This window comes from Fistularia commersonii, chromosome 9 (genome assembly GCF_037954325.1).
Source record: "Fistularia commersonii isolate RoL2024-O1a breed Wild chromosome 9, RoL_Fcom_v1.0, whole genome shotgun sequence".
NCBI lineage: Eukaryota > Metazoa > Chordata > Actinopteri > Syngnathiformes > Fistulariidae > Fistularia > Fistularia commersonii.
The window spans coordinates 7,608,759-7,897,116 of record NC_141292.1 but is presented as its reverse complement, the minus strand read 5'-3'; the positions used below and the strand labels follow the sequence as shown (position 1 = coordinate 7,897,116).

Genomic DNA, 288,358 nt, shown 5'->3' with positions numbered 1-288,358 from the left:
TTTTTTCCATTTTAAGTGTATAACAAACTGCAGCCAACGGAAGGAAGGTGAAACCAGTCCACTGAGTCAAAATAGAAAATGGGCCCAAAGAAAGTGTTTTGCCAGTCCAGCAAGCTTTTTAATGCTTGCAGAACATGACACAGCTTTGCTCAGAAGTCTCTGTGTCACTGTGATTTATGTGTACTGACTGATACTACACTCTCCTCCCCAGATTCGTCCTATGTGGCTGGATTCCACAGCGAAGCCTGTCACTCACAATGAACCACATCAGATTTTGGGTGTCTGGATGCACGCAATTTGCCCTCCTCGTCCACTGCATCTTTCCCTGGAAACTAAAGAAATCTGTCGGGCTGAAATTACATTTTACTCCACAGATTCATCTGGGCACCTTCCTATCCATTTATTTTTCGGAGTAGCTATATACAATTAGTAGTTAGCAATCAAAAATAGTCATCACTGGTGGCGCAGCTGTGATACAAGAGCTGTTAGGTTACTGCTGATAAAAAGGAGGGCTTAGAGGATATCTGCATAAACAAGGGGGATACATTTGGTACAATGGAAACTTTATTTTCAAAACTTATAATATAAGTAGCTATAGAAAAAATATGGCATATTCATTTAACTAGTTTTATCCAGGCATAGTCTATTAATGTCTCAGAATATACATGTATCTGCGATTGAAGGGCGAGTGGTTCAGGGTGACAGCCGATATAGGCTCCATTTAGAATCATCTTGACCCTAAGTGCAGGTCAAAGCAGCAGATAATGATGAATGGATGGGATATATATATATATATATAATTTGTGTGCGTTTGTGTGTGTGTGTGGTAGCTCCAATTCAAGCACTAGTCTACCGACATATTCACTATATACGTAAGGGTTAACCCTGTTCTACTTTTGTGTATTTCGAAACTGCGTAACAGAGGATTTGTTCTCCTAAAGCCTTGGCTATCATGTACGAGCTGCACCACATCTTTCACCTTCTTATTTCCAAGTTTTTATTTGTAACTGTCATCATGCCTGGCAATTTGAAGAACTTGTTGAAATTGCTGCCACCAGGCACTCCGAAATATCTAGGCCATTACTGCTTCTGCTGAGACATTATCAAGTCTAAGGCATACTGTAGGTAGGAAAGGATAAAATAATCTACCTCAAAAATTCTTGTTGTCATAATTTATTTTGTATCTTATTTGCAAACTGAGCTGTAGGCGGAAAAAGGTGGGCAGTGAAGAGATGGCTACATCGGTTGTAGTGTCAAATGAAATCTTGGCTTGTGTCTATTGTTGCCAATGAAGCAAGTAAAATATACAGCAGATGGAACTCATTTATAAACCAAATGCAATCAGGACAAGGAGGAGTCACAGCTGTGAGGATATGTCCTGCTTTTTAAGATTGTTCCTGTCAAAATAAATCCTTCTACAGGGACAAAAGTTGTGCTGTCAGTAATAACATGATGGGGTTAAAGTGGGCCAATAAATAATAGCACTGGACTTGGCCATCAGGTAATGCATTCCCTATATTGATAGCTTGCAAAATCCACAGAGGTGGTATTTTCAAATTGGTTTTGAATCAGCACAAGAGATCTTCTCAGCTCACAAAAATTAGTTGTGCTGTTTCTCAATCACTGCATTGCAACTCCTTTTGATTTATGATGAAAGCTTGAAGAAAACAAAGCTGTGAAATTAGTCTTAGGGGCACATACATCAGACCAAAAACAAATATATAGTCTTTTTCTGGGCAAGCTGTTTTTACTTTTGGCTCTGTTCCACCATCTGCTTCCCCAACATCAAATGCATTTGTTTTCTCAGAGATATCTGAGCCATAGTACACTGCATCAGAAAACCAAAAGGGGACAAAGATAGGAAGCGAAAAAGTGACAAACTGTAGGGCCTTCAAGCTGAACCCATTCATTTGGGTTTTAAGAGACTACTTCAGTGACTCCATTTCCTAAATTCCTACAGCCAGCTTCTTTGGCAAGTTTGTGCAATATCTGATCCTAAAACCAGGGTAAAGTAAGTCCTGGAAAACATCAAGCAAAAACAAAGGGTAAGGCTTCCTGCTGCCAGCCTCACAGTTACTGAGCCAAGAAAATCAACATATTAGTTAGGACCGCCGCGCCATAATGGAGTTATGACATTGATAACAGCAAAAGTGAACTGCTGTCTGTGTCACAGCCAGTTTGCAGTAATTACGTGTCTCACAGGTGAATGGCTTGGTTTGTGAACATGTTATGGCCGTGAAGCTTTGTCTCTTCGGCATCACTGAATGTTGACCTATTTATGTGGTCATTCTTCTCTATTAGGTTTTATGTCTTGCTATATTTCTTCCTTCATTTGAGTTCTTTATTGAACTGAGGTCTGGGATTTTTTTAAGTGAAATAAATCAATGTGCCTGCCCTGCCAATGTGCCTGCCCTGTCAAATTTAGTTTGACTCAGTTGTCTCAGGACACTTTACATGTAAAACCTGATATTAGGCGGCCTTCTGTCTAGACCACTTGGGGTGAAAGAGATAGAGTGCAAGAAACAGAGTGATAGACAGCAACCATGTGATAGAGACAGAAGGGAGTGTTTGAGGAGGGTGGGGGGGGGTTGCCAAAGAAAATGAATGTGTTTGCTGTTTTCCCTGGAGAGCAAAATTAAATACTTATAATTCTTTGCTTTGATGCATCTTCTCGATGATGATGATGATGATGGTGTGATTATTATCAGCCAGCATTCATCTGCCACAACACTAAGGTGGTTAAAATTGTTACTATCATGAGTAAAAATATATCTGGAATGCTTGTTTAGTTTTTGAAATGGATGTTAGTGGACAATGTGACACTGTATAATGCTTACATTATGTGGTTGGTCATTGGTGGGTTACATATACCGGTACCTTACCGGTACCTTATATTGAAGAAGCCAGTTATTATTGAGATTCAGTTAAAAGGAAAACAAAAAAGTCCTGATTTGCTATTTATTCTGTTGAATCTGAAATATACATTATCTTGCAGCTACTGAATGCACATTTGACATTTCATTGTCACTTTTTGCAACTCTGAAATTAGAGCTTAGTTGATATGACTTGGGGGGAATGGATATAAATCCACATAAAATATTAAGCAGACTGAAGAAACTTTTTTTTCAAGAAACTCTGTTAACCTCACACAGCCACTCAAGAGAGAAGTGTGTATTTTCAAATGATGCAGCCAACCCTTTACATAAATTAATTTAGCTGGATTCTGAACACACAATCTGCATCAACAAGCAGGGAAACTGCATGATACTTAAACTGAACGAGCTGAATGAAATCTGAACAGGCAGCTCCTAAACAGCAATGGATCGATCTGATAGGAGTTGGAGATTAGTTTGATTATTAATCAAATCACATAGATGAAAAGCAAACTTTCTTGTGTAAGGACTTTGTAAGATACATAATTTAAATGATGTAGCAGTCAAAATTTGAAATGAGGGTCAAATGTGCTCACTGTGAAAACAATGGTTGTCAAACATCATAATGGAGCATATCTATGCAAATATTTAAATTAATGGTACTGGAACTTGTTTCGATCTTTATCAAATAGTATGATGTTTCAATTGTTAGGCCATACACACCAAACGGCAAACAACCACCGAAAGGTGTTGCGGGGTCAGAAATCGAGCTGCTATCACTTCAGCATGAAATTAATGACATTTTTGAACTTGATTCACATTCACATTAATTGTGAAATTATTCACAATACACATTAACTGCACATTCAGTTCAATTCAATTGTACAATTGTGAATGTGTACTTTCACATTAATTGTGAAATTAATTAAATTTGATAGTGAACATCACAGTGTGTGTGCATGTTTGTGTTTGTGGGTAGATGGGTGTGACTGATGTTATTTATGAGAATATTCCGTGTGTCTCATGACCTAATAAAATTTGTCATTTGCTGAACAGCAACTCACACAGCAGTTGTGAGTCATGTCAGCCTGCAATCAGACCAATGAAGGACAATGTTTACATGTAGTGCTGGAGGATTCTGCTGTTTGATGAGCAACTGGAATAAGAGATTGCTGCAGTAATGACATTTACAGAGTTGTAGAACCACAGCATGAGGGAGTACAGCGACAGGAGAGGAATAATTTTTTGCTTTCATGCATCTTCTTATTGATGATGTTGATGGTGGTGATAATTATTATCAGCCAGCATTCAAGATTGTCAGGTATCTGGGGGTTTCTGCATAGTATTTCAAATTTTGATACAAACAGCATGAGAATCAAATGCAAGCAACATGGAAAAAAATAGAGCATAGATTGTTTCATAAATGGGTCACGTTGTGACACATAAGACACACATGAAATCCAACTCCTGCAAAGTTAACTATTCTAAGTCTTGAGGAGCACAAATGTTCAAGTCAAGAAAACTGAAGCTCAGAGCTGGACAATAAAGAAGCAAATTCACAGAAGAAAACAACCATGAATAACTATCTACCTTTGCATCTCACCCGATGGTCTCACTGAAGCTGGTTTAGAACTTTAATTATAATAGTATTGAGTTATGTTTTCATAAATGATTCTACGAAAAGATTAATATGTGATACTTAATAACATGCCATTTCTTAACATGCAATGAACAGTCCTGTCCTGACATGCAAAGAACAGCATTAAGAAGCACTATTTTGATTATCAGTGACATATACATTTAAATGTAGTCGGTTGTCCTCAATATCCAAAATAGGTTACTAGAGTTTTTTGTATCCGTGGATCTAAAAAGAGAAATGTTTTGCCGGCTGAATTAATTAATTTCCATAAAACCTTTCCTGAGCCAAAAGTCAAATAAGACTCAATACACCTCCAGGTGTAAAAATATGTGACACTATTTTCAGGCTATGAGTCCTGGGAAAGGGGAGGGCTGGACTTTGTGTGACAGACAGTTTACAGCCTTTATGACGTTAATGGTTTGGCCACTGCATAATGTTGAGTTCAAAGCTGTTCCACCTGGGATTTGATCAAGGGAAGAGTCTAGTGTCAATAAAGGGGTAGGAGTTATTATTCACAAAAGTCATATTTATTGAGTATTGGCACACTTGTATAGCATTTGTTGCCATGTTGTAGATTCGCATGCTGAGACATTTTTTGTTTCACTTTAGATATCAGATATATAGCCTCAAGTCAGACTATACAACATTTCATTTTACTTTAGTTTGGCAAAATTCGGAAATTATAATGAATGCTTCAATCTTTAATTTCTACCCTGATTATCACAGCTTCAATTGTCCCTGTTAGAACCTGGTTAGAAATGTCAGATGTTTTTTTTTTTTTTTTTTAAATCCCCTTTACATATTCATAAATGTCACTCAATCTCATGTACATACCTTCCCTCCCTTTAATAACCCTTGGTCTAACATTCTGAATCCTTCGTCATGGCAAGGTATGCACTAGTTTGCTTGTTACAACCCTCATCTCTCTATAAAAACACAGCGTGTTTATTTTACTGCTAAGAGGTCAAATAACATGGTTATTTTTGAATTAGAATGAATTCCCTTTGTCTCCTTCTGTTACTCAGATGGAATTTGTAAGATTCTTACTTGCAATAATCTGCCCCCTCCTCAGTACCTTGCATTCCATCCGTCTCCTATATGCAAAGCCACATCCCTTGAGATAGAAAAGTGGGAAATGAAATTATTTCAGCTGCATATATAATTCATCATAGCCATGCTCATGTTCCTGTAGGACACCTCCCCTTTGATTCTCTACTGCTGTGTTCAGTATCACTATATATATATGAAATGTATTATGTGTGTGTGTGTGTGTTTGTGTGTGTGTGTGTGTGTGTATACAGTATATATAAACATAATGTTTCTACAGCCCTGTGCTCTTTGTGCATGTCTATAATTTACTCAAAATAATTGGAGAGGAAGAATACATGCAAAACATCTTTGTTATGCAAACATACCTCTTATTTTTCAGTACTTTTTTTTTAGATTTTTAGGACAGGAACTATACAGAACAAGAGGGCACATTTTGGAAAGCATTTGTGATCACTAGATTTTAGAAACATTGCAGGAATCCATTCTTCAAGTCTCTTACATTAAAAATTCCATCAGAAGCTGCTCTCATTGCTGTACTGCTGGGAACAGCCAGACTATCACTTCATCAGCAACACGGGCTGGGCTTTACATTTGATCTGTAAATGCCTCTTAAGGGATACAACACAATATGGTTATTTATATAAGCAATGTACTTTACTGCAGGCGTAGAAATTAAAATGTGTTGCCAAGATAGCCAAGTTAAACGCGGAGCATTTGTTTTGCTTAGAATTTAAAATTTGAGTTTTTGCTGTTGCATTTAGTTGCTTTTTTAATTCTTTTTGTTTTATAATCCCTCATCATATCAGTCTCTCTTACTTTTTCTCCTTTTTTTCATCGATGGAAAACTTCTGTCGCGGAGGAGTAATAACATTGAAAAAGCATTTTTTCACTAACTTGATTCACTTATTTGGCTCCACAGAATTTTTTCCATGCAGATGACAATGTTTTCGTCAAAACATTAAAGAATATGACCACCATCTTGACCTCAATACACATCAAGGCTATAAATACAAACGTTATTCCTCTGCAGAAACACTGGCTGACCCCTTTTTTAGCGTGTTTTGTTTCGTCACCTCATCTCATCATCACCAACAAACTCCTCTTGTGCTTTTCTTATCTCAATTTTGTAATGTCAAATTGCCGCACCCAGATGATGGCCAGCTGGATACCAATTAAACGGAAAATATCAAAATCCATCCTTTTTGCACTTACGTTTTTCTAAATGGCTTAGATAACTGTGGTGTTTGCAGTCCAGCTAAGACTTCGTGAGATGGTGTCAGCGTATATTCAAGGAGGGAAATTAGCCTCCCTTTTAGACAATGAGGAAATGAATCTGGGTCAGACGGGGCCTCTGTGGTGCTTTTCCAGAAGAGATTAGATTAAACCTCTTCTCTGCTGCTGCAGAAATGAAAATGGGGCAACTCCAAGGAGATAATGAGCATCACAGTGTGTGCGCATGTGTGTGTTTGTGTGTTTACGTGTGTGACTGATGTTATTTATGAAAATATTCTGTGTGTCTTATGACCTAACCAAAACTCCACTGTGAGACAAAATTTATCATGACTTTCTTTCTCAGTGTTCCATTATTCCGAAGGGCCGCGTGATGTGCATGTTAAAGTGTCAACTGCTACAAAAAATAGTGTAGCGAGCTCGCCACAGTAGTTTGCTGTAACAACAACAACACCATTGCTCTTATTGTCAAGACTTTGTAAACAGGCCAATTTCCCAACCTGAAACTCTCAACCTGAAAACTCCACCATCAAGAAATAAGCCATGCTGACGGAAAATCGTTTGGGATCCTTTTGTTGGAGATATGTTTTATGATAATGTCTGCAGTTTGTAGTTGTTGTTTTATAAATGTCGTTTTTGAATGTTTGTTTTCTAACAGAGAACCGAGAAGTGGTTGACGATGAATTAATGTTAAATGGTATTTTACTTGTAAGAAAGAGTATATTGGTGATGCGACACTCTATTTTCCATCTTTTTTCTGACATTTTTTTCATTGCTCTGAAGTGATTTCTAAGAGGGGAAGTTTTTTGTTTTCCCTTTCTTTCAATTCATCACCTGAACCCACTTCAGCCCACCTTCATTTTCAGTCTTGAAATGTTTAATTACCAGACTGTCGACTTATCTGGTACCCAATAAGTACTTTGCACAAACCAACACACATAAGGTGATCTTTTATTTATTTATTCTTTTTCTTTGTTTGATTTGTTTTGTGTCCTACTATTAGTCATTATCAAGAGTTTATAGTCATCCAACATAATTACCTATAACCTTTTTTTTTCCAGACAGATGCATGTTAATAGAAAACAGTTAGCAGAGGTCAGCACTATCTGTCAGCCCTCTGATTGGGAAATGACCAAGCTTCATATTAACTTAAGTGCATCTCATTGTTGTCAATCCCATCCTTGAAGGATGTGAGTTATGATGATTGGTGTATGCAGTGATCAGCCTGCATTTGGAAGTTTTGAAGACCCCTAAATTGGATTCTGTCATGACCATTACAGGGTATAAGGAGGGGCCTCTTTTCCATTAGAGACAGAAAGCAGAGAGCCAGTGACTATAATTACACACTAATTTAGCCTCCCATGTAATATACAAAAGGCAGAAGGATGGGAAAATGAGACACAAAACAGGAGGTTATACTGAGCAATGGGCAGATGGAGAAGGGAGATATTTTGGAAAATGAAAAGGGAAAAAATATGTTCAGCTACAGCCCATAATATTGCAGTTATTCAGAAAATCTTATTAAAAGAATTAGCCAACATTTGGGGAAGTATGCTCACTCATTCTGGCACCAAGTTTAATATCACAGGTCGAAAGACTGGGGAAAGGGAAATAACTTGCCAGCTAGCTAAGTGATGTTGCTCTTGTTTCTCCCTGCTTCCAATCTTTATGCTAAGCTAAGTTTATTTCCCAGAGGCTCTGGTTTGATATGCGGTGGAGCGGTTTTGCGCAGTGAAGCCAAAGAGCAGTCTTGCCTAAACATTTTGCTATTATTTTCCAGGTGGGTGGAAGATCAGCATGCTCTGCCTTCCTCCCACTTAAAACATGTAGATTTGAAGAATTTTGTTGATCATTTCCCGTCAGTTTCTTCGCTTTGTAACTGAATCCACCCCACCTACATTCAGTTTAAATTTAGCAAGATTCCAATGATGTAATACTTATCACAATACAGATACTGATTTTATACCAAAAGATATGATATGCCTACAATGTAAAAATATTTACCCATCTTTTCAAATGTAAAAATGTGCCTGTAATAAATACCTCAAGTTAGATTTGTTTCCTGTATATTAAGAAAAAGCATGAGCTGACTCATAATTTTCTTTTAAATCCAAAGTACCCCAAACGTCGATGTTCTGCTCGAATGTTTTCCACTCAAACTGCTTTCACATGTTCCTCCCCTGCCTCTCGTCTTCCCAGTGACGAGAGGCTTCTCCTCTCTCATCCCACAAACCTCGCACTTCAGGATCTTTGATCAAATATTGTGGAAAGAAATCATCACCCTACCAAGGTCCTCCACACTACTAAGAGTAAACCCATAATTCCTTTCTTTTTACTTTACCTATCACAGTTGTACTAAATGTCAGCTGGGATCAGCTCATGGGGACCATGTATATAATGAGGGAAATTACTAATATTTATCGTATATATTTATTTTTTTGCTACGACCTTTATCATTTTTGTTATTAATTCTACATTTGGTCAATACAAAATTATGTCTACAACAAAGGTCAAGCAGTGCAAGATTCTGTTATTTGCAGAGAAATATGTTATATTCATTAACCTAATGATATCTACTCATTTATGTTCAGGGTAGAGCTAACTACTAATTCTATTTGTATATATGTTTTTTTTTTTTTTGTTTTGTTTGTTTTTTACTCTGCTTGATTAGCTGCTGCTTGATTAATCTACTACTGAAAATGCCTCTTTATTTTCATCTTGTTCACACTGCCAATAATTCATCCCGGTCATGTTGGTTTGGAATGCCAATTTTTTTGCCCTCTTACAGAATGATGTCTGTGTGGTTGTTTCATGTGTAAATAGGTGCTTTTTAAAAAGTGAAAACACACTGACCAAAGGACCATAGCCCAGTCAGTGGAAAAAATCACCAACTCAGTTTTAAAGTGTTTTATTCATGGACTACTTCCATGCATCTGTTGAACAATGGTAATGACACGGCCCATGGATTATTGTCCTCCCCGAGTAAACGGACCATAACTTTTTCAAAGAGATTCTTTTGTTGAATTATTTGGCTGTTGTGCTACAGTTCATTCAAGCAATTTCACACTGCTCTGGTGCTGATCTATATTACAAACTATTGGAATAAGACCTTATTTCTTATTTTATCCTATTTTTTTTCATTGCAACTGAGTAGCCAGGCATTGCTCAGGCTAAGACGTCCTGAATCGGTGTCTGTCTTTTGCAATCCTCCCCAACCAAGAGCTGCAGCGTCTCTATCTGGTTCCCTCTCATGTGAAACTGGTTCTCTAAGGGTTTGAGTCTCACTTTCACTTGTGAATTGCTCAGTGCTCCCTCAAAAGAAAAAATTGTATGAACCTTTCTCAGTCTCATCTGAAATAAATCCTCTGCAAATTCATGACCTATTTTTCCTATTATCCCACCAACCACCAAGAAGGCAAAAACAAAAACAAAAGACAGTCCAAGAGAAATTATTCTGTCCAGTGTGAGAATAACAGTCAAAAAGAGAAAACAGAAAAAGGCAAAATTATTTGTTTTCATGAGCTCAAAGGCTTTTCAGCAGTAAAACAGAGATGTGGTCTTGGACTGAATCGCTTTGTAATATTTCAGCCAGTGTGAAAGCTCATTTATGGGCAAAATTCTTTTTGATCCTCAGTTTGATGAGTAGCTGATTATAAGCAAATAGTAGTAGGCAGACTGAGGGGAAAAAAATAAAAAAGAGCAGAAGAAAAAAAACAGCAGAATCTTAAATTGGGACCTGAGGCAATGAGGGAACAGTTCAATCTAATATTGATGTTTTACCAGGATCACTAGGTGTCAAGGAGATAGACTGCACTAACCACATTTTACCCTGAATGGAATGCACTCATTGTTGGTGTCTTCTTTGCTGAAGTTGTAGTCGTGCAACTGTTGTTTCTATTTTGTGCATGCGTGTAAGGCAGCTGTTATGAGACAATGTTGTTTTTCTTGAGAGCACATAAAGATAAAACGAACATTAGTTTCTGGAGGGAGCTCAATTCCTGATTTTTTTGGCACACTATCTACCAGATCTCATTTATAACATTCTGATGGTTGCAGAGTTTAGAAGTGTTATTTGCCCCTCAATTAATCACAAACCTGTCTGGGCTTTTGAATAATGCAATGTATTTATACTGGGGCAAGGAGATAAACTGGCAACCATTGGCTAAGTTCCTTGAGTTTTGGTTTCATAGTTAAGGTTGATGTGCAATCTTAAATAACCCAGGTCACAAAGCTTGGAGGAGATGAGTGAATTGTCAGAGTAGGGGATCTCTTTTCTCAAGTACAGAACCAGAGCTGTGAACTCTCTGACAGTGTCTCTGTTGAGGTTACAAGATCCAGATATGTTGGCTGCTTCAGAGCCTGTCTCTGCTCCATTCATCCTGAGATAGTTTGGAGGAAAAATGCAAGTTATTCTTGTCTTTTGCATGGTTCCTGACTCTGACTGCTTTGAATAACAGGCTTCTTATTGTTGCAAAATGCCTCATAAGATAATTTTTGTGTGTATAATGTGACTCCCCATCACTTGTTGGAAGCTTAAACTATAAAAAGCAAATGTCCAAAGTGTGAAGTTAAAATCTTTCTCTGTGTACTTTTACAACCATTCAATTGAATAACTGTGGATACTTGCAGCAAAGATATGTATGCTTGTCAAGTATGGACATACAAACCTATAAAATGACAAAGGCAAACTGTTTTGAATGCATATCACAACACAAAGGGTCATTTCTAATTAAGAAATCATGAAGAAATGGGGAAAGAAAAAAAGAGAAAGAATGGTTCAACATGTGGGTAGCCATGATATTTTTTGACATCATGAGCATATTTAAAACATCAGTTTAGTTTCCATCCTTGATTTGTTGTGAAAGGAATATCTGGCCTGAAGTATCAGTAAGCCTTCTACACTGATATTGCTCACTAACTGTGGATGTTGAAAATAACGTAAAAAAGATTTGTGGACTGAATTGATAATTGTATTACAGTATTGTCCTTCACCCTTTATTCCTGAAAAATATTTGAATTAGTATTTATTCTCAGCAAAGCCCATAGAACGGCTCTCCCTCCATTTTGCTGTCCTTGTGTATTCCTGGAAATAAAGATGCCAACTGCACACATATAGGGCTCTTCTGCTCGACCCCATAGGAGAAGCCTTTTTTGGTTCCTACTCATTAAGAGCTTAGCAGTCTGTTGTGAAGACCGAAGATACAAGATTTTCTCTCCAGAGAGCACATTCTGGTGCCACACTCTCTTTTGACAAAACACTTGTCTGACATGTATTATATGCACACAACCACACACACACACAAGCACACATGCACAGACATATGCAGATACACACGCATACATACATAGAGGGAGGGAGAGAAAACCAAACAAAAATCTGCAGCAGGTGATCACTTATTTGCAGTGGTAAGGGTTTGTGTATACCTGCAAGAAAAAAAATGAATTGTTATTTAGCTCTGGCTTCAAATTCACTCAGATGAGTCACTTGACATGATCCTGATCGCGCAGTGATTAGGGCATCACCCTCACAGCACGAAAGACCCTGGTTAGATTCGAACTTCTGTGTTGGGTTTGCATGTTCTTCCCCTTGTCTGCGTGGGTTTCTTCTGGGTTCTCCAGTTTCCTTCCACACTCCAAAAACATGAAGCATGTTTATTGGAAAAACTAGGAAAATCACCCTGAATGAGTGAGTGAATGTTGTCTGTCTATATGCGGCCCTGTGATTGACTGGCGACCAGTTCAGGTTGTATCCCGCCTCTCGCACAATGACAGCTAGGACAGGCTCCAGCATCCCCCACGACCTTGAGTGCAGGATAAGCGGCAGACAATAGATGGATGGATGGATATGATCTTACACAACAGAGTTGAACACGGACAGGCCTGAAGGCAAGGGAATACTTGTATTATCAAGAAAAATCAGCTTCATTAACTGACAATTTCTAACCATGGAGCTGAGGACATCCCTGTAAATCTTGCACATTTTTTTTTTTTTTGATTCATGTGTTTTAGTCTTTTTCACGGTCATCAAACTATGGTAATAAAAATATGGTATAAATAAATATATATATATGCAAAGACGGATGAAACTTCTATTTTTGATTTAATTGAATTAATCAAATCGCATTTGTTTCAGAAACACTTGCACATTAATCAATTTAGAAAATATAAATTTATGTCACAAACAAGATTCCAGCTAAACATTAATTCTTTCATTTCTAATTTGATTTTTATAAGCATGCAAAGCAGCACGGAAAATGCAAAATATATTCATAACTCAGAGGCATTTCTGCTCACCTCCATGAGGGAGCTCGTGCTCTCATTAGCTCCATCTTTTATATAGTGCTAGTTTTGTTGGTCTGACTTTATGACAGAACATCTGTAATAACCACCACCCGCATTGGAATAGCATAAACAGGTTGCCATAGCATAACAAGAAAGGAGTTTGAATAAGCATATTGTTTGCTGTATAAATTAAAAGCATCCATAGAGGATTTCAGATGCATCTTCAATTGAAGAAATAAATGGTTTAACATTTAGCTCATAACTTAAAACTTCTATAGGAGATCTTAAACCAACAGTTTTCTACATCCCTTTGTTTCAGTGAATGTCCCCAGTCATACCTGCTGTGGTTCTAATTGTAAAAAAATGTTCTCATATCTTTTGAATTACTATCCATCCATCTTCTTCCGCTTATTTTGCACTAGGGGTCGTGGGGGATGCTGCACCCTATCCCAGCTGTAATCGGGCGAGGGGCGGGATACACCCTTGACTGGTCGCCAATCAATTACAGGGCCGCATATATAGACAAACAACCATTCACTAATTCATTCATTTGGGGCAATTTTCCCTATATTTTGCAATTAATATGCATGTTTGGGGCGGTAGGAGAAAACCGGAGAACCCGTGCTGTGAGGCCGAAGCGCTAACCACTGCGATGAGATTGCCTGAGGTACCTGTTCCTTCAAAATATTGAATGTCGCATTAAACAGAGTTGCAAATGTAACCAAAGCCTTGTAAATACCACATCCTTCTGTAGAACCTCATCACTTCAGGAGCTGAATGTGCATGGGATTCTGCTTAGATTGTATATGAAGCCAGAGGGTGACTTAACCCTCAATCCACAACAGCGACTTTCTCAGGTAAAACCTTTTGTGTCCATGCATAAAAAGGCACTTAGTGCAGCCATAGAACCTGATTGGTATATGAATGGGGTCATTTTTGAGATATATGCCAGTCACAATTCCAGTGGCCTGAGTGACTTCTTATGGTATGAGTTGCAATGAATTTTGAGACCATTTCTTGAAAAAAGTCTCCACACTATTATGAGACAGTCTGCAGTTTTCCTATTAAGATGCCAGAAGTTATTTCATCTTGGCCTGTTACCAATCACTTAATCATCATTATCTTTAAGCAATTAAATGAGTTCATTCAGCAGTGAAAACTAAATGAAAACTAAATGACCAAGCCTACAAATACAATCTTATGAATCATATTTTATATCAGCCTCAGTTGATAAGCTTCGTACTGACTACTTGATGGGCAATTTGCATTGTGCAAACAGTTGCAGATTTTTCCTTAAATAATTGATCTTGGTTGGAAAATCAGACGTGGTCAATGAGATGATATATTTTCCTTATGGTTTAATGTCAGCTGGAACCATTTTGTTGAGTCCAACTTCCTTAAAGACTCATTTGTTTTATCTGAAATGGGAGATCCTCCATCACTTATTCATGGCATCCTCGAAGAGAATCCTCTCAAAACCAGAGACAGAGTGGAAGTGAAAATAGCAATGAAACTCTGAAGAGATCAGCCCCATTTCCATCAGGACCAAGAACTTTTATAACTCTGTAACCCCAAGAGTGTACACTCTCTATATTGAACACTTTTTCAACAGTTCAACAAAAAAAGTGATTGAGAGAAAGTTCGGAATTGTACATAAGAATGTTACGTTGTCTGTCTGTCTAGTTACTCAGAGAATCTCAGCATCCTCACCCGGAGCTGCTTCTGCGGGATGTTTATTGTGGTATTTTGGGTAGCTCATTAGAACTGGTTGGCTCAGATGGGTATCAACCCCTCCTGCTTATCTGATTTCCAAAGTACACAAATGTGAGCTCTGTGAATTCATATACCGGTAGTATGTAAATTAGTCGTAACTAAACGAGTATACTGCTATGATATACATAACACCCAAAGGGCCGCCCTGGTCGAGGCCGAAACCCATTTGTTGATGTCGTGTTACGAATGCAGACACAGCTTTTGTACAGACTGAATAACTTGGAAAGACAGTCCCCCCACAAGACATCATCCAGCATGCAGTCGTACAGACTATCTAAGTTCAAAATGTTTTTAAAATGCATCATATCAAGGCATGAAAACATGTCACAAATATTTTGTAAACTATTTGCACTTCACTTCAGTAATGCTTTGAACCTTTTAGGTTATAACTGTTTTGGTTGGATTTTAAAAAGTGAAGCTGTGAAGAGAAGGTTTTGTATTTTCAGAGTGTGGTTCACTTAAATGCATATGACACAACCGCCCATTTATGAGATTATTATTCCTTAGATTTAGACGTTTTGCTCAGAAAACCACAGCCATGGGTTCAATGATTCAAGTAGACTGTAAATCACATATTCCGGTAGCTTTTTGCTGCTCTTTTACTGTCCCGTGCACTTCAGTAAGTTTGTAATTATCTCTTTGGCAGCACAAGTGGCTCATTAACAGTGTTGTTGTTTTTTTATATGACACCTTTATGCGAATGATGTTCTTTAATGCTTTATTCTATCATACGTTAGAATGAGTGTAGCTTCTTGATGCAGAGTAGAAAATGAAGTTTTTCGTATTTATTCATTTCCTGTTTGTTACAGGCATGCCATGTATTACAGGCAATTGTTCAGTGGGCTTTTCTACCCTAAAATAACATGAAAAATAGTATTCATTTATACAGTCATTCATTCATTCATCAATTGTATATACCATTCTTTCAACATTTAAGGTCATAGGCATTCAGGAGCAAATTCGAGTCACCCAGAAGGGGAGAGGTCTGACCCTGTTAACTGTCCTTCACAGTGTCACAACATACAGTATTGACACATACAACTACTCACATTCACGCCTGTGTGACATTTTACCTTAACCTATTGCTTTTAAATATGTGTGTTTTGTTGTTTATAACACCAATTGATCAGAATAAAATTCTAACTCTTTTTTTTATTGTGTGAAAAAATTGAGGGTCTTCATTGTTTGATCATATTTTTTTCTGTTATTAACTAGACTAAGACTAAAGCATTTTTACTGACTCACATCACCCAAATTTCCCAACATTTGCATCCTCGGGTCTTTTGTCTCCTTTTATAAGAGATAGTTTGTGGGAATTTTTCATTCTATTTTCTATTCTGCACAGTAGTGATTATATTACTGGGGTTTGTTTTCTGCAGAAAGTATTTCAGGGTAGTTTGTGTATCATTTGCTTTGCAGAGTGACCTTGTTCATTTTACTGTCTGCTGCACTCCAGCAACAACAGAAAACAGGGATGTCTCATGAGAGATTAGAATTCAAAAGATGTGGGTGTTGAAAAGAAAACCTCATAAAATAGTTGTTTTCATATTGTAGGACCTTTTTTTCAGTCTTTGCTCACATGTAAAATCAGAAAAATCCGTTTTTGTCCTGTATTATAACATCAAAAACAGGAGAATTAACTGACAATCAGGAAAATTAGGAAGAAAAATGTAATGTACATGACTTTGAAATTAATACAAATTACAATTACCTAACCTGGAAAAAAGAAAATGCGTTCAGTTGCCACAAGATAAATCAGGGCATACTCGCAAATCCTGTACATCATTGTCAAGTATTAGTTACATCCAGATCAGGATAAAACGCTGTTCATAGAGAAAGTATATGAAAATGAGAAAGAAATCACCTTGAAATTCTCTTGAACTTGTTTGAGTAGGAGAGGCAACATTGATTTGAGGAACTGAATAACCGTTGAGTGAAAGCTTTTCATCATAACGTTATGCATGCTAAACATTATGAACACAAGTGAATGGTGCAGTGTTTTGGGATCTTCACCTTTTCAAACTTGACCCAAGTGTACTTGATTTTGAAGCCTCTTTGTATAAGTCTGACTAGTCTCCAAATACCAGTTTAAACACGTGTAAACACAAAGGTAATTTAATACTTGTTTTTGCTGCTATGGTAACATGCTCTGGAGACTGCGTGTTATGTGAACGCAACGCTTTGTGTCAGGGCTCATAGGCTACATAACACTGCTGTCGGTTATTGCTGTTATTTCCAAATAAGGCATTGAGAAATGAGTTCTTTTTCTTGATCATGCAACAAATAGTGGAAAGACTTATTCTATTCTTATGGCAATATTTCAAGTTTTGTATGTCTAAATTATGACATTGATGGCAAAAGGAAAGGCTGGAAAAGAACAAAATATTCAGGAAAAAAAATTAAATGGCGATAAATTCAGGTCAGATTAATGCGGTTTTCATACACAATCACTCTTGTACTTTTCCATCTTATCATTAATTCAATGTTTATAATTACTGTCTCTATCTGCATCATGTCATGTTCAATTATTGTATTTCTACAAAGTTTTGGTGTTTGAGGGAGCGAGCAAATGAAGGACTAATTTAACCTTGGAGCAGCAATGAGATCAATGATAAGATAATTAATCAAAATAATGAGTCAATATAATTTGCCAAAGAGCCTTAACTGCACATGGCCATAATGAACCGTTCAAAGTGTCAGAGGTTTATCAATCTCAGCAACTGTAAAGGAACTGTTCCTTGGCAAGGTGGGCCTGGAGTTGATGTGCTGCGATCTCCTACATGAGGGGAGGAAGGCAGACACTTCAGTTGTAGGCCAGATGGGCAGGTCTTTCATGAAACAGAAAGCCCTATTCTTGCACATGCTGATATAAATTCCATTGATTATGAGTAAGCTGCTGCAAATGATCCTCTGTGCAAATTTAATAACCCACCGCAGCTGAGCAGTTGGTGTTTCAGAGATACAGAAACGCAAAACACTTTGCACCAAACTGGTGCATGTGGCAGCCTCCACAGTGAGTAGACATCTGTGGAACTTCTTTGCATTGTTGTTTCTGTTGTTATTCCAGAGAAGGTCAACATCAGTGAGCTCAAACCAAATATTTGAAGCAATTATTAATGTGAAGGTGAAGGGGGTGTTGTGAATTAATTTTTCTTTTCATGAGAAATCTCTAGTTGTTCTTCATCCTATCTGAACATTAATTTATAGTTTAAAATGATGAGTTTCATGACTGTTGTGTCATTTGCAAATTTTACACGGGTTATTGCTTGGATGCATGGTTGAGCAGTTGTGGAGAACTCAGCAGGGACTTTAAGTGCAGGGAGGGGTTTGTGTTATGGATGACGTTGGCAATGAAATGCCTTACAATCTAATAGACAGGGACCTGCCTGCTAGGAAGGCTGGTGTCCAGTTGCATAAAAATGTACTTCTTTCAAGCAATGACAGAGTTGGCAGAACAATGGGTCTGGGGGTCGAAACCAAAGTCAGAGAAGAACACTCTTACATAATAGTTCTGGTTATCCAGGTGTTTCAGAGCCAAGTTAATCAAAGATAACATACCATCTGCGGTGAAACAATATTTCTGGTGGATATTCTAATGGTAGTTAACAGAGATGTTGAGGATCAATTTATTTGGACCAAAACTAACTTTTAGTAATTGTGACAAACTTGCAATCCCATATTAAAGTGTTAATGTCAGGTCCACTGACTTGTTTGAGGTTGTTAAGCTGTGTGAACATCGTGACCTAAGTTGCAGTCACCCTATGATGAAAGTCAAAGGTTGGTTGGGTCACCCTAATACCAGGACATTGGGGTCATGAACTCTTTGAAAAAAGCATAAAAGTGCAAAGGCCATCATAAAGAGACAGGTAACAAGAGCATTCTGAGTCTCTTTTGATGTTGCCCGTGATGGACTTAATTCCCATTCACATGCTTCACGCACAGTGCGTCCGCCTGTCTGCATGTTGTTGTTCTCTACTACGCTCCTCTGATGTCCTGAGAAGCTGCATTCTGCCAGCACCAGCTCCCGGCAATAAGTGTTGTTATGGTCCAAATGTTCTGACGAACTATAACAGATAATAGGCTTCAATGGGGGAGGTTGATTCGTGGGGTGATCCCTGAAGGGAAAAGCAGAAAGGAAAAGAAGAGTTGTGATGATCTATAGCAAACCAAAAATTTTGGAAAGTTTAAGTATCTTGAAGTTGTAAAAGTGTCTCTCAAATTAAACTATAGATATATAAGATATTTTACAGAAGATAAAAGATATATCTGGCTTGCTGATCCCCTCCAAATAACATATAATCTATACATGGAGAAGTGAAACCAGGGATGTATCTTTCAAACATTTTTTCTATCTATATATGTGGCACATCCTCTGCTAGGTAAGCTTCTGTGACAGCAAGGTATTTTTAAACCAACTGAGAAAGTGTCTCATGCTGCTTCAGGATACACAACATCCATGCTTTTCCCCTCAGGCACAAAATTTCTGTTTTCCAAAAATATGAAGCTCTTAGTTGATTCTTTTTGCTACATTTGCACTAGAGGTCATCTAAGGTTGTTGTTTTAGTTGAGGTTGGATTGAGAAACATAGAGAGTAGATTGTATTATTTCTGCCGTTATTGACATGCATATAATAACCCAAATCAACAATCTGACCTGAAAGAAAATGAATTATTTGTGTCTGCAGGAGATTTGTCATGCTAATATAACTGTATCTCTTGTTGTGAACATCACACGTCAGTTATTTAGTAAGAAATGCAAAAATTAAGAGATTTACAAACGACCCAAAGATAATAGTGTAATAGTGTAATTTGAATGTTGTGTACAACAAACAAGCATTCTGGCTGAATCATATCTACATGTGACATTTTGATTTCTTTAATTTGATGCACTGCAACATTTATCATTTGCTCTCCTAGAGTATAGATTGTTTCTTACATGCAGTTCTCTCTGGCACTATCTAACATGTTGTTTACAAAATATTCTGCAGAAATGTTGCCTCACAGTTGAAATGATCCCAGGAGAATGGCGTCTTTGGTTTAAGCCCTTGGGGAATTTTGGCCCAAAATGCCAGTCTGAAAAATAAATAACTAATTTCTCCAATGCATAATGTGTGTTTTTTCAGGCCAAACATTAAACCAAATAATTGTCATCTTTATTATCAAGTGAAGCGAAAGGTCAGCAAGACATAGAAATGAATACTGCAAATAAAAATGCGAATTCCTTGAGCTACTGATACTCTACCATACTATCGGGTTATTTCTGACACTGACACATTAGCACTCAAACACAACACAGTGGTCATACTCAGATAAATGAGGAGAGAGATTTGGGATGTGACACTTCATTGAGCACTCCACAGCTTTAATGAGGCCTTTGACCAGCAGGGACTGACTTTTTTTTCCATTGTTTTATATGTTCATTTTTTTCTTTTTGACATTTCCATCAACTTCCCATTCACATAATACATCAATCTCTTTTTCCCTCATAATGCAGCTCTTAAATCTGTTCACATGCATCGGACTGTTATACATTGTGTTTGTTTTTATAAAAACAAGCATTCAGATATTTTTGGAAATTTAGACACTTGTACCCATTTGCTTTTGGGAGATCTCCCTAAAACATTTGCAATTTGTCTAAAAGGAAAGCATGAAACGAACTCTGCTGTGAGCAAGTGACCAGTGGTGTTTTTCATATGGCATTTTGCAAAACAACAAAGAATTTTCCTGTATCTGATTGCAAGGTTTAGGTAACAGATTATGTTAATTAACATGCAGTGAATGATTCATCATTAATTTATTCATTTTTAAATCTGATTGAAATGCTGCCTTACATGCTCTGGCAAGGCTCAGAGCCTTAATTGTGAATAAATTAATCCAAAATGTGACCAGACTCTACATTTTTGCCCTGAACCATAATGCTGCTTCAATTTGACCATTACAATTGTTACCAGAACATTTGTAGTATTCAAATCATATCACGTTTGTTTGGTGCATCCATTCTGTTTTTTATGCTGAATTATGCGTGTGCGAAGACTGTAAAATCTACTGAGGCAGTTTTTCTTAAGTTAACACCATAGTGCAGATGATGCAGTCACTACTGTTTCAGAAACATACAGACACACATATGTGCACCTCAGGTGCTTGAGTTTCTAGCTGCAGTGCTTTGTTGTTAAATCTTGGTTTGTTCATCCATCCATCCATCCTTATCAGGGGGGCAGAGGCTAAAGCTGAGAGGCCCAGACTTCCCTCTCCCTCTCCAGCTATTCCAAGGGGATTCCAGAACATTCCCAGGCCAGCCTAGAGACCTACAGTAGTCCCTCCAGCGTGTCCTGGGTCTTCATGGAGCATCCTCCTGGTTGTACATGCCCAGAACACTTCACTAGGGAGGTTTTCATGAGACATCCTGATCAGATGCCCTATCCACCTCATCTGGCTCCTCTCCACATGGATTCCTTCTGGAATGGCTGAACCCTATGTCTAAGGGAGAGCCTGGACACCTTACGTAGAAAACTCATTTTGGCTGTGTGGATCAGTGACCTTGTTCTGTCCCAAGAACCCAAGATACTCCACTGGAATCAGGACGGCTTTCCTGCCTGGTAGAGGAGCACTCCCACCTAGTTCCAGTAAAATCCAATTGAAAATCTCCCGACTCTGCATCTTCTTTGGAGGGCATGTTGACAGGATTGAAGGAGCCTTGGAAGTATTCTGTCCACCAGTCCATAACATCTTGAGTTGAGGTCAACAGCCAGCAATTCCCTCTGTAAACTCTGATGACAATGTGCAGCTACCCCCTTCAGAGTTCTGGATAGTGGATCAGAATCTCTTCATTCTCCATGGCCTTTGCAGTCACGCTGTTGCAGGTCCACCTATTGCTTCCCACATGAATGTTGAAGTCCCCCAATAAAACAAGGGCGTCCCATACAGGAGTGCTGTCTAGCAGCCCCTCTAGTAACTCCAAAAATGGTGGGTGGACTGAAATGCTGTTGGGTGCAAAGGCACACACAATAGTCAAAACCCTACCCCCAAACCAATGGGCGAGTGAGGCTACTCTCTCATCCAGCAGGCTGAGCCACAACATACAGACCCAACTCAGCCTGTATTTTGTGGTTCAACCCGCTGGATCAGTATGCCCGTACCTGCCCGGTGCCTCTCACTGGGTGTAACTCCAGTAGAAAAGAATCCAACCCTTTTCAAGAGCCCCGATTCCTGAGCCCAAGCCGTCCATTGAGGAGTCCGACTGTATCCAGCTGGAACCTTTCAATCATATCAGCACATGCTACTCACCCATCAGAGGTAACATTCCATGCTCCTAGAGAGCTTCTGCAGCTGCGGATCAGATCGCCAAGGTCCGCCACTCTGGCTCCCACCCAGCTCACATCGCACCCAACCCCATGGCCCCTCCATTGGGTAGTGATCCCGAAGGGAAGGGGGACCCCGGCCTAACTCCATTGGTGCAGATCTAGCTACCAGGTGCTCGTCACCAAGCCTTGTCCCTTCCCTGGGCCTTGAATGATAGTTAATGCAGTTTATTGCGTGGTTGTTTTTTTTCACTTGTTTCTCACACTGTTTAAGGTAATTGAAATGTAAACATTCAAGTCTATGTTGATCATTGTCCACGCTGCTTTTCATGCATTGAAATGAAACCCAAATACTTGAGTGCATCATCTTGGAAGCCCTTGCATAATAAAGATTCAACACGGTGAGCACAGCTTTGCTTTCCAATACCCCATTCATCTTTATTTACCTGTTGAGCTCTATCAATGTCACGCAATATTGTGGTGGTTATGAAGAAGTTTGGGTAGTAAAGGATATAGTCATCAGTTTTATGTGGTTAGATCATAAGCCAACAAGACTTACAATAATCAGCTAAAACTAGAAAAATTCCCAGAATATGCAATAGGTTATGTTTGTCTTTTAAGGGGTTCCGTGAAAAATTCAAAATAAGTGCCTTTTCCAAAAAACTAATTTATGGAGTGATAAGTGGAGGCAAAAATTTAGCTTTGTCAATTTCAACATCCTGAGTCTCAAAGACTGAAGTATATTTCACCCCAGTACTCGTAAAATTATTGAATAATGTTAATAAATTCATTCAAGTGCTTCGCTCATTAAAATAGCTTGCAACACACTACATGACACATCTGACATTTCATCTGCATCCACCAGGGTCAGGGGATTGTCGTACTTCAGTAACTGATGTTGCCACTGCCATTTAAAAGTAATTGCTGAATTAAATGTTAACGATGAAGGTATTAAATAAAAATGAACAACTGACAATGTAGTAACTGACAACCTTAAATTGTCAGGACTGCATAATTATTTTAGAAAGGATATGAACGTTACACACAATTCAAAATGCCATGTGTGTCACAGAAAATACCGGACTTTCATGCAAAATACCAGACTAGAGCTGGACCAAAGGCAGAACTGAAATTATAAGGTTTATTAATCAGTCTTGAAAGAAAGATTTTAAGATAACAGTTTGTGCACATTCATTGGCTATAGGGTTCCTGTGAATAAATAAAATCATCCATTTAAAAAAAGATTGTTCTTTGACAGAAACATTGATCTTTTTGTTATATAATTTATATATTTTTACATGACCTTGTATTAGTGTTCACTTTATCAGCATTAATGAAGGGATTATATGCAAGCATAAATGAGCATGTTATTAATCATTATTGAAATGTATTTATGTTTTATTAAATACATATTCATGCCTATTTATGCAACTAATTCATATTCTACTGAGCCATATCATACAACATGAAGGCCAGTGCCTGTGAGTTTCAAACAACCTCCCACATAATGTTTATCGGTAAAAAAGTCTTTGTGTAAAGATAATATTAAAGTAAAACCTTTGTGGGTTTGTAAGTATGAACAGCTAAACAAGACACTAGTTTAGGGTTAGATAAGAAACCAAAAGTCTCTTGTTTTTCAGATGCGAATAACAATACATTATATTTAGTTAGTCTCAAACAGGGACACATATAATCCCCGTTAGATTGTATGCAAAAATATTCACATTACAATTATATGGAATGTATTTATGCATGTGCTTCATTACCAACTCATTAAATTAACCAAACCACAGCATACAGAGGAAGTATTCTATTGGATTAAGTCAGCAGAATAATACAAAAAGTACTTTACAAGGGCTTGCAATATAATAAGCTCTTATTTTTTTATGAAGAATACACATTCGTTTCTATAAAATGTTATCTTGGTTTTGCCATACTCTCCATATTCAGACATCCTAACCCACCCAATATGTCATTATTTTTTATTTGTCACAATAGATCCCTCTTTTTCTCTTTTCCTCTTGGGCTCAGACTGAGTACAACAGCACAACAAAGGACTCCCAGACCCAAGTGCCCTGAGGGACTGGGAAGTGTAGAAGAAAAAAAAAGTAATAAATTAAACAGAATGATAGATAGGCACACGGCTGAAAATGTGGGAAGATTAACAGGAGATGTGGATCTAAGAGTGGAGAAGATCCACTGTTTCACAGAGACTGAAAAACATAACTTATAATTGTCTAAAATAAATATGCATGCAAATCAAATCAAGGAACTCTTCAGATGATATAAAACCAAAATCTATGACATGTTTTTAAAATCATTTATCTATAAATGTCCAAATACCGCTACTCTTTGAGCTATTTGCAGTTGCTTCTGTTCATCTTAAATTATTGCAATGACCCATTTTCTTTACAGACTTCATTAATGTTTCATATGGTACCAGCATAAAGAGAATAAAAAATAACTAAACATCAGATATAAGAGTCAATTGTAGGAAACAGAATGAAACTGTTGAGTATTAATTAAGAAAAAAAAAAAAGAATAAATCTGAACTACAAAAATTGCAAATGTTCTTTTCCCTCAAGGATTTCACCACTGGTCGGCAGCGGCTTGGAATAGGAATCGCGATGGGGTGTGCCATTTCCACGATACTGTTTGTAGCAGCGTTTGAGATAACCCTCAACAGGGCAAGGCAAATGGTTGGAGGGATAAAACTGCCAACTGGTCAGAGGTTTCCCCCACCGAGGAGCTACATGGACAATGTCACCAGCCTCCTAGAGACAGCAGCATGCACATTAAGACTGCTGAAGAGGATGGACAAGCAGATGTCACGGGCAAGAATGAAGATCAAGCCCTCCGAGTCTTGTAGCCTGTCACTCAGAAGAGGAGTTAGAAATGACAGCACCACCTTTATCACTGGAGGAGGAAAAAAAATCCCACTCCCATCAGAGCAATCCATCAAAAGCCTGTGTAGGCAATACACTGCAGAGCTTTCTGACAAGCAGTTGGGGAAAATCATCATGAAACAGCTCTCTGATGGCCTGGTAAGGATCGACCAAAGCCAACTCCCTGGGAAGTACAAGGTCTGGGGCTACCAGTTTACTCTTTACAGGAGATTAATGTGGCCCCTAAAAATGAGTGAGAATCCCTTCGTCGACCGTGAGTAAGATGGATGGAAAAGCCAACTCATTCACCTGAAAGTGGTCGGGGCTGCCATGGTGCCTATCTGAAGCTGATCTCTTTGGAAACAACATGCTACAACTGCCACTGCAGTCACTATAGTTGGGGTACATGCAAGAGAAGACTAGGTTGGTTCTCGAGCTGAGGGAGTCCACAAATGCCAAATGCCAAGGTTCTAACTGCCCAGACCAAGGTCAGCCACTGCAACACCGGGAGATCATGGGCAGAGTCCAGGCATGAAGAACAGGATTTGGATGGGGAGAGGCACCATGCTTCTGGTTCAAGGCAAACTGCAAGGAAAGGAAGGAAAAGGGGGTGGCAGAGGTGAGGATGGAGGATGACCGCTACAAGATCGAGGCCATGTCGCAGGATCAGCAATGAAGCTGGACAACCTGGGAGGGATATGCAAACAAGAACATCAGTTGGTCAGATGTATAATACGCAAAGCAGCACCACCAGCAGAGGACCCCACCATCTTTGTCTAGGAAGGAGGAGTAAGGAGAAGCACCAGGCTGACAGAAACAGCAAGGCCCTTCTCCCACAACCAAGAATGGAACATGAGGGTTGACCTTAACAGCCAGCTCCGATTCCCCCAATTGAGATCACCACCACATCTCTCCAGCCAGACATAGTTGTGTGGTCAGCCAAGGCAACACCTGTGTACCTCATTGAGCTCACAGTACCACTGGAGGAGGGGATTGAGGTTGCCTTCCAACGCAAGAAGGCCAAGAACTCCATCCACCCAGTGGAGGTCGGATGCCGAGGCTTCTTGGGGCTGTCAACCACACGTCTCCTGAGGGACGCAGGAGTGACCAGAGGAAGGTTAAGGAAGGCAACAAAGGACCAGGCAGAGGAGGCTGAAAAAGCAAGCTTTTGGCTCTGGCTGAGGAGGAAGGATAGGAGATGGGGGAAGACCACCTAACCCCTGACAACAGCTGCAGGGAGAACACCTATCAGCTGTAGGGGGTGACAGAGAGACAGCCCTGTCACTGCTCTGCCATCAGGAGACGTACCAGAATTAAAGGAGCGAAACATTGGTGAATGGTGGTTTCTGGCTGATGACCCTTTGGCTGACCCGTAGGCACCAGAGGAGGTGCGACAGACAGCAATACCCAGGTGGTGTGTACCCCAGGTGGTGGTGACATCTTCCTGTACAATCCTGGACATTTTTGTGAGAGCGAATATTGACAATGCTGTATCCCATAATGAAAAAATCTTTTGTACTTTTCTTTCACTCATACATGATAGCTTTTATTGTAATAAAAAAAATATATATAAACAAATTATCAGTCATCATTATCAAAATATTTGAAAGCACGCAAGGCAACACAGATGGAAATGCATTGAGTTTTTCTTCAAGGAACTAATTATCTGCTGACTCATGGATTTCTAGCGGTGTTTTTTTTTTTTTGTTTTGTTTTTTTGACCAATAGAAATCATAATGTTTAAATGCATACAACATCTGTGTGTGTATTGGAAAGCACAACTGCTATCTTGACTATAAAAACTTAATGGAAAAGTGTTAATGAAGGGGCTTTTGTTACTTCTTTAACCCACAAAGAACTGTAAAACTTTTAGATTTCAAAATGAACTTAATTCAAATTGTCATTGTGCCCACTAATATGGGTTTCAAGGGTATTTCCAGGACTTTCTTTCTTTTCTATCAACACACATTACTTTCAATGTTTTCAATCTGGAAAATTATTACTTTTTACAAACTCTACATTATCATCTGTGTGCTTTGCAGGATTCTCAGTGCTTTAACATTTATTGTTTCAGTTGCGATTTAACAGGGGCAGCTGAAAAATGCTGTGAATGCTTTGTATTTTTTTCATGCGTTAGGCCTTCGAAACACCAAATTCGTACTCCTTGACATAAAAAGTTATAATTTTACATAAAAAAAAAATAATAATAATATTTTTTTCTTTGGCATCCTAATAATGGCAACTTGAGACCACTCACTGTACCACAATCTTTTCTGAAAAGGCGTTTGTAGTTTTCTTCCATCTAGTATTATCCAGATAGCTGTCTAAAAGAATGACATGCAAATGCAAATGCAATGCAAATTTTAGTAATCTTATTACCTACCTAATTACTTTTTGGTAAACAAGACGAGTTGTGGTCTTATCTTTTCTGATCCACTCAGTCCAGGCGATGGGAACCTGTCATTAAAGGCTTATTGATAATATAGATGTACATTAGAGGTATATGGAGTTGCCAGGGAGAGGTAATACTTCTGACAGGCTGAATCGTGTTGTGCTCTTTGGAGTAGTATGTCCATAATTGATCCTCACCTGGCTCTCAGCGCTCACCAGTGTTTCATCTAACTGTTTTCATGCAACAGCAGCCATACCCCAGCCAACAGCTTTGACTGGCAGGCAAATCTGTTGAGGGTAGGCATTGGGTCTGATACCTCTCAGTGATTTTGGTACTGGCTACATAAGAATGCAAAGGCTGGATCCAGCAGTCTCTGTTTACAAAATGTTGATAGTTCAACAGGGAAGGAGGCAGTTTCAGCAGTGCACCGTGGAGTGCAGAGAGAAAGAGTAAGACAAAAAAGATATTTGATAATCCACTGCAACCATTTCTATCTCCAGTCGGACTGGTCCTGCTGCTGGAAGCGGGTGGTCTCGGATGAAAAGTTGAGGTCAATGCTGAGCAACTCTTTACCAAAGCTGATGAGATCCAGGGCTTTGCAGACGGATGCAACGTGAAAAACTTCTTCAATAGCCCGAAAGAAATCTATAGACCCTTCTAGCTTTTCTACTCTCCTGAGTGCAGGTCAATGGTGATCACTGAAAAAGAGGAAATTATTGAAAGGTGGGCCAAGCACTTCAACGATGTACTCAACCACCCCTCTTCCATCCATGACAAAGTCATTGATCACTTACCTCAAGTTCCAATTAACTAGACAATGGATGCCAAACCAATCTTCTTGGAGGAAACAGGGGAAGTACTGTGCAAAGTAAGTACAAATTTAAGGTACTTCATTATGTACTAATTCTGCTTCTTTGCATAGCTATCGGCATTTTTTCAAGCAATAGGCTCTTTCAACTCCTCTATATTTGCCTGGCAGGTTCAGTTGCAAGGTGCTTTTTGCCGTAGTTTTTACATACTTACAAACTTACATACTTAAATACTTTGCATACTTGTTTGGTGAAAACCAAATCATTTCAAATTTGTTGAATTTTGAATATTTTTGGTTAGGAGACTGGGATTTAATGGGCCTCAAAGACTAGGGCAATCTCCCAATTACTCAAATACATTAACACAATGCTGTAAACAAGGTGTTTTTCCAAGTACTAGGGAAGGTTACTTTTTTTAGAATTTAATGACTTTCACAGATAAGCAATGATGACCTTCCTTCATGAAATTTACTCCATCCTCTAACATGTGAATTAGATCAAGGCAACATACACGAGATACATGATTGAAATGGATCTAAAAGCATCCTGCATATAATTGCAAACAATAAAAGCAAGCAATTTGTTGTCTAATACTTGGTTTTACTTTTGCTATCTTAAATGTATTTCGATACCTTAAGTGTATAATTATGAAAGATGCTTTTGTGGAAAGTGTAGTCATTGTTTTATATATACTGGATTTGAAGCCAAATTTTTTAAAATTATGTAGCTATCATAATCGTAACCAAAACTAGATTGCTATTGTTGCCAAGATTACTAATCTTGATATAGAATGTAATTGTTGTGGTTAAATAGCATACAGTAAGACAGTTGACTTATATTTCAGCCGCTTTCATTTTCAGCTCTGTTGCCCTTAATATTGATGGGTGTGAAGATTTTAATAAATCCAGAGTGCTAGAGAAGTGGGCCACGGCATCTTTGTCAAATACAGCTGAACAGGCAGTGTTTGGTGTAGACAGCATTATGTCACTGGAGTATTATGTTGTAAAATAGCTTCTCACCATTATTCCCCATTCACCTGCTGTGCTCTGAATGCTGACATAACCATGTCAGGTTAAGTCTGGTTAAGTGTTTCTGTGTTTGACAGCACCGCCTCCAACTGACCATATTCATCAGCAATCGACCGTAAAGACTAGTTTCAGCACTAAACTCCTCACAAACACACACACGCACACACACACAGAAAACACACACACCATGAAAATTTTAATGCACCATTAAAGCACATCCACAAGATCAAACAACATACTGTGGCGTCTCTTTTGGTCTAGCTCTGTAACACTCCATGTTAGACTCCTCTAAATAGACATGCATTGAACATAATCGGAGGCTTCTGCCTATCTAAATGTACAAATGGACATTTATAATTTCGTTCTAGTTTTGTAAAGAAGCACAAATTACTGAATGCTGGGTCGTTCTTAGGAGATAGATGTCTTGTCCACTATAGACAGGCCACACAGGCTATGTGCTGCTAAATATAACTCTATGCTCACGATTTCCTCAACATTCATAAAAGGTAGAGTGAAATGAAAGTGGATGATGTATATGCAATGAATAGGATATGTCCAATTTCTCATTATTCAACTAAATTCGTACTATTGAAATCTCTAGATTCAAATTTTGCAATTTAGCGAAATGTGTATGAAAAATGGACCAGTAGTTTTATACATACTGATGTTAAATTTTCACAACATCTAAGTGAGTTCATAAATATTTTGAGGTCAGCCTGAGGCAAAATATTTCGATACCATTTCTGCTCTTGCAGTCGACACGCATGCATCAAAAAAGTTTATAGTCTTTGTCGTGCTATCATTTCCATGGCAAAATGGCAAATACTTCTTTGCTTCGCTGCACAAATATATATATGCCTGTATGTGTGTTTATGTATATATATTTGTTTTTTTTTTGTTTGGTTTATTTTCTAATTAAGGCTGTGATAGAAAAAATCCCAGCACATTAAATCATGCTTATTCAGAACAGTGTTTGTGTTAAAAGTTCATGGCATTCTTCTTGCTTTAAATATGCCGAGACATCTTCACCTGTCACCTACTTTTCAAGGTAATGAGAGCTTCTGATTGGTTTATCTGTATTTTATCCAGAATTTGTTTAACTGTATTTTTTCCTGAACGTTGATCCAAACTGTCGATTCACGTTATTATTATAGTATATAATCAATATAAACAATCTATGTATCTCTGGTATTGTATGAGGAAGTCTGGAGTGGCAGAGAAGTATGTTAGACTGGTGCAGGACATGTATGCTAGCTGTGAGACACTGGTACGGTGTGCTGTAGGGGTAACAGAGAAGTTCAAGGTGGAGGTGGGACTCCATCAGGGATCAGCTCTGAGCCCCTTCTTGTTCGCAATGGTGATGGACAGGCTGACAGATGAGGTTAGACAGGAATCCCCATGGACCATGATGTTTGCGGATGACATTGTGATCTGTAGTGAGAGCAGACAACAGGTAGACGAAAATCTAGAGAGGTGGAGGTATGCTCTGGAAAGGAGAGGAATGAAAGTTAGTCGCAGCAAGACAGAATATATGTGTGTGAACGAGAGGAACTCGGGTGGAGCGGTGAGGCTACAGGGAGTGGAGATCAAGAAGCTGGAGGATTTCAGGTACTTAGAGTCAACAGTCCAGAGCAACGGAGAGTGCGGAAAAGAGGTGAAGAGACGGGTCCAAGCAGGTTGGAATGGGTGGAGAAAAGTGTCAGGGGTACTATGTGATAGAAGACTATCGGCCAGAATAAAAGGAAAGGTGTACAAGACAGTGGTGAGACCAGCGATGATGTATGGACTAGAAACTGTTACAATGACCAAAAGACAGCAGGCAGAACTAGAGGTTGCAGAGATGAAGATGTTGAGGTTCTCTTTGGGAGTGACCAGGATGGATAGGATCAGGAATGAGTCTATCAGAGGGACGGCACATGTTCGATGTTTTGGAGAGAAGGTCAGAGAAGCCAGACTGAGATGGTTCGGTCATGTACAGAGAAGAGATAGTGAATATATTGGTAGACGGATGCTGGAATTGGAGCTGCCAGGCAAGAGGTCTCGAGGAAGACCAAAGAGAAGATTTATGGACGTAGTGAGAGAGGATATGAAGGTAGCTGGTGTGAGAGAGGAAGATACAGAGAATAGGGTTAGATGGAGAAAGTTGACTCGCTGTGGCGACCCCTATCGGGAAAAGCCGAAAGAAGAAGAAGAAGAAGAAGATAAACAATCTACGTATAACGCACATCCCCCCCTCCCCGGTCCACGGTAAAATTCTCAAGCGTTGACCGGTCCGTGGTGATAAAATGGTTGGGGACCACTGCCTTAATGTATACATGCAAGGGCTCTAAAATTATTCTTTATATGATGAATAACTTATATAATATCCAACAAAAAGAAATAAGACTGGAATTAAGAATTTCTATGAAAATTAAAGGATGATCTTTATCCATTTTTCCCCCTTCTTTTTTGTAGTTATCCATGTTTCCTTGAGATGGCACCAAATGTTGACTTCCCCTGTAGAGTTTGATATTCATACCTAATTTCTTTGTCTATTCCAGTCTACTTGATATCCATGTCGTTGCCTCAGAACAACATAGTGAATATCATCATACCTCATCATTATTTCTCAACTGTTATAGGACAAGCTTTTTTCATTTCTAGAAATAATGAAAAACCCAGTTCCAACTCAGTTATACAAGCTCAGATCAGCTTTACATATCTATATTGAATAGATAAATTAAATTTATTTGGCTTGAGTTGATGACAGTCTCTAGGGAGTGACTCCTCATTGAACCCTGAATTCTAATTCTTGTACTAATTTACCTGCTCTTCTTTTTCTTTGGAAGGCAGATTTTCATTAGCCTTTGTCAATTGTTCACTTTCCTCAGGAGAGTAAGTGCATCACTAAACAAATTGCTCCTTTTCGACAAGTACATTTTCAGCCTTCGATCCTTTGAGAATTATACTATGCTTCATGGAAGTGTGGCAGTATACAGTAAAGAGAAAAAAACCTGGGCCACAGTGCAGATTTACCAGGATTCTGTCAACATAAATGCACAGGCCATTAGCTCGGTGCAACTTCTTCACCTCACGTATTCTGCCACTACAACAAAGTCTCTTGCAGCAAGTCCCAAATCACCTGAGGTATGGAGGCCTCCGTGCATGCCTTCTTCCACTGAACATAGAGCTCTACATCAGGTCCCTGAAGATGAAGATAACATCAGAAGGAGCGCTGTGGTTTGAACAATGGAGGAAAATACCTAGTATTTACTGGAATACAGAAACAATACAAATAAGCCCAGCTATTAGTTTTCTACTATGCTGTTTGCCCACCGAATACAAATCAAGCAGATAGTCGTTATTACTAAATTCAATGCCACAAAGTTTTCTCTATTTTCTGCTTATTCTCTGCGGAGTTACAACTAGGGACAAATAATCAATTATGCACTAAAATTAACATGTTAGTCAGAATGATAGGAAGGAATACAACGAAGCTATGTATAATCAATGTCTTCCATTGCAATAAAGACAAAGTTAACAATGAACACTGTAATAAAAATAATCAGTGTGAATAAATCTTTCCTATCATTTCTAAGCATGAAATTGTGTTGATTAATGGATTTGGTTGAGCTCCTTGTGAGGCTTCCTATGTTTCATCTTTTTTGGTGCGAATGGCTTCCACCAGAGTGCTGAACCAGAGCTGTAATCCAATCACAAATCTTTGTAACCTCAGTCTTTCCCAAATGTGCATTTTTTGGGTAAGTGTAAAGCACAAATAAACCATTTATAAAGCTCAGATCACAGGCCCAACTCGTGTTTAATAAACAGACCAGCAAAGTAGGTTTCTAGCTTCACTAAAGCAAATATACACTAATGATTACATAAGCATAAATATACGCACCCGTTGTAACAACAGGGTTCCCTTCAACAGCTTGCAATTTACATGCAAATTTGTAATGTAGAGAATTATTCCCGTGCCAAAAGTGTCCACCACTTTTCTACGAGATACAAGCCCAATTAACCGTCTCTAGCTATTGTCAATCCTGGCTGATAAGCTGCGAACTCTGTAATCTTCTATTACATGCCAGACTTTTTTAATCATTAGCAGTCATCTATCTCAAAAAGTAATTCTAATGTCAGTGATTGGACTGTAAAATAAATAACAGTAATAATAATATTACCACTTCTACAACTACTACTACTACTAATACTACTACTACTACTAATAATAATAATAATAATAATAATGATAATGTAACAATTATAGAACGAAACCTTTAAAAAAATCATCCGATATGAAAGGAGTTTCTTCATAGCTGTGGCTGTAGAGTTATCTCATTGTGCGTATCTTGCGATAGAAACCCAAGATAGCATTGTACCAGGGTCTGATCAAACCACACCTAATTTTCAGTCTAACACTTGTGAGAACACATAGAGAAGCAGAAGTGATGTTTCTATTTGGCAACAAGAAAAGTATGCAATCTCGAAAAAAAAGAACTCTGTCTCAGGTGCAAGCCAGCGATTCACAATTGCACCAGCTCTGAAAATAGAAAGAAGAAATATCATTTGGAAAGCTGCAGTCAGATGCTCCTTGGACCATCTGACTGCAGCACCAAATAAAACCCTCCAGATGATCAGTGTTTATTGAGATTTCAATGCAAGTGAAATAATGTTTTGCCATTACCTTGATCTAATGGATTCTACCCTATTGTTGTTGAACGTTTTATATTTATACGTGTGTGTGTGTGTGTGTGTGTTTGTGTGTGTGTGTGTGTGTTTAATATATGTATGAAAGAGAGAGCAATGATTAAATGTTTTGTGTCCTGTCATCTTGGTTGATGTTTGATTGTCTTTGCATTTGACCACCTATGATTTTATGTGGTTGGTCTTATCAAGTCTGTCTTCACGTCACTAATTAGTTTTTTGTTTTTTTTAAAGGCAATATTGGCATCAATCTCACTTTGGAATTATTCCTTTGCATTAAATGAGGGCTGTGGATCTTTTATGTCCATATTCTGGGAGGAACAGTTCCTGAGAGCAGGGAATGTTTTGAGTAAACAAAACATATTTCCAGACACAATACTTTGAATTAAACTTAAATTGTCCCAGACCACCGTATTGTGTTTAAATTCAGATTTTTTGCACTACTTATTTTTACAACCAGGAATACTATGATTGACTGGCTTCATACCAAAAACAATGGTATTTCATGTAATTTATCCATAAACCAAAATTTTATTATTACTTTGCCCTAAATACATATATTTGATGGGAGGCAAGAAAATCTGAAAAGTCCAAAATACGGATCAAAAGACAGAACTTAATATTAAGATAAGCAGGTATTGATAAAATCAGAATCAGCCAATAAAAGGCTTTGGTACACCTTTAATTGTGAACAGATATCAATCAAGTAGTTGTTACCAGTTGTTACCAGCTGTCCACAGCCAGATGGCAAAAATAAGTATGGCAATATGTCATCGGAAAAAGCACATCAGCGAAGTATCAGTTTTTTGGCTGTATAGAAAAAAATTGTTACCGTATGAATTATACGACTGGTCAAATCAGTGTTGTTTGTACATGAGGAGATGAGAATGAGTCACTTTTATATGGAAACAAATCACAGCTTAACTCTTAAGTCTGAACTCTTCACCCGAAATCTGAGGCTTGGCTTTCCCCTCTTTTGCAGCTGCTTTACAAAGTGTTTGACTCCGAGTCACAACTGAGTGTATAGTTGAAGTGAGGTTTAGCTCATGTTAATACTTGCGTGCAGTATTTCTTGCTTTCTTAATAGGGTAGAAAGCCCAATAATCTGGTAAAAAAGTCATATTTTCTCTGAGTGTTTTATAGTTTATGGGACAATATTAAACAATACAAACATTTTTGTAGACTCGCAGTTGAAGTTACAGCAGAGTGTCTGTGTCAAAGCTCAGAGGTAACGGGTAAACTTATATGAAATGCATCTTGAGAAGACAGAGAATATTTCATGCTTAATCTTGGGGGGTTATAATAGACAGATGTAATGTTATGAATATGTTTTTGTCTCCATGAAATGAAGCAAAATCCATCTTGTCATTCAGTGTGGTTGCTGGCTTGTCTGTTTTATTTTCAACCTAATTCAGATTGATGGATACTGCGTTACTCTTCATATTATCATTTATATTCTTCATACATAGAGTCAGGGAACAAACAAGAACAAATTCCCAAAGCTGTGAATGTGAGCAACAGTTCTTCTGCAAAGTGACGACTGCAAAATAATCATATTCTTATTTATATCTATACTCCATGTTGCTTGATTTTTGCTGGAATTTTTGCTGCCAACTAATGATTCCTAACTCCAGTCACCCCTTGACCATAAACAGTACATTTTCAGAAAGCTGAGAGTACAGTCTTGTGTCTGAAGTTTCTAATTTTAACAAAGAGGATGTCGTGCTCTAGACAGTTTGATTTTTGAGGTATACTCTTCCACTCGGATAATTTATACTACGATATGAAATTCTACTATTCAGAGTTCAGGATGTTGGATCATCTTTCCACACAAGTTTGTCTGTTTACAGATGTAGTATTCTATTAGCCTTGATGATTACTATGCAACTGTGCTTATTGCTTTGCGCTCTATATTACTCCTGCGCTATAACCTACATTTGATTAATTTTGTTGTGAGCTTCAGCTGTTGGATTCAGTGGTGTCTTTTGCATATGTATTCTGTACGTTTGTGCTCCCTTAACACAAACAAGCAGCCTGAAAGTTTTCATCCCAATCAATGTTAGCAGCGAGTCCTGTCGATAGTCTGTCTGATTTCTTTTCGTAGTTCTGACTGGAGAGACAGAGAATTCAAACATAATGAAGTAAAAGGCAAGATAAAAAAGAATAACAAAGATGCCAAGGAGACTTTGCTTGCAACAGATCTTTATTGCCCCCCAATGGTGGAGCTTTGCCGATTTATAATGGAGGCAGAAAGAAATGTGAACCAACAGCCATTCATCTCTCTCTCTCTTTCTGTCTCCCTCTCCCTCCCTCTCACACACACAAACTTCTATAACATCTCTGTGTCTATGGCATTGCTCTCTTCACTTCCAATTAACATAATTGCTTTACTTCCAGTGAATGTGATTAAAATAGTCGAATTTCAGCCAAAGTTTTGTCGTGTATCAGTAACTCATGGCAAAGACTGTCACGTCAGAGTCCTTATAGTGACAAAAGAATCCCCACCTTATGCCTTATGCAAAAAAAAAAACTAGCTTAAGACATAGGCCTTTGGTATATTACTATCCATGGGCATCCTCAGGAATCACATTGTTGTCTCCTAGCAACCAATAAAGAGTTGGCACTCCATTTATACAGTGGGACACGTGCTTTTTTGTGTTTTGTTTAAGGCACTGTGTTCATTTTGCTACTTGTTTGAGATGAATATTAAGAACTTTCTGAAATCAAAGCTGAATGCAACACTGTCGCACTGCATTGTAGTCTGTAATAAATCTTTCTACAAATATACATTTTTTTGCCAAATCATCACCTATGCCAAACAAAAGAGTAGATTATAGAACACGTTGCTGAAAGTATCTATTTTATAACAACATTTTTATTAAGTTTTCTTTACCCCAGTGTATCAGGGGTTGAAATTAAAATGTTAGAACCCATTACTAATTTCTGAAGAAGAAGCAGCTCAGCTGGTAAACCAGATGTCCAGAGAATCCCCAGCTCCTCCTCTCTGCATGTTGAAGTGTCCTTGGGCAAGACACTGAACCCCGAGTCGCTCCCGATGACCTGGTTAGCGCTGTGCATGGCCAGCCTGCCACCATCACTGTGTGAATGGCCAAATGCTCTCTAGTGTAAAGTGGTTTTAAAATCACATGTATTACCATTCATTAATCTACCGCTTTTTACATTTCTACATCCCTTGCAAATACGCGATTGTTGGAAAAATTTGAAGAAGCCATTGATGGCCAACATTGAATAGTCAACTGATTCCCATCAACATACTTTAACATACAACCATACAACATACCATACTGGGTAACGTGTCTTTATATGTGTAAGGTTGACTATGAGACTGTTCTTATCATTTATGCCAGGATAATTGTCAAGGAGACTCTGAGATATCTTGTGTTTTCATATACAGGTACAATGCATGGTGCAGCAATGTACTTCCCTCAAGCTGCATAAAATGGTTAAGTCAGCTTGATAATGTTTACGGACGCAATGTAGGTCAGGAAGCTGAGCTGGAGGACTTCTTTCCATCTTTCCACCTGCCAAGTGCCTCTCAACCATGGGCAACACTCAGAGAAAGGATCCTGGCTTTCCATGAATCTTAGTACCAGAACAAAAGTACACCATAAGAAATAAATCCAATATGTTTAATATCGTATGCCATATCAAATGGAGATAATTTTTTTACATCTCAGTGTTGTTGAATCCCAAGGTAACTTTTTGAATTGTTTGTCTTTGAATACAGGTATTTTACTAAATCAGTCCTTCACTTGTTCTTGCAGACAGAGAACTACCATTGAAGCATCACCCATCTTGATCCTTGTGGTAGATTTACTGTGAGTAATTGATCACAGTGACAGTGCTCTTCATTGCTCTACAGAGCTTAGGAGCCTCTCTCAACAAATTTTATGTTAGTCAGTATTTGATCAGCGTTTTCCTTTTGATCATTGTCTGATTCAGCAGGCTTTTCTTGAAAATATTGTTGAAGCAAACTCAAAGTACATAGTCCAGAGTCTACAAAAAAGACAGGTGTGATATTATGGTTTGAAAACATATAAATACAATTCACTGACAACACAGAAAAGAAAAATCCAGTAACATTCTCAAGTGAAACCAAGCACATTTTGTGTCAGTGGAATGGTTATGGGCAAAATTAAAACACATTTCTATAAATTGATAACTTCTGTGACAGTGCCCAGATTGAAGTGGTGAGTATCCACCTGACATTTAGGTATTTACTCTCCTACAGCAGCCCCACAACCCCATGTTACAGTATAAGCTAAAGACATTATGAATAAATAAGGTTATAGGTTCTGAGTTTATTGTCTAGCAGATATCAGTTGGAATGCATTACAGTTGGTTTGGACTCCAACCGATTCATTTTGCTAGTGAAGTTTCAACTTTAACTTTTACACTCAATCATTGATCATCATTACCCCATTTGTGTTTGCTCTAACCAATACTCACATAAATAAATAAATACGTACATAAATAATGCAGCTTGAGCCGGAGGATTCCTTTGAAACAGAGGTCATCAGCATACGGTTACTAAAGCTTGATAAAGCTGATGGAGTATTGAGTTATTTATACTCCAGAAGGGGAAAACTGAGCGTAGGCAACCAAAGCAAATACAGAGATGAGAAAAGTTGCTCTGATGTTTTTTACCTTTGTTTTGTTTGTTTTGTATGATTGAGTACCAGTATCTCGATTCTAGAGTGTCTAGATTCCCAGTGCATGAAAATGCAGTAACCAGTAGATGACACTTTTCTTAATTGAAAGTGTGACTAAAATCATGGGGGAAAAATATTTCAAAGCTTCCCTATGCAGAGTATTTGCAGAGAGGCATTCCAAGACAAAGACACAAGCTGATTCCAAAAGCCAATGTTGGGGGTAATGTAGCGAAAGCACCTGGTTGGACCCTCCCTTAGTTGATTTGGCAGGCAGTGCTCACCAAATAGCGTTATAAGAGCCAGTTGCCAATGGTAAATCGAGTGACTAATTTCAGAGCAGAAAGGAGATCCCATGATCAACCAGACTGTTAATATCCACCAATGGGAAAAGTATAAATATGAAATATGGAAGAGGGATCACCGAGATGACTTATCGCAGAATAAGTTCTACAAGATAAAGTTTTATTCTTTGGATTGTTTTTTTTTTTCTATGCCCAAACCTTAGGAATAATTTTTGTACCTGATCCTTAACACATCATTTGGTGACCATTTGGAGATTATAAAACATTAATCAATTTGAAATATGATCAAATATTATTTTAAAATAGAAACATCCATCCATTATTGATCTATTTTCAGTGAAAAACAAAAGAATATTATTTTGTATATTATGACACAAGACTATACTCCTTAGCAATATGTCGTATCAGCACATTATTCCAACATTGAAAACAAGTCATTTTGGGTTTAAGCAATATACCTAAATGATTTGCAATGGTGTCAAACACGTTCCAAGAATCATAGTAAGAATTATTAAATTGGATTCAATGTTGTGACTATAACTAATACTGTGATCTGAGCATGTATATTCCCCATATTTGTAAGGGTTATTTGTTATGAATGTTCATGGATTTAAAGCTCCCATAAATGTCCATAACTAATACATTATTTAACATGCTCCTAAAATTTGTGTTTCATGAAAGAATATTAGTTGAAACTATATAATTTAGTGTCCCAAGGGGCATTGAGGAGAAAATGAAAATGAAAAAATGAAAATGAGAAGAAACATTGTAGAAAATATATAAGTGGAGCTCTTGCAGTAAAGTTTGAAGCGTATGGATCATATATTGAGAGTCTGTTAGCATTTTGTACATATCAGTCACCAATGTCTCCACCCCATTATTGTTTTTTTATGAGTGAGTCTTCACTTGTCCGGTTGTGTGTGTGTGTGTGTGTGTGTGTGTGTGTGTGTGTACTTTTGTGCATGTGATTCTGTTTAGTCTGTCCCAGACTTCAGTATGCATAAAATATGACAGAGCTGTTTCAAAGAAGGTGAAAAATTAGAAGTTAATTGACTTAACATTTGCATTTTTATAGTGTATATTTGAACATGAAATATAAGATATGATTAGATTTGTGTACAGTACATGAAAAAAGTGCTACTATGGATCCCCATATTAATTTGATTATGGCAGTATTATTCAAAATTGTAGAACTATAAATTGAGAGGCATAACAGTTTGTTTTTGATTAAACTTCAAGAACCCATCGAAGATTACACCAATCAAGCAAACAAGCACATGAAAAACACGAGAGAACACACACACAAGGACACTCACACTCCCGCTAGCCTCCAGTGTGACATGCATATTTTATGGACAACCTTTCGATCCAATCCCGCTCCTGAACCTGAGGGGACATTCCAGTTAAAAGTCACATTGACTACGCAAACATTTTCTTCCAGGCTGCCTGGAACCCAGCTGGATATATGATAGTTTGCATTACTGACTGACATATTAAAATAAATAAATGCTGAAAAGGTATAAGCGGTGCTCTCATTGCTGTATTTGAATGGCTGTGGTCCATTGTATAAAGGCCATTTATATTTTTCTGAACCATTATATGTCCTTACTTTTGCCAAATGTTACCAAAACTTACTTAGCTTACTTTAAATAAACAATAAGCTTGGTCCATGTACCTTTATCCATATCACAATCTCCAATTAAGCGGACCAGTGATGTTTATTCAGATTTTTCAATGGTTGATTTTAATAAATATCTGACAGCTCAACCAAAGTGACCAATTTCAAACTGCACAACAGTTTGTTTTTTTTTTTTTACCACAGCATGTGCACAGATGTGATGTGTTATACACATTGTCTTCAGGGACAGAAGAAAAGCAGTGCATGATGTTATCCATGTGTATAATGAGGTGGGATGTAGTCCTAAAGGCCCCAGAGGAGGGGTTACCCTGATAGCATAAAGGACACATGGGAAAATTCTTCTTTTAAGGCACTTTGAAATTCACTCGCCCTCCCAAGTGCATACGATGTCAACTGCTGAAAGCTTTGGAAAACATTAAACTCTATCTTCATTCTATTAACAAGTCATTTCAAAATATTGTATACAGTGAACACTGCACGTTATGCTCTGATCTTAGTTTGGTATTATTCAAAAAAAAAGGACATGAGTGCTAACAGTAAAAAAGCAAGAAAACATTGTTTACACTTGAAGGGGAACTTATACATTTTAAAATTAATCATTTAAATATTTTTCATGCTGATATGGTGGGACACAATCAGTCAGGCTTTGCACATCTCCAAAATCACAGCACAAATGATCTTTTATGATCAGTATTCTTTTTTCACACAATTTTGCAATAAGTTGTAGTGATGGTAAAAGATACAGTTTTTTTTCCTTAAAATAGGACTTGTGGAGCAGCAAAACAGAAGACTATATAGTATACCAGACAAACGTGGTTTTCAAACTATCACAACTATATAACCAGGAAATAGTTTTTTTTTTTTCTTTTTCCTGTCCGATAGCATCTAACACTCCACATCTCATTTCCCATAGTGACTTAAAAAATGTTAAGTCATCGCTAGTCTAGATAAAGCAACCGAGAATCTATTATTTAACAGACAACTTTTTTGTTATTGAAAAGTGTGGTATAATAGTAGTATTATAAGTGTGCAATTTACAGCTTTAATCTGATGGGGGCTTTTTATAAAGCCATTTTGTGTAACTGCACATATACAGGTATATAAATCTCTGTTCAATGTGAAACAGTGTGTGAGAAACAATAAAAGGTTTGTGGTTAAACTAATAAATGTTAAACAAAGTAAAAGAAAAATAAGCCCAGCCTTTGAAAAACATTCACGAAAAGTCATGAATGAATGAAAGAAGTATAGCATATAAAACTTTAAAAAGGCAAGAGGAAGGTTATTCCAGTATATTGGAGTGTTATACCCTGAAGTAGTTTCACCAAACATCGTCATGTGGCTTTGTGAAATAATGATGCAAAAATGAAAGGATCGGAGGTGCCATCCTGTGTCATAAACTAAAAGCATTTTTGAGTGATACTCTGTTGCAAGGTCATGGAGTGCTTTATAAACTTATAAAATTATTTTAACAAGGAAACTACAGACCTGGCACAGGTATAAATCATGAGTAAATTCGGAGCCACATAAACTGAAGATTTCTGTCTGAGAGGCTATTCAGGTCTTTGTAAAATACAAACTGTGTCCAAGCAACATTACGATAGCCAATGAGTAATTCTGTTTTTCCGCCTGCCTTTATTAAGAATCCATTTCAATTGCAGCTGAACTCATAACAGACAAAAGGACGGTTTCAGTTATTTTAAAGCAGACAAGGCTTTTACTTTTGAATACTGTGTTAGCAATTATTTTATAATTTTTTGATGTGCTTTTTTTAACTCATACTCAGATCACGACTATGGCTGGCATCTTTTGACTCCTCTGATCTATAAACTTTGCAGCATGGTGGGGGAGTTTCCTGCTGTCAAACTGAACTTTCATATACACTGACAACATCATTCCAAGTGCGTTCTCCTTGAAGTATGTTTCCCTGTAAGAGGTAGAGTAGGAAGTTCCTGGCACCTCGAGATTTGACTAGATTTTTACTCAAAACAACTCAGGCACGACTGCAGCCGATGGAAAACCAAACCGCTTTATTTTATATTATGAACTTGACCACCCAATGTTACAATTAAACAGATAATGATTCCATCAATGTGCTTTTACATTTGTTTCATTTAACATTTCATATTCATTCATGAATTGGCACTCCCTATGAGACATGTTTTACAGTCACAGAAATGTAAAAAAGTACATGACTTTATTTATTTTATTTATTTTTCTTTCATCACTTTTGTACATTAAAAAAAGAGTTCCACAAATCATGATAATCGACTGACAGGATCATTTGACAGATCTAAAAAAATATATTGAAATAATGGAATGAATGGCGGGATCTAAAATAATTTCTATGTGGTTTTCCTCACAGATCTCCTCAAATGAACATTGCCACTGGAATGAAAGGTGATGAGATGAGTCTATCTCTCTCCCTCTCTCTCGATTAGTCCATGAGGCTTGGAAAGGGGGGTCTGAAGGACAGCTGGCCATGGTGAACCTGCTGAGGGAAATTAAATGTACCTTCTACACCAATCAATATCCTGCTGTTTGGAGATGATAGAAAGTTGTTGAGGTTATAAATAGTGTTTATATGCCATGAAGTTGTCTTCAGTGCGGAGGATCATTATACATTTTGCATCTGCAAACTTAAGCTAAAATGCATTTCGGGCTTGCTAAATCAGCCTTTATCTCATCTGCCTCTGGGTGACCTTCAATAAATTAATGCATAAGAGAGATGTGTTTTTTTCATGAGCTAATGAATTCCTTGATGATCCCAGGATTGAATTAATTCTTAGCAAGTATGTTGTAATTAAATCAAATTTATGACGTGCCTTTATCGAGTTTTTCCAATCTTCGGTGTGAAATGTTAAGTAATTCTGGATCACAGTGTTAACAGCTCTTGCCTTTGGCCACAGGTTTTCAGCCAAGCTGCACCACTTCTGACATGACAATTAAACAGCAAAGGGTTGTTTAAAGATGCTGATTAAAACTTAGGTAATGCAATGACAATAACAAAATGCTACTTGGTTTAACATACAGCAACAACATCAACAGATGCAGTTTAACACAGTGTGATTCCCCAGGGTGACCCCCCCCCCCGATGGTTCCTCCTCCCACCTTATGTATAAAAAGTGACTCCAGGTTTCTGACTTATTTTGATAATTTCCAAGTTGTTTTTTTCCTTTTTTCTGATTTGCAGTTAGTTTTTCCCATAGTAGAGTAGATAGTATGGAGTTGACTACTAGTACCAATTCCCACATTGTTGTTTTTTTTTTAATCTGATTTATACGTTATTACTTAAATGAGAACTGTTTTACAAAATCAAATTGTTGATCATACATTTACATTTTTTTCCTTGGTGATTGTTCCCAGGATCCTCTTGTTTTTTTTGTTTTTGCTTTTTTGTTTTTCATTTTTTTCCCCTAATTAAATGTCTGATGAGGTTTTAATTTCATACCTGACTTTAAAATGCCAACAAAACATGATACATATTGAAACTTTTGGGCTTTGTTCTCATCACTTGGTACATCCAACTGGCAGGTACTCCCAGGGACAGCAGCTAATGGATAAATATGGCCGTCATGAATTGGAAATCTTCACCCTTGGGTCAGATATGAAGTGTGGTTATACAGTTTTGCCTTCATGTGACATTGCAGGGAAATAAAATAACCAATCTTGTAAAAAGCAAGTGCTTGAACTATGTTGTAAAATAAATATGGATACAACAGTGTAAGCTGCCAGAGCAATGCGATCGCTCACATTCACCTCATGATGATGGTTAAGCCAGCTTCCTCCTTAATCAGTTTCACTGTGAAAATGGACAGTCTTCTGTGATGAAGGGTTTGAAATATCTTATTTTTGGCAGTTGGGGTTTTAGATGTGAAACATTAGACCTCTGTTCATGCCGTGTATAGTGTCCTTCTGGAACCTCATATCGTTCTGAAGAGCAAATAAAAGATCTATCTATCACTGAATCATACATGGTTTTTGGAATGTCTGATATTGAGTCTAAGAAAGCCTGAAGTATCAGACCAAATGACCTGACAAGTGTTCAACTGGTATCAAAATAAGTGTGGATAACTAGTTATGAACTCTCAAATTGGAGCCTCCATAACTCTCCTTGTTTTTGCCCTACTGTTTTTTATTGAGTTATACAAATATTCTCTATGCTCCAAAATGCAAAATTAGAATATAAATAATTATTAAAATTGTATAGTTTTTAGTTAATTCAAGATAAATTCACTTAGAGAGCTGGGATTTAAGTGCTCTGGTGGATTAAAAAAAAAAGAAATTCTAATTCATAATGCCTTGCATGTAATATCTTACTAATTTCATTTTTTGGCTGATCTGTGGGTGTTCAAAGAAAAAAAAAATCTGTTTCCAACAATGTTCCACACAGTTTATCTTCTTTTTAGTTAAATAGATAAGAATGTGTAGCCTGTTTTTTCCTCATTTTTTTCTTTTTAAAACAAATAAGCGCTGGCTCAGAGTTTTCTGTGGGTGGACCTGTGTACAGTATGTGCATACATGTATGCTGAGTGGGAGCAGGGCCAGTGCTAGGGTCATGGCTCTCACTCAGAACACCATCTTAATACCTCCTCACATATCTTTGTGAAACTATCACTTTCTAACTTTTGAGTCATCGATCTGTACACAGTATCTTTGTATCTGGCCAGCGGGTGCATTCTGCTTTTTCTTTTCCCTTGTTTCTTCTCACCCTTATATTGTTCACATTATACCCTAGTTTCCAGAAAATTTCAAGAAGATGTATAATGGATGGCCAATTTAACTGTTTGGTTTGTGTTGACTTTTTTATGAATTATCATGATTAATTAAACCATTTGTTCTGGTATTCATCCCCAGTGTGATGTGTGCTCCTGATTTACACTGCAGACTCCCTGTTGTGTTTATATGTGCTGTTTTTCTTTTTTTTTTTGTGGTCCACATCCCATCGTTATCTTGCTCAATCTACTTTCAACCTTCTTCATGTTTTCACCAGTCATTAAGTCGGTGCCTGCTTCAAGTGTGTCCAATGAGTACAGACATGTTTTCTGAATATCTTTTTGCACATTAGTCGTAATATTTTGTTTTTGTCTGATCCATGTGAGTTTTTCAATTGTCACCTTGTGTTCATTTCCTTTCCATTTTGTGTGTCTTATAAAATTACCATATTCTTTGTTCTTTGCTCTTGTTCTCCCCTTTGGATTTGTGTTCTTGTTCTACCCCTTTTTGTGAAAAAAAAAGGTCTGGAAAATAATAGCCTACATCTGTTCCATAACTGAGGTGCAAGTGCCAAGTGTTCCAGATACAGCTAATATTTGACTGTGGTATTACCTCAGATGAACTCTTGTGAGCAAATAGCAGAAGCTATTTACTTTTTCGAATTACCAGCTTAGTCCTGTTGTGGGTGCAGCAATGATGGTACATGGATGGCAAGGTTGGAAATGTGGGATGGCTTGAATTTTGCTCTCCTAAGCGTCTTTCTGAAATCTCCAACATACCTGAAAAATTTGCACTTTTAGTGTTTGATAAGTGCAAAATACCTGCCACTCCGAATTATATTTTGAATTATGTATCGATTTTGTTAAAACTTACATTACCCCATTTCCTTGTTTCTAGCTTCTCTCTAAAAGAAGCACTGAAGTAATAATATTGTACTTATAATCAAGGCCTTTGCAGTACTCTGCAGTACCACAAATACTGAAAATATTCAAACTCCACAAATGGTTCTTTGCTGCCCCCAAACGGACAATTGTAAAATGACTTACCAATTCTACAAGACTGAAATATCTCTTTTGAGAGATCCAGTTTACATAGGAGATTTTTGCAAAAACTGAAGTGAAAATGGGACATCTTTTCTGAAAGAAGGAAACTTCCTATCTACTCCATGTGGTACATATAATCCTTTACTCTGCACAATGGGCATGCTTGCTTTTCGGTACACTTGGTTTGGTTAGCTAGTCCAATCAGTATTGGTGACTGAGATTTAATGAATTTAGCAAAGTTCTATTATCCCTCCACACTTAATATCGCAGTGAATCATGAGTCTTTGCCTTATTCTATTACTGATGTTTGTTTGCATGCTTCCAGATAGTCTCTTCAATGGATTTACATTTGATACAATTGTTTTGCAAGTTGCATTTAGAATGCAGTTTTTCTCAAGTCATTGTTCAGTCAAATTCATCCACTGTACTATTTAACATATTAAACTGAGCATCTTTTTCTGGAAAGACAGTGTGTGCATTATTCCACAGATCTACACCACCATCTGGTGGTAGCTTAGAGCACAACCAAGTGGAAATGAAGATTCAGTATTATAAGTATTGCTGTAGTCGTAGTATTTATCTATTTAATGTATTCATTCACTTATTTATTAATTCATTCAATCATTTTTCAATTTGATCATCACATCAATGTTAAGCAATTTCTGGGAAATGTTATGAGGCACAATATACATGGCAACAATAATACAAATAATTGTAATCATTCATAATAATTCACATTTCGCATTTCCACGTCACAGCAAGAAGGTTCCTCAATTGATTCCAACAAAGGTCTCAGTTGACTCCCTGTTTCTGGTTGGCTTTTTTCCAGATTCTCCAAAATTGTCATTAGGTGAGAGACAGTGAGAAGTTGTATGTCTCTCTATGTGGCTCAGTGATTGACAGTTGACCAGTCCAGGGTGCCTCCCCCACCATCAGCCAATGTCAACTGGAATCAACTTCAGTATCCATGAACAGAATGTAAAGAATGACTGACGATGACAAATATTGTGACATTTTGGATTTAGTTTTAGTCTTCCCTCACACTATTGTAACTCAAAATCAACAGTGGTTAAATTTGCAAATGTTTTAAACACCACTCCAATTATTGGGTAACAGCCTGCCCTTTAGTATTCTGCTTGTCACTGCTTATAAGACATGTGGATTCAGCCTCCTATATAAGTTCCTCATATTTCTTATTAACATATTAATGCTCTTACCCACTAATTCAATTGTATTTGCATTTCTAAGGTTTCCATGAATGAGATTTAAAGCTCACATGTGCTGGCAAATGGGTATGTTCAAAGATACAGTTCCAAGAGTTTGTGTATGCGCATTTGTGTTTACCAGTGCAATATTATTAGCCACAATGCATGTAGAACAGGCTAATATTTTTATTCATATCTGTGAGAATGGCAATCACCCCTTACATACTGACAAAATGAAAGCCAATCCTCAACAAATGAGGCGACCATCTTATTTAGCCGACTATCTTATTTAGCCGTAGCAAAATTGTCCTATTTTTTTTTTTTTTTTTTGTTCTTTCCTCCCCCAACAGTTGTTTGAGCTGGGACACTGTCCATGGTGCTGAACCTCTTTTCTTTTTACCACAAGGCAATTGTTTTGACCTACATGGCTAGGTTCCAAGATCCAACAGCAATCTTAGCCGTTGATAGGAAAATAATCTATTTTCACATCCTGACTGTTCTTTTGATATTAAATTACTGATATTTGATTGACAAATTTTAAGTACTTAGGGTGAATAGTCCAAAGCAATGGAGGGTATGGAAAATAGATGAAGAAACATATTTAAGCAGGTTGGAGCAGCTGAAGAAAAGTGTAAGGGATCTTACACTTACACTCACACATGTGATAAAAGAGTTGGTATGGTATACACTGGTATATAAGATGGCGGTGAGATCATCAATGCTGTATGGTTTAGAGACAATGGCATTGAGCAAGAAGAGCTGGAGGTAGCAGAGGTTATTTAGGCAGTGACAAGGATGGATAGGATTTGGAATGACTCCATCAGAGGGACTGCAAATGTTAGATGTTTGGATTTAAGGTCAGGAAGGCAAGACTGATGTATGGTCATATACTAAGGAGGGACAGTGAATTGTTTGTAGAAAAGGAAAACCAAAGAGAAGATTTACAGTTAATTGAAAGAGGACATGAAATTAGTTTGTGTTAAATAAGAGTATACAAGGAAAAGGTCTAGATGGAGGAGGTGGATTTGCTGTTCCAACCACTGAAGGGAGCAGCCAAAAGGAAAAAATGATTTTTTTAGACAGATGTGCATCATCATGTAAATGGAAAGATTATCCACTAGTAAAAGGGGAAAGTAGGGTGTAGTCTTATCTAAGTATCTAGACTTTGAACCTGAATTTGGTGACTGACTGTCTGTCTGTCTGTCTGTCTGTCTGTCTGTCTGTCTGTCTGTCTGTCTGTCTGTTTGTCTGTCTGTCTGTCCGTCCGTCCGTCTATCCATGCGACCATTCTCTGTGGAGTTGCATGTTCTCCCCGTGTCTGCGTGCGTTTCCTCCGGGTTCACTGGCTTCCACTCAAAAACATGCAGAGGGTTGATTGTTAAAATTGGGAAAATTGCCCAATGTGTCAATGAAAGAGTGAATGGTTGTTTGTCTGTCTATGTGGCCCTACGATTGACTCGCGACCAGTCCAGGGTGAACCAGCCTCTCATACAATGGCAGCTGGGATGGGCTCCAGCATCCCCTGATACCCTGAATTGGCTAAGCAGAAGACAATGAATGAATGTACATACATATACATATACATATACATATACATATACATATACATATACATATACATATACATATACATATACATATACATATACATATCCTTGCTGGATAGTTGAAACCGAAATCTAAAGATCACACTGCAAACCATATTGCCAGGTAGTGTGTGTGTGTGTGTGTGTGTGTGTGTGTGTATACATATTGGGAGAAAGACATATTCATCTACTTTATTCGTATAGCAATACTCATTTAAAAGTCTGCATTTCCATACCTTTCTATGTCATGAGTGATAGAGAATGTACAAACGAGACTTTAGGAGCTGGGGAAATAAATGGGACTCAAGGAGGATTTGAAGAAGATATGGGCAGCAGAGGCCAAAGTGAGTCCCAGTAGGAATGGGGTCACAGGGAGCAGAATAGCTCCAACAAATTCAAGGACGACTATCCAAGGTCTCTGTCCAGATTTGCGTAACCCTGGGAACAGGTACGACAAATCCTGTCCAGAGCCCTCAAGCACCAAGGTCTCTGGTGGAGGCTCTGAGCTTGAAGAACACACAATCCCACCCAGATAAGGTAAGAAGGGGAATCCTATTTCTTCTCCTGGAATTATCACCTTTCTATGGTGGAAAAGTCTGTTCCAGTGATCCTGGAGACTGTGTCGTCTCAGCCATCTATACTGGGTCTCCCAAGAAAAGGTGGCCCTCGGTGAAAGTCCAAACTAAGAGCAATTTAAAAAACAGAATGGACAATAGAATGTATAAAGGCTACTCACAGAGATGATGAGAACCAAGGCACCCTCCAGCTGGGGCCAGGCCTATGAGAAGAGCTTTTTGGCAAGCACCTAGCTGGGAACAAGTTAAGTCTTTACCCTGTGGACTCACTACCTCAAGGTAAGACATCTGGTTTAGGTGCAATGTGTGCGGACCTACACGTGTCCGCCCTCCCCATGTAATGCTTGTATATACTATATACAAAACAATTGCATCCATCCATACATTATCTAACGCTTATCCTGCACTTAAGGTCGCATGGATGCCTATCCGAGTTGCCGGACAGTTGATGATCAATTGATCAAAGAGCCACATACAGAGACAAACAACCACTCACTTATTCATTCACCCATTCTAGTTAATTCAAAGTAATTCATTTCAATTAACCTCCTGCATATTTCTTGGACTGTTAAAGGACCCAAAGGACCCAGAGGACCCCTGCAGACATGGGGGGAATGTACAAACTCAAGACAGAAAGGGTCCAGGACCAGGGTCCTTCATGCTGTGAGGTGGAAGCGCTAACCAATACGCCACTGTGCCGCCCATAAAACTTGTGAGTATATATTTTATTCTGCAAACAAATTTTTGGTTAAATGTAATGTAATTTCATACTGAAAAAATCAAATGTTCTGTAATGTTAAGAAAGTTTTTGTATACAAATGCAGTATGAGTCACAAAAATTCCTCATGCGCAAATATGTGTGGGCCAGTAGTACATATGAATCATATTTTCACTTTAAATTGGAAATATATGGATTTGGAACCTGATATTTAGAAGAATTGGCCACCAACAAAAGAATGTATACGTCAAAAAGCAGATAAATATATATATTCTAACAAGCAGTATTGCATTTTATATTTCTATAAGGACTCTTTACTGAAATATGTGTACATAGTACATAAGTCAAATAATAGTGAAAGGTACTGTGTTTATTAAATTCTTGTATGTTTGTGGTACAAAGTTCAAAAATAGGGGTAAAGTGTGTCAGGATGTGACACCTGTAGTAATCTCACATCGTAGTTTGGTGCCATGGTAGTTTGGTGGAAAACATCAGAGTTGTTTAAATCAAAAACATTTATAGGTATTGTATTTTTTTTTTCACTTGGGATACTTAAGCCTCGAAGAAACTAATGTGAATAATATTAAACCAAATTATGTATTAATAAGAGGTCTAAATTTGTCCATATCAATAGTGAAGATATGAATACTGTTGTAATTCAGAGGTTCCTTTTCAAGATTTATAAAGGCTGTCATTAAAAACCAAAAAGTAGATATGGAAGAAAAACAGATTGAGAATCTTACCATTATTATGTGGAATATTCTTGTCCCTTTTTAATATAATTCTTTTTTTTCTTTTTGCTATTTTATTTCCAGCTTTTAAAGTATATCGATTAATCTAGTTTTCACCTGTTTTACACAATGTTTTGCTGTTTTATAAAGGGCTTTTTCCAGCTGTCATTCTGAGGCACCCAGGCGAATTTTGAAAAAAAAAAAAATTTATGATTTTAAGCTTGAGAAAAATTACCAATAATGTTGAGAGTAAGTAGGCCAAAATAAATTGCTTCGCAAATAAACAAGTTTGTTGATCTGGAGATATGTGTCTCAAAGTCTCTTTTTAGTAAACAAATCCACAGCATATCAAACATTGACCTTAAGTCATATATATCAATGTAGGATTTATCGCTACAGCTATAATATTCTTTGCACACCTTGTCCAAATAATCATTAAGTCTGTTTTTTTCTGAAATAATAGCATGTCAAACAGCTTAGATAGCTCTGTACTTGTCCTTTAATAGTTTTCCTTCTGTACCAATTATTTAGAAACCCCAAAGAGGGAATTCCAGTTAGTGGACATAGTCTCATATTCATCTTTTTTGTTTTTAATTGTTCCAGATTATAGTTTCTTTTAAATTCAATATACGATCAGATTTTCTATAAGATTTCGAAAACTTTTGATATTTGGGTGAAATTTATAGAAACTGACAGGCTATATATTTGTAGCTACAGTGTGCGGCAGTTAATGTCAAGTGACTGATGGTTTCATCTTTGAACTGAGTGCCTCTGTGGATGAGGTTTGCGTCACCTGTGACTTTATTGATGTCAAGCAGGTAAGTCATCACGGTGAAGAATTGATCCTCCAGCTGGCTTTTAGTGAAGTGGTAAATCATTCTATGGCCTAAATCTATTTTTATTCTTATTTTTTGTTCATATTTGAGCTATAACGCATTAACACTGCTAAGGTTTTTCCCATTTCATTTTTCTAACATGGTATCATGAAAAGAGTGATTGGAAACAGGAATATTTGTTGATGCAATTGCAAGGAATGATTGTTTCTCATTGATCGTTGATTTGATGATCTGTTTAGCAAAGAGGTTTTATTAGTTGAGTAAAACCCCTTGAAATGATGTGTGTTGACTCAAAACTCCTGACCAGCATTTTTTCTCCGGGATCAACACTCTGTTTTGAGAACTATTAACATGCAAACCTAACAAACTACCTAAACCCAGATGTACTGACTAGGGATAAAAAAAGGAAATGTCTTTTAGCTATTAAGACAAATATTTTGTTTAATAAAAATCGCGCACAATACTAAATTAAATCTACATTTGATTGAGAAACAGAGTCTCAGAGGGTGTGAACTGCTCTTATTTCTGTGCATTGCTAGAAAAAGAATGAGACTGTTCAAAATGTGTAAACAAGACTAATCTAGATGCCCACAGAACAAAAGGTTTGTGGCATTTCTCATAAAATCAACAAGGAATCACTGATGTATGCCCTCATTAAAATATCTTTGCTGTGTTTTACAGGGCCAAATTTTGATATTGCAATAAAACCTAAAATTAATAAAAATTATAACCAGACTTATATACAATATCAGGAACCTGGTGCCTTGTTCAATTGCAGCTTGTTCTTCCTGTGCCTGTGTGGGGTTTTTTCAGGTTTCTTAGGGTTGTCTCACACTCCTAATATATGCAGCAGGTTAATCTAAAAACTCAAAATTGTACATTGGCATAACTAGGAACATGAATTGTTCTGTATCTCTAAGCCCTCGGATTGACTGGAAAGTTGACCAGGGTGAACTCCAACTCTTGCCCAGAGCCAGTTAGGACTAGCTCAAGCCCCACTGTGACCCTGTGGGTGGGCTGAGTGGTATGCACAAACTGTAATGAACTGTAATGTTAAGTTTAATGCATTCAGTAATACTTATATTGGTTTTTTTTTTGTGAATAATTTCACCTGCTGTCTGTTGTAGAGCTAATTAAATCAGTACAATTCTCAGAATCAAAAAAAGAAAGATACACGTTTTTTTGTTTTTTTTATTGAAATTATAAGAGTATCTCATAAATAAAATGTCTCATCCAATGTGGCGGTTAGTTACGTTTGAAAATCAAATAATGGTATCATGTACAGTCATTCTTTCAGTAACTCTGTTTTGATACCTTTAGTTTGTTCCTGTACTTTTTTTACTGTATGTTGTGCGACTGCTGTCCTTAAACTGTCCAATTTTGAGATAAATGAAGTACTATCTATCAACCTATCTAGCTAGCTAGCTAACTGTCTGTCATACTGATTTTTACGGTGTTTTTAGCGGATATTTATGCATTTTAAATCTTGTGCCATCTTAAACGCATTGTCCATGGTTTATACCACATAAAAACTGCAATTCACATACTGCCATGTATTTGCCAATTAACGTGTCACACAAGTGAAGGAGAGATAGAGGGAGAGGTTACAATTTGTGATCAAAATACTCTGAAAACTTAAACCTGAACATTTTATTTGCACTGTGTTTAGCTAGTAATATAAGGAATCATAACTTCCGGGGGAGATATAATAAGAGAAATTAGTGAAAGTTGATGCTGTATTTTGAAAGGGGTCGGCGCTGCTCGGCAGGACCCGGGCTTTGAGGAAGCTCACCCGCCCGGCAGACGGAGGGGGAGTCGACGGCGAGCGCTTCTGGCGGCGAGCGTAGCCCGAGACGGACACCGAAACACCACCTTCCCGGCGTTCCCACCACCGCGGCGATGTTCCTGCACTGCGTGTAGCGCCCGTTTCGCTTCGTTTTTCGGGTGAGTTTTTGCGTGGAGCAACGTGTCTTCTCGGTCTTTGCGGTTACGAGTGGACGCCAAGGCTCGATACAAAGGCTTTCTCTGCCGGAGAAAATGCCGGGGCTGCAGCAGCCGGGAGGCCCGTTTGTGTCTTTCAAGTCACCGACTAGCCTCGGTTATCCCTCCGCGATGTTTCCTCACCGCCACGCTTATTCTGTGCCCCTCCGAAAAGCCAACGATAATCGCGGGTTTTAAAATACACTCTTGTGGCCGCGAATCACGACTGGGGATTTGTTTAATACGAGAAATAAGCGTGGCTTTTGACAACCGCGGTGGGTAACTGTTACCTAGAAACATGGTTGCTCTGCGGAGTCTCCTAGCGGCGTACGCCGGCTGTCCGTGCGCTCCGCGCCGCTAGAGGCTCGCAGGGACAGCCGCTGTTGCTCCGTAGCGAACAGGGAAACATCCCCACTCGCTTTCGTTATGTAATATTGCATTCGCCAGCACACGGATGTGGGAAAATACTTCGAAACTTTTCCATGCGGCGCACGGTATGTCATTCAAAGTTATTCCATCTCGATATATGGGCTTTTTTCGCGGTGTTTGAATGCGGGGCGTCTTTGGCCACCCACCGCCGCGAGTTGCTTTCTGACAGTTTCGGCAGATCAGAAAACGCCGAGCAGGGGGCTTCGAATGTAGCTCGATGTCCAGTTCTATTCGGTTCTGTAAGGGCTGTCAAATTCCCCCTCCCCGCCTCGACAAGCTGCTGAGGAGGGAAGGGGGTGTTTTTACCCATCGGTGGTTCTTGCGGGGTGAGTCTTTGACGGGGTTAATGTCCTTTAGGAAGCGTGTTCGTGGAGGCTCAACGCTGGCTGTGGCACGCAGGGCTGGCCGGTAGGGCGACTTACTAGGTTCAGGCATCCTGGCTCCAAGCGTTACCCTGCCATACAATAGCCACCAAGACATGCGTCACAAGTCATATTAAAGTGCGACAAAAAATATAATCCTTCATTCATATTTGCACAACAGCGTTGTGTGATATTGATAAAAATGAGTGTAGCGTCATGCAGAAAGGCTGGTTTTCTATTTTGATCTATTTACATTGTGGTGCAGCTGAAAAATGATCAATGGTCGAGGTGAAGGCATCCAGAAAAATCTTGTCGAAAAGACTCAAAATACATAATATACGAGTTAAGCCAATGTTTAGCGTCAGTGGTTTGAATAGGCCCAGGAATCAAATGCCAAGTTCAGTGTGCCATTATAAAGTTCTGCAGAAACACTTTTTGGAAGCCATTTTCTGGCTAGGCTGATAGACTGCAGTCATTTCGTAAAATTAGCCTCAGTAAAACAAAATGTTGTCTACAAACGTGCAACAGATTTCAGAACATCTGGTCCGATTGAAATTAAAGTCCAAGCCAGCTGCACGGTGGATAATTCACCTCACTAGGAAGCCATGTCTGGAGCAATGGTGATCTCTCCCCCTCCTCTTGGCTGCTCCCCGGCATCCAGCCTGGAGCAACTTAGTCTATGGCACTGTGGAGCAGTAAGATCAAGGCAAAGGGCGCTGTCCCCACAATGAACACACATTTCTGTTGTAGCATTGGTTAGAATATGACTAATTGTTGTAACACTCATGTAGTAAATATGCATTTTGCACAGGATCTGTGGTCTCTGGCCCATCAGTGTGCATTGCAATTGCAGTCTTCAACTACTCTGCTGCAACATGGGCTTGTAAGGTATCACTGGGGACTTTTTGCAACAGCAGATGATCAGCATTTTTATTTATCTATTTATTTAGGTAGTGTCTCAACCCCCCAAATTACTCCAATTCTTACTTACAGTACTTCAAAATCACTGATTTTTCTCCCCAACATTTGTACTTCCATTGTCATATAGGGCTTTTTGGCAATTAGCATCATCATTTCTTTAACCAGAAATTAAATCATATCTTTTTTTTCCAATTCCATTCACGTGACATATTTCAAATAACAGGAAAGCCCTGGAGTGAATTGGCATGAAGTTATATTTGAATTTGAATACAGGGGAGTTACCGGAACATTTCCGCAAATGTCAGGACTTTGAAAGTGAAATGCCCTTGGTGGGAATATAATCATTATAAATGATGTCTGACTATGTTTAAAATTCTGAGCTGTAACACTGATGTCAGATGTAATGGTTTTAAAATATTCTGGGAGGCTTTTAAATCTCTTCTGGACGAGGAGCACCTGCATAGCTCTTGTTTTATTAAAATCCATACTTTAATTGGGCCCCCATTGAAATTATTTTGTCCAGCCATTCTGGATGCCAGCCCTGCTAACAGCTCAGTTATATTTCTTGATTCCGTCTTGATACATAAAGATCCACAAATATTGTTAACTGACAGTATCATTTTTTACTTAAAAAAAGGACCCTATGGTATCAAGAGTAATTTCAAAGGTTTCTGTTTAATGTAGAACACTGGGGACCTATGGTCAAACTGACCATATGACCATATGACCATATTTTTTCCCCAAAAGGGTTATACTAAAAAGTTCTTTATTTTTATTCTGGTGAAATCATATTTTTAGAAATACACAACTGTGTTGCTGTATCCTGGCTGCAGCTCCCTAAGAACTTGAAGACGTCCTGTGATGTTTTTGCTGCCATCTAATGGCCATTCTTTCAAACCGCAGCGGTCACGCTTCACAATGTATTTCACCTCTTGCACTTTTCTTTTAGATTCTGAACAGCATTAAGGTCCTTTTCTTGGTGTGCAACAAAAAAAAAAACTGGACATTGGTGACACAGCATAGTTGGGAAATTAGACTTGAAGAAACCAAATTGGATTTAGGTGTCAAAAATCCCTTCATTCACCAGCATCTGAGTGCCAACTTCTACAACACAATCCGCTTTGTGAACCCTCCCTAAACATAGCGCAACTTTTTTATATTTTTGTACTTACCGCAGCAACCATTCTGTTCAAACAGTGGACATAATCATTATATTCCACTGGATGGCAGTAGAATTCAGATACCCAATACCGACTGTGATTTAGTCACGTTTTGAAAGAAATACCCAAGTGAAGCAAAATAATGGTTGTAAATGCTGGATTACACATTTTCCATCTATTGGAGAATTTGCATGCATTTAATGGGTGCCTTAAATTTTTGACTGATAAACTTACAGAATTGCATGCATAATTCATATGCCAATGGCCAGTTTCATTATTTCTCTTTTCCTTCTAGATTGAAAATGTGACTGCGATCAGAGGCAGTTGCACTCCCAATGGTCAAGGACCTCACCCCACTTCACTAGAATGTACTTGATGAATGTACCGCCTGTCGCAGCGACTCAGACAGAATGGAGAACATGTGGCCCTCCTGGAGGCTATAGCCTTCCAATCTGCTTCAATGACTCTGACACTGAGTTGTCCATCAGAGGTTCACCGATCACAAACAAGGTCCAGATGATCATAGAGAGCCTAAGAAGCACCCAGTCCTCACTCGAGATGGGCGACGAGATCAAGGGAAATGTGCTTTCAGGACAGGAAGTTCATCCCCAACTCTGCAAGGTTGCAGTAGGTTCATTTGTTGGAGGCAAGTCCAAAATCAAAAGCCCCTCTGAGAACCAACAGGCACGTGTTTCCACAATCAAACAAGAGAGTAGTGGTTCAGACAGTGATGATTCTGTGGACAGAGGAATTGAGGAAGCAATACTTGAATACCTAAAGGAAAAGGATGACCACAAACGCAAAGCAGAACCATGTGCCACTTTTCTCCAGTCATCGAAAATTCCCAAACAAAGCCTACCTATTCCTGATATTCCCAAGCTGAGACCTGACAGCAATGCAGTTTCGATGGCAAGCAGCCAGTTGCCAAAAAGTGCCAAAGCTGAGATTTCCACCACGCAAACCGCCATACCTTTAAAGAAATATATCAGAAACAAGGCCTCGCTGCATGAGAGCCCTGTTAGGAGCTTTGAGTCAAAAATAACAGCCAAAAGTTTATTATTGCCCGATCATCCTTCCAAAACAAACAGGCAAATTTTCAACCAAGTGAGGTGCCAAGGTAACGTAGAGGACTCAAATTACTCTAGCAGTGATGATGGCATTGAGGAGGCTATTCAAAGGTACCAATTGGAGAAAAAGGTGAATCAGAATAAAGATGAATCTTATAAGCCTGATATGTCAGTAAATGAATCTGACTCTTCAAGTGATGATGGCATTGAAGAGGCTATTCGCACCTACCAGCTCCAGCAACTTAAAGAGAAGAGTTCTATGAAACCGTTTGTGCACAAGAAAAAAAGTAAGCCCTTAATAAATGCTTATGGAAGTACAAGTACTGAAAATATGAAGAAACACAAACTGAGACAGAAAAAAAACAGAACAGAGAAAGAAATTAAATCTGTTCTACCCCCTCAATCTTTTTTCTTACCTAAGAATATAACTGCTGACAACCAGAGAAGTAAGGGGAATGGATTACTCTCTTTCCAAGTTGATCGTTTTAAAGAGCAGCCCGTACTTACCCCTCCTAAAGTTAATACAACTGCAGAGCTTATGTGTGCTGAAGCAATACTAGACATTTCAAAAACAGTGATGCCCGGAGCTTTCCATCATACTACTGGCCTGGGCAGCTGTATCCCCGCCGAATCTGTTTTGCAATCCACTCCAGATGCTGAAAGCGATGACAGTTCTGTCGATAGCGAAGATGGGATTGAACAGGAAATAATGAAATTTCTTGAGCAGAAGGCCAAAATGCACCAACAGCCACCCAGCTCTGCTGTGACTCAACAGCCACATTGTATGAATGAGTCAGAGAAAATGAAAACAAAACAAGTTATTACCCATAAGAACAGATTGTCCCTCACACACAGGAGAAAACAGAGAGAGGAGAACAGCAGCAATTGCAGTGTGACAGAAATGGATAAAAATATTGAGGATGCATCTCCTAAACCTTTACGCGAGCAAATGGGAGAATTAAGCCCTTTGCCATTTTCCCAGAAAAGCCAAACACAGCCAGTTGTTGGATTGGACAAGACAGAGCAAAGTGAAGAGAAAAGCAGCTCCCTTGATAGTGATGAGGACCTGGACACCGCTATAAAAGACCTACTCAAGACAAAAAAGAAGTTAAAGAGAAGGACAAGGGACTTAAAGCACAACTCAAGGAAGTGCCTCAAGGAGGAAGAGTCACTGCCTTCAAATGTGTTACATGCCAAAAAGATAAAAATGGATCCATCATCTAGGCAAAGTGCCTTGAAAAAGGTTCACAAAAGTAAAAATGATAGACCACAATTGGTAAGAAAGAACATCTCAAAAAATAAACCTATTGAGAAGAGCAAAGTGCACAGTCTACAGGACAGGGTAACCGAGAAGCTGAAAGGAAATGGTTGTCATGACACCCCATTGCTGTATAGTACTGCTCTTCAGTCAAAGGAGGATAGCAGCTCCGTTGACAGTGATGATAGCATTGAGCAAGAGATCAGAAAGTTTCTTGCTGAAAAGGCGGAAAAGGTTTCCACTGCAGAGAAAGATAAAGATGGAGCACGATCAAGAAACAACACTATTGTGTGTTCAACTCCACTTCAAGAAAGAGACATTAAACAGGAAAATCAGCTGGCTGAAATTCCAAGAATTTGTGTCAATCCTCTCTCTGGAAGCACTTCTCTATATAGTCCCCTGATTAAACCACCTCCAGGTGGCCCCCTGCCTCCAACACTACCTTGTTTGCTGCCAAGTCAAGTCTCTGTCGGTGCACACTCAAGTTCTTTCGGCCAGTCCTTAAGCTGTAGCCTTTTGGAGCCAGCGGACGGGGCGGGGACTCTAAGATCTGAACAAACAAGGCCTGCTGTGGGAAGAGATGACTGTCAGAATGGCACTTCTCAAATGGAGAGGGTTCGGCCAATGTTGACTCCCACTGCAGATCATGCACGTTCTGAGTCTTTAAAGTGGCGGCAAAGCCTGGGTCTCCTCAGTGGGGAAACTAGGAATATCAACCGAATTCCATTTCTAATATCCTCATCTAAAAACAGTGAGACTCAAGACTCAAGAGGCAGTAACCTCAAATGGCAGATTCCAGTGTCCAATTGGTCCCCTGCAAGATCCAGCAGGGTACCTACCACCTGTTCTGCTGAGAAATCTGTACATACATCAGTAGTATCCCCTATTCCAAATCTTTTGTCCACTGCCAGGCACCACCAAGGGATTTCTTTTCCTCAAAGCATCCTGCCTGGCCACCGGTCACAGTGTCCAATAGAAGAAACAGAAAGCATGGTGCATATGCCTAAAGACAAGAGTGTATTTGTTGAACTGGAATCTGATAGAACCAACCATGTTCAGGTCCGAAGCAGGGAGAGGATTGAGGGAAAGGAAAGAGCAGAATTGCCAATGACTATCAAAAGAGAAAATGAAAGCGTGAAGATAGGTGATAACCAAGTACGTCTAGTTGAAACAAAGGAAGAAGTAATTGATGAAGAAGATTGTGAGTCAGGCAGTGAGAAAAAGCCAGAGAGAAAGCAGGGCTTCTCCAATGAATGAAGTATTTCTTTGGTAACTTGTCCCACAGCATCATAATCCAAGTTTTCTGAGTTAATTACTTGATTGTGCCCTGCTAATAAATACAATGTAGGTTATGATCAACATCAACCAATAATAGGCTATAGGGGAATGTTTTTCAAAAAGAAAAAAAAAAGTCATTTTTATGTGTTTGTACATTTATACAACTATGTAACACAACTGTACCATCTTGAATCTTTTATGTGCTTTTGGATACATTCATATCACAGAATCTGTTAATGCATTACTTTGCCATTGTGGCTCAAAATGCAAACTCGCCTAAGTAGTTATGACCATCTAATGCTGAATATTGAATGGTACATTGTCAAATCTATCTTTTAGATTTCATACAAAAAGCAATGACAAAGAAAGTTAACCTTCCAGTGAAGAGGTGAATTCCAAAAGCATAAAATGTAAGCATAAATTATGGATCTTTTGTGTGCTTGTGGGACAACACAGATGAAAATTGTTAATCAGACAAAAATATGCAGTAATAATAGAATTCCTGGAATAGTTGACATTATGCGGAAGTCAAATAACTTTTTATGTGCAAAAGTGATGACGTGTTTACTCCTAATGCAACTAAGTTGCGGGGACTGCCATCTTCTGGGATGTTGGAATAAAATAATTTGGGCAACAGAACTTTCATAGTTTTCTATAATTGATACAATGAGCCCAGCCATTTCTTTACATTTCTCTCTTTCAAGCTTCCAACTGTAAGTAGAACCGCAAAATCAAGTAGAAAATTGCTTTTTATGTACACCATGTTTGTTGTAATGTTAAAGGTAGGTCATCAGATTGCCTCTCAGCAGCACTGATCAGTGACCAGACAGAAATTATATATTCAATTCTTAGACATTTAATAATTGTATGCGAGAAACATACAATTGACCATAATACATGGAGCCACCATAGTATATCAGAAAAAGCAAACATCTTAGATTTTGGTCGCTAATCACCTGAGCAGATAATTTCATTCCATTTTTGTTTGCAAAGTTTCTGAACTTTATATTCTGCCCAAGTTGATATTAGGAAATAGTCTGTGATTCAATACAGTCATACATTGGTTAGTAAGCCTTCTTTACATTCTCAAAATTCATCCTCTCCTGAGGCTTTTGCAACCTTAAATAATTTCTAAAATGCTTATCTAACTTTTGCACATAAAGAGGATTAAAAAAACAGCCAGGGGGACCTCCTGAACAGATTACAATTTTGAATCTTAATATGAATCATTTTGCGGCAATTTTTGTAATACTCTTAGGCTAGCAGACTGGTATAATTTTGCAACAATTATGGAGATATGAATAGAAAGCATCATTTTGAGCATCACTTCACTCGCACACACTCAGCAAATCAAGTTACAGCAGTTGATCGACTCCTTAAGCAGTCTAAGACTCAAATGTTGCTTCAGATTCCAAATAAGCCACTCAGTTATAACTCTTTGTCTCTGTTATACTACAATTAATATCCGTGTGTTTATTTCTCTCTGTCAAGTACGGTTTCTTGAATTTCCTATGTAAAAAAAAGGCTATTTATTTTTGTTTATTGGGGATTTAAAAAAAAAAGTTACTGAACATGCTGTGCATTGCCAGGTTTTGTAAATATTTTGTAATGAGTGTTTTCTTTTTCTTTTACTATTTCAAATAAAATCCTTTTTGCTGTGTCTTTTAAGTGCATCTGTGTAATAAAGAGTGGAACCCAAGCAGCAAATGATGTTTTTTTTTCTTTATTAATAAAACGATCATTTGTAATATAACATGTCTCATGGTAATGAAAACTGTACTGTTTTTTGAAATATAAGAGCCACCTTCCCATGAAAAAATGTTTTGAATCTTTGAAGCAATTTTTGAATACTGGGGCTGATGTGCATCTTCTGCTCTGCTCAGGTCTTTGTGCTCAGCCATTGATCTGGCATCATCATTAAGCCTTGCGAAGATTTCAAAGCAGAAGAGAGAAGCAAAGGGCCAGCCGGAAATGCATTGATATCAAATGCATTAAGGAATAGATTGTTGAGAAACCTTTCAACTGTAGTCAAGTTTAATATTTCTATCACTGCAAACATGTTCTTGAGGCTCCTTTTCATCAATATATAACACTCCCAGATCACAACCATTTTGGGGAATTCCTGGAACCTTGCTGGATAGTTGAAATCGAAATCGAAGATCACACTGCAAACCATATTGCCAGGTAAAGTGTGTGTGTGTGTGTGTGTTCTCCACATAACATGATGGACTGTGTTACATTACGGACATGATTAGGGGCAGGTGGAGTGATCTGCTGTGGCAACCCATGAAGGGAGCAGCTGAAAGAAAATTATAATATGGTCTGTGAAATTAAATAAGTAAGGAAAAGAAAACATATTTTTGGATGGACAAGCACAAGAATCTGTGATGGGACTACAGCAGGGGTGTCCAACTCCAAACTATTCTACTTCTGAGGGCCACATACAGAAAAATATACAAGGGGCCTGGGGCACCTAATAGAGATGAGGTATATAATCTCACCTCTAGAGTATTATAGTTAGAAAAATTAATTAACAGTTTGTCAAATATGCTATATTATTGAATGTGTTCCCAGGAAAAAAAAGCTTGCCATGAATGGATTTTTACTGGTTTATTCAGAAAAAGGGTTGGGAGTTCATTCAGAATAGCAGCCTTAGATTTCTTGTTTTCCGAATGACATAAATTATAAACTGTTAACAACTTTAAGCTGTGTTCCAAATCATACTCACCAGTTCAATACATAACATTTGAGAGTCTGATATAAATAAGAAGGTACTTAGGGTCAACATAAATATTGATGCCATCAGACTGAGAGAGTTCAAACAAGAAAAGATAGGTAGAAGCCAAGTCAGAGTTCATTTTATAATAGTTGTAAATGGCAGCTGGGATAGGCTCCAGAATTCCTGTGACACTAAATGTAGGATAAGCGGGAGACCATGAATGAATGAATGTAATGAGTTGAAGGGACGAGAATTGCTTAAGGAATGAAGGAAGGAGGGAATGAATAATGACTAAAGTCGATCAGAGGATGGCGCTAATGTGATAGATGTGATAGAATTTGGGAAGAACTTCATAGAAGAAGAACCCAACGCGCATGCGCAGTGTCCTGACCTTCTGAGGAAGCATGTCGCCCCGGTCCTTAATAAGAGGTACTTGCATTATACATCTATGTTAACATTCTAAATGACATCGAATGGTGACATGTTTAACGATGTGTTTGAGAATTCGATACAACCCGAAACTCCGGTGTGGTTATACGTGTCAATTTTTTATGGATTTTTTTTAGTTCAAGACAACATAAGTGGACAGCTAACGCTGGCAGTACAAGTAAGCTAACGTTAGCTGAGAAATTTGTGACTTATATATTATCGTCATACATAGGAATGTGGGGTCTTCGGCCCTCCTGGGTTGCTATGATGGGATACTGCCGTGGTGGACCCCAGTACTCCACTGCGCCGTCAATCGTGTCTCCTCAGCTGCAAACTGACCATGATTCAGGTAAGATCAGAAGCAGATATGTGTAATATTAGCCGCTCGATGGTGCTTGGTCCTCAGATGAAGAGTGTAGTTTCTCTTACATGCAGAACGAGTATTGAACCAGGCACTTGAGAAGCCGGACTTCTTCCGCGTATCAGAGCTGTTCAGCTTGAAAGATCTGTTTGACGCCAGGGTGCATCTTGGACATAAAAAGGGATGCAGACATAGGTTGGTGTGATTTCATGCTTTCTGGATTTTTTTTTAGCTAAGTTGTATTCTGTTCTATGTATGACATGCTAAACTTTGTACTCCAAATAATCCACCGAAATGCATAATCCAAATTATTTGAAGGGCAGGTTTACAGTGAATCATTAGAAAGTTAGATCTAAAGTTTGAATAAATGATAAATGTTTTAGATTGAGATATTCTATGTAAGCCCTTACATTAGAACTATCAAGACGTTGATCAGTTGATCAACATACAATGCTTATCAAACTTTGTATTTTTAAGTCAGATGAAGGATGTTGTTATGAGGCATCCGCATGCATTACAGACACTGGAGTACTTCTGCAATTGCTTACAGCATGAATGAATGATTTATTAAGATATCAGTGTATTTTTATGTATCTTGAGATTCATTTTTCGAGATTCTTAAGCCTAGTTTGCTTTTTGTTAGGCTGATGGTGCCTTATCTCTATGGCTGCCGTTTGGAACAAGATATAATTGATCTGGATCAGACTGTTGAGCATCTTCAGCAAGCCCTCAACTTCACTGCCCATATAGCATACCGTGGTGGCATAATATTGTTTGTGAGCCGCCGGCGTCAATTCTCCCATCTGGTGGAAAACACTGCTAAGGACTGTGGGGAGTATGCCCATACCCGTTACTGGCAAGGCGGCCTCCTCACCAACGCCCCCATTCAGTATGGCTCAGGAGTCCGCTTACCTGACCTCATCGTTTTCCTTTCAACACTCAACAATGTCTTCCAGCAGCACGTAGGAATCAGAGATGCAGCCAAGATGAACATACCAACTGTGGGGGTGGTTGATTCAAACTGCAACCCCAGCCTGGTGACCTACCCGGTACCTGGGAATGATGATACTCCCGCTGCTATGGAGTTATACTGTCGATTATTCAAGATGACCATAAACCGCGCCAAGGACAAAAGGAAACAGATGGAGCTGTTGCATGGATTGATGTCACATTCATCACCAAGTTCATGATTAAACATTTTTTAAAAGAGGACAATGAGAACATATTTGTGAAGAGTTAGGACTGCTGCTGCTGTCCATCAACCATCCAGTTTTTGGAAGATCTGATGTTACTGGATCCCAGATAGATTGTCTGCAGCTCCACCTGAAGTGTATAAATTGTTTATGTAATCAGAAATATTTTTTTGTACTGTGTACTTTAATTATGCATCTGGTTACATCAGCTGTAATCAACAGCTGAATATGGATTGTTAATATCTGACTTTTGGTTGTCATTGTGTAGCTGGAAACTTGTCCATATGCTCTACAATATTACAAATAAAAATATTCTCCAATATCGTATTGTTTCTCTCTGGTTGTTCAGTACTGTATGCATGCTTTGTATTGCATTTCAAATTGGCTACTACTACATCAGGATACCTTTAAGACAGCTGAATACTTAAATGTGCAGAAGTGGCTTTTGAATGCACTTCCTAGGAAAACATCAAATAACTGTTCAATAGATAATGTTCTACCAAGAACTAATTCCAACACTGCATCTCATTCTGCCTTTACCAGTCTTTATGGAAGAATGCATCATTGGTGCTTTGGTATATTTGTGAGCAAAAAATGAGACTAGAAATATTTTCCAGGAAAAGGGATAGTAAACCCAATTCTTACTTACAAATTTACAGATTGACTAACAACCTGCACTAGTGGACATTAACATCTTAGTTGTATTTGTCACAAAAAATGTCACCCACCATGTTTTTATGCATGTGTAAAAAAAAGTGGCTTTCATTTTTTTTCTTGGAAAAACTTGTAGAAGCAGTTTAATTTTTGTTGCCTTTCTACCAATAGTTTTCACTGGGGGAAGGGTGTCGAGACTTGGCCCCACCCCCAATGTTCACTCCATGGTTACAGCCTTGGTTACAGAATCTGATGATACTGGATGTGGATGAAAGAATCCAAAGCTTAGCAACAGTTGCTATGTGAGAGGCTGCTGCCTAGGGACAGGATTTACTGGCTGGTCATCTGTGAATTCTTTCGTGAATCTCAAGTTCCTTGATAATGACACCAGATTTATGAATCCCTTGAAGTGAGCATCAAAGTAACAAGGAAGCTTCAATTCCATTTAAAATCAGCCTTTTTTTTCTTAAATCCCCATTTCCAGTATTTTATTATTAGCAAGACAAGATTTTTGATGGCATACGTTCCAAAGACATAATTACAACTGGGGAATATGGGTTGTGACTTAATCTGTGACTTAAATTTAATACTAATTGTGAGTATTTGCTTGGGATTTTGACCAAATGTTCAGGGTTAACCATAGTGCCCCCACACAGTTATTGTGCCAGGGCCCCCTCCAACAGGAGGTACCTGGGACCCTATTCAGAGGGTAACCTAGATAACTCCTCTTTTGGTTCTCAAACTGAGGATGGTGTGATTTGGTGAGATTTAGTCCCTAAAATTAACAGATAATGTAGTGATCAACATTGTTACTAGGACTGCCAGAGACCACATAACCAGTGGCTTCATTCATCTCCATTGACAGAATCTAAGTTAATAAGCAAAAGATATGGTTGATTTTTGGTCAATAAATAAACTGTTTCATTGGAATTGAGCTGTAGGTTATTTCCTTGCCTGATATAATGTCAGACATAGACACTGTAGGAAGAAAAATGATGGTATGGCTGAAACTGTTTATGAATGGTTCGGGTCACATTTAATCATGTCAGATCGTCTTACAACTTGAAGTCAGTTCAGTTATATGTGAATACATTGCCAGACAGATACATGGCAGGAGGGACATTTCATTGTTGCCTAATAGCATTATTCCAGCCATCATCTGTATCTGTGTTCTGAACACTGGTAAGGAAAAAACATCTTCATATTTACAATTGTAGAAAAGCTTCATACATCACACCTCATCACATGTTGAATTCATCTGGAGACCAAAGTTTAGCTCCACCTCCTTTATTGAAATATATAGACCGTGTTATTATCTAAACTGATAAATGTGCTTCTCAAAAGAGTAGTGTTGCTACAAAACATTGTCAATTCTTTTATCAGGTTCAGATAGAATACTCAGTTTGTACTACAAGTTTGATATTCATAAATATTTACTGTTCTCTGCTGCCATTGTAAAATGGACATATATACCATAATTGTATCAGACATTTTGCAATAACATTTTTTGAACAATTCACCTGTTACACATACTGTATGTACAGTTTGGGTTATTGTTAATGGTTTTCAAGAGTACTGCGTGTTAGAAATTTTGTTCCACAGCAAAGTCTTAAGGTTGTTCAGGACTAATGAGTGATGCACCTCCATTTGGCTTGCCAGACCACTGAGTGTCACACATGTTCGGAGCTGTTTCTCCAGATCCCCACGTAGATCTGATGGTGCACCAAAAAGGAGGAAATCCTTCAGCAGCACACACACTTTGGCAAGATTAGGCTGGATAACCTCAGTGTTACACTGCTTAACAAGGCGATCACAGGTAGCCATACAGTCCCTGCCATAGGTACAGTCTGCATTTGTCTCACACCGCCGTCCCTTCAGATATCCCCGAACAACTGCTTCTGACGCCACATTATGCAGGTTGGCCATCTTACAGTCAAACTTTGCATTGTAGCCCACATGGCGTGGACTTGCATCACATATTAGGAAACTCCCATAGGAGCCATGGAACACTTCTTCCACAAACTCCAGCAGGCCGATAGTGATGCGAGCCCTGCGGGGCCAGGCTGGTGCCAGCCAGTGATTTAAGCTGGAGCTCAAAGCCTCTGGTACCAGGGCCTGCAAATACTGAGGCACATCCAGCCTGTAGAGAGAACTATGGCCCACACGTTCAGTTACATACAAGTCTCCACAGAAACCTAGCAGCTTAGGGGTGTGCTCCTTCTCTTGAAGTGCCACCATCAAGAGAAACTCATTGATCTGTAGAAGAGCCCAAATAGCCTTGGCCTCCGCCAGAGAAACTTTTCCATCCTGACTGACATCTGCCAGGGTAATGACCCTGTCTACCAAAGTGCTCAACAACAGCTGCTCCCCAAGGTTTGCCTGCAGGAAGGAACCAGGAAAGACACATTTTCATTTTGGAGAAATAATATATAGTTTGGATCCACTGAGCCTCTGTACAAATGGTATTTGATAATTGACAATTATTTTGACTACATTATATCATTTCAGATCAACATTCCAAAAAAACAAAACATAAATTGAGAACTTAAACAACAATTTACTCAACTGCTGATGTGTTAGAGTAAGTGTACACTGTTTGTTCCATGTAATGTCCAAAGAGTTTACTAAAAAAGAAAACAATCCTGTGTTATATTTATCAATATTTAGAAATGAAACTATAGTTTGATACATAAATAACTTATGAACCTTGACGTTACCTACCTCAGATATGAACTATTTAGATAGTATCATAGCCAATTTAGAGACTGTTTTCAATTATTTCAAGAGAAAAATCAAAAGTTCCCAAAATTATAAAGAGCTGAGATGCATGTAATGTGACAGAACTTCAGCCAGAGTCCAGGATATCTTTCCACCTATATTAGTACCCAACTGGGCTTGTTCAGTTGCCACAACAAGGTGTGAAACAGAAAATTATATCCTGGATAACTGAGAACCTTTTACAGACAACTATGTAAGTATCTTTTCTGTTATTGGCACTGTGTATATTAATACATATTACATTAATGCACTATTGAAAAATAAAATCTAATGATTTACTTTTTTCTGATCAGGACTCTGTTATAATCTTGTTTAAATACAAAATATATACCATGTTGTAACAAAAAAAAAAATTGATGAAGGGAAAAGAGACCTTCAAGAAACTGTGCAGCATCTCCTTAAATTCATCCATCGATGTTCCACGGGTGGGTTTGTCAAATAAACTCATCTCTGGTCGAAGCATGGAGTCTGGGGACCCATCAGTTTTCACTTGGTCCTCGATTCCACACTTTATTACAACAGGCCTCTCCTTCCACAATCCACTATACACCTGCAAGTATAAACATTACTGTAAAATTGCAGTATGTCTGAATGTTTCTAACTGTGCCTTAATCATACAGTTTCAGTGCTTGTTTATTGTAGTGCATTGAAATAATGCAAATCTAATTCTGTGACATAATAATGGTACATTCATTATATGTTATCTAGTTATTAAAAAAATATTAATCAGCTAGGATACTTTACTAGTAACTTATCTTTTCCAAAACAACAATGTTAATACTCAAAAGTTATGTTCATTTACAGAGTAACATACATTAAATGATCTATTAACCTTGATCTAATTCCACATTTTATATTTGTCATCAACCAAGTTTGGCTTAAATTCTGAGGCAGTTAATTGTGTGACTCACTATTCTACCTGATTGGTGGCAGAGGTTGACATGCAGTGTTGCATGATTAGACTTCTCTGTTCACACAATGCCTTGCACGATGACCCTGATATTATACCTCGTCTATAGTGATCACACTGCAAAAGAAACAGAAATACACACAGTTAACAAAGGAAACAGACAGGACAGTTGTCTAAATATTTGATTCCTTCCAGACCTGACACCAATATTTAAACGTTAAGTAGTTTTATTGTCTTCCATTACAACTATAAACACTAATGACAGCTGCTGAATTGTTTGCTGCGTTGTTTGCTTACATGAACTATGACCCTCTACATCTGTTTTTGTTTGTTTCCCCTTCCTCTTTTGATAAGACCCATGGATTTCCGATGTCTCATGTTATTCATTCCCTTCTAAAGTAACTCTGCCAAAGGGTAAGCTGGTTCTTATTTAAAACTGAAAAGTTTTACAGGTAGAAGACAAACATATTTGATTAATAACTACACATAATTTTTAATGTTATTGACATTGATTTTTCAACCCCCTTAGATACAAACCTCTTTTCCACTATCTCATTTAACAAGGATTCCTAATGTGTTTTCTGCAGATGTAACCTCTATACATACACAGCTGGACGCTGCCGGAGAACATCGGAGCCATGGACTGAAACCATGCATGTTACCTACTGAAATAGCTGGAGAATGCTGTAGCAGAATTCTTTTGTTGATTGCTTCAGGACTATTTGTCAGGTGGTTAACTGTTTTAATGTTTTGGTTTAAAATTGATTTGGAGCAGCTCACCGGGTGAGAGGACCAGTCACTAATTGATCACATGGCTGAACACAGACATACAGTCATTCACTCCCCAGTCCACTCCCATAGGCAACTAACCTACTATGGCTTTTCAGTCTGTGAACGAATATTGGCAAGGACCAACACAGGTGTTAGGCACTCCAACAGACAAGCCAAAGTTAACCAATAAATTCAAACCTGGTATATTCTTGGTATATGCAGGGAGGTGATTGTGCTTACCACAGCACCAATGAGCCATACCTAATTGTTGTTGTTTATTCAATGCAAAATTTGTCAATATGAATGTCCTCCTTAATGACAAGCTGGAGTCTAGGGATTCTCTTATTTGCATACATATTGCAAGTAGGGGAGCTTTTGTTACCCTTCAACTTATATCCTGCTGTATTAACAGTTTTGACCCAATCAGAGTGAGGTTGGAGTTTTTTTTTTCCGCCAAGAGCATGGAGAGTTTACTCACAATGACCATATGGCAGACATGCCCACGACAGAGCTCAGAGTAGGAGGCATATTGCATGTAGAGAACCCAGCTGGTGATGAGGATGCCCAGCCATGCCAAGAGGAGGTACTTCACCTTGATGACTGGGAAACGACTCTTTGGGGAAAAGGAATATATGAGTAGGAGACAAAAAAAAAGGCAATTAGTATAGTAAATCAATTCCTCATATAATGAAAAAAACGAAATTTAAGAAAATTCAGGAACCCATCATTGAAGCAGACAGCAAAACCTCTGCTTCCAGAAAGTGTCTGACAATTTTGATGATCAAATTTGGCCCATAATGGCACTGACGACTGTGATATAGTAGTACGTTTGATCAAAACCATGTCTATGTATGTTTGAAAATATATATTTCTTTATAAATACAGTATAATCAGTGAATCATGATCCAAATGTGTTGTAAACAAATCAAAACGATCGCATGAAATGCACATCTCAAATGCAACTCTGTTTGACCACTTCCTTACATAGAACTATTTAGATGATGTACCATCTAAGATTGAACTTCAATTGGGCTCACTTGCATTTCTCAGGCATACACGTACACATACACGAACACAATGGAAATAAAATAAATAAATGAAACAAAGCATGCCCACATCCGACCATAGGATGAACAATGAAAGAGACAGTTTGACAGTGAAACCAGTGAATAACAATGCTGAGTATTAGTACTTGGATGACATTGTCTGGGATCATGTGGTTGGTCATTAACGCAGGGAAGCAGAACCGAAGGCAGCGTGATTTCCCTACCTGCAGGCCTTTAGACAGAGGGCAGAAGAGCACCAAATGGACCAGTCTCCGCAAAGCCCTGGGCATCATGAGCGTCTCTGTTACGAGGCAGCGGAGCAAGAAACCAGGAGTCCCTGTCTGATCACATCTTTGCAGCAGCCATGCGTCGCAAATAACCGGGATGCACGTTTATTGAGCAAGCGCATCATAGATGATCATTTGACAACAACACGTTAAAGGCTTTGACAGCGAACGATCGCGACACGAGCCGCGTTACCGCGATCGAAATCCTGAATTAACAATGGTTGTAAAAATAAATAAATATAAAAGAAATCCCGAGAGAAATAATAGATTGTCCTTGAAAATGCTGCTGCTTACATCTCAGACTCATGCGGGTCAGAAAATCCGCGTGAAAGCGACGAGTACGAGACTTGGGTGTCGAGACAAACCAAGTGGACGCAGAGACGGACGCTTCATCGCCCCGCCAGATGAATGCGATGATAATTCGAGCAGATAAATAGCCCTTGGGTTTCCCGAGCAGCCGCCAGCCTCCGTTTCCCAGCGACTCATCGCTGCGAGCCCTTAAAGGGGAGGATGCGGGGTCTCAGACACGCCAGTTTTTGTACCTCCGACAATATTTATCCTTCAGAGGAGCACAGATGCTGCCCTCCAATCCGCACCAAATTCCAGCCCAGCCCACAAATCAATATTATAACATTCATTTCACTGATTATAGTATACAAACATTTAAAGCTCCAATTTCCCCAGCTGTTGTATAAGAGAGCCATTCTATCTATCTATCTATCTATCTATCTATCTATCTATCTATCTATCTATCTATCTATCTATCTATCTATCTATCTATCTATCTATCTATCTAGAATCACTATCAAAGAAATCAAATCATGTGAGAGCAAAGCCCTTGTTGGAGGGGAGAGGTTGAAAACGTAATCTTAAGTCTTGAGACATTAAAGTATGTGCCAATCAAAGTCCTATAGAAGGCAAAGGAATATATTTGATATCACCCTACCACTTAGGTTTCCACATAGGCTAGTTTCAGCTGATACTATAAGTCCAGGTATTATGTCAAGACAATACAACCCTTAAATCATAGCAATCTCATGATCTATATACTTTGTTGCCTATGTTGAATATTTGTTTTCGGCAGATGTTGGTGTCAGGAATTATGGAAACATCATGTTCTGTCCATCAAGTACAGTGTGCTAAAGAGGAAGTAAGAATTAAATCCCCGAAGGCCACTTTTCTAGCATCAACAGCATTGGTGCAGATTTTAGAATATAGCAGCATGTGGCTGGCAGAACCCCGGAATCCTTTGCGAGTGATGATGACTGTTAGGAACCTCTTGTGGTTCTGTGATAGAGAACTCTTTTGTTGAATAGCTGTAAAATGTTGTAGTTGATGAGTGACACTAACCTGTACCGTTGGTTCTCATAACGGGGGTGCACCCTCAGTCTAACTGTTACCGCTGAGAGAAAGGGCCCATGGGTGTTCACTAATCCAGCTATCAAATTCGGCTACTAAAAAGGTAAAATTAGAAAACAAGTTATTCTTGAATTGGGTCCTGATTTTGTTGCCCCCCGGCATGCTACAATATATCAACTGGGTGCTGGATGAATTCACTCATGACTCTAGCTATTACATTTTATCAGACTGTACTGTTGTATTTTATATTAGTTTACCAAACATTTTATTATTAAATGGGGATCTTGAAACATATTGTTACAACCCCATAATAGAAGCTATAGGCTGGAGTTGACAGGGGCAGGAGCGGGAAGATGGGAGAACGTAAAAGTAATGATGTGTGTGTGTGTGTGTGTGTGTGTGTGTGTGTGTGTGTTTAATGAGTAAAAAAATGGCATTTGTATCTTGTATCCAAAACAAACCATTCATTTTCTTTCCTCACAGCCAATGCAAAAGTTTAAAGCCCCCTTTTCAATACAGCCCGGTTGTGACTACAGCAATGAGCTGAAGAAAAAGAAAAAAAACATTAATAACGCACACGCTTTTGTTTAGACTGAAAACGAACACATGCATTTATTTATTTTTTAAACATTTTTCAATGTATACCGTTTTGGAATGTATTTCAGTTTGTGCTTTATTCGATCGAAAATTTGTGCTAAATCCTAAAAAAAATATATTTTTTGATATTCATTAATTCAGTGGTGGATGCGGCAACAAAGACCTGGCATCCATGAGGTGCATTCAAATGCTATCAGAGAAAAAATACACCATATTTTAACCTTACTAAAAGATCAAATACCATTGCTTTATCCACACCTTTTTGTGTGTCAAGTTGACGTTTTCAATAAAGACTTGCAATATCTGGTTAAAAACAGTTTACCACAACCATAAAAAGCCAAAGAACAAATATGCGTTGATAATTCAAAAGATTACGAGCGGCAGTAAAAGCAGCATCAGCGGAGTTCGAAGCAGATGGAGACTAGTTTTTTCGGCTCCTCTGCCGCAGCTACGTTACTGCTGTCAAACAGCACATCGCCAAACCTCAACGAGCATCAGCACCACACTGCTTAGAACTACCAAAACAGATACCTTTGTCCGTAAGGTAAACTCTGTGCAGATGTAGAGGTACATTTAGTTTAGCAATCGTAGTAGAAGTATAATATCAGCTAACGCTGAATTAAGTTTGACACGCTAGCGTCTGATTCCGCTGTCTTGAAGTCGCCAATTAGCTGCTCTGGCTACAAGTGTTGCCACTAGCTGCTAGTTCAAGTCAAAGACAACCTGCTTGCTGTCAGTCAGCACCGATTTTGAAATTATCTATGAAAATAATTTAAAAGGATGCCTTTGCCGTTAGCTAGCGCTTTGTTTGAACAATTGACCGTTTACGGCTTCCTCAAATACGACGGACATAACCTTATCTGTTAACACTGGAAAATCGCGTGTCAAGACGCTTAAATCCTGCTATTTGATTAGCATTTCAGCTAGCAATGCGTGCCATATTTGATCAAAATAACGTTACTTTACACGTGTCCGGTTACAGTGCTCTTTGGTATAACCGTGCCCTACCCAGGCGCGTCACTTAACGTTATTGCGCATAATGAGTGATCATTATGTGGAAGTCAAGAATCAGCTGGAGCAAATGAAATCGATTAGCGATGATGCGGAGAAGCAGTCTGTGGACATCGAAGAGCAGGCATCGCTGTTTTCCCCCCCGGCTTCTACCGTCTCACCGGATCCGTCCAGCATCAGCACAGCTGCTGGAGATGCAGCCTCAGTCACATGTAAACACAGGTCAAAAAGTCGCAATAGACAGGGAAGAAATGAGAAGAAGACTTCAGTGCAGGTAGCTGCTCATGATGGAAAATACTCCAATAAATTAGTGGATGAACGGACGCCTCAAATGAAAGTGAAGAGTCTGCAGGACAAGTCGGAAACTAATGGGAACTACTTGAGCACCCATCCGACAAAAAACCTCCAAGAAAAGCGGCGTGAAGAGGGATTTAAACTTGCCAAGAGGAGACGACCCGTAACAGTGGACACATCCAAAGCTAAAACCTCCCTGGAGGCGTTGAAGATGAGCATAAAACAGCTAAAATGGAGAGAGGTGGGCTTCATAATGTTTCATATGTGCTCGTCTCTGAGGTTTTGAGATCGTTTTCCTAAACAATTTCAACCAAAGGTCATCCATTTGAATCTTAGAATGAAAAAGAATATGATTTTAGGATAATGAAAAATAATGTTTTTTTTAGAGTCTCTAATATTTTGTAAGATTTTAAAGAACCAAGTCTATAATATGTGTTTGATTTTTTGATTTTAATTTTAAAATTGATAAAAGTTTTGTTCAGGGTTGCCACAAAAACAAAATTGGATTTTTGCCAGGTAATACTTGGGTAATAATTGTGCATAGCAATGACTGTTTTTTACCAGTGGACCATGGGGGGGAATGTTCTTCCTCGCAGATAAAAAACAGCAACGTCTTATCTACTATGACTAGATCTCCCATCTGAATGTCTTGAGTTAAAGTAACATTGTAAAGGTTTAGGTTCTGTGTGTTTTCTTGCCTTCCTTAAACTGGTACTGACTGTTTGTCACACTTGGGTTCTTATGATGAGAATTATTCAGGAGGGATTTGATGACTTGGATTTGGCCTGGAGATCTCATATATAAGGAAAGACTGCCTGAGAATATTTTCCAATGGTTAAAAATGATTAGAAGTTAAGCTCACTTATGGACTTACCCTGCAGAAACAGCCCAATATTTGTCAGTTGTTAATAGTCAGCATTACTGTTAACTTCTGTCATCTGTAAACTGCAGTAAGATCAAACATTTTGCAATGGAGTTATAGACAAAATTACCTGGCTGGTTGTTAGTGCTTGGTGAAATTAATATTGACAGAAATCTGCCAAAACTTTAAAAACTAAATTAAGAATTTCCCCATGTGCAAAATCTTCATAGCACTACATTTTAAGGAAGTAAATCATACTAATCTGAAGTTTAATTTTAGGAATTTGATCTCAAATGTTCATCCATAAAAGAATGACATCTTTTTTTCTTGTTGGGGGTTACAATCATTATTTGATAACTTATTGTTCATTCTTGGTGTCTATCACAGTTTGTGTGACCGGCACTGTTACTAATCATCAAACACTTAAGTATGTTGAGTTATATGACGGGATCAGCTCTAACCCAGTCCTTACATGACACTGTGTGTGTGTGACTTGAATGAAAAAGAGACAGCCGCATGTTAACATTCTTCTAAATTAAGAGAAATATTTAATGAGAGGGCTAATTAATCCAGTTCATCTTACTTCAAACAGCAAACACCAATGTTTTTTTCACTTCCACCGCAGCTTGAATGGGACGCAATTAATCACCCATCGTGAATATGCTCTCCATTATGCATGAGGAGTAACAGAGGGCAATGTGAGCAGACAGGTGAGGTAAAGACTCAGATTGTCAGTGGGGATCAAGCAATGACACTTAAACCCATCCAGTGCTGCCATCTGAAAGGTTGTAGTTGGGCTATACATTACTAGCTCTGTCATATTGATGCACCAGAGTCAATACAATGTGTGCCATTGAGAAAGTACCTGTCAACATCCCTAAGCAACTGAAACCCTAGTTGTTTTCAATCTATTTGTGAAATGAAGATCGATTCTATTACCGATCCTTTTAATGGATTTGCAACTTAGCTAACACTTTACTAACAGTTAGACAAACTTTAAATATGCTACAAGTTATATGGCATTTAGTCATCTTTAAAATGAGGAAAAACGCTACCGAAGTCTGTTTTACAAAAATTTACTTAGCAAAAAGGGGGGGAAATATTAAAATCAATGCAGAATAAATTCAACTTTGGTAACAAATTATTTTTGATTTCAACAATTTTTTTTCTAAAAAAATTGGCAAGAAATCAAGCAGCAGTTAAAGAAAGAATGAGAACTGTTTTGTAATGTGAGTTTTCTGTAATTTTGTACATTTCGCTTGAAGTTAGGTGTATATGTTGGTCTAAGGTATTACATTTCTGCAGTATTTTCTGGGCTGACTGAGAGATGACTACCAACTTCAACAAGCATATGGCATGCACTTAAACAGCAAGAGGCAATAAGCTTTTCTAATCCATTAGACTCTTAGTCCTCTTTTGAAAGAAAGACAGTGGCAGCCTGAGAGTCAGAGTGATGGTGGTAGAATATTTGACAATTATCTTTGCGGGAATGTGATTTTTGCGTCTGTTTTAAGTAAGGATAACATTTGCCATTTGTCATAACCAATGCCTCTCTTCTGGATTAACCACGAGCTGGTAGACAACTATGGATGTTCAAATGAAAACGTTCCTGAGTCAGGTGTCAGTGTATACATTGATGAAGTGACAACCAACAATTGGATATTCTTATCCCTCAAGTAAATGGTTATTTTAGAAACGACTCAATGAAATTGACCTTCTTCCCTAATGAGATTAGATATTTACACACTTGAATCTTAAGTCTTAGCTGCCAAGCAGAGTTTTCCTATGGCACGCTCACATGCATCGTCATTAATGAGATCCTGCACTGTCAGGGATCTACCTTGTTGCTGGGCAGTGATGCAGTGTAGACCGTGTCAGAGTGGAGGACGGGTGGTGCTGTTAATGTTACATTCATCTGAACTGCAAATTTACTCAGTTCTAACATTAAGTAATATTTCTTAACAAGGGACTGCTGATGAAAGATCAAACTAGTTATAATAACCAACTTCCATATAGTACAACTTCTTCAACTAGCAACGTGGCATGTAAAAAGTGATTTTCTAATGCATGTGTCAACTAACCATTAAAACATGCGTGCAACTGCCACCCCCAAAATGAAGCCCAGAAGCTTGTGGAAATGTTTTAAAAAAACAAATATCAGGTCTGATAATAGCTCAGGACTCTCACTGATTCTGTCTTTTTGTATACACTTGATGTTTGTTTTCATACCAGTCATATAATTTTATTGTACTGTGTTTATTGACCACACCTTGAAGGCAGGTCCATGTTCACGTTACAATTTATGCTGTTTTCACAGACTGGAAGTTTTCAAAAATTTTAAAACTTAAATTAAAGAAAAAAATGTATGCCATGATTTTAGTGTGTACAAAAGGGAATGGAATCCATACACATTGTTAAAACTGAAATGTGAAAAGAAAGAAATGGGCATCTTGTTTGGAATCCTATTTTTTTTATTTTGGGATGAAACCTGACCTTTAATTTTTTACTAACTAATCTAACAGAAAATAGCAAATAGTTTCTGATTTGAGAGTTTGTGTGTGAGGAGAAATGTGAGTAATGGACGAAATCTGGGCCTTGTGCCATTCGGATTTCTTAACACTTTAAATCCTTTTATAGTATCACTACCTCGCCTTTCTGGAAGCTCATCTCAACATGAACCGACAAGCCAGATTATCCTTTCACTCTCGGATCGCCTTCAGGACACTGCAAATGTGCTGAATCATACGGACAGATAAAATCCTTTTAAATATGCAGAATAAAATCAATGCATTATCATTTTTAATGTATCTAAAGTATTCCTAGTTCAGTGGAATATACTTCAAGTTTATACACAACACTCAGGTTTTACAGAGAGAGACCTACAGCGGAAGAGACCAAAAGTCTAAAGTGGCAATCTGTGATTATTGAGTTTATGCATAGTGTAATGTATACAGGCCACAATCTATTATATCTCTCTTGTTATCATGCAATGTCTTTTTATTTTATTGTGCTTCCCCTTTCTCCCTTCTTCAGTTTCCTCTGGGAAGACGGTCAGCTTGTGACATCTACTGGCATGGTGTTTCCTTCCATGACAATGAAAATATTGTCTCTGGGCAGGTGAACAAGTTCCCAGGTATTTTATTGACTCTGCCTCCTACTTCCTCAACCTACTTATTGCTTGTTTACCTGTCTTTATAAAAGAAAGACGAAAAAGAATCAGGTGGCTTACTGGTCATCTTAACCGTATATCTAACCATGCCATGGGCATGATGTAGATTGAGTGAAAGAAATGGATGTAGTTTATCATTGGCAGATTGTAACGGTAGCAGCATTATTAGATTCTTTAGTTGTGTCAAAGTTCTCTGGTGCATATTTTCTCCCCCCAGGAGAGCACTGTACTTTTCGGAAAAAAAGTATTTATGATAAAAAAGATAGGAAGAGTAAATGAGAGAAATACAAAATTAAAATGCTTCATGGAGGCAATATACTACAGATATGTTACCAATGTCAGATATCAGGCAAAAACATAGAGATTTATGAAGCTACATGTAGCTATGGATATAAGCTTTCATATATTAAACATACAAAAGCAGTTAAGTGAAAATGAGACTCTATAACGTATTAAGTATTAAACAGTTTTATGTATGTGGCCAGTGCTATTCAAAGTCGGTGCCATTGCAGACAAGCCTTTACAGCCTTAACCTGGACTCTGGATCAGCTAAAATGCCTAAAACAGCAAATATAAGGGGATTTTTGGGCAGGGGGCAAGCAAGGGCTCCTTCATGTACCCTGGACTCCGAATTGGTAAAACCTTTTAAATCCTGTGATAATTCAAAAACACCTCTCTAAAAGAGCAATCAACTTTTTGAGAAAGCAATGCAAAGAGTCTCAATTTACATTAAAAAGAGAAGAAGAGGTGACTTGGAGAACCTTTCTATGGGTCGTGACACTTCTAATATTCACAGAGCATGATCTTTATTGCTAGTTTCTTTTATGATTGACAGATTATTGTGGTAGCAATTAACCATCACTAGATTTCCTACTTTATCATTCACTTTCCTTTGAGTGATAATATATAACATGACATGACTGTGTCGATATTAACTGGGAATTGATGTCATAAGTCCCAAGAGGTACATTCAATTTCCTTTCCTTTCCTTTCCTTTCCTTTCCTTTCCTTTCCTTTCCTTTCCTTTCCTTTCCTTTCCTTTCCTTTCCTTTCCTGTCACATAATGTATATACCATAAACAAATACAAACCTTGTTGCCTCGAGTGTTTTAATTTCTGAAAACCTCATTTTCTGAAGCCCTATTCTGCTCACAGGAATGCTCGAGATGCTGAGGAAGATAAACCTGAGTCGGGCAGTACGAACGATGCAGGAGCTGTTTCCAGAGGAATATGATTTCTATCCGCGTTCCTGGATCCTGCCTGAAGAATACCAGCAGTTTACCACACAGGTATACTGAACGCACACAAAAAAGTTTTTATTTGCTAGTGCAACAATCATTAAGTAAAACAAAATAGATTACATTTTGTTAATTTGTAGTTCTCTGAAATGTTTAAATCTTTTTTAATGAAAATCAAATGGAAAAATAAATAGAGAAAATGTTGAATGTCTTGGGAAACCTTGTCTCGTCCTGGAAATGTGAAAAGCCCCAAAGTTTTGCCCAGTTTTCATAGTACGTCTACATTTATCAACTATAACTTAATTTACTGTTCAGTGCCTTAACACAGCACTTCCATGTGTTCATTAGTAATACCAAGGATCAGTTGATCGCTGAAGCTGACACATTGGGCAGAACATTTGAATTCCTCACACACAGAGAATGTAGATGAGAAATTAAGCGCTAAGAGAAGACAGATGGGTCACGACTGATAAGAGATTTTAACTGTGTCTCTTTTAACCAATCTTAAAGACCAATCAGAACTTAAACATTTGCTTGTCGTCTTACAGACAAATCTGACAAGGCCTGCATTTATGGTTGCCACAATGAGGCAATGGTCACTAGTTATTTAGTATTTAGTTTTAATCCGTTCTTACTGTTGTCATTAAATGACCGTAAATGTTTTAAATTGGAAGCACAGCGTTCCAAGAAATAGATTAGAAAATCATAGGGCTGTTTGCACGCTTGGGTAATTTATGGATCTAGGCAGAAGCCAATTGGTTTTCACTTATTATAGCAACAATTCAATGTTTTGTCAGACTTTTAAGAGCCAAAATCCTAAATCCTGACTGAGTAGAATGTGTTGGTGATGTCAATAAACACATTTAAAGATTGCCCCTCTCTTCTTTGGTAAGCAGATAATATAGTTATAGTTAGCGTTAATGTCACAGAACTTTCAGAAGAAAAAAATGACACTGTCAGGAAACACAGTTAGTGTCACAAATAAAAATAAACCTTTAGACAACTGTCACTGAATTGTTTAATATTTTGAAAGGACTCTCAGTGATTGCTGTAGAGAACATGGCCCTGATGCTCATTTCTCCCAATCTCCTAATGCAGTTTTTGCATGTATATCAAGTCTATGCTTGCAGAATCAAGCATAGTATCTCCACTACGATGACATTTTTGTTTTCAATTTAGAGTTTGGAACTCACCTTATGTGATGACAATTTAGTTTGCAAAAATTTCATCCTATCTTATCTCTTCACCCATTTGGTGCTTTGATGCCAGTAAAGAAAAGGGGATGAAAAGAATTTAGGGATGATTAGTGTCTGTGCTGATAGGTAGCACAGACACTTTTGGTTGGCCCAAATAGACTTTGGGCTAACCAGATAAATAATTGGGCGTAGTACTTCATTAATTTAAAAGCAGCGTCCTTTTGTTGTTGTTAAAATAAAAGCAGCTAAGTGTCTTTGCCTGGCATGAGTTTCATCTAGAAAGGCCTATCTCAAGTGGGATAACTTTGTCTTTACAGCATTTAATAATGAATGGCCTTAATCAGGGAGGTACAGTAATAGCGTGAGCACTCAAAATAAACCTGTGACTCATTTACAAAATATCATTTGCATTCTATCAAATGGCCAGCCGGGGGCAGTAGAATGTTATGAAATGATGCATTCCAGCTCAGTTTGCAGTGGCCTGAATTGCTTCCAGTCTGAAACTCTTAAGGCTGGCTTCACCTTGATAAATAATTTTGTGTTGAACTGTCCAAGGTTTTGGCAATCCAGTAAGGTATTATGTCAGCCTTATGATTGCTACAGAAATGTGTTGTTTGGCTTTGACTTCACCTCATCTGTAATATGTTGGTTTTAATGGTTCTATAACACTATTATTCAGAATGGAGGCAGGTACATTTCATATTATACGCAAATGTATTCAAAATATAGATTTTGTAAAGGTTTAAGTTCTGTCTCACATGTTTGCAGTGCAGCTAAGGGTTAAACTGACACGCATGTATAAAACTACCCTTTTATACACATTGTTTTGCATAGTTTGTCTTCTGCAATGCATTGACAGAATTTGTCTCAAGTTTTATTCTCTGATTTCAAATCTGATTTCTGCAGATTCGCATGGTGAAGGAGCATGATGCAACACTAAATCCCACCTTCATCGTAAAACCAGACGGTGGCTCTCAGGGGGATGGTATCTACCTCATTCGTGACCCGACAGACCTAAAGCTCATGGCAGGGTCACAGGCCAAACAGGCTGTGGTCCAGGAGTATATCCAAAAGCCATTACTCATCGACAAACTCAAGTTTGACATCCGCCTCTATGTGCTGATAAAGTCCCTTGAGCCATTGGAGATCTATATTGCCAAAGAAGGCCTGACACGTTTTTGCACTGAGCCCTATCAGGTAACCCTGATTGCATTAATGAGACTTTGAAGATTTAAAGCCACTTGACCCCAGATCATTAAAATCACCCTATCTGCAGGAGCCAAGCCAGAAGAATCTGAGTCATGTCTTCATGCACCTGACAAACTACTCCTTGAACATCCACAGTGGCAACTTTGTCCACTCTGACAGCCAGAATACCGGCAGCAAGCGAACTCTGTCCAGTGTGCTGTACAGACTGGCTGCTAAAGGTGTTGACATCAAGAGAGTGTGGTCAGACATCATTGCTCTTGTGATCAAGACTATCATTGCTGTCGTGCCTGATCTTAAAGTCTACTATCAGGCTGATATACCACCTGGTAAACCTGGACCCACATGTTTCCAGGTTTGTTTTATTTAGTTGCCAGTTAATTTGGTGTGAGGTATCTCTAGATTTATAACTGTCACATTAGTCAGGTTCCTGTGACCTAACATCGCATGCATCATGCACACCTCTATCTTATGCAGGGTTGACTGATTCATCATAGCAAAATGCATATTAAAAAAAGAATCTGACAACAGTCAAAGTACCAAGTCAGATTACAAGAAAAAAATATTCCAAACACATTCTCAGTTGACTTTACTGAGCAACTGTTGACCTGTTGATGAGGGGTAGAGAGATGTTTATTTAATTAACCTGAAGAAACATGCCAACATAATGAGGAATTTCAGATCAAATTTTATTTTGATTCCATTTTTCCAACTTGAATGTGAGTGTATCAAACAGAGCTTATTATCATTGACAAAATTGAATCACAAGTTGAGTCATTAAACCCCTAGCCTCAAGTTGACTAACTTTATTTGTGTCTCTAAGCTCTGTGGTGTCCTTAAGTAACCCAGTGTCATTCTTTGCATACATTTTACCTTTACTCTCGCCAAACCCCAATTAAATACAGCATTTTAGCATTTTAATGTTTTTGTGTCAAATCAATGCAGTCATTAGGTTTAGGCAGATGCTGCTCTAAGGATAGGCCAGTGAATGTCAAATCCCTTAACGTCGATTTGAAGGTTGTGTCTGACTGAAGAAAGAATGGTTCATTGGTCATTGTTTGACAATCCAGTCTGATATCAGGCATGCATTAATTATTTCTTTTATTGTTCTTTTGCAGTGCCCTTGCATGTATATAAGGAACAGTTTTCATTTTCAGTCCTTCTTGTTTTTTCAGATATTAGGCTTTGATATATTGCTGATGAAGAACCTGAAGCCAGTTTTACTGGAGGTCAATTCCAACCCCAGTATGAGAATAGAACACGAGCAAGAAGTAGGACCAAATCTAAATATTATCATGATTCTAATGCTCAGATTATCTGTACAGTTCACTTACAGCTTTATAAATGCTTGTGTGCGTTCCAGGTTGCACCTGGAACATTCGAGTATGTCCCCAGTCCAGTGGATGAGGAGGTCAAAGTGGGTGTTATCAGGGACACTCTGCGCCTAATGGACCCTGGCCAACGGAAACCTTCAATGTATGTACAGACAGACGGACAGACGGACAGACAGACAGACAGACACACACACATATATATATATATATTTAAATTGATATTCATTCATATATACAGCTTCCACTCTTTTTTTGCTTTGGTGTTAAGACTCCACTCTTAAGTACATGATAACCCGCTCCTCCTTTAAGCACAGCTTTGTACCATTCAACAGCTCTCCATAAGCCTGTAAAATGGAAAAAATTAAACTCAACCGAGGCGTGATAGAAAATTACACTTTACTGTCCAAGTCTGTTGGCTCAATCTCTCTGGTTGACTGGCTCTGTGTGGTGCCTGGGTATAAATCTCCTCCACCATTTGGATTTCTTTTTCCTTTTTTCTTTTCCTGATTCCTGTCCTGTTTTTTTTTTTTTAACTTTTTTTCTTTGACAAGAGGATTGACTGTTTGTGTTTTTTACCACCATCTCCCTTTCTTTACTCTTTTTCTGCTTCTACCCTCTTTTTTGTCTTCTTCCTTCAAACTTCTCGCCTAGATTATCTCCCAGATATTTGATCCGCTTTATTCTGCAAGTGAGAGATAATACGTACTTAACTATTGTATTCATGACCAGGAACATATTGCTGTAATCCCCTTGTAATATGTTTAATCCTTGTTCCTCTGCGTTGCTATGTTTTCATCCAGCTTGATCAGCAGAGATGTAATTGTCTTTGGACGATTCACTCTGGATGGATCTGCATTATAAATGTCAAAAATGCATTTCCTTTTGAACTAATTGCTAATCTTCTTATTTTGGACACATCTCATCCCAAGTCCCTCATTTTAAACCTTGTATATTTTTTGTACTTTACAGTGCAGAAGCATCAATTAATTATCTTATTTTAGCTCCTTCTGTGATAATTTCTTTACAGTGTTTACTATGTTAGTTCAAAAAAGCACTCCAAGTAGTACAGATATCTTAATAGGAAATCTAAAAGTATTTACAATTTACAGTCACGTTTTGTGCATCATCAAAGAGGCAAGTACAGTGATCTTGAAAATGAAGTGTCATTCACTGTCATTATAAGAGTGCAGCAGAGCTTAAAGTGAATAGTAGAAAAAAAAGGCAACACTGACAAGGACAAGGTTTATAATGTGAAGGACAATGAGCTTTCAAGCTGTCATGTTTGGAATTATAGTGTGTCTTCATGTTCTTGGAGGTTGTCATGTTACTGAACAAGGGACAAACACAGTAGACAAATGCAGCAATAAGTTTAGTAGTTTTAAGTCTTAAGGGGTGCAGAACCTGGAATCATAGAAAACAGCAATAGCATTGAAATAAATGACCATCCTAGCAAAAGGGAAATAGTTCATCAAGTCATAGTAATCATGAAAATGGAATAGGATCTGCCCATATGAACAAAGGACCAAAAAATGTATCTTTTTACCTCGAAGGTTAAGGGCATACGGTTTTAGATATTGACCAAGTAAGCATTGATATTAGTAAAACAAACATGCTAATAAGCGGGACCTATGCACATTAACAAATGAGGGCGGGGATAATCCAAAGATACACATACACATGCACATATATTTTATATCATACATTTTAATTGCATTGAAACATGCTTCCAGTGAGGCAGAGTTCATATACCCCTTTTGTCCCAGGAAGGTATTTTTAATATCTATTAAATTCCCTTGTTTGCAGAGGACCCAAGGTTACTGAATGACTCATGCATTTCTGATCACTTTGAATGTGAAAGTAAATGAAAATATCTTGACACCAACCTTACTTCACTTGCATAACACCACTTTTGTAGGTGATGGCTTTTTTTAATCACTGATGGGAGATGACTCAAAACTATTTTACAGGTATTTCAAGGCCTTTTAACAATTGACAGATATCAAGAATTTCACCCCGCCCCCAATTATTTCCAGTTTTCTTTGAAGAGACACAACATCCACAACTTTTAACATTCAAAAAGTGATTGCCAAGATCGCCAGATGGTCTATCAAAGTAAATTCAAGTAATCCGTGCGTTCGTGACAGCTCATCTCTAGTGGGATGACTTGGACTCAGTCATTCAAAATTTCGTTTGTGATTAAGCCTCTCTTGCCTATACATTTCAGTGGCGAGGATAAATGAAAAGAAAAGTGGAAACTTACCACACAAATATTACATGGGTGCAGTTGAGTCAAAATTGTAAGTCCTAAGGTATGATGGTGTGTGTTTATGTAAGAGATAAAACTGAAAAAACAATGGGAAAGAGGATTAAGTGCCTTTTTCAAGAATGTGGGAAGAGATAAATGTGGAATTGTGAGTAGAGTGATCTTATGCCATTGACATGTTCTCCCCTTGCCTACCTCATTAATTCTGTGTGTTATTTCTCTCAGGTTGAATAATGAGCTAACATGAGAGGTGTGTGTGAGAACAAAAGGTTACATTCACAGGCAAATATACTTTCAGCATATAATTTACAGCTGATCTTCACATTGCATACTTGGACTCATTAGAGGAAGGCATATTATGACAATCTGGTTTGGGTCTCCTCATGGCTTCACTCACCCACACCCATTTAGGTATTTTTGCTCCGTGGTTACTGTGGTTACGAGGTTTATACCACAATTGTTGCAAGAAAAAAAGTAAAAACGGCCCCAAACTCTTAATTAAAAACACAGGTTACTTGATGATGATGCCATGCGGTTCAAAATTGTGACTTATAGATTTGATACATGTTTATCAAGAATTCATAAATTTTATGTGGTTGTGATGTGTTTTTATGAAAATGGTTCAGCTGTCATTAACCACAAGTAAAATGGCGTGACGGGGTTGTCATGCATTGTTGATTTACAAAAAAGAAACAGTTTACCCCTCCAATTAAATATTAGATATTATCAATTAGGTTGGCTCAATATTATAGTGAAAAAGCAAACTACATTTAATGCAAGATTCATAGTCTCTGTATCAATGAATGAATAAGCTGCAAAAATATTTTCAATCTCTAAATTTGCCAGTAATGTTTAAATAGCACTATAATAATGAAATGAAACATCCTCACAATGGTGGAAAAAATTAAGCAATCATATCACTGGCCTTAGTTTTTGACTGTTGAAGACTGACCTGCTACCCAAAAAGCAATGTTTTTTTTTCATGGTATTTGATATTTTTTTATTAACTAAGTAATATATGTCCCTAGTCTAATATTAGTACATATTTTTAGGTTTTTAATGTATACAAAAATGTTTGTCTGCAACACTATTTTTGTCAATGGTTCATTTCATTCTTTGAATAGAGACAACTTTATTGACACTTTTATTCAATCTCGAGTTTTTTTTTTTATTAGCTTTGAAGATTAATTTACCAGAACAAGTCATATCAGAAATAGGCATTGTCCAGTTTGTGCACACTCTTCTAACATATGGCATGCTGTCTTTGTATTTCTTTTTAAAAAATTGCTGCCCCGTCTTTTCTTCATCTTGTCAGATTCATCATTTTCTTCTGTCCTCGAGTGTTTACAGATATTTCCCTCACTGTCCGACCGGCTGTCAGTGTCTCTGAAAATGTGTCCATTTTTATCACTCTTTCCTGTCAAAACAGATGTGGGTGGTGTCCTTTTGGCTGCTTCGGCAAGATCGATTCCATTAAACATTAAGCAGTACTTTTCACAAGGCTTACTAATTCATGGAGTGAGAAACTCTTGTAAGCCAATTGCAATGTATCTCTTCCATTGAACTGCAACTCTTTGTGTTTCTATTTGTCACGTGTTTAACACAGTATTATTTAAGTTGTGGACACCAAACTCTCAAATGCACAACTATGTTTCGTTCTTCTAGCTACTTGGCCCTCTGCTCAGCTTGAAAGTGACAACTGTGGAAATAATGGGAAATAAGGTGACTTCATACACAATAGGTACCAGCAAGTACAGCAAAACACACCAAAGATCGAGGGATATGTCCGTCAAATGCACAATACACACAAATGCATACAGCAGCAAATAGAGACAAAAAATTCCTGGCTCCTCACTAGTTATGAGGTGCAGAAAGTCCCTCAGACGGTCTATATTAATTGGCAAAGTCAGGGGTGAGAGTGAGGAAGGGATTGTGAAAGGCAAAGTTTAAACAGGATCTGGGTGTTAGTAGATTTGTTATGACCTGCTGTTCCAATAGCGGCAACATTGGTCGTATCACAGCACCATTCTTTGGGATTCAGATAGACCGTAAAGGAACTATGTGGTGCTTTCTTTGTAGGGAAAAAACAACAGCAATTGTGGAAAAACAGTATAATCCACTATGTTGAATGCATACTGCTGTTATCCAACAGAAGTAATGCTTTTCCAACCTTATCTGCCTGTGTCATAATATTACAATCATTGCATCATAATAGTACAATCACTTCAACATTTTTCAAGTCCAGTTTCCCAGGATAACAACTACATCAAACAAATAAACTGATAAGCACAAGAATGAAATTTTATGTTGATAAGCTTATCAATTGATCCAGAAATAATATCAGACCTACTTAATCATGTTTTTTACCATGTGCATTTTCTATCCATTAACCATTGGTCCACTTAGCATATTTGCAAGAGTATGCAAAAAATCAATATAACTACAGTCCTTTCATCACCACTTGTGTGGCAACAGTCTTCCTATAATTCAACTGCATGTTGCCAGTTGCCAATACCTTATGTTATTTTGGGAAAGTAATCGTAAACTATACAAATAAACTTATAGTAAACTATCGCCATTCAAACAGGTCATTACTTGACAAGTAGACAGGTCAAATTTAACTCAAAATGTGAAAATGCCCTTAAGTGTCGCTTTGCAGTATTCAAGTCCGATCTCTGTGTTTTGCCGGTCACAGTCGGAAATGATTGACAGAATGAAACTAGTGTCCCTCGAGTCCTTTTGACCAATTAACATGAGTGATGTAATATTTACCCTTACTATCGGTACTGGCTGTTAAACTGGGAATATGGATCTTTTTTGCAAGTTCAGGATGTCTTTGAATAATGTCCTTCATAGAATAAAGCAACTACTGACAGCCACTCTGGCTTTTCAAGCGGTATCTACTGGGTATAGTTTTATTTCAGTCATTCTCCTGCTTGCGCCCCAATTCCCCTTCCTGTCTGAATTTTTTTTCCTATTTTACCTATCTATTGTTTTAAATCTATGAGCTTTGTCTTCTCTGAGAATTGAAAACTTATTTCTAACTTTTTAGTTGTGAACCTTAAGCTACAGATCCAGGTAGGGAGTGTAACCGGGGGGAAAGCCTGGGAATTAAAATAAATGGGACGAGAATTTGTCCTGTAGTCAACATTATTCTTCCCTTTTTCTTGTGCAGAATCAACTGAAAAGCCTAGTGCATTTATTTACTTCAGGTAGTTGGCCGCAAGTAACCGCTGACAAAAGCTTTTTGGGTTGGCTTTATGGTCTCGTGGTTTAGAACTGCAGGGAGGGAAAGCCACTACTCAGCCTGACTGCTGGAAAACACAAATCTATAAATATAGATGCTATGAAGGCTTAGATATAAGAGCTACATTGGGGATTTATCACCTGTGGAATTGGAGAGAAAAATGGTATTCATATTTACTCACAATATAAAGAGCCTACAGCCAACACAGTGTGCTGGACATGCTCATTCTGATGCCAGTCACAGGTGGCTGTAACATTTTTGAGTAACTGACAAAACTTTATTGCTATTTCACTCCATGTAGTCAGATATCTGTTTTGACTCACTGACTTTGGTGACAAGAAGTCGGTCAGTCGGTTGATTCCGGAAGGATGAGGAGTTCAGACATCTGATGTGTAAAGAATACATAAATTGTAATATACTGTGTAGCTTGAACAAAAGCCTAAGAAGACGTTTACCTGCCATGATCTGAGAATTCTCGATGCAAGTAATATGGATGGAAATAAACCATGGTATCTTCTTCACTTCTATCTTTCTCTTATAAACTAGACTTGACTAAGCAATGTATGTAACAATAAATAGCTTTTATGGATTGTTCCTACTTCTTGTCATGTTTGCATTGATTCACTTATATATCCATATATATGTGTCATTGGGTACTGTAAGTAAAACAAAGGGATATCAAATTTGTCAGTCCCAAAGGAACTGTGCTATGTGTGTGCCATGTTAAGTAACTTATTGTAACTGAGGTTAGTGAAAGCTTCTCGCTTTATTGGCTGCAGCAATGAAGGGTTGTCTGCTGACAGCATTTTAACATGTTATAGTTACTACAATCCCTCTTTTGTTTGAAAGATTAGGTGCTGATTCATGGGTCAAGCTGGTATTTATGTGGTTTGTTTTGCTGTGGGCTTTTCTGTCATGTATAGTTTTTAACATCTAAATTGATGTTACAGGGAATTATTTATGTTGTATTGTTTTAGACAGGTTTTCTTCACCAACTGAAAATGATTTGCCTAAAGCCCTTCCTGTTTCTTCCCTCTATCATGACTCATTGTTGTCCATGGCCATGTAATTGTTCATGTTGGATCTAAGTGTCAAAATGATTTGTAAACTCTGAAGCAAAGTATTCCAATGTTAATTTGAAAACCGCTTCTCAATCGCCATCCCTATTTTTCTCCTTACATTGTAATGAAATCCCTAGTCATCCTTTAAAGCTCCAGAGTTGCTATTTTAACATGTCTGCTTGCAGATATAAGAGAATTGTTCCCGCTTGCAACTGATTCATGTTTTGACTTGTCTCCTGTTATTCCATCTCAAAAGTTCCCAATCGAAGCCCAGCGGGTTTGATCAAGGGAAGGAGATTTCTACAGAAGCCAAGTACCCAGAAAGGCTCTTGGATGACACAGGAGCTCTGCCCTCTCTGTGTCTGAAGCAGGTCTACCCCAAGTATACCAAGCAGTTTAACTACCTGCGGCTTGTGGAACGGATCTCAGCTCTGTTCATACGCTTCCTTGGCGTTAAAGGCAATATGCGTCTGGGGCCCACTGCCTTCCGAACATTTATCAGGTACTCTAATTTCATGTGAAATATAAAAAAGTGGTCTGAAATTAATGTTTGATTCCATTTTTATTCAGGACCTGCAAACTGACCAACAGTAATTTCACCATGGCCTCAGTAGACATCCTCTACATAGATATTACACGACGCTGGTCGGGAGCATTGTCTGACTCGAAGGAAGCAGGTAACACGTACCTGCATTGATGCTAACACAAAAGTATCACAAAGCAACACCATGTAGACGACAGGCTGTTGGGTATCCTTGAGACTCCGAGCAAATAATGTGCCTTGAGATAATTGCTTGTCATTCTTTGTCAGATTTCTTCTGACACTGTGCTCCCATAATTGAAATGAGCTGATATCACAATGTGACAGTGGAGAGACCATCTCACATGAATTATTCAGACGTTGCACCTTGCAGAGAATGTTTGCAAGGGGAAGCGGATGGATGGAGATCACATGGACCAAGATGGAAGGGCCTGTTCGGGAGAGATTGTGGGCTGAATTTAAAATGAGCTCATACGCATTCAGGGAGACTTTAGTCAGACTCTGTTATTTCTGTGTAGAAGCATCATAGGATTTATGGGGAGTCTAAATAAAAGTAATGGAAACATTTTTAATTTTTCAGTTCATTTGGAAATTTAGTAAAAAGAAACATTAAGGTATTGAATCTGAGTGCACTAGATTGGAATTTCATAGCAACTTACATAGCAATGCGTTTGATTTGACATCATCTTTCCTCTTCCTCCAAGTTGAAAACAACAGGCAGAGGAAGAATCATTAGTTGACTTTTGGCTGAAACTTAAGCTCTGCCTTGTCGTCTTAAGGTAGTGATAAAATTATTGCATTAGCTTACCTAAGCAGGTGGTTGGTGGTTTAATGAGCAGAGTACAGTTGCAGCTGAGTGGTATAGGGGGCCTCTCTAGTGCACAATCATACACAGCACCCCAAAGATCAAAACATGTTTATTGTCATATACACCTGATTGTACATGAATTTTTAGGTCTCTGTGTTTGTGGTTGCCTGTGGCCTGAAGCATTCTATTTATTCTTTATGTTCAGGTTTTATCTATTTACTCAGTAATATGGTATCAAAGGATCACCTGGAGCAAATTTCATTACAGGATGAAGAGATTACTATTTGGTGGTCAAAAGTCTGGACACTTCGAGTTCACAAACAAACAAGCACCTTTTTTTGTTCTAACTCTGGAATTCTTGTCTTTTCCCCCCTTATGCATGTCTTACAGACTAAATTGGCCAGGTTATGGTAATTTTATTTCTGAAAAGGTCATATGTAAACATATTAATGTGTCTTTTTGGAAGCATACAAATGTGTGGAAGCATTTGTTTTTAATATTTAGATGGTGATTGACTGATCAATTTCCGATTTGTCTAAAAATTAATACTACTATGAATCTGTATTTATCCAACGCATGATGACACACAGTACTAATATAATAGGAGATATTTTACAGAGGAATATTTTGAAACAGACTGAAATTTGTGTTCTTAGCCCTAAAGACACCTTAAAGAAGAGCAAAATATATTCCTGTGTATTTTCATTTAGGTCAATATACAGTGTCTTGACATAATAATGAAATTTCAGAAACAAACAACTTCAGTCAGAATGATTTTAATAAGCCAAACTTATTTAAAGTTGTTTTTATGAAACTTTAGGAATCACATTTGGAAAAACCTTGTCCTGTAAATTAGGTTTGAGATTTGATTCCCCTCCAGGCAATATGCAACATAGCTTCAGTACCATTTTATTTATGTGCCAGCTTTCAAAAGTGCCTACTTCACAAGGAAAATGAAACAGGAACCATAAAACAAACCAAAAAAAAAAGTTAAACCGTAAAAAAAGTAAAACAATACATAACCATCTGCAAATTAACAAAATAACATGTGCTTCACCGATCCATATTTGGTCCTGTTAACTGTCATTACAAAGTGATAGCATGGCCTCTTGATATAAGGTCTGTAGTGACTTTAGTGACAGCTAGTTGAAACAGAAAAACAGCATTAATTTAACTCAAAGAAGGAAATAAATGGCTGTATAAGCCAAGTCATAAAAGCTAGTGCTAAAGCCTTGGCTTCAATTTTATCCTGAGGAGTCACTGGAACCAGTAAGCTACATAGGAGATTTAGAGATTGTTATTTTTGAGTGTCAATTAAAAATAAAATGAAAGACAATGGAAATGTATACATTTTGTTACTAAAACTGATCTCTCCCAGAACCTCTTTATAAAGTACTTATTGGTAAAAAAAAAAAATTGAAGGATTGAAAAGTTAAATTCTGTAAATTGATAAGTATTTATTACTTTAAAATTAAAATTAAAATTTAAAATAAGTTAAAAATAATAGTTACGTGGGGGAAAAAAAGACTTCTTTATTTGCCGCTTTTGATGGGTTCTTTCGTAAGAAACTAAATTATTCCCACAGTCCTTTTCATTTGGTATATTGAGTCAGCCTTCCTTTTTCTTTTCATCCAGGAATGGGACTCCAAGCATTTGTTGAAGCCTTTTTCTTCCTTGGAGTTCGGAGGTTCAAATCCCTGAGCCTGAGGGAGCAGATAGTATCTCTGCTGGAGCTGTGTGAGGCTCAGCTTGAGTTGCAGCCGGGCGTGGAAGACCGACGCTCAGTGAGCTGCAGCCGTGCACTGCCGCGGTCTGTCAGGTCTGTGGGCTTCTCCAACCCTCCTCTGAACTCTCCAGCACCGCTCCGAAGAGCAGCCAGTCAGGACTACCGACTACATCAGAGACTCAAGCCTCGTGTGCCTCGGGCCAATGTGGAGAACTGAGAGGTGAGGGCTTGAACTAATCACCAAATTCCCAAATGTCACCTCCAGTCTCCTCAGGGAAAGCCAGGCAATGAGATGTCTATCACCCCTTTGGGGTCCTCCTGAGGGAGGAGATGTTGAAGGATGAGAGAGGCCCAATACATCCCTGCTGGCAAACTCACAGGACTGTTCTCAGCTTGATTGCTTTTCTTGGGAGGAGGAAGGAAGACACCTGCATGCGGGCAAGAGTGTTAATAGACTTAGGGATGCAAATGGGCTATCTCTTCTGCCCCATCCACGGTCAAATATGAAGAGAATATGGCTGCTTTTTCAATTACTTTCCAAATCTACTGAGCAGCTATTTGCTACCCTTCACCTTTATCTGGCAGCACATACAGTACACTGAAACTCTTTCAGGGATGACATTAAGATGCTTCAATCAACACATTAACACATAAAAAAAGCTTGGTGTAAGGGAGTGACTATGATGTGCAATTTCTTGAGCTTGCACAAAACATTTGCACAGAGTTGGATGTAAGCAAGACTGAGAGTGTGAATATTTTGTGTACGTACGAGTTTGAGAATATGCTCAACTTTTTTTTTTTTTTCTGTTTGGTTCAATGGTGTAAGCCTGTTAGCAGCCGGTGACTCAGCTGTGCAATTGCACCTCATGAGCCCATTAATGATGAGTTAAGTGAATAAGTACTCAAAGGAAAATAGGCTACGCCGGCACATTATCCCACTTTTGATTTCCGCAGCTATTCCAGTCAGGCAGCCTTAGACCTCCAGCATGTTATAGAAATATTAGTTTGTAACTACACAACTGCCTTGGAGGATTATTTTTTTCCCAAGTAATTGCATGGGGCATAACATTTTCTAAAAGCATTAGAACTTTTGCAATAAAATCATGTTAGATATGTGATGTGACTGTCAGTTTCATATATATTGAAAACCTCCGTTAAATATCATGCACGCGTCAAAAGATCACTGTTGTAATATCAGCTACTTTACAGGACAGCTAATCATTTCTTTTTCGAAATTGTATACAAAGTTAACTTGATTGACATATGAAATGTAAATCAGGACCTAAGGGAAACTTACTACTTTTCCTATCAAAGAACACTAAGTTGTTTTGACATAAACACTTGAAGCTATGGCTGCTGTTTAAACAAAGATGTACAGTATATAATGACTGCTAACTTGAAGTAGGTTGTGGTTTTCTTCAAAATTAAAAGACAAAATTAAATTAATTTCATCAATTGAACCGGCACATTCTTTTGAATTGGCCAGGTTATAGCCTGAGATGTTTTGAAAATGTGTATGGTATCTAATATGGAGATCTAATATGGAGTTTATTTTATATGATTAGAAACAGGTTCTCAAATGGCCACCAACATTTGTGAAACATTAATGTTAATTATGTAATAATAATTAATTTTCATCTGGCAACTAAAACTTTTATATGATGTATATACTGACTTCATATGGATGTTTTTTAATGACAAATTGTCAACCCATGTAATTGGGCTATTGTGACAGTCATTGCCTGTAATGGGCTGCAATGGAATATTTAATTGCTCATTCAGTATAAGCCAATTCATCAGTATCTGAAATGATTTACTCCAAAATATTGGTAAGTTCTTGTTGGGAAAAAGTATCAGTTTAGCTCCATAGCTGACCTGAAAATGTATCAGAGCTTCCCTAATGTTAACTGTTAGCCATGATATAATCATCGGCATCTTATTGTAAAAATATATGCACTATGTCAGACTCCCCATGCCATCCTTATTGTCCTGCCAGGGTGATTCCCCTAAAGGGCTCATTAAAGGGCACAGCATAAGGGATGTGTGATGTAGTTGGAGGCCTGTTGAAGGTTTAAATCTCCATCTTGAACAAGGCTTAAAAGTCAGCCTGAAATAGATTTTTTAAATACATGTTCCAAGAACTTTGTAATTGTTCACCACAAAACCATCTACCGTTGTCTCCTCAGTCTACTATCACTGAGCATTCTCTCAATTCGGAGTGAGTTTTCTCACTTTTTCTCGAGACCCACTGGTACCAGAGGTGTCATTAACTATCTATATTTAGTGCTTGAGAAAGCAGAACTGTAATTTTGCTAAATTATTATGCCAGTTTTTTTTGTTTGTTTTAATGTTTGAATTTTTTTGTTATTACCAAAAAAAGCATTAAAGGTGTGATTTTTTTTTTCTCCCAGAGAGGAATGTGTTATTGGTACTCCATAAATTAGATATTTGAAAAATGTGTTGATAATTTGGAGAAAATAAAAATAATTTAATGATGAAAATGTCCTTGTGAATTTGTCGTTTGGGTATACCAACACTTGTCGATGACAAAAGATATATTAACTGGTAAGGCTAATTAATCCATCAAATATAAATTGCATCTAAATAAATGGTTAAATTTATAAATTAATTATCAGTAAATGATCAGGCATAAGTCTAAACCATTAATTTATCCAATGGCTCTCATTATAAATTATGCACACATTGCACACACATGCATATGCTCATCATCTGGGAAACTGTCCCTCTCCAAGGTTGATGCTGGCCTTTCAGGTTGAATTAGTAACAATGAATAGTTGTTTGGTTGTACAACAGTGTCAATGACTTGGAAAAAAAGGATGTAACGTTTTTTTCCAAAGCTGTTGTTTTCAGTATCAACATTAATGTTATTTAAAAAGCTGTGGAATGGGAAGGGGATCAGTCATGCTAAATACCATTATCTCTACAATGTTCTCCCAGCCCTTAAGTTGTTTTTATGTTTTGGTCTCAAAGTATGCATCTTACCATGTGTTTTTTAGTTCGGAGGAAGCAAAACTTCTTGCCATCAACAAGTGGGTAAATATGAGGGTGTTCAATGGGATTTTACATTTGTCAGGAGGATGGGGGCTTTGGAGAAAAAAACATACAAAACTTGCTGTTGTAGTCTCATGTCCTACATGCATTTCTTTGCCTTCGGGGAGCCTGCTCTTCTCAGCCAAGTAAATAAGACAGCCTCTCAGGGAGCAATTAACAACTGGAGCCTGCTTTAAAACACCATGATGAGATCCGTTGTTAATGAGGTCCACTTTCCCCTGTTTTTCGATCACATGTGATATTATTCTTCAATAGTTTCATATCTTCCTTCTCTTGAGGGTTTTCTACAAAACTATTATCTTAATGTTGCAGCTTCTTAAGAGAGACATTTTGCTACAAAACCCTCCATTTTGTTGTTAAAGCCATAGGCTTTTTTCTATCCACTGCAGGGAATAACAATCAGGCAGTATGTAGGTCAGGCTTGCTGAGAAGTAGGCACAGCTCAAACCAGTCTTCCACATCCCTCCATCACACCCTCCTTTGGACCCCGAGTCGGAGCATATGCTCTCTGTCATTACTTGTCATCCATCCTGTTCTGTCCAGCCCTGATCTCAAGGGTATTTGATAAGTGTGATTTCATCTCACATGCACTCAAATTAAATTTTGTTTACGTTTCATTATCACAAAGTATCACAAGGAATAATGTACAAGGGTGTAAGAGACTGACAAGGGAGCGATGTTTAAAATAGCTAAATAAAACTTTAATAAGTCTAATTGCAAATGTACATAAATTGCACAGCCACATTTTGTCAACACAAATTCTTCTGTACATTATTGTTTTGTCACTGTCATCAAAGGAAGCAGGATTCAGCAAATACTTTATACTTTCAACATACTTACAAAAGTATTTTCTACAAGGTAATAGAAAACATACATCTTTTACTTTATACCTGTATATTTTTATGTTTTTGTTCTTTCAGGATTGGTTGAACTTTGAAATGCTTTTTTTTTTTGACTGTAGATGCAATGATGGGGATGGCAAAGGCGGCCCAAAAGAATGCATTAAGCTTTTATTAAGCCTTACTTAAGTTAACAAATTAAAGTGAGACTATGTATGCTGTGAAAAACAGAACTTTTAAATTATTGTCCACAGCAGTAGTACTACTCATAACATTAATTAAGCAAGTATTTTCTCACAGCTAATATTAGATAGCCATAAAACTAAGCTCGCTAATCCTCGGTTTGTCAATGGTCTAACATTAGCTACGATTTAGGAGTTCACACTAATCAAGCTAGTTCCCCATGCCATTGGGGTAACATTAGCTAAGCTAATGCTGATACAGACTGAAGTATTGCATGGCTAAAGCACAATCATCGATAATAATTTTTCATGGATGTGAAATTGTTGTCTTTGTTGAATAGTTGATACACACATGTATCAATGTATACAAGATCATTTGTTGATGTTCTCCAATTGCAGGTACCAGTTTAACTGTGTGCCTTTGACATTATCCTTGTAGGTATTCGCTGCAAAGCTGCATATTTTCTTGGGGCTGTAGGTTTATTTACAAAAAAAAATAAAAATAAATAAAGAATGTTGTTTTTGTTGGAAGAAATAAAAAACAAAACAACATGGCATCTGAGATGTTTCACACCTGATCCAGTGTGTATAGCTGCCATTAACTAAAATTGTTTCCAACTTCCCCCTACCAAATTTTCACAACACATTTGCAAACACCGGTTTGTGACATTATTTTATTGCTTAGATGCCAACTTTTTATTTTAAAGATACCATATGTGTTATTTCTCCTGCAAAATGGTACATAGTCTCACTTTAATAGGTTTGGGTTTTTACAATATCATTTTTGTCAGAACCAAGGGGTTATGGGCTTGTAATTTAGTGCTTGTTTGTTGTTTTTTTTTTGTTTGTTTTTTCTTCACAAACTGAGCCAGAAAGTTGTTTGTGAACAAGCAGATGATTTTTTGGTCTCAACTCTTTTAATCGATATGGTGAGATGTGCTATAAAATGATAGAAAAAATTATAGTAAAAAAAAAGATAATAAGCTAATTATAAGCACCAGCCAGACACTGAACCAAAAACTGCACAGAGCTAGACTGATGAGAAATACAGAATTGTGCTTGAATCTTATCTAGACTGGACCCAGCTTGGCCTAAAAACTCCTCCAAACACTTCTGAAGAGTCAAACTCTTACTTAATCAGCTTTTTGACTGGTGGTATTATACTCACACAAAAGCCTGAACAGGGAGAGGACGCGTAGGTTAATTTAATTCTATAGTTCTACCCAGAGAGGACAGGTGACCAACTGAGCTATTCTCATATATTTACAATATCCATGATACAGCAGAGGTTGAACACGAGATACATATACAAAAAGCTCTGTTAACATTAGGTAAAAATAGTGTTAGCATTTTATTTACACGTTCCCAGACTACCCAGCCTCTTGATACACTCATTCATATATTTATCGTGTATGTCTTCAACAAACCATTCATCATCATCCTCAAAAACATATTCATCGTCATCTTCTTCTTCTTCCTCTTCTTCTTCTTTTTCTTCCAATTGGCAACATAAAGTCACAAATCCTGAAACCTAACTGACCCTAGAGCATGGATGAAGCATGCAGAGCATCACATTGGATGTTTACAGTCTGTCACAGGCAGGATAAACAAAGATACACAAAATGTAGATGATGAAATGGTATGGCGCTTTCAGATCTCAGAGCAACGATGGGATGATGACAAGGCCATCTTAAGACCAACTGTGACTGAGTATCTTCACATTCAGAAGAACAAGGGGCAACACTATAATAAATATCATTAATATATGGCAAATTGATAGCTACTAAAACTTTATACAGTACTTTTTGTATTCATGGAGAAATTATGTCAGGTAATTATTGCCTTTAATTCAAATGTTTTTTTTGAAGTAAAATATTTGATAATACATATACAATCCAGTCTTCAATTTTATTTGGGGCATTATATTTTTCGAACTCATTGAAAAATCACATCCAACTCTCATTCATGGGGCTTATTCAGTTCAGAACTGAAGATTGATCAGATTTTACAACATATACCATGACCTAAAGACTAAGAATCATTACAGACATATTTTTCTAATTGAATTAATTTTCAAGCAATTATGGGGGATATGATAATATGATTATGGAATTACGTATAAATCTTTGGCAAACATTAATGTTCATTAGAAATATACCGGTAACTCCCATCTGTTATTCATATGAAACAAAATTACTAGAAAAGGATCCGTAAACAATACAGGAATGGCTGATATAGAGTGGAAAACAATTACTCATTTAACATAAATCTTTTACAATTATTTGGAGAGATAACATAAATTATAACAATACTGTGTTTTTAATAGACATGACTGAAAAATACTGTCTTCACAAATCTTGTAACAATACATGTAGACACAATTACAGCCTATGATCACCCCCCCCCCAAAAAAAAATCTAATATAATTTCCCTTCATTATGTTAGAAAAACTCTGTTGTGTAATAAGTTGAAATCCATATTGAATATTATTTCAATTACAATGAAATATGCGATATCATTTGTACAACCTAGAAGTATGTTTAGAGAAAGCTGCACTTTCCAGATTTAGTTATGGCATTAGAGATTCTACTCTCAGTCCAAATGATAAAGTCAAATAGAGTTTGAAAACCCCCAAAATGGGGTTGATTTAAGTTCAATTCAATAGTCAAATTGCTTGTGATGTTGCAAGTTTGTAAAAAGTTTAACTTGTAAAAATCTCCTTTACTTTAGCTTGTAAAAAAGTTTTTCATCGCATATTATACATTGATACCCGAAAACTGCACTTTCTCTGGAGGATAACTGAATTCTTGTGTCTGAATCTAAAAGTGCACATAGGGATCTAAGTATTATCAATAACATAGTTATTACTAAAATAATAAATAATTTATGCTACACATTTGTGTTTTATTGGCCATCTGATCCCACAATGGTGTCATCACCATCAAGACAAATTTTTGTTTATAAGGAAAAAAAAGTAAATTGAAAATGAGCAAGAAAATTACCTAGAAATTGTTAAACATTATAAAATATAGCAATACAACTATTAAGCAAAGAGGAAAGACCTTTAACTTTTGCAAAAATAGATCTTTTTTTCATTAAGAATGAGAACAAAAATCTGAAAAGGCTTTGTATATAACTTTCAGTTTCAAGAATTTTCAAATATCTGAACATTGTCTAAATCTTTCTTTATTATACCCCCAAAGTTAAATCCAAACTCAGAATATATATTTTTTTAATTTAATGTGTTACAAGCCAGTTTATTTACCAGCAGCTGAAGTTCAAGCAACTATCATTTGACCATATATTAATGATGCTATTTATACTGAAGGAGAGAGAAGATGAAAAGCAGGCAAGCAAAAGTAAAGGGGAGAGAGATGATGCCACTGGGATTTATAGTCAGTTTGGATATTTTATCACCAGACCAACACAGAAATTTAAGAGAAACCATAACAGAGAAGTCCACTTTAACAATGGCTCACCAGTCCAGTGTATAGTGTGAGTGAGCATTGAACACATCCCTCAAAAGCTCTTCTGATAAGAGAATAAAGACCACACATACATACTGACACACGCCCACACATGCATACACACACATGCACACGCACACACATGCATAACATGATCCGACTGAAATCCGGATCAGGGTATAATGTATCTGTGTCTATAAAAAGCAGCGATAAGCACCAGGGTAACTGATGATTTAAATTTGTGCAAGCAACGCTGGAGCCGACTGTACAGATGATACTTATATGTGTAAAGGGTTAAGCTTCACAAAGATTTTGACAGATGATTGAGGTGGTGGTGCTTATCGCTGCTCAGTGTGGTCTCTTCCTCCAGGGCTCCAAAGCAAGCTACACACTCTCAACCTTAGAGAAAAAATAAAAATCCATCTCACTGCTAAATAAAGGGCTGCTTTATATATATTTGAAATTATCAAATATAGGTATATGTATGTATATTCTAGAAGAAATAAAAGAAATGCATACATCTATATTAAATCTCATTAATATAATATCACATATAATTCATTTACTCTAATAGTACATTGATTAGATTACAATGTATTTTTTGTATCCTTTACAAATCCACAGTATAAGTTGTGCCTTTTATTTCACTTTTTTGCAGAAATAGGGGAACTCTGGGATAGCGTGTTTCTCACTTAAGGCGTTTAATGTACCAATAGCTTTTCACAAAGTGCACTACATATGGGGTTAAAGAGGGATTGGGAAGTCAAGGGGTAGAGAGGGCTAAGGGCGCACAAAAGGATGTTCTGATCACATCCTAGGATTAAAAGGGGGACTAGAGAAGATTGTGTTGGACTAAAAATACAATTTTTTAGCTCCTTTTTGGTTCTTTATAAACAATTTCTTTAAAGTAAAGCACTAGATATAATTCCTCTCAGTACTTCTCAATGTGTGTCACTGTTTTTTCCTGGTGGTCCATTTGATCATCAAGAGGAGGAAGAAGGAAAACAGCAAGGCAGAGAGGAGTTGTCTTTGTATATGATTAAATAGTGGTTCGTCCCAAGCTTAGGCAGGGTCCCAGCAACTGCATATTTCCACTGGGGAATCGTTCAACTGATAAACAGTTTCATATGTACAAGCTCTGCCCTGCATCCTCTAGCTGTCACCCTCATAATGAAGGCTGTCTGGTGATTTTTTTGTTCTCTTTGTTCGTCGTGCTAATGTCCCAGGGCGATATCAATGCTCCCACATTGTGTCTGAAAAACGGAAATGTCTTCCAAAATCATGGCCCGCTTTTAATAACACACAAACTTACACCCGTTAACGTGGCATGCATCCAAGCATGCATGTGGACGTCCTCTCATTTGATAGCTGTACACACGCTGGAATAGAACATGAAGCCCATCTAGCAATTGCTGCTGTTCCGAAACTCTCCGTTCTCTGTGATCTGCAGCTTGGTTGGGTTGGTGGGGGAAATGCCGTTTCGCGTCTGGGTACTGTACCGCTCCTTGAGCTGGGTTAGGGCACTCATTAGACGTGCATTGGCAGCATCCAGTGAGGCAATGCGCTTTTCCTGCACACAAACACAAGGGAACAGAGTCAGGCGATATACAGGGCTCAGTAATGGGCCTAGCAGAGCCCTGCATCTGGCATAGAGATCATATTTTGTATATTCAAAATAGCAAAAGTTGATTCTGCACCACCTTGACTTAATGAAACCCACTGTATTTTTGAAAACCAACATTGAATAAAGCCAGAGTTCATCCATAAATTCTTCCTCTACATATGGGTGTCTTATCAGAGCTGTAGTCAACGGGCCTGAAGAATAGCTCATGCTTGGAAAATTTAAAAAAAATTTGACATCTGTCGAGATAGCTTGTGACCTACATAAGATTTTTACAAGGAAGTCTATTCTTTCTAGCAAAATTCTGTGTTGCTGCAGCACATGGAGGGGAGGGCCCATGTCAATGTTGTGCATTATTTGTGCTTGTTTTCCCATATCTGTTGTTTTTTTTCCATAAGTGGTGGTGTATGACATGCTTGTAATCTGTTTAACTAAACATTTCAATTGATTAACACAGACAACAACAGAGCACAGACAAGTCTTTCAGGTCAAAAATGTGAAGCACTTCAGTCAAATGATCGATGAATATTTATATATTCATATCATAAATATTTTTAATGACATCCCGAGATAGTCTAAAATTTTGAGGCTCTTCATACGGCATCAAAGAGACTTGTGTATCAAAAGAGTTATATTTCAAATTTCATCACGGGAATGTTGCCAACACTAAACTTCATGTCACATTGCATTGGGCCCTGTGTATGAATCAGGACATCAAAGTTGATCAAATGTCAGTATTGATGCTGGGGGATCACAGAAAGGTAAAATGCTGCCACAGCTTTAAACAAAGCACCAGAGGTCCATGGTTAAAACACGTCCAATAGATGTTACAGAAAGATGACTCATGAACAGGCTGTTTCTGTAAAATAACTTTTCTAGCAGCTACTGAACTGCACTTGCATTTAAAATATGCAGATCAAATAAAGCATTTCAAGTGCAGTATTACTGTTGGCTCCATATGAAGTGCTTAAAACAGTTAAGCAATAGAATCCCCCCGTATAATTTCAGTACTTTTTAGAAGATCAAATGTTAACTGAATTTCCACGAGGTAGAAGAACTTGTTAAATTCGTACCTTATGTGGTTTATAGTAAGCAGGCCGCAGTTGATTACTATGGGTATGGTTGTGGATCTTTCAAATTTTTATGTCCAGCTCAGCGAGAGACACCTGTCATGCTTGGAGCAGCACAAGACTAAATGTTTGCAGAACAGTGGGCTGAATGATTGAACTTGTTTTACATGCTCCAGGTTAATGCTGAACAACCCCCAGATGGCTTGATTTTTTTCCCCTATTTTCTGCAGTATATACCAAATATGATAAAAGCACGGAAAAGCACGGAAAATAAAAACAAAGACAAGCAAAACATTGTTTAATGCGAAGCTCTGTTTGTCAAGTGGCTACTGAAGGTGGGGGCCAGGTGGGTTATATACCTGGCAATCACATTTTTCCAAGTGAAAAGATGGCTTAATCAGGCCATCGCCTTATATTTTCCTCCAAACCAAACTTCAGCTTTCTGGTTTAACTGTGCCTCACCGCTGCTCCTCTGGTTAGTGGAAAGCAATGTAGTAAAAGTTAAAGGTTTGCATGTAACTGAACCGAACATTTTAAATGTTGTATACCATGAAGGTTTAAAAAAATGGTGCTTTTAAGAATGAAATAGCATTATAAGATTAATTACATATGGTTACAGGTCACTTCTGGACGGCTCTATTATTGAATTACAGACGTGAATTATGGATGTGATGCACCACATGACAAGTGCCATCAAAATTGGATGATCATTTAACTACAGTCACGTCACAGTGCCAAGTTGAGATGAGACGTGGATCCTTTGCTGTGTTACAATTTCTGTATCCCTAATCAAATTGCTTGCTGCGTTTTCTCCTAGTTAAAGACTCAGACACATTGAACACGCATTGCACAGAGCTAGACATTTTCTTAAATCAATGATACAAGCTACTTAAATGTTAATGTATTTGAACACCATGCGTGAAGTCCATTGCATAAATTGTATAATTAAGGCTGGGATGAGGCACAAGAGCAAGTTTTTTCTCCATGTCTGTCTAATTAGCTTTTCATTTCCTTTCTCCTCACTTTTTTGCTGGAGGAGAACTCCATCCTTACTGTGGCGTGACAATTTCATTACTCTAAGCGTGAAGGAGATTAGTCACCTATGCATGTTTGCATGTCTGCATGTGGAGTCTTGCAAATGTCATTTGATTTTTTTCCTATTCTGTTGTGAAATTAGTTGCTAGTCTTTCGAGATGCTGAGTGGCTCATAATTAAGTTTGAGTTAGAACGCTTTCAGAGCATAGTGTAAACGCAGATAAAATTAACATTTATACATGGCACTATTAACAATTTCATTCATTCATTTAAAATTGTGTTTGGTTATGCCTCAGTTTTTTCAAATGGAAGTTTTAGAAAAGCCTATATTAATGGAAACAAAAATGGATGATAAAATAACAAGATTGTGAATGAAAAGGTAGATAAGAAATATATGTTTCATAAGACAGAAGGAGAGAGAACTTAGATATTTCTGCTAAGCCATTCAGGCTTATCAATGCCAGCGCTGAGACAGATATGAATTAAACATCTTTGTATTTCAGTGACCATTTGTTCCCTCAAGCAGAAATCAAAGTGACAGGACATACAAATTTGAAAAACACTGAAAAGAAGCGGAGTTACAACAACATAGTCTTCATGGCGGGTGCTTCGATTTGCACATTCTGACCTGTGCATCAATGATCTTCTGTTTGGAGTCAACCACAGCCTGCATGTCTGAATGATCTTTCTTTAGCTCTTCTTCCACCGACATTAACCTGGGAATGTAAGTACGCGTGTGAGAATACATTTGACAGATGATTATAAAAAAACAAGATCAATAGCAAAAAAAGACCCAAACAACTTCTGGTTTATACCTGCTAATAATTCCCTTCATCTGGAGGTCCTTGTCATCCTGTTGCCGACGTAGGCGCTCCTCAGACTCCTCCAGCCTGGCCTGGTACTCCATCAGGACCTTTTGGGCCTGTTCGTCTTGGCCCTTCAAGCGGGCCTCGTACTCTTCCAGTTTTTGTACGGATGCCCGCAGCTTCTCCTGCAGCAAAGCTATCTCCTGCTGGTACTGAACAAAGAAGCAGAAACATGGGGGAGATAATTGTCGTCACTCTTGTCATGATCAAACTCCTAATTGTCATCATCAGCCCTATCAGCAGGGTCTCCTTCCTCATTACCATAGCTGATGAGGACAAACAATAAATCCCTCAATTAGATTATGTAATGTAGCTCCTGAGAGCAACCACAATTTTCCTCTTTGAATAAAAGAGATGGTATCACACTGCGTTTCTATAAGAAATACACACACACACACACACATACACACACACACAGTAGGGATCATAGATCAAATCTCATTGGAAAAATTGTAAAATAATCTCCTTTAATAAGGAGTGAGTCTATGGTCAATTGGCATGCCAATTCCAGAACAGTGAGAGTGACACAAAAAGACAATATGACACAGCACATTTACAGACAGATTGATTTAACTTCTGGTTTAATTTAATCAATTTGCAAGTATTAAGCACATCGTTTTAAAGGATAATTTGTTTTCTGTTTGGTTTTTTTTCCTTCAATATAACCACATCCAATCTCTTCCGTTTTTATACATTATCCTGACATATGCATTGCACTTAAACATTGCACCTAACAAGGGTCTTAGTTACTCTGCCGTTTTGCAAATGCATAATTGAGTGTCATCTCCATAGAAAATTCATGTTTTCTGATGCTAACTCTAAGTGACACCATTAAGAGATTCAAAGGAGGGGACCTAAACACAATGCTCATCAGCAGTAACCAGTTAACTGGGATACAAGAGACAATAATTAATCAAACATTTAGAAAGACAAAATGTGTGGCAAATGTAAATCAGTTGTTGCAGAGAACATGTTGGTCCATGAGACATGTGTCCATGTAAAAGGAAAGAATGTTTCTTTTATAGCTGAGAGTCTGGGATTGTTGTTGCCTGACAATACAAAGAGAGCCCAGCAAAGCCCACTTTTTCTATCTTCTTTTTTTTTTTTTTAACTATTTTGTACATTTACTGATAGCCTTGCTCATGTTCACATAAAACAGGTGACATCAGGGCTAAAATGTCATTTCATGTGTTGACTGAATCATTTTCTTTTGATTATCTTATCTTCTTGTGAAATGACACTGTGACAAAAATTCAAACATTTTTGGTACGCCACTAGTAAAGTGGCAGATTTATTTGCTTCTCTACATCTCACCTTCGAGCTCATTACTCCACTACAACTGATGGAGACCAACAACAAAGACAAAGTATCAGAATAACCCGAAGGATCAGATTCAATTACACAGCGTTAAGATGCTGCTCAGATAATTTATCTTCCCTTGTCACATTCTCTTATTTTCTAATGTCACTCCTGCTGTCTGCTACCAGGACATCCCCCCCTACCCAGGTGGGATAGTGACCTCAAATGCATTTATCTTATCTACCCTTCCTTCATCTCTGACATTGCCCCACTCTTGTCTCTACATCCCCAGAGAATTACTGACGCCTACTATATTGCTAACTGCATTTGTACTGCCCTTGGGTCACTGCCCTGTCCTTTCTGAAACAAAAAACACACTCCCCTATATCTATCCAAGCTCTCTCATCTCTGACCTGTACCTGAAGCATAGGATCTCCTTTTTCTTTTTTTTAAATCATGTCCAATAACTTCTATCTTAAATGGTTAATTCTAATCTAACGCAACCACATTTTGTCAAAAGACAAAGATGTTGCTGTTGATTATTTGACAGTAATGATATGTTTGAAATATATCAAGCTTTCTTTCAGCCTTATCAATACTGAAAAGATCTATTGCCTGTGCGGAAAAAATTGAAAACAGCTTTATATGTGGACACAATTTTTCTGCTGTCGGTGGAGTTTTAGTTTTACTATTTTTGTACGGTTCATGGAGCTCACAAATGCTGGTATTAAGAACATAAAGCGTTCTGTTAATGAGGCACGTTGCTTTCATTATTATAAAGGACATTTTTTGGCATTCTTTTAAAGTAAGAATACAATTACCGCCTCACTGTCATATGCCTCCTCCAACAACTCAATTTGCAATTTACCTCCATGTTTATAACCATATGCATGCAGTGTAGGCATTAGAATATTTCAAAAGAAGGTTTTCAGTGGCTTTCCCCCAACTATATCAAAGTAGAAAACATCATTATTGACTCAAGACCAGGAAAGTGTTTTGGCTATTAACTCAAAATATATGAAACTTAAAAGTAACCACTAAAGCTAGTGTTATCACAATACAGGCCATATGTAGGGACATGTGTCTGAGCCCTTGAAAGATTTACTGTTTTTCACTCATTCTCGTGTTGCTATTTTAAGGGTGGCTGCAGCTTCTTTGAAAGACTGAAGCTATTGCCTTCTTTGGTTGCTCACTCTCTGCCTGGTCCTCTGGCTTCCATAAAGAATGAGCAGTGAGGAGATGACAGGTTTGTATTCATTATGGGTGGAAAAAAAAATCGGGAAGCATGTGGCAGCCAATCAAAGCAGCGAAGCACAGCTGAGACTGAATGGTTATAAAGGTTGCTGAGAAGGGAAAAAGGAATGTAGGCAGCGGAAGCGGCAAAAAGTTCAGTTTTCTCATTTTTTAGAGAGTTGCAAGCCCAAGTGCAAACGCATCTTTATGTATTGCATGTGAAAACACACACACACACTCTCTCTCACACACACACACACGCACACACGCACACACGCACACACACCCACACACACACACACACACACACAAGACATGCTTGCTTTGGGTGATTAGATTTAAGATAGAAAAATAATGGAGGGCATCTTGCAAAGAACTTCTCATGCGGGTACACTAAATCCATACTTTAAAAAAGTGTGCCAAGATTTTAAAAGGGTAAGAATCCATGCATATCAAAGTCATATTTTAAAAGTTCACATGTCATGTTCTTTGCATTTAATAAACAGGCTTCCTTTTTTGAAAAACAAATCTAGGCCTTGCGCAAACAGTTTAAATCTGCACTCTCGGACATGGATAGATACATTACATTGCATCTATGGAACAGGAACCTCAGAAAGGTCATACCTAAATACCTTCTAGTAGCAGCTAAAGGCTACATTTGTATGCTCAACCTTGCCTTTATCTATATTGATAAAATAAAAGGAAGTGACGGACGTAACTGGTGCACTGCCAAAACAGCCCAAACATCAGTAAATTACGAGCATGAATATCACCAAATGGTTAATTTATGGAAAAAAGTGTGGGGGCTGTATGTCCCATTTATGTGAATATAATAAAATAAATGTGGGGTGTTACAGCACACAGAGGTCATGGTGTAGCTTAGGCTAGTGTTTGAACATGATGCAGTCTTGCATAAGCCATGACTAATTCATAGTACTGACTTTCAGTTTGTTACACCTAGTCTTGCCTCTAGCTAGAAGTGCTATTAATCTAGATCAGGGGTTTTCCAACTTCAAAACACACTATACATTATATATTATAATATATATAGTGTATAATTATACATTATACACATTTTAAACAGTAACAAACCATCATTAACCATTACCTGTGCTGTGTTTCAGACCAAACATACCATCCATCATTTGCAGACTACTTGCTTAGTTGCTTTACATTCTTGATGTCATGAGTTCATACACTAAATAAAATGTACAAATAAAGTTCAAGATATAGGGTGCAAGTATTAAAAAAATTAACCAGTTTTTTCTCTTCTGCTTGCCTTGAACCAAAGTGATCAAGTCACAGAGCTTCTTTTGAACCTGTTTCAGGTGTCCCTTTGAAGAATCATACTTAAATGTGTCTCCTAGAGGTAAATGAGCCATACAAAATACAAACAGACAACTTAATTGTCCTTTGTTTCTTGACCCTTTCAGCAACAAAAAACAAATGTTGTCCAGTTTCATTGTATCGAAGAAAGGATTTTTCTAAGGACATTTTGTGGCAATTCACACCCGAAACACTTTGTAGTATGTATAGCACAGCAGGCAAGAGAATCAATTTCTTTGTTCAGGTTAGCAAGTTGCATTCTGCATCACTTTACATATCTGCTTATATATTTCTGTGCATATCTGTCAATAATACACCTCATTTGTCACTTCTGCTCAGGATAGGTACAACATTATCAGTAGTATCAGTGCATATTATAGCTCAGAGTCACAACTTGTCTAACAGACCTAAAGTTTAGAAGAAAGGTAAGGGCAAGGTAGGAAAAAAATGGAAGATTTTTGAAGGGATATTCATGAGGGAACTAATGAGAGGATGAAAGGAGGTAGTTAAGTTAGTAAAGGGCTGAAGGTTGAGGTGGTTTGTGAAAGGAGGGTTCATAGAGGTCAAAGGTTGGATGAGGAGGCAGGTTACCTTCTCCACCTGAGTCAGATCCTCTCTGTTTCTCAGTGACTCTGGCTCCATCCCCTCATGGTCTAAATACTGCACATTCATATTCAATAGCCAGGCTGCTGTGCGGTCCAGCGCACTGGGGTTCACTGGGGAGGGGGCCTAGTGAAACCAACACAGCACACATATACACACACACACATACGCACACAGATGCGCGCACACATATGCACATATGCACGCACGCACACAGACGTGCACGCACGCACACACAGACACACACACAAACCCCAACATGCACCCACACACACACACACACACACACACACACACACACACACACACACATGAGCTGAGAGCAAGTGACAGGGAAGGGAAGGAGGGATGTTGCGGCAACAGGAACAACAGAAATAAGCTTGAAATGCAGTAACTCATTTGGGTAGAAAGCAGGTGGAATGGATACACACCTTTGTCTGCAAGCTTCCGCACACTTAGCCTTGATTTAAGTGTGTAGTGCAAGGTGTATTCACCATGTGCAAATCCATCCAAGTGACAGTGACAGTAAATACTTCTAGACTAAATTGGTGACATTTCAATCCATGTGACATTAATGACGCTAAAGATAGATAAGAACAGATACATTTTGTATGTGTGTGTCTCTTTGCGTGTGTTTCTGTGTTTCTTGATATCTGTCAGTTGAGTGACAGATGAGCAGAGAGGATGGCTTTGAGGAGTGCTTTTTTGTGCAACAATGGAGCCGAATGCTTTTAAAGGGCTGAAATGCCTGTCTCCATATATTTTGAAAATAGGTAGGAAATGAACTTAGAATATGGATGAATAAACTAAACTTATCATTATACCAGATAATCAGTTACGTTCATGTTAGTATGTTGGTGAATTATCTTATTTCAGAGTCAGGAGCTTATTTCTTGTGGTGTTTTGAACGAAATAAATTATTTTGCCACTGTCAAGAATAACACATTACATAAATATATATTTCTTTAAGCTGTCAGTCTATGCGTTATCTAAAACAAGAAACACATAGTATGGTGCTGTATATCGAATAGGATTTAAAAAAAAAAACAAATAACAAAAAACAAACAAAATATGCTTATAACCACAGTCTGTCTATTCAGTTAGTGACAGAAGCTAACTTGTCTATTAGATAACAATAAATAGAATTGAAAAATAAATATAAATAAATAAATAATCCGTTCAAAGTTAACATTCAATACAGTATGACAACTATAAAAATCATATTTACTTTACTCTTTACATTTATATTGCTTCTCCTTAGTCAGTTGAATATAAACAATTATGCCACTTATTTCCATGGAGAGTTGAGCAAGGCATCATTTTTAAAATGCAGATGCCTGTCTGTTTAGTCGGTCACCGGGCGTAATGAATTAAGTAGGGGTTTTAATTACAGTTGTGACCTGCCACTTATGGGTAGTCTTAACAAGTGAAGGCCTTTAAGAGAATGTCGATTTTAGCGGAAGCCTCCCACTGTGGCCACACAAACTGACACACTGACACACATACAGTACCAACCACACTAAGCCCTTTTATACTTGTACTTGCAGCCATGAGGTCCATATTCTGTCACTGTATAAGCATGAATAGCACAAGCTGCTGAGCTTCTGCCATGCTCACTATGATTTTAGCTGACTGGCAGCAAATTTGCCTCAAGTCTCAATAATTTGTATACACAATTAAATAAATAAATACTTAAAAAAAAAGATGGATTCTTGTGAATGATTGTACATCTTGCATGGACATTTTTTTCCAGGTTGGCATCTGATCCCACAGTTGTGATCTTTACAGCTAAGACTGTTGATGACATCAGGTAACTCTAGCTGAACAAAACCAGGAAACTGCTTGTAAAGTTGGTCAAAAAACAACCAGCTATGTTTGGAAATGTTTGCACAGCTGCAATTCTGTGAATAGGACCTCTGTAACACATATTCACCACTGGTGAGGTTCTTACTAGCATTGCATTTTAGTGAATTTGGTTTTGACTTTTTGTGTTTGGATGAAGTTTGTTTCTTATTGGTAAAAAAACATCCTCAGACCTGACCAATGTAACATAAAAAAGTTTTTAAGTGGCTAAACAGAAATTCTATGCGCACTACATATAATCTGCAAAGCGATGGAGGTGAGTGAACCTAAGCAACCTTTCTGGAAGTGCTGAGCAACCATTAATGGGGAAATATAGTATGGACTACAGTAGACCTCAACAGCCTGATATCTGGAAAAGTTGATGTGTGAAGACTGAACTGAGGCTTTCATCCATACCTGTTTGTGCTGAGCCCTATGCTTGGTCTCAGGACTGTCACCTTTTGAAGAAGAGGACTGCTGTCTTAACCGGGCCCCACTGCCGGGCCAGTCAGGTGATGAGGTCATCATGCTCCCAGAACTAGGTCGAGGGTAGGGTCCACTGTTTAACAAATTCGGAGGTGTACGGCCCCTTGTAATGCTTTGAGGGGGAGGTTGATCTATCCTCCGCTGTGGGCCGGCACTGTTTTGTCTAGGGACTGTGGGCTGATGCTGCATTTCTGTGAGAGACAGCTGTCGGCGGGTGAACTCTCCTGAACGTCTGGTGTATTCATCTCCGCTACTTCCTCCTCCTCCGCCACCATGGTTCAAGAAGGTGTGCTTCACTGTTGCTGGTCCATCCTCATTGTTGCTATGGGAACTGACTGAGCTGTGGCATTCAGAGCCAGAGTCGGTCATTCCGCGAGGGGATACAGGGAGGCATGCAGCCATTTGATAGACTGGATTCTGGAAGGACAAGGGGGCTAGTAGCTGGGTAGGCCTGCCTGGGGTGCTTTCTGTGACTGGAGTTGTTGGGGTCTGGCCTGGCCTCCTCAGGGTGGGACCTCCAGGAGTACTTCCCTGTGAGACTCTGGCTGACCATCCTCCAGAGGCTGGAGTGTCAGCCAGGGTATCTGAGGTGCTGGGACCTGGGCCACTGTCCAAACTGCGAGGGTCCTGTAGGTCCACCATGGACAAACTCTTGCTGCCATTGGCCATTCCCAGATCAGGCTCGTTGGTCTCAGAGTAGCTCGAACTGCGTGCGGGGGAAGGCTGAATCCCTGAGCTCCTTGTTACAAAAAATAGGTCCTTGTTTTCTGGGGTGGGGGAGGGTAACCTTGTAAAGTCAACCAATCTGAGGAAAGAAGAAGGGAAGAACATCAAAACTAACTAACAATCCATTCATCAATAAAGATAGATATGAAACTACTCAGTGAAAATAAATACAGCACTGTAGTTTCAATATTTGGACAATTTTTGTGGGCTCCTGTGTTGCTTTGCTTGGTTCGTAGATCTTAGACTTTCATCTACTTTAACTGTTCCACCAGTAGGTGGATTTTTTTTTTTCCCTGTGTGTGATGATTACCTTGACAGATGTGATTTATCTTCCCAGAAATCTCCATTGCACTCATTCTCTCCCTTTTCTGTTCTTCTTGCTGAGTTCCATTACCCTTCTGTCCTGATGGACTTCTTCCCATCATACTACTCAATGTTTATTTTTACACTATTTTGGCAGAGGTTATTTTCTATCTCCTACTATTTCTGTCAGTAGTAAACTAAATATATGATCAAAACTTACTTTAATTAAGCAAATACAGCAGACTCTGACAGTAGGTCATACTGGGTCACCACTTAATTGCTACTATTGATCCTGAGTCCCCCATGACCACAATATATCGGCTGTCTGACTCACTGACTTCCTGTTATTCATGCTATGATGTTATCCATCTGTTTGGTGGGGGAGTGTTTACTGTTTTTGCTGTGGCAAAGTAATGTTCATCTATCTCTCCCTGCGTTGCTCATTCTGCATTCATGTTAATCAAAGTGTCACCTTGCTATTGTTCAGTCAGGGAGTCAGAGGACAGGAGATAAGCTAGAGAAAATGAGTATGTATTCATTCGCAGGTTTCATCTTGGTGATGTAAACAAGCAGGGTTGACGCTCTCACACTGTCACGGCCTCATCTGACAAACATTAACTGAACTGCAAGAGATAACACAGCACCTAACTTTGAAGGACATTGTGTGCAATTATTGCTTTTAATTTTTACGGCAGCACAAAAAACACTTCCTCTGCGCATCTGTATACAGAGCACAAGCTGTACAGATTTGCTTTTACTTATAATTTTGGTTTTGTTGCTCTGTATTCTTTGACGGCTCGGCTGAGTAAATCTAAAAAATGCAGGACAAGTAAAGGATGAAAGTGAAAAGCAGAGGAGTTGAGAAAATAAGGGTTCTATGTATGGGAAGTTCATATCAAGAGGAGACATTGTGATTGTCTCAATCAACAACATGAACTTATTTTCACATGAATTGATTTCCATCAAAATCTTTCAGTTAATTTGCTTTGTTTGTGTTTACTCATGTGCACTTTCGGTGCAGTTTGAAGTACACACTGCAGCCAAAAACTTCCAAATTCAGGTGTATGTTTCTTCTCCTGTTTTGACCCAGTTTGTTGACCTAAAATAAGATTATTTCAGACACCACCCAAAATGAAAAGCACTAGCGACTGGCCAATGCAAGGCTAATACCCACTTAGAGTTGGCCTCCATGTTTTCAGTAAGAATAGGCATTCGGTAGTGACTTAAACTGGTGAGATCCAAGAATTTAAAAAGTACTGGTTACCCGACAGAAATATTACAACTTCTCAGTATTTTTAAGGAATTTAACAGTTATCTTTCCTTCAGCTATCCATTTCACCAAGAAACAGCCTCTCTCCTATTTTACCATAAAAACTAGAATGTAAAAAGTACTTCTAATAATTCTAGATGGCAACCAAAAACATATACCTATACACACTGGTCTTTTTGTGCTACTCTATACAGCATATCAGCACCATTAATACAAATGCATGGAGCAAATTTAACTACATCTGCGAGATTCCTAGAAGCAGGATTTAGACATTTTCAGGATGCCCTCTATTTCAAGACACCCTTTTTATTGTCTAAATCACATTAATTAAAAATAGACGTCAGCCTGTCGCCATCCCATCACTTGATTGATATACAGGGCAGCCAGTCAGATGACCTCTGACACTGAGGTCACTAGCACAAACAACGGCGTGAAGCGCCGCAAAACTAACAAGCTAGTCAACAAGTTACCTCCAATTATTAGGCCTCGTTTTTTTTTCCCTTAAATCTAAGAAAGGTTATAAAGTTAGTGGGGGACCTGGACCAAGCAAGAAGACAAAAACTTATCACTTTCATTAGGAATTGGACGAGGACTTTTTTTTTCACGATGACATTTTCGAAGCGCGTTTGCCTCATCTGCCAGTCTTCCATCGCAATATCAAAGAAGAGCAATGTGGAGCGGCATTTTCGGACTGTTCATGGAAAATACGACACGGACAACCCGCCGAGAAGCGAGCTGAGAAAGAGAAAAGTGAAGGAACTAAAGTCCCAGTTGTCCAGATAGCAGTCACTCTTCACACAACAAACTTCAAAAGCGATAGCCGCGACCGAAGCATCGCTCCGGGTGAGTCACGTCATCGTTAATAAGGCTGTCTGGAAGCAGCTACTGTCCGGACTATGCATCCCTAGCTGATTCAATTCAGTGCAAGTCATCAGAGTGAACTTGGGTAATGACAAAAATGTACATAATTATTTTGTGTGTGTGCGCATTTTTGTTGTGGGTAGATCATTTTGACTTGGTTATTTTTTAAGTAGCTTGCATGCTGTAAAAGTGTGAGCACCCCTGGTCTAAATGTTTGATAAAAACAAGATGTATTGGACACAATAACAGTAGATGTTAAGCGATGCCTACCCGGAAAGATCATTGTCTATGACCATTTTCTGCAAGCTTGTGGAGATACTGCAGCTTGCCTCAGCAGGAGGGTTGCCCATATGATCTGAGGACTGTCCGGTTGTCATTTGAATATTGGATGGATTAGACAGAGCCGTATTCACCTCCCGCAGGATCCTGGGCAGAGGTCCCAGCTTGGTGGTGGCACTCTATGATAGACAAAAAGGATGCAATTAAGGTCAAAGCCAAATACAGTTTAACTCTGGACAACTTTAGTTATGCCATGAATTGGATTTACATGTTATTTGGTTGAATTCATGTGTGCATGAAAGATATTTTCCATGTGCCAAATAATTTCTTTTATCAGAGAACACAATGAATTATAAAACAGACTGGCCAGTCTGACTGACTCGATTTGTTGTGATTTCTGAATTATTAAAAGACAAGGTTCCAGGAAGCTGGAACCTCCCGTGTTGACAAAGAGGAACATGGATTGCACTTTTATCAAATTATTACCACCCCTATCTGCTACTGGAGCTAATACAGATGTCTTTCTAAATCCATTATTATGCCTTACCAAGATTCTAAGCCCTCACAGTGTTTCCTCCTTGTGCACTGTTTATATAATGCAATAATAAATTATTGATCGATGTGAGATAAACAGCCTTATGCAGTCCAGGCACGATACAAATCTGAAGCTTAAAATAATTGACTATCTGGAGCGAAGAACATTTTTTTCCTTCTTCTGTAAAAACAAGAGGAAATAATATATGTGGTTTATTAATCAATTTTCTGCACAATACAGAGACAGAGACAAGAAGATGGTTTTGCAATGCACTACAATATTAGATGCAGCTTCTCCTGTATAGCTATAAGTTTATAACAATTTCTGGAATCTAAGGGCTCTTAAAAATTATAAAATAAGACCCTAATACTTAATATTAAAATAGCCTTTTACTCGAGTGTGCAATTGTGTAAAAATTTCAATACAAAGTAGTTGTAGCACAATTTACATGGTGTTGAGAACTTTCAGTACCTGGTCCATCTGGGACACCACCTCAGAAAGGAGGGAGTGCAATGTGGACAGTTCCCTGCCAAGGTCGATATACCCCTCAAAGCCTGCTGTATTAGAGATCGTCTCGGGGTTGGAAATTTCAAGTAGGAAGCGTTGCATGTTAGTCCACTCATGCTCTAAGAACTGGTTCATGAAGGACATGTACTCCTCTTTGTTACCAAATCTAAAGACAAAAACGGTACAGGAAAACAAGGTTAATTTTAAAAATTATCGTTAAACTACTAGTTTATATCTTTAAAGTTGGAGGTGGGACCATTGATAGACACACGCTTGCACGCACGCACTCACGCACACACACGCACACACACACACACACACACACTCACTTGGCAAAGTTGGCCAGGTTTTGAGTGACTTTTGCAATGAGAGTAAGTGTACGTGCTGTGCGATCATCTGGATACTCCTGCATCAAATTGAAAAGCGAAGGGGACATGATGGCTGGACAGAGGAACCGCAGGAACAAGGATGCACTGATGAGACGCTCACTGATGTCCGGTCGACCCCGGTTGCTGCATTCTTGTCGCCATGAAGCAAACACCTCTTTTAGTTCTCGTGGAAAAACACTGAGAATCAATGGCAGGATAGATGTTGCTATATTACTTAGAGCAAATGACAAGGATAACAGGATGAAAAACAACAAAACATAGACATGGATGTTTTTTTGTTTATCGTTGAAATAATTGAAATTCTCACAAAATGTCTTCCATCCGTGAATAAACATGCAATTCATTTCAGGGCCATGGTAGCTTAAGAAAAGTTAGTTTTTTTGTTTATGTAACAAATTTCTGTATTTACACCCCCCCATCTCAAAAATACACCATTACGTGTTTTCTTTGGAGAATCCTTATCAGGAGAAAAAATTGGGTTGTTATTTTGTTATTTTTAAGATTCAATGTAGAATTTTTAAATTAAACGTGGCAGGAAACAGCAACTTCAAATGTTTTCATTTTTTCAAATTGTATCCTTGGACCATATTAGAAGTAACACATAATATATAAATGGTAATGAGACTGAGTTGAGAAAAAAATATATCAATTTAAAACAACACATCAATTAAAAAAAACAAAAGCATACCTAAAGCCAAAATAAAAACATTAAGTATGAGCAAAAATTGATTGCAAAATAAACGTTATAAAACAATATAATCCCAATGACTTTTAAAAAAGAATGACCTCAGGCATTTTTATACCAGAAACACCTTAAAAAGTTTAATCCTGGGAGATGTTGATAAGAAAATAAATAAAAATAATGGCATTATTCTCTTGTCATACTTGTATTGTATTATAGAATCTCATGCAAACTCAACATTAATCGTGATTATGTTTTGATCCTGGTATGGGGCACAGTACTTGTCATTAGTAAGTGGCCCAGCATTAAAGAGGAGCAAAGATGTTTCTGTTGCTTGTGTGGAGTCTTCCCCAGGACAAAATACAAAGGCTCTTAATTTGTGTTCCACTATTCACCAGTAGGAGTTGATGATTTTGCAGAAGGCGAGTTCACAGCACATCTTTAGATTACTCTGATGTTCTGGTAGATCCCCCGATGAACATTTCGATGGATCCACCTCACAGTTCTCATCTGACTCATACAAGGCCTTGATGAACTCGCCTATCAAAAAATAAAGAATGAAAACAAAAAGTAAATTGTTATGTATCATTTGAGCGTGTGTGCCAAATAGTAGAAGAGCGGATTATTGTTTTTTGTGAAGGGGTTGCAAAATCCCGCAGAGCTGAGATAAGATAGTGGGGAAATAAGTCATCAAAGACAAAGGCAGATGGTGTTCATTGGTCTTTAGAAACCCAAACTAATAAACACCAAGCTCAAAAGGCTGATCCACAGTCATTCGTAAGGCATAGACTGATTTTTCTTGTGTTTGGCTAATTGCTGTCTGAGAGCCTGCGCCACATTATCAGCCAGCCTTGGCTACATTTTTGTGAAAGTTTAGAATGTTGGTGCACAACTATGAGCACCAAGCGATGTATGTGCAGGTTTTAACACCAGAACCTTCCAATGGCACTTTCCCAAGTGTAAGCACGTTTTTATTATACTATTTTTGTAGTGGCTATTACACAAGGGCTCACATGAGACTTATTCAAATTATTGATGGCATGTTGGATTGATTGCAGGATGTTTCCCATAAGTGGCTTGAGGTAAATTTAAAAAAATAAAAAGATGGGATGAATGCAACCTTTTTAATCAGCTAAAGCTAACTACAAATAGAATAGCATTTAAACATAAAACCAAATGGGATAATTAACTACCCCTTTCCTATTGACAGAATTTGACATCTTACCCTCACTGCCAGAGGGAGAGTTACAAAGTGATTTGTGTGCAAGAAGCAATGAGATTTCATCAAGCTCCTTGTGTTGTAGGATGCTGCAGCAACAGTTTCAGATTAAAAAAAAAAACTGAAAAAAAATGCATTTACTTTATTGAAGTTGCAATAACCATTCTGTACACATATAACATATAGAATGATTCACAAAAATATACAGAAAACAGTTAGGTTTCAATCTTTGCAACATCTACTTTTATGTTGGACCTGTTAATGAGCAGGGACCAAAGCTCATGGGAAAAAAATGGGAAAAAAGACATAAATATCAGAAAGTGTCCGGAAATTTTGAAAGCTTGTTTAGATAGTTTTGCTCACTGTGATTTCAGTGATTCAAAAGCATCCCGGATTGTTTTTCAAGTGCAATCCAAATAATTGAAATCGGGACAGCAGTTTCTTCAGCAGTCTCAAAAGGGACTTGGGTGTTTTTGTGTTGCCCCAGTCTGACTTTCAAAGATTTCAATAGTTTAGCCAGTCATCAAACATCACAAACTCCACCAGTGCCATGATGCATAATTTACCAGCCTGCAATATTAATCCAACTCAACACTGAGAGTCATGCAAGTAAACTGTCTGCAGTGCCTTATACAACTGTGTTTCTCACTGCCAAAAAGAGAGGTGCATAGAATGGATGGCATACACAAGTTGAGCAGTAATGTAAACATTTAAAGGGTAATATACTTGAAGAAAATGGCAGTGTCTGCTTTTTTCAACTAGGACTGAGAAGAACACAGGGTCTTCAAAGTCCTAATGTTGGCAGCACTGCAGGTTTGCAAACATGTAACCTAAATATGGACCAAAGATGAACCTTCTTTCAGGACTGATTTGTTATTCTTGTTTTATTTTGATAAGTTAACAAATAATCATTTACTGTGTTGCATATCCACAAATTTATGTTTATGTGGTTGCATGGTTTTTGAATTTAGACTGGAAAGCAAAAGGGATGAGACTCAAACGGCAAATCTATGTGAGGTAAAATGTTATCATGAACTTCATAGAGGACCTGTTATCTGCAATGCATGGGACTTTTTCATTTTTGTGTAAGTTTGGACAGCAACAGCCCCTCCAAGGCTCCTCCAACAAGACTCAATATTCTTATCAATACAAGCCTGATTCCAAATGTGGTGAAGCTATGAACTCTCCTGCCTTAGGCTATCATAGCAGAGGCCTTCCAGACAATATCAAACTCAACTTGCTGTTGGCAGAATACATGGGTAAATCCCGTACATTAATTATTTTTTTTTGCACGTGGTGGCTGCACTTGCCAACTACAAGAGGTGTGGGGTTAAGGACATTTTACAGAAGATTTTCGAGAAGGATAGGTTGGCAACCAAAATGCATCCCAAACTCTATTAATTGCTCAATATTTATAGATCATTTCAACTGCAGGATCATAGATACACTATTAGGTTAACTGGCTCATTAGAGAAAACAAACAGTTTGCGTTAGGATCATTCAATATCAATTCCATCATAATTTAGCTTCATTTCTACTCTAATCTGGCCGCTGTTTTGCTCCAATACATTAAAATGGTAGAAATTTGCCACAACAGGCTCACATAACCCCCCCAACCCCCCAACCACCCCCTCGCTGTGTGAGAAACTGGAGTACACAATCACTCATAGGACAGCCTGAGCCTGCAAGCACCACATGTCCAGCCATTGGAGTCAGACCTAGCGGAGATTTGACAACTGTTCTGCAAACCCCAAATTCCCATTTCGTGCAGTTTATCGTGAAATGTTGCCAGTCACAGATTTAATGAGGCAAAGGCAATGTTTTAACAACCAATCAGTAGCAAAGGCCCCAGAAAACTGTCAATGTTAACAGAAGTGTAAATACCTGTTCTAATTGATGTAGTACACTTCATACTGTACCCATAATGGCACTCTTCGTGTCACATTCCAGTGTCACTGGAACTAATGGCAAGGTTAACTAGCATTTTGAAAACTAATCAGGCCTTTCGAAAGAGTAGTGAATAACTGTATAGCTGCTCTTTCAAAGTTCCGCACACCACTTACCGAGGGCATCCTGAAGGTACTTTTGTCCGACCAGTTTTAGGTACTCCTCTATAGCCTTCGTTGCTAGTGTATTCTCTCTGAAGATGAGGTGCTCGTTCTCCCCGCAGCGGTCTACCTCTGACATCATCAAGTCGGTGAGGAAGTCCTACAGAATAAATTGAAAATCAGTCAAAAGGACATTGACACATAACTCAGTATATAACTCAGTACATAACTCACACTGAAGAATGGTGCCAAATGAAATCTATACCTTCAGTATACTTCTTTAAAGAAATTAATACATTGAGAGGTTTTAATAAATCATTTTTGATTACCAAGTGATCATTGACAGAGATAATGAAAATTTCTCCCCTGTAATTTCAGACACTGTTAATCCCACCATGCAACTGGGCTTTTGGGGACTTATTCTTACATTCTGTTTTTGCCTGCTTTTAGGAAAACAACTTTATTATGAGAATGACTTATAAATAAATGTAACAGATTATATGATTGATAGATATGGCCTACTAATAAGTCATTTGTCATCAGCACCAGTACGCTGCTAAATTGATAATTCTGTATGGTGCTGGGTAGTTTACACACAATTGCCATTTAGAGCTATACTGAAAACAGTCCACTGAGGGAAGATTGACAGAGGGAAGGGGAGTCAGATGGAGGGAGATGTTAACTGAAAAAGGTGAGCAAAAAATTCTATGTTGCTCTACAAAGTTCATAGAGCTATTACTAGGAGTGATCCCTTCATCACATCCACATGTAGCAATATAGCAATTAGATAAGCATTTACAACAACTGAATAACATTGATAATAAAATGGTCTTCTTCTGGAGGTCAGTCAGCCTTGACGCAGCTGGGTATCACTATAAGTCTGAGTATCACAATAAACCTCCATCAGTTAACTAAATGCAGGATAGAATAAAATCCTCTCTCAGTTCAGTGTCATAGTGGATTATATTTTATGAATTACAAGCCATTACGGTAATACAGGATTAAACAACAGGTCTATTAATCTAGTCCTTCAGAGTTGAAATGTTCTGAAGCTCAGATGGTCTGAGTTATATTCAGATGCCCCCCCAAAATACCCAAAAAATGTCTCCTTTTGCTTAGAAGTATAAAAAGATGATCTTCACACCTGTTTTACTGCAAAATGAAAAACCATAGACCGCCAAGGGAAATAAAGTTTATGTCAAGTGCAAAGTTACTCAACAGCAAATACTTCTGCCTAAAATATAGTTGTCTCACATATCCCATTTAAAATCTATTTGATTGTCATGCGATACCAAGTTCACGTACTGGTATTTATTTGTTTTTGGTAAGAGAAGTCTTTCAAAAGTGATCATCATGGGGACAATATGAAAGTGATTAGCTTGAGAAAAATAACAGGTGAAGAGATACATTAAAGCTCCCAACATTTCAAAGTATGAAAAGAGAGATAGAAATGGAGCCATCTAGGGATGAATCATTCCCCCTGTTAAGATCCCTTCAACAAATGTCTGGGTGTACTCTCATGCAAGTCCCCCGGCATCTTGTTAAACTAGGGAATGCAGCGTAGCAATGAGGAAGAGGAGAGGCAAGTGACAGATGTGCAGAAAGGAATAGAAAAGAAGAGACAGAGTGGTGGTCTTTATAGAACAGAGTGGGAGGCGGAAAGAAAGTGACACAGCCTCTCAGACAGTTTCTATAGCTGCTGCACAAGCCTGTTATCCAGCTAATCAAAGGTACACTACAGGGAGCCAATCATCCATTGATGTGCAGCGAAAAGAAGCCTTTTTGGTTAACGCATTTGCACATTCCACACAAGTATCGAACTCCCCCCCACACACACACATACATGCACACAAACTTACCGAGAAGATGATCTGAACTCAAGTTTTACAAGTGTGTTTATCAATTGGAAATTTAATTGGAAAAAAAAAAAAAATGGAGCTTTACGTGTTACTCACTTGTGGTTGTGAGGCTAATTAGACAAATTTGGCAAATTAGGCAAATTTGGTTTATTAACAATAAAGTTGACTTAAACTTTAAAAGTTATAAATGATTATGATGCAAATTTAACTTCCACCATTAAATAATTTTCCACTGTGTGTAGACTTGAGATACTTTGTTGATTGGGTTCTTTATGTACTGAAGTATAAGGTATAAAGATTTTATTATTTTTCTCTAATGGTGATCAAACTATTTTTGACTTAAATATTGCTCTCTCCTCAAAACTGGTTATCAAGAAAATGAATACTAGTTTTGTAAATGCTCAGTGTTGTCATGACCTGACCCTTGTATTAGCTACATGTCTAATCTATGAAAACGCTTTCAAGTAAAGTCAAAAACAGGAATTCTGATCAATTTTAATTACTTCATGACTAACTGATAAAGGAGAAGCTCAAGGTTATTATAAGAAAGTCATGTAAAATTGAACAAAAAGGATACAACACTTCAAGGCTTCAACGCCCAAGGAACCCTGACCTTTTGTGGTGCATAAAAAAACATTCCGCCATTAAAGCAGGGGTCTTAATTTTTTTCTTTTATTGGATGAAAATGCCATCCCAATTATGAACTTTCCTTTAACCCCCACCCCTCTGTGATTCTCTGCCTCAATCCTCCCTGTCCTTTCTGTGCAGCACGCCTTATGTGGTCAGTGAAGCGAGGCCAATCCAAGCCTGATTAGAGAGGATGGTAGGATGGAATGGAGGAGAAGAGACACAAAGAGGAAAATTGAGGGGGAGACACTGAAGTGACCAATAATAACAGAATTATGTTTGTTGATTCGACTCATTCACCCATTCTCACTGCACTCGATCAGCGGCTCTATGATTATCAGAAGCATTGATTTTGGATGTGTGGAGCTGTTTGTAAAACACACAATGGCGTAGTGACTTTTGAGGGGTCAGAATATGACTATTGCTGTGTGGGAAAAGTAAAGGCTGCAACTAGGAATCTTTGAAACCTAAAGTTGCCATCCACTACTGTGTTATGCAGCAGACATGAAAATATGTTTTGTAAACTGTCACAAATGTCTTAAGTGCCAAAACCAGAGATAATCTCAACCACTTGTCTCACAATCAATCAGGACTGAAAAAACATGTTATGTTGCTCAATAGATAACTGGTTGTTCATTTTATTGTGCGCTGGATGTTTTAAGTCAAAATTTTAATTTGACTACTATTTATTTGGATAGATTTTGATTTGATTTCCAGTTGCAAGCATCCCCTCTGTAATAATATATATCTTCATCAAATTTATACCCACATGAATGAGGATTGTAGGATTTATTTGCAATTTGTATCGTATCTGATATGAGTCTACAGTTATAATGACTGTCCCTGAAGCTCTACAACTATGTAAACACTGGAGCTCATAGTGTTTACATAGTTGTTAGTATTGGGCTGTTTTTTGTTTTAGTATGTTTACCATCCACATTTTGAATTTCAGTCTCTGAACGTTACTACTGCAATTACTGAAGTGCAAAATGACAAACATAAAAAAAAAATTGATGGGAAAGGAATAATTGAAAGTATGCTGCTTTTAAGGATGTGGAAAACCTGCTTTGGAGAGCAGTCAGCTGTGAAACAGTATATATGTGGTTTGAAGTATTGGGCTAAACCACAGCATAGTACCAATTATATATGTTTTTTCCTTTTTTTTAATCTAAGAAATTATGTCCTAAAAGGAGACTGGAGATTCTTCCTTCCCCATCATGTCATCCATTAGACTTCTCAATAACTCCATCAGTCTAGCCCCTCCACCCCAACCCCTGCCTCATTGCTAATGAGGTGAAGTAGAACATTCTTTGTGTAGGTGCCACATCTCATCAGCTAAGCCATTTCTCAAAAAAATCCTACAGCTGCAATACATGGGGCACTCAGATAGGAGGGTGATATCAAAATGGAGTCAGGGTTGATGGCAGATCAGAAGTAATAAATAGTTTGGTGAGGAAAAAACACAAAGCTCCCTGCAGATGAGTGTAGTGTATTTGCCAGAAAAAACTCATAATGTCTTGTCTATTGCACTGCTTTGCACAAAAAACTCATCACCGCTAAGCTCAGCCTGTGTTTGTACAGTGCTTACATCTCAATCCAGCAATATTCCACTGCACAGTCAGCAGACACCTCTGGTTTTGGAATTGATATAGATAAACATGGGCTGTGACTAGTGTCTAGGAAGAAGAATCTGCGGCATGATCTGGAGACTCATTCCCAGCATGTCATCCGCATGAACACAGATGCAAATAGGGCTTGGCTTTGTGTGATGTCAATTCTAGATGTGCTATGCCTTGCGCGTATAAGACACAGCTGAGTAGATGTTTGGGTAGGAGTTGCCATGATTTAGCCACTAAATCATGGTAAGTCCTATGTACTATAATTGGTAGCCCCACAAGCACACATGAATAATTTATTCATTAAAAGTATGGAGAAATGATAGTTTTCTTGCTGAAGCTAAGCCAATACATTATAACAAAATGGGCTTAGAATATTTTTATTTTTTCCTATCTAACTATGGTAAGATAAATACCCTCCGACGGTCAACTTCACATGTTTGCTCTTATTATGAAATGTAGCCTAAGGGGACCACATCCAGTGTCTCTCTGACCCAGTCCCATGCCCGGATAAATGCTGAGTGTTGTGTAAGGAAAGCATCCACCATAAAACCTGTGCCTAAACAAAATATGCCAATCAAACCTGTGAATCTTAATAACGTTAATACAGCCGCCATTGGTAACGATCACCTACAGGATAGCAGTGGAAATTGGGCAAATGTGGGTTGAACAAGGAGATAAGGAAGACGTGTTTGGAAGCAGAGAGAAGAGTAAAGGCAAAATCTGGGACTGAGAGTGGGGACTTTGAATATTGCGATGATGACAGGAAAAGCTCAAGAGTAGGTTGACATGATTCACAGACGGAAGGTGGATATGCTGTATGTTCATGAGACTAGGTGAAAAGGTAGCAAAGCTTAGGTGCAGGTTTTAAGCTGTACTATCATGGTATTGACTGGAAGAGAGATGGACTAGGAGTTATTTTGAAGGAGAGGCTTGATAGGAATGTTCTAGAGGAGAAAATAGTGTCAGATATACTTATGAGTCTAAAACTGGGAATTTTAGGTGTGATGCTCAATGTTGTTAGTGGTAATAACCCACAGGAGTTTGAGGAGAAGTAGACTTTCTGCAGTGAGTTTGATGAAATGATGCCGAGAATCCCCAGATGTGAGAGTGGTGGTTGGTGCAGACTTCAATTGACATATTGGTGCAGGCAGTAGAGGGGGCAGGTTTGGTATTCCGATCCTGGGTACCAAACCTGCCCCCTCTGACAGAAGGTGGTGGGCTTTGCAAAAAGGATGGAAAGGGCTATAGTAAATATTTTTTTTCCAGAAAAGACAGGAACATAGGGTAGCTTACAAGAGCAGGGGTAGGAGCATGTAGGTAGAGTCCTGATGATACACATGTGGAGGCATGGAAGTGTCTGGGAGAATGGAGAAGTAATGTGATTGTGCCCGTTTGTAAGAGTAAGGGAGGTGTGCAGATTTTTCAGATGATACTTCATACTTTTTACAATTTCAGAGTTTATTTAATTTATTTTTATGTGTATTTTTAGCCTGTCATTTTCTTGTCCTTGTATGTCTTGCTGCTGCTGCTAAAAAAATTCCCCGGCATGGGATCATTAAAGAACATCTCATTTCATCTCATCTCATCTCAAGTGCGGTAACTGTGGAAGGATAAAGTTGATGAGCCATACAATGAAGGAATGGGGAAGAGTAGTGGAAACCTGACTGAGAGCAGAAGTCAGCATTTGTTAGCAACTGTATAGTTTCATGCTTAGAAAGAGTACTACAGATGACGTATTTGTTTTAAGAATGCTTGTAGAGAAGTACAGAGAAGGTCAGAGGGAGTTGCCTTTTTGGACTTAGAAAAAGCATACGACAGGGTGCAGAGAGATTAACGTTTTTTTTTATGAGGAAGTCTGGAGTGGCAGAGAAGTATGTTAGACTGGTGCAGGACATGTATGTGAGATGTAAGACAGTGGTTAGGTGTGATGTAGGTGTGACAGAGAGGATCTAGGAAGTGATGGGACTGCATCAGGGGGCAGCTTTGAGCCCCTTCTTGATTGCAGTGGTGATGGACAAGCTGACAGATTAGGTTAGACAGGAATCTCCATGGACCTTGATGATTGCAGATGACATTGTGATCTGTAGTGAGAGCAGGGAACAGGCAGAGGACAGTCAAGAGCGGCAGTGGTATGCTCTGGAAAAATGAGGAATGAAGGTGAGTTGCAGCAAGACAGACTGTATGTGTGTGAATGAGAGGGACCCCAGTGAGACTACACAGAGTGGAGATAAATAAGTTGGAGGATATTCAGCACTTAGGGTCACCGGTCCAGAGCAGTGGAGCTCGTGGAAAAGAGGGAAAGAAATAGGTTCAAACAGGTTGGAATGGGTAAAGAAAAGTCCAGAGTATTATGTGGTAAAAGAATATCAGCCAGAGGGAAAGGATAGTTGTCCAAGAGATTGGTAATGTTGTATGGTCTGGAGACAGTGGCAATGAAGAGAAGACAGGAAACAAAGCTTTATCAGACATGTTAATGGTGTCTGTAAGAGACGTTTTGTTTAAAGGTAATGGCTATTTTTGCATCTAGACTGCATATAGAGCTAGCATACTTAGTCTATATTTTCTTTTCCGTAAAATAAAAAAAAAAAACATGTTCATTTGTGCATAGATATGTCACAAAATTTGCAAAACAAGGCTATTACTGTATTGAACCCTGAATCTAGCAGTGAAAACAAAGACAAAATTGACAGTGTCACCTGCTGACCTGGCTTTCAAGGCTGAATTTCTATGGTAAAATATGGGAGAAAAAACTGACCAGAAGACAACATGGGACGGTCAGCTGAAATATAATTTATAGTTAAATGTCTCAATAGTTTTATAGCAAGGGAATATAATGAGAAACATGCATGAAAGAAAAATATGACTACATGAAAAAGTCAATTTTTGATTTTACTATTTGAAACTAAGAAGAAGTAAATTAAAACTATTTTCACATGTAATCACACTTTTATATTGTCTTTACAAAACAGTTTAAAAACAAACAAAAACAATAAAAAACCTTATCCAGTCTTATGAGGCAAGATCAAGATTGATAAATCTGAGATAATTTTTTTTTCACTTTTTAAATTTTAATTTTAATAAGAGATAATTACCTGCCACTCATCATGGCGGGGACACTGAGTGAAGGGTCGTGTTCCCAGTTATTGAAAATGTCATTGGTGAAAATTTTGGTAAATATCCTTCAAACTGACTAACTGACTGTTGATCATGGGGATAAAAACAGGAACTACTCCAGCCACTCCATCCTTCGTCTCCTTATCTTTCCATCTTTTTTCCTACTCTGCTCCCTCTCCCTGGAGACTGGTGGCTAGTATTACAGTGTTACAGCCTGCAGCTCGTCCTATGAGGGTCACATTGGGTTGACAGAAAAGACTGTTGGGCCGAGTGGAAATTGAGGCAGTTTGTCCCGTTGGCACAGAGGCGTGTCATTCAAAACGAAAAAGGGAGAGAATGAAGCTCTGCTGATTCAACTGTGAGTGCATGAGACTGTGATGAAGGTTGATTGGAGGGGATCTTACATTAAGTGTCGTCAGCTTCTCAACTTCTTGTTTGTTGATAATCTGTTCACGTCCTCATTTTGTGTCTGTGTGTGTTTCTCTAATATGTAATCAGTTTGCAACATCCTGTAATAAGCATTTGTTTATTAATGGTTACTTGAACATTTCATCCGGAGCTGACGATATTTCCACTGTCTGAAAATGCGATTTAAAATAGAAGATAGGTAGAACATGTTTCTGATATGGTTTCTCTGAAATCAACATCAGGCTTTCAACACACGTGAAATCTGAATTTTGAACTGTTTTTAATGGGAGTTTTCATGCTTTTAAACATTAGTCCAATCAATTTCATGCTTAAAAGTTAGAAGTGTCTTCCCTCATTTTAGAATGCACTTTTGCAAAAGGGCTGAACTCTGTCATGTAGCAATACATTTTTTTTTTTCTGCTGATGTTGATGGCAATTACTTAGGCTTAACTTGTACTCATCGGGATAATTTGCCTTGGATTCACATTATCCAAAAGCAGAACACAGATTTGTCAATTTATGTCACTTAAACTAGTATTTTTTTCTGTTCAACAACTTGAAAAAAATCTATTCTGAATATGTCAAACAAATCTTAAACAAATCTGCCTTTACACTGCCTTTACAGGGAGTTATCAAGGTGAGAGACGAGATAAGAAATAAGTATTATCCTGGAAAGTCTTTTGGCACTTATGTTGCCAAGTCTTTGGTTTGTTTATAGGTGTACACTTATCACTGCAAATGTGCCAATTTTAAACAATTCACCTTGACCAGGACATTTCATGGTCATCTAACAAGTTTTGAGACATTTCTATAATGCTGTCATCGTTTTTGCCCTGCAGCTGGAATAGGTTTCTACCATGGGAGTCTGGTAGATTAAGCTGTCAGTAAAAGATTAAGATAGATGAACAATTGCATGACTATCAGTTGTCATGACTGATGCGTGTATATGAATGTATGCATGCATGTATGAATGAATGCACAAATGTTTTCGTTTATTCAGTTGTTGGTGACTTTATCCTGGATGGAGTATAGAAACTGAACAGCCCATCTAAATGCAGAGATGGAACTGCCCAAGCAAAAGAGAAACAGGATGATCAAAAGCAACTGGTCGGAAATGTTAACGGATGAGGTAGCTTAGATAAACCTGTCTTGGGAATGAGGGCTCTGTGTAATACCAAGAAAGAAAATAACCTATTGCCCTTGCCAATGTAATTAGTTTTATTTGTGCAGCTTTTCATTTTATACACCCCTGGCTTTGTTTGTGTTATATCTTTTAAAAGCAACTCAGGATAGAATTGAGCTGGAAGAAAAGTTATCTTAGTACCAACAAAATCGTCAAGAGATTTCTAGATTCATGTGCTCAGAATGATTGCGGAAATATTTTTCCTCTGTAGCTTGGCGCTGTTTGGCTCACCTGTCAGTAGAAATTGATTTCTCTAAATGCTTTCCCATTCCCTTTATCCTTCTCCTCCTCGTCTTCAGCTTTATTCTCTTTAGTCTATTCTTTGACTATTTTCATCCTGCCTTCATCACTGGTGCTCACCACACTAGGCCACCGGGGAGAGTCAAAATTAAACAAAAATGTTTTTATTCTCAAAGTCTGTGAACATGAGGTTCTGCCTCATTTGTACACATTTTCAAAATAAAATATTAGGGAGAAAACGAATAAAATTTTATGTAAAAGGCAAACTGATCGATTGTCTCATGCAATTTAATCAGAGGCTGAATAAATGTTAACGGCAACAAAATACCACCATATTCTTCTTTTAATGGTCTTCTTTGGTAGTTTGGATTTCACTTTGAGTAACTTGAAAACCATACTAATATCCAAAAGGCCAATATCTACCATTTTTAGTGCCTTTAGGCGAAATGAATAAATGAATGAATGATTAAAATCATTAAATTTCTTATGCCAACATTTGTCTTCTTTAATTAATAATACCATATTTCATTATCTGACAAAAGGCATCAAGACATTCCAAGGTTTACCAGAGAACCAGCAGCATGGATTGGTGAGGGAATTTTTGGATATGTACCTTGAATCTTTCTTTTTTCCTTAATTTCTGTCTTTTTTGGGATCAGTAGAATATGCGACTTTTAATGAGATAAGAAATAAGCTATTTTTTTACTGATATCTAGATAGGTTCTTCTTATCTTCATATTATTTGGAGCTAATTTGCTATTTGAATTGTCCCTTGATTTGCATTTTGAGGAACACGATTTGTTAAATGTTGTTGAAGTTAAATAATTCAACACAGGCCCCAAGGAATATCAAACTACCAGATCCCCTCATGTCATGTTAATAAATCATTTGTCACAGCATATTATGTACGTACGACTAACTGCATCCGCATCCAACAGCTGTGGGGATGAGCATCACTGTCCACTGATGACAACACTGAATCAATTACTAAAACGCTGGTGCTCAGGCTAAAACAGAGACGACTTATGATATGGGTTGAGAAGAGTTCAAACTGCAGAGGATGGAGGGAAGAATGACTCATATTTCGACCTCTTAAGGAGCTCTATCAGTTTATCTTGTGGAGCAAAAACACAAAACGATGATGGCATAATGACCAGAAAACCACTTCCCCTTGGCTAGTTATCATTGGGATAAATCCTCCTTGCAGTCACTTCCAACACAGTCAGCATGGCAGAGAACAAGCACTAAAATTAGAACAAAATCTTCCCGGGGGTTGGGGTGTCAAGAAGACTAGATCAATAACAGTGAGGATTCATGCCAGGGGTGGATATTTTCAGATGAAAGAATGGTGAACTTCCTCAGTCAATTCCAACACAGCAGCAGGCTTGTTATTGCTGCTCTGGGGCTGCAAATAGTGCTGTCGGGTGTGCAGACATGACATTTCCCACAGGAGAGAAAACAAAACAAAAAAACACACCCTGGTGTTGTGGCTACTTTGCAAAAATTAAATTGTATAAATTGTTGGGATTTGATTTTTGTCATTGCTTTTACTCCGACTCAGCAGCAGTCATCTTATCCAAGTGAGCCACACATCACACACATCTTCATAAAACAGGAGACCTATTTAATCAAGCATATAATCAAATGCATGAGTTGCGATTACATGTTAATGCCTTGTAATGCCAATGTGTGTAAAATTACTATCCGTGCAGTGATGCAGGGCGTGGCTGCTGAGCTCACCAATGCATCCGCACATCAATACACTGTCAGAAATTAGATCTCCCTGGAGAGCTCTGACCCCAAGAGGCAATGAAGCATACAAGAAAGATGAAGGAAAAGAAAACGGGGGAAGTGGAGAGAGAACAAAGGGGAAGGAGCGAGAGTGCAACAGAGTAGCGTCATGTAATTATTAAATGATGGGTGATAAAGTGACACAAAAAGGAATAGAAGAGTTGCATACTAATGATCCTTACGGCTGGCAATCTGCATCTCTCCACGATGGCCAGCTGCGATTTGAGGTAGTCGACCACCTGCACTCAGCTGATTAAAAATGATCTACGTCAACAGAACTCGCCCCGTCCCTCAGCAGTGCCACAGACATGACTGCGGTTGCGTCTCTGTAAAGAAGCTTTCCCCTCCTGTTCACCCTAGCTGGGTGTCACGGAGGATGTAACATAGTCTATCTTATGTAATAATACATCTGTGTCATCATCTCTGAAGTACAGAAACTGAGTCATGGATTCCACTTGAGAATTTATAGTTAGTAGGCTGCAGAGGTAGCAGGAAACAGAATACATTATCAGAGGCCTTATTAAATGTTTGCAAGACAGCGATTAAAACCAAAATTGCCAAAATTATTCCCTACAGTTTATCTTTGCTTAAGCACAATTTATACTCAGTGGAATCACCCTGGTTCAGCACTAGTAGAAAAAGTAATGTTAAATACACAACTCCAATCAAATGTTATGTAATGAGTATGTATGTAAATGATTTTTGACATTATTTTTTTGGATTATACACGTAAGACAAATGGTGGTTGTTGGTTGGTCTAGGATACAACAACAAAAATAACAACAACAAAAAAAGACAATTTCAACCTTTATTTGTGAATATCTCAGGTGATTTTTTGAAATACTATTTAGGCCTTTTCTTGGTGAGATTATTCATTTTCTGTTTGTCCATTTCATTTTCTTTGATTAGGCCCCGCCAAAAAAGATTGCTCATATTTGATACATACTAATACACTGTCCAGCTCTTGTTGATGCCATCGGCTCAAAAAAGCTATCAGCTCTTCGCAAATTCCAATTTAATTACCACATTTTTCGCTGAATTAAAATGCCTTAAAAAAAGTAAAACTAACACAACTACAGCCCCTCATTTCATAATGATAGAAACTATTTTTGAGTATCTCTAATGACAAGATGCCTATAAATAGCATCTCAGTGCCAGCCTTGTTTTATAAGAAGTGTCTAATCGCGACTGTGAGGAAGACGTAAAAGTTCTTTATAATTTGCATGGAAGGTGGGGATCAAATTATATTAATCAAGTATCTGAGCATTTCTGGAGGAGCTATCTCCACTCAATCATTAGCCATCGTTCCCGGCCCAAACAAACGACCTAGCATTACAGAGCAGAAGGACATCACTTCTTATGCGCTAATTTTCCATCGTTCTGCTGAGCTTTGGTAAATTCAAGGAAAGTTCCAAAGCTTCTCTGATGAGATACAGTCATGACAACTGAAATGAGGCCTAAGTAGTGGCCTGTAACTGATGAGGCAGAGAAGACAAAGATGCAGAAGTGATGAAAGCAGCCTGAAGAAATTAGGACAACAAGATGTCTATTTCTGTCCTAAATTGTACTGCTGGAGAAAATATTTTGCATCCTGAAGAAGCTTGATGATTTTTGCTCTTTATGATTTAGAAGTATTTAATGCTGGGACTTCTGTCCTACTTATTAAATGTAGCCACTTTCATATACTAGTGGAATATTTAATATAGATTATCACTAAAGTTTTAGCAAATTAATGTAGTCATTATCCCCACCTTTAATACGACTTATTGTAAATCAAGGAATATTGACCTAAACTTAATTTGATATGCTATTGGTATAGTTGCTTGATATTTTTAGCTAATTTTATGACTTAGAGACTCTTGGAAACCTAAGGGTGAAGAATTTATTCGTCAATCACTTTTTCTAACATGAATGGGAAAAACAGTTTGGAACTGTGGTTACAACTGTTGTGGCATCACACTGAAATCAAATAAGGCCATTTTGGATTGAAATATTATCCAAGTCCAATGGCCTGCTGTCATGGGATACTTAGCCCTGGCCTGTGGTAGACTAATCTTTCAATACTTACATTGCTGTGTACAGCAGTGGATAAATAATGCTCTGGTTCTGCAATGGAATGCTGTGAACCACTGCAGGGGATACATATGAGGGATTAGCTTGAGTTAAAAATGTATTACAGGTTGGTGCAACATGAGGAAATCACCTGTCTGTTGGGTACTTGTCTGCATGGTATTACAGCTGTGGGGTCAATAGTTCATAAGACAAGCAGACAGTGGAGGAAATGTGAACCTTTTCTGTATTTTCTAATGTATGATTAATACCCCATGGAGAGATAATGGTCTAATTTCCTGGTTTGCTCCCCGATACTGTATTTCTACGCAGAGAGCATACATGTGAGGCAAACTAAAATCAACCCTGTTATTGATGCTCACCTTTGCTTTGCCGGTGCTCTGCAGAATGTGCACCAGTGCGCATGCCATCTCTTCCTTGTTCTTGACGCTAATCCCAGGCTCCAGCACAGAGCACAGCAGCATGTAGTTATTGGTGGTGTATTCAGCAAACTCTTTGTACATCTCCATGGGAAGGATGTTCATACTCTGGTAGCGTGCCTTGATTCTGATCATAGGTCCGGATGTTTTTCCTTTAGGGGGGTTGGGCATGCTCACTTGATACCATTTCTCAACAAACTGCCGTCCGGTAACTGCTGCCACTGGGATATTGACAAGACCAATGTAATTGTTTTTATCTTTCTTCTTCTTCTTGTCTGTATCTTTGTAGAGGTGGGCTGTGATGCTTTTGACAGCTGGCAGGTTATTGAACTCGAAGTGCTCTCCCCAAAAGACGTTGTCAGTCTTGAGTTTACAGGTGGTGCGGGCATAGAGTGAGTCATCGAGGCAGAGCTCACAGAAGTATTTCTTTTTGGCAGGCAAGTCCTTAGCTTCAATGATCCACAGCTTCAACATGTTTTCAACCCGGCGACTGTTGTCCTGCAGACAAGATGATAGGGAATGGTTTAGTTACGTCTTTTAACACCAATCACAAACAACTACACATACACACACAACTAGAGGAAAAGCACATATCCAACTTCAAAATGGCTTAATAACCCAACAGTGCAATGTTATGAAAATCAACTAAATGTAAAAATAAACACATTATTTCATAGTGTCCAATCTACATCCTCTCCCTTCTGTTATAAGTCTTTAAATTGGTATAAAAATCTTGCTCCTTCATTAATTCACAGACTGCTCACCCATCAATTGATTCTGCCAAGAGCAGGGCATATATTTGGCTCATTATTCAGATTGCCTTGAAATCTACCTCTTAAATGAAGCAAGGACATGAAGAGCTAATAATGACATTTTTAGAAAGAAATAGCAGAGGCTCATTATCTCAGCCAAACCCCAGTGTGTCTCGAATATGGGTAGCTCCACTTAATGGGGGCAAACCAAAGCTGGTGCATTGACAAAAACACTGCTTTTCTATAATGAACTTTAGTTCATCTCTCCCTTTTTTTTTACTTTTGTACTTCTTATGTGATCTCAGCACATCCATGATTCTGTTGCTATCAAAGGGTATCTACAGGAGATGCTATCATAAAAAAGGCCCTGTGACTAAAGCGTGAGATGTCCAATTTAGTTGGAAATGATAATTACTCAATATCTTATTTTGCTACGAACATTTTAAGTGATTTAAAGTACTTCTGCCCAAACTCAACAAAAGCAAGTTCTTCAGACGTAGACATTAATAGCCACTTCACCGCGACAATACCCTAACATCCATGATTCATGTGCTGAGTCATCCAGTTAACCCACAATGAAACAGACAGCTCTGGCATTTAATTGAACTATAAGGGAGTTAATGAAGTTTCATTCAAACATTATTGCGTTTTTATTCTGGATTTTTTCAAACTAACCACTTTACCAGAGTATTTATTTCAATCTATTTAAATTAGTCCAACTGCCCTGTGACATAGGTGTAGCATCTAGAAAGGAGAGTCTCAAATATTCTAGGGTCTGACAATGAATGCCATACACTTGTGTATTTTTTGTTTTTCATTCATTTTATTTTTCATTCATCATCTAAACCGCTTATCCTACACGGTCACGGAGGGGCTGGCGCCTATACCAGTGGGCGAGAGCTGTGTTATACCCTGGACCGGACGGAAGTTGATCACAGGGTCACATATGGAGACACACAACCACATTTAGGCATTTGAATGTCTCCAAAGAAGCTACTGCATGTTTTTGGGCTATAGGAAGAATTAGGAGAAAAAGAAAGAAAAATAGAGAAAAGAATGTATTTCTGATCTGACTTGTTAATTTTGAAAGTGATCCGTTGCTGCTTTTGGCTTCTTTTGGCTAACGTCTGGCTACTCTGTCACTTTGTCACACAAGATATTTAGTCCTTGATTTGATTGACTTTTTTTAGAATATGTGCCTAACCTTATTGCACTGTATCTAATCTCTAAAAATGTTCTAATAATCAAAAATGCAGAGCCCGCTTGGAGAGACGGAGAGCTGCCTGAGCAGCTGGGGAGAGGAAAGCTGCTTGGGATCCATTTTCAAAAGTTCTAATTAGTTAGTAATTTGCAAAATAATGAGTGAGCAATAATGTTGTGAGATAAGTACTTGTTTTGTTTGCGACTATCCCTCTGACACAGTTGTGTATATTTATACACAAAGAAAAAAAACTGTGTTCTGTGCAAATGCACAGTGCAATGAGATGAAATTTGATCTAGAATCAAACTGGAATGATGGATAACTTTTAACAATTTCTATGGATGACATTTTGGACTAAAGTGACATAGTTGTTTACTCCACACAGTCTTGTCTCACCTGCTGCCAGTTTTCATCCTTACCTTGTTTGGCTGCACTGCTCTCCTCAGATTTTCCATCCATTTGTCTCTTTCGGCTGATGAGCGACAAGAAAAGCATTTGCTTCCCGTGGATGTGGTGACCTACCGCAAAGATGGAGAAAATAAGAAAAAACGAATGCTTTAATGATTAATAACCATGTGTAACAATTGCGCAGAATAAGTGGCACTATTTACTGTAAGTGGTAATATATTAGTCAACTTATTTATGTTTACATTTTATTTAAGAGTGACAAATCCCAGTATCAATTAAGTGTCCCAAAGTTGCATTATATATTTCTTAGCTTAGCTAATTTATCCCATGATTTAATTGACTACATAATAACAACAAGCTGAATGTAAAGATAGATCTATGTTTAAAATTCAAAAATAAAATATCAATTGAAACATCAGAAACACTTTGGATTCAATAGATGATTGACCTAAAACAAATAAATTATTAAATTGAAGTGAGTCTGTATTTTCCTACTATATGGATGTTTGGAAGTACTCTGAAATTTGGAAAAAGATGGATTTTGAGTAGTTAATAGCGTCCCACAAAATTGACAAGTAAGTTATTAAATTAATAAATACATAAAAATAATCCTAATAAATGAATGAATAAGGTACTTGCATACAAATTGTATATGAGTGGTTTTGAGAACTTGTAATCCGATGGTTACTTTTAGACATCCTGATACTGAAGACACAACACGCGTTAAATGAAATATTAAAAGTGAATCATATTTGGACTAAAAATACAACAAACTAATATAGGTGGAGTCATTTTTCAACATCTGGGTCCAAATCAACTGAGAACATTCCCAGAAAAAAATATATCAGTTAGGCTGAAGATGATAAAATATAATTTTACCTAGAAATAGAAATCAGACACTTGATAAGAAATGGCTGGGTGTGAATGTCACATGGCACAGAGGAACTGCTAAATGGTTTGAATAGTCATAAGAAATCGATAGTTGGATAATTTAACAGAAAAATTTATCTAAAGAACCAAATAATGGAAATACCCAGATAATAAACTGTAAAAAAAATTCTCTGAGGTATAACAAAAATACTGTGATTCAAACCACAGCTATAAATGTGTGTATTTGTGCACATATCGCAAATATGACTTTTACACTAATAGGACAAAATGTCTCTTGCAGTGCGCTGCAAATGACTAAAAACTACTCATGATCAAAAGCTTACACTGTTTTTTTCTACAACAAATTAACTGAACTAAATCCATTTATTATTATTTTTTTAATACAACTAGACCATTGGCAGCTGAAACAAACAGTGCAATCATCAGCTTTCCGGTTTGTTAAAAAGCGGGCTGTTATCTATTAGCACACAAGAAGTGGAGTTTTATGAAACTTGTTCTGAAAGTTTTGTCAACATATATTTATTCAAGTTCCAAAAGTTGTTAAAAAATGATATTGTATTGATAAATACCCTTGATGTAATTATGGAATACCATAAATGGTAATTGCTGTAATTACTGAATGTGCTCATTCATGTTTGAAAAATCTTCTATTTTGCCTATTTGAATTGGTGTATTGTTTTAAACACTGACAATTATTTGTCTTTTTAGAGATGGAAATAACTATTATTTTGAACAGTTGTTCAGGACATGATATTAAACCGACACAAAATATTTTCATTTTACGGTTAAAATTTCTCTTTTTAAGCTTGGTTACTCCAATGTTGCTATATTTACTTATAACACAATGACTTGTACTACCTTTCCATATAACTAGTGATTTGCTAAAATAACTAGTTAATATAAATAAAAAAAAACATACATTCAAACAAGTTCTGCTCAATTCCTTTTCAATTATTCCTACACCTATTATAAAATTAATTTCTAGAGTAGATCAACTCTTTTTCTTTGGATGTAATATGCTTAAAATGTCAGAATATTCACCTTGCAGTAAAAAAAATGTCTCTTGTTAAAAAAACAATGTGCAATATAACAGAATTTCTTGAATCAAAGGGATGTGGTGAACCTTCCAACAGGCACCCATTCATTCTGTCTGTGTATTGACCTGAATGGATACTTCAAAGTTAGAGTGAGTAAACATGCTCTGCACAGGTAAAGGCAACCAAGAATGTACTATGAAGGTGTTTGTGTCTCCCCACCTCAAAGCAGTAGTCCTGCCCGAGGATGCTGCTGTGAACCGGCTTGATGATGACCTCGTCCTCCATACTTAAGTCCAGAGCTTCCACAGCGCTGCTAGGACTGAGCAATGACTCATGGGAGCGAGACTCCTTCAGCCTTGGCATCAGATGAGATCTAGGAGTTGAGAGGGAGAGGGAAGATCTGAGTAAATCTGCAGCGGAAGAGGAATGGAAGAAGTGAAAGAGAGAGAGAGGGAGAGAAAGCATATGCTCCGGCATCTATTACCAAGTGTTCGTGGTGCGTGCGAGGGAAGGAAGTGTGAGGATGACGAGGAGACGGTGCTTGACTTGCCTCTAGTAAGTCCTCAGCTTGACAAGCTTTCACACTATATCAGCACGTTACTGACACCACTTCTAAGCTTACTTGCTAATGAATGCTTCTCATTTACTACAGGGAACATCAATACATGAAAAAAGATCTAGAGATAGCATATTTTTGGCCTGCAAATGACAGCAAGACTAAAGGTGCAATTGATATAATTGATTACCGTAAATGAACAAGATTTCCTTGTGATGATTAAGGTCAAATGCCTCATAGCAATAAATCAATATCACATATGATATAATTACTCAAATATTCTGTAAAACAAAGGGCCTTGTTCTTGAGCAGTTTTACCTAATAAGATTAAGTGACAGCAACTTAAGTCTTTTTTATGCTTTCCTGCTTTTGATGTGACCCCTACTTTCTGTTTATTTTGGAATGAGTAGATCCTTCTTCATTTGGTTTTTGTCATCCTCATCACTCACTTTTCTATCCTGTCTATCTATTCAATTACCAGCTGAACGATGAGAAAGATGTTTTAAGTCACAAACAAGAACTTACTGCCCTTGCATTTCCATTAACCGTTAACCTCACCCACTGTCCAATCATCCGCACAATAACAAGAGGATAAAAAGCTAAACGCTAATGGGGGATGTAAGCAACATCATGAACATTACCCCCTGACACTAAGACAAAGAGGACAGAGGGTCAATCACTAGCCTTATACACTAATTCCATCAATGTCTTTGTGTGTGTGTGTGTGTGTGTGTGTGTGTGTGTGTGTGTGTGTGTGTGTGTGTGTGTGTGTGTGTGTGTGTGTGTGTGTGTGTGTGTGTGTGTGTGTGTGTGTGTGTGTGTGTGTGTGTGTGTGTTTGAGCAGCTTGAGAGTGACTACTACTGTACTGTTATACTTTGCATCTTCTCAGTGGTCTTAAAAAAGAAAGAAGAGCAGAACGAAATGAGACAGAATGCAGCCGTTCCTGCTACCAACAAGTCACGCACACACACACACACACACACACACACACACACACACACACATAAATGCACATAAGGTGCACATAAATGCACAATTCACCCTTGGAATTAAAACAAAACAATGTGAAACAACATATGTATTGAGACCTCTTTGCAGTTACAATCCAGTTATAGGAGCTCCTTTCCTAGTCAATATCACAGCTGCAGAGGAGGTGTTCATGCAGCTTACTCTGCCTTTTGATTGGCAGACTGGGTACTGGGCAGAAAACAGAGCCAATCAAATGAAAGGAGAAGAGGGGAAGTGAATTTTCTTGTGGGGTTTGGTGTGAGAAAAAAGGGAGCAACGTGAATTTTATCTGAGCCCGACTAAACAATCCATGAAAATGCATGATGACCGCATGAAGAGAAAAACTGTATAAAATGAACTTAGAAGATAAGAAAAAAAGTCATTTTAACCTGCCCAGCTGCCAGGGTGGTTGTCATGAGTCAGAGGAGACCTTGTTCAGACTATAGCATGCCTTTTAGTTGTCTAAAGAAAGCTGTCAAACAATCTGATGTGATGAGCGTGCAAATGTGACCTCGTATGACTTGTTCTACAACCATACAAACCCTTCTGTGTGACAAGCTGAACAAATTATGTCTAAGAAGATTGATATTTTTCATTTAACCCAAATATATTTACGTACTGAAATAGCATTTCATCATATCATTTTTGTGAAATAAGACATAGAATGAACATTTCCTTTGTTCGTTTGCAGATTTTTCAATGGCTACATAAAATTTAACATGACATCATGAGAATAGTTGTTGGAAAATTGTTATTGTGCCATGTTCACTCCTGTGTGTATATATACATTCTGAATGAATGAGCGAGACATTGCTTTGAATTGGCTGTTGACTGTAAAAAAAATGTACTGTGGGACTCCAGTTGATACACCATTTATGGATAGTTTTAAGCCTCAACATGATCATATATGATGGCAGTATTCTCTAGAATACAGAAGTTCATATTTTATTTAATTGTTGTGTTTTGTGGCAATGTCCACAAAACAACAAGATACTTGACCGGCTAACCACTGGTAAACTTGTCTGTAACTAGCTACCACGGTTAGGAGGCATTAATGAACATTTCTTTGGTAAACAGACTTCTTAAGTATAACAAAATGTTCTTCTTAAGAAAAAAAGAAAACAGCGCAAACTCAACAAAAGCATACTTTAGAATCAACATATTGATTTTAAAGCTGTCACCATAGGATGTGATATAAATATTAAAGCCAGTAGACTGTAAAAGAATGAAATGATAAATAATACTCATACTGCATTTTAACTATCTGGTACAGTCTTTAATTGCACAGCAATTTACAGCCTATTGTGAGGACACTTTGTATTCACAACAGTGGTAAACAGTCTGGCGTGTCAAATTTTCTAAAACCCCCCAGTTCAACGCATCGTCCACATCAGCCACAGCAAATAACAACTAGAATTACAAGCAGGGCCTGATGTCCTCGTCTTCTCATTTCTCAGGTTTTTGACTCCCTTCCCCCAACGACTTCTATTCTCAGCAAACGCCCTTCTTTGCCCTTCAGTCATCTCTACCTTCATTTCTGGCTTTCTGTAATTCAGTGTTTATCTGAGATAGGATGCTTAGTTTATGTTGCCTGGTTTATTTGGACACTTGTAAACATCTCCCTACCTGCTTTCCTCACTGTTCTATATCTCCTACTATTTCTCTACCCTGAATCCCCTTGGCCACCAATCATTCTGTCTCTTTTATCCTCTGGACTTTATTTAGGAAATCTATCTATTCTGGACCCTGTGCAGGAAATACACAGGGCTCTGATGATATAGAAATGTCAAGGACTGCTGTACACAGTATGAGGTCTTTGGAGTTCCTGAAGCTTTTCCTACATTGAAATAGAAATACCCATAAACAACTGCAGCATTGGTAGACCTGAGAACAAGTGCATCACATTTCAAGATACAGTACAAATCAGATGTTCATGTTTTTTTGTTTTTCCATTGTTTTAAATCTTTATTAAGGAAGTGTTCCCTAGTGACTTTTGATATTTCATTTTACATTATTTGAACATATATTCAGCAGGCATATGCACAGTCAGTGTATTGTTATTCATGCCACTGCATTACGCCAGGTCCTGTCTGAGGACAGTCTGAGAGCAAGGCACTTTGACTGCTGAGGCTCAATAGAAACTCGGTTAGGAGTAAGTACTGGGCCGGGCAAAACAGAGAAATTGATACTGACTATGTCTGGGCTGCAGCCAGTGAGCCTTGTTTCAGCATCCTGTAAAAACAGTTAATCTGATAGCCTGTCTATGATCTGATATAGTCTGAAACCTGGGGCCCATACAGGCGTCAGAGCACTTAGACTTTTAACACACTGACTCTCTGGCTAGCAGACTGCACCGCAAGAGACTATGTTTGTACTGATAACTCAAAATAGGCTTAATGTACTGCAAATCCAAATAACAGTGATTTGAAACTCCAGAGGATGCAACAAGAGTGTGCATTGTTCCACTACAATCAACTGTACAAGCACAACAACCCATGTGCATGTGAGGCCTTGTTAATCCACAATACTGTAATGCCCCCTTTGTCTCGGCTTCAACCCGTTGTAACTGTAATAGCTAAAACAAAGCCAGATGAAAGTAAAATTATCTGACATAACCTAGTGCAAAACATACTTTTCTTAAGAGAGGCTCGCAGTTACTGCTTAAGTAGAATGGCCTGGTGAAGTCTTGTCGTATTTAATGCAAATGCAGCCTTGCACACTTAGCACAGCATTCCACTTTGCCTTGCACACTGTTAGCACAGCATTCCACTTTGCCTTTAGGCACAAAACAATCAATATGCTTTCCACACACAGAGTGACATGGAAATTACTTGCTTTTTATTTTTGACAGCACTGTTCAATAAATAAGCACAGGATAACAAACGTGGAGTGGACATGAGCATTTATGAAACCCAATGGTCATGACAGAAGTCATTTTCGGACATAGGAAGCACTGCTGAGGGCAAACTGTTTTCTTTTTACAGTTTGCCATTTCAGTCAAGTATCTTCAGATGATATACTTATATGTTCTAACGTGATCATAAAAATCAAAATGAATTGCCAGAGGAAACCTGAATGTATAATAGTTCATTTGGGCTCCTAGCTCTTTTGCGGCTGTCAGTTTCCAGGACTTTTTATTTCACTGAAAATAGAGCTGAAGCTTCGAGGATGTCTTTGTTGCAAAAGTATTTGAAATGTATGCCAAGAGTTATTGTATCTTAATGAATTGTTTGTGTGAGGGCATGTGTTAATTATGTGTGCATCTGTAAATGTTTGCATAATTCTGTTAAAATGTAAATAAGTATGAATGCCTATATGCAAATATCTAGTTCTATGACCTGAAATACTGAAAAACTAGGATACTACTTTTATTAGACATTAGTGATTTTTGTTGTGATTCACTCAAGTGTGAGCAGGGGTTTGCAAAGTTGAGATTCTGAGAAATTCAACAATTTTTCCAAACTACTGCATTTTCTTGTTCTTTATCTAAAACTATTTAGCTGCGCTGAATTAATTATGTTCCAAATAGCCTCTAAATTTACATATCCTTAACTGAGGGCTATTTTGCTTTGTTGTATCTTGTTTTTGGAAGAAATGAGGTTCCATTTAACAGAGCAGGAAATGGGGTGGCTCTTGAGATCACAGGGTTTTCATCAGCAGCAGTTGTGCTGGACACGACAGTAAGGGTGATTGCAAGAATTTTCAGTAAGTACAGAAAAATGTTTATTTTTATGAAAGTGCCACTGATTTGTATGAAACTGGTGGTTGGAACATGTCACCCGTGGTGATTTGAACTCAGTATGAATTTCTTTATGAGAATGAATAATGTAACAGTCTCTTAGACAAATATGTTCTTGGGTCTCAGATACATAGGTTTTCTGTGAAGTATATCATTTTATACGAAAGAGTGAGAATAGACAGTCAGTTAGGTATAATTTAATTTGGGCAATGTTGAAACATTATTACTGTATTTTAACATCTCAAAATCTTTAGCACAGCCCACATCTCCAAACACAGCTTGCAAGCCATGTCAACAGCAAAATGCATACTTTTCACACACAATCTCACTGTAATTCATTCAGTTTAAGTTTCATTATGAAACACATGCACTCCAGAGCGAGGCAACTGGACAAATACGCCATTATTCATGCATCAGGCTTCACACAATAAAGTGTCCATTATTTCCACTGCTTTGGCGCTGACTCAGTGGAAAGGACCACAGGCCATGATGAAACAACCAAGTGTTTGTCACACTGCAGAGTACTCTGTCATGGGGCGGGGAACCCATTTGATCTGAACAGATGTGTTTTCTGCTTCTCTGTGTTTTACAAAAACAATGAAGAAAAAAAAAAGCTGCATATTGATCTTTGATGTCATCTTATAGACAAACCTGTTAATAAATTGTTAATTTTGAATTAAGGTTGGAGTTGTCTGTGTTTGTGAAAACTAACACAATTCAAATTAACACAAGTCATCAGCATACAGTATAGCATTGGGAGCCCTCCAAAAACAAACATTGATCTTGAGAGCCACCATGTCCTCCTTATTAAAAACAAAAAAAAGTAGGTGAATTCAATTGGATGTACAAATTGAATGTGATAATTGAACCAACCAGGATTCACAAATTGCAGTACTGTCAACCACACTGACTGTGTGTGCTAAGCATAATGAATACAATGAAGTATAGTTCAAGTGCTACAAACTGTCCAATAGTGGAAATAAAATAATGTGACAGTCTGGGATCTATATCGTGTATGATAAGTTATGCCACAAATAAAAATTACAAGCATTCACATTTAAAGGAGGATGAGAATAAGAATCACTTTTCAATAATGTATTTCTTTTCCCGAATGAATAAGTGAATAGATTGGCAGATAAAAATCTCAACAATGAGCCAAAACGTAAAATTGACTGTCAACAAATCCACACAGGGAAGTATAATTCACACCAGGTCTATTGTATTGATCTGTATTGCACTAAAGTGGTATATCTAATGAAGTAGCCAGTAAGTGTATTTCTTTATAATGTTTATCCAGTTGAGAGTGAATAATTCAAATAATTCATAAATTCTAAAAGACTTAACGAGGGGGATGTAAGAGGATGAGAGAGACAGAGAGCGAGAAAGGGAGAGAGAGAAAGCGAGAGAGGGAGATAAGGAGAGTCTTTCATTTGCTGCTTGTCCAAAACAGTGGATATGGGATCTGAATCACTGACATGTAGCTACAGGCCTTGGAGCGTAAACACCAATCAGGGTGGCTGCCCAGCCAACAGTACAGCAAAGTAAACCTCATTCACTGTTAGTGTCAGAAATAGTGCAGTGTAGTGAATGAGCTCTGGAGAAGAAGACAGGTAAAAACGCAAGTGCGGCAGGGTGGGGTTGAGCTGCAGCTGCAAATGTGACGGCTCTGTTGCCATTCCCTTTGCCAATACCTGTCTGGAGAAAATTTCCACACATCAAATCCGGGCTGACACCCTCAATCAAGATCCCCTATCTGCTCATCCATCTGTGACCCCTGTAAGTTCGGATTGGCTCTGCCAGACGGGAAGGAAAGATATAATAGTGATAGCAAAATGGGAAAAAAAGCAGAAATGGGCATTTAAACGGGTGAGTCGGCAAAGTCAAGTGCATATTGGTCGATATCTGGTACATTAGTACTTTGCACCACCTGTGCAGCTTGCTTAAGTCCTTTTGGATCTTAGAGAGCCGTTGGTCTAATGCACACAAGACAAAAGAACGACACATAAAAGAGGGCAAAGTCAGGGACTGCCCTAGGCATCACTACACCATACAAAAGCGAATATAAGAAAATGAAGCTGTGATGAAGGGAACTAAGAGCTAGTTGAACCTATAGATGGAAAAAGACATCAGCTAAGAGTATAGACAGAATACTCTGCACAAAACAGCTCTTCATTAATGGGAGGAAGGAAGCTTTTAAGGCAAGAATGAGATGCACGCAAACACATGCACACCCCTCACCACAAACAAGACATTTGAAGAGGCAGAGGGAAAGAGGAAGTTTACTTCAGTATTTAGGATTTCTAAAATTTTAAGTCCTCTGGGCCTCTTTTTTAGGGGTCTGAAAGGATGTTTGACTTAGTATATTGGCAAGTACACAAGACTTTGGGAAAGGCTGGCTGGGAACTGTGATCAGGTGGTTGGAGAACAACTGTTGGACGCAGTCATGCAGCTGAACTTGTGCTGTTGGGTAACACACGCACACATATACACATGTGCACACAGCTTGATTACAGTGAGAGTGCGGCCTCCCTGCAAAGCTGGGAGGTAATTCAATGTAACATCTGCTAGGACACTCACTGCAGGAGACCAATATGGTGCTCTGAAGAGCTGCTGTGGAGCAGGCCAACCGGGGCTTATCCATGAGATGATGTGCTGAGTGAAAAGAACAGAACAGCTGGCCGCAAATACAACCCCCAGACACAGAGGATCACATTGAAAGGTGCACAACAGAACATGCTCATTACTTGCGATGATCTGTGAGGGCAGTTTAGATTTCGAAATGAACTATTATTGTTCCAATAATGTGGTAATTACTATTAAAGGTGTGAAGCTCTATAAAATGCAAACCATTTGGGTACTCTTTCTCATCTCATATTTGTTCTGAGTGACTTTTGAAAGGGTCATTGAAGCATATTTTGCCACTACAATAGTACCACAACAACTGTGTGGCCTAATAGAAAAATTATAATAAGGTCTAAGGTTCGACTGATTAATGACTTTTAAAGTAGGAGTTATGGATAAAGGGCAGAGGTCATGCTAATAACTTTTAACAGTCAGGTGGGATTGCTCAATTAATGCACAATGGTTTATTGTGACTTGCAACAAAGCACTTTTGACCACATCATAACGGGATTAAAAGGCACAGAATTTGTTTTGTTTCTATTATCTTGTCTTCTCTGACATCGCCGACAAACCTTTCAAAACTGTTTTCTCAGCCACGCAAATGTTACAATTAAATACTAACATCAGACAAACACAAATACACACACACACACACACACACACACACATTAAAAAACTAACAGAAATGTACTGGACGCTGAATGTACCAGCAAGATCTCCAACCCAATCAGTCATATGTTTTAGTTAATGACCCTCTACTATGATGTGACATGACATTATGAATACGACCCACCCTGATGCACTTTTCATGTGTCCTAACTTACAAAAGAAGGCTGAAATAAAAAGAAAACATATATATAAATCTACATATTTTTAAATAACTATTTTCAATAATAATTATACATAGAGAAATAATAATCTTTTGCTGATAAGAATTATGTTAATTCTCCTGGAGATTGGACTTTTCAAATCTAGAACTACTACTCTAAAACAACACAATACCATTTTTAGGGGTTATCAATCATAGTAGATAACTCATGCTCAAATCTTTGTTTGGTTTTAGAGTGTTGAGGTCAAGGTTTTACTTAGATCTGGCAAAACATAGAATTCATGTTTTTAATGTAAGGGGATGATGATGCCTTTACCTCCAAAAGACTCAGTACCAGTCTTCTAGTACACCAGCTGTAAAAAAAGGTTCTCCTGTTACTTACAATTGGGATGGAGAGGAGTTTAGTCTAGTAGTCTGGTCTAGTATCAGAATCCTCCCCACCTAGCAACCTTTCATGTATTTTCTCTGTAAATACAAACACTGTCTGATTTGTCATTTGCTACAGCTTCTGAATGATATGTCATTTAGATGTTGGAATAGAGTGCTTCCCTATAACTTATAGTTACAAGACATCCAGTCCTGCTTTACTTAGGACTGTCTTGATTCAAAATGAGCATTTACAGTAAATATACTCTTAAAAATGAGCCTGTAGATTGTGTTACATTACTGGTTCTCAGAATCAGAAAAGCATTTATTTTACAAAAATGTCATGAACATTTAAGCATTGATTGGTGCACCTGTTGTTTGGTTAAGTGCTGTTTCGGGTTTATTTATTTATATCTTATTAGAGAACATTTTTGAAATTATTTATTGGGAAGGGGCAATATAAATATAACTGCTGATGGCCTTTTGTTTCCTAATCTAAGTCTTCAAATGGAATTTTTTATGAATGCGTAATGGCAGTAATTGTTTGTTTATCTTTTACATAAATATTAAGGAGGGATATTTTCATAGTTCATTTTTCTTTCTTTTTCAATTTAAAATGACCTGTGTGTACTTTAGCTTTTGACAATTGTTGTAAGTAGATAACCTAGTATTATTCATAAGAAATTTTAGTATCAGCAACATTATGGATTTTACAGCATTTTATATTATATCTCATGTAGGACAATAGAACGTTTTAAAAGATTTTGCGTTGTATAAAATGCTATTGTGGCTTAGCCATAAGAGGAAAATGTGTGATATAATGATATAATGTTTTTTTAGTTACTGTTCAAAACCTGTGATTCTAGGTTGAGATTGGAATGTCAATAACTGGAGAGATGAGAGTTCTGCTTGCTCAGACCCATAAACTTAAGACATTAGGAGTGTTTGCTGCACCACATCATTTTAATCCAACACACTTGTCTCCTACCATCTCTCTCCAATAAAGATAGATAATTGTATAACAGAGAAGTAAATAGCTGTAGATGTGGAGACAGCAATTTTGTTATTACGGTCTATGAAAGAAATTTCCAGATCTAGTTTTCTCTTTTTCCAAGTAATCTAAACTTAACCAGGCCCTATTGCTGCACAGCTACCGCAGAAAGAAAGGGAGCAAAAAATCTCAAGAGTGCTGATACTCAGGCTGGAAACCAGAATCTGCTGTCTTTGCATCTGTCTTTGCAATCTACTACATGTGCACAGCTACCTACTGACAATGTTGAGATTTTTCTTCTGCAAATAAGGTTCACCAGAATAGTACTGAGTATGACATGTACCATGATTTAAAGATTCTATTTATGTGCTTGAAATAATATACTTTGGATCTCAAACAACCTTGATGGGTGAAGGCCATCACATTAGATGAACAGGGAAAATGGCTTTAAGAATACAAGATACATCTTTTTGATAAACAGATTGAAATAAAATCATTCATTTGCCAACAATGAAAGCAATTTGTGCCCGAATTTTCACCGATTACATTTGCAGCCAAAGGGACAGTGTCAGGGACAGCAGATAAAAAGAGGGGAAACAATAAAGGTAACACAGGGGATTGTGAAAAACATTGGCAAAACTGAGCAAATGTCTGTCCACTTAAATGTCTGATCATCTGCCTCAGTAACATCCAGCACTCCTTGTCAAAACCAGAAGGCCAATGAGGTATTATTGCAGTTTGGTATTAGAAATTGAATTGCTATAAGAACATTCAGCGAAAAGTTGTGACACTATAAAATGCTATTGTTTCTGCTTGACTGGCATGTAATAATCCTGCTGGAATACACCATCAAATTCACATTTTGTCATGATCAATAATTAAATCATAGTCTAATATCACCATCAGAGGAGGTCAAACTATACGTAAGTACAGAGCCTGACAGTGTCAGCAAGAAAGTCACATATCAGTTGATATGACTCAGACATGACTGTGATAGCAAGAATATTTAAGGCATGCTAAGGTCTTGGAAATGATGTATCAGTTCACACGTGCTACATTAACATTATGTACTTATGTATGTCTAAAGGCGACACGCTGAAGTGTAAAAGCGAAATAGAAAGTGCCCAATTGCAATTCAAGTCATTCTTGGACAAAATTTGAGGAAAATATAAAATAGCAAGATCAAAGAAAACCTTTTCTGTTGCATAAATATGCTCGGTGAACTGCTAAGTACGAATGCATAAGAGTGGAGGAGATGAGGAAGTGTGCTTTTCACCCTCTTGACCTGAATATTCAAACACCCTTGTGGCATTGGACAAAGGAATAGGCAAACACTCAAGACTGCAAGGAGAAATAAAGAGGGCAGAGAATTTCTTCCCACTCAAAATGAAAAAATAAAACTCTGATGGCAAAACTTTAATTTTTTGTCAGTCAACTTTTTCTAGCTTCCCGAGTTGCATTTCATAAACACCCCGAGACAGATGAGGTAACTTTAATGTGTTCTTGCCAGAATGTTGTTGGACATTTTGCCAATATCATGATATTATCCACACTTTAAATGCAAGTCGCCTCTGGCTCTAAATATTACACTTGTTCAAGTCTTAACATGACCCTTTGTTTCTGTCAACGCAATCCTTCCCAGCTTTACCACTCTCTGCACTTTTATTCTTTTGATAAACTATACTGACCTTTCTTTATGTTCATAATTCACTTGGAAAGCACTGTGGTATTTAGGTGAAGACTTAAGATGAAACTCACAAAGTTCTGAATGTCTCTGAGTGAGCCAAAAAACAGAGTTTTCGATAAACCACAGCATGCAGCTGTGCTCTAACCATACACGGAATCAAAGATGGTCAAAGATGAACAATTAAAATAAAACTGGACTCACGATTTGCTGAATATATGGAACATGGTCCAGCAGTATCTTTCCACGCTGGATCCCCAAAAGGCACAGCCAAATGTTAAGCAGCATTCCTCAATAGATGCTGGTCTCCGTGTTTTCCTGACTATTTTTGATTCTCTGGGAACAAGACTAGAGCCTCTGCCCCCTGAGTTACACCGCACCGCTCCCAAAGGATGTCTGTTGCTACTAACACACCCCTGTCTACATAGCATTTAAAAAGACAGCACCGTTATTCAGAAGGGGCTTGACTCTACTCCAGTGGAACAGCCCTTTATTGGAACATTATTTTGTTATGAAGTAATGTATTACCCCACCATGGCATCTGCCTTTTAAATTGCAAAGTTAGTTAAAATAGAAATACTATGCTGTAATTTAAAGATTATTACCCTACATCAGCCTTTATCTCCCAACAAGAGTGGTTAAGAGTGGGTTTAGAGCAATTTTGAAATACAGTTCTTTTTTAAGCCTCTTTTAGATTTATATTAATATTTTGTAGAAATCATTTTGATTTATAAAAGCATCAATGGTTAACTTTTGCCCAGTTGTGATAGTAATAATAATGATAATGGCAATAATAATAATTCTGATAATATGATAACAACAACAATAACAACAATGACAAGAATAATAATCATAATAATGGTGATGACGATGACAACAACAACAACAATGATATTAATGATAATGATAGCTGAAAGATGAATTCATATGACATTATGCGTTAGTTGCAGCCCTAGCTTCAGACAATAATCTGGAATTATTTAACATTATCTAACATTATCAAATGGGATCCTCGCTCTGAGCTCAAGCTACATTAAAAGACAGCTGCATAAAGGTTATTTGGGAGTTACAGTGAGAGCAGCTTTACTGCAAACCCTCAATTATGGATGCTGGTGCCTACCAATGGAACACATGAATTCTCCCTTATCATCAGATGAATCTCTTTTGCTTTTTCTCACTGACACAGACCCAAAGTTGGCAATCAGGAAGTCAGCTTGTTCCCTCCTCCCTCCTTGTTTCCTCATTGAAGGAAACAATGGCTCAGCCTTCTGCACCACTCTCTGTGGGAAAATACTAGGTCCTTGGCAATAGAGAGGGAATCCAGGAATGGGTGAAAAAAAAGAATGACAAAATGTAAGAGAAGAAGAGAGAATTAGGCCAGCCAGGTTTGGGGAGGAAGCAGACAACCAGATGGAGGCTCTACTTGTTTTCTCATGGCTTGTGACCCTGTGAGGCAGGAATGATGGGATGACTAAGACATTCTGAAAGAAGAAAGACCAATTCAGAATGTCGTCTGAGCGCACATTCCATTGTTAGACTAAAAAAGTAAGTATTAATAAAAAAAATATCTAACCGACTAAGAAACCAAATTAAAGTAAAATAAACTAAAATAGATAAGAGGATCATAATGTACCCTTACAGAATGTACTTGTCACCTACAGGGAAGTATTTTGAAAATCCACAATCCAAAATATGTGCTCTTGAATGAAAAAAACAATTTCAGTACAACTTGGGAGGTGAAACTTGCTTACATTAAATATACTTGTTGCATCCCATATAATGAACTCGAGAGTTGCTCACTCTTATCGCAAGAAACCAGACTTGTATGACTTACTGTTCTGGAAAAAAGTGGCTGGTTAAAGGTTAACTACAAAGCTGAGGCAAAGCCTGGCTGAACACTCAGGGGGATTTCCTCATTCCCTGGTCTGGGCTGTGATAATATCAAACCTCGTAGGGTTGTTCGGAGTGTGACTGTTCCCAACCATGATGTGGGACAGGAAATGCTTGCAACAGGATAAAGCTGTTTGTAATATATAGCCCAGCAACATAAGAATATTTCAATGTTCTTTGTTCTTACGAATATAATTATTTTTCACAAAAGTTTTCTGAATTGTACAAGTCATGTGGCTGCAAAATTACATTACATATGTACATTCTTATGGAAAGAACAAAACAAAACCCTTTTCACCAATTTTTTGAAGTATCAGGCAATGTAATGGTTGGTAACCCTGGGCATTATCACTTTACATTTATCTAAAAAGGTCAAGATAATTAGACAATGGGCTATTCAAACCCTTTTTAGACCACGATCTGAAGTACAAAAATTGAATCTTTAAATAAAGATCAAAGAATGGAATCGACTTCGCCGCAGAGGCCATGTAAAGTATGATTGAGATTGTGTTTTCTAATGTAACAGGTAAGTAGCCAGTGGTCTTGGGCTGCTTTGCCTGTTGCTTAATGTTTGATTTGCTAAGATATCATATTTACATTTTTTTTCTTTCAACTTTGAAATGAATACCTCCGTATCAATATCATTAGAAATATTTTAGCGAATTTCTTGTGGTAAGCACTTATCAAGCAATAGTTTGGTTTGCTTCTGCAGTGTTCTCATAGCAGCACCATCATTACTTCAGAGGCTTACTTCACAGTTCTATTTCCAAGCTTGATCTAAATAGAAATGAAGAATAGTTTTTATCTATAAACACAAGGTGAGGTACAAAATTTCTGTCAATAGATGTGTCAGTCTGTGTAAAATACATACATGAATAAAAAAATGCATTCGTGCTACCCTGCTATTCTGAAAAAAAGCTATTCATGTCAATTTGTTGCCAAGGAGTGTGTGGGTGGGAATATGCAAGGTCATAAGCAAGTGTATTTCAGCAGACAGCAACAGAACAGGGTCAGAAGAGAGGGTGGGAGAGACAGGGCTTCTCTAAGCCAAGTGTCTGCCTGCAAGCGTTTACTGGGGAGCGATTCCCTTACTAACTGCTAACCTGCTTAGTAGAGCACCACCTGTCTGCACAGAGGTAATGAAAAGAAGAGAGGGAGGGAAGCAGAGACAAATAATCCATGGATACAGCACATTCCAGGCAAGCTGCCACAAGTCTGTATAGCGAAAAGGTGGGTGGTGGAAGGTGAGAGGGTGACACAAGTTGGATGAGAAAACAATGATGAAGGGTCAGAGAAGCAGTGAGAGAACTTTGGATACAACTTAACCACTGCAAATCATATAACTGTAGTAAGAAGGAGATTAAGACATTTGAAACAATTCAGTGCAAACCAAAATGCGTGGAGGCCAGAAGGTTTTTACACCTGCGTTTTCATAACCAGATAATGATTTCTTAAACAAAACACAGAAACATGTTTCTCCTAAAATTACTGTGTATTCTTGTGTGTGTTGCAACACTCCCAGTTGGATCATTGTGATGAAAGTTGTCAGAAGCTTAGGAGATCAGCTTTCAGCAGTAGACCAGACAACCATTTTTTGGATCACAGCTGTTTTAGTTGTGCGTATTCAGAGCAGGACTGTGCAAAACAGATGTTGTAGCCTTAAAGCTTAAAATCCAGAAGGCACAGTCAGGCATTTTGCCGTGGACTAATAAAAGCAAATGAGAACAAGCTGTAAACCAGGATACTCCTTTCATTCTATAGTTCTGGAAAGTCCAGCATATTAGTTAGTTTCCATCTTTACAGCAACATGTCAGCAGCATAGCTTCTTCCATATTAACTGTTGTCTGATCTGACTGCAGTTTTCTGCTTTATGTTGGCATAGCTACTGTCCCACTTGATTGAGGGCACGCCAAAGTCATAGGTTTCAGACATAAACATGATAATGGTGCAGGGTCTTGAATATGTGTAGTGAGGTGGTGATCTTGATTTCATACCTAATGTCAATTGTTGCAGGTATTGCCAACTGTTACCATTACTGCCATCGTATCAATTTCACTTTTTGTTTTCACATGCATTTGACAGTTCACACAAATAAAACATGATCACAGAGTATGGATTGAGGGCTAAGTGTGAAAATGGAGCACAAATGGGTCTTTAGAGATGTCTGTGTTCCCTTGAATACAATGGACCAAGTACTGCATTTATCTTGTAGTGCTGCAGTGTTGAAATATAACGCTTGAAAAACAGAAGTATCTTTTCTCCTGAAATACTTTGGTGCAAGTAGATCCACAAAGTTTGCTGAAGGCTGTTTTCTAATCAACTGCTTTATTTGAAAAGCTACGCCCTGCAAAGTCAGCATGGAATCGCTCACACAAATCTTGTGTTTATCCAGTCGTGCTGCAAAATGTAGCACTGTATAAAAGGATTAATATGCTTTGTTTTATTTGGGGTGAACCGTCTCTTAATAACATTGAATCAAGTGATGAAAATGCAAGTCCCTCAACAATGCGATGATACAGTAATATTGAATTTAGAAAGAGTTTGCATGAATGCAATAAAATACCTTGACAAATTAGATGGTTGAGGATTAGACATGATTCGACATTTCCCTATTATCAACAATACACACAAGGCGGTGGTTGCCTGTGGCTCACATCTCTAATACATTTGTTCTAAAATCAGACATTAAACACTTTGTAAGGGTGAATAATTTCATAAAAATGCAAAGCACAAGTTGTTTTTAGAGCAACCTGAAAAGCGGTGAATCTACCCAAGCTTTACTATTCTGAGGATTTTATTCACGTCCCCTTATCCTCTTCCTGAATCCTCGAGTCAGACTGGAGAGCACACACTGTTGACTCCCCACCTTCATTGTCCTCCTAAAATCACGAATAATTACGAGATCCAGATGCTGTCATGAAAAGCCCGATCAATGCGATTCTGTGCTGCCACAAAGTCAGTCAATATTTAAGAATGTGTTAAAAGATCCTCTTTATCTGAAGAGAACATCTTCCCGTTAGGGTGTGTGGCAGGGAATGAAGTGAAAGGGAAATTAAAAAAAAACAAAAAACTCCCTAAATAGCCTGCCATCTATTTCATTTTTGTAAAGTGTCTAGATGCTGGAAGACAGCCACACGGATCAGCTGATGACAGCTCTCCGACGTGTTTGTATGGGTGAAATAAAGATATAAAGGCAAAGTTAGGAAAAGAGAGAAGTGAAGAGGGGCTGCTGCTTGAGAGCCTTCCTCTCCTGTCGTGCCTATTGACTCGTCGCCACAGCCTTCAGGGCAGGGGAGCGCAAATGAGTGATTCAATTATTGACAACACAGAACGCTCGTTGACCCATCATGAGCATATGCTCCTCTTTCATCCTTTCTCAGACATGCAGGGTTGAGAAGTTCCAGAATAATGTTGCTGCATTTCTTCTACACAAATTACTTCAATCATCTTTAATTCACAAAGGCGATGGGACGCTTGAGCGAAGCCACCATATTCTAAGCTCCAATTTGTTGACGCACATAGCACATTTCAAAGCATTAGACTCAATAAATATAAGCCATCGAAAATGAGGCAGTTTTGCGTGAGTGTTGCGTTTTTTCACCGTCATGCATGCCCTGTAATTGAATATGTCGCTTTAAATTGTTTTCGCTTTGATTGTTTTGTCCAAAACCAGCCTTAGATGTCTCTGTGTGTGTCACGGAACATCCAAAATATCCTGTAAATGTGTCATAACCATCTGTTCGAGCGTATTTTAATGAAGAATTTAAAGTAATTTAGATCTGCTTAATGACTAGCCCTTTTTTCTGCTTCCAAATCCATAACATCACCATTACTACAAATGTTACTACCTCCACTATTAATAATAGTTTAAAAACATGTGTGCAAAAAAAGTATTTTTTTAAGTGGAGTACATTCAAAACTCCGAAACTCCAGAAGTCTGAAAGTGATACCCTTGCCAATATGAAACTAGAGATGTGGACCAAAGCCTTGTTTCCCTAAAACCTTTGTAGCATTGATTTCTCATGCCCCTCCACTTTATAAAATGAGAACTAGATCCTGAGTGTGATGAGGAACAACTCTCAAGTATAGATTGTTTAGGTAAATACAAACTGCACTGATGAAAATTGGATTTTATTGAAAATAATCTTTGATGACATGTTGTCATCTCATTGATACAGTGAGCACACGTGGTTGTTCATGCATGTCAGATTGATGGCTCCATATCCTCTATTCAAAATGCCAGCGGTCCAGACCCCTGACCCTCAAAGCTGAGTACCCCCTGGCCCTCTACTCTGAATTTGTCTTATCAAATGCACTGTTCCACTTCATCAGCTCTCACTAAATCAATATACATCACAGAGATAATCTACGACAGCGTAATTACAAAGCGCCAGATTACTCTGAAAAATACACAAAGAGATAGACCTGGCAGTGGAAGCCTTTGCAACTTCTGAAAAAAATTTGATTACTTCGCATACATACATTCACTATAGAGCTGGGTAAAACCACAATATATAGCCAATTCAGCAACAATGACATTGTAATGTGGATTTTTAATTTATTTCATAGTTCTCAAAATAATGAACAATAATATCAGTTAATTGCTAATTTCCATATACTTGTGTGATGTTGTGAACATTTTTTTAAAAAACTGAAGAAAATGTTGTAAAAGAATCATTGAAAATTTTAGATGAAAATCTAAAAAAAATATATATAAAATCATCAGGAAAGTAACTTGTATGATTAAGAAGCATCAAAAATTTGAGAAGCCATAAAATGAAGAATTTAGGAGACATTGCTCTTATGTAAGCTTTATATTTGATTTAAAAATGACTTTCAAACTCACAATGAAAAAAAAGATTAAGACACAAATAGAATATTTAAAGAAAAAACAAAAATAAATTAATGAATAAATGAATTAAAAAAATAACAGCCATGCATTTTTGTTTTTTCTCATCAAAAAATAAAGAAATTAAAAAAAACTGAAAGAGCTCCTGCAAGTGATGACCATTTTGAAAAACAATTTAATTTGTTTCAATGATATATTCGAAAGGTCTCACTAATGACACTGTTCGGGATCCCTTTTTTTTTCGCTTCTGACTGCATGCCTGAAACTTAATCCTATATCAACACCCTGGAATATATAATTATGAAAAACTGGCTACTTCTACTTACAGAAAAAAATTTATGAATATGTATCTAATACATTTTCATATCACCCAGCCAATATCATTAGAAATAAAACATACTGATGTATGTATTTTTCAGTTATGAGGAATTACTTGAATTTAAAACTTTACGTAAATGTCATGAAGAGATACATTCCCAGAGGTGTATGAATTTTGCATAACAGGTTTATTCAGCCAGTCCGAATGAATCCACAACATATTAGAGAACAAACAAATGCATACTCCGAGCTATTATGTCATTTCGGTCATCAAATTCAATTCCTTTAGCTCATGTTGTTTCTCCATCTTGTACCCACTCTAAATAACCACTCCCAGTGTGATAATGACTTAGAGCTCTCATTCTCGCCTTGTCATCTCCTCTGCAGGTTAACACTTGGTAGGGTTTGACCTGAAATTTGATCATCTGAACACATCAATGCCACATTTTCAAAATGTATCTATGTACAGATTTTGCACACATAATAATGTGGATAAAGAGATATTTTCATGCATGGAAGCATGCACTGCCTCCAGCACCGAAAAACAGGAATCACACTGTTTCTGCATACAAATGCAGAGCAGTACAAATGTTGATAGCATAATGTGTAGAAGTCAAGCTCTGCATTGCTCTGGAGGACTCAACAGGATGCAACACCAGCTGAGCTCACACACTGAAAAATATCTGCATACTGCAGTAAACAAGGATAGAAAACCATCAAACCATTATGTATTTTTGTGCCAGAGCAAAGATCGTTTTCTCCCGTGACGTCTCCTCGAAGGAAAATATGTTTGCTGTTTCTGTTGTGCGGCATCTTTTATTTAACCACGTGAGAGCAGAGAATCTGTTTGGTATACACATATCATTTCTCATAGTTACTTGGTTTCAGATACCCAAGATTAGAATTTCATACAAAAAAATTAAAAAGATAATACAATTCTTTCAGCCATGTATATTTAGAAAGGCAGAGTCCATATTTTGTAGCTGATGAGTACCTAAAAGTGTAAATATTCAGAACAGCATATTCAGTACCCTTTCAATACAATGTTCATAAACATAACTGAAACAAAATGGTTTATATTTTCTGCTACTATTTGTTCATATACACCGGGAAACTGATAGGTAAATGAATTATATATATATATTTATATTGATAAATAAATAAATACTCTGCACTTGAAGGGGCTGCAAGTTTATCCTGCAGTGCATCATTTATTTTTTCTGATTCATGGTCCTGAATATGAAGCCAAACGAAGCCTAGCCCTGCACCTTATATCAGTGAGGAGAGGGGGTGAGACAAAACACTGATGGGAAAGACTAACAACAATATAAAAAAGAAAATAAGCAACACTGAGAGGTCAAATAAAGTTGTCTACAAATACCATAGGCAGCAGTGGTGTTCAAACACCAGCACATTGTTACAGATTAAAAGATCAATGCATTGCGTTGTCTTAATGTTGGTATAAACATATGTCTACATAAAATACTAATAAATAGTAGTATAAAATAATAGACCAAGCAATGTTAATGTTACATTTCTTTAAACCAATAATCAGCTGATTGTTTACAGCTGTTCAAGGCAGTTTCTCGGAAATATTCTGGAAAATAAACATGGACAAAAAGAGCAAAGGAAATCAATGAAATGAAATAGCAAGGCAGGAATTCAGGAGAGGGTGTTAAAAAATGCGACTATCTTTTCTAAGAATGAATAAATACAACAAATTCTCAAAATTGTTGAGGATTCATTTGAAAAATGGCAACTGGTCATTTCATACTTTGATCATTAGGCTACTCTTCTGAACATTTTAGTCAAAAATATTCAACAAGAAATCCAAGTAAATTGAAAAGGATGTTGGCCGATGAATAAAACTAAACAAGACCCAAGTTTGAAAACAACAGCAACAGCAACAACAACAATGCATAAAAAATTATCATTTAAAATGTAATCAACGACCATCAGATATGCTAAAAGCGATTGATTCATTCAAATGTATGTATAAGATTGAGACTTATTACCAAGTGCCACTGCTCATGATTTCCTCCCTTCAGGGGTCAAAATAATGTTTCTGTAATGATTGTAGTTGTTACTCTTGGAGACTGCCCCGACTCTGTATTTGGGCCACAAACTCTTCCCGGACTAGAGACTCAGACTTGGGCAGAGAATGTCATCCCAGATCTACCCACAGCCTGGCCAAGTCATCTGATTTGTGTTAGCTGGCTGTCATACAGGCCAGCTTTGTGTGCGATTGCTACATTTGGTAGATGGTCCAGTGCTGACAATCAAAAGCTCATCTCCACATGATGTCTCTGGTCTTTCAGATCAAACATGGTAAATACACAACTCAGCATGAGCTCCTGTTGGGAGTTTTAATCAATTATATAACAATGACTGAGTGTATTTAATGTACGCTGGCGATAGTAGTCTTGGCTGGGAGCAGCCTCCCAAGTATTGTCACTGACAAGCGGCCGAATAAAACTGCTGGAGTATGAACATCACACACAAAGCTCATGCGAGTTAAGGGTAGCAGCCTCTGCATCCCGCGGAGCATGAACCCAAGCAAAGCAACACACAAATGACAATGAGTGACATTGGAAGAGCAGGAGAACACTCACCAAGCATTGTAAGAATTCCACTAAACAATCGAGGGCAGGCGAAGAGAGAAATCGAGGCTGAGCCAGAGCGAGAAGGGAGGGAGAAAAAGAAATGCTGATATGGATGAAGGCATTGGAGCTTTCAAAGCTCCATTTTTTTTTGTTCTCTGGCTGTTGCTTGCCTTCACTCCTCACTTGTGGTTCTTCCTTCTCCCTCTCTGAATATCTTTACTCTTGCTGCTGCTTTAAGGGGTGGGGAGTGAGCACTACAATGCTCTCTCTGGCTTGTCCCTCTCCTCTCTCTCCCGTGTACAGCATGCCCTACTTCCTGTGCTGTGTCGGGAATCTGACACAGTGCCTTGTCCTCCTCTTGATCTATATGAATGAATGTAATGGTGACTCTGATTCGGGAATTCTGACAAAGTGTACCCTTATGTCTTTTGCTGTCTCCACCTAAACCTATCCCTTTCCCTGTCAGTGACTGACTGCACCTCTCCCGTCTCTAGCTTCTTACGCAGGGAGGAGCCTGCTTATGGTGTGCAGTGGGGGGAGTCACATGGATGTGTGTGTGGTGCAACCCAGCTTGGCCCTGCCCCCCTTGTGTGCGTTCACGGAGTGTGTATGAGTGTGTAAGTGCTTATGCGTGCCTGCATGTGTGTTTGCTCTTTGTCCTGTCACCCTGAGTGTGAGGTGGACCACTTCCCTGTTAGCCACAACGGCTTCAGCTTCTGTTGTCGGTGAAGGAGCTGTGGGTGAGTCGGCGAGTGGTGATGTTTGGTGGGATGTTTGTGTTGCCAACCAACCCAGAGGGTATACTCTGTTCAGCTGGGGGGGGGACTGCTCATGCTGGGCAGAAAAAATGCACATTTGAGGCCAGAGCTCAACTTTGGCAAAGTGACTTGGCTGCTGGGGCCAGCCAAAGGTTTGGTGGTCTTGAGACTGGAATGTGGGTGAGAGGGTTTAACCATGTTTAATTAGAACCACGGATTGGTGGTAGAGATATGGCTTTAGCTCTTTCTGGATCTAACTTACACATTGACAGAACTGGCACAAGGGGATAAAGGCCAGAGCAGGACACAGATAAAGCAGCTGTGGAGAGCTATTCAAAAAGAGCCACAGCCACTAATCTCTGCTCCCTGTGTGTCGCTTATAATGAAGTCATCAAATATGACATCACCCTCATGCCTTATTCTCCTGGACATATGACACGCTCGCATGCGCGTGCGCACACACACACACACACACACACACACACACACACTCACACACACACACACACACACACACACACACACAGAGAAACAAATACGCGTGCATACATTTATAGATGAAATGCCCTCACAATAGTGGGTGGGTGGTGGTGGGGTTAAGTGCTCAGTTATAAGGTCACATTATTTTCTTATTTTATTCTTTGTCCTACCTTCAGTGTTTCCTGTAACTAATGAGTGTTTCCTCAGTCCCCGATATTAGTATCCTGCTATTGTAGCACTTGTATTTTGTTTCGCAAAAGAAACATACGTTTTATCTCATCATAATCTGCTATGTCATTCGTTTCCTTACCTGAGATGCAATATAGACCAACTGCATCAAAATTCATGTTTTTATCCCATTATAGATAAGTTAGATAATTTAAAGATTATGCTGTTGGTGTTTTTTGAATCCCAGCAGTGTCAACCAATGTTTTCAATGGAAATAGAACATAAGAACTACTCTGCATTCACAAATTAATTTGTTATTTTATCTATGTAATCCAGAGTGTATTTTTTAAATAAACTGCCCTCCTAAAACTGTACCCACTGCGACAAAAAAGAGGTTACATTGCAAGAGCAAGATCGAGTATGTTCATGGTTTATACTGAATCATGGAAGGTCATGGTTTTTGTCTGTGAATTACAAAACAGATTTTTTGACACAAAGCGACCAGATTTATCTCGCTTTCATTTGGTAAGGAGATTCAAAACATGTAAACAAACAATGAATGTACATAATAAAGCAAAAATATCATGTGCATGTGCTTTTGGTAGTGCTTTTGTCATTGGACACAATAATTACACCCAGGGTAAAGGAAGTGTGGGATCTTTCAGTCCTACAAATAGGTGCCCTGGAGAGCTTAATCTCTCTTGGAAGGGGATTGCACTGACAGGACCTGCCTGTTATAAATGTGACAAAGTTCAGCTACACTTCCCCCATGAAATCTTACCGGTCACTTTAACAAGACTTACAAATCTCCTCCTATCAGAGAGATTTACTTGTGTGGACAAACTAACAATCCAGCAGGCTGAAGCAGATTCAAATATCTCCAAAAATGAGGATTATTAGAAATTATTTTCTATTATTTTGCGTTTTATTTTATGATTTTAGAAGCATAGTTGTAAGAATATTTGTTTGATTGCACACTAAAGTTAAAATTGTTAATTTATAAAAACAAACAATGAGAGAGCCACAAGGTCATATATATGTTTTTCATGGTACCATGACTTGGTTTAGATGGGTGCTCTTCAAAGACTCTTGATGATAAATCAACCCTTTTGACAATGTGCTTTGGCAATACTCCCTGTCTTCCTACTCATACATATGATTTACTTCTGACTCATACATATGATTTACTTTTATCACTCAACCAGCTCATGTATAAGAAGCAACTCTGGGACTTACTCCAGCGAAGTACAACTAAAGCAACCGTTTTCCCTCACACGAAACAAATACTTATCATCTTTATAATCAGTGTAATCTACCTGTACTTTGCTATGAGCAGCACATGCTGCTGCCACCACTTCTTAATCAACATCTATCACTTGCATGGAGGAAGCATCAAGCAACCCACTCAGGTTATTCTCTCTTAAATTCTAGGTTACAGAGACTTAAGCCAATTAATATTAAAGTTTTGATTAATTTCAGTTGGGGATGGTCTATTGGCAAGATCAAATCCTTCTCTGTTTTCAAAAGTGACCTCACTGAGATAAAAAAAAAAAAAACTGAAAATAATTGCATGACTCTGCATGTACCGGTATATAAATTCATGAATGACTTAAAAATCTGCGACTAAAAAGAATGTGTTAATGATAGGGTTTTCATACTGAATCACAGTTTGCCAATATACAGAGTGAATGCTTTTGCATGGCTTTTCAAGATGCCCTCTAAATCAATTACTGGTACCTATTATTCTGCATTGATAATAAAAGGCATTGAATTAAATAGAAAATATTTTTCATTTAGAGTGCAAAGAAAAGAAAACCCTAACCCTAACCCTCAATGTTTTCTGTACACACACTTGCGCACACACACAGTATTTATATAAATATTGAAATCATTTTAATTAAAGACAAAAAGACCACCATTATCACCGTCATGGCAACAGACATATGACAGTGTCAGAAACTTAAATATTACAAGTAAAGCGTAAAAGCAGAAATGCATTTAGCGTCCCATGTGGCTGCATGTGTTGTCACTTTGCTGCCTCTGTCATATTTTTAACTGGGGCTATTTTACTGAAGACCAAAGAGAAGATTTATGGACGTAGTGAGAGAGGATATGAAGGTAGTTGATGTGAGAGAGGAGGATACAGAGGGAATAGGGTTAGATGGAGAAAGTTGATTCACTTTGGCAACCCCTTAAGGGAAAAGCCAAAAGGAGAAGAAGAAGAATTGTCCTGAAGACACCTAAAACCCAATTGAAAAAAAAACACAGCTACCTACATCTCAACTTTGTGAAAGAAGTTCACTTCAACAGCCCATCAATATGCCAATGTTCCAGTCAATATGATTAATGTTAATGTTGTATTATAAATTGTGACTGATTAACATGTGGTATTGCTTATCAACAAAACAGAGAAAATAGTAAATGTATGACAATCTATATACTCGTCTTCTTCTTCTACTTCATCTTCTTCTTCTTCTTCTTCGATGTTTTGATTGTGGTTTTCATTATTATTATTATCGAGGCAATGGATTGTTGTAAGCATCTTGAGGATGTTTACAGAATGATATTTGCTTGGAGTCTTGAAATCGAGTCTCAGGTAATTGCAGGGGATAGCTAGATAGTCTCGGCTTCAGCGTTTTAGTTTTGATGATGTAATGTAAATTGTTTTCTAAAACCAAAATTGTTAGTTGTTACTTTACAATTTCGTGCACCAAATTGGCACAAGATGATATACTCCAGGCCTTGTTATTCTATGATTTGGGAAAAGAAAGAGCTACATTTTTTTGATAGAATGGGCAAAGTGTAGTCTGAGTGAGGGGAACTACTTGACAGTAAATGTACCATCAAAAGCTAAAAGTCTGACCCAGACACAATCCAGCTTAGAACAATAGGACTCAAATCCTTTTCAAGAGGATATTGACATCTGACGACATAATTTTAAAATCTACTTTACTTCAATTTATGTACACAATTTCCCTTTTAGTGAGCATCAGTGCAGGAAGAGATACTCATTAAAGCTGCAGCTGAATAAATATAATTGTTGTGGTAATTTCAACTTTTTCAACTGGTTTCAACTGTTATTTTGTGGAAAGTAATGGAGAACAGGCAAATCTATTTTAAGTACAAACCACCTTTTGACCTCGAGTACAAAGCAGGAGTGAATTCAAATAAGTCGTGTGAGAGCTACACAGGCTGCTCTGCACCGAGGTGCTTAAATGTTTGTTTCTAAGTAGGTCACACTGCACCAGAGGAGCTGTGCTGCTGTTGTGTGACATACACAAGTCTCCCATTTAATTAAGTTTAATTCTTCTGAGCCATAGGATATAAATATTACAAAACAGATTCAGCTAAAAATAGCATTTATAACAATGGCCAGATTATCAAAAGCATGCTGTGACAGGGTTTGCCACTCATTTTTTTCAAGAAAATTTTCTAAGAATATTTCAGTGTGATGCAGCACTTACCGAAGATTTAAATGTGTTCCCTTTTATTTTCACACAATATCCTGTAATCTATAGCATTGATACTCAGGTATTTTCTTTCTAAATGTTTTTTTTTTTTCAGCTAATTTCTGTGCAGGTTTCAAAATAACTGTGGAGTTATTTTATTGTCTTTTTTATTCCTTTTTTTGTCGGATATCCTGATAGGTCTGCTCTGCAATTTTTATTTTGAGTACTCCGACAGTCAGTAGCGATAAAAAGATAATCAGAATAAAGGGAGGCACATACCGGTAGAAATTTTAATGAAATTCGAAATCAGTGAAACTGTTTTTTTTCCCCTGCCTCTTCATGGTCACTGCATTTCTGTAATATATGAAAGCAATAAATAAGGACACGGGTCACACTTAGCCCTGTGGCTTAATACAGACACACCCATACACCACTGGCTGACCTTGATGAGGCAGCGTCTGGATGGGGGCACTGTGACTGGGAGCCTATTAAGCATCATCACTGGTGTGTCAAAGTTCCAAGTGGTCCATCACACCAAGATTTATTGACCCTATTTATTTTCGATACCAGCAGGATTGCAGCTGTGTAGACATTACACAGTAAGCTTTGTTGTGAACATTGATGGTTATCAAACGTTTTAACATGTTTCTTTCGTTTTTTTTCCTCAAATGGGTCCAATAATTAACTATAAAACTGTATCTAACAGTAAACCATATAACTAGCTGAGGCTTAGGGAACCTACATCTGTAAATAGTGTCGTAGACTAATTTTTCAACTGCTTATATCAGTAAATCAAAATATATATTTTGGCCCATGATAAAATAATTCAAAGACTCAATTTGCATTTTAGAGCAAGGGTTCTATTCTTATGACCAGTAATCAAAAGAAAAAAACAAGAAGCTTGATTCAATTTGAAGCACATTGTTCAAAGTGTAACATGTAGTGCATCTTCATTTCAGTCATAAATTTGAGTAAAACATATAAAAGAACAACTTACAAATAATTGCTTTTCTCCCACTACTTGAGTGTGTGATGTTTAAGGTTTGTGTGTTTTATATTTCTAGTATTGCAGAACTGCTAACACAGAGAACTGTTTTCATTGAACACACCACTTGTTTTATGCGGATGTATAAATAGTCTCTTGAGCAAACACCTTCTGACATTCAGTGACACGATTACTTCATTCTTGAGCTGCATATTTTCTCAGTGAACTAATCATGTACAAAGAATAGACTGTAGATACCTACAGAGAAATGCAAGTATCAAATCGCCATGTTTGGACTTGATAAGTTCCAATACCATTTACATGGATGAGTCCAAATTCTAATCGAAAGCACACCTGTGACCTGCAATTCAACAAACAGAAACAAGGGTGCCATGGGATGTTCTAATATTTAAAAAGCTTTTTGAAAAGAAAATTTGACATTCCTAATACCTTATTATTATTGTAAATAGTAAAGAAGAAGAAGAAAACTTTCACCTTGCAAGTGCTGTGACTACAAATATACAGCAAAACTTCCTCATTGTCCTCACAGGACCTTTTTGAAACATAATCATCACTCTTATTAAGGAATAAGCTTTCTTCACATTTCCATCCCTGAATCATGACTCAGAACTCATTATTATTCTTTTTGAAAATTGTGTCTAATAATTCTGTTGTCATTTTGACCTGAAATGTCTGTGTTTAACAAATGACAGTTTGTATATCTGATAAATACTGTTGGGAGGCTATTAGTGTTGCAAAATGTGAGAAAAGATGAGGCAGATGCATCTAACCAAGATTACAGTGCACAAGCAGAGAACATTTCTGTTTATTAAAGTGAGGTTGCGAAAATGTAATTGCAAAGTTTCACCTTGTAAAACCAACTGAAGATCCTTGGTAGATGTATAAGTTTAATGTTTCCTATGTGGTGTTTCATTATGTACTATCGTTATCTTGCAAAATTATATTTGATGAATATCTTTACAGGCCTTGTTTAGACTTTATCCCCTATTAAATAATTATTGTTAAATGCAAAACATTATCAATCCATTGACCAGCATACCTCACCTGATGGGCTCAACCCGTCCTATGGCACATATCATTAACATTTTACTGACTTCAACTTACATCACCACAAACATTTTGATGAACATCATGTATAGTTTGTTCTGACAGTGACTTCAAGAGGTATCTTCTATTTATGATGTCCATGCATGATAAATAACTAAAAGGCCTGAGACCAGAGTGGATTAAAGAGTGTCATGAGTGAGTAAATGAGTGTTTGCATGAACAGTTGGAAGCACAGGGCAGGGCTTTGATAGAGCCCTCTATATTCCAATCACGCTCAAGGCCCTATCCATTAGAAGTCATTACCAGGGGATGGTAAGACAGAGAGGAGACCCTTAGCCATACCCGCTCCTGCTCCCAAAGGACCCAGAAGGCTTTTACATCATGTGAGCTGCCAAAAAAACGCCAGCTGGATGGGTGTGAACACTGGAGACGGTATGATAATGTTGGTCACAACATCTGACTCTGTTGCAAAATTTTCTTGATCACCTCCTGGTGGCATTCTACACTGCAGGTCATAAACCCTCTCTCCTGCTGGCTACTGGATTAGACTGACTAAATTAAGGATAGAAAGTCACTCTAGTCTCAAAATTTTTTTTTTTAATTTAATTTCTTTCATTTCAAGGTCAAAATTATTTTGATATACATTATTCTATTTCCACTGATGGTTAAAATTGTAATTAGCTATCCAAAGCAATAGGTAAGGACATCATGGTTTATGCAAACTGTTGCTCCTGCTACTTGTTTGTCAAAGCGGATTACAAGTAACAGTATCCAGAAGAGACAATTTAACTTATGTGACTATCTGTGAATTAACTAGATCAAAGAGTGGGCCTGCAGTAAACCACAGCAAAGTGAGTGATGTGGAGGAGTCAGGGTATCTTTTGTATTAAAGATTGATTACCAATCAACAAGCTAAACTGAATGCCGGAATACAGAGAACAGCCATTGAGCCAGGTTCTTTGATTCTGTAGGATGGAGTTAGCTTACAAAAACATTTGCTAAAATAAAAAATCAAGAATTAATATAAACAGCATGACCAGGCAAAAACGTCAAACCAACATTCAAAAATTGATCTTCATTGTGTGATATTACTTACTCATCTTATAAAATTGAATAGGTGGTACTACAGAAGGCTTCTCTGGCTCCCTGTGGGCCTGCAGTGCTTATTAAATTGTGGGAAGAAAGCAAACAAAGCTTCCTGGATGAATCATAATATATATGTCATATCGTCACATTATGGATACAAATGCAAATGTGCAGTTTTCAAGGTGGCGCCTATTTTCACAAGTGCTGAGGCATTTATTGTGAGTTTATGTCGATCTGGAGCATTGTCTGTCCTGGGAAGACCAATGTCTTGCATAGCATTAATTAATTAAGGGAGACCAAAGAAAGTGATGTCAGCATTCTTCATGCACTGAGGACAGGGGTTGGCAACCTTTACCACTCGAAGAGCCATTTGATCCTGTTTGCCCACGGTACAGAAAACATTGGAAGCCAAACAACCCGTTTGAAATTTAAAATTAATTAAGCGTTTTTTTTTTCCCTTTATGCTATGTTTAAACAAAATATGTGTTGCATTTTTTTAAATCAACGAACAACTGCAGAGAAAACGAAATTGCGTTTCTGCATGCAACAAAACATATTGATCTCTGAAAAAAAAAACGCTGGGTTGAAGGTTACTTTTAAGCAAAATACTCAATGTTTATTTGAGTCTGAAGTGATGAAATTCAAATACCTCCTCCTGTCCTTCATCTCATACAGAGTGAATTCTTTGTGGCTCTTCCATAACAACCCATGTTTTTTTGTTGTTGATGTTTTTTTTTCCATTGTTGCCAAACAAAATTAAATTAATCAAACTTGAATTAATCGAGCCATCGGTATTTTCTAAAGCTTAACTAGATAAGCCTCATAATCATACCCATATTAGGGGGATTAAGTATTGTAATTGGTATTGAAGGCTTCAGTCAACCCACTCTGCTTGGCAATTTTGCAGAATGCTGGGAGAAAACTATTCTGCACAGCATATAATTTACCAAAAAGCACCGTTTCATCTACACTACAATGAACCGATGCATTGCAAATGAGAAGGTAAAAAGGTGAAGGAAGCTGAGGACTAGAGACATTCACTCTTTCTCTTCCTAATTAGACTGTATTATTAGAGGTATTATTACAACGTACTGTTGTTGTCTTTTTATGTCACAAACTAGCATGTTGCTGGTTACCATACAGTACAGTGGAAAAAAAAAGTAATCATAATTATCTTGGCCGAATATGTAAATCAATGCCTCAAAAAATACGTTGATAAATCAGCAAAAAGGTGTCTATCTGACATACTGTATATAAAGGATGACGTGGCCATGAGAACATAGCAACAGAGGTGTGAGGCTGAATTGATGGAACAGCTGGATAAAAAGTAACATGGAGAAGTGGAAAATATGACAGGATGGAGGGGAAGTTGATGAGGACAAATGTGAACAAGAGCAAGGCCAAGGAGGAGATTGCTGTTACAGTGGCATGAAATGAAGTAGAAAAGTGTGGAAAAAGGTGAAGAGAAGATCTAAGGACAAGTGCAAGAGCAATGGGATTGGTTTTAATGCAGTACATGTTGACCATTCAAGCTTTAGAAGCAGCTCCATAAAAAAGAAAAAAAAAAAAGTTTGGGGCCAGAAAAATGGTACAAAAAGTGCAAAAAGATATAAAGGAAAAGAAAGAGCAGTCTCAAGACAATAGTTGATTTTAGCACTAGTATTTATACCGCAATTTGCTAGAAATAAACAGAATAAAAATAAAGTCACTCATAAACAAGTTTATATTCTGCTAAATTAGTTCCCACTATGATATATATTAATTAAAAGTATCAAAAATAAAAGTGCTATTACAAACCTTTTCCTAGTCAAAGTACCATTTCTGATTTTACTAATATTTTAACAGCATTACTTCAAAGCAACGTTAAGTGCAAGTTGGATTTTACAATCCACCACATTTTCACTTTCAATGCTCTACGAACAAGAATCAATATCAAAAGATGGTTGAACCGACATGCTTGTCGATTCAGAAGATTTGGGGACATCAAGATGTCAGCTATAGCTGTTTTTGGTGTTTGCATTGAAATATCTGGCATTAAATATCCTGATAATATCCTGTTAAAGATAAACCTGATATCATTGTCTAGACAACATATGTTTGCAGCTTGGTGCCAGCTGAGAATATAGACACAGCAAAGATACAACCAACTGTTGAGATAGTTTACACAAAACTATGGATTATGAAAGCTAATAGCTTTTCCAGTACAATTGATATCAACTGATATCAACAATGCCAATTTCTAAATAAGAGTAAAGATGATCATTGAGTCTGTAACCATTGTGGGGTGCTGTTTTAACATTACAGGGGCTTAAAAATAATGAAGTGCATGTCACTGAATGAATAGATAAAACATGGGGGAAAACAAGGAAGTGTAGAAGGAGGGGCATTAGAAAAGGCTTGATATTACATTTGGATCACCTGGGGAATGTTTACAGAATTTAATAACCCTAAATGTCATCACTTTATTGGATTTATGGATGGATACCTCTCCTCTGACTGTTTTGCTGTCGTCAATCACACACATGCATATTCATGACACTCACTGGTGCAGTATTATGGAAAGATGAGAGGGGATTTCAATAAAAGAGCTCTTGAATCCTGCTAAAGGAGGATATTCAGTGCAACCGACTAACACCCCTCACAATATGCAGGTTTCACTACTTAACTTCCTTATACCGTTGTTGGAATTGAAATATTATGGGTATTAATGACATGTTAGATTCTGTGCTTGACTCTTCTTCATTGAGCTAACCAAGTACCATGGGTTACAGGCGAGTGATTCCTCAGATGGGAATTAATAGGGAATAAATATCTCAATAACTATCTAAATAAATAAATGTTTTTTCAATAAATATTTACATAAATGAATAAATAGCATCAAATGCAATTCCCATACATTGTATTCATTTACCGGTAGTAATCATAATTCTCTACTCCCCAGAGTGCTGACTCTTGACAATTAATTTCAGATTAATTTCCTTTTGATAACCATGTTTTGTTTTAATAAATGAGCAAAAATCTAGACCATTTGACAACAATTAGCACTACACCAAAAGCGAAACAAGAACTGTTATAGCTGTTACTTAAGTGTATGTTTTCGAGTATTTCTTAAAAGCTGCAATATATGTACTTCATATTGGAATTCACTATGCCACACAATGCCATACACAGTACATATACACTTCAATACATTTTACATTACATTACAGTCATTTGGCAAACGCTTTTAGCCAAAGGGAGTTATAAAAAGTAAGTCGAAAGTAAGTAAACGAATAAACCTCAGTTTATTTATTTTATTTATTTTTTACTTGTATTTTTAGCTTGTCATCCGTCTTGTCCTTGTATGTCTTGCCGTTGCTGCAACAAATTCCCAATCATGGGAACATTAAAGTACATCTCATCCATCATCACACATATACATATGCACACTCTTTTATATATATATGTATATCTATATATATATATCTATATGTAGATATATATATATATATAATTTGGCAGCGCAAAGCAACAAGGCATTGATCATTGATTTTTTATTTCCTTTCTGTGTGGTTGTGTAGACATGAGCCTTGTACTGTTTCGACTTTGCTAAAGATAGAAGTGCAAGATGAATGTCCAGCTTCTGATTAGCACTGATGAATATTTCATTTCAGTGGTGCAGCTGCTCCTCATCTGCAGGTTGTACTCCTGGGACCGCCTCAGGCCTCAGTTCTTAACCATGTTGCTTAAGCTCACCAACACAGTTATAAATGTGAGTGTCCACAAGACACGAAGTGTTTGGTTTGCTTTTTTCCAAGGCAGGTAAATTCATTATAAGAATAACTTGAGGATGTTTTAATATATGATATGTCAGTCACCCTTTTGATGATGTAATTTGATTTTTTTAACGTATTAAGATAAAATATAATGGATAAAGCAATAACTTCTTGAAATTCTTGAAATGTTCTACATCTCTGATACTCAAGGCTACAAACCAGAGTTTGTTGGATATAGGATTCCTTCCCTGTATGCAGTGTCTCTCCTCTGTCTTATCATCCCTCTCCTTTCTTCTGCAAGCTGCTAAGCCAGTCTTCTGCTGCAGTGTCTTCTGCCCTGTGGGGAGGCTAGTCCTAGGCTGACATGGGAGTGTCAGTGACTCCTCTCAAAGACAATTACTCTCTCATTTTGCATTGTTTTCACACATTCACCTTCTATTTACTGTATCCAGCCCTTATCTGTATGATGTAACAGAGGGAGCAGAGTGACATGCCTCTAGCCTTTGGTAATCAGGGAAAATTTCAATGGAAACAATTGGGCAGTGTGGATTTGCAAGTGAGTTGTGTGTGTTTGTGTTATTCTACATGAGATAAGGGACCTCCTGAATTCTCCCATTTCTGTTTTGATATTTTCTCTCTGCAGTGAATGCTTTATCATGGGGAATCACATATAAAATGAAAACGGATTAAAAAAATTACTATTTAAAAATAAAAAAATAAAATCTACAGTTAGGCCCTGAAGTATTTGGACAGTGACACAATCTTCATGATTTGGGCTCTGCATGCCACCACATTGGATATGAAATGAAATAACTACAACGGAATTTAAATCCAGACTTTAAGGTTTAATTCAAAGGGTTGAATTTAAATAAATGATTAAACATCTAGGAATTGTAGGTATTTTTATACAAATGCTCCTCATTTCAGGGGCTCAAAAGTAACTGAACAATTAAACGTAACTAAGTAAAATGTTACTTTTCAATATTTTGTTGACAAGGCTTTTCAGGCAATGACAGCCTGAAGTCTGGAACCCATGGACATCACCAAACGCTGGGTTTCCTCCTTTGTGATGGTTTGCCAGGGCTTTACTGCAGCTGTTTTCAGTTGTTGCTTGTTTGTGGGTCTTTCTGCCTTAAGTTTTGTCTTGAGTAAGTGAACTACATGCTCATTTGGGTTGAGATCTGGTGATTGACTCGGCTATTGCAAAATATCTCCCTTCCTTGCTTTAAAACTCCTGGATTGCTTTTGCAGTATGTTTTGGATCACTGTCCATCTGTACTGTGAAGCGCCGTCCAATCAACTTTGCTCCATGTGGCTAAAGTATATCCCTATACACTTCAGAATTCATCCGGCTGCTTTTGTCATGAAACACTCGTGACCCAGTGTCACTGGAAGCCATGCATGCCTGTGCCATCACACTGCCTCCACCATGTTTTTCACAAGATGTCATGTGCTTTGGATCATGAGCTCTTCCAATTCTTCTCCAAACTTTCTTCTTCCCATCATTCTGGTTGATCTTTGTCTCATCTGTCTAAAGAATGCTGTTCCAGAACTGTCCTGGCTTCTTAAAGAGTTTTTTTGGCAAAGTCAATTCTGGCCTTTCTATTTTTGAGGCTGATTCATGGTTTGTACCTTGCGGTGAATCCTTTGTATTTACTCTCGTGAAGTCTTCTCTTCATGGTCGACTTAGATACTGATACACCTGCTTCCTGGAGAGTGTTCTTCACTTGCATGGATGTTGTGAAGGGGTTTTTCTTCACCATGGAAAGAACTCTTGCGATCATCCACTACTGTTGCCCTCCCTGGACGTCCAGGCCTTTCGGAATTTAACCTCCATTGAGAGCTCCTTTGACCGCATGTGTGTTCACAGCAACAGCTTCCAAATCCAAGTGCCACACCTGGAATCAACTCCAATTGGAAGAGTCCATGCAGCCTTGTTTTTTTTTTTGCAGCCTTCTTACTCAAATGTCCAATTACTTTTGGTCCATTGAAGAAGAGGCAGCTATGTATGAAAAAGCTGTAATTCCTAAACCCTTGCTCCAATTAGGATGTGAATACTCTCAAATTACAGCACAGTTACAGCACAGAGTCTGCACTATAACCCATATTCATGATATAATTGTATCCTGAATATGTTTTTGTAAACAGCTAAAATAACAAAATCTGTGTCACTGTTCAAATATATCTTATGTGTATATATATATATATATATATATATATATGTATGTATGTATATTTTAAAAGTAAATAAATAAATAAATATATGGGAGGGGAAGACAAATGAAATTGAGGGGGATGAACTTGAAATGACAGCAAGTGAGTGAAGCTGGAAATATAGATACGCTAAAAACGAGCAGTGGTGAGTGAGCGAATGAGACAAGACAGCGGCACAAAGAGGAGGCGGTTTGAGCTCACTTTGTCCGCCTGCACCAGGGGTTCACTCTGTTCCACAATGAACAACTGGTAATGTTCCTTTGTGGTGGTTTGACAGTGATGGTAATGCATCATTAAAAGTATGGAGTGAAACAGCAACTTGGCTCCAAGTTTTAAACCCAATATACCACAGAACATCTCTTCAAATGCAGCACTTCCATTAATTAAAGCTCACAGATGGACATCTTGGCTTTCTTCCATATGCAGCTAAGATAGGTGCTGGGAATGATATGATTGCTTATGCTGTCATAAAAGACCACTGATGGAGAATTCAGAATGAGCAGATTATAGGTCAGCATAGCTTGGACAGGAATCCTAATTGACATCGTAAGCCAAGGGCAAATGTTTGCCAATAGGCTGAATTCCAGAAAATTAAAATAACTAATCAAAACATAGCAGTTATCGCAGCCAGAGGCAAGACACAGTCACATGGCGTAGGCAGGAGAAAGTCAACACAGACCTGGAGCGTAGACTCTGATGCCAGATATACATGTACATGAAAGTAGAAAATGATCACAGCAACAAAGAGCACAAACATTCCTAAATAAAACAAAATGATGTTAAAAAATAAACCACCCATATTTCTTTAACCACATAATAATGAGGAAAAAAAAACATTATCTTGGATGGAGGAAATAATTAATACCCCATTAAAAATTGAAAAATAAATACAAAGCCAGATGATAATATTTGGAATTATTTTCATAGTGTTTCAAAGTATCACTGCTTGGACTGCTACATTTTACATTTCCCTTGCATTGCTTCTGGGAAATGTCCTCTTTGTGTATAAAAAACTCTTTTTAGCTATTGTCAAGAACTTGTCTTTAACATTGACTACATATATGACCCTCAGGTTTTCATTTTAGAAATCACATCTACCTCTGGCTAATATTGGACACATAATTTGACTTTCAGAGTATTTGTATCTCGATAGGTACACCTGTAGACACACCTCTTAAAATTAAATATTGGTGTCTGACACCTTTTAGTGTCTGCGCATCCCAACTTAGAGTTTATGATACTTTACACAGCTCAAACATTCAACCATAGCAGTAAGCCATACAGGATATTTAACAAACTACATCAGGGGTGGGCAAACTTTTTTGCTCAGGGGCTGCATTGACTTTTGAAATTTCACAGATGGACCAGGTCACCACAAGATATGATACATATAAAAAAAACGCATTTGTTAAAAGTACACATCAGAATCATCTGACAAATGGTTTTGAAATAAAACCAGCTTGGTTTTGAAGGCTCTGATGTTTGCTTGCATTTCATGCACAAACCAATTTATCCCTTGTAGCTTCATGTCCAGCTCATTCAAGTGTGTCCGTATGTCCACAGTAAGGGCTAAATCACAAAGCCAGTCTGTGTCATTTAGCTTAGTAAAATTGTCAAGTGTTCTTAAGTAGCTCCAAAAATGGAATAATCTCCTGTTTTAACTCCCACATTCATTGATCCAATCATTCAATTATTTAAATTAAGTATGAATTCTGTACCAATCTTTGGTGGGCTGGTTTAAAAAGACCAACGGGCCAGATGTGGCCTGCAGGCCGTAGTTTGCTCATCCCTGAACTACAAGATTAAAGCTACAGACAATAACCTTACATTAACTAAATACTCTAAAATACCAACCCGTGAATATCCTCAGACTATGACATATGATGAGCAGAAATATGCAAGTCAAATTTTTATGTTAAAGAAAGACCAGACGCTGTTGTTTAGGGTCCACCATTGTTACACTGTGATGTGTAATCAAACTTTTAAGAAGGCACTTGTCAACCTAAAAAGTAGCCTGCAGTTTCCATTAAACCCAGACTTATCAACAAAACTTTGATTTAGTCCCTGAGGCAAAGTTTACCACAGCTTGGGGCTTCAATTCACAACATTGCAGGAGGCAATGTACACTGCTTCCATGTCTAAATGTTAGACTGAGTGTTTTAAAGTTCTAAATGTTTTAAAAATATTCATGCTTTGGTAACCAAAGTGAGTATTTTTAAAACCAAAGTGAGTGGATAAGTGTACATTAGAATCATGATTCCAAGAAATCATGATTCCAATAAAGGCACTCATATCTTTTCTGTGAAAAAAAAAAAAATGATGAAGGTAATTTTATATTTGAAAATTTTAGCAAAAATAATGAATTAATGTCATATCTCATTAACTATTACTAGTAGATTTTTTTCAGTCCTGTGAAGTTTGTTTAGCTGTTCAAAGCATATTTCTAGACTGATGAGAGTGTTGTGATCCATGAACCATTTTTTTTTACACTTTGTACTGACAACACTGCACAAACATGTCAACATGTACCTAAATCACTAGCCAAAATGGAAAAATGGAAAAAAGAGAGCTGGAGTGAAGAGACACTGGACAAACTTGATACATTCTTACCTGTCATTGTCAACACTCCTAAAGCCAGGGAGGATGTGTCTGAAGCTGGAGTTGCGGTCAAGCTTTGGTTGGCTCTTGGTGCGTTTTATAGAGCCCTTCAACCGTCGACTCAGGAAGCCCTAATTTGGAAGAACAAAGTTAATTTTATTCTATCATTATAAGCTTCGGAGATGCCATTCACAAAGTTCAAAATATGGGAATATTAATGGTGACATTTAAGCTCTTTACTCTGACGTCCAGTCTTGTCAAGAACAGTTGTATGAGGCATTATATGTGAATCAGGCAAATGGTCGTAGTTTTAATATCACAACAATCTCATAGTAATTACCTGGACACTAAATTACATGAAAGTACAAACAGTTTCATAAATAAACAAAACTGTAGAGAAGCAAACACATAATAGGCAGAAAGTGGGATACACTGAAATATGACTGTTTGTTTATCCGATCAATAATCACTTCACTATTCCGAACAAGAAGTGTTGTTTGAAAAAAAAAATTGCAAGCATTTTAATATGCATCCTGAAGGGATGAAGGCGTTCATCAGTTTTCTATTTGTCAGAATCTTTGTGTTTACTTCTCCTAACATCTGCAATCACACTCCTAAAGCAATTCACTGTCTCCATAGCAACTGCTGCCTGGCATTAAGAGTCAGAAAATATGGGAAAAAAAGAAAAAAGAAAAAAAGGGAAGAGATCTGGTGCAGAAATGGTGGGATCTTTTGAGACATACACTTCCTCTTCCAGCAAAACTTTTCAGCTTATTTAAGCCAACACAACAGGGACAATAATGAAATGGAAAAAAAACACAAAAGAGGGATGCAAAACATTAAGTTATGCAATTTTGTTGAGTTGCATGACATGAACATACTCAACAGCAGGCCAGTATGCCTGGAAAAAACACATAGTCAGTTGAGACATGCTGTGCAATCAAAAAGCAAACAAACTAAAAGAAATACAAAACAGCAGAAATCTACCCTCTGTTTAGTTTTCCTCAATGCAAACTCCTACACACTCCTCACTTGAAAAGGTGTAGAAATGTCTTCCACCTCTCATTTGACGGTGACAGGCAGCAGCCTCCCTTCAACACAGTCAGGCCATTTACACACCTGCATAATTACCACCTACCATGAGAATAGGTTGCCCCAGGCAACAATGGAAGAGAGATAATTAGAGACTGCCTTCCTGACAACCTGCCAACTGATCACAGAGGTGCAGCTTCATCCCAACGATCAACACCTGTCATTAGGGTGCGTCCAAATAAGTCCATATTTTCTTTATTGTGCATTGCAGTATATGACCATTTTTTCATGATTCAATTTCAGCACCCATTGCATTTATTTGGTGCAGTAATGATTAGAAAAAAGAAAAAAATATCTCTAATTCACACCGACCCTTCCGGATGTCAACAAAAAGTTGGTATGTCAGTTCGAAGTTAACTACGCAACAGGCCCAAACTGCATGTATATATTTGCTCCAGGTTTAGATTTAAGCATTGGACATATTCTGACCTTTACTAAACATAAACAAAGATAATTTGTTTTTTTTTTTTCTTTGCCTCACCTGATCTGTTTTGGTTTCCTTTTACTTCTTAATCTGAAAGCATCTTTCAATCTGTTGTGTTAAACTTCCAAATATGTTTGAAACAGTACTCTGTAATTACAATTTATTTTCAATAAATCTGGATGAAGCCAATTTTTGAATAGTAATAATTTAATCAAATTGTGTGCTAGAGAATGGAAACATACATTTCACTCAGTGTTTGCATGTGCCTGAGACAAATCATGACATATTTATTTATTTTCATCTAAGATAAATCCTAGATCAAGTATAATGATAGTGGTCCTCATTTGATGGCTGATGGCATGGACTTGTCTCGTAAGAAATATAGGACGTTCATCTCACAATCGCGGCATCGGCTCCAACTTCCAACCATTATTCTACAAGTTGAGCTGAACTCAGTATAGTATCGTATTTTAGTATCTCTGTGGTTTACATATTAAAACATGTACCCTTCATCTGCTGTAATGTGGATTTTTTAAACCACACCAAGGTGATAATTCCTGTCTTTATTCATAACTCAAAAATTGTGTCCTTGTCATTACATATATTCTACACACCTCATGGTTGACATAATGCCTCTGCTTCATAGCACTATTCTTACAGTGTGACTTTGTGGGAACATATAATTCTGCTCAAATCACACAGCCTGTGGGAGGCTTCAGTAAGACTGTACCTGCTGCTTTTTGCATATGCCTCGTTAAGAAATATAAATAATCTTCATAATCCCATCTTCAGAAATAAGTCAATAAATAAAAACCTGTCTCTGCAGAAAAGATGCATTGATTTCTAGCTTTTTGCTCTCCTTCCAGTGATTGATGGAGCCTGAAGACCCCAGAATCTCCCTTTCACCATCTGTACTCCATGTGGACATAAACACTGCTCTGTAATTCAATCAGCCTGTCAAAGCTCTCAGGCCGAGCAATTGGACAGTATAAAGGTTAGCAGATATGAATGGCCTATTTTCTTACTTGCAATCAGTCAGTAAGGATGACTGATACTTATATTAAAGCCAAACCTCTTGGGAGGTAGAAACACTTATATTTAATACCCCATCACCAATCATTTTGGATGACAGAAGAGGGCAAAAAAATGACGCATATAAATATAACATATATACACCCACAAACACACACACACACACACACACCGTACTCCCTGCATGTATATGAATAGTGAAGAAATAAATGTGAGACCAGTCCAAAAATTGAGAAAATGACACTGAGTGCCTGCCAAAGAAGGATGAGCTTGGATAAATGGAAAAAGTGGAGCATAATGCGTAGGTGGTGGAGCATGAGTTGATAGAAAAAGCAATAGAATAAAACTAAATGAGGGGGAAAGCGAGGAGAAAAGTACAGCAAATGACTGGCAAGGTCACAGACAGATCAGGGCTCATCAGAGCACAGCGCTTGCTGTGGAGAGGCTTGGTTCAAAGCTGGAACAAAAGATTTTTGAATCCAGAAATTTTTTCGTTGTCTCATCTTGTGCTTCTGTTTCATTTTGCCTGGATCTTAGAGGCTTTTTCGATTTGATAATAGATGATAACGATGAGGAGCTAATGCAGCTACATTGAGGGATAGAGGCTGGTTTTTATTTTCCCTGTCAAACCATATATTATTGGTACTATATATTATTGCTGTGCTGTGCAAGCATTGACACTGAGGCTTATTTGAGGGTGGATGTAAACTTTACATTTCTTCATGTATGTCTGAGTTGCATGGCTGAAACTGAGCAGATAGCCAAGGCTTACAAAAATCTGAATAAGGTTATACTAACTAAAATGGTGACAATTCTCTACATATACTTGGACTAAAAGAGGCGTTTTGGGAATTAGAAAGCAGAAATTTGATGAGGGCATTCAATATTTAGAAAGAGAGGAGGAGAGAAAGAGAGAGTCCATGGGCCGTTATTTTGTCATTATGCAATTGGAATGTGTGCTCGGCATCAACTCTAACCTTATGTGTCATATCTTATCTCAGTTTCGAAATATATTTCATGGCAAAGTATGTTTAATTTTTACAGTATGAAACACAGTTCATTTTCTGACACCTTGTGATGGGAAATACTGCTGCAAAGCATTTCAGTTCTTTTCCTAATTCGGGTCAAAGTACCGGATGTATAGCGCGCAAGTCTTTGGGTGTTTGGTAACCGCTGACACAGGTGCATTTATCCTGTACTGCAACAAAGTTGGAGGCAGATAAGCACTGTTGTATAATCTTATCGTCTTTAAGAACTCAATCTGTTGAGCTAAATCCTCACTGGTGTGTTGTATTTATGGATAATTATTACTCTTTAAGGGGCAGCACAGTGGCGGAGTATGAAGGACCCTGGTTCAATTCCAACAAGGGCACCTTTCTGTGTGGAGTTTGCATGTTCTCTCCGTGTCTGTGCGGGTTTGCTCCAGGTTGTCGCGTTTCCTCCCACAGTCCGAAAAACATGCAGCAGGTTAATTGGAAGAAAATTGGGGAAAAATTGTCCCAAATGAATTTTTGTCTGTATATGTGGCCCCTGCGATTGACTGGTGACCAATCCAGGGTGTACCCTGCCTCTTGCCCGATGACAGCTGGGATACGCTCCAGCCTCCCCCGTAACCCTGAGTGCAAGATAAGCGGCAGATAATGGATGGATTGATAGATGGATAGATATTAATCTTTGTGTACATCTTGATTAACTAATATGTAATTCCAATGCAATATACTTGATGTGGTTCACTTCCTATTGGATTTACACATTTGTACTTGGTACCTGATGAAATTACCTTTCTTCAATCAGTCATGGTCATATTTAAATGCAGTAAAATACTCATTTTATTATAGAGGTAACACATCAGGTAGTAGCTTACATTATATTAATGTATACCCCAATCAGCACAATGGTTTGACTGCACCTTGCTAGATATTTTCATTTCTAATTTCTTTATACAAATCAACCCTGTCAAAACTGACAGTCATTGCACAAATGTGCAGTCATAAGACCTTACAAACTCTACTGTTTTGTAGTCTTTCTTTTTTAGAGATTTTTGTTTATTTTTTTTTTTTATGTCATCCTTGCTAGTATGTAACCGCTAACTGGCATATTTCATTGCACACCTGATTGTAAATTGAAACATGTTAAAGCTGCAAAGATAACACTGGCTGAAAAGGTGTGTTAAAGTATTATACATTAGTGTGAATTTCAATGAGCTCTTTAATTATTCTATACCTCCATGTCTGACAGCTAATTAGTGGGAAGAAGGGAAGAAATAACCTCATTTAAAATGTATCCCCATGGGGAATAAAGGTGGGTTCTCCCTAGCATTCAACCTGTGCCCCTCGAGGACTCTGAAGGGAATTTCATTGTTGTGAAAAGAAATTTATGTCCATTTTTTATGTCAACTATGTTACTTTGTTTATAGAGCCAGCGTGCATGCGTGTTTGTTGTGAGCTCACAACAGACATTTAAATTTGATTATACTTCCACCCTGCCAAAGCCTATTGAATCAGCACTAAGGTGACAGGTCTTCTTTCTCTGCCTAATTGTTTTTTTCTTTTTTTCCCCCCACAATATTAAGGCAAATGCTTGCAATAAGTAAATTCTATTCCCCTGCCTTGGCAATTCCAAGTCCCTCTAATGGGGACTGATAGAATCTGTGGCTGGACAATCAGCAGGGTGTTCCCTCTATCCATGTCAACCGCTCGTCCTCATCTCGTACAGGCAATCTAAAAAAAAAAAAAAAAAGAGACAAACCTGTCCATTTAGACCCCCTGTCCTTATCTGAGAGGAGAGGATGGGTAGAGAGAATTGAGTCGGTGGCAGTCTGGAAGAGACGCTAAATCACAATTGAGAATCAATTCAGTCGAATAGTGCAATCAGCAAGGTTTGAAACATGACAGACAGTTTAGCTTGTCTGCTCTTAAAACACAAACACAAAATACAAGAACAAACTTTTTACTTAATAAAAGCTATATTTCAGAGTTGACTGTGCAAGCTTTTCTCACCCTACCTAAAAGCAAGTAATTGATTCTGAAAAATAGCGGGTTTGTTTTTGCATCAGTGTGTGTGGGTGTTTTTGTGCATGTGTGAGAGAGGACATTCGTGACATGGAGACATTGAAGGTGGTCCATTAAAAGTGCACGAGAAAAAAACAAAACATTTTGACAGATTTAGCTCAAGGCCTAGGAGGAGTACTTTAGATGTCACCACAACTCTTTTCACTTCAGGAAGAAAAGTGTACAATGTTTAGTCCTTGTTAAATGATGGGTATGCAAGGAGAGAACAAGAGGAAGATGAGTTTTCTTCTTTGTATTAACAAGTTCATGTGAGCACTCATGCCTGCATCATTTTCCATCCCTTATCGACTGATCTTAGAAAATTCATCAGCCTATGTCTACCCAGTGCAAATTATATAAAATTGTCAATTGTAATGTAATTTGTTTGGATAAATTTATGTTTAGAGCCATCAGAAAGATATAAAAAAATAATCTGGATTAATTAGTGCTTCCAAAAGATGGTAATAGAGTGCTGTGAGGGGCTTAGTTGGCTGTCCTATTGCCGGCAGCCAGTAGAGGGCAGTATGACAGGGACGTGCAGGATGGGGGAAACTGGGAACATTAAGGAGGAAGTAGGGGATGTTGGTCCTGCTCTGCTTGGTGAAAATAACTTTCTTTTGAAAAATGTCAGTACTTTTATTCATTTTATTTATTTTTTTGGGGTCTTTATGCATTTACATATTCTCGTCAAGCCTCATCAGATTAAAATTGAAAACACAAAAAATCAAAAAAAACAAGAAATAAACAACTCCATCCCCATTCTTTTGGAAACAAAGAATGTAAAATGGGGTAAATCTGTCCAGAAAACAGACAAAAGGACACAAACACATGAGCATGTGCGCCCACGCAACCCACACACAGAACACAGATAAATGCCTAGAAACACAGTTCCGCTGTTTTACACAAAAAAGATTGGAACCTCACTCATCTCTAAATCTGGGTGAGCTGTGGTAATTTTATAGGGTGTGGAAACTTTAAAAGTGTTACTTTTAAATGTATTTGAAGTCATGAAGCACTTTATTCTCACTCAGAAGGTGGTCCAAAACCAGCGGGGCAAGCCGATTTGGTTTCTCAGTATTTATCATCGGCCAGCAAGGCTCTTTTTAGTAGAAACTGAATTATTGTTTGATGAAACTGCAGCTGTGTGATTACAGCTGATGGTGTTTAAGAGGGAATAAAAAATGTTTTTCCAGTTATTGTTTACTGTTTTCTAGGTAAATTGCATCATATTTTTTAGCAGTTATCTTTTTCTAATAGTGTACCTCTGAAATGTAATACCAATGGTGAAGGTTTGCAGAAAGCTGTGTTGTTTTGAAAGAATGTCACAGCGACTGTTTACAGTTCACCTCTGGGTCATTATATCCCAACTCATTATTTATTAATGGAAATGTGCATTGCTAATTGCTAATTAGCTTTAAATTGATGACTCATGGCAGATTTTTTTGCTTCATTAACTGGCTGTTTATCTATTGAATTAAACATGACAGAAAGCATACTGGATTTGAGCTGTAGCCAGGCGGCAGACAATGAAGTGTTCTCTCTCTCTCTCTCTCTCTCTCTCTCTCTCTCTCTCTCTCTCTCACACACACTCGCACACACACACACACACAAACACACACACACACACACACATACACACACGCAAGTCTGTGCACCTGCATGTATGACAAACAGTTGTTTACCATGTCTGTGCACGATCTGTCCTGGGTCTTCTCTTTTGAGCAGCCTTGATACTATTCAGTATAAAATGCAAGGAAACATCACACTGATTGTGCTAAAATAATGCAGCGTACATAAACTTTAACCATGTGATGTGAAGACTACAAACGTCAGAAGTAAATAAGATCGGGGTTTTCTAAGTCCACCTGGACCCAAGACCAGGAAAGCACAACAATAACAGCCAACTTTTAAACACTGAGGTGGATTCAGAGACAATGTCAGAGAGTTAGACAAATAGAGAAGACTCAAAGCAGACTCACAGTACTCACGGTGACTCTAAAAGGTGTGGCAGCAGCAGACGTGGCCTCCATGGTGGTTGTGGTCTTGTCTGAGGGGTTGCCTGGCATGCTGCGTCGGCGTCCCGTCCGCTCAGGAGGAGACTCTGAAAACAGAGAGGGGTCTTAAATCCTTGCGGGCAGTTTGTAATTGCAAAAAACCAGGGAACAAATATTTTCAAGACACATTAATTACCAGGATCAGATGAAAGGAATGTTCAGTTTGTTTAATCTTTTCTTGAGATAATTTCCAATGAGAACTGTAGGATATTTTTTTCTAACCGATATGATTGATAACCAGCATCAAAAAAACGAATCTTTTACTCCCTGGTCAAGCTTTATTGGTATTTTGTTGGGTACTAGTTTATCGCATTTAGAACACCAAATTTTAAAATTGTATTAAAAAATTAAAACTTAATTTTATTTTATGTTTTCAGATAACGCCTGGCAAATTTCAAGATTATTTTTGTTATCATTCTTTTAATAATTTCCCGATAAATTTTCGTTATAAGAGTTTAACTTGGAAATGATTTGAAAAAGTGCAGATGCTCTTCATGTTGATTTACCAATGGACCAGTGGAGGGCTTTTTGAGTAGTATTGCCACCTCAAAATAATTCAAAGTAAAAGGTATTTATGTTCAGCAGATGCAAGAGTGTGCACATGTGTAAATTCCAGCAAAGTGGGAAACTTATGAAATTTGTGGATAGCTATGATATGATTATTATTGTAACAGCATAGTTTAATTTGTGAGTCCTCCAATTTGTATATTTTAGGTTTCTGTAGCAGCTGAGGTAACTTTTCCTCCATCCGTCATTGTAACATAAGATAATCACCTGCAAAATTTTGCTTTATATTCAACATTGTAGGAATGAGCAGGGTGAAGATATTCTCAACTGGTCAACCAACAGGGCACAGTAGTGTGATTCTTACATTTATATTGTGTTTTTACTGTCAGATGTCTCTATCCACTTGACCTTTCAGTCTCTACATTACTGTTTTAAAAGTCCAGAGCACCCAGAGCTATGTCACATGCCAACATTTTTGTCATCCTTTTCAATTACAGTAACGTTATCTGCTTTATCGTATGTGTGAGCCTGTATATGTAAATCCAGTCCTTTCCCTGGACCTGGACTTGGACTTCCAAACAGCATCATAACATTTTGAAAACAACCTGAAAGGATTCTTGAGTGAAATTCTGCACATACATGAGCAAGCAGCAAATCTGGGCATGTCGTCGAGGAATGTGAGCATTACAAGTACCCGCATGTTTCAAATAGCCTTCACTGCCAGCTACCAACCAGCACTTTAAATGATGCCTGAATAGACATTCAGATCATTTTTTTTCGAATACAATGTGCAATTCTTAAAACAAAACCAGGACAATTTCAGTTCCTGTTCATCCTAGCACATTGAAATATGCCAGAAACCGGAGCAAATAAATGAGTATGCCCTTAATTGTTATTTACTTATTTAGGGGAAACGTAATCAAAATCAATCAGTCTTGTGAGCTGGAAATTTGGAAGATCATGCATTATGTGAATGCTCCATTCAGAATAGATATAATTAATATTATCACTTCTACAACTCACACTACTACAACAAATAATAATAAAAATGACTGCACCCTCTGACACATGAGCAACACATCATCAGTGAAATGTTTCTGATGCTTTTCTTTTGAACTTTAATGATATGTTTCTTATTGAATTATGTTGTGGCTTTATTTTTAAAACATCATGATTTGGATTTCATAATACTCCAACTTTATCCTTCTAGTTTTAGTATTTAATCTTTCTTTCAATACCATGCCATAATTTAGAATCACTAATGAGAACGCAAAAACAGAAAAGAAAACACAAAGACAAACTGTTTTGCTCATTCACAAACAAATTCTAAATGGTGCACTGTATTTGTCAGTGATCCAAAGCTGAAATTAAATTACCAATTTTGGAAGGTGTAAATATTGCTCCAAATACATTTATGCCTAAATCAATATTTGTATTTAGAACATCTCCAACGAGCCACACACACACACACACACACACACACACACACACACACACACACACACACACACACACACACACACACACACACACACGCACAAAAACGCAAATTTGGAAGATGTGTTTGTCACTTGTCATGTCTATTAGCTTGTCAAGCTGAGCTCTGCTAAATTAGCTGTCTGCAGTATAACAGGCCTGTTGACTGAATTAGCACAGACATTAATGGAAGCACTTCACGCTGTGCGGTGCAGCAGCTTCAGTCACAACCCACACAATTCTCAGCCTACCCTAAACACAAACATGGGCTGCAACAACAAATACCAGACAAGCACAACATGCTCCGGCTCTGAACAGACGTCCCCTGCAGCAAAAATCAAACCACTATCAGTGAGAACCGTAACCATCTGGATCCTCTGAGCTGTGTTCCACTGCTTTGTGGATGGAAGGGGGGGGATTATTTTTTAGAGAAGTTTAGTCTCTGTCAAGGAGAGAGAATCAATGAGCTTCTTTCATTAAACCATAGAGTCAGAAACTGGAGAAAGGTGTTTTTTTTTAATATAACATAACAGACAATGTGATTGTAGTGCCCACAACTCAAGGACTAATGGGCCTTTCTGAGGAAGCCGATAGTGTTGATGTCTAGACAGATGTTGTGTCTGTGTTTTATGATGAGATCCAGCTCAAGGAGGACTGTATCCAAACACTTTCTTTATCACTAGGAGTCTGTACTGGTAACCAGTTTGAAGAAATTATTCACAAGTAAAGATTTCCTTCCTGCATTCTTTGTAAGCAAAGCTAAAAAACAGATTGCAATGACGCAGCATGACAAATGGAATCAATCAAAACTAAAAACAATGTGTTCCATTCCAAAAGGATTACCTGGAAACTGTCAGAGGAAGTAAAGTGGGTTAAAAAAAATCATTGTTGTTGTTTATGATCTCTTTTCCACTGGTCCTCTCTCTCGCGCTCTCTCTCCCTCTACAGTATATACAGTTGTGTTCAAAATAATAGCAGTCCAACATGACTAACCAGATCAATCACTGATTTTGGTATAAATCATGTTATTACATGGCAAAAAATTTACCAGTAGGTGTAGTAGAGATAGAGAAACCAGCAGAACCAACATTCATGACATGAATGCTCCTGAGTCTGTGTAATTGAATAATTAAGTGAAAGGACGTGTTCAAAATAATAGCAATGTGGCGTTCAATGTGGAGCAATGTAGAGGTCATCCATTATGTGAAGAAACAAAGTGTCATTCATCCATCCATCCATCTTATATTGCTTATCCTGCACTCAGGGTTGGAGGGGATACTGGAGCCTATCCCAGCTGTCATCGGGCGAGGGGTACATACCCTGTACTGGTCGCCAGTCAATCTCAGGGCCAAATATATAGACAAACAACCATTCACTCACTCATTCAATTCTTTCCAATTAACCTGCATGTTTTTGGACTGTTGGAGGAAGCCGGAGATTCCGGAGGAAACCCACCCAGACACGTGGAGAACAAGCAAACTCCAAACAGTAAGGTTCCTTTGTCGTAATCGAACCAGATTCCTGAGACAGATGGGTCGTGCCGGACATTGTTTAGAAGAACAGTGTGCATTAATGAAAGTGTTGATTGGAGAGGGGAAAACAGAAGAAGTTCAGAAAATGATAGGCAGCTCAGCTAAAATTACCTCCAATGCTTTAAAATTGAAAGTCAAACGAGAGAGACGTGGAAAAAAAACAGAAGACTACTATTTCACTGGATCGAACAATAGCCGAAATGGCTATTGAGACTCAGCCACTGATCAGCTCCAGGGAGATCAGAGATGGTCTGAAGTTACCTGTGAGTACTGGGACAATTAGAAGACACTTGTGTGAGGCTAATCTATCGACAAGAGGCCCCCACATGGTCCCACTGTTAAAAAAAAGACGTACTGAAGAGGATATAATTTGCCAAAGAACATATCGACTGGGCAGTCGATATGTTCTGTTCTGATATGTTCTCTGTAGGCCTACAGAGAAATAGAGAAATATTTTGTGGACTGATGAAAGTAAGATTGTTCTTTTTGGGTCCAAGGGCCGCAGACAATTTGTCAGATGACTCCCAAATACTGAATTTATGCCACAGTACACTCTGAAGGCCGTGAAGCAATGGTGGTGCAAGCATCATGATATGGGGCTCTTTCTCTTACTATGGTGTCGGGCCTGTTTATCGCATACCAGGTATCATGGATCAGAGTTCCAAAATTAAGGTTATGGAGTAGCTAGCCCAATCCCCGGACCTTAATCCAATAGAAAACTTGTAGGTTGACATAAAAAATGCTGATTCTGAGGCAAAATTTGTGGAATTGTGGAAGGGGTGGAAATCTTGGGCTGGAATACCTGTTTACAGGTGCCAGAAGTTGGTCATCTCCATGCAGCAGATTATTCAGTTTGTTGAGTTAATATTTGATTTTGTAATAAGCAGTAAATAGCAGACACTGCTATATTTTTCAACAGCCTTATATCATCCATGCATCTTCTACCGCTTAACCTGCAGGGCCCACCCTGGACTGGTTGCCAGTCAATCACAGGGCCACATATCAAGAAACACAACATTCACTCTCTCATTTGGGGCAATTTTCAAATTAACCTGTGTGAGGAAACTGTAGAAAATGCAGACATGGGGAGAAGGTGCAACGGTACCAGGGTCCTTCATGCTGTGCCACTGTGTCGCCCTCGCCCAATATAATTTTTTCCTTCATTTTCGGCGATTAAAATATTGAAACTTTTTTTCTTCCTTTTTTTAATGAAAAATATGATGTGGAGTTTTCCCAATGACTGGAAATAAAAAAAAATAGTATAAGGATTTTGAGCTTAGGGCATGTTTCAAAAAACACTGCTATTATTTTGAACACAACTGCATATATCTACGTGTATATGTGTGTGTGCATATTCGAAACATTCTTAATGTAAATTTATTGGTTTCGTGACAACGCTAGATATTTGAAATTTGTTTACTTCATTGCTCAAAGTTAAGTATGCACTAACTGAGTTTCTGACTGAAACTAAGACCTTAAACTTAAGACAAAATGACTGGGTCAGTGGATAACAAAAAGGACAATTGCTCACAATTTGCCTTCCTCAACTGACAATTTTCCACAACTAATAACCTGGTATATTTGCTGCAATTCATAACATGTGCCTTTCTTAATTTCTTTTTTAACTCAGGGAATAAAGAGTCAGCAAATGCAGGTGACAGTAAGTGAACAAAGGCTTCTTTGAATTACTGTCTTGACCCTGGATTTTTCTATTCAACCTGCTTTGATGAATTAAACATCTAACGTTAAAAGTTCTAAGGGGAAATCCCTCTGGCATTTATGTTTATGTTAAGTTCATGAATTCACACCTGGCATAATTTTTCGCCACGTGAATCACAGGTCAGTACATTCGATGACATCTTAAAGATTGGAACTCAAAGGTCACCAAGAAAGTTTTAGAATTTGACAAAGATAGCATACTATTCACCTGTGTGGTTATTTTGTATAAGCTTCCTACACGGGTAAAAGGCTGAATTTCTGTGACAATGAAATAAAACATCCCCTCATCAAAATCATTGACATTTCAGTTTGGATGATCTTACTGGATTCTTTAGAACTTTGAAGTTGAGAGGCAGCAAGAGAAAAAGTGTCCGACTTATGGGCAAGCTGGATTGACTTTCAAAGGGATGCTTTTGTAGATACATAAGCTTGTTCCAACAGGAGCCCACAGTCCCAAGCCTGAACAGGGAGTTGAAACAGTGTTCCCATGACTAGTTGGTTGGAAATCAAAAGAAGAAGAATCAAAACAATACAAACTGAGTAATTCCATGGCGAGTTTCAGGCAAACAAAATCACCCAGAATGTTTGAAGCCCTGATCATTTATCTCAGTGGGCTTTTTGACATTTCCAGGCGTTGTGTGATGAATAATATGCAGCAGCTGGTGGAAATGCTTCCACTTACACATGAGAAATAATTTGATTGCAGACACATACTCAAACGCACATGCACATAATTTTTTTTTTTTTTTCTGAATCCCTATCTCTACTGGGACATTGTATTGACATTCATTCATTTTCCTTGTCCATACCCCAAACCAGATCAATGCATCTTGAAGCATGATGACACAGAAATTCACCTTCACCATGAATTCAGGAGAGATGTTAGGAGCAGCACATAGCAACTTGGATTTTTTTGCCCTTTCTCAGTAGTATTTAGACACACCCACTGGCACCTCTGATGCAGTAGCTTCTAAATCAAAACTTTTTAAACCCTCACAACCAAACAACAATGTCTCAGATACAGGGAAACCAAGTCAGTTAGGAATAAAAACAATGTTTAGATAAATTTCCCAATTCACAGGGACTTAAAATGCTTGATAACTTGCTGAACTTTGTTATCAATCTTTGTTATCAATCCTACCTCCTCTACATTATGGTGATACTGGTAAATAAGGGTGGCAGGTGAACTATGTTATTTATTTATCACCAAGACTATTTGAATTGGTTGTGCAATGTTATGTCTTATACATCGCTACACCTTCATTAAATGTCTGTCCAAAAACTCCAATTTGCAAGGATGTATACCTCAAATCTGAGGTTTACAGGCCCTATAAAGACTATTTTGTGTTTTTGGTGTGTGAGGCATCTTTAAATCTTTAAAGACCACAATGGGAACACATGCAGGACTTATCAATAATAGCATTCTTTGCAGTGTATCCCCTTTGATAAATCGGCATTTCAACATATATCCTCTGCCTCTTTCTTTGACCTTCTCTCCCTTCTTCCCAAAGTGTTCTCTTTAAATAACTACCTCGAAATTTTCTTATCACTACAAAACTAACATATCAGTGCACTAGCTCTCCTTAAATTCTCATTTATCATTGCCTTCTTCTGGCACCCCTTTTTCTTTTGTTCTTATCCGTCAAATCACATGCTCAAATTCCTCATTCACTATCTCTCAATCTTCCATCACCATCTACCCTTCATCAGCAGCATGTCTCTTCCTTCCACGTTCCTCCAGGCCCCCCGTTGGTTAATACAAATCTGAAATTGCCATTTACAGCCCTTGGGAGCCTCAAGCTGCAAAGGATGGATGACAGTCATTTGCATTTACTGTGTGCACAAGAGAAGCTGTGTGTCCAAATGTGGTAAACGGATGAAGGAAGGATGTTCCTCCTTGTCAACACATAATATTTTGAAACATTTTTTACATTTCCAATCAAAAACAAACAAAAGAAAAAAAAAACTAAGAGGAGGTTGAAGTAGAGCTTCAAAAATCAAATAATAGCATGATTTCACCAGTTATTTTATATTTCTTTTAATTGAAATAACTAAAATGCCTTGTTACTGTTGTTGCCAGGTGCACAGAAGAGAGTCTCACTTTAGTGGCTGCATTCTTCAAAACAGGATTTTGTAGACCTTGAATACCAAGCCAACAAAATAAGATGAGCTGCTACGGTTTTTCTATTTGCATCGCCAAGTGCTGCTTTACCCTTGCACCAAAAAGCACTGTTCTCATCAACCAGTCTAAGAGCTTGCCACCACTATCAATAAGGAAAGAGAAAGCAAAAAGGAAGTTAAGCATTTTAATCTTGTTTTTAATGTGGCAGCCTTCTCAAATCTACCTATGCAACAACTTCTCTCTGATAGGATGAAGCACAAAGTAAATCGCAATTTCCATGGAATTATATCGAAGAGCATACATTTAAAACTTCAAACACCCTCTCTTCATCTTACCAATGGTTTTCAAAAAAACTTGAATAAAGATGAAGAATGTGTCTCACTACTACTTTTAAAGACTTACAGATTCCCAAAAACAACTCCTCATTCTAGAGCTGAAAAAGGTATCCTTCAAGGGGAAAGTTCTTGATGGAGTCAATCAAGTCCTATTATCACTAGCTTGGTTTGAGAATCAAATTCACAAAATTTACATCAGATCTAAACAAGTTCTTGGTCACCCTCTTTGACCAATTGCCTAATTTACTACCTTATAAAATCAACTGATCACAATTGACAAAAATCATCTTTGACAGTTCAATTTCACTCAGTATAATACAATAGCACAATGTAGGGATATTGCTCAGGATGCTTTCATTCTTATAAAGTCAGTCATGAAGTATGCAATCATGTGGAACATAAATGATCTCCTTAGTTCACGTCAAAATTGATTTGAGTGTGCATGTTTTGGTGGGTGGTTCCAGCAAATTATCTTAAGCTTAGCAATTGCACTGATTCCTAAAGACAGCTCCATACATGATTCATTATTAATCGCAGTTTGGAATGATTGTCGTGTCTTGTCTTGTGTTCTGTTGCATCACTACATATAAAACTAATGGACTCTACTGTGATCTGCGCAACTATCCAGACTCTGGGGTGAAATATTCCCACTGCGTAAACGAATAAAAGTTCTGAAGAAAATGGATGGATGGATGGATGGATGGATGGATGGATGGATGGATGGATGGATGGATAGATGGATAGATGGATAGATAGATAGATATCAGTTACAGTATCAGCTTAGGATAACTACAAAGGAAAAATCTGTCCATTTTCATCTCATCAGCGTCTATTAAACTCTACCACATATACTTCTAGGTTGTAGCCTCTAATGCGGGTGTTGATTTTTTTTTGTCCAAACTTTACATTACGAAAAACAGTAAAACACTCAAAGACCTTACCCATGTAACTGTTGCCATAGTGTTGGAATCACCATGCATCTATCAATCTATCTGTCTGTCTGTCTGTCTGTCTGTCTTTATACTGTATCGATACATCAGTCATTTATCCATCGACAGTACACATAAGTTCTACGTTGTTTTTAGGTTTGTACTCTCACAGGAATCTGCTCCATTTGCAAGTCACCATTTTTAAGGTGAATAACCTCTTCTCCATGAGATGAATACATATTCAGAATGGGATGTGTAGTGTATTAAGAGAGCTCCAGGTCCAATTTCTTGAAGGGAGGGATAAATCTGGGAATTATGCAAGCAGATGTATTCAATCAATCACATTTGTTTAACTTGTTGAACCAGTATACGATGACAGATGCCACGTTAGAGTATCATATTTATTCAGCACTTTAATAATACAAGGCTTGGCTTGATTTTGGAGGAGGAATAGTAGAATAGAACAGAATAGAATACAATAGAATAGAATTGACCTTTTATTGTCCCGTAACTTCAAGGCCACGGTATCAAGGCCAAAAAAAGGTCTTCCTTTCCTCTTTCCTCATTTCCAATAACCTTCATTGATATAGGTCAAACCTAAGAGGTTTCCAAACAGGGTTGTTCCATTCAGAAAACAGCCTCTGTTAATCTTTCCATCCTCTCAGACCTTAAAAGCACAGGCTATTCATCAAGTCTGCCAAACAACCATGGATGAAACTGTAAGAGGAAAGTTCAACACTGTGTAACAGTCCTTATGAAAAGCAACAGACTCGCTGGTGAAGGGCCCAGTGAAGCTATTCATTCTCAGGGTGGGAGGCCGGTGTGAATCACGAACACTTACAGGATGAGAAACTTTTTTCATTTTTAACTTTTTAACCTTTTCAATTAATAAATACATTTGGTGTTAAGGATTTGGTAACAATTTGTGCAAAAGGTGTGGTTTTGATGTTCTAACTCAACCGTGTTTCTTTGCCTAAAATGAAGTGCAATATAATCCACTGTTGCTTGAGGAGCTGGTTTGTTCTGTTTGCCCCTGTAACGATTTCAGCAGAAACACCTCTGTGTTATTTTAACAAATTAATTCACCCATCGTATTAAGAACATCATATAATACCTGTTTGGAACAAAGCTCACCCCAAATCTAACTCTGCATCCAGCCAACTGATTTTAGGAACTGATTGCTACTGTCCAAAAAGTTAATTTCACATATTGAACATTATTTAATATTGTCTCCTCTTTCTTTCAATGTTTAACATTTACTACTGCAAAATATAAGCCTCCGATATCAACAGTAAGCTTCTTTTTTTATTTATTTATTTTATTTCTTTTTAATCTGCATTAGTATTGATATTCAAATGAGACAGTGAGATACCTTGACATTGATGTGTTTGGAATGTATACACACTTTGCCTGGTAAACACAGAAGTGCAAAATCTTAAGTGAATACATTAAGACAAAAATGAAAAAAAAAAAAAAAAAGATAAATAAATAAAAAGGGAAAATACTCAGCAGTTTCTTCCTAGAGAGCTGTAATTGATACCTGCTATGCAATTACAGGGTATGGTGTGCTTGTGTGCTCAATTATATGATGTGCTTATGTGCTTATGTGCTGTCCAAAGCTGTGTTTGACTTAGCTGATAACAGGATGAATACAATGCCTATTTATCAGATACCTGCAGAAACTCCTGCAGGAAAAATGATTAGTTGGTCTCCTCATGAAAAGATGTGCATATTTATACACAAGGAAAGCAACAAAACTTAATTGATCATTTTAAATCTCAAACAGGACTGGCGTGCTCAGAACTTTCAAAGTTATGATGTGTTTATTTAGGATTCACATCACAGATAAGGAAGGCCGTGTTCTTTGATTATACCATTTCTGTGTGTGTGTTTTTTTCTTTTTTTGCATTTTCTTTTTTTTTGTAAAATGTAGGTGTGGTAGAACAAGCTGATTGTTTAAATTCATGTTCCTCCCAAAACTCAGGTATAACTAAATCACAAGCCTTCTGCACCACATTTTATCGTTTTTCAGCCTAGATTATGCTTTGTGTTTTACATGAATAGATCTCATTGAGCCACTTAAGGATATACACCAGCAGAAAATCAACACGGCTCTCATGAGTCAGTCTTTGTTATTTGAACATTACAAGAGAATTGATGAATTTATACAATAATGTTAATTTGAAAAATAATGAGAAGTGATCCTGTTCATGTCTCCCCAAAACATAGGCTCTCAGTCTTCAGAAAAAGTCAGAACTCCCTGTTATAGATCACTTCATTTGGGGCAGGTTACACTATAATATACAAGAAAGACTCAAAGTGCGAAAAAAAATCTTTCAAAAAATCTATTTGAGAAAGGCATAAGTAGGTGAATATTGAAAACCAGTTGGTGCACAGTATCATGTCATCAGTGTCAGCAAGACAAGAAGCTTCTACCCTCAGAGCAGAGGAAATAGTCTCCAAAGAAAATGCAGTATTCTTGTGTTATGACAGAAGGGAATAGGAGAGAGATCTGACTCTGACTCACACACACACACACACACACACACACACACAAAAACAAACAAACAAGAACTCAGTTCCACATCTCTGTCAAGTTTTTTCCGTCTTTGTTTTAAGCTCATCATAAAAATAATTTGACTTATTTTGGTTTTATTAAAAATAGAACAGAGACATTTTTTCATAGGGATTGACACCTTTGAATTTGTACAAAAAAATCCTTTGTGACCAGTGATCATCTTAGGTCTTATGGGAAATCAATGTGCAAGCTCACCACGCAATTATTTTAGATGACTCACTCAGTTGTTTCTGCTGTGGACTTGCATCCTGAATGTTGACAGTGTCTGATCTCACTACTTTAAGAAACCAAACACTTTCATTGAAAGCTGGTTTTAAAGATTACCTTCATTTGCCCCGATTGAATCCCGAGGAGAGAAAATACTTTGTGAAAATTCAAAATAAGAGTATTTTAGTACATGAAGCTCAAGCTTAACTTTTAAAGTGAGTCCTCAGAAGGCTGAGGTTGAGAAGAATAAGTTTGGGACTACTTGAAGTCATATATGTTTCCAACAAGCATGTCTGACTAAAGGCTACTTCAGGCAAGAATTCAATCATAAAACCACATTGGTGTTACAAAGCATCTTTTGATATCTTGGCCCATCAACAACAGGCTTAGCAACACCCACACCCCCAACCACCTGGCTGGCCCTCCTGTGTAACACACAGGAAATGCCTATAAATATGAAAAAGAAAGATGTGGCCTGGAGCCACAAGACTACATTTCCTTTATTGTGAAGTCCTCGACGAGAGGGTACTTCCTGATCTGGAATGTTGTTTTGGTTTGGTGCTGACCAGCACTTTGTTTTGTAGTTTACTGGGTTGATGCAGTCACATTGCTATCCTAAGCTTTTGTGTGGAAAAGATCAGAGTCTGATATATTGACCCAGATTTGTTAAATAACAAACACAAACACAAACCTTAACAGTAGACTGTGACACATTGAAATACTTATTGTCATATATTCATATAATATGATTGCCTATCATACTTTTATGTTAGATATGATAATGACTACACAAAACAGACACACAATAATGTGTCCTTTTAGTGCATAATTCACATTATTAAATACAATTAGATTCGCTCAGGTATGAACATGTCTACTGGTAAAAGTATGTGCAAATTTCTAAAATTTTAATAGACACATAGACAGGTGGTGGATAAGACTCACTGAGAAAGAAAACTTTTTTAACTTCTCTGCTGCTGACTTGTGTGCAGTAGCTCCTCTTGGGATGTGAAAGGAATGAAACACCACGCTGTGGCTGCATTATCAGGCCTTAGATTTGTGTTCTATGGTTCAGCTCAAAGAAAGTCCTCGATATACTTGTGCCAACAATGTGCTTTCAGCATGGCGATTTTCAATATAACTTAGATACAAAACTAATGGACTTCTGTTTTAATGGTTGTATCCTTGACAGTACAAACCAATTATTTACATTCCTATGCATCAGCTCATGAACCATGTATTTCCTCCACAGATTATTTGGTCGTGCCTAATTTATGATTCATACAGTCATAAAAAATACAGTCAACAAACTCACTAACTGCATATTATCTAAAAATTACAGTTATCTCATCATAGATAAATCTTAACAACTAACTACTACGGCATATCTCTATTGCTAAAAAGTGTAAGTTGTAATTGCATAATAATATTCAAAAAATAAAAAAAATGAATAATGTCACCCGCAAAAGATTATCCAAAGTCAGTAACAACTATTTATTTTTGGCAGTGGATGCCATACAGCTGAAATAAACTTATATAAATTACTGGACAAACCAAATAAAGACATTGAAATTAACACAAACACAGGAAGCATAAACCTAAGAATAGGAAACGCACATTTAGCAGCTTACCTGTTCAGGTAAAGAACCGCCAACTTTGATGTTTTTTTTTTTTTTTCTATTGAACTCTTTGCCAACAAACATTTTTCATTTCATCTGGTGCCACTCTCTTCTTTATGTTCATCATTGGTCTGCCTATCTTGGTTGCTTTGCAGCTCAAAAAGCTGATGCCACAACTGGAATTAACTGTTCAATATAGCCATTGTATTAATATTTCCCCATCTAGGTGGGATGTGAACCCATGTATGGTCAAAACAAGCAGCAAAGCACTAGACTTCTTTCAGAGACCTTAATTACAATATTCTCAAAGGTGATTATTGTGGTGTTTTCAAAGACACCAAAAATTGATCACCAGTTTAGATTCATCAGATAAGATTATTTTGCTGTCATTTAAGTGCAGTTTGACATGCATACATACATTTCTTACCACACCACGTTGAAGTTCTTTGTGCAGACTGAGGAGAATAAAATGAATAAGCTGAATAATTCTATGATGGGTCTGAAACAAAGCACAATGCTGAAAACCTTCAAAGTCCCACAAAACTTTTCTTTATGCACCGCTTGTATCCTCAGTGGACAGATGGAATGCGCTGCAGAAATCACCGACTGTCAGTCTGAGTTTACTGTGTTCGTTCTACCTGGAGAGCAAGCTTCCCTCAGTCCAACCTGCCACATTCTGCCTCTTTCAAAAAAACATCAATTTTCGGTTTTTCCCCACAAGTACAAGGCAACAAGAAGCTGCCTTGACTAGCTCAGTCTGTCTGTCTTTGGAATATAAAGTATGAATTATTATTAATCAAGATATAATGGAAGTCAGAAGTAGTTTGTTTATACTGCCAGAGAACATGGTGTCATTGATAGTTTGACCGACCGTCAGTTGGACTATGATCCATTTAAAGGCTTTTAATGTACAACTTTGATATATCTAACTTTTTGCTCAGTATACAAATCTGTGTCTGTGTTAGTGAAGAGGCAGGTGGAAAAAATTACAATTATGTGTGTGCACAGATTGTTAACGTCAAACTGTGAGGACAGGGCTGGACTTTTGACCCCTGTGATGCAGTATTTACTCAGTGCAGAGATGATGGTGTGATAAGAAGGTGCTATTCCTTCTCACTGCAGTCACTGACAAACAGGAGTAAAGAGGTTCATTTCACCTCGCAACAACCTCTTGTGAGGTTAACAGTCACTTGGCTTTCTGCTGGCATTGAGATGAAGTTGAACATGAGCTGATATAGCGAAGATTTTTAAGCCTGACATTGTGCTATATATTTTTTCATGTATTTTTTTAATCAACTACATTAATGATGACACAACAAAGCTATTGAAAAAGCCCTACACCTCACAGCTGATTTAATATGGATTTTTCCATTAACAAAGACATACATACAGTGCACCACAAACAAGGCAATTGGCTTCATGTTTAGTTTGGCAAAGGTGGGCCTTTGTCTGCCCTGTGTTTTGGGAAGTGGTGGCGAAGGAGGATGAAGAGAAGTAAGGGAGATATGGGAGGTGGGGGTCGGGGCACATGTAGCAAGTTTATATTGGTGCAGAGAGGAACATGGTGGTAACATTCTTGTGTGTGCTGATGGATTTCCTTCTGAATGAGTGCTGTACATTAACAACATGTCCAGACAGTAGTACTACCACATTTAAAATAACAGCAGTTCGAATGTTTATGATCAATTGCAAAATTATAATTATCCTTATTAAAGTATATGTAAGTTTGGAATGGTGGCTCAACGGTTAATGTTGCCGCCTAATACCAATAAGGTCCTTGGTGCTAGTACAAGAAAATATTTAGGGTTGCTTGAATATACTCTCAGTATGTGACAGGCTGTTTTAAGGGAGACCAGTACTGTCGGTGTTCTATGTATAGTTCTGTTTTTTCTCCAACACAGTTCCCTAGTGCTGTCTTGCAATCTGAGTGGATATTTACGGATTATGGGGGATTAGCCTGCACCTGCCTCCGTTATTGGACTCTTTTGGGTTTTCAGCAGTAGTGCATCATCAGGCCCATCTCTGAGATTTTACAGGCTGACAAAGAGAGGGTAGACAAGGACAGTAAGTCTCTAGATATGCGCTTTGGATAAGGAAAGTAATCTTGTGTTAAACATTGAGATGCGGTGGAGAGTCCAGGTGGTCTCACTCAATGTCTTGATTGCTCCATTCACTCTCTCCACCCAAGTTTTCATGTATCTGCCTTAAATTTTATGATCCTAAAAGAGAGTTTTTGACATTTTTCTCTTCCATACTAAACTATGAGACTGACAGGGTAAATGAGAAATTATGTTACTTTATGTTACCATTTATGTTACTGTTTTCATCTATCATTCCTGCTTTCTGAACTGACTGCAACATTTTATTGTAGAGATCTGAGATCTGAGAATAGATTTGCACATTGTGATTGTTGAGGCTTTTGTTTATGTAAAACATGATGTTAATCTTAGAAAGGGATGCCCAGGAGCAAACTGTGAGACCAAAACATGGGGCCAATCAGTTCCATGGAACACAGGATCATTGTTCCTACTCCACGGGAAGTTTTGATCAGCATACAATAAGTATCACTCAAATTCAGCTATTTTTCTTAATCATATTAACATTTTCAGATGACAAGCATTTCAAACACCTCCCATTAGCACACAACTTTGCGTACACAGACGAGCATACACAAACACACTGAAAATAAAACAATACAAAAAATAAACAATATGACAAACACTGAATAACCAAGAAGCTTTTCTCACCACTGGTGAGTGTGAATCAAAAATGAGAACCTGATTTCTTTGATCAGTATCTATTGTCAACTGTCAAGCAGCTCCTGTTTGAAGCTGAACCACTGGAGCAGGCCATTCTCTAATCTTTTAGCTTTAATAATATAAATACATACACAATTCAATAAATACATTGACTTCTAGACAGATACACCATGTCATGTATCCATATAGTGTTTATATCTGACTGAGGTACACAAGGACATAGAGCTTATCTATCTAGCTTAGTCTCTAAAAAAAAAAAAAAACACAAAAAAACTACTCCTAAGGCAGACTAGTATCCCCCCTCAACTGTATAATTCACTTGTTTTTCAGAATGGACATCAGCCTGGTGATTCTTTCCCTAACATTTGTATAGATGCATTTGATAATAGAAATGCTCTGGTGTCACCACTCACTCTGTCACATATAATAATGGGTCAATAATAATTTAGTAATAATGATAATTTACAAAGTGTTACACCCATCAAGTTGAAAAAAAAATCTCAGGGGACATAATGCTATGCTCATACGTTTACAATGAATCAATTATCTGGAGGTTGAGGTTCTTGGAAATATGTTGGCTTTTGGCTGTTGGGTGCTATTGAGGTATGGAATGATTTCTCCTTTAGAATGGGAATGTTGAAAATTTATAATATGTTTCATTTTTCATACATGTTTTAAGGGGATGCTGGCAGCAAAGTATTCATTTTGACAAAACAATAGCATCTGAAAGCATTCATAACACAATTATAATCTTAATTATTTGGTAAATTATATATCATAGATCATAGTTTGCTGAAAATATTTCTGTGTGTGTGTGTGTGTGTGTGTGTGTGTGTGTGTGTGTGTGTGTGTGTGTGTGTGTGTGTGTGTGTGTGTGTGTGTGTGTGTGTGTGTGTGTGTGTGTGTGCATGGCTGAGTGTTTGAGCATGCGCATGCATCTGAGGTTGTGACTTGCATGACAGTGTGCATTCAAAATAGAGAATTCTTGTCCTGTGGTTTGTTTATAACAGTCAGTCTCTAAACTTCCTTTATTGACATTTATTTCCCTATGATTTTTTTTTCCTACTTTGGTAGTCAGTGTTTCTCTGTTTTGGGAAGTCAGTCTTTGTTGATGTGGGTCTGTAAAACCCTTTGATTAAAAATAATGTTGAGCAGACTTCAATGACTTCTTTTCCAAACCGTGACTGTTAATTTCCTGTAGTTTGATGTTTAATTACAGCAAGAGAGACTTTGAAAGACTGCAGTTTTAAGAATATGGTTTCAGCAGGATGGCTGCATGTAATTCTTCTTCCAAGCAACCCAAGATCACGTTCAGTTACAAATTTTTGTTTCTGAGTTTCCAAAATCACAGGGGCATGGCTGCTTTTGTGTCAGGATAATGGAAAAGAGAGAAAAAAGAACAGTAAATCATCAGCGCGATTGAAAAACAAAAGAAGTGTCTGACTGACGAACTACGTAAACAGACCTTGAGGGAGTCTACCCTCAATCTATCAGTTTGTAACTTCATTTGTCCATGTATATAAATGGCTTACTGAAGTGAGGGTATTAGGAAGCTAGTTTTCATTGTGTAGGTTATAACGTTTCAGTCTGTAGTCAGTTTGCTTTATTTTACTCCTTGTTCTTCTTCTGCTTTATGGTCTTTATTAGGCCATGTTCACACCAGTAGCAACTCTGGTTTGATTTGCAAGTGGGATTATTCTCAAACTCAAAAATCTTTCTCTTGCGGTCCCATTATATGCAAGGGACATGAGTATGCATATCCGTCAATACTTATTCAAGTTGTCAAGCTATATTTTAGAAAATGTTTTTTGTAATGTACTAAGATTTCCTTCAATTTTGTTTGTTCATTGTTTCAACCTGTCAGTTCCATTATTGTCATTAGCCCTTCTAGGTCCCTCAGGTTCTGTCCAATCAACACCTGGGCTGTTTTCATGTATTTCTATCCCTTGTTATGTCATCATCTGAATTTGTAAAAGTGCCTCAGTCTTTGTTGAAATACTTTATTGGATTGTGTTGATAATGCACAAGTTTGACAGTTATGCTGGCCAGTTCCCTTTTTGTTGGTTTTGCTGTATTGTAAAATTATTGCTTGATACTTCTTACATTTGGTTCCTCCTCCTTTCTAACAAAACATCAATACCAACTTTTCTGTGGAATTTCACTTCAAATTAGAGCTTGTGTTTTCAAGTCTGCTAAAGAAGTCAAAAAGATGCAAATCATAAATTCTGTTTGAAAAGTGACAAAAAGGCCAATGTTCCAGAGAGAATTGAGTACAAAGGCTTTTGCAGCATGATGAGCTTCAAAACAAGCTGGCATGTAACAATGTTGCTCTCTCCCCACAAGACAAGCTGTAATTTTGAATGTAAATGTCACAAATTCTGGTGAAAGAAAAAGGAAACAGATCCAGCATAATGTGAGACACACTGAGCTGATAAAAGATTTTCCGTTTACAGATAATGACGCAGGCACAGGAACAGTGCTGACAAAACAATAACACATGAGCTCATGTGACCGACACCTGATCTGGCCATGTAGTGGTGTATGTCAAGAGGGGCACCAGAAACTTCCTCGAGATAAATGTGAAAATCTTGCCAGAAAAGTGGTATGAACATCCTTCTGTGGCGTAAGACCTTTTGAATGAGTAACACTTCAGCAACATCACATTATTTATCACAGCTTCAGGCAAACACAATTGTTTGCTCAAGAGTAGTTTCTTCTCAGCAGACTTATTATTAATACATGTTAAAACATACACTTTGATGAGAGTAGAAATTGTTGAACGAAATATGTCCTAAATATAGGTATGTATAGATTATCACATTTGTTAATTAAGAATAATGCCTTATATTCCATATGTTATTTATATTAATAGAACAGCTATATGTTCTACTCACTGTCGCAGGTATTTTGTTATACTTACATTATCGATTTGTCCTAAATGTGTTGCCTATACACAAAGGGATACGTGTTTCAATACATTTTTCTCCTAAATTTTAGAATGCATTTGTTAAATTAAACAAACAAATAAAATTGGATAAATTACTGTTTCTATTCTTGGGTTATTTTTCTTATTTCTCTTTACTTTTGGTATAAAAGCAACTGTTAAACAGTTTTTCTGTGATGATATTAGCATTACAAAGGAGCAAATTAAAAAAACAGTCACACCTCTGAAAAACCTGTTACTGGTGCAGGAGATAATTATTGAAACCGAAATTCTCTTGCTTAAACAGAAATATTGGTTCAGGTTATGCGATGAATTTCCTTTCTTTTTGTTTTGTATTTGTATCTAGAATGTAGTGATATATTGTGACACGGTTGTATATTTTTGATGCTACCATAATAATTAAGTGATCAACATTCTGCTTCACCTGTAAATCAAGAATCAAGATTTTTAATTGTCATTGTGCAAGCACAGTGAAATTTTGCATTGAGAGCTCCTGGCTCACAGTATGTACAGGATAACAAATAGACAAGTTATATATGTGTAGGCGTGATCTATACAGTCCGGTGAGAATAGTATCTACAGAAAGACATACCATGAAATAGCCTTAAATCTAATTTTAGCCTCTAATATAAAGCCTGGAGGGCAAAAGTTTTTCATCTTTTTTTGGAAGGGGAGCGAGGGTTACACTTAACCAAAAAGATAAAGGCAAAGTGTGTTTGCATGTATGTCTTTGTGCACACACACCCGAGTGTGTGTATTTGTGTGTTATTCTCAGAAGTGAATGATGCAGATGGGAGACTTCAAAGCGTCTCTTTCATCAGCGAGACAAGCGAAGCGAAGGCAGACAGATCAGGCCCCGGCTCTGAGCCTTGTTTTCTTGCAACACTATGTCTGACATTATCTATCAGTTACTTTTGTAAAAGAAGTACTCCAGAGCGGCATAAAAAAAAAAAAAAAACGGGCAATTTCCAAGGAAAGTATGACTATGGTGTTTTACTCGCTGAGCTGTTTGCATTCAAAATTTGCATTCAATCTTCATAACAGCACTAACTTATGTTGAATGGGCACCTTTTTTGTTCAATGGCTGCTAACTCAAAGAAATTCACTTGATAAAACAAGCACAGTTTATATATCTAAATGAAAGTAACTTCAGCTAAGCCCTCATTCATTTTTCATCATACTTTATTATTCCTTGCAGGAAATTATTTCTCTGCATTTAACTCATCATGGATGATATCTGCACCTGCTGCTTTTTTTGCACTTCTGGTCAGACGCAGAACTGCATTTCATGCCTCATACATGTCAATAATGTTGAATCTAATCTAGTCATTGATAAACAAAGAGTGGCTGGTGCCCAAAGCACCAGGGGAGATGTTAGGGATTCCATGTCTTGTTCAACAAAACTTTGAGAGGCTCAGAGGGGTGCATGATTGTTCAGTTTCAAGGAAGACTATTCTAATCCCCTGAGCCATGCTGCCCCTTAGGGTGTAAACAATATGGTTGCAAGATATATACGCATATCACATTTAAGTTGTAAAAGAACAACAGGGATTAATATCAGAGTGTTATATCTGGAGAACAAATTAAGAGCATAATTCATATTCATTCACTGTGTCTCTCGCTCTCCTTATATGTATTTGCTCTATATTCTCAATATTTGTCTAGCTATGGAAAATCAAATACCATATATTCAAAAAAAAAAAAAAACTGAATATGTCTCAGGCATATTGAGGAAAGATTCAGTTCAGCTCTTTGCTGATTTTTCACCAATTTCAAGCTGGTTTGTAGATCATATCATGCATATTTTGAGCGGTGTCTTGTTGTTTTTCCCTCTGGGTTTTAAGTAGTTTCACAGAGATTTTTAGGTATTTTGTTGATAAAATTTATTTATTTGTAGTTTGTTGAAAGTAAGTTTGTTGGAAAGAAAAAAAATGTCATTAGCATATCAGAAAAAAATTCATCAAAAATAAATCTACTCTGACTAATCGTAAGCAGTGAGATATGTCGCTGTCCAGTATCATGTTACTATTTCAAAATAAACTACCTTTAAGGTAACACTTTTCTGTGTTATCTGTTTATGTCATTGTGAACTTAAATATGCTGATAATAGAGGCTATGAAGTTGGCTTTAAGAGGAAACGTTAACTCATATCTAGGTCTTGTGACAAACTCAACTCAGCAAACCTAATATTTGCATAAAAGTAGCAAAAAGAATCCCATATATTTGCATTTTCTTAAAATACTGACACAACATAAAGCATTTCAGTACAGACTTGACTGCTGATTGTGACACTAGTAAATGATCGATCTCGAAAAGATAAGATGGATGATAATGTGTACTATACTGTATTTTCTATAAAAACTGCAATATATGTTTGGAGTTCAAACAAAAAATACAGTGAATTTAGAACTAAAGATTGGTCTTTACATATTCATATGGAGTACTGGTTGAAATTACTTACATTATCAAAATACTGCATTGGTCTATTTTTAAAAATGTGAAGCTCTTCCTTAAAGGAAATATCCCATCTGTCCTCTGGGACGTGTTAACAGATATCCGGTTCAAATTACATTTACTGTACATCCAGATTTTAAGGAGGCCTAAAGAAAGATCTTGGACAAGCCACAACCACATGTTGTTTTGGTTTCCACATTCTTGATTCCCATGGGACCATGTGCTACATGGGAGCAAACCATTGCAGTTGTGTCACCAGAACTGAGTTGTGAAAGGCAGCATTCTAAATTTCTGCCTCAAAAAATCTTGCCTTTCAGCGGTTTCTTAGTTGCCACTCATGATTCGGGCGCAGGTAGGCTTGAGTTGGTACCACAGGTATAACTTAACCTTGCAATTCAGACACTTAATCCAGCAGGCAGAAAGCAGTAAAGTCAAGAGAAAGTCTTCAAGGATATGGATTATCAGATAAAAGAAAATAAAAAGTTTGACGGAAAAAAATACCAAACAAAAATCTGAATAACTCACTTATCTTTAAGAAAGAACAAACCAAATTTGTAAGCAAACCACCCAGTGCAGAGTGCAGTCATACAGAATTACACATAACTGTCAATCGTCAGATGTGCCATTCCAGGATAGCGTTACCTCGTGAACAGTGGCGCCAAAGTGTCAACCCACACAGCATCAACACTCATGAGAGCAAATACATTTTACCAGACTCACCATGAATTTAAAAAAAAAAAAAATTAAAAAAAAAAAACAAAAAACTATAAAAAAGGTCAAAAATGTTGAAATGGCTGCAAGTTCAAAGAAAGATATATTTCCAATGCATGATTAAAACCTTGCATGTGCAAATGAGAAGACTTTGACACACAAAGACTAAATTATCATTGGTCTGTTTGTGAGCCACATTATGTTGAAGACACAATGCGCACTGCATTTTTCAGCTGAGATAAGATGTACTACATTCCAATGAGGGAGTCAATGCCTCAGCAAACAATTCATACTTTCTTTGTGTAGAGAAAAATGCTAGTTTCATTAAATAACCAAGAACATTCTTTTAGCAATGCACATAAGTACAAAAATGAGGTACACCTTTAATTTGTTGTCATCCCCAAACAGTGCTATTATACACTTCATCTCAGAAGCAATGAAAAAAAACAACAACTATCCGGAAATCACAGTTTTTAAATAGTAACTTCATGGCTTAATTGATTACCTTCCAGAAAGAAACCCACAAGGCAAACCCAAGGCACAAGAGCAGAGAGCCAAAGTCAAAAAACTTAAGTTAGGTCAAGCCAAGCTGAAAAATCACAAATAATAGCTGATGGTGCTGGTTCTATAATTGCAATTCATTTTTTACTACACTATAATGGCCTGATAGCAAGAAATGAATAAGTCACTTACCCAAGGATTTAATCTCTTACATTTTTGAAAATGCTGCAACTTCTAAGGCTAAATGAAAAACATAAAAGTTTCAGTCACCCTGTAAATACATTTTCTCAAAGTTAAAAACAGGAAAACGTTCCTGAATATTTTTTTGCAGGAAAGAGATGCTACAAAATGAGTATCTTATATATTAAGATGCTGAGAGCATAAAGAGTTGATTAAACAAACTCAACATTAACTACCCAAACCAGAAAAATGTGATAAACCAGAAACATTATTCCAAAATCATGCTGTAGAATCGTGAATCATAGAGATTTACCTGCTACCTGCAGAATTTCTCCCTCATCATTCCATCCTCTAAGTAAACTCCATGGTAAAACTTACTTTAGTTCTCTTGACTCATGTTTTTGATCAAAGTGTTTAATGCTAGTGGATTTTTTTTTTGTGATACAGCACAAGTAGTTTTACTGAAGTTGAAGATCACCCAAAAATCATGAGTCATCAGTTAATGACAGTCTAATTATTTATTATTTATCTTAGGGGTCATACTCTTTAGTCAAATGAACCATCATTACTGAGCTGCACTTGTGATCTTTTCTTAACTAAAAGCATTTATTATTTTGAATATCTATTACCCCTCCTGGCAGCTGGCCTGGTGCGACTGCGAGACCGGCTGCGCTGACGCTGCAGTCGGGACTTGCCCAGGAATCTGTAATAGTAAGAAGGTCTCCCAGATCCCTTCCGAGTAATCCCAGCCATGGTTCCAATTCCAATTCTGGAGTCCAAAGCAACAAAGACTCAGGAGTAACAACAAGTCCACATGTATTCGGAGACGAGAAGATAATGCCAGGAATGTTGTCATGAACTTTATCTATTGCAAACTTCACTTCAGAGTCCTCCAGCAGACACTCATCTGCTTACACTCAAATCCTCCTGGATTGTACGAGTGTCAAATTCCCTTAATTTTCAGATCTTTCCAACTGCAGAAGGAGCAGATCAACCCATAAAACATCCGCTTCTACTGCCCTGCTCTACACTGGTGTCCTGTCCCACGAGCTCAGGCTTTTGCTCCACCTTTAAACACTCCCCTTCACAGTTTCCCAGAGCAAGATCCCAGAGGCATTATGTCCGGAATACTGTGTGAGCATGTATCCTGACTGACAGGAAAGCTGTTCCCGTTCCCAGTGCCAAAGAGCTGTGAAGGAATGTCACTGAAAAACATAAAGCCAAGCGCCTTGTTTCATAAAATTAATACATCAACCCCTTTTCACAAGATAATTTACATAACGCCCTGTAGCTTTCTTGCACTTAACAAGGACAGACGGAAAGAAAAAGAGTAATATGTCATTGAAACAAAGAAAATAATATTTGAAACAGCACAGAAAACATACATAGATACAGGCTTTAAATGGATCGGGGGAACTACTTGCGTCAATAAACCAAGGTAATGAGTAACAGATATCGAGATAAAACAGTAGCTGTTGACAGTAAACTCATTTTAAACATCATGTTACCACTTCCACCGCAAGTGACTCCTGATCCAGCTGCAGACTCAATCATGCACCAGGTTTTACAACTACACCGCTTTAATTTGCCTCCGTAGGCAAGACACAAAAGCAGAGAATGAAAGCCAATCAAAAGCAGATGTCAAACAGCCAAGTGAGCAATGGAGAAAGGGTCTGGCATCAGGATTTTGAGATTCAAAGTAATCCAAAATAAAACTACAGCACTTGGTAACGTTAACGAAATAATTAAATGCCAAATAAAGTGTTGGTTTCCTTTTTATCTTTTATTCTTTGTGATATCAGTGAAAAATCGTCTAAAACAAAAAATAAGGAAAGTTCAAGTGGCTTCAGTTAACAAAACTCAAAATATCTGCATGAAGCAATGTGAAGGAAATGTTGTAATGGTTAACAAAAGTTCAAGACTTTAAAAATTAATTGATCATATTTTAATTTGCAAGCTAAATGAAAATAATAACCAAAATACTTGATAATAAAGTTAAATAAAAATGTGACGACACTCAAACTAAATTAAATTCTTGAAATCACATATCTTATTTCCTGATAATAAAAAACAAACAAAAAAACTTCTTGCAAGGGTTATAAATGCAAATTTATTCTACCTCAGCAAATTTCCTCTATCAAAACAAAGTTGACAGAGTTGAATCTGTAGTTAATAATAATAATAATGATACTAATAATTAATATTATTATTATTGTTTTATTTTCTATGAATCCCTTGTGGGGAAATTCGTTCTCTGCAATTGACCCATCATGGATGAGCCATGAGCATCAGGCTGCCGTCCACCAGCGCCAGGGGAGCAGTTAGGGATTCAGTGTCTTGCCCCTAAAAAACAGTTCTGAGTTGACCCTCTAGCCATCTGTACCTGGCATTGTACTCATTGCTCAATAATACTCAAAGGCTGAGGTTCCATGTGACAGTATTACATCAATTGATCTGCCCAAATAACCGATAGTAACTATACTTACTGTTACTCTTGAGAATTGCGAGAGGGAATGCATGAGCAAGATGGTGCATCATCAGATGATAGGAAATTTTTGGAAAATGATAAACTCTATTAGTGACTTGCAGAAAAAATGTCAGTAAACGCAATTAATATTTGCATCTAATTAAACATAACAGAACTGTGACAATCAGCCATGGAAGAATTCTCGTCTGTAGGCCAGAGTTCAATCGATCAGTAGATTAGAATGATCATCCTTTGAACTGTAATTCCTAGTTTGATTCCCGCACACCTCCTATCAAAGAGGAAACCATAGAACCTGGAGAAACCCAAGCAGACACTGGTAAATCATGCAAACTCCACACAGAAAGTTCCCTGTATTAATCAAACCATGGTCCTTCACGCTCTGATGCAGAAGCGCTAACCAATGCACCATTGGAAGCAGGTTTATTATTAGCTATATTATTAATATTATTATTATTGTTGCTGTTGTTTAGTGTCACCCAAAAAAGGTGTGCATAGGATTAGCATGAGCATCATTAGGTAACTGATTGAGTGGCAGTAAGTTCTGTTTTATTATTGAATTTATCTGGATTAATTGTAGCACAGTAGTTCTCTCTTTTGTTAACCTCCATTTCTTTCAATGGCTGCTTGTTTAAGTTAAAAGCTCTGGTGAGCGCTATGGGTCCCATAATATTATATGCTATGTGGCATTTTGTCATTATCTCAGCCAATAAACTCAAGGCGACAGAATAAAGCAGTATGAGTGCATTTCTGTATGTCTGTAACATAGGCTTGACTGTTTCTTCTGTTCCATAGAGAGTACTTTTAAAAACCATTAGTAGGTGTATATCGCTCAGGAGCAATATGGACCCTATAAGATAGCAGAGGGATCCTAAAAGCCTCCAGGCAACACACTGAAAACACTGTAACACTGTTACCATGCTCTCTAACACTCCGGAACAGCCAGTGATATACAGACATGTTCTAAGACATGCCCCATAAAGCCATCCAAAGTCCAAAATTCATCAAAATTACGGCCAGACATTATCTCAGCCAGTTTACAAATCCTATTCACACACATACAAAAAGGACATGTGTATCATCCTGTAATTTTTTTAATTAAAAAGTAGACTGGTTGGCCTTGCCTACATAATAGCCACTGTGGGAATTACTACCTACAATGTATTCTTCACAGAATCAGGGGCACGCAGTTTGTCACGGAGCCAAAGGAAACCAGCAGCAGCATACAAAGAAGCCACTGAGATGTTTAAGGGGCCGATGGAAGGTCACGAAAAAAAAGGTCACCATAGGGTTTTGTGTGAATGTGAATACCAATGGGTCATTCTGGATGCTTGTGACTGGACCAATAATGTTCAAAAATGGAGAAATGTTGCAAATGGATTGGTTTAAGTGTGTAAAAAGACATAAGAAGGCAAAATAGATCAAATTTATTCATTTCAGAAATCCTATTTATCGTTATTTTTATAGATATATTTCAAAGTAAGGAGTAATTCAAATAAATATTTTTGATCGTCCACACACCGTGAAGTAAATATCTAAGCCTGTTGCAGCAAAATAAGCTGCTACATGGTTATTGTTTTCTTCTAAATAAATTGTCACTAATAATCACACTCAGATATCCCAAATTGTTATAAAAAAAAGTGTTTTAAGATAACACGTTCTTCGTGTGTGTGCCCAATGTCTGAATGAGGTGTGAGATTACAAGGCTAATTTGCAAGTCTCATTACCATCACTCATTAGTGATGGCGACATTCAGTTGGCATTCATCTTAAAATTTGAGCTCACTTTCTACTCAGTCAGCATTCTCAGACATCAACATGTTAATATTCTGAAAACAGCAAATCTTTCCGGCAGATAGAGACGAATGATTTATGTATGGCAAGTTTACTAGGAACCAGAGAATGCACTCTACCTAATAACAAAACAAGAACAGGGTATTTAAAAGATAAGAATGGACTCCCTGCTATTTGAGCAAGAACTAAACAACTTACATTTCAAGATAGCCAGATTTTTACTTAGCTGCAAAAAAACAATCAACTTTGAGTTGCTTTTTTCAGGGGATAGTATGCAGTGGATAGTAGATTATTATGCATTGTTTCACAGTAGCTTACCATATGATCTACAGTTGGTGCCAGGTATCCAACTCACTATACTTTTCACCACAGACTGGCAAGCTACCTTTTCAACATGTGCCTTTATTACCCTCCTGTTCCATTTCCACCTCGACTTTGCAGTAATGTTAGCATTGTGTATGCAAATAAACCAATTACATTAGCACTTGTAATTGAACAAAAATATTCTCAACAGTTAACTGTTTTAATGTTTACCAATCACATCAGTTTATTGCTGCATCAAATGTCAATGATTACATGTAAATCAGTATCATACCCTCAATTTAAATATTGAATGCTCAAGTATTCCTACAAGCAAGAGACTGAGAACATTGGAGATATAAAAAAGAACGATACATAATTTCTAAAATCACAACTAAGACCAACTGAGGCCAAATATAAATGTAAATGTCTTACCTGAGGTAGAGACCAGTTTGATCAGTGGAAAGGAGAGGCAGAGTCACAAAGCCGCAAAAAGAGAGAGAGAAAAAAAGAGTCACATTAGATAGGACTGCACAGACAAACTGATAGTCCATTGATTTGCCTTCCAATTTTTATCTATTTTTTGGGTGAGTAAATGAAATACTTGCTTTTGAGAGTTGGCAAAATATTCTTACAGTGAGTTGATGGAGGAGTACAATGTGTTCAGCTACAAGTATCCCCTGGGCAAATATTACACTTCAGTATATTAAAGCTTTAAGAGGATAGTTGGAATAATAAAATCTGTCAAACTATTTCCCAGACATAAGCATCTTCATATAATGTGCATTGTGAGCATTTCACTTACGACTTTCACAGCCACTTTGCTCTCACTTTGTTTTCATCTTATAAGAAATCATAAGAAAGGGAAATAGGTCACTGATCATGCAAATTTTAAAATGTACTCAAAAAAATGGGTGAGGGCTTGACCCATAGGGTGCAAGGAATTTATTCCACTGAATACAAAAACAACGAAAGACATATCAACCCTTAACATAGCTCCCATTATTGTTTCCCTGTTGATAATGGATCTCACACAGCGCTAGGCACATGCAGGTTATCATGCCTGAAATAAAGCCAAACACAGGTGCCTTGGAGGGACTTGCAGGGATTATGCAGCTTAAAACTTACTGAGCACAACCTGCATGTGATAATAAACCATAAGGGATTGATCGTCAGGGAAAAACCTGCATGTCTGGAAGAACCCAAACATATTAGTATGGATGACAAGAAGTGTATAAGCCAAACTGATAGCTATTGCTGCTGGGATCTCCTTGAACAGATAATGGTTTAACCTCTAAAAGGCAACTTGACTTTATTACCAACAATAAAACCTTTACTGAAATGTTGCAAACAGCTCAAACACTTAAAGATGGCAGACATTTTGAATAATCTCATTTATTTTCTCTGTCTAGGTAGAGGTGAATGCAATATATGTGTATTTATCCCATGTTTATGTATGTGCTATAAATGGAGTTCAAGGATACTTGCACATTTACAGAATGGAAATACACTGAGCTTCCAACGGCTCAAAATGGGCACAAATACTAATTGCACACAGAAAAATACATCCTTACATACATATATAGAAACATAGCCCATTAATGTTGAGTTTTTTTCTTTTAATATGGATTCAAAATGAGAACATGCATCGGGAATATTACTACGATACTTTAATTCACAATGGATATTATATATACTCCAAGGGAGTGTGATGGGATTGTGCGATGATAACTATGCCGTGTCTGACCTCTTCTGGAGAACATGGTGAAGCACAGCTTTAGTTCAGGGTGTTTCAGTTCCCAACTGGCATGACTTTGACAGGTGGGAATACATGTTGTAGGCGTGTCCGAGTTAAGTTAGGCTATTATATGACAAAGCTTGTTGAAACTCACAAAAAAAAAAAAAACTTCAATACATATATACTTCGGCTCATCCAAAGCTATGTAATTGTTAAGCTATTAATATAGCATTCACAACAACGGTAACACACAAGAAAATCAGGTTGGTTGGCTGTATGGAGCATATGAAACAAATTTCGAATTCTCACATCAGCTATCTTTTTTATTAGTACAGTTTAATTAACCACCTGCCTCATCCTTAAATATGTGGTCTAAAAAATACAACAAAGAGGTGGACTTAGTTGAAAGCAATGACCCCTGTGTAATAACAGTTAAAAGACAGGCCTTTCTTTTCCTCTGCAAGTGTTTGTATCACAAGGGAAATGGAGCTTTGGGTGGATTAACAGGATTCCACTGGAAGATCAAAACCCGTGGAAGAAGTTATATTTGGTGAAAGCACAGATATTCAGAAAGGGAAAAAACCTGCCTTCCCCCCTCAGAGATGTCAATGAAAATCTATCTCTGTTCTCAAACAGTATTTTCTCACTGTATTTGTATTTTGCTTAATTTCCATCACTGGTATGACATAGTTCTTTACTTGAAGGCAAAAATACAAAATCAGATAATGATTGCTGTACTAAGCCTGGATACAGCATGATAGTTTAACCCTAAAACCCACATTTAGTTGTATTAATGATCCCGAGTCCATAGTTTGATTAAACAAATGAGTTTGTTTACCTACTGTTACCTACTGACAAATTAGTAGGTAATAGTGTTAAGTACTGTGATAGTGACACCATAGCATAGCTGGTAGACAAGTGATCTAGTAATTTGAGGGTGTTACTGATCTAATGGCTTGTCAAGATCACCCATAGTGACCACTGCATTGCTGATTTTATCTCTGCCTCCTCAAGAGACCTTTTCAATGTGTCCTCTAACATCATGCTGAAGCCCTGTCTGCTCCTGATGAACAGCTTGGCTGCATTCACTTTGATTGCTGCTGGAAATATGACTAAATTCAAGGGTAAATGAGAGCATTGTAAACATAATAAGATTATGTGCCATAAATAGAACCCATTTACCATCACATTATTACATTTCCAAATGAAATTAGAGAAGCAGTTAGATTCATACAAGCCCATTGCTTGGATATTTATATAACGTACAGTATGCTGACAACAAAGATCTAAACTCTTTCATTCCTGGTCTTATCTCTAAAAATGTTCATGAAAACAGATTAACATGAACAACCTCTGGACAAGGAATGTAGAGTAAAAGGGGAGAAAACAAGTGTCACTTTCAATGATGAAATATCGTAAACCTTAAAACTAGTGCTCATATGAGTTTAATTTTTCCATCTTACTCACCCTGACAATAAAAGCATAAATGAGGACTCCGCTCCACCCTCCCTAGTATCTTAATGCATTAATTGCTCATATTAAGTCATGTTCACCCAACTGTTCTATTTCCAAAATAGCTCCTTAATCTTTTATTCTCAAGAATGAGAGGGAAATGCTCATTTGACTTCGTATGCAATACCTCACTATATGTCTGCAAGTGGGTCAAGAGATTTGTGGCTATGCTCTTACACAACCCAGAATTATTCCACATTTTTGCTTTGTAAGACCAGTTAAAGTGAGAGTGGGGATCATTTCACTCACAGAGAAAGCAGTAAAAGAGGAAAATGGAAATCATCATGGCCTCAAGAGCTACTGTATTTCAGTAATGACAAGGACTAAATTTGTTTTACGTCCAACCCCCGACCCCCTATCTTTCTCTGTGTGTCTCTCACCATCCGAACGCTGAAGCACAATGAACATAGTTTCTACACCAGGACGTCCTACTCTACATCTTGCATTTGGGGACCATATGAATGCCTTTGTGTTATGCAAGAGCAAGAGAGCAAGAGCCAGATGGCAGGATTTGATGACTTCAAAAATGTTTGGTAGTGTAACACAGAGATCATCATTTAAAGTAAAAAGAGTTGGTCTTAGGTTTCCCTTTGATAGGGGCTTTACAAACCTTCTCCAATGTGTTCAGAGTAATACGAGCTTGGGCTGATCTAACACTGAGGTTGTGGTCAGTGTCAGTGAATTAACCCTAAGTACTTGAAATCTTGAACAAGGTTGATACTGGAACCGTCCAAAGAGGTTCAACGACAAACAGACAGGGGTTCATGTGCATGTGCTCAGGTTTTGATTAACTTAGGAAGAGACCAATGCTTCAACATGCTTGTTCTAATAGAGCTAGGATATCTTGTGCAGAATTGTTACAATTTCCTACGAAAACAATAACAAAAAGTCAAGGTCGGACAGGACCATATGATTAGTGATTCCTTCTGTGAGATTTGAGGGTTTGATCACCTGAATCGGAGATAGCGGTTTAAAAGAGCATAGTTGGGAAAATGACTGGAATAACCGTAATAACCATGTGAACCCATTGAACGCATCTTTACTGTTTCAAGTGTCAATACTTAACATCTTGAGACCAAATGAAAAATAAAAAAAGGGATGATATGAAATATTTTCATATGTTCAAGGTGATAATTTAATAATTTTATTTTGCATCTTTAATAACTTGCCATCTGTCTGTTTTCAAAGTCTCCTGCTAAGAAACAAACAAACAAAACTAAACAAAACTTGAAGTCGTGCTGTATCAGTGGTAGAGTGGTGCCATCCACAGTGCCTTTTCTTCCTCCTCTTATTCCTGCTTTGCACTCCTTCGTGGCCCCTTGACTGAAGGCCAAACTGTAGACTGGCCTGTCCCGAGTAGAACTCATTATATACAACAAGAGACAGAATCAGAGCAGTGGAGTCTGTGATACTGTTGGACAGAAACAGACAGATCGGTAATATTGCGAAAGGGGCAGGGGATGAGGGGGCAGTATGCCCCTCAGAAAAAGAAGAGTGACTCGGAGACTACGCAAGTATCTGAATAAAGCAACCTCTTGATACAAACAGAGATACTCCTGGAAATGCTGTTTTGTAATGAAGTAAAATATGCCACTCAACTGATAGATTATACACATCCAGAAACCTCAGGCTCAACTTCAAACTGCTGTTTTAAAAGCATACACACTGAAACTGCATTGTGCTTTTCAAAAACTAAATATGTGGTAATGAACTACATATGAGAAAAGATGAACATTTTAAAACTTAGATTTTTGCTTATTTTTGAGGAGAAAATAAACATTATTTCAAGTACTGCAATGATAGGCACTTGAGAAAGTCACTCAGTCAGTCAAAGTTTTAGTTCTGCATGTTTTGCCTGTATTACACTAACTTTGAAGCATGCACTCTGATTGAAAAGACATCTCAAGTATAATAGGATAGAATTTTATTTTCTAGCCAACAGACATGGTGAGCACAGCGTGGCTCAGTAGTTAGAGATGTCCATGTCCCGTCTTCTCCATGATGTTCACTTGTCACAGGAAACTCAAAACTTCCATGTTGCACTGATATTTGTACATGGGTGCGGCTGAAACCGTGATGCTTGTTGTGAAGATACACACATTTCTAGAAATGCTTTAGGATTGCCTTCTCGTGAGCACCAAGAACAGAGTGAACAATGAAATAGCACACATTCGGTGAATTATTATGCTGAAATTGTGAGGCTGCCAAGAATGAATTAGTGAACAACAAACACTTACAGTGACCAATGACTTCTGCTAAAAGTCTTTGTAAGGACTTGTGGGCCACAGTGCAGGAAACTCCTGCCTATGATCGGTGTTGACTATTTACATTTCAACAGGTCAGGACACAGAGATTTGCTTGGCACAGTCATCCAGGTCCTTGTCAACAGTTGACAGTTCTTGTCACGGCAACTGGACATCTTTCCTAGAAGACGTTTCACCTCTCATTCGAGACACTTTATATTCTTTTGTTTTACAAATTGCAATTTGTTTTACAATTACCACATTAGCCTGACGATTACCCCTTCAAATTCCAGTTCAGGTGAGTCCTCTGAATTATTTCCTTTCCTCCACAAAGGAAGCCTCTCAAATGAGAGATGAAATATTTCCAAGGAAAGAAGCTAAGTCCAAGTGCCACAATGTCATTTGACATTTTCTACCCAGGTATATATTGTGGAATAGTTGGGTTGTCAACCCATTTTACAATCTATATAATTTTTTAAGTTTTTTAACAAACCCCCGAACTGACCAATTGTTCGCTGATCACTCTCTCTAAACTTGACAAATAGGTTGAAACACCTCAGTTATATATAAACAGAGCAGTGCAGGGAATTTCAACACTTTCACAGGCAGTGTGTGTGTTGCCTTCAGATGTGATCAGCTGCAAGTCAGCTGAGGAATACAAAGCAGGAAACCCAGCTTTCTCTGGCTGAATTCTCAATAGGGATAATATTTAGCTACATCATATGTATATTGTATATTTTCATGACAACATTCCAAAACAGAGGGTTTTTTGATTCATATAGTACTCATTATATTAGAACTTCTACCCCATGAAGTTCTGCACCTGTTGTGCTTGTTTCTTCTCTGTAAAATATACTTTTCCACACACAGATGGGATCCAAATGTACCACATCAATAGGAAAATCAGACCCTTGAGGAAAAACAATAGACCCCAGGGTTTGATTCCCAGGAGAACCGTGTTCTCTTTAAATGATACTACAAAAAAAAAAAAACATATAGAATATACTGCAAATAGAGAATGTATTGCAGTGATTACAATTCCTTAAAAAAATCATTACAGGTCTGGCTCTAACAAGAAAATTGTTTAACGTAAGATTATATCTTTCTTGAAGGAAGTACTTGAATGACCCAGAAGCCATTAATTAAAGTACTTGAACATGCCATAAAAATGGTGATGTTCTCTCTAAATCTGTAGCTAAGATGTAGAAAAACATTAGGAAGTATTTTTGCTTGAAAATTAACTCCATGTAACTGCCATGTTTCAGGCACTGCTTTCAGCAATCGTATTTACTTTCTGTTTACATATTGACAAATGAACCGACAATACAAGGTGTATACACAGGCAGATAATGTAATGAACACTACAAAAGGACAATGTTTGGGTGATGGGTAAAATAGCTTGCGTTCTGTTTAAATTTAAACAAATACTAACATGGAGAAATGTGTCTCAATCAATCCTCCACGGATCAAGCAAAAATCATGTGGGCTTCCAACTAGGGCCGTAAAATAAACATACAACTGAGGACCACAGACTGCTGGATATTCTCTAGTTTTGCAGACACAGAAACAAACTGGCATTCTCATCCACAAGAAAGTCTGATAGATCAAAATTACATTGATCATTATAAAGAGAAAGAACCCATGCACATGTGCATGCATTTACACAGTATCAACTCTACAGTTTTCCACCATCCGTCTCATTTCAGTAATCCTGTTCTGATTTAATCTGTGTGGCAACTCCCCTTTAAGTCCCAGGTCAAATATGAAGGCAAGCATCATATAAATGCACAATATAAACTTTATGATATTAATCCCAATTAACACTCTGGCGCGTTGAGATTCAGGTTGGTCCTGTCGAGAAAAAAAAAAGACTGACAATGATATAAATGATTCACAACTGTTTTTTTTCTTTTTTGTGTTCTTAAGAATTGTAAACTTGACTACATTTTCCACAGGCAAAGCCCAAACACAATGTGTGGTCTACGGTGTTGTTTTTGGTAGCGAATTTGGCAACAATTCACTGGCAAGAGTATTACAAGCTTGAAATATTATTTCCATTATGAATCCAACTTTTTCCATGACATCTACAGTAGTCTTCGCTCTAAAAGGCTAAACTTTTAGGTAAAGTAAAGTTAGAGACATAAGAGAGGAGGAAGCTCGTCAGGAGGCTAGTTTTGTACATTAGAAAACAAATCAGTCCCGTACTCTTTGTTTCATTCCTTCTCCCTATCTTCCCCCTGTCCTTGAAAGGAGGAATAACCTTTTTTTCTCCTTCACTGCTCACTTTTTATCTTCTCAAATTTACAAACTGCACAGATTTCAGACAAATGCAATAAAGACGAAATTTCATAGCTTTTCTTATAAATTATTACAGTTGGAGTTAAATACCTCTGTAGCTAACTGAAGCCGTCTCTTATTTTCTCATTCGCAATTATTCTTTATGTTGGGATTCATGGAATTCAGAAGCGATCCATGTAAGGTTCATAACTGTCAGCCACAGTGGCTCCATTGTCTATATAAACAATAGATATAATTTGTTTAATGGCCATGTAAAATGGGCGACAAGGTGACGCAGTGGTTAGTCCTTCGGTCTCACGACACAAAGGACCCTGATTTGATTCCGACAAGGGGACCTTTCTTTGTGGGGGGGTTGCGTGGGTTTCCTACGGGTTCTCTGGTTTCCTCCAACATTCCAAAAACATTCAGCAGGTTAATTGGAAAAAAATTTTTTTGGAAAAAATCCCAGAATGAGTGAGTGAATGTTGTCTCACGTGAATGTTGTATGTAGCCCTGCAATTGACTGGCGACCTGTCAGGGTGCACCACACCTCTCGCCTGATGACAGCTGGGATAGGCTCCAGCATCCCCCACAACCCCGAGTGCAGGATAAGCGGCAGAAGATGGATGGACGGCCATGTGAAATTTAAGTGGCCTGCAGAGTGAGACTAAGCAGCTGGGATTGAGGTTTTGGCAAGGGGTACAAGCAATAGTATACTGAGCAATTAGACGTAAAGTAGAACTTAGCTTTCTGTAAGCCTTTGACTTGTCATTCCTTCAAATGTGCTGACTTTTAGTATCTCATCCACATGCATAACTCTCTAATTGCATTGGATACAGAGTCAATTCTCATAAAATATTACTATTGACGAACGAATTAAAACACAGGGTTTATCTTTAGGGTACACAAAGACTGACATATATGTAGGCAAACAATAAAAAGATTGCAGATCTCTGCTTTCAATTAAATTTCATTGATTTGCATTGCTTTTGAGTTTTACTTTGATTGATTTTAAGCGTGAGTTTAAGGTGTATTTTTGTGTGTTCCCACCTCCCCTTACTACTCTACCCCAGGAGTCCCAACCCCCACTTTGGCACCCTGCTCTGGGGAACTGTCCTTGTTGACAAAATGTGACAAATGTCATGCTGGTTCCTTTTTATTTCTTTCTTTCTTGCTTTTTTCCCCCCTGCCCCTCAAACAGCTGAGTCCGCCACTGATCTGCAGAGCAGCTGTCAGTGAGGCCAGAGGAAGAAAACAAGGAGATTTGGAATTCTATTTTTTAATGCCTTCATTCATTGCATTCACAGACTGCATCAGGAAGCACACAGGAAGAATCTAGGACAGGGCAGTTTGTTCATCACATGCATAAACAAAAGACTGAACATCAATTCAATGCCGCTCTCAAGATCAGATTACTCTCATCTCTTTTGCATACTTGGATCAAACTTAAGTATAAACTAGTCTGTTATAAGTGATAGGTAAAAATTGCATAAGCGCATTAGTGGCACAGAACGTGTGAGTGTGAATCTGTACAGGATGGTATTTGACAGGAAGTGAGGTATGTAGGAGGGAAAGGGGAACCTTAGGGAGTGGAGTTCATGTTCCCTTCTTTCCTGTTTTCTGTTTTGTCTCAACACGTTTAGCTACCGACCTCAGCAAATCATATGCCTCACTCCGACGGTGGCTGTGAGTGAGTGTGAGTATGCTTACTGAGTGAACAAATCAAAAAACAGAAGTGAGAATGAGACCTTTGCATCATAGAACATACTACTACATACTACTTGTCATACTACTGTAACATAAATTATAATACATATTTTGGGAATGTAAGTTAATGGATGGTATTTGGCATGTCTCTTGTGGTAGGCAGTGTGTGTCATTTACTGATTTGAATAAAGAACATTGATCCTCATGTTGGTTACCATAGAAACAGCAAAATCTTTTTTTTTTCCTCTACTGCCAACTAAAAATAAAGGGTATGCAGATTAAAATTAATTAAAACAAGTCCCAAATGTCAGTGAACATGCAACCCCTGTGCATTTTACATGTGGAAATGGGGGTGTGTGACAAAAGGGAAAAGTTTCCCTTCTCCAAAAGTATCCTTCACATCTGTATGTTAAATGCACCCTAGAGTGAAGCACTTTTTCATCTTCTCTTAGTCTGCTATTGCCCCTGCAAAATCACTTCAGGCACCAAAGTCTTTCAGCTAAAGCCTCAATCCCCCACTAGTTTTTCGATGAATGTTTGTCTGATGGTGTTACGGAGAGTGAAAGATCAGTGACAAGAGACAAGTGTTGGGGAATTCAACTAAGACAAACCGCTTTTCACTGTTATTGCCATTTGAGGGAACAGTATTATTTAGGTATTTTGACTACGATTTCTGAATCAAAGCTCACATATATGTTGTGTATAAACAGTCTATAGCTATGCTCCTTGACCACTCTGTCAACTATGGCCTCAGAAGTCATATTATACAGGAGTGTAGAGGAAGGACTGTTTATATAAACACTCTTTTCTAGGCTCCTTTGTCATTTTGTTTTGGCAGTCATGGGCCTAGTTAAGTGGTAGATTGTTTCTTTGCAGCATGCATTGGTTGCCAGCCTGAAAATGTCATGTGCATCAAAGTGTATTTTCATTGGAGGGTGGATGACTATAGACTTCTTCTATACTTTAATATAACAGTGGGGTGGGGGGTAGGAGATGGTGGGGGTTGAGGTTCAAAAAAAGAATCAAGAACTGAGTGATGCAATTCTGAAAGCTGTAATTATGAGTCAAAGGCATCAAAGCAAAGGGATATATCAAAATAAAATAAAATAAAATAAAGATGAATTAGAAGAATTTAACTTATTTACATTCATCGTGTCCGGAGAAACATTAATCAAAAGAAATCATTGAAGCCAATTTACCGGGAGCTGTAGGAGAAACTTTTGAACTGCCATTAAAAAAAACTCTTTTTTTTTTAAATTAGCATAAACTTGAGATAAAATATCCATAAATGTTCCTCACCTGCTGTATTCATTTTTTCCCTGTAATGTTGTCTAGCTTTTTCCAATGTCTAGACTTGTTCACCAGGGTGTTTTTTGTAGCATGGTGTGATCAAAGGCCCAAACTGACTTGCATGCTAAAAACAACAATAAAACGGTGCTGCATGTAGGCAACCTGGCCACAGATGCCTTTTTATTTAATTCCTTCACTCATTGACACATGCCTCTTAAGATCTTCAATATTCAATAATACTGCAAATAAACTCTACTGTGGTGTTTGCAACAATTTGTCAAACAAAAACTGGTTATAGTTAAAGCCACAAGTTTTGTCTGTGTTGACGGTCAACCCACACTCTGTTGACGGTTAACATCCTGCATTTAATCTTAATCTCACCAATATAGAATATAAGGCTGATTAAATTCAGACTCGAGTGTTCAAACTTAATTCACACCTCAGAAAACGTTCTGTATTGGATTAAAGCCCTACTCTTGAGGGTACAAAAAGGTGCCGATATAAAAACAACAACACTATTGATACTACTACTGGTACTAATAATGATAATCATATCAATAATAATAAATCAGATGTTACAGCAATGCCCGTAGTGTAAACAAGCACACAATAATAAGATTGCACAACCAACATTTTCAACCTGCTTGAAATGAAACTTGTTTTAGGTTAACTCATTAAACTTTAAAACTAATAAACATGTGGCGTCATGCATGTATGTATATAAATACACACACACACACACGCACGCAAACATATTATTTCTCGAAGTTTAATTCACGCAGTGCTGTGAGTAACCTCATTCACACACATCATCATAACATGCAAATGCACAAACATGCTGCTCCTTGTTGCAATGTGAGCTGACTTGTTTATAGTTTCAGTGATACATTAGCAAAATGGTGACAGGGGAAACACAGAACAGCCACGATGAACCCTCATTTCTATTTGTACGCAAGTGTTCTACTCCATCAGTGCTGCGAGAGCAGGTCAGGCCCTTCCAGTTTCCAGTCCTAATCTCTCAACCAAGTTAAGACACACTTCAGTGGAGTCTCCGAAGCCTGGCTCTCTTCTGTTTTTTAGTTAGGTAACCAATAAGTTTGATTTTGATGGCAGGTTGGCCAATTTATCCAGATTAGATCCAATAGTTTAGGTGAAATGTGGAAAGAAAGGATATAATAGAATAAAAATGAAATAAACAAATTAACACATATATGAATACATCTCTAAACACATTTGAATGATGACAAGTAATACATATAATTTATTCAATTTCATCAAATATATTTAAAATAGTGACTTGAACGGCATTGATGACATCTGTGAGATGTGGCACACAAACAAATGAGAAATGGAGAGAAATAGAACTATGTTAACTGAATAGAAGATCGTTATCAGCTGCCGAAACAGAAAACTTGAGGCAAAATATCCAAATCAGCATATCTTTGACGAATTCTACAACAAAGAAAATTATTAAATATTCCTTAGAAACAAATGCCACTTGTATGATGTGAGGAAATGTAAGGTTCTCTGCCATACGCTAAATGCAAACTAAGAAATTACAAGGTAAATGTGGAATAAGCTCAAACACTTAAGGAATTAATGTTGCCTTGTGGTACTTTCGCATACCTTTGTGCCACAACAACCTGACACTGTAGCTGAAGACCCACTGATTATTGCATACACAATAATAATAATAATGCAAATGCAATCATTATTTCAGTTCCATCCACTGAGTATTTGCTCAGAGGGCATCTTCCTGTGATTTCACAAACCAAGGTGCTCCCATGCAGTACTGCGCTATACAACAGTGGTCCCTAACCAGTTTTATGCATGAAAATGTTTCCACGGACCAGTTAAAGGTACAGGGTCTCAAATAAAAATAAAAAAAAAGTTGTTCACAGTATTTAATATGAATACAACAGTTACACTTTATATTAGGCAATTACAATATTAATTGCTTCAGTAAGGCGAAAGCAGAAGCAGTTGTTTTTCAAAATAGGATCTGGAACTTGTAATGAAAAAACTAAAATTTGTACAATGAAAGATTTTCTTTGCAGACCAGTACGAAATGATCTGTGGACCAGTACCGGTCTGGGGACTGAGGGTTGGGGACCACTGCTATACAACATACCAAAACAGAACATCTTCAGGCATCCAAACATAAGATATGGAAATAAAGGAATTTTCTTTCTCAGAAAATCAACACCAATTTCATGGAACATCAACTCTTTGAATACCTTTTTCAATAACCGATAGCACTAAAGTAATACACTGCAAATGGCCACCGAACACAAAGGTCACATCATGTGGAACTGGTTAAAAGGCACTTTCACCAATGCATTTACACAACATCGTCATAATTCCAGCGAAGTCAAGTTCAATTGTTACTTTGAAAAACTAATTTATTGAGTTTAAAGAAGATCATGTGCACTAGATTAATTATAGCTCTAGATCTCACCCAATACTAACTGCATTAAGGTCAGTAGTGCTCTTCACATTGCATTCATTGTTTAAACTAATTAATACACATCTAAAAACACACAGTTAGATGTGGTATATGTTTTGAATTAAATAATTTCTCTACAGTATAAATATGCACCTGTCACAAAATTAAATTTTAATGCCCAGGTTGGGATATTTGCCATTTCCTTTTTTATAAATGCATGGTTGTTTCCACTGTTAATTCAAGTCTTTTGTAATTACGCGAACTGAGCACATGAGAAACTCCAAATACTTTTATTTAGGCAAAAAAGTCGACACCAAAATATAAATAAACGAAAAGGTAGCGGACAATTGTAAGTGTACTGATTTGGAGAAATGTTAGCATTGCTCAATGATGGCAGTTCCTGTAGAGGGTAGGTACGAGTCAAAATCTTGAGAGTATTCATCATCACATACAGAAACACAATTGGTGAATTTGCTCATCTCCAAAGCCACTTTAGTGCTGCCATAAAGTTTTTTTTTTGTGATTTCAGAAAAAAAAAACATCTTTAAGTCCCGTTTAATTAAAGATCCATCCCACTGAGTTTTCTGTACCCCTCATTGTCTAGCTACAGTGTTTGATATAGTGGAAGATATTATTTGTATATGTGCAAGTTTAAACATAGGTTACATCATGTCCATACATATATCTTTTGTGTTCTGTAACCATAAACCTAGCCTAGATGTGCTGTGCACTGGCAATGTCTGCAATGCAGCAGTACTTTCAAATGGAAAATCCCACAAATAAAATGGTTGTGTTCAAACTCTGCAAAGCTGTAGTTTCAAGGGATGACTGTCCAATTATAGGACGAAAGCAGACATAGCTTCCATTGGTTTTGTTGTTTGTACATATTCATGTTGTACAAAAGGAGTAACCTGAGCAAATCAGTAAACCAGTCTGTGGGTCCAACAGTGGTTTATAACAGTTTTGAAAAGCGCAGTCATGTCTTGATATGAGAACAGGTCATAGCAGGAAACAAAGGATGAACATGTGGTCATTCCTGCATGGGAGTCACAAAGCACATATGTTTCTTCAGGGTTGATGCAGAGGCTTCCTGACTTGACAGGAAATTTAACAACAGGATCTGGTTGCAAATAAATCCCATGCAACAGTCCACGTGGGGCATAATCATTTAAGCCATAGTCGTTGGACTAGAATATTATACCAGGTTATTTCACATCTTAAACTCCTACATTAAACAATCCAAAACAGAAGTGGGAGAGTGAAAGAAAGATTCCCACTTTCTTGTTGGACTTGATTGTCGAATGTACAAATCTAAAAGGTTTATCTACATCTGCATGAAATGAGCTGTCACACAGTAAATGCTGACACGGCAATGTGCCTTGTCAAATACTAAGCCAAGATGAATACAACCAGCCACACACTGAGCCCATACATCCGTTTAGATGGAAGCTACAGTGAAGCATGTGCATGTCAAAAAGCTCAGTAAGGGAAATCATCATTGGTTGGATCATGTTTGCTAGAAGATGTCATCTGGTTTCACTTTTCATTTTAAGCTGCTACAAAAGGGCTGCTGAAAAATGTAATACAAAATAAATAAACAAATTAATTCAACGAGAGCAAGATCTGGATGAGTGTGAAGTCTGATGCTACCCGCATGAGTTGATTGTTGAAGAAAAAGAATGTTTATTCTTTTCCAAAGAAGAAATATAATCGCAGCATTGAAAAGCGGAGTATTTAATTTTGCAAGTTGTCTTAGCCATATAATTTTTTTTTTTTTTGCGAAGAATCCATCATTGATTAACATTAGAGAAGCTTAGGATGTGCTGTCTTGTCCTGCTGCTCTCAACTGTTTTTTTGTGACATGTCCTTTCAATGTGTGGTGGTTAAACTACTCTTAAGTTGGAAAGACAGCAGAAGGGAGACGGGTTTCTTCAGCAGCACTAAACTTGAATGTCCACACCTTCTCAACAACAACTCTTACTTCCTTGCTACTAACCACATGTCCATGAACCGACCAAGCAGAAACAGGGGAAATCGCACTTAGGGAGCTAAGTGTGAAAATGTAGATTCAATAAAATATTTCAACTGTTTTCTAACTCCTCTGTCAATATGTCAATATGACAAGCATGAAAAAAATAATAAGTTGTGAGGGAATAATTCAATCCACCACAACATAGGCAGGCCATGAGTCGATTTATCACATGGTTCTTCAAAGGGTACACAGTAATATTTAGGACCTCTACTCAGGTCTCCCCAGGTTCTTGTCAACCAGTGATAAAGTGACTGTGCACCATGAAAAACAGTTGCTGTAGAGACCCATGCCTTTAGTCATTGCATAAATAAAACTGGAATGATAAATGAGCTGCAGTGTCTTCACCCGCACCAGAGAAAGAATGCATCGTATGTCAACCAATATGTTTCAGACCATTATTATTATTATTGTGTCAAGAATGTAGAAATCTAGAATTGGGAACGGATAATTTGATATCGGATTACGAAACTATGTTGTAATTTCATTACAAATAATGTTGTAAAGAGTCTTGCCTCCTCCATCATGGTTGTAAGTTATTTTTTTGAGACCACATATAGTGAGGTCTGTGAAGTGTTCTGTAGTATCAGTATCAATATCGATAGGAATGATGAGGCAATTGTTGTTAAAAAGTAAACATGTCAAAAAGCTTTGCGCGTGGGTGGGTCAATGGCTAGACTGCAGGCACAAAAAGGCCCATGGAGATCACATATAAATAAAGAGAAATTGGGTAAAATATATATATTTTTTTAATCGATTATTGGCTTTTTTGATGTGACTTGTCTTTTGTACCCCTCCACCCTCTTTGAAGCATATTCCTGTGTAGAAAAGGCTGTATGAAGGGTGACTAAAACCTACAGTAAGAAATCTGTCCATCAACCAAAATAAGGGTGTAATTTTACTGGTAATTTGAAACAGGCCAAATGGCCAAATGACAGTACAAATCACATGACTGACTATTTATTTCTATTACTGAATAATTTATATTATTGATATAAGACGCCATGAAGGGTATATTTTTCACGCTGAAAAGTCTGCATTAAAACAAAAGTGACATCTGCACACTCACGTCTGTACATGCACGTCGAAAATAGAAATTGTGGCATTAAATAAACATTTTGGAAATCATGGGCGAGCCAAAGAAGTAAAGAATGTAACCTGAAAAAACATGTACATAATTCCATGGTATGCCAATAAACCCTATCCCAAATCCCCAAATCCAAATACACTGAGACAAATGCCATACACTGCTGTCATATGGCACAATCCCCCCTGCTGTCTGTGATGTATTGTTTTACCTAATTATACAGCTGTTCTTTAAAGAGCACAAGAATATGGGTGTAACAAACTTGGAAATCCAGCGTAGGAAATAGGGATAGGTCCAGTTGTGCAGAAACATGTTTATATTACAACACAGGTGGCTTTCACATCTTTATTTTAGCAAACAATGAAATATTCCTCTCTTAGAGGACTTCCCTACATAATTTACAATGTCCAGTCTGACATAAATACGTACGTATATAACCTGTCTATGAATTATCCTGTACATACTCCGAGCCAAAATTTCACTGTGCCTTCACAATGACAATTAAAAATCTTGAATCTTGAATAAATTTGAGTGTAACCTTTGATTTCACAATCATTATTTAACACCCACACTTCGAGAAACGGTTGGGAATACATTTGTTTGTAGTGATCCTTTTTTGGATCAAAGTGAATCAAAAACAAAAAGGTTGCCCATCATGGAACAGCCCAGCCAACATTCAACTCAGCATCATTCAGGCTTTAAGAAAGGTAGTGAGTAATCTAAAATATTTCTACTAATATAAAAGCTGTGCTTTAACTATGCTTTAATCGAATAGTCAAATATTCCAATGGAGCTGGGATATATATATATATATATAATGTGCACTATTGCATCACAATGTGCAATGCTCATGGTGTGGCTGCTAACCCAGCTCTGTAGAGCTTTAAAGAATAACTGAAAAAAAAAAAAAAACAGATTATAGTCTTCCTCCCCTGAAAAACGTTTTTGCTCATTGTTTTGCAGAATCAGAAATGCTGTATAATCAAGGAGCACTCAAATAAATGGTACCACCTGTTGAGCCTACAGCCCTAGAGTCAAATAGACATAAAAATGATTGCATGTGCAAGTGAGCAAATTACCTTCAAATACCTCAACAGTTCCTCCTCTGTGCTGTTGTTGTGCAAGTCATCTGTGTATAGAAAAGTAGATATATCTCCATATAGAAGTGATTTAAGAATAATATGGAAATCATGATATTGTTATTATTATTTGCGTGTTATGCATAACTGTATATTTGATATAACAATGTAAGCTTAGCAATGTAATGTTGTTTTTCTTTCAAACCATTTAACAAAAGCATTTCACTGAATAGACACCAGAGATTTACAAGGAAGCATAGATAGTCGACATATATGGGTAATACTGGGATCCTCTTATCTCTTTAGCCAGTGTGGCCGCAGTTTACCCCAGCTGTCAATTACTAAGCAATCACTATCTGTAGGAAACCATTTCCACTTTCACTGTCTAAGCTGGGCCATCTAAGATAAATGTGCTACAAAGAGTGAGTGGACAAAGATCATTTTACCATAAATGCCCTTTCATAATGAACAATGACAGTGGTGCTTAAGAGGAGAATATGGTAATTTTACAATGGCAGTAATTTGTTTGTTTGATTACTTTTGAGTATTTTCATTCAAACCCATCACTGGTTTTATTATTTAAGCTTAACTTCACCAATAAGGTTTTTTAACAACTCCAAGATTTCCAAATGGGGAAAGATATCCTCACACAACTTGAAATTTGAACAGACAGATTGCTTACTACTGAGTAAAAAACATTAATCACGGTCTAAAACAAATCCACATCTGTAATCTGCAATTACAACAGAGTGAGCTTCAGTGTAGACATCATTTCCCTCTTACGATCCACAGTGATCCCTCTCTGACTGGCTCGTCTTCTCCTCCAGTGACTCTACCACCTTGGGAATGCCATTCCAACAATCAGTCCATAATTCCTGCTTCCTAGTAATCCTTCTTCTCCGGCTGTTCTGAGCCTGCTTCCTTCCCCACAGCTGCTGGTCAGCCTGGCTTGCACTAATAATAGGACAACAATGCCCGCCCTACGCCCAGACGTACAACTACACTACCACTGCATGAAAAATCAACATGGCAAGTCTGTGAAACATGAATTAAACATGTGACACTTCCTATAGGGAGTTCTTAATGGTTCATAAATGCACATTCTTTTAGATTTTTTTGGTAGTTCATTCCTGTTAACATAATGGATTTTCCAAAATTATCATTATAAATAACATGCAGAGAATAGCATTGAAAAACATTTACAAAACAGGCTCAGGAAGATAGATAGATAGATAGATAGATAGATAGATAGATAGATTGGCAATACACTGCTTTTTTATTTAAAATCAGTTTCCTTAAATATTGCCAATCACCAGTTCAGTGTGAGAAACAGACGGCAGCATGTAAACACATGTTGGTGGAGGAATGATGATGAGGTTGCACACTGTGGTGAAGGAGGCCCAGAGGGCTGCGTAATCATATTAAAATGAATAAGTGTAGACAACATACTACTTTAACTTTAAATACCACCTGCAAACTGAACATACAAACACCTTCGGAGGTTATAGACCAAAGGAGCACACAAAGAAAAATGTCTGGAGACTGAGTGCTGCATCTTGTGCTGTCCCACTTAAAAGTAGAGCTCAGAATCACATGTTACAGAACTTTGTGTCTGTGACCTTTCTCCTACAGCACTCTTTTTCCCCCCAAAGACGATTGGCTTCTTCCTGTATCTTCTTTGTTCTTTCTTTGACAGTGCAATAATGTTGGTTCCCTGGCACGTGAATAGATCCCCCCCTCCCCCCGCCATTCCTCCTGGAGAGCATTCCCCCAAAGAAATTCCCAAAATGTAAGTATTTCTGACCCAGACAGGGATCTTTTCCCGACAGTGCCTGATGAAAGGACACATTAAAAGGAAGTGCTCACCTCAGACAAGGTCCCACTGCAGCAGGGGAGAGAGTATCATCCTCAATCCACACAGAAACCCAAAAGCAACAAGTAGTAACTCCACAGAGTCCTCCTCCCCTCTCTTGCACGCCTGCTTCCTTGCTCTTTCTCCCTCTGCTTAGCCCTCATTCAGACTGCAGTAGCAGCAGCAAACTGAGCTTGTCTGTGTGAGCTGTGACTGTGGTGTGTGAGCAGTGTGAGTGCATGTGGCTCTGAGGACTCCTGCAGGGGGATTGACTCTGACGATGGGCTGACACCCCCCACCCCATTCTGAAAAAAAGCCCCATCCACACACACGGGGGCAATAAGAGTGGTCTCTTTTGTCCTAACTTACTTTTACACAGTCTCTTGTTAAAAATCCACAAAAATTCCAGTAACTCCCAGATTTCCAACCACTTTCATTTAAGAAAGGGACTGTTAGTATGTGTTGTAGTGTGTATGTGTGTGTGTGTGTGTGTGTGTACACGCTCATATATAGAGAATGCCGTCGTGCCTCAGCGCCTGGGGCTGGGGGGAGGAGGAGGAAGAGGAGGAGGAGGAGGAGGAGAAGGCGGAGTTTAGATCTCAGAGAGCTGAATTCCTACATCCTATCCACCCAATCACAAGCCATGCTGTGGCTGACCAAAAACCGCGGGGCCAAGCTGGGCCTCACCACCGCACTCCAGCTTTAAAGCATTAAATTTGCCATTTAGTTGGACTACATTCTGCTGCAGTTTTGTGGACAGGCAAAGCTGTTTTTAGCTCTTCTTTGTTGACAAAGGCATTGTGCACTGCCTGTATTTCAAAACAATTCAAATGAAAAGCCCCTTTTTTTCTGTGAAAGTTATCAAATTTATAGTTATAATGACTTGTGATGATCAAACACATCAAACATACATTTCAAGACAGAATGCGAGTGGATTTTTCCCTTAACTGCAAAAAAACAAACTAAAAAACAACTATAAACTTGGAATCCTTTGGTATTCCTCAGTATAAGCTGCAAACTTAATCACTCACTCCGCCTAAGAGCATTTGGAATCCATATTAAAGTCGGGAGTTAGAGCTACTACATACACTTTTTGTTTGCTTGTCCCTTTCTCCCTCTTACTAAAGAACGGTACTCTCATGTTTCTCCCCCTGTGCTTGACCAGACATTTGTCAAGTGAGGAATTTGTCCATAAGAGTGACAGCAAATCCCCCATCACTTTTCCTCCTCTTTCGCACACCTTGTTTACTTTTGTTTACTTCTTTTTGGCTCTTCTTTCCATATTTGCTCTGACAATCCTTCAACATGAAAATATCCTGGGATTTTTGTGCATTGTCAACACTTCTAAGGCTTTCCTAAAATATATTTTTTATAACTTCTATGTATGATTTGTCAAAACATGGGATTTAGTGTGTCTGTCCCAATTACATATCTAAAACGTCAGATTAATAAAGTAGATGTTCATTTTTCATTTAAAGGTATGTGAAAGGCTTCTAAATGGAACTTGATTCGGCACATTAAGAAACCTTTCACAGACATTTAGAAACATGTCATTGTAAGCAATAAAGTGGTAACTTTATTAATGTTTGAAGCCTCTTTTCCCAAATATAAAGGTCGCAAAGACCTGAAACCCCTCAGCCTGGGAGGCAGTTGAAGCTTACACATATATATGCAACAGTAGACTTTGGTATATGACTGTTTTCATATATTTCAGAATCTTCTGGATCAGCTGGGGCTCACATTAGTTGTTACTACTAAAATGATCACGAATCTGGTAAAAAAAAAAAAAAGAAAAAGAAAAAAAAGACTACCATGATGTGCGTCCCCAGTATAATGAGAACCATTTTTATTTTATTTCTTCACAAATACACAATGATTCAAACACATTTGATAATATAGATATTCATAGGTGGGCAAATAGGCTACACTGGCAATTTTCTCAACTAAATTTGTTGAGTAAATTTACAAAATAAAAATAAAATAAAAATAAAATTGAATTAATCAAGAATGGGAAAGAAAATAGGAGCATTATTTTCAGGTGAAAAAATAATCCATAATACAATCATATATATATATACATAGTACATAATGATTTTGAAATGAATCTTGATTACAGGTAATTTTTTAAATCTTCCTATTCAGTAAAAAGTAAATGACTTTAATCCCTTTGAAATATTATAAGGTTAACTTCATATAATCCAATTAAATATTTATGTAGTTAATACAACACAGGATAAAAGGGCAAAACAGGTTACCAGTAGAATGAACAGATGATTGGCAGCCGCCTTTTTCCTTCATGCCATGAATGGTGAGCCATGGTTCCAAAACCAAAATGGAAACAGCCCTGTTTCCACACATATCTTTAAAAAATGACATAATCCAAATTTTGGTGCATAAGCAGCTGTATTACTTTCTCAAATTTGTTACTACAGAGTTATCCAGCACAACTCTCCAAGTTAAACAGCACGCTTGGTGGTGACAGTCATTTGGCACATTATTTCTTAGAGAATCCAAAATGTTAACAGCAGTTGTATGTGTGTGATGCAGCTATAAGTTATCCAAACAACCACAGCTATCCACAGGTATATCTACAGAATGTTACATCATCTGAGAATATATTATGAAAGTGAACAGTTAAAAACTCAAATTTTGCTGGCAGAGAAATGCATTTTCTTCCAAGCCCTTCCATGCCCAAATACTGGCAGGAGAGATGTGTACCCTATTGTGTTAAATGTAATCACATTAAACTCCGGTAATAGTCAGACTGCATGGCTGCATGTCAGAATACACTAAAGTCGGAGCAGCAGAAGTGGAATGCCCTTCCAACCAAAATATTACAAGAAAAACACTGAAAAAGAGGAAGTAACTGTGAAAAAAAACACAAAAAAACTGGGGAGATAGACACCCATTGGCAGAAATGACATAATGAGTGAAAGCGTTGGTATGTGGGCTATAGAGTTACAAAGAAAGACAAAGTATAGACAAGTCTGACACGCCTCTTCTTTTATCTGACTCTTTGTCTCATTTCCTGTCTTAATAATCCTCCACCGCCCAGCATTCACTGTTTATTTTATGTGTTGTGTCTGTTTATGTCCACAAGCCATGGGATGTTAAGAAAAAAAGTTCATTTGTATTAAAGCCTGTTTGCTTGGTGGATGTAAAATATTAAATAATTTACCACAACGGGTCCTTTTTGGCCAGCACAGAAGCACAGTGGTTAGCGCTTTGGCCTCACAGCACGAAGGACCCTTGTTCGATTCCAATAAGAGAAGACAAGCGTTTGCATGTCCTCCCTGTGTCTGCGTGGGTTTTCTCCCACAATCTGTTTTTATTTGTGGCCCTGCGACTGACTGCCGACAAGTCCAGGGTGTACCCGCCTCTCGCCCAATGACAGCTGGGATAGGCTCCAGCATCCCCTGTGACCCTGAGTGCACGATAAATGGCAGACGATCAATGGATGGATGGCTCCTTCTCATAAAACCTTTAAGCAAACAGGTTGCCAAAACTGGACAATTTTCATGGATTTACTGTCTTTAACTTGTTTTTTAAATTAAATAAAAAAAAAAAAATTGGAAAAATATGAGCATTTTCTCCTCCATCTGCTCCACCGAAACCTAATCTTCATTATGTTGCTTTTGCTTGGCAGCAAATTGGCCAAAATTTCTCGGACCGGCGCTTGTATTCAATGCGCAATATTAGTTAATTATCACAAACTTTGATTTAGCACAGTTGTGATAATCAGTATATGATGGTCCAAAATATGAATCAAAGCAACCAGGCTATACAAATCATAAAGCATACTAATAGGGTGAGGGTTAGTTCAAATGCAATAGTGACTTTCAACCTGAAAACATCTAATGTCTGTAGAACATTGATATAGGCTGCTGAAATATTCTGATCGATACATCAATTCAGTGCGTAAGTGCCGTTCACAGCCATGTTAATGACACAGCAGTATAATTGGTTAAAAAATGGATGCCTCTCCAGACACATTCGAGATGTAATTGGTGAAGCACATCTATGACAGTGACAAAACAAGAGATAAAGAAAAGAGCACAAAGGGAGCAAAATATCAGTGGCAAGCAGAAAGTAAAGCATGGAAAATGCCAGTGTCACAAAAAGAACTGGACCTTCATCAGGAAACAAATAGTCTCTCAAATGTGCTTCTCCAGTATCCTGATAATCCCCAAAAAGTCATTTGTCATTTGATCTGCTGTTAGAGTGCTCATGAAAATCAAAAAGTGCATTCTGAAGCAAAACATAATGCATAAACAAAATTATACAACCATCGTTGGAAAGCTCAGTCAGAGAAATATTAACACATTAAGTAGTTGGACTCCATTGTCTCAAATCAGACTATCTGGAACATGGTTTGGCTCCTTGTAGTAAAAAGAATTAGATGTCTATTTGGAAAAGTCGGACAATCAGGAATGCCACCATCTGCTATTTTGAAAACAATAGCACTTGTGTGCGGCACGTGTGGTCAGGCTCTGTCCATGCCAACTATGCCAGCAAGTGCTTTTTGTGGAATCATTCCATAGGGATTCAACACATAAAGGGCAAGGGCTGTGTTACCCTGGTGACCCAGAGAGCCTGTCAGACACACCTTGTAACCCATGGCCTTGTCACAAAAAAGCACATGTAAGTGAGTTAAGATTTATTCATCTGTCTAATGAACTAGAGCCAATGAAAATAGACACCCTGCTGTAAGGGAAAATGATCAGGACTTTAAAAGAACATGTAATTTTTCTACTTCTCTTGTTTCTTCCTTTTGTTCTTCTTGTATTTTTAAGTGGGTATTCTACATTCATTCTAGAATGCCTTCATTCTAGTGTGATAGAATGGAGGCAAGAAGACAATTTTGCATTATATATTATGTAAAAATGTATTATGGATCTGAATGATCAACTTCCCAGTTAGTCAATACACAGTTTAGCAATGCTTCATCAATTTACATTTTAGTTGGAAGGCAACACAATTAGCTTGAATCTTGTCAGTTATCTGATTTTTATGTGTCAAATGATGTCGACTATTTTTTTTTTTCTCTCATAATGTTCCATAGTGTCCATAAAACAACTCACATGTCACTTACAATGTCCTCTGGGCAGCATCACCTCATTGGAGAATGAGAATAATCAATTTCTGATAATGAAAACACAAAACAACATCATTATAATTCAAACGGGTCAATTTGATGTGTAACACATCCATCAATTAATATTAAATGCTGAATGTTTTTTTCATAAACTATTTCTAAAAACAAGTTACAGAGAATGAGATCGTTCTTTATTTACATCAATCTGTAATAATGTGGACAAAATAATGCAGCCCAAAGAGGGCACAAGCCAATATTCCCGTTGTACTGGTCTGATGTGAATGCAGTCCAGTGACTGCAAAGTGCTAGGGAACTGTGTCGCCTGCATAGATGATAGTGTGTACGATGACTCATGTGGCTAGGAAGAAGAAGAGGACAAAAGAAGTGTTGGAAACTAAAAAATAAAGAGTTGCGCTGTTTACAGGGATCAGTTGAGACAAGCTCTGGGTGGTCAAAAGGAGATTCCAGATGACATGATAACAGCAGCTAATTGATCTGAGAGACACGAAGGAGAGTATTTGATGTGTCACCTGGACGGAGAGTAGTTTAGAAGACTTGGCAGAATGAGATTGTAGAGGAGTATATTCAGAGAAAGCAGTTAGCTAAGAAGAATTAGGGCACTGAGGGGACTGAGAAGAGTCGATTGGAGTACAAGGAGATGCAGCGCAAGGTGAAGGTAAGCGGTGGCAAATGACTTACAATAGCCAGTATGATGGTTGGACAGTAAGGAGGGAAAGACTGATTTATACAGGTTGGCAAAACAGAGACTGATATGTGGATGGACATCCACCAGGTTAGAATGATTAAGGATTGCAGAGGGAATTTTTGACAGGTCATGGGGGTATGAAGGGAAGATGGAAAGAGTTTAAGTTTGAAGAGTTGATTAATGAGGAAAATGGAAGGGAAGGGAGAGAAGAAGAGGTCCATGTGTGGACCATGAAGTCAAAGAGATTAGCAAAGGTTAAGTAAGGAAGGCAGAGAAGAGGATGACAGGCAGTTGGTCCTGATATACTGTACCTGTGGTGTTATGGAAGCGTCTGAGAGTTTTTGACCAGATCTTTCAAAAGGATCTTAGAGACTGAGAAGATTCCTGAGGAATAGAGGAGAAGTGTGCTGGTGCCGATTTTTAAGAACAGGGTAAAAATGTAGATTTTTGATAACTATAACGGAATAAAATTGATAAGCCATCCAATGACGTTAAAAGAAAGTGTAGTGGGAGCTAGACTGATGATAGAAGAAAACATTTTTGAGCAGCAGTATGGTTTCATGACAAGATGAAGAGCACTGCAAATGCAGTATTTGCTTTGAGAATGTTGTTAGAGAAGCACAGAGAAGGTCCGTTGTGCGTTTATTCACCTAGAAAAAAGCATATGACAGGTTGCTGAGAAGGGAACTGCGCTACAGTGTTACGAAGTCAAGAGTGGCACACCATTACATAAGAGTGGTGCAGGACATGTATGAGAACCATTGGTGACGTGTGCCATATGTGTGGTAGAGGACTTCTAGGTAGATGTAGAGTTGCATCAGGGATCAGCTCCGAGCCCCATCTGGTTTGCTATGGTGATGGATAGGCTAGCAGATGAGGTGAGACAGGAATCAAAATGGACTATGATGCTGCAAGATGACATTTTGATCTGCAGCAAGAGCAGTCAAAAGAAAAAGGAGGAGGATCATTTCTACAAACTAAGTTCTTTCTGGATATAGCACAGAATTCGTGGAAACAGCAAATTTCCCTTGTTTGATGATGCCCGTGACTAAAAAAGACAGTTAATAATGATGTTACTTCAATATTATTGTTAATGAAGTGGTTCTTCAGTATTATTTTTAAAACACCTCTCATTACTTACAATTGTAACATTCATACATACGTAATTTAGGCATCACTTGAAAGAATGAACAAACGACTGTTGAACAATGGCTACTGTTGCACCCAAGCTGCCAAAAATTAAAATGACAATGACAAACATAAAAACCAGGCTCTAAAATTTCCTGTCTCTTTACTTCCATCTGATTGAGAATGTCTGTCATGATTTTTCTTTTCTCATAATGTCAAATTTATGTGAAATAATAATAAAAACAGCCTATTTACAAGTATACAAACAAACACAATACATCAAGACCAAGTGTATTTTTCAATTTATTTTACCGTGACATTGACTCGACAGGCTTAAAAGCATCAAACAAAAATACACTTGACTTTGTAAAGTAGTGAAAGAGCAGAAGAATTGAGTCTTTATTCTATTTGCAAATTGTTAGAGAGTAGTTACAGAACACCATACTCAGCAGATTCCTTTTCTTGAGACAAGCACAATCACTACATCCCTCACAAAGGCACAACATTCAAGTACAACGATCACACAGTACTTTCGAAGTCATCTGCATTTAATCAGTTTTTTCTTCTACTACTCAGAGGCATCTGAAATGGTAACCTATAGTGGGATATAATTGATATTCTTCTATTGAAAGGGAAATCTAATTCAGTTGAAGGTAATGTTGGTTTATAATTCTCGTACTGAATTACTTTGTTCCCTGTGGATAATTTAGCTTAACTTTTCAATTCAGCTCACCTTGCTTGATATTCACTAGTTGCAGGAATTTTTGGTCACAAAATAAATACACTGATCGCAAAAAAAGACGGCCCAAAACCATAGATTTGAAATTAACCAATTACCTGAATTACACAAGGACACAGCAAGATTTTTTTTCCCATGCAATTCTTTTATGGTGAATCCCCACCTACTCGTTCTTTTACTCTGCATTCAACATGTTCTCGTGTTGACAGCCTTTCTTTCACATATTGAGGTTTTTGTTGAAGTACCATTCACTATGCAAATGAAGATAGCAAATGTGTTTGATGTGAGATCTATTCACTTTAAAAATACATCCACAGATTTCCGAAAATGAGAAAAGACACAAAGTCCCATCACAAGCACCCACTCCACATGCAGGTACATGGAAGAAGCTGAAATGCAACAAAATTCAAAAAATTATCAGACTAAATGGTGATGGTTCAAGACCATAAAATGTAAGTGTCACAAACCTATTGGTTTTACCTTGGTGGTGCATTGCCCCTAGGCCGGCTTTAAAATCATTGCTGGAAATGAAGGTAAAAATCCACATTATTGCAAAAATTCAACCTATTACTAACTGTTCATCAAGATTGCTAAACTTGTAAAGATTGCAGTTCAGGACACTTATGCTGGAATTTTGGAATCTGTGGTCTGAGGTTGATTTTTATTATAACCATTGTAAACATAGCTGCATTGGCACTGCTGGTGGAATTGAACTATACCTGAATGTGCTGGAGTAAAGGGTACCTATTGGCACCAAATGAATAAATAAATGAATAACATGCAATTATTTTGTTGATTTCAATCTCTATTCCGTTAACTCACAGGGATAATTAGTCCTTGCATTAGATTGTTTAGTCTTGATAAGTAGATTATAATTCAAGAACTGACAGCTCTGGCCCAAATTTACAAAGCCTGTTCCACCCCACCACCAATATGGTAAGATTTGAGCACATGACAATGTACTATTTTTCGTTAATAGCAACACATTCTTTAGAACAAAAGCCTTGCAGGGCTTTAACCCACAAGACCACATATTTATCTGGATAGAATCCAGGTATTTTAGGATTCCAGTCAGACACTGAATTGACTTGATCATGAAAAATGAAGAGAAGATGCAATTTTTTTTCCCACAAAACCATTCAGATTGGATCTCAAAGGCTTAATACACCCATTTAATGATATTATAGTCATACTTTCAACAGGGAATATCACTTCATTTCCACCTTCAGAACGAGAGCAGCTACTACATCTTTTTCAACTAGGACAAAAACATGGAGACCTATTTACATGTCAATTAGGGCCATGCACTTTTCTGCCTCTTTTTTTTTCGCTATGTGCTTCAAGAAACAATACATGTGCTCATTTTGATGTGTGATAAAAATGTATCATCCAAATATAAGACAGGCTGTTGATATAATGACATACTAATTTTTGATATTTATATTAAAATAACTTCTTTTTTAGTCTGCATCCAGAGGCCCCTAATTTGCATTAATGGTAATCCTATATGACTTCAGAGAGGGAATTTCCAGGGACTCATTCCCACTGAAAGTAGCTTGAGTAACTGTGCCCTCAGATACATTTACAAATGTAAACAATCTCATCAACAATATCTGCAGTTGCATTCTTGCTTTGCTTCAACATACAAACCAAAAGTTTGAACGACTTCCTAGGGTAAGACCACAAGCAGTTTGTGAGTTTACAACAAATATTACTGTCTGAATAGGAGAGAATGTCATCTACTCTTGCAAGCCAATGCACCATCCCTTTGCAGCATCTCCCTTAGCGTGCACTCACTGACTCCTGCATATTTGTGGTCTTTTCAAAGAACACAGTTTCCGACAGTTTTTACTAAGTGGAACTGAGGGACTCTCAAACTAAAGGATCACAACACTGATATTAGTTAATGTAAAGGTTAAGCTGTCTTACTTCAGCCAAAACTTTTTCCCGTGGCAGCCATTTTAGGACCCTAAGATTATAGGCAAACTGTGCTTCATGCTTTTGAAATGTCTCTTCGCAACCAAAACAATGTGGCATTGTGTCACAGATACAAAAGATACATAGAGTGCTGAATATCTTATAGATAAACTAGAACCGGTGAGAGAACAAGACATGTGTTGACAGAAAATTATAGCAGTGAGTGGTCAACCGAACGATTGAGACCTCTTTAATGTACCTTACTGATAGACCATTATATTTATATACCTTAGTACATGTGCTTTTAATATTCAGCTGTGGAAAAATTATTCATTAGCATTTGCATGTGTTGACAACTTCATTAACTGTCAACAGGCAGGTGGGTTTTAATGACAGTGATAGTTTAGAGAAACGCCAAGCAGAGACAACAGTACAGTGACGTTGTTAAGTCCTGCAGTGAGTGCTTGCCAGAACGTGGGAGAAGATTTCCAGCAAAATCTGTTTTCTGTGGCTAGAAACAGGAAATAGGAAGATACAGTTATAATGTCTAGTCTGCGAGATGCAGATTGATCAAAAAATGTGCCTGGAATGCAAAAATGAAGAATAAACCGTGCATATGGGTAAAGAATTATAGATTTACAGGCAGCTGCTCTGTTTAAATCATTTGATACAAATAGTAGCAGTGATATGCTTGTGTGCATATGTTGAAGAGAGAGCGAGAGCGGGAGAGAGAGTTGATGCCTGCAATCCTGAGGAACCATGAACTCTTTCTGAGGCTTGCAAGCTGGAGGTGAGAGTGTAATTGGATGATATCAGATTATTGCCCTTTCAACAGACACTTTTCTATTTATACTGAACCTTTAAGGGGATCTTAAGAGACTGTATGCACTGAAACAATAAACCGGTGGTTACTTTCTATTTGAAGTTGATTTTTATTATAACCGAAAATCTAAAGGACTAAGTTATCTCCTGCACTTTGGTCAACATATGTTTTACTTTTCAGGATTGACACAGTTGACACATCTTCTAATTGCAATCAGAATATAGCATAAAACAATGTGACTTGATTGGCAAAAGAGGAACTACAGCCTCTATGAAATCTTGTCTGTTGACACACTGAACCACATTCTTCATCTGCAACACAGTATAATTCTTCCCTTCGGCAATGGAGACAATGGTACTCCTTCCCTGGCCTAGTTAATAATATACCTCGTTTCTGTCCTTAACTCACCAGTTTAGGCTGCAGGATGTGAAGCATCGGAGAAAAAAGGCAATGGAAAATGAAGGGAAAGAGAAAAGTGAGTTCTCTCGCTGGTCTTCAGCGCAGCCTTGATCCCCCTGGATTTATCTATGTACATAACGCTTACTACTCTATCGCTCCCCTTCTCATTCCCTCCATCTCCCGCTTCCACTCTCCATTGCCGATCCGTGTTGCTCACCAACACCCACAGACTGTAACCACAACTGTAACTACACAGCAGACAAATATAACTATTCACAAAACCATCAAATTATCTTGTTGCTGTTGCACAGAAATGGTACACCCAAACCCTCACATAAGCCACAGTTCATGATTCCATTCAGACAGAGCGGAGAGCTTCCTGCTCCATGACGCTCTCAGAAAACAGCCAAAAAAGTGAAGAGAAAGCAAATCCTGGATGAACTGTACGAACATATTTTGTATATTCTTAACTTCAGTTAAAATAATTATGGAAATATAATTACAGTAACAGCAAAGCCGCTCTTTAAAAAGCTGTTTATTTCATCACATAGCCATGTAACACCCCATCAATCCTTGACCCCCCCCCCCCCCCCTGCCCCTGCCTTCCCACACAGCAGAACAGACTGAACTGTTATTCATCTCACCAAAGAACCCGTAGTCAACAACCAAAGAGTCAAATGCGGTAGCAAGTTAACAGGAAAACCATGTGACTCATCTCCTTTGTTCTGTACAGTCTTGAACTTTTCCCAGACTTTTCAGATGTCTCCCCCCTTCAGGGCTCACTCACCATGCTGTGCATCTGGATGGGTGCTGCTGTCAGGTTCCATGGTTAAATTCACAAGGTGATTAGTGCCTGGGTCAAAACAGCCATATTCTGAGGTAAAGTTGGCTTGCAGTTGAACTGAAACTTTTTTAACTACTGCGACTGCAAACTAAAGTTCAAGCTCCCCGGCTGCTTTCGTAGTTCTTGCTGTGTCCTCGACGTTTTGTTCTATATCCTGTCAGAGCTGCTGGCTCTGGTGTGGCCCCTGCAGCCTGCCAGCTTAGCTAGGGCTTCTACCTCTGTGTTACATCTGTCTGACTGAGTCTCTCTCTGGAGAATGAGAAAGGAAGAAGAGAGAGCGAGAGAGAGAGAGAGAGAGAGAAAGACCATAGCAGGACACATAATAGGAGCGAGGAGAGAGAGAGAGAGAGAATGAGAGAGATAGAGAGGCAGTTTCCATGTTGTGGGGGTGGAGAGAGGGAGGGAGAGAAAGAGAGCGAGAGAGACAGAGAGAGAGAGAGAGAGAGCGATGGGTGGATGAGGTTTGTGGCATGCTATGGTTGGATGTTTCAGTTTTACACTCAGCAGATTTTTTTCACACCATAAAGAGACTTTAGTCTGGAAAGTTGATGTTTTCAGAGAAATTGAGGGAATTAAATACCGCTGCCAGCGGGATAACTGTGTTAAGAGTAAGTCCAAAACCTAACTGCCACAACGCCATTTAAAAACATTTCTATCTTCGCCATTTTCTTTGACCTGAACTGACAGCTTGTGTGGAAAGTTAATGAAAAATGCATGTACCAGCAGCAATCTACTTTGCCATGTATAAACATATGTATTTCATAAACTACCACTTATCATCGCAAAAATAAAAAAAAACTAATTTTGCCACATCTGAAAGTAATTGAAACAGAGTATTTTGAAGTATTGTGTTTTCACAAAAAAAAAAAAAAAAAAAAAAAAAAAACACATTACTGAAGCACTGTTCAAGAACTTGTAAAACTACAGGCAACTTTGATTTTAATTTGGTTGGCTCTGTACCTGGTTTAGTTTGTGTAAATTCCCTTTCTTAAATAGACTATGGCACCTACCTGGAATGTTCCAGGCATTACTTGGATGGGCTGAATGTGTACATCATTCAGGCTAGACAATAAACATTTACCACTCATTGAATCAATCATATGACACTGAGGGCTTCCTTGATTATGTGCTGTGACAGTTGTTTATTGTGATTGGGCTGTGATACAAGTTTCCCTGGAAAAGAGAAAAAAATAAATAAAACGGAAACTGAACTGATTACTATGTAGGGGAACTTTCTCTCATCGAAGGTCAGAGGGGGGACAATAGGGGGATTGGGTGGCTCATAGCCCAATTAAAATTTTAAACAAAACATTAATCCCCATGGTGAAGTGTTAGGGCATGTCTCACCTCCACCATAAGTAAACAGTGATTTCAATAAGTGTGAACATGTCACACTGATAATCTATTGATGTGTTTTCTTGAAAGGGGTAATCACTGATCTATGTCCAGGCATGACTATTTTCACATGATCTAGAGATTACAAGTGAAGGGAGTGAAACACAAACGAATGCTCAGCTCATGTCGAAAAACATTTTTTAAGATATATTGTGTCTTGCATAAACTCTGAAATTCAGATGTTCATCATTATTGTTTTTGGACAATCAGACATTGAATGAGAAAGACAACCTATCATTTATCCGTCTCCTAGCAGCCTGTTGTGCCAACAGATTGCCAGTGCTGTCAACAAATACTGTCCATACTGACATCTTAACGTAATAACACAGAAGAGTACCATAGGAAAGAAACATTTACTTTGATACAGACAGATATAAAAAGAAAGAAAAAAATACTTCAACTTCCTTTGGTCATTTATGCACCATTTTTAATCATATCCAGCGGATTAAAGCTTTAGTGAAAATATTTATGGAGAATGTAAGACGGAAAGTAGGGCAGTGTGTGCCCCCAAAATTTTAAAAGAACAAAGAATCGAGAACTTTTCCAATGCAGCATCCAGAAAAGAGAAAGGAATAAAGAAACTCACTTCTTAGTAAAATTAAACTTAGTTGTTCTGGTGGGAATGTAACAGCGCTCTCCATCTCAAGCATGTTTGTGCCAAAACCTCTATGAGTTCAAAGGGAAGCAGGCGCTCACTATTCAGTCGGAGGATGAGACAAGATGAGAGCACGCTGATTTTCTGTGGATTTCTATTCATCTGGGTGTGGATTTTATTCATCACACTGCTTATTCAGAGCCCGTACTACACAAGGACAAGAGTAGGTAGGGTCTATACCGATGAATAATTTTGTGATATGTGGATGGTATGAGTGTTCGGAGTGTAATCATCCTTTGCAAAACCACATAGAGCAGTTTTCTATCAAAATTGTTCAACAAAAACATGACTGCATTTAGTTTATAGTGGTGTTGAAATTCTTTCCAGCAGTAATGTAAACAGAAAATACATAAATAGTTAACCTGTTAACCTGATTTTTTTCACTCATTTTATCAAGTGTTCAAAGAAGAATGGATTCCAAAAAAAACAAAAATGTAATCATCCATCCATCCGTTTATCCATCCATACATACATCCATTATCTACTGCTTATCTTACTTAGGGTAAGGGGGGATGCTGGAGCCCAGTTGCCATACGCTAGTTAATAGCAGGACCACATATAGACAGACAACCATTCACTCTCTCATTCACACATCCTTGCAATTTTCCCAATTAACCTGCTGCATGTTTTGGACTGCGGGGGGGAAAACCAGAGAACCTGGAGGAAACCCACTCAGACACAGGGAGAACATGCAAACACCACACAGAAAGGTCCCCTGTCAGAATTGAACCCGAGCCCTTCGTCCTGTGGGGCATGAAGGTCCCTATATACATAACAAAGGTTACTTATTTATTATTTCTTCACTTTTTATTTTTACTGCATCTGTAGGCTTTATCCATTTTCACACAAGAGAGTGTAGTGTCTTGAAAGGAAAAATGGGGTAGTACTCTTTACATTATTGCCATGGTAGACAAACAGTTTTAATACATTGAAATAGTCCTGTATGAAAATGCTTGCAAGTGCTATGATTTGGCTTCTCTTAAACTTGAGCTAGTCTGAGGTGCCTTGATCACCAGCCATTACGGTTTGGCTAAAAAAGCAAGATATATATTAAAATGTAACACAAGATCAATTACAAAATTATTTTGATAAATGCATTTAGGTTGGCTGGAGTTTTTAGCTTTTATTGGATTAGTTTTTTCTGTCTCCTGTACATGCAAATTCCCTCAGAAGAAACAAAAAAAAATACAAAGTTCTCTCCAACATTTACAAATAAGACGCTGTCATATGTAAAGGCTATATCAATGATAAACTCCATGATTAGAAATCGAACAACATTCAGCCTCTGACTTTTATAGGCCAAATATTTGCAATGTGAAAAATGTGGTGTAACGAGACAGAAGGCCATCCATGCTTGCCTCATCTTGCTATCTTGCCCTCATTAAACTATCAACAAGGATGTGAGTTTACATGAGCAAATACACACACACACACACACACACACACACACACACACACACACACACACACACACACACACTTTTTCAGAATTAATTTTTCTATTGTACAACTACTGTGTTCTTGGTCAATCCAAAATGTTAGCAGTAAGTGGTAAAAGTGAAAATTTGGCTTTCTTAAGAGAATATCTATATGTACACCATTATTAGGCAACTATTAGTGTACAGAATTATTATGCAACTATATGAAAAACAAAAAGTTTCCCATCTCACTTGTTTATTTTCACCTGCTAAAGTGAGAATATTAAACAAACTCAAAATGTACAAATAAATATTTCTGAAATAATAAAAAAAAAACAACAACTATGAGACCAATACAGCCACCTTCTTTTCAATAACAGTCACAAGCCCTCTATTCACAGTCAGTCAGTTTCTTGATCTGGTCAGAATCAAATTTTTTGCAGCGGCAACCACAGCCACCCAGACGCTGTTCAGAGGTGTACTGTTTACCTTCACTGTAAATATCCTGCTTCAAAGGGCCTCAACAGGCCTTTACTGGCAAGACACGCGGTGCAATACTTTGTTGCACGTGATAGAGCGCTGTCTTGCATAAAAATCTAAGTCTTCTTGAAAGATAGACTTTTTCCTGGGCCACTGCTTGAAGAAAGTGTCTTCTAAAAATTGGTAGTACGTCTGAGAGCTGATTTTGAGTCCATTTTCAACACGGAAAGGTCCAACTAGCTCATCTTTAATAAAACCTGCTCAGACCAATACCTCACCTTCACCTTGCTGGCGTCTGTGTCGAAGTGGAGCTCTGTGTACGTTACTGATCCAACCACGGGCCCATCCGTTTGGTCCGTCAAGAGTCACTCTCATCTCATCAGTCCATTCAGATATTTATTGGCCAATTATTGACGTTTAAACTTATGTGTCTTATTCAGAGGTGATCGGGTTTCAGCCTTTCTTACCTTGGCCACATCTCTGCGAACTGAACACCTCGTACTTCTTGACACTCCAGGTGGGCTACAGTTGTGGAATATGGCAGCACAGGAGGATAATGGGTTCCTGGTAGTTTGATGCTTGGTTCTTCTCAAATCTTTGACAGTTAATTTGCATCTTTTTTTCTTGATGTTTGCTGTGACCCTGTTGACTATTTGCAACAAAACATTTGATTGTTCTGGGATCACGCCCCTACATCTTAGATATTTTAAGACTGCTGCATCACTCTAAAAGACTTAAAACCATTTTTGACTTTTCAGAGTCAGTTATTTTTCTTTTTTGGCCCATTTTTCCTGAGGAGAAGAATCTGCCTAATAATTATACACACCCTTCTATAGGGTGTTGATCTCCTTAGGCCACATCCTCCCTTGTTACACAAATACATATCACCTAATAGGCAATAAATCCAATAAGCATTCAAGTTTATATAGCTTGGAGTTGGAAATTAAGGATAAAATGATGATATGGTCAAAATAATCACTTGCATAATAATTGTGCACACAGTACACACACACACACACACACACACACACACACACACACACACACACACATCTATATATACATATTTCTTTCTTTCTCCATAGCTATATATCCACAGCCAGAGCCATGAGGCCCGAACCTTCCTCCCCCCTGCCACATGGGCCGACTCTTCTGGGGGGACCCCAAGGCATTCCCAGGCCAGCCCAGAAACATAGTCAGTGTGTCCTGTGGCTTCCCTGTGGTCTCCTCCCAGATGGACATACCCAGAATCCCTCCCCCGGAGGTGTCCAGGAGACATCCTGACCAGATGCCCGAGCCACCTCATCAGCTCCTCTGGATGACCAAATTTCTCACCTTGTCTCGAAGGGAGAATCCGGCCATGCTCTCAGATTTGGAGGTGCTGATCCTCATCCTGGCTGCTTCACACTCGTCTACAAACCGCTCCAGTGAGAGCTGGAGATCATGGCCTAATGAAGTCAACAAATCCACATCATCAGCAAAAAGCAGAGACTCGATCCTGCGGGCACCAAACTAGATCCCCTTGACGCCCTGGCTGCGTATAGAAATTCTGTCCATCAAACAGAATCAGTGACAAAGGGCAGCCCTGGTGGAGTCCAACGCTCACTGGAAACGGGTTTGACTTACAACCGGCAATGTGGACCAAGCTCCAACACCGATAATACAGGGACCGAACAGCCCATATAACGGGGTTCGCTACCCTATACTCCCAGAGCATCCCCCCACAGGATTGCCTGCGGGACAGGGTTAAATGTCTACCAGATCCACAAAACACATGTAGACTGGTTGGGCAAACTCCCTTGCCCCCCTCGAGGACCCTGCTGAGGGTATAGAGCTGGTCTACTGTTCCACGACCAGGACGAATACCACACTGCTCCTGCTGGATCCAAGGTTCAGTGACCCAGTGGACCCTCTTCTCCAGCACCGTTGAATCAAACCAAATGTTACATGGTATTGCAAAATAAATCAGCTAATTTCTAAAATGGATAGGTCCTAAAATCAAACTACAATACTGCACACAGGATGTGTCAAAAAGTATCAAATTATGCATAGAAAAGGCAGCTTAACAAAGCAAATGTGAGGGGTTCAATTCAAGCTAAAAGACAGTATGTCACTTTACTCTTTATTGTGAGTGGTATGTGTCTTCTTGGTGTAGATAGTTTAAAAACATAATAAGAATGTTCAGGTGCTGCAAGTGTGCAGTGCAGTACTGTGAAGTTACAAGCTCTCCATCTAGTGGATAAACAGTGGAATAAGAGCTTCCACCAGCTCTATAAATGCTCAGCAAGTCATGTGAGTTATGGAAAGTCAGAAAGGGGGCACAAATATTTGGCTAGTTATGCTGAGGAGCAGACAGTCATATTGCCTCACAAGCCACTGATTATAACGGCTACTTTAAAATGTATATATGCATTGCACCTGAGATGATACACTCAGTAATTTAACCACATTAATCGAGTTTTGAATATTTAATTTCTAACTCCTTAATTGGTATCAAGAAAGCACTAGGAATGTACAGAGTATGACAGGTATGTATGCATGTATCCTGATCCCTGCAGTGGTATGCCGTCAGGCTACTCACCACTCTCAGTGGACAGCTGACTGCGGAACTCTGGAAACTGTGTCTCCACTGGAACGCTGATGGTGCGACGCAGAAAATGAACCTTGCATGACGCAGATTGCCTCTCCTGCAGGAGCAAGGAATGCATCTAATGAGAAAGACAGAGAGAGAAGTGGACAGAGTTACAGAGCAAGCGGTCCAAAATAGATTGGAAAGCTGAATAAAGTGAACAAAAGTAACAAATATAGAGGGCTGCGCAAAATGTATGTAACATGGTGTCGTTATGGAAATCATCATTTTCATTTTTCATTTCATTTCATTTTTTATCACCAAAATTCAATTTACTCTTATATATCATATGACTTAAAATGTTCTTTGACCATAACTACATACATACATACATAACCATATACATCATCACTTCACTTATATCTGTTAATGGTTAAATTGCAAAGATATTTGTATGGATTTGTATGGTAAGTGCATGGATCTTGTAGAATTGGGAGCAGTTGGGTGTCATGGTTAACAGCACTATAACAGGCTGGGGGAACTTAGTAATCAAACCAGTTTCGTTCGCATATCCAGTTCAACTGCTCTTTCCAAAACACATGCTTTTTCAGCTGATACCGAAATATATATATATATATATCAAAAATTCAAATATTTAAATATTCATAGCAGTCATATGGTTTATCTGGTGACTAAAAGAAGGACGGAAGTTAAAGGGAAGAAAAATATGTGAGATGCATTGGCAATAGTAACTGTAGGTTTATCTCTCCTCCTAGGGTCATTGGGGTTATCAGTTAATGCTGTTTTGGGCAAATAATGTACAATAGTCGTTGGACATCTGATTAATTAAAAGTTGATGAATAACAATGGCGAGAAACTAGCGGTGCATCAGTCTACGTCAGCACATGTCCTCCTATTGCTTGCATTCCAAATGTTTGGCTCCAAAAAATTAAACAGACAAAAGGGAAAAGAAGACCCTGGTGAGACAGAAGTGTGTGAAAGAGAAAGGGGAGAGGGCCTGCTGTCCTCTAAGAGAAGTGATAATGGTTTATTGAACATCCTCACACATCTCAACTCCATGCAGCAGCTCGTCTGTCAGGTTTTCTCTGTCTTCTCTGTTTCTATGGCCGTCTGTTTATCCCACTGTCTGTCTCTGTGATCCTCTCTTTTGTTCCCCTTTTTACTTGTCTCATGAGAGTTAGGTTTAACCCTCATGAGACAGCTTTATCTCGGAGGAAAAGACATTGTGCGGGGGTTGTTATGCATAATGACTAAACAACATGAGACGTGGCATAATCCCCCAACCAGGTAGTATCTGGAATTGTTCTGTAAAGGCTTAGGTGTTTTAGAACCCGAAACAGATTTTGAACAGGAATTTGAGAATATGTACCTTTACCTTGTAAGGGGATACACCTGTTATTCCCTCATGTATAGGAATTAAACGTAGATGTAAAGTTGAAGCAGCATTAGCCAACACACTGCCTACGGGCAACCAGATACCTGCAAGCAAGTATGAGTTGCACACAGAAGAATTCTAAAAATAGTCAAGTTAGGGCATCGTCATCAATGGCCATGAAAGTGGGGCAGCAGATTTTAACAGCACCCTAAGAAACATTTGCTCCAGTGTATTTTTCATCAAAACCACATCATTTTGTACAGGAACAGACACAGTCAGAATGTCACACAGCGTCGAGATTACGCCTGATAGGCTACATTCAGGAGAAATAATTCTATAACTACAAGTACAAGTCTGACAAGTACTTTGGGGTCCACATTAACAATAAACTAGACTTGACACACAACACAGATGCCCTCTACAGGAAGGGTCAGAGCAGGATGTTCCTCCTGAGGAGACTGAGGAGACTGCACTGTTCTTTGCTGTCGTGTTCTGGTGTGGCGTTGCCAGGACAGTGAGGTCAACAGGGACTGAACCTGGACCATCTTCAATCAGTGGTAGAGGGGAGGGTGAAGGACAAACTGAGAGCTACCTGGATAATCCTTCCCACCCCCTGCACGACAAGCTGCGGCTGATGTGCAGCTCATTTAGCCAATGGTTCATCCCTCCCCTACGCAGAACTGAACGCTTTAGATGCTCCTTTGTGCCCACGGCCATCGGACTGTATAACAGCAGTCTGGACAGCACAAAATTCTGAACAGCCGGAGGTGCATCTGTACGACCACAACCTCACTGCCTCACCCATTCACACGTGTCATGCCCTAACTCTGTTGTCTATTTTATCCTTGTTGGTCTCAGGCCATTTGCATCCTGCTTGTTTTAGTTCATTTTTGTCATTTCAAGCTTCTAATTTTCTTCTAATTGTCTCTCTATCTTCTAATTGTCTTCTAATTGCGTCTCAATTTATATTTATATACATATTTATTGACACGATAAGTGTTACGTTGCTCTGACAAAAGAATTATAAAAACATCTTATCTTATCTTATCTTATCTTATCTTATCTTATCTTATCTTAACTACTGTATTAAATTGATAGTGACAATTTTCACAGAATGTCCAAACACCATACATTTGGATTTTTTAATAGGCTAGATGTATGTGTGGTCTTTCAAAATGAATATGTAAACAAAGGACACTTTCCTTTTTTTGAGATTTTAGCTCAAGTTTAACTATCGAAGTTTCACAGCAAGCAAGAGATAGTTCTCTCTTTGATTCAAGTACATTGTCATAATAGCCTTTTTCCATTGACATAACCCTTAATGTTTTTGCTATAGAAAATCACTTTGGAAAGCCTCCTTGACTTGATATTGAATTTAAGCAAAGATCAAGCCTTAATGCAGGTGTCCTTGGCTCAGCAGGAACAACTTCAAGCTGCGAGCCCCTCTAGTGTCATTCATGTTCAAGGATGCCAAACATATCATCATTGTTGAAGATGGATTTGCTTTCTGAGGGGAACTTGATTTATCTTACACAGTAAACTTGGGACCATGGAGCAATTCAAGACCTCAGAACAAGCTGTGAGTGAAAATGAGAAAAACAAAGTCCTAGCCGCTTTGGAATCACACCTTTCTCTTAGTTCCATTATCTTTATATTGGGGGCGGCATGGTGGCGCAGTGGTTAGCACTTCGGTCTCACAGCACGAAGGACCCTGGTCTCCTGCGACCCTGAGTGCAGGATAAGTTGTAGGCGATGGATGGACGGATGGATGGATGGATGGACGGATGGATGGACGGATGGATGGATGGATGGATGGATGGATGGATGGATGGATGGATGTTTATATTGAACCCCTCATGTGATTCACTTGCTGATCACGGACAATGTTTCCTCATTTCAAGCAGTTTGGGATTCTCTCCTATTGTGGGTTGTCTGTTTACCTTCATTGTTTGTTTTTTGATAATGCAATTTGTCTTTTGATCATGGAAATGTCACTTTGGCTTTGTTAATGTCTCAGAGCCAAAATGCTTTTGCCCAACATGGTCCCAACAATTCAATAATTACACTTTTGACTGTATTTTGAATTATACTGAGCTCACCTGTTTTTGACAATACCCTTTAAAAGCATGTTAGATATGTCTGTTCAATGAAAAATAAATCAAAGAGGAGGGGGAATAAGAAATATGAACAATTTCTCTTTTTGCTGAGGGTAATCTTGGCCTATAACTCTGTTATCAGCATTGGTTGTCAAGAAAGTCAGAGTTTTTGTAGCAAAGCTCATATTTTTGTGTTTGGAACCGTTGATACCGTGACATTTTGTAAACAGAGGAAACCATGCTTTGAAAAGGTGACACTTGAGTTTTCATTTACAGAAAATGGCCATTCAATTTCAGAAAATGGCCATTCAAAGTCCATGATTATGAAAGGCAGGCTGTTATTAGACTGTCTATAGATGTCTATAGATGCGTCTCCCCTGTCATTTTAGAGCTCTTGAGCATTTCTTTGAGGGTGCCAATCATCAGGTTAATTTAGTACCTGTTCAATCGGTATAGTGATAATAGTAGTGACAATAGAACATGTTTTGCTATCATCATGTCGGAAGGGGCGAAAACAAACCATTCGCTTATATGTCTACTAAATATCAAAATGTTTTGTTTGTGCGACATCCATAAATTTTTGTATACTTAGGCAACATACATGCACCATTTGGATAAATTCAACATACTGTATGTCCTTTTGGAAGTTAAAGATTTCGCTTGGTGAATATATGAGAAAAGAACAGTTTCATTTATTACTTTGTACTGTGTTAAGCCTGTCTGTAGGTGGCTAGTGAGTAAGCTGAGCTTTTAACTAAGTAGGAAACTAGCAGTTTCATCAAATCTTACTTTGAAGTGAATGTTTTGCTATCACTGACAAATATTAGTTCCCCATAACATGCCATTAAAATGAGGGGAAGAAACAGACATACTGTAAACACAAAAGAAGTTGTGATATAAATAGTGGAAGGAAACAAGAGGGACCTGTCAGACTGAGATGATAGGTTTTACTGTGGTTACCTCCTCATTCAGTAGCAGCATCTGAGAGTCAGAACCCACACAGGGTGTTGGATTCCATAGGGTTTGCTCATCATAGGAGTGGCCGCGTGATATCCAGTATCTTGATGGACCCCGGGCATCTAGAGAGAAGAGAGAAGAAAAAAATACAAAAGGCAAAGATTTGTTTGCACACATGACAGTGAAGTGCAGCACTGTTAGTGTTATAAAGACTGTAACTGACTTTTGCCCACCCTAAGAATCCGGGATGACATGAACAGAAACACAATGGATAGTTACAACTAGACAGCTATTTTAACTTTTAATTCTTGTTGTTTTTCATTTATGAAATAGAGCCATAAGACCCGAATGGAAAGTAAACCTTTTCACTGAACTTCTTTCTTGTGTTTTTTGGTTGATGTGGAGATAGAGAGAAAATAAAAACACAACATGCTCCTCACATTTTCACTTCAGTCATCCTGCAGATGCGGTGGGGAGAAACTGTAAATATAAAAACTACTGAGACAAGCATTAAATAGATTGTCCTGCATCTCTGATGACAAGATGACACATATCTCGAAGAATGCAATACATGTGCTTTTTTACTCACGTAGGCAATTCATCAAATCCTATAACTAGGTTACCGTCCCGGTCCGTGACTGCATCAATCAAAGTAGAGCTTTGCATATGGATTTTATACACTGAACCACAGAACGAACCGCTTTGGAAAAGAAATTCTGATTTGTGTTACAGGTATGCATCGGTATGCATTGATCAGATGACTAAACACAAAAACCTAGCAAAGAAAGACAAAAACAACAGCATGGCTCACACTCAAGTGTTCCCGTTCGGATCCAAATCCCAAATCTTTGCATCCCTTGTAAATGTTCTTGTATGTATGTACTTCAGCTTGAAGTTCATGACTGGGGTGAAAAGGTCAGAGCTTTCTGCTGTTATGGTATATTAAGGTAATGCTATACAAGGGAGCATCACCACTTGATGTGGCAATATGCTTCATTATAAAATATGCAATATTTTGAATATGAAATGTACTCTCTTGATATGTAACTGGCAAGGGAAAAATCAGTGTGGTTATTTGCCAGTCCATCACTTATGCTCTCTAAGTACTTTCTCCTGGCCGTGTCATTCCTGCAAATCTGCTGACCTGTCTTACACAAATTAACCACTAGATGTCATCAGGTTTTCTCTAATGGGCTGACCTGCATTTATGCCAAGCGTTCTGTTAGATCACCAAAGTTTCATTATCTGCCTAAAAATCTATCTATCTATCTATCTATCTATCTATCTATCTATCTATCTATCTATCTATCTATCTATCTATCTATCTATCTATCTATCTATCTATCTATCTATCTATCTATCTATCTATCTATCTATCTATCTATCTATCTATCTATCAAGGCTGTTTATAATAATAAATAAAAAACTAAACTACATATTTTTAAGTGCATGTTTTTAATTTCACTGTTAAACGGCACTCCTTATTTTGAGATAACATAATAGGAAATCTGAGGGACAAGCTGCGCAAGGGGAAATTGGATTCAGTTACCTCAATGTTCAAGCAGTAGCTGTTCATGTGAAGGAGGACACTATTAGGTGGTGAAAACATCAAGTAAACTCATCAGAGAAAATGTGAAAAACTGTTTTGCCAAATATATTTAAAAGAGAAGAAAAGGTCTGGCAAACTTGGCAACTGCAGAGATCAGAGGTCAGAGGGATGTGTGTACTAATCAGTGTGCACAAAATGAAAATAAAAAGTCTGATAAATGAAACTGTGCACATCTGTCATTTTCTTTATAAAATCACAATAATTTTGTACCTGTTCACAGTGGAATAAGCTAAAATCCACTTCTCTAAAAAACATAGATGGGGTCAAACCTTCTGATAAGCTTATTTCCATGTAAATCACTGTTGCATTTATTTCAACCAACAGACAGGAGAATGAGAAGTGACAAAGCACTACCATAAGATTAAATCATATTTATAGAAGCTGACAGGATAAAATTGTGTGGGTGTTTATGTGCGTGTGTGTGTGTTTACGCTGTAAAATAAAATGAAAATAAATGCTTTAAGTGCCACCAAACTGAGCATCAAAGTACACAATTTAACAGCTTGAGCCGCATGTTGGGGAGAAGGAGAGAACAAGATAATGATAACTTTTATTGGGTTGATGCTTTTGAAGTAAATGCTAATACCACCACAACAGTGAAGTCCAATCTTATTTCCAGCACAAACCACACACTTGTGTACATCTGTTGCTGTCAAATCCAGTAGGGCACAGTGAGGGACATTAACTCCCTTCAAAAGCACAATGTAACAACAAGAAAGAAAGAAGAAAAGAAAATAGCTGAAGAAAATAGCTTTTCAGAAGTACCTTTTTTTTATTTGGTTTGCCCTGAATGACAACAAATACTATAAAGATAATCTAATTCTATTCATTCATTTTGCTACATTGCTCTGACTCTTGCCAAAGCTCTCTCTCTTTGACTACAGGTAGTTAGCCTTGCATCTGAACCTTCAGTGTTCTTCAGATAATTTATTCATAATTATGCAGTTAAATACAATCTCATAGCAATTGTGAATCTTTTGAAATTCATAAAAAGAAATTGTTGTACTAAACACATGAAGCTTAGAAGAGGTCTAGCTTTGTAGTTTTATTCTATTTGATCATTTTCTAAGTGACTGTTTTATATTTGCAGTAGCTTCATCACAATGCTACTAAAAACAAGTAACAGCTACATCAATGCTCAAACAAAAAATGCAGGGCAGAGATACAGCCAATGTACTGTCTCTACAGCTTACAGTCACTCTGTGGACAAGGGCAGGTCAACCAAACACATTTCAAATGAGTAGATAGTCTTTGGAGACAGGTTTTAATCCCGCTGTTGACTAAATTATGAATTCAGAGTCATCTCTAAAAGCTTTAGACTGAGATGAAACAGATCAGAGAACAGTCAGAGAGGCGAGAGTCACACAAACGAGGCAATCTGTCACACATGCATTTCTGCAAGGGATGCTTAACTTTGTGTTCTTGATCGGGAGAATTGGACTCTCGCAGATGTTATTGCTTTTAATTTGTATGTGTTATCGACGTATTTGTTCAGCTTACATTAATTTTCTTGTGCAGGGCTTTATCTAAGCCCCATGGTGGCCTGAGAGACTCAAGGACATCTTGCTAATGACATATCAATAATATAGATTTCTTTTGTGAACATGCTGAATTATCACTTACACTTATGACAGATTCACATTCCCTGACTGATCAACATTTCAGTGTTCTGGGATGGTTGCCTAAATGAACATACAAAGTACTTTTCATAGCTTTAGCCATTATCCTAGAGTGCATTTTATGCGCAATAAAGTGAAAATCAAATGAGTACACTTAATTGAATAAGAAGAAGAAAGACCTTCATTGTGACATTCAATTATACATACAGGAAAACTTCAGCCAAATTCAACCAATGCATTTAATCACTGAATCATGAGCTGAATATCACAATAAAGGTGTTCTACTTCTACTTTCTTCTTCTAATTCAATTGAATTTAATCTGAGCTCAGTTTTAGATAACAAACAGGCAAGTACATAAATTAATGGCTCTGTGATTTACATTATTTGAATGCCGTGAACATACATTCACAAAATCCTATCACAAATGATAAGGATTTTACCAGCAGTCTGGAAAACATCAGCAAGACCCAGCTATCACTTACCATCTATGAGGTGCCTATAACATCTGTGGGAAAGAAGAGGCTTCCTCTGCTTATGACTGTTAAATCAAAGTTTTAGGGAGGCCAATGAAGGGACAGATGATTCCATGTCTGAAACGACCTCATTGGCTGTATTGACTTTGGGCAGACAAAGCAGCAACATCATTGACCGCCTTGCCAAACAATGCATACATTCTGACTGTTTGGCATTGTGCTGACGTTGTATAGTATATTTTTTCTTTTTTTTTCACCTCTTAAATATATGGAGACAATGTGAAAGCGGGTGCCCCATAAATTGAGCTTCAGTTCCATAATATGATGATTGCTGCCTATGTTGTTTTATGCCAGATCTCATGTTGGAATTAAAACACCTCTCCAATGTCTGTTTTCTCGCTGGATGAAATCTGGACCTTGTGAAATTTGGTCTCATTGAAGTGCAAACAGACCATCTATGATGACAATGAATTTCCTAATAACAACACAAATTGAAATCACAGCCATGAGTTAATACATCCTCACTAGATTAAAATGCAATTGTGTACATAACAGAGTGTGAAATAAATCTTCAACGCTCTTTTCAAGCTAAAGGATTTTGGAGCTTGTGGGTGAAAAAGGGATATTTTCAACTTGGTTATGTGAAAAAAAAATATGTGCCATTACACCGATTTAAGGATTTGGTGCTGAATTACACAATACCAGATCATCAGATCATCAGCATCACTGGTGCTGGTTGGCTGAAATTTAGTTAGCATACTTTTTCTCTATTTAGATCAAGCCCTCACAAGATCTATATTACACCCTTAGTTACTAACAGTGGCATTCTACCCCAGTGGCTCTCAAACCAATTGATACTAATCCAGTTACACGGCATGTCAAGAGATGATATGTCCTGGAAAGAAGGACATGCTGCAGGTTCGTCCACCATCTACTTGTAATGAATAGGTTGTCTATGCCTTAGAAATTGATCACTGCATTGATCAAGCACTATAATAACCAAGAATAAGTTAATATAATCATACACAGTGCTGAAAGAAAGACAATGATTCAAAAACACATCACATTTTAATGAACTGTGAACAAGAATAAATAAAACAAAAATAAATTAACAAATGGAAAATACATACATACATAAAAATTAAACAATGAGATAAAAATGAAATTGGGGTCAGTAGGCTACTTGTTTGTCTACCATACCATTTCAATATTTTCCTGGGACAATGTTTGTGGCATCACCATGTAGTGTGATTCACATTTATCTTATAAAGTAGTCGTATTGACTTGATGTTGGAATAGCGCATTGTCAGCATGCATTATCGAGTATTTATTTTAGATTGGAACATTTTCCTGATGCTTAGAATTGGCTTCAATTTTTAAATCATAAATGAACAACAAAACATTATTTTAATCTGGTCACTCCAGATAAAAAAATGCACAACTAATGCATTGTATCGATATTGATTTTATATCCAACAGCATTAGTATACCATTCCACCAAAGCAAAGGGGCATGATTAGATCAAACATTTGCCTGTTAACTCTGAGAGGGCTGTTCTGTGATTTTCCAAGCATCCAATCTGTCCTAGATTATGTAATCAATTCTAATGACTAACCATGGAAAAGGCACTGTGTCATGGATGAGTGTGTTTCCCTCTGTATATAAAAGATAAGGAATATTCCCATCAGATAACAGCTACAGCTTATTTGGATGACAGGCAGAGCCAAATATTTGCATGTATTCCTTCCAATGCTGTACTGACAGTGTATTTTGGCCAAAAAAATCAGATAACTACACTTCTTCTTCACATTTTACCCCATATTATTTTAATAACTTGACCCGCAGCACACCAACCCTCATTTAACATCTGCTCAAGATTATCTTTATTAGTTTTTAATTAAAATAATAAAAAAAGAATTAAATACATAAAATAGATTAATTTGATGAGCACAAATATGTATTAGATAGCTATGTACATGTGCATCAACAAAAATAATAATACTTCTATGTTCCGGTCTTGCAACAGAGCATGATGTGTGCCACAACTGACACAACACATGTCAAGCTCAGTAGATGGTAGAGGATGTGGGTTGGCTGTCTGATCTGCAAAAATACTTTGTTTGGAGTCTAATCTAAGGACCAAAGTATGTCTTAAATTTAACTCCTTTTATGTAGATATTCTGGGTGCTCTGTTACAAATGCTATGAGGATGCAGAGGTTAATATTGACTTACCATCACATAACAGTTCTGGCACCTCTAACTCCCACATAATATAGATTCTTCCTCCTTACTCCCCCAAATCTGACTCTGCAGCAAGCTTTGGAAAATTCTCAAGTGTAGTAATAGACACCAGTTATAGTATATTCAACTTCCTGTCTGACACAGGCAAATATTTTCATTTCATTGTACACATTGAGCTTATGAAAATATGGCAATGACAGCTTTAACCAATCAGAAATAAAATAATAGCAAATAAAGCATAATAATTAATATATAAATTAATAAATCTGTATCCGGCCAGCAATAGATAACATGAATGCTCCATTTGTGAATGCTAGCTACTGGCCATTCGGAACAACCATTTTTGCCAGGTCACTGCAGTGTAAACACAAATGAAATGAACACCATTAGTTATGGCCCTTTTACATTTAGAAGAGTCATTGCTTAGGTAGAGTGGATGCTGGAATGGAAGTGACACTCTTAATAGCTTATAACAGGATCTTAACTCATTTCAGTAATTACACTTGTCTGTCTGCAATGAATAGATCGACAGAACTGAGTCTTGTTCCGACAGTTGTCCCTCACCATTGATTTCTTTTGCTTAGAGCTGGCTTGTCACAGTTCTTTCCATGATTATCATGGATTATACAATAACATGCATTCCAAGATATTTTACTCAAGCTTTTCATAATACAAAGAAAAAGACAACACATCATACTCATAAGTACAAAAAAGAAAATATATATCTATTAAAGAAATCCTGTTATAGTGAACCCTATATTTACAAGTTACATGCAATCCTTGTGCAGAATATACATTGTTGTCTTTTCAATGTAGAGTATACTATTTTTTTCTAATTTACCAAACAAGATTTAAATCCTGTTTTGACTGTACAGCTCGGGCGTGATTGTTATCTCAACAGACCACAACATGTAGTTTAGCGCAAGCGAAATGCATAGATGAAAGTCTTATGACACCGAATTGGTAGTGAGGTGCTACTCATTACAGACCAATGGTGTGTAACATATGGCTTGGCTGTAGCAGAAACAATGTGTTGCCTTCAAAACTTTGCCAGGATTGTTGGCATATAGAAGTAAAGTTAGGATGGGAGGAGACCGTTATAGATTTGAAGTGAAACACCTCCACCTTCGTTTTTTTGACCAATCTTTGCCGGCAATGCCAACTGATGGGGCTAACTTTGATATTTAGGAAAATGATAAAATACAGCTGGGAGGAACTTCTCCAAAAGAGAAAATGCAGCCCTCGTTGACAGCCAGCATGTCTACAGGGAACGTAGCAGGCTGCACTTCAGAGCCCTGGCTGCAGGTCAACATACTGGATAGCGCCATTGATCTGCCTGGCTTCACACTGATATGCTGGGACCGGGGGAGGCAGAGTGGCAAGAAGAGAGGAGGAGGGCTTGCCGTTTACGTTGAAAAAAATTGTGCTACCCCGGTCATATTACCGTGAAGGTCTCTGTGTGCACCCCCGATATGGAGCTCATGGCGGAAGGACTTCGCCCCTACTACCTCGTCGTGTGAGTTTTCACACTCCATTCTGGTGCTCATGTACGTCCTTCGTCTGCGGCCGCAGCCCGCGCCGGTGACGCCACCCGAGCGCTCTCATCCTGATCAGCTGGGACTTCAAGCACGTCCCCCTCACTCCCGTTCTTTCCACCTTCACTCAATACTTAGACTGTGCAACGAGAGGGAATAAAACCCGTGACCTCCTCTATGCCAATATGAGGGTCCAAAGACACAGAGGATGCATTGCAGGAGTGCTTCGATGTCACCGACTGGAGTCTTTTTGAAAAGGACTTCAGTAATGATGTGGAGGGGCTCTCCTATTGCATAACAGACTACATCAAATTCTGTGAGGACAACACAGTCCCATCGAAAAATGTCCATTGTTAACAGGAAGAAGAGCGCCTTCATGGACCACCAGACCCTCAGGGACGTCCAGAAGGAGCTGAGGAGGAAACTGAAGGAGGCTACACTCAACTATAAGGAGAAGGTTGAGTCCAAGATGGAGCAGAGTATAACAAAGGAGGTTTGGAGGGAGGTGAGGAAGACGACAGGCTGTGGGAAAACCACACCAGGAGCCAAAGGTGGCCCCGATTTTGCTGCAGAGCTAAACCTTTTTATTAGGTTAGGTTTGACACCCTTGTGAGTTCTTGGCTCCCATCCCCCTCTCCCCCTCACACTTCTGCTGTATGCTCTGCTCCCCCCCATCAAGGGTGAAGGACAAACTGGGAGCTACCCTGAACAATCCTTCCCACCCCCTGCACGACGAGCTGATGGGCAGCTCCTCAACCAACGGTTCATCCCACCCTGGTGCATAACTGAACGCTTCAGACGCTCCTTTTGCGCTCATGGCCATCAGACTGTGCATCAGCTGCCATGTTATGCCCTAACTCTGCTGTCTCTTTCATCCTCGTTGGTTCAAGCCCGTACACATCCTGCCTATTTTTGTTCATCTTATCTTATCTTATCTTATCTTATCTTATCTTATCTTATCTTATCTTATCTTATCTTATCTTATCTTATCTTTTTGACTCAATGATCAGACATTGATGTAAAAATTACTACTGAACAAAGTGGAATGCGCTCATCAAAAAAAGGCTAAAGCGACGCCTGAAGAGATGCATTCTGTTAAATGGTGAGCCCTTAATCTTGGCAGTCTACTGGCTGCTGGCTACACCAGTATGCTCTGATGCAGCTTTCTGAGATTTAGAGCGCCTGGATTTGCTCTGTTGCTGACAGGAAATTTGATCTTGTTTTCTGCTCCTAAGCAACACTTAAAAGGCCATGGAGTCACTGTGCATGCAGAGATGATGATTAAACAAAAAGCTCTCTTAAAGCGTTGTATAAAAAAAAATATAAAAAAAATATTGCAAGCTTGCCAAGCACTGTTAGTTGTCACAAATCACGCCTTAGGGTACCAGAGAGAGAGCAGGCACATGGTCACAGAGCAAGAGCCTCCCAGGTCTAAAAAGAGTTAAAGTAAATGAAATGATGTCCTTGTCATGAGGGAGAATCAACACTTTTTTTTTTGATATAGCAAAGTTGGTCCTAGAACTTAAAATCTCCACTAAAATGTAGAAGAATAACCATAGTATTACCTCCTAAGAGGTCTGTGGTTTGATCCTGACAGCAGACTTTCTGTGGGAAGTTTGCATGTTTCCCCCCTTAACTACCCAGGTATCCTCCACGTTCTCAGGTTTCCACCCACAGTCTAAACCACGTACAGTTGGTAAATTGAAGACTCTTAATTGCCAATGTGAGTGAATAAGAGAGTGAATTGTTGTATTTCTATATGCGGTTCTGTGATCAGTTGGTGACCAGTCCAGGGTGATGCCCACCTTTCCCCCCCACTGACAGCTGGGGCAGGTTTTTTTCTTTTTTTTTTTAAATTGCATTATATTCCATCAGGGAACAAAACTTTGGGATGAAATTTCCATTCGGTACTTCAGTCTAGGACTACAGAATATACAAACCAGCAAAACAAAGGCAGATTTTAAGAATGTTGGACTTGCCTGATATTAATATACACCTTGATTTTTTTTTATTTTATTTTTTTATGTCTAATGATTTCAAATAGATAATGCAGATAAAGATTTTGCTGCACTTGAACAAAAAGGTTACTGTGCACAAATTATACATAGATTTATGATTTTTGAATTTTTTGAATTCAAAACAGTTTTGTTAATTTTTTTTTTTTTAATACTGAATATACTGTTCATTTATTGTTTTCTAGCACAAAGTACCGTGAATTTTAGGCAAGACCCATGGATATAATGATCACCGTCCATCCATCCATTCATCTTTTCCAGCTTAGCAGCAGCTTGAGCAGAGAGGCACTTTCCACTCCCCAGACTAGAGGCATAGCCTCTCCAGCATGTTCTGGGACTTCCTCGTGGTCTCCTCCCAGATGGACATGCCTGGAATACCAGAAGGCATCCTGACCAGAGGCCCGAGCCACCTCATCTGACTCTTCTCTATGCGGAGGAGCAACAGCTCTACTCTGAGGTCCTCCCAGATGGCCGAACTTCTCACCCTGTCACTAAGGGAGATTCCGGCCATCCTGCAGAGAAAAACCATTTCGGCGGCTTGTATCCATGATCTCATTCTTTCGCCACCCGACAGAGAAAATTCATTTCGGCTGGTTATGTCCGTGATCATTTTCTTTTGGTCACTACCCACAGCTCGGGACCATAGGTGAGGGTTGGAACGTAGATCAACTGGTAAATTGAGAACTTCGCCTCAATTTGACTCATGAACAAGACCCTGAGCTACTTGAACTCCTCCGCTTGGGGCAGGACCTCTTCCCTGACCCGGAGTGGGGATTCCATGTGTTTCCAGTTGAGCAGCACCAGGATCACTGGTCTGCCAGTCCAGCAGCACTGTCTGTGACATCCAGGCAATGCTGCAGAGGCATGTCAGCCCGGACAGACCTACATCATCCAGAGCCTTGAGAAACCCACAGCGGAAGTGATCCACCCCCAGGGCCACGCTACTGAAGAGGTTTATGACCGCTTCAGCAACTTTAGGCCTGGAAATAGGTGTGACCGCTTTAGAGTCCCCCTCTGTTTCCCCATTGGAAGGCATGCCGATGGGATTGAGGTGGTCATATTCCTTCCACTGATCTACAACGTCTCGAGTTGAGGTCAGCAGTGCTCCAACTATACACAGTTTGACGGAGCACTGCTTCCCCCTCCTGAGCTGCTGGATGGTGGACCAGAATCTCCTCAAAGCGGTCCCCCGAACTCCTACCGCGTCTGAGTTTTTGCCTCTCCGACCTCATGTTGCTTGGCCTGCTGGCACATGTCAGCTGCCTCCGGGGCCCCACAGACTAGAAAGACTCCTTCTTCAGTATGATGGCATCCCTCACCACGCTCTTAAGAGGCCTGGTTCCCGACCTCACGCTGTGTTTCGAGGTGAGTCTGACTATATCCAGTCGGAATCTGTCAGCCTCGCGCACCAGCTCGGGCTCCTTCCCTGCCAGAGAGGTGACATTCCATGGCTCTAGAGTCAGCTTCTGCAGCCAAGGGTTAGACTGCCAAGGTCCCCCCCTCCAGCCACCCCAGCTAACACTGCACCCGACCCCCACCATGGGTGCAGGGCTGGCCACCAGGCACTCCCCACTGAGCCCTGCCCCTGGGCTCGGCTCCAGGGAGAGGCCCCGCGTCTGGGCAGGGGAAAACTTGGTTCAATTCTGTTACGTCTCCTGAGCCGCGCTTTGTCTGGTTCCTCACCTGGGACCTGTTTACCTGGGGTCACCCTTCCAGGGGCATAAAGCCCTCGACAACATAGCTCCTAGGATCATTTGGATAGGCAAATCGCTCCAGCAGGATAAAGTTGCAGCTCAAGGAGGGGTATAATAATTACAACAGGTAAAAATAAACATAACATGCACACTCTCTTTGATATGGGGCGGCGACACACAAGGGGTAAAACAGTCGTCCTCGGAACCGAACATTCCCGACACGATTCCCGGCTCCACTTAGTGTGTTGAAAACTTGTTGACTAAGACACCGAACACCTAACTGCTACCCTGGTGCCGCTCGATGGCAGCCAACTGCACATGCTTCCTCCATGATGGGTAAAATGCAGAGAAATATGCCGCAAGACGTGAATAAAGTATAATTTAAAAAATAGTTTTACAGTATATTTCTAAATTATCAGGAACCGGATATATGGGAAACAATTTCTCAAGCATGGGATCATTTAAGTACATCTCATCTTATATATGCAGGACAAGAACTTGGGAATGAGAACTTCAGTCTTTGCTGCTAGAAAAACAAAGTCGGTAAGCAAATCATCTAACATGATTGTACTTCAATTTTGGCACAAAAAGTCTTTGATTCTGAGGAACAATAGGAAAGGAGAAAATAATTCCCTCCAGAGTGCGATTCATTTAGAGTATTGTCACACTATAGCCCTGTTATGATAATCACTGAGAAAGCGAGGTTTCAGTGACATTCTCATTAATTCTGGTTGCATTTTAAACATGTTTATTGTTATTGTTGTTATTGCTGTTGTTGTTATTACTGGAGTCAGCTTCAATGCATCTAAACTTGTTTGCTCGTACTCTCTCAGAAATACAGAATATTTTGGGAAACCTCAGCTGCCAATTCTTTTCAGTCTGTCAGTGTAGTTCGGCTCTTTGATTTGGAGTTTTGCACTTGCAGACTGTTGTAGAAATATGTGCCAAGGCAGCCAGGAAAGAAAAACAAAAATGAATTGTCATCAAAATGGAAAATAATACGTAGCTGAAATGTACAATGTACAGGCAAGTCCCAAGAGCACATTATTTACATAGAACTGCACATTTATTGTGGGTTGTGCTTCCTATTTGCCTTTTAACTCTCCCTGAACCTTCGCATTCTCCTTCACTGAGACATATTATGTAACTGCTCGCCACCTGCTATTGTCCCTGCTGTAGGCCAACACATAAGCGTAAATAATGCCTTTGTTGTTCATGCTGAGATTTCATCTCTCATAACACCCATCTGTCTAAACAGCTCAAGACTAGGCAATTTGAGCATCCGTATCTCAGGCAGTTTAGAGGTGTGCTGACCTATTGTTCTTCCGATGTTCTGCTCCCATGCATTTCTGAGGCGATGTGAATCAACCCAAACTGAAGGGAACACTGATAAGGATTTCACCTGGGAGCTTACGATAAAACTGGTGAAGGGTGACAGGTGAAGTGTCAGAACAAGGCTGATGTTTGACACAGCAGTAAATCATTCTGACAGCAACAATATAATGTTTTATGTCCTCTAAATACCACGGTGCAACTTATGGTCAGAACACAAAATGCAATACTTTTTGCAAAAGCATCTTTTGCAGAGGGTCGCAAAATATTGAATGCCCATTATCCAAAGTCAGTATCCAACATGCACAAAGAGGTGAAAGATACATGACAATATCGTATTGTAAGACAAGCAATATTCACCAATTTCAAAAGATTATTTTCAAGTTTTCAATCAAATAATTAATAAAGTTTGTCTCACAAGAAAATAAAAAAAGTGTCTTAAGACTTGAGCTGGAATGACAGATTTCCTGATTTTACTAACTTCACTAAATCAATTCTTGACATTAATTTCCCCTTATAGCTCATACTAGAATGTCTTGGCACATAAATATCTTAAATGTTTTCGAGTACGTCATTACTCTGATGAAAATGAGGGTTTCCAAGATTCAAAGTCTTTATTGTCATGTGCAGAGTGAACAAATGTGTTTATCCTGGACAATGAGATTGTTACTTTGCAGTCTGAAGTGAATAGCAGATACTATAACATAGTAACAGAGGTGTAACATCATAAAATATATACATGCATTTATACAGTGTATATAACTACACAATGAGGGAAGCAAATAAAAGATACAGTGAAATGTAATCTATATCTACTTTGACTTGAACTGTGTTGATGTTTATTTATGCTTTACAAAGGGTTTTCACCACCAGTTAAATGGATTTAAATTATTATTTCATAAGCATGTTGGATGATTAATTATCTTTTGTCAATGAATAAATAAATAAATGACTAAATACAAGAATAAATAGATACATAAATAAATGGATACATTAACAAATAAATAAGTAAAAATAGTCTTGGTTACATTCTTTAATGCTGTCCAGAGTTGAAGGAAATAAATTTAGGTAATTTGTAGTGTGTAACTTTGAAAGGGAGGAATAGAGAAGGTTTGTTTTATAATAAAAATCTTCTAACTTTAAAAGTATGGGCTGGAATTCCTTGCCCATACTTTAGCATTAACATTTTAATCTAATTTAGCATTCAGTCACTGCAAATCAAAGTAAACACTCTACCGCAATTTCCTTTTGCACCTCAGGGTTAACGTTTAAATGCCTCCAATCAAATAAATTACATAACTAATGAAAAATGAGTTGCAGTTCACAATTCAATATCCAGCTTGACAGATTTAACCTCCACTTGCCAAACAGAGCACTAAAAACCCAAGCCACTTGCTTTGATGTCCCACTTTTTCAATTTATATTTGAAATTAACTAAACAGCACCCATGATTTACCAATAAACTACAGCCGTACTTTTTTAATAAAGTGACACAAAAAATCCAACAGAAGAAACACAAACCACATAGCTGTATCTAGGTCAGAGGAATACAGTGTTATTTAGTCACTTTGTAGTTTCAGATCTATTTTCTGAATCTGAGGTTGTTATACTGAGGGGATGTTCCCCCTCTGTGGAGTCTACCCAGCACAACATGGAAACACATAAAATACACATCATTATCACCTCATTCAGCAAAATATACACACACGGACAATTGCAAGGGAAACCCGAATAAATACAAAAATGAACAAATAAATAAACACATAAGCAAAAACAAAACATAGAAATAGATACAGAGAGAGAAGAGGAAAGGGGATGACAGGGAAATGAGAGAAAAGAGAAAAAAAAACAATGCCACTGAGCAAGGTGTATTATCATCAGGAATTAAGAGAAGGGAAGCATTATGGCAAAAACACAACAAATGTTTATTCTCACCTGAGAGAGAATCTGAAGCCATGCTGTCTTGGTGCTGCATCCCCAATGCTTGTTCCTGTGTGTGCGTATGTGTGAGTTTCTCTGTCCACAAGCTACAGAGCCTGAGTGGATCAGCACGCCTCACAGTGTGTTATGATGATGGAGTCCACGTAGCAGCTCAGGATGTGAGTGAGCAAGCAGGAGCCAGGAGAGCTGGACTGGAGATGAAACACCCCGCCAAGTGCCTCCTAGATTGTCAGGTTGTCTCATTGTCTTCTAAGAGATTTTCCAGTGAGTAACTATTTCTTGTACAAACCACATGCACTGCAGAAGGAGATCAATTAGTTATACAGGAGGAGTGAGGTGGGTGGAGCATGATGAAGGAGGGATCTGTAGAGGTTGAATAAGAGGAGGGACTAAGCAGAGAAAGAAAGCAATCACTGTCAGTGTATAGGCTCACTCACTTAGGCACCAAAGCATTACTCCTCCCTCCTCTCCACATAACCTTGCAACAGGAGCCCGAAGCAATTTAGTGCTCACATGGACCCAAACATCAGTTTTACTCTGTGTGACATCCGGGTTTTTATGAATAGGTGGGTCCTTTTGCACTTCAATTATATTTTAAATGGCAATTTAATTGAATTTGTATCTTATTAAATGTACCAGATTCTTAATAGTAATTTCACCTTTGACTGTTGGAATAATACAACACTCTCTCTTTAATCAGTTGTAACTGACAATGTATTTTCAAGAAAATCTATGAAAAGAAAACAGATCTACAAAAAAAAGAAAATGACAAGTTCTTTCATTAGAATATGATATTGGCTCTGAAGAAAATTACAGCTTACTGTCTCAAACAGTCGCTGATTAGACTTGTTTAAACACATCCATAGTTTGCTGGTTTTTATGTTTTTCTCGTACAGTACTTACAGTATTACTATGATTTCTGAACCCGATATTACCATTAGAGCCCAACAAAAATATTTTCCGACCAAATGCATGTGATGCACCCTTTCCTGATAGCAGTAAGGCATGTCAAACTTTTATTATTAGCACCATCCATATGAATTACACACAAATTTGTACTTATGTGTCAATCCAGGCCATCATCAAGACAGATTGTTTCTGTACAGTGTTTTCAGTTGTGTGTTTGGGCAAGATCTCTGAATCTTTTACATTTTTGAATGTATTGAGTGTTACAAATTGTAACAGTGCATCTATTTATCTCATTGTTGCTATCTATCTCTGAGATCGTGGACTGATACAGTTGCTACATGCTCCTGCAAGGTCTTAGCATTCAGCAAATCAGGAGGGAGGTGGCCCCCAGAGAGTCCACTATTGTGACTACATTGGGTTGTCGCATAGTTATACTTCTGAAATCTGATTAAGAACCTGTCCAGTTACTTTAAAAAGATCTGGATGTAAACTATGTGAATGTATGCCATACATTGTGTTTGAAAGACCTGTTCATCTTTCTGATATTTTGCACAAGACCAACGTTTATTTGGTTTGTCTGTGATGTGCATAAAAACGCAATGCATCGACTATAGCTCATTTTATATATCGTATTGAGTTACACAGCCTCAATTTATTATTTCATCATCAATTTGTGTGCCGATAGTTGCCATGGCTTTTTTTTTTTTTTTCATATTTTCCAAATAATTTATACTCCTACCATGACAAGTGAAATAAACATGGGAAGCTATGGTGATCAATCTATAAGCAATATGAAGAAACAAGATACAGAGGAAATGACAAATATGAGATTTGTGACAAAACTGAAATTCAGCTGAGATAATTATGGGGCTTGAAACAGGTGTGTGATATAAGGAAGCCCAGGGAGCTGATTGGAGGAGAGCCAAGCAGACTGACAACACCCTGGTGATACAACACATGGGACAAAACCCAAAAAGCAAAACCCAAACAAGCATCTTATTGTGAAAGATAATAAAACTGAATGAAGAATGAACCAACATCAAACTGATATGAACATCAAACAGAAATTTGAATGTATACATTGGACTACAGCATGTCCAGGCACTCTGAAGGGTCGAAGCTTGTAGCTAATGGAGGAAATGTAAATAAAATGCATGGGTCAATAGGAGGAGGAAAAAAATGTTAAGTAAACATTTTAATGTGAACAGGACATCAAACAATTACTTCAAATTACACTGTCACAAGAAATAAAAAATAAGCAACCCGAAAGCAAAGTGAAATCCTGTCTAAGTGTAATGGCACAAATTCCCTGGGCTGACAAGTGGATAGCAGGGCTAAGACTAAGATAATGGCTATTTTAGGTTGTGCACATTTTCTTGATGATACCTTCACTATGAACTGCTTTTGACCAGACTACTTAAAATATGGCTTTCCTTTCCATGCCAACATATTGATAACTCTAAAAAGAGTAGCAAAACTTTGGTGAACCCTTCTGAAAACCTGAAGAATATCTTTGCGCTATCACTGTTTTCTGGTTGCAAGTGTTGTTTGGGGGTCACTCACACCTGTTAACTCCCTACTTCGAAAGGACAGCTGCAATTACAGTTGAGGATTATGTAACAGCAAAGTTGCAGTCAGTCTTTGGAGATGTCAGGGATCAAAATACTCCCCAGTGACACTGAGACAGCTACTGTAACACCTGAGCCACGCCGCTTCTAATTCATGATCCAACAATACTAGTTGGAAATTGTAATCAGGGAATCTGGGTTAGTTTTTGTTATACTAATCCATCTTGTTCATTACGAGGCAATTTGTAAACTCTATCTTTGCACTGCCAAAGAATGCCTTCAAAATGTGTGTGTGTGTGTGTATACCATTCTTAGTCAGTCAAATTGCTCAAGGGGAGCATGGTCAGTGTCTGTTTCATACAGCATATTCAGAATAATTCTATTCTTTTCTGCATCTTATGGTGAATTTATTGCCACACAAGTGGAGAAAAGGGATATCTTTGTGTATGGCATTATTAAAAGACTGATTGGTCAACATGAACTGGCAATACTTTAAGATACATGTCTACAGTTTTATTTCTGTTCCCTTTATTTTCCGTTAAAAAAATATCAATTTGCATTCATCTAATCAAGTTTTCCCAATCGTGCACATTTATATTACATGTGTAACTATCCCATTTACGGTAGTATCCTAAGTTTCCAGTGAAAATCTTATAAGTCAAATCTAATCATGTAATTGTTCATAGAATCATTCATTTTGGTTTACAAATTATTTTTCTTTGGGATAATTCAAAATGTCATTGACTATTTACTTACATCCTTCACAATAGATTTTCCTATCTATATCATAATTTCTCTACACATTTAAATAGGACTACTTTTGATATATATGATATGAGGTCATGTTACCTCACTCTTCATATAGCAATGATTAGCTGCTTGCTTGCTGAAAACCTCACAGTTGCTTTACAAATATGAAATCATCGGTTGATGAAAATATTTCATTTATTATATATATATTCACAGCTTATCATCTGTACAGGGTGGTGGTGCTGGAACCAGTCCTCAGTATCAGTTTAGAATACTCATTCTCTTGCATGCTCTCCAGAGAAGTCACAGAAAACCTACAAAAACATGGGGAGGTCACATGAACTCAACAGAGGAAAGAAAGAAAATAAGGAAAAAAAAAAGTCAGAATCAAACCAGTAACCATTTAGCTGTGAGAGTGCAAACAACTGGGTCGCCCTCGCTGCCATTCCATCTATGGAAATTGTGACACTGGAAAAAGGAAGAATTTTAGCTTTGATGATTAGGCTCTTAAAGCAAGGTTCTCCTGAGCTTGAATGTCTGACCAAAATTATACTTTAGGAAAATAATCTTGGCTTATATGGATGAGTGTGTGAGAGTGAGAAAGTAGATTATTATTGAGTGGTAGATTATTATTTACTCATTTTATTATTGAGTCAACGTTTATGGTACTATATTTACTTTAATAATTCATGTGCATGTCAATGTTCCTGTTATCTCTTGTGTTATTAATGTTTGTAGCAGAAGTGTAGGTGTGTGTGTGGTTTACATCACCACTGTTGAGACACAAATTCCATCTGATCATAATTCTCAGTTATAATAAATGAAGAACTTGGAGATAGGCAACATTAAACAGAGAATCACTCACAGTACTCTGTCCTGACTGCTTTGTCAAAACATGGGGGGAAAGGCAACTTTGTTTTTGCTGAATCAAGGATGTCTGCACAAATTCCAAAAATCATCACATCTGAATCACATTAATGTTTTCTGGTGGTGTTGGAATTATTTTCATTTATACTAAAACACCCCCATCTACTGGGAAGTTAGCTAAATTGCAAGCTACTCTTTAGTTTGTGCTCGATCCTTCTGGAGTACTGACTAATAATTGAGTGCACCTGTCTAAACAGTGATATACTTATTTTCTTCTACTACTTCTACTTCTGGAATCACTATGCCGAGAGTGATATCTTCAGTATGTTTGTTAACAATTTAGTTGAACAACTGGAATTATGCCTCTTCTTCAACTTACTGGGAACAGGATTAAACCAGTATAATATACTTTCATCACTACTCCCTTTGCACTTCCTGATAGTTCAATTTGTTTTTTTTTGTTTTTTTTTTCCATTAAGTAAGACCGCAACTGCAGCAAAGGCCAAAAGAATACGTAATCAAATAACTAGAATATATGAGATCAAGTCTGCACTGAAAACAAATATAGGAATATAAATAGTAGTGGAAGAATATGTAAATAAAAATAGGTAAATAAATATACACAATATTGGATTGTGTTTAACACTGTCAACAGAATAGTACTGAAATTTTGTAACAATCATGTTTTGACATGTTTGACTAATCTGCTGGATTTCTGTAGGTTTTGTCTTGTTTGACCAGGGAACATGTATGTTCCCATAAACCGCAATAAACAATGTTGCATTAACCATTTAAACATTCTCTAGTTACCAAGACATTTACATTAAAACAAAATAGTTTGAAACCGAGTATGAAATTAAAAAAATAGACCAAATTAGAGAAGCATGAAGCAATGAATGTTTTTAATATGTATAGCTTTATCTTCAGTTACATAAATGGTTACAACAAGTTTCTGTAGCTCAACTTACAGAGGAAAACAGCAAAAAAAGAGGTGATTCCTCATTTGATGCAATTAATTTTGTGAATCAGGAACACTTAGATTTAATTATCAAAATGACATGTCCCATTTAAATGATCTCTTATATTGTGAAATTCCCCTTTTAACATAAATCGCAGTTGTGCTATCAATACCGTCCACAGTTACTTCAAAAGCAGCTTATTAAGATTTCCAGAGGTGGTTAGGAAACCAACGCTGAAGTTGTCAAAGCACCAAAAGAGGCCAAATGTGAAGTATGTGGGCCCACAGACTGTCAGAACTTCCCCATCCAGCCTTTCAACACCTTGTTCAAATAACTAAGTTTGATCATCTTGTTGATGTTCAATCTAAAATAAGCTTTAATCTTATGGTGTATTTGTCATTTGGAATTTGTACATCTCACCTGTACAAGAAAGTTTGGCATCCCTGGATCAGTATCAGAGTGAAAAGACCTTAGAGGAAACTGACTCTTCTGTTCAAATCAAACAAGACATCATATGAGAGAAGCTACTAAAATTAAAAGAAACCACTACAGTTTCAAAATAAATATCCCATTTCTAACTTTTAATAATTTAATTGTCTTAAACTTTTGATATTGCTTTTGACAGCCGCTTGAGAAAATAAATGAGTACTTGGGGTACTTGAATTTGGCTTTTTTAATGTGAAATAAAATGTCCAATATGTGATGTATTTCCATCAGCTGCATTTGTGTTTAAAAACCCGGTCACAAAAATCATAGCATACCTGCTCATTAAAATCTAAATTGCTTGTTAAGAAACTACATCCCCCTATTCCACCTTTTCCACTAACCTTGAGCTGTTTTTATGGCAGGAAAATTTGAATAATTCAACACGGAAACTCAGCCAGTTTTTTGGTGTATAATTCTGTGTTAAGGATTAGTTTAATATGTTTTGAAAGGATTGCTGCTTAATTCAGCTGATTTAAGCCCTCTGTAAAACAGTATGTATAACCAAGTCCCAATTTGTAGAGTAAATAACTACTGTTTTTATCAATGGTTCTGATTGGATTTGTACTTGAGTTATCTGTAATCACATATTTTACCAGCGATAAACTGATTTCACATCTTCTGTAACTTGCTGTATCCTGAAGGTTATGTTTTAACTGCCTAGAGGACAAAAGATGCTTTTGATTTCCCAAAACAACAATCATGCATAGCAATACAAAGGTGCAATCGTTATTACCTTAACACATTTCACTTACATTCTGGATTTCAGCTTTGGAAAAGCACCTGTAGGCTATTCACACACACAAAAAAAATGACAGTGGCTTGTACCCTACATGTACATGACCCATTTTTAAAAAGAGCTGTTAATTTCCAAGGACTAAAAGAAAAGTGTTAATGGTGCATCATCTTTTCAAGCTTACAAAACAAAATTCAAACTGACATAGTTATCAAACTACAGCCAACCACTTATTACAACCACAATGATTTACCGCAATATTGTCAAAACGTCCTTGACAGGCTTTTTATGTTGCCAAGTGAACAAGTGCCTCTTCACTGAAAACATAGTTTTCTCTTCCATGGATTATGAAAGGTAGTGCAACAGAAACAGCATGCAAACCCGTATTTAAGCATGTTAAATATCAAAATAGATGGTGATGTCAGACAAATATGCTGGGATGTAGCTAAAACTCATCAATCACGCCTTCACATGCAAACAAACATCCTGCTGTCTGCACTCCTCCCCTTGCAACCAAGCCAATTTAACCCCAGAATCTTTTCTAAGAGAAATCTGTCCATACACAGGTTTAACACTGCTTCTCTCTGTCCTTCAACCCTGTTTTTTTACCATCCATTTTGATTTACTGTGTAACCCCATAGCTAATCCATGCCTACAAACTTGTGAATGCTTTAAAAGGTTAACCACCACTCCTTTTCTAGTGACAGTAAACGAAAAGCATTTAGATGCAGCACATTCCTCTGTGTTTCCATAGTAACCAGTATGTGCTTTTAGAGAAAAACATACATGCATTTGTTTGTGCATTTATGTGTACGTGTCTGTACATATCAAAGACGGACCAATATATTGTTCTTCATGTTCGAGCATCATTTGATCAGAGCCCTATGGCTCAGAAATAATTTGCACAGCAGAAGTCCTGAAGAGGATGTTTATAGCGGCTCCCAGCCACCTCTCCACAATTGCTAAGGAAAAAAGACAGAGACAAGGAAGCTTGGATAAAAGTAGAAAGTGATGACACAAAGTGAGGTGAAAGAAAAACATGTAAAAACCAGCAGATGTCAATCAATTACATTGTGAAACTCAGTCCCTTTTTATTATTGAGGTCTGCAAGTATATTCCGATTGGAGTAAATTGTTGCAAATTCACCATGAAAAGTTTTTCTGCTTTTTATTTCAGGCCAGCTGACATCAGTGGTGTTAGTGGCAAGGCTGCACCCTCTCATCCAGCCAAAGGCTCTGAAAGGGTTGATTTACATATCTGGCAAGTATACTGTGGCCACTCTCTTACTTGATGCATAGTAAATAGTTGAAGTTTATTTACATGCAGGTAAAATGCCAAAAAAGGGGATGAAAGTGCAAACACTGCATTTTATCAGTTTAGGTAAGGGCAAGATTGTATATCTACAGACGAAACTTAAACTTATCTCTGGTTGGTATTATCCTTGTTGTTGATAATTTTAAAAAAGAACCACCCCTTCACAAATCAGCACCCACAAAAGTTCACAGACAAAGGATATTTTTATATGTGTGAGTGTATACTTTCCATGTGTTGTTGGTATTAAACACATTCAATATATCCTTTCTGAATAATAATTATGAGAAAGGACAGAGCAATTTAAAGAGATGGGAAGAGGTTTGTGTTTGTGAATATTTCAGGGGGAAAAAATGTGGCAGTGGTCTTAATTTCCTTCATCTTGCCATCACCCATGAGACTCAGCAGCAGCCAAATCAATTCACTGCATGTGTTGTGACCAGATCTGCCAATTGAACTGGCTGTGAATCACTGCGCTGTTTCATGGACTGACATAAAAATGTTGAAAAAAAAAAGGGAGAGGGGAGGAGAGCGGAACTGAGGAGGCTGAGATTTTGGCCTAGCTGAATGGCCAGGCTCCGACTTGGGGGACAATTAGCATCCCTCTAAGCTGCCCCCTCTTCCAAATTTGGAATTTACCAAGACAGTTTTTTCATTTGTTTTTAAAAAAAAGTATTATGAAATAGTTGAACCAAACTTTATCTATAGACTCCTTAAGACTCTATCTTTAATGGAATGGAAAGCTAAATGTCCTCTGGCCTCCGTTATGGTGGGTCTTTTAAAATGGCAAATGTACAAATGACATTCAGTGACTTTGCCATGCAGTACAAGTTGCATTTAGGGCTGACAAATTACAAGTATATTACTTGCAATAGTCATCTTGAAAATGAAGGAGTGGTGACTTGCTAAAGCGCCTTCCGATAGCTCAGACGTCCTTTTCATAAGTTCTGTTGATAAGGACAGAGCGGTGACCAAGTACATAAAGTAGCTCCACGTGGCTGAAAAGCTGAATGATACTGGACTCCAATATAGCACATCCCAGGATATATGGACACTGACAGAACAAATAGCTGGAGAAGGTGTCCTTCAGTGTTAATTATAACACTAATAGTCTCCATGAACATTTTCCATGCATTCTTTTATTATGGTGTTATATGTTAGGTTCTATCATTTGGACACCCAGGAGTTGTATTGTATTGCATGTTGTGGATTTGGGAAAAGCATAAGTCAATTTAATTATAGTATACGCTCTGAAAGGATTGCCATGTTTGCACTGGATTGGATTCAGTATTTATCCTCTTATTATTTGGCGCTGTCTGCCACAGATAGATGAGGAGACCTTGGCTTGGATGCAGTGACCAATTTATAATCTGTCCTACTTCTGCCCAGCTTCACAGCCAGACAGAGATGCACATATTTTCCTCACAAATAATGTTCGGAAGAAATACAGATAAATCTGCATGACCAACATCAAAGCAATCTAATTATGCATATGTTTCCCCTCTGAGCTTTCAAGTAAGAGATACTCATAAAACTCTATAAAATAATTATAGTTTCTCTCACCAAACACAGAATGGAGGAAACAGCCTCTTTAAAGCATTGCTGGAACAGACACTCCATCCTGTTGGTACAACAAATGTGATTCCCAGAGTCCAGCTGGTGCAAAAAACAGAGGGAAAGTGAGCTGGATTGACCTGAGCATGAAAGAGATAACGCTTTCTCCCATTTACATCCTGTCACTTTCAGAACTATTTCTACTAGCACCCTAGAGACACATTAAAAAAAAAACAAAAAAAAAACAAAAACAGCAGCCTTTCAGAAAACCAATTTCTCAAAGATTTATGGAAGCACAGATATTTGATTGTCCCTTATACTTGTGGATGCTATTCTGTTGTAGACCACAGAAACATGTTGTTCTGAAGTAATCACCCATCATCAGAAGACCTGGAGTAATCTTGTAGGGATGCTCCATCCGTTATTTGCCTCGGCCTCCCCAGGTGTTTTGACCTTCTATTCTCTCTCCGTATTCATCACTTTTTATTGGTTTCAGACTTTTCTTTTGAGTTTAGCTATTCTTCAAAAACATCTTTTATACACGGTTAATCCCCCAGTACAGTCTTCAGACAGAAATGTTCCACATACACATTTCCTTCTCAAAAATAAAAAAGCTGAGCTGTTTCAGCTTCGCTGTTCATCAAACTCTCTTCTCCTCAAAGCCTCTGTTTTAACTTTACCTTGTGTATTGTTGTTATCCCCCCTTTCATTTTGCAGTAGTGTGCTGTGCTTTACCAAAATAAAGGTGCCTTCAATTCAGCCTTTTTTTAGGCCTTGTCTTCTCTGTCAGAAATTATTGGACATTTCCATTCCCTCATTTACCCTCCCATTCTTTTTATCATCATATACCCCAATGTGTTTCCAACGCAATCACTGTACATTCTGCAATGCGCTCTTTATTTTTGGCTTGCTGCTTTCTTTTCTCCTGGGCTTGTAATTGAATTACTATTGAAAATTATGTTTTTTTTTTTTTAAAGTAAATTGAATACCGTTCTCCTTAATGGCGGCAGCTCCTCTACACTTAACATTCATGAATGCCACCATGTTTTCCCCCATCTATACCTTTGTGAAATTTGTTTTTAAACAGCAAATATCAAATATGCCTTTATCAATTATACTGTCTAATGATTCCACAAACCACCAGTGTATTCAACTGACTGAGGTGCCTGTTACTGATTTCGTTAATGTTACTTTTGGTGCATGAAACACAGCTTCTTCTAACAAGATGAAAGCGGAATATCATGTACAGACAACCACACATCAACAAATTCAGAGCCTGACTTGGACTTTTTCTTGGAAGTTTTCTGATGTGTGAATCCTCTTTTCAGGCAAAAAAGCCTATCACCTGCAGCAGCACATAGTTGTGGATAAACACACCACAAACCACCGTCACCGCCGCACACAGTAAATCGGGCAATTTGTCCTTTCAGATAAGCTAAACAGAAAATCCAAGGACTCTGCCAGGCAGCATGCGAATGTAAAAGACACAGACAAAAGGCAATGTTAAAGAAATATGAATAATTCAGAGGCGAGTCGTTGATGCAAGAAGAAACCAATACCGCTTGGCATTACATTAGCATCCGTGAAAGAGAATATTGTGGAAATAAGACACAGGAGGGTGAGATCTTCGGAACTGTGGTTCTGTTTGTCGAAAAGTTAGGGCTTTAGCTTCGATGGTCTGTGTAATGATAGAAGACACATTATAGAAATAGAAAAACCAGTTGCTTGAATCTGAGAAAAGTGGCCTTGTGCAGAATGTCCACTTGGAGGTGTTGTGGCTCCATGTGCCTAGCCCTTATCCATCCGGTCTGGGTGGTTTTGAATAAACATGTTAAATTAGCATGGAATAAAACTCCTATCCACTGAAATTAAATGTAAATTCTCCAACACAGCAAATTGCATGAGTCATCCCATGACATCTCGCCCGCCAGCATTGTGTACTCCGATGCACCTGTCTCCCAAGCCTCTATTTGAAACAGTACAAAACTGAGAGCAAACAAGGGGGGGCGCCACAGGAGTCACAGCCTGAGAACAAACCAATTTATTTCCCGAGCTCACACAAGGCTTCATTTGAGAGCCCATCAGAGAGCTCCAATAGAACCACTTAAGCTACTGTTCCCCAACATGAAAGAAGGCAACAAAGCAGGGAGATGGAAAAAAAGGCGAGCAGCCGGAGGAGAGGCGTTTCATCTGCTCGTTCTGGGGCATCACTCAGTGGGGTTCACTCTCCCTGAGGAGTACTGACGTCTGTTTGTCCCTTAGAAGTCTAATGTGAAAAATAAGATGATTTTTATTTCTGTCTTTGTGTCTTGTCTCTTTATAAATAATGAGGTCATAAGGTTTGCATTATCAGTGTAGCGGGAGCAACTAGTACAGAGAGGAGACAATGGGAAATTATTTTCTTGCAACAGATGCCGTGTATAACAGTTAAAGACAAGGTTTTTCTTAAATCTACTTTGTTGACGGGATGTGTGCAGAATTGATATTTGAACTGTAGCTTTTAGATTGCTTTCATGTATTGACATAAGATAAACATACAATTCACAGTCCTAGGAACACAGGCTAGACACAAAGTAGCCCCTACATGCAGTTTTCATGTATCCACTTTTATATTTGCTGAAGTGGTTTGTGTCTTAGTCATGGTAGGATCACTGATAGGTGTCTAATTGTCATGCTCGGTTGGTCAGTCCTTCAGCTTATATTTCCCCAAGATTTTTTCCCCGAGTCTTCGTAGATTTTGGTTTTGGAATAGTCTCATATTCAAATAATTCAATGAATTTATCAAGTAGTTGATTTTGTTTTTAAAATAATAAGTGTAAAAAAAAACAAACAATAGAAATTAGATGTGTTTAGTCGTAGACTACAATTATCACTTGACTGTGGTATACTATCATAATATTTTGGGCTCAAATTTGTGCCGTTCAGGGAACTCTGATAGGATATTATAATACTGCTTGTATGTTAAACATAGAAAGTATAATATCACAACTTCAGCATGACATTTGTTTCATTTGATATTTATTCATATTTTTTGCATTTCTTTTCATTGTTGGAATGTTCGTGTGCTGTTTTCCAGGATTTTTAGGATGACCAAGAGAGCAGGAAGCATCATAATGCAACATCTTTAAGCCATTCTATGAATTGTGTCAAGGGCAGCACTTTAATGATATTTGGCATCAAAATCCCAAGAGGAACTGGAAATAAGTAAAATGCCAATCTGTTGGATGATTCGGGCAGAAATGTGTGTGCCGGAGCGCCAGGACACTACTGTTGTGCCATAATTGTCTTCATGTTAAAATTCAGGAACCTGATGAAAACACATAGAATCCCATCATTGGCCAAGATGAATAAGAAGTGACAATGTTGTTTAAAGGAGGAAAATCTTTGGTCAGACAATTTTCACTATAAGAGGTTTTTGGTTCCATCAGTCTGCTTTGTATTACAGTGTTTCTTCTCGTTCATCAGCCGGAACACTTTCTGGTTGCACTGGGGAAGATGGTTTTATCCCACATATTAGAATCAAACTAGCCTGGAATGTGGGAATGGGTTAGGTTGCAATTTAGGGTTTCATAGTTTGATGTGTTGCAGGTCTGTTTTTTGGTAGTACTTGAACTAAACAGACTCAACGCTACATTGGTTTGTCTCATTCTTACAACCTCCACAACAGAATACTGTCTTTTTAAAAAATTACACCTTCCATGTCACCCACACATTGTCTTGCCTGTTTTCTTTTGACTGTTGGATTCTACTCCTCTGTTGTTAACCTCATTATGTTTTGCATGCTGGTTTTTCCATTCTTTCATTTTGTCCTGTTTCTGCTCGTTTTATCTGTGCTTACTTTAGATGTCGTTCTGTTTTGCATTTAGGAGGTTCTTTTCCATCAAACAAAGGGACAACAGCTGAAAACTGGCATGCATTTGCAATGATGATGATGATAAATATCGGCTGTTATTGACATGAAAAAAGAGAAAAGAACAAGCTCTTTGAGGATACAGATAGTTCTCAAACTTATTTCCTGCAGTATGTCCACATGGGGGGGTTGTGGAGCCATTCGTTCCTCTCCTGTTCACCTATTTTTAAAAGTAGACTGTTCATTTAGCATGAATGAAAGGCTCATCAACTGAGGTGGAATTCAAAACGCTTCAACACGGCAAGTTTCATGACTCATCCCATCTTTTTTTTTCTCGTCCTCTTCCCTGCATGCCTTTTGGCCTCTGTTTTTCAACCCTCCCAGAGAGGCGAACTGTAGGGGGTGCCAATTGGTGCCCAGTCTCCAGATAAAGCAGATTCATTTCCAATGGTGAGCTAGTTTAAGAGGTAATCACAATGCTCAAATATACATACATAAGACTATTATTTTCACAAGTGAGTTTTTGTTTCAATCACCTGATATAGTTCTTTCCTGTAGCTTTTCCTAGAGCTAATCACGAACTAAGCAATGAGGGCGTTTTGACCTCAGTTTTAAAAAATGATACTCAAGACCAACTGTCCAAACCTTGTGGTGACCACACCATAGTGAGAAAACAAAGTCCTGAGGAGAGTGTTGGATCCAAACAACAGGCACTAGTGGAAAGGTGGAGAAGTCATCCTCATCCCTTCCCTCCATTCCCTTCTACACTTTTGAAAAAAACAAAACAAAACAAAACAAAACAAAAAAAGCAATATAATATACTACATATGCTGATATAATGTGATGTGTGAATGAAGGAGGGAGTGATTGTATATATCTGTGTGGTCCTGTGATTGACAGGCGACTGGCCCATGGTGAACCCCGCCTCTTGCCCGGTGACAGCTGGGATAGGCTGCAGCATCCCCCCCTTGCCAGGCCCCGACTGCAGGAGAAGCAGTATAGTTAATGAATATAATTTGAATGTAGCGGGATTGTGTTGAAAATAGCATATGTCCATTATCCTAAATTGACCACAGTTTCTACCAGAACATTACGTTCTGTTCTTTTGGGTGTCTGCTTAATTGATAACCATGTTGTTGCTGAATACCAAGCTCTGCATCCCACTAGTCTTCCTCCTGATCCCTGGGCCATGTAAGACTTGAAAATGAGTTATTATGTCCTTCTAGATTTCAGAGCTACTGCAGCCTGACAAAGAAATTTCTCTTTGGCATGTACCCATTTTCGTCTGACTAAGGGGCTGCTGTTCTTGGCTGACAATCTTGTGTTATGGAAGTTTGAGAAGGAAAATTTGGAAAACAAAATGCAGGGTTGGTCCTCAATAAGCTAGCAGCTCAATGTAGACTCTCTTATTCTCACAACAGGGAGTCTTATGATCAGTGCCTTCGCAGACTGATGGAACTAAAGCCAACATGCTGCTACATTAAAGAGGAGATTAATCCAAACTATGTGTCAAGTAATAATTAACACAGACCTCAAAAGTGACCACACAGTCAGATTCTGGGTTTTTAATAAGCATTTTTCTTTCCTTATGATGACTTTCATCATGAATCACATTGTCATAAACATCTAAGGCAGGCTTTCCATGAGCTAGCAGATTGTGAAATAATGTTCCTGTGACTAGAAGCCAAATGCTGTGTTTTATTTGCAATGTCATAGAGAAGTATTAAATTACCCACTGTTCTGAAGAGCAAGAGATATGGCTCTGATAGATGCAGCTTGCAGTCACCACATTGAAAATCAGCACAGTCTTTACCTGCAAACTTGCACAATCATAAAAAGGAATATTATCACAACAGTTTCTGGTAAATTTACGAGAGGATGCAATTGAGTCTCTTTGATGGTCTGTTTGGTTTAGATTGTGCTTTTAAAAAAACATATTACAAATTATTTGGGAGTGGTGTTTTTATTTGCTGTTTATAGGATTGTACATATTGTCCCCTCAGTTTGGTTTTATGTACATGGTCTTGAACCTTTCCACTTCTTTTTTTCTCCCATTTTACCTGGAATTAAATGTGTAAGTTGCCTTAGTTCTGGGTGATAAAGGCGTCTTTTTTGCATCTATATTCAGAAAACGAACGGGGAATGAATCCAATGCCAAAAATTTAAAATGTTTGTAGTCACAGGATAATTTTTTTGTTTTTTTGAATTTTACCAATTTTGTCAATCAGGATCATTCTTAAGATTGGACAAATAAAGGAAACAAACAAAGTGCAGAGTGCAATTCATTTGATTAATTGATATTCCACATCAGTCAAGTGGTCAGTGAGAGCGGGGAAACAGAAAAATAGATATGGATAAACATTTCCAACGGGGATGCATCACTTGGTACGTGCGATGAGCAGCACATGGTGGCAGTGTGTGGTGGCAAAAGATGATAAAACTGCATTTGGATTATAATCAGTTCTGAGAGTGTCGATCAGGCACTGTTACTGTATTCTTAGTGTATAAAATATACAGTATAACATGTATGTTTTACATTTATGTGATATGAGGTGTTTTGGGGAACTATGTGTTTAATATAATAACATTGGGGGGAACTGTACTTATGTTTTCTAAACAATAAAAACAGAAAGGAGAAAATAGCATTCTGTGGATGAAAAGAACGGATTCTTGCAACAGGTGCTTTGCCTTATTCACAACTAAACTCCATTAAACTCAATTAATTTAGTTCATTCTGGAATAAAACAAAATGCGCTATGTCAACACACAAACAAGAGGCTGACAACACAGTGGGGCCCTGTAGACATCTGAGAAGCTTGTGGTTGGTCATTGTTGGTATCCCCCTATATGGCAATGCCATTACTGCAATGCGTACGAGGTTGAGAGGATAGGGAAACATAGAGTGGACACCAAGAGACACGGAGGTGAGGGATGTCCTAATGAGAGGACTTTCCAGGATGTGATCACCTCTGAAGAAAGAGAATGGTCCTCTCAAAGAGGTTAATTAAAAAAAGTCATCTGGGCCGAGCGGGGAAGTGTCTCCATCACTGCTCTGAACCCCCGTGACCCCTCTATCCTTTTAGACACACAGAACCATCCATCACAGCTGGTTCTCAGGTTGTCTGACTGTGTTGGGCGTGGTGGGCCGAATTCCCTCAGTGCCTTAAAACACAGCGGTGCAGTGCCACAAATCTGACAAGCATTAAGAAAAGAAAAAAAAAGGTGCCGAGCCGTACCCAGCTGAAGTCCCTCTGGTAATGAAACCTCTACTCTCTCCAGGATCAGGCAAACACCATATCTTGTCATCTTCCTTCTATTATGTTCTGTGAACTTCATCTTTTTTGCCCTCGAAGTCACAACAACTGGGGCACACGTGTCCATTTATCGTAAAGCCAGCTGTCATCTTGTGTATCCTCAGTGCTCCGCGAAGAAGAAAAAAACCTTAAACCCTAAACAGACTATTTATGTTGGCTCACCAACACAAACTCATTGCACTTATACAAAACTGAGCCCAAACATTTCAACCCAATTTCCTGCCAGAGGAAAATGAATAGATAAGGAGGCCGCCTTTCATAAGAGTGTGAAAGAAACAGCCCAGAAAAAAAATTCCTCTTACCATCTCTCAGCTTTGTCTGAGATTTTAGAATCAAGACAGAGGAGTGCTAACATTCAAAAACAAAGGGTTCAAGAATGGACTGATTGAACGAAAATGTCATTTAGAAAAACAAGAGATCGACGAAGAAAGCACAGACACCCTTAAAAATGACTAAAAGAAAATCATTGCAGAGTGAACCTGCAACGGAGAGATTTTCTGATCACGTCATACTTGATTTACCTGAGACTGAGACTCCGGTCCCAAGCTCTGGGGCGGGATGGGGGGGGGGGGGGGCGCGCTCCCTTTGCATAGAAACCTGAGCTACTTCATTACACTTTCCACACCTAGTCGTCTGCAGCATAACCATTCCTCCCCTGCTGACGCAGATAGAATGAGCTCATTCCCCTTTCCATTCACAAGCTGAGGGCACTGAAATTCAGGGACTGGTGAAGCATAATAACATAATAACATCAGACTCCCAGTTAGAGTGCCTTCAGGCAGGAAAGTGGAAGATGAACAGGGAAGACTTGACAGTGTGTGTGTGGAGAAGCAGTGCGTGCAGCTGCCCCATTTTGTTATTTAATTTAAGATTTAATATGCTAAATAACACTTCCACATTGAAATGTCTTAAAATAACTAAACCTATGGGTATATTATATATTTTGTGGAGTTGAATCATTAAAATACTGTACAGTCTGAGGGGGTCAACTGTTATTTTATTCAGATGCCTGTCAATGATGTCCAATACCCCCATGGTGAGAGCTGTAATACAACATTGTTTTCTGCTGCACAGCATATTTTTTGCAATAACTGTTTGCTTTTTGTATGCAGTTTTCCCAGAGACATTTTTTTTTATGATAAATCATCATTACTGAAGTTCCTGGAGTGTCTGTGACATACAGTATGTATATACATATATATATATTTACAAATTAGGAATTGTGTACAGTAATATGTGTCTGAATCTGCAGTTTTTATATTAAACATACCCACAAACTCCATTTTTATAACATTATGGTAATGAGCAGTGAGAGTAGTGGGCAAATGTCTATAAACCCAAACAGTATTTGATGGACTGCAATCTTCACAAAACACAAATGAAATAACCAAAGACAAACTTGACTGACGTATTGATTCAGGGTATTCTGTTTACCAGGTGGAAGCCGTAATCAACAGAGCATAGTAAGGCACAGCATGGGAAAGCTGCAGTGGTAATGAAAGTGAAAAACTACATGTGATGAAGCCACAGTCTCATGCTTGTTTTAATGTTAAGCAAGCTTGCAGTTTCCTATTGAGATCTGGGCGCATCTTTTATAATTTGACAAAAGTGTCTCTATTTCTGGGGGTTGATCTGGTGGTCAGTAAGATAACTAAAATTGTCTGGTCTTGCCCCTCCCAGATATTTATTTGAAATATCCCCAGTAAATTAAAATTACATCAAGGTTAGATGAGTTATGGGTTTTTAGTGACAGCTAGTAAGTCACAACTGTTGATTAACACCACCTCATCTGTGATCATGTATCTATTAATACCAAAATTGAGTTTAGCAGCAACTTTACCCATGCACTAATTCACCAGTCCTCACACTCACTGTAAACATAAGAAACACATATGAATTTTCCACTACATGCTGTATTTAAATAGCCAGAGCAAACAGGGACATCAGGGGATTTGTTTCAGGATAAAATCTGTCTGCAAAGGCAAGGTCATTTAGAAGAAAAAAAAAAAGTCACTTAGAAGAAAAAAAATCAATACATCCACTGATGTGCTGTCTAATGCGGATCAAACTTTGAGCTTGTGTTAGTGTGTGTGTGTGTGTGATTGCATGCACTTGTTTGTCAACCCCAGTCACTCAACCATCGGCAGTGGCATGATGAAACTGCCAAAAATCACCATAAAAAGCCTGACAGAGGAAAGTGCCTGGCTTCCTTTTCATACACACCACCTAATCAGCCAGCCAACTACCTCTGCTGCTATTTACCCTATTCATCAGAAAACTCCAAACCTGCAACCACTCATTTAATCTTTCCTACTCACTCCAGCCTCCATGGTTGAAAAGCAGCAGTGTCTTTTCTGCATTAATTGTTTTCCACTTGGGTGTTGTTCAGCTTGCCTCTCTATTTAGACCTTCATTGCCATCTAGTAGCTGATAACCCTCAAATATTACAAGCAATTAACAAGGGTCTACCTACTGTACCGTGCAGAAGGTGTGGATTCCTACAGGATGGAATAAGACAATAAGATAAGACCGCAGGAAAAGACAATGCCCCTTTTTTTGTCAGCAATTCAAATGGAAATCATGCTCATGAATGGAATGATTCATGCTGTATCATAATAAGGATGGAACTGTGTGCGTGTTTGCAATCAAAATTTGATAAGTATATTTGGAACTGAGGATGTGTGATCTACCCCTGCTAGGTAAACATAAGTCTCTTGACACATTAGAACTAGAACCAACCTGACGGAGTTGTTCAATATATATAGTGTTAAGTTGAAACTGTTTATTGTAATAGCTAGGATACCAAAATCAATAGAGATATTCCAAAGCTTTTTAACACACAATATTAAACTCCTTTCAGTCCTTTAGCACAGCCACATGGAATGGCTGCTATTTTATTTTTTAATTCATACTCTGTACTGTATTGATTTTTTTTATATTAATACCAGCTAAACACATTGTGTGCGATTGTTTTCGTACATGTATTTCAATGCCTTTAGATTTAGTCTTACAAATATCAGAGAAGAGTTTTCATTTATGAGATTTATTGTCATGTTGGGACATACCGTGTATGTGCCTATCAATCCTTGATGAAAACCTTGAGAAATATATTATAAATGGGAGGAACCCACCTCTGCGTAACAAATAAATACAAACTGGCACAACCAACAATTATAAGAATAACCATGAGGGACATTTTATATAAATGAATACATATATATACTGTATATATATTACATGTAAGCAATAGATAATGATATTCAACGCTAATTTAATCAATTAATAAACTAGATATGATTAATAATTAGATTACATATGAATGTAATTAGATATGAGTATCTTTGAAAAAACATTTTTAAAAATGATTGTTTGCAGAATATTTTCCTTGCCATGAAAGCAAAAATGTAATTGAAAAAATGGAAGAACTTACTTCACTATTTCCAAATTTCAGCTAACAGTGTTCAGTGGAAGTCTTCTCCACTTGACACAGGAACAACAGTTAAAGCAGACGCTGCAGAGCCTGAAATGTGAATTCACTGGGGTGGTGACTCTTTTCATCTTTATGAATGCCTTCACGGCAAGGGAGTTGATAGCTGGAAAAAAAAAGAGCTTGTTCTTTTTTGTGTGGGGACATGTGGCATATATGCAACCCCCGATGGATATCAAGCCATAGGTAGTTGTGAATGTAAATCACCTATATGTCATGTGAGGATATCTCAGCATACCTTGTCTTAACAGTAAAAGAACTTGGAGCTCCATTTGAACAATGAAGGCAGCGTTATGCTGTACTGATCCAAAACCGTTTACCACGTGGTATAAAAGTGTGAGATCCCAAGGGTATGTGGCATGAAACCTACTATTGTAAGTCCCCAAAGCTAGACAGAAGGCTCCCCTGTCACCCACTGTGAGGCAGCACAAATATTGGGCTCAACCATGTCCAATATAAAGAGCTGAATAGTGATCACCGCTCTTACATCCTGAACAAATCCTATGATCTCATGAATAACAAGTTTTGGACAAGCAAATGATTGGTATCATATA

General features: G+C 37.9%; 6 protein-coding genes across 16 annotated transcripts; 4 read left to right on the top strand and 2 right to left on the bottom strand.

The window, feature by feature from the left end:
• The first annotated feature begins 53,771 nt into the window (after positions 1-53,771).
• On the top strand, positions 53,772-62,118 carry ppp1r26 (protein phosphatase 1, regulatory subunit 26). The gene is made up of 2 exons (XM_086152228.1): positions 53,772-53,909; positions 57,113-62,118. The coding sequence occupies exon 2, from the start codon at positions 57,184-57,186 to the stop codon at positions 60,397-60,399; it is 3,216 nt and encodes a 1,071-aa protein (XP_086008354.1). The 5' UTR covers positions 53,772-53,909; positions 57,113-57,183; the 3' UTR covers positions 60,400-62,118.
• Positions 62,119-63,515: 1,397 nt separating this feature from the next.
• On the top strand, positions 63,516-65,438 carry mrps2 (mitochondrial ribosomal protein S2). The gene is made up of 4 exons (XM_086153067.1): positions 63,516-63,568; positions 63,801-63,917; positions 64,004-64,124; positions 64,573-65,438. Exons 1-4 carry the CDS (start codon positions 63,544-63,546, stop codon positions 65,117-65,119), a joined length of 810 nt encoding a protein of 269 aa, XP_086009193.1. The 5' UTR covers positions 63,516-63,543; the 3' UTR covers positions 65,120-65,438.
• Positions 65,439-67,047: 1,609 nt separating this feature from the next.
• On the bottom strand, positions 67,048-72,156 carry dipk1b (divergent protein kinase domain 1B). The gene is made up of 5 exons (XM_086152244.1): positions 71,506-72,156; positions 70,714-70,848; positions 69,474-69,581; positions 68,928-69,104; positions 67,048-68,155 (listed from the first exon to the last, which is right to left on the bottom strand). The coding sequence occupies exons 1-5, from the start codon at positions 71,572-71,574 to the stop codon at positions 67,343-67,345; spliced, it is 1,302 nt and encodes a 433-aa protein (XP_086008370.1). The 5' UTR covers positions 71,575-72,156; the 3' UTR covers positions 67,048-67,342.
• A 1,806-nt stretch (positions 72,157-73,962) lies between these two features.
• Positions 73,963-95,971, top strand: ttll11 (tubulin tyrosine ligase-like family, member 11). Its single transcript, XM_086152243.1, has 10 exons — positions 73,963-75,070; positions 78,725-78,824; positions 80,015-80,148; positions 82,200-82,490; positions 82,570-82,854; positions 83,675-83,770; positions 83,863-83,975; positions 90,661-90,906; positions 90,975-91,081; positions 93,389-95,971. Exons 1-10 carry the CDS (start codon positions 74,564-74,566, stop codon positions 93,694-93,696), a joined length of 2,187 nt encoding a protein of 728 aa, XP_086008369.1. The 5' UTR covers positions 73,963-74,563; the 3' UTR covers positions 93,697-95,971.
• A 1,259-nt stretch (positions 95,972-97,230) lies between these two features.
• On the bottom strand, positions 97,231-253,660 carry LOC147231104 (disabled homolog 2-interacting protein-like). 9 transcript variants are annotated; one of them, XM_086152238.1, is made up of 18 exons: positions 229,870-229,916; positions 229,088-229,136; positions 212,114-212,136; positions 184,453-184,574; positions 176,888-177,006; positions 139,078-139,231; positions 136,942-137,040; positions 134,513-135,067; positions 121,255-121,399; positions 118,368-118,512; positions 117,231-117,467; positions 116,866-117,067; positions 115,851-116,038; positions 112,352-113,225; positions 110,081-110,218; positions 105,581-105,783; positions 105,394-105,481; positions 97,231-102,609 (listed from the first exon to the last, which is right to left on the bottom strand). In XM_086152238.1, the coding sequence occupies exons 4-18, from the start codon at positions 184,537-184,539 to the stop codon at positions 102,442-102,444; spliced, it is 3,402 nt and encodes a 1,133-aa protein (XP_086008364.1). In that variant the 5' UTR covers positions 184,540-184,574; positions 212,114-212,136; positions 229,088-229,136; positions 229,870-229,916; the 3' UTR covers positions 97,231-102,441. The 9 variants fall into 9 exon arrangements, with proteins under 9 accessions (XP_086008364.1, XP_086008355.1, XP_086008357.1 ...); XM_086152229.1 differs by lacking the exons at positions 212,114-212,136; positions 229,088-229,136; positions 229,870-229,916 and adding exons at positions 249,119-249,245; positions 253,559-253,659; XM_086152231.1 differs by lacking the exons at positions 110,081-110,218; positions 212,114-212,136; positions 229,088-229,136; positions 229,870-229,916 and adding exons at positions 249,119-249,245; positions 253,559-253,660.
• An 11,047-nt stretch (positions 253,661-264,707) lies between these two features.
• LOC147231103 (uncharacterized) lies at positions 264,708-282,500 on the top strand. 3 transcript variants are annotated; one of them, XM_086152242.1, is made up of 6 exons: positions 264,708-264,870; positions 265,233-265,286; positions 268,103-268,280; positions 275,465-275,548; positions 281,388-281,453; positions 281,904-282,500. In XM_086152242.1, exons 2-5 carry the CDS (start codon positions 265,248-265,250, stop codon positions 281,432-281,434), a joined length of 348 nt encoding a protein of 115 aa, XP_086008368.1. In that variant the 5' UTR covers positions 264,708-264,870; positions 265,233-265,247; the 3' UTR covers positions 281,435-281,453; positions 281,904-282,500. The 3 variants fall into 3 exon arrangements, with proteins under 3 accessions (XP_086008368.1, XP_086008366.1, XP_086008365.1); XM_086152240.1 differs by having other exon boundaries at positions 281,379-281,453; XM_086152239.1 differs by having other exon boundaries at positions 281,379-281,470; positions 281,562-282,500.
• Positions 282,501-288,358: the final 5,858 nt, after the last annotated feature.

Bases quoted from the DNA above. Each gene is read 5' to 3' on its own strand.
- ppp1r26 (XM_086152228.1), top strand. From the start codon at position 57,184: ATGTACTTGATGAATGTACCGCCTGTCGCAGCGACTCAGACAGAATGG.
- mrps2 (XM_086153067.1), top strand. From the start codon at position 63,544: ATGTCGCCCCGGTCCTTAATAAGAG. The intron at 63,918-64,003 runs GTAAGATCAGAA...TCTTACATGCAG, and splicing joins GCAAACTGACCATGATTCAG to AACGAGTATTGAACCAGGCA. The intron at 64,125-64,572 runs GTTGGTGTGATT...GCTTTTTGTTAG, and splicing joins AAAAAGGGATGCAGACATAG to GCTGATGGTGCCTTATCTCT.
- dipk1b (XM_086152244.1), bottom strand. From the start codon at position 71,574: ATGATGCCCAGGGCTTTGCGGAGACTGGTCCATTTGGTGCTCTTCTGC. The intron at 70,849-71,505 runs GTAGGGAAATCA...TTTTCCCCAAAG, and splicing joins CTCTGTCTAAAGGCCTGCAG to AGTCGTTTCCCAGTCATCAA. The intron at 69,582-70,713 runs GTGAGTAAACTC...TTTCTTTTGCAG, and splicing joins ATGTCTGCCATATGGTCATT to TGTGATCACTATAGACGAGG.
- ttll11 (XM_086152243.1), top strand. From the start codon at position 74,564: ATGAGTGATCATTATGTGGAAGTCAAGAATCAGCTGGAGCAAATGAAA. The intron at 75,071-78,724 runs GTGGGCTTCATA...TCCCTTCTTCAG, and splicing joins AACAGCTAAAATGGAGAGAG to TTTCCTCTGGGAAGACGGTC. The intron at 82,491-82,569 runs GTAACCCTGATT...CCCTATCTGCAG, and splicing joins TTTGCACTGAGCCCTATCAG to GAGCCAAGCCAGAAGAATCT.
- LOC147231104 (XM_086152229.1), bottom strand. From the start codon at position 253,579: ATGCTGCTACTGAATGAGGAG. The intron at 117,468-118,367 runs GTGAATAGTGGA...ATTGATTCTCAG, and splicing joins AAAATCATCAACTCCTACTG to TGTTTTTCCACGAGAACTAA. The intron at 102,610-105,393 runs GTCAGAATGTGC...GTTTGTGTGCAG, and splicing joins AGAAGATCATTGATGCACAG to GAAAAGCGCATTGCCTCACT.
- LOC147231103 (XM_086152240.1), top strand. From the start codon at position 265,248: ATGAGAACTTCAGTCTTTGCTGCTAGAAAAACAAAGTCG. The intron at 268,281-275,464 runs GTGAGTAACTAT...TTTTTATTTCAG, and splicing joins GTCTTCTAAGAGATTTTCCA to GCCAGCTGACATCAGTGGTG. The intron at 275,549-281,378 runs GCAAGTATACTG...TCTGTTTTTCAA, and splicing joins AGGGTTGATTTACATATCTG to CCCTCCCAGAGAGGCGAACT.